The 218,963-nt window shown below is 38.9% G+C and overlaps 2 protein-coding genes and 1 long non-coding RNA gene across 12 annotated transcripts; 1 reads left to right on the top strand and 2 right to left on the bottom strand.

Moving 5' to 3' along the window:
- The first annotated feature begins 6,493 nt into the window (after positions 1 to 6,493).
- Positions 6,494 to 121,581, top strand: EML6 (EMAP like 6). Of its 5 annotated transcripts, none has more exons than XM_059828433.1 (44): positions 6,494 to 6,690; positions 43,015 to 43,174; positions 49,210 to 49,308; positions 51,426 to 51,494; positions 54,158 to 54,343; positions 56,246 to 56,381; positions 60,352 to 60,553; positions 65,141 to 65,278; positions 66,989 to 67,245; positions 67,623 to 67,835; positions 68,736 to 68,903; positions 69,819 to 69,925; positions 73,032 to 73,150; positions 73,822 to 74,008; positions 74,705 to 74,810; positions 78,318 to 78,411; positions 81,812 to 81,912; positions 83,782 to 83,984; positions 85,355 to 85,466; positions 86,201 to 86,328; positions 87,951 to 88,092; positions 89,289 to 89,441; positions 89,713 to 89,844; positions 91,593 to 91,681; positions 92,310 to 92,486; positions 92,597 to 92,798; positions 93,016 to 93,142; positions 102,227 to 102,241; positions 103,541 to 103,549; positions 105,146 to 105,224; positions 106,450 to 106,579; positions 107,798 to 107,896; positions 109,155 to 109,175; positions 109,544 to 109,717; positions 110,440 to 110,648; positions 112,705 to 112,862; positions 113,540 to 113,654; positions 114,896 to 115,088; positions 116,136 to 116,352; positions 116,939 to 117,101; positions 117,850 to 117,953; positions 119,068 to 119,221; positions 119,609 to 119,709; positions 121,122 to 121,581. In XM_059828433.1, exons 1-44 carry the CDS (start codon positions 6,494 to 6,496, stop codon positions 121,144 to 121,146), a joined length of 5,970 nt encoding a protein of 1,989 aa, XP_059684416.1. In that variant the 3' UTR covers positions 121,147 to 121,581. The 5 variants fall into 5 exon arrangements, with proteins under 5 accessions (XP_059684416.1, XP_009814488.2, XP_059684418.1 ...); XM_009816186.2 differs by lacking the exon at positions 109,155 to 109,175 and adding an exon at positions 108,230 to 108,246 and having other exon boundaries at positions 107,798 to 107,900; positions 114,896 to 115,084; positions 116,180 to 116,352; XM_059828435.1 differs by lacking the exons at positions 103,541 to 103,549; positions 109,155 to 109,175 and adding an exon at positions 108,230 to 108,246 and having other exon boundaries at positions 107,798 to 107,900; positions 114,896 to 115,084; positions 116,180 to 116,352.
- A 2,489-nt stretch (positions 121,582 to 124,070) lies between these two features.
- On the bottom strand, positions 124,071 to 171,571 carry RTN4 (reticulon 4). 5 transcript variants are annotated; one of them, XM_059828439.1, is made up of 9 exons: positions 171,543 to 171,571; positions 154,469 to 154,525; positions 151,178 to 153,622; positions 136,241 to 136,448; positions 133,327 to 133,465; positions 127,358 to 127,427; positions 126,631 to 126,677; positions 125,593 to 125,651; positions 124,071 to 125,149 (listed from the first exon to the last, which is right to left on the bottom strand). In XM_059828439.1, the coding sequence occupies exons 2-9, from the start codon at positions 154,482 to 154,484 to the stop codon at positions 125,107 to 125,109; spliced, it is 3,027 nt and encodes a 1,008-aa protein (XP_059684422.1). In that variant the 5' UTR covers positions 154,485 to 154,525; positions 171,543 to 171,571; the 3' UTR covers positions 124,071 to 125,106. The 5 variants fall into 5 exon arrangements, with proteins under 5 accessions (XP_059684422.1, XP_059684420.1, XP_059684421.1 ...); XM_059828437.1 differs by lacking the exon at positions 171,543 to 171,571 and adding an exon at positions 170,529 to 170,607; XM_059828438.1 differs by lacking the exon at positions 171,543 to 171,571 and having other exon boundaries at positions 151,178 to 153,505; positions 154,469 to 154,519.
- An 87-nt stretch (positions 171,572 to 171,658) lies between these two features.
- LOC132319052 (uncharacterized) lies at positions 171,659 to 194,858 on the bottom strand. 2 transcript variants are annotated; one of them, XR_009484435.1, is made up of 9 exons: positions 194,676 to 194,858; positions 192,912 to 192,999; positions 188,287 to 188,352; positions 187,725 to 187,785; positions 181,799 to 181,911; positions 181,424 to 181,486; positions 180,154 to 180,342; positions 176,704 to 176,763; positions 171,659 to 171,754 (listed from the first exon to the last, which is right to left on the bottom strand). It is a non-coding gene; the product is annotated as an uncharacterized LOC132319052 (long non-coding RNA). The 2 variants fall into 2 exon arrangements; XR_009484436.1 differs by lacking the exon at positions 192,912 to 192,999.
- Between the last annotated feature and the right edge of the window lie 24,105 nt (positions 194,859 to 218,963).

Here is a 218,963-nt window from a genome sequence, read left to right as displayed (position 1 = left end):
TCTGCGATCACCTGAACAATACACCAAGTATTATTTGTGCACTCAAGAGAATTAAGAGCTTGGATGAAAGTTCTCTTAACTTGGAAAAGTCAGATTTTAAAACAGTTACGTAAACTTGTGGCAAGATTTAGACATCATCCTGGATGAATCGTTGTAGGAAGGAAGCGGAGTCAAGTATGGCAGCCAGGATACTGAAAGGTGAGGAATACCACCTTCCTTGCTGTGGCAGAAAAAATAAGAGAAGTTTCTGTGGGAAGATCAAGATCTCTGCAATGGTGATAGTAATTTTAAATTGATCACTGAGATTCCACGAAAAGATTAGAGAAAGACAGCCCCACATTCGTGCCTGGATAAAGGGTGGCAGTAGCCTCTTAGAGATTCAGTCTCCCGTTAGGTCTGGGAGACCCTTCAGGCGGGGCCCCTGCAGACCACTGTGCTTACTCTGTGCCTCTGGGCAGGGATGAGCATGGTAGAGTAAGATGGTTTGTATCGGTCTGCTGTACATGGCAGTCCTAGACTGCACTTAGACATGCAGCAAAACCAAATGTATTATGGCTGGTCAGAAGGACTTTCTCTCCAGGCTAGGGTTTGAAAGACTGTGGTATGTCTGATCGTTCAGAAATGGGCTTGCTTTGCACTTGAGGATGGAAAAGACTGAATTTTTTCTTTTCTCTTTTTTTCCTAGCACTATTTCTGGCCAGATCCTAGCATTTCATCAATGCAAATCAGTATTTCCACCCACAAGGAATAAGAGCTTAGAGCCAATTCCCCTGTTATTATTTTGCAGTTAAATTGTAAAATCACTGAGAGGCATCAGTCGGGATTGGATTAATGCAATCCTGGACAACAAACAGAACTAGATCACAGTTCCTGCTTCTCATCCCTCCTCCCAAATTATTACAGACTTTTATATAATTAAAAAAAATATATATAGCTCAAATAAGAGGCACCTATCTTGAAATACCTATTAATATGCCATCTCAGTGCATCTGCTGTACATTCATCCATAAAAATATGAGTTATAAATGGTATTTTGTGTAGCAAAGATCTAGGACATAACACAGATGTTTCTGGGAGGGAAAAATCTCTGTGTTCATTGTTAATCATAGCTCTTAGATATGTATAGAGTGGGCAGGATATATCACAGAGGATTGGAGTTAATTTGAGATGTGGTGCTTTTTGGCATCTTCTATACAAGGCATGCTTTAAAACAAACAAGCAAACAAAACAACAACAACAAAAAAACCACCAAAAAACCCAAACCCCTCAAAAACCCTGGCAGCAGTGACTGGTCGCTTCGGCAGAGAGTGAGTGTGGTAACTGTCATTCAGGTACTACTCGTACGAGATGCTATATTAGTTTGTTTTTACATTTAAAACAAAAGACGTAAATGTCATGGGACATATGGTGGTGGGCATGGTGGTGTTGGGTTGATGGTTGGACTTGATGATCTTCCAGGTCTTTTCCAACCGTCGTGATTCTGTGTGTGGTATGTGCTAGGCTAGGCTAACAGGCTCCTTGCCACAACGAGGAGGAAAAATGGTGGCGCTGTTGCAAATTTTCATGTGTCTTTTCATTATGTTCTTGAATACATTTTAAAGTGTTGATTTTTATAAGAGTTATGTTAAATTGGAAATACTTCAGGCTACTCTTTTTTGAACGTAAATGCCCTTTTTTACTGAGGTTCCCACTCGGTCTTGGTTTATATCGCTGCCTCCCAGCCTTCCTCATATTTGTGATACTGAGGACTCCAGAACTCCCTGTGTGTTTTTTACAGCTGCTGATCTAAAATACAGCTTATGTTACTAGGCCTCTATGTGAAGAATTACATGCAGTTAGATTTATACCCAGTATCAACACTGAAAAGAAAACACGAAAGCCTCAGTGATATTTATGTTGTACTGACAATGAACGGTAGGTCGCAGTATTGAGGAACAGTTCAGCAACATGACAGCTTCTGATAGAAAAGTAATAATGCTTTTGGGGTTTTTTTAATTGGAAAAAATACACAAAAAACTCACCATGAAAGGTAATTCAATCACCAAAAGAAATTTCACAAAATCCTTGAGAGTACGGATTATAGGAAAATAAGTGAAACTGAACTTGTAGTTGCACATGTTTCGTTTTAAGGTTTTTCTTCAAGGTTTTTTGGAGTGTTGGTTCATGACTACTGTACTTCATTGCTACAATAATGATAATGATTTATAATAGATGATTCTTTATAAAACTGAGGACATATTTTTAGTAAAACAATGTCTGTTGTTTAATGCCTCCATGCTTCGACCATACTAAATACAACAAAAAAAGAATATGCCACGGTTTTACTGAAGGATGAAATACAAAGTTGACTACTGTTGCTCGCAGAAAGGTGACAGCCGTACAGTCAGAGACTGGAAATTAGTTTTTTGTTTGTCCTTGTTGAGTAGGTGAAGAGTCTGTATGTATGAAATTTTTAAAGAGAATTTTATAACTTAACAAAAAAAAATCATAAAAAGATAAGATCACATGGAAGTTATTCCATTGGATAATACTGAGATGAGAAAGGATGAAGAATTCGTAATTCATTGGAAGTCATATTAGGTACCCACATCCACTAGTTGACAAAACAATTTTCCACACTCTGATGTTTCAGAGCAGACAAAAAAAAAAAGAGATTGAAATTGTTCCATAGCTACATGAAGATACTTCACCCAGGTTTCCAGCCCAAGTGGATTTGTGTGCCTGTGGGTAATGCAACACACAGCGTCTTTAAAGCAGTTCTTGCTCCTGTCCTTTTGAGGCTACATAAAGAGTATGAATATACAAGAATGTGAGAGGTTATATCAGGTTTCTCTTCTAGGAGGAAAAGCTCCTGCCTATATGTAGCTCACTGTGGCAGCGTCATCAGTGGGACCACCCAAGCCTGTTACGTGACCCGACGGAGAGAGGTGAGCACGTTAAAAGTCAGCAAAACACTGGCTGTATTTTATTAGCAGTTTTTTGGTGATGGAAGGAGAGTAGCACTAAGAGAATAGTGTAAATAATTACCCACGTGCTGGGTAACTAAAACACTACCCTAGCATACCTAACGGACAATGCCATGGGTGACAAAATACTGTATTTATGTCAAGAGTCTGTTATCCTGAATTAATGCCTAAAGTGCAAATATTATTTCCTAAGTACAATGTAGCTTAGCAGTTAGACATTCAGAGATAATATATCACATTATTAATGCTGTTGATCCTATAAATCTTTCAGGACAAGTCTTATTGGACAGAAACTTGTGCTCAATATTAAACTATTTGCTCTTAAGAAACATTAACTTGTTTATTCAGGGGCATCACAAGGTTCTTCCAAGAATGAATTTTGTAACAACAAAATGTAAGGAAATATAAGAAAATGAAGTATCTTAAACCCTTAAGAGAGAGTTCATGATAAATACATTTTCATTATTTTAAACACATTTTTCTAAACAATTACCTAAAAGGAGGAGGGAGAGAGGGTTGATTTAGCAATTACATAGTACTGAAATTCTCAAAGTCCCTAAGTTTATTTATCTAAACGAGTGGGAGATAGTCGCAAAGGCAGTCATGGAAGTGCTGCACCCTATATGAATTTGAAACATTTTAAATAGCCTTTGGAAGCATTCAAGTTACATGCAGAATGACTTTAACATGAGTAAATAACAGCATTAAAAGTCTTTGCAAGTGCCTTCCTCCAAGACCCCTGGAAGAGGAGGTACGTTGATAGAGGGGTACTGTGCGTTCTGTCCTGAAGACCTGGTCTGTTACCACAGGGAAATTAATTCAAGACGAAGGACTTGTCCCAAGAGCTTTCAAACTGCAGAGATCAGCACACAGGTGTAAACACATTTCCTGTTTTCTGTGTTCAGTTGTCATTCCTCTTGAGAAGGGCTTTTGTAGTAGTGGGTTGCGTGCTTGGCAACAACAAACAGTCGTTTTAGTGGCTGTAGATGTTTGGACAAAACAAGATGTGTGTTTTGGTGTGTGACTGCTAAGATTTGCCAGGCTCACTGCTGGATAAACAGGCGAATGCAGTACAAAGCCAAGAAAGGACTGGGTAATTTTGTTGTATCTTAATTTTTCTAAATTATTATGAGACTTTTGGGTACAGTTGTGAACGGGAAAAGCAGAAAGGTGGTTTTTACTGTCGAAGTTTGCATATGGCTTGTGCGGCAAGCCACAACATTTGAGGGAAGGACTTGGGTGAGCTTGTATTCACCGTTTGACGCTCTTTTTCAGATTGCCGACGGAAATAGCTGCATGAGGTAACCCACGACGTGGTTATAAACGCACACCCAGGTAGCTCCCCCCACGCCCCTTGAACCCCCCTGCCTGAGGGCCGCCTGAGGGCCGCCCGGCACCGCGCCCTCAAAAAGGCGGGAAGAGCCGCGGGCGGCCGTTGGGCCGCGCGCGCCAGCCCCGCTCGCGCTGCGGCCGTTGCACCACCGCCCCCGGCCCCCGCCGCAGAGCCGTCACCGCGGCAACCGCCGGCCGCGTCGCCGCAGGGCACTCTGGGAGTTGTAGTCCCTCCCCCCGCCCGTTGCCTCCCGCGCGGGCGGTGGGCGGCGGCCCGCCAGAACTCGCATCCCCATGAGGCGCCGCGAGGGCCGGGGCGAGGGCGGGACGGCTGGGCGCCGCGGTTGCCACCCGAAGCCGGTCTCCACAGGCGCCGGGGTCGCTCCTCGCTCGCCCGGGCGCTGAGGGAGCCCCGTCCCTTCGCACCGCCGCCTGCCTCCGGTGCGCACGGGGAAGGGGCGGTTGTTGTCGGGTGGCGGGGGAGCCGCTGATCGGCCGAGCCTCCGCTGTCCCCCCAGACTCCACCTCTCTGAGGGGCGGACGTGCCTCCGCCCCTCGCACACGCCCAGGGTACCGTCCCCCCGGTGCCGCCCTGCGCGGGGAGAGGGCGGTGTCCGGCCCTGAGGCCCCGGGGGCCGGCCCGCTCTCCGCGGGGGACCGCCCGGCTCGCCCGCCCCGGCGGGGACCTTGCTCCGGCGGCTGGCGAGCCTGGCCGCCATAGGGACTGCTGGCCTGGGGGCCGAGAGAGATGATACTCTCTCTGGAGGCTGTTGCTCTGGGTGTGATGCCAGGTTTTAGTCTAAGGTTTGCTTCAAGCGTGGAGTGTAATTCATTACGGGCGGGTTGTATCGCATGAGGGTTCTATTGCCTGTGTCCCGGGGACGCCGGGGAGTATTGCCGGCTCCGTTTGTGTAAGCCGGTATCAACACGCCGCTTCTCGGTTTGGACAGACAGTGGATGTGAGGCGTGTTGTGTGGGGAAAGGTAAAGCGATTGGTCTTCTAGTGGGTCATTTATTTTTCCCTTCCGTCTGGCACTGTGCTCTGTGAATGAGTCTTTGGTTTTGCTCGTCTGATTTTAGCGTTCTCTCCCCTGCAGTTGTGGTGGAGCTTCTGGAGGGTTGGGTTTGGTCTCTTGTTGAGTGGTGCTATAAAGTGGTGGATGTCTTATCACAAACAACATGCATCAACGATGCTTGACTGATAATGACAGTACAAATCTGGCCTTAGAAAAAGCAGAAGAGAAGCAAGGGAATGTGTTCCTTGGGAGCATCATCCCAAAGGATGACAGTAAATAAAATAAAAACACAAGCCCCTCCAACCCCCCTTACTTCGTGGCAAATTGGAGTGGTTTGTGACTGAAAAATGGGAACATAAATTTCTTTTGATTATGTAGTTGCTGTAAACTCCAAAAGGAAGAAGTTTTGGGTTGCTGGGGGATAAGGAAAGATGGGGTAAAATTACCATATTTATGCTGGATGCTGTATACAAATCCCCTCTTTCAATAGTATCTCAGATGAAGCCTCAGAGCATTGGATCCTCCTGAAAAGGCTTAGAAGACCCTAGACCACTCAGAACTGCCACAGTGCGGATCCAAACAACGTTCCCCCCCAACAAAGCAGTCCCTTTGCATTTTAAATACACGTGCATTCCGCAATTGAAAAACACGGGTTTTGCTTTGTCTCTCTTTCAGTTTTGACCCAAAGATAGATGTCTTGGAAAGAAGAGCACCCAGGAAGCGTTTTGCAGGAAGCCAAGAAGGTGCAGTACGGGCGGTGCAGCGGGGAGCCTGTGGCGGTGGCGGTGACGCACAGAAGTTACTTTGCCTTCGGGAGGAAAAAGCCCGGTCTGTGCTGATGTAGGTGTGCTGTCGTGATCTCCCTTCTCCCCCAAGAAGTTGCCTGGGTCGCGCCGCGGCGGGGAAGCGGCAGCTGCTCGTCCTGGGCAGCAGCAGCCGCCGCAGCAGCAGCAGATTATGGTGGCAGCGCAGCGGTAGGAGCGGCGGCGGCAGCAGCCCTGATCCGCGAATGCGTTTTCCGTTGAAGATCGTCGCTCGCAAGTGCCACCTGAAGCTTCGGCAGCTGGGCAGGGACCGCTAATGTTTTAAAGGGGAAAACCCTGAAGGGGGAAGGAGTTAAGGGAAGGAGGGGCAGCGCTCGGGTTTGTGTGTGCTTGTGGGGAGAGGGGATTGGTTATCATGGCGGATCGGACAGCTCCTAGATGCCAGCTCCGTCTGGAGTGGGTTTACGGGTACAGGGGTCACCAGTGCCGCAACAACCTGTACTACACGGCAGGCAAAGAGGTGGTGTACTTCGTGGCTGGAGTCGGCGTGGTTTATAACACCAGAGAGCACAGCCAGAAATTCTTCCTTGGGCACAACGATGATATTATCAGGTAAGGGGGCTGACTTTTCTGGTGGTGGGGTGGGGTGGGGTTTAAAGGGAAGGGAGGAGAATGTAGGGCTGGCAGAGTACCCCCTCCTTGCTTCTTACAGCTCAGCAGGTACCTGTCATTTTAAAGCAGCTCAGATTTGTTACCAGCAGTCTAGCTGAAAGCTGGGTTTCTAGATACTGTTGATTATTATTATTTTTACAGCAAAGCTGCAAAATGTTGCTATAATAAGAGCGAAGGTAAGTTTTTCTATTGCACTGCACCAAAAGCAAAGCACTTTGTTTCAGTATGGAAACGCACTGGGAAGACCTTTGTGCAACAGCGCTGCAAAATCGTGGATCCAGCACCTTGATCTTTCCAGAGCTGGGACCCTAGCTCACCAATTCTGATGTCTTATAGAAGGCAGGCGTAGCTTGCTTTACACTCAGCAAATCCCAGCACAAGAGTGCCATAAATCTGGCACATAGGTCAAACTGATCTTTTTTTTATATATATTGTCTGGAAAATTTCACTCAAAATCAAGTTTAGCTGTTTGTACTCCAGCCAAAAAATCCTCAAGCATGCTGGTGCAAGATGGCTACAGAAGCACAGGTCTTACTCCCAGTCTGACCAATTTTTTTGTCTCTTTCTTTCAAAGAAGTGGGTTTAATTGATGTTGTTGTCTTATAGAAATATTAATTTTATGGTGCCTCACAAAATAATAAAAATGTGGGGACAGAGTTCAAGATAGCCTTTTAAAAAATCTGTCCAAATTACAGAAATTTACATCAGTAAAATAGAAAATTAGTGTTGTCTCTACTACTTTATGAGAGAAATCTGAACCTAGAATATCCTTATAAAGGATGTTGCATGGTAATGACACTCCTCTGAGCACAGCTAACTGCTGCCCTCCCTATTCACCTAATTCAGCATGAATGAAGTGTTTTCTTGATGATGTGAAACCAGAATAGTCCCAGGTGACTCATGGTGCGGTAGTACTGTGGAAACATCTGCTGAAGTCAGAGTTTTGACACTCAGTAGCAAAATCACATAATTGTCATATACTCATTCTGGAGCCTTGTTTACAGAAAAGCATCCACTTTTCCCAGTGAGAGCTTCTGGCTGCTGTGTATCCTAGTAGCATTCTTCTCCTCCCCTTCATAATGCGTTAAAGCAGTAGCATTTCATGAAATACAGTGGATGTGCATAAAAGTTTATTCTGGTTTCAAAGGTATTATCGGTTCCAAAAGGCTGTTTAAATAGACACTTGGCTGCTCAGATCCTTCAGAGAAGAATGAGTATTTTAGATGCAATTAAAGTTTTCCTTGTTGTATGGAGATAAATTTTGATTCTCTATGGCATATGAAGTGTAATCCATGTACAGAGTTGTATATTTCTGAGCATAAGTTTATTTCAAACATAAGTTTGAATTCTCATTAAATACTAGAAATAGAATTTGTCAAGGCACAACTACATATCTACATATATCCACTGGTTTTTAGTTGACAGTGATGCTTTGGTTCTCTTTTTTTTTTCTTCTTTTTTTTTAATATTCCATCAGCTGAGGAAAAATGTCCCAATTATTATACTTGACAACACCTCTCTCCCAAACCCAATTGTATTGTACAGCTTTTGTGCTGTTTATTTTAAAACATCTTGTATTAGGAGACTGCATTGGGCATGTCACGTTTCGAATGTACAGTGGGAATAGAAAGAATGCGAGTGTCTGGTATTGTAGTTTGACGCTGCCTATGCCTGTTCTACTCTAAAGAAAACTTGCAACAGCCTGTTCAAATTAGCAGTTGTTTTAAGGGACTCACTGTACGGCCTAATGCTCTGGGAAGATGAGTTTTGTTTCTGATATGCAACAAGATCAGAATTCTGTAGGACAACTGTAGTTTCAACATAGGATGAAACATATGGGTCCAGAAAGCGTGAGCAGGACCCAATTGACAGTAAATTTCAGCTTTTAGTGGCCAAGAAAAGTTGCTGTCACATGGGGTTTAAGGAAGTAGAGAATCTCCAAAATGCTGCTAGAATATTCTGTTGTTTGCACCTGGTAATGGTTGCCTCCTTTGCTTTTGATGCACTTTGCAGTCCTTATTGATGTAATATCCCATCACTGTAAGTACTTTTAAGTAGATGGTTCCTTGTGTGGTTATCACTGATGTGGCTAATAAATGCAGGAATTTAAATTCTCACATTTTAGGCTTCACAGCTATCATCCGATTGAGATGAAAATACTTACCCAATTTTTCTGATTTTGTTGGTATTTACTTGCCTGAGACCAGCTTCTAAACAGCAGTGCATACATTTGCAGTCCAACAGGTTGTAGTTTCTAAAGAAATTTGAAACATGATTTAAAAAAAAAAAAAAAACTTGCAGATTTTGGAAAATACTGTGAAATCATTAAGACTGGAAGTCCTTGAAGGAGGAAGATCATCTGCTACAGAGGATTGCCGTTAGCTCCTTCTGTGTTGAAAGGTTTCAGTGAATACTATTTTGTGGAAAAAAATTGATGAACCCATGAATCAGAAGGTTGAGAGCCTGTGCATTACCCTGAAGTGTTTATTAAAATCATGAAAGTGGATATTTGCCCTGGGTGAAAAAGTCACCTGTTTAAAAGTGTGTGTTTAATGTGTTTTCATAAGTTTAATAGTCCTGCCTCTTGCTTTGTATCAAGGTAATGCAGTTGGACATAATTTAGGTTGGGCTAAAGTAGACCAGACTCTATTGGATTAATGGAGAAATGACTTTTTTTTTTTTCCAGATTCATATTTGAAAAGTAAGTTCTGTTTGTATAAGGAACTTAACATGCCGCACTCAGCTAATAAGGTAGATGTTCAGAGTATGACCAAGTGAGCTCTGAAGTGTTCTGTTTTCTGTGCAAAGCCACTACAAGGTGCTGTGCTTCCAAGCTCTTCCTCCTTTTAAATTCATGGTGAGATGAGGTCCTGAGCGACCTGATTTAACTTTGAAGTGAGCCCTGCTTTGTGGAGGGCTTGGACTGGGTAACCTCCAGAGCTCTCCTTCTTACCTAAAGTACTCTGTGATTCTTTTGTTACTTCCAGTCATATAATACAGCTCTTCTTGCATGTTATTTAGTTGTGGAATAGTTAATACTATTGATTACCAGGTACTGTCATGATAAAAGAGGATCAACACATGGTTGAAGTGAATAGCATTGGTTCTGGTCTCTGAGGATCATTGCATTCTGTTTGGAGACTAAAAAGACATGCCACTTATGAATTCTATTTTACAATCAAAGAGCATAAAATACCCCCTATTCTTCTTCCTCCCTCTTTTTTTAAAAAAAAAAAGGAAGCTTTGATTATTGAGTACAGCCTAGCAGCTCAGGGTGCTGAAGGTCAGAATACTCCTCTTTCTCTGAGCTCTCAGCCCTACGGTTTACCCTAAGGTCTGTATTACAGACCAGAAAGCAATCATGAAGCGTCTTGCACAGTAGCTCTACGTTTGATTCTTGAAATGTGATCCAGCTGAAGCATCACAGGTAATGTGTAACACCTATATAAAAGCATAGCTATTGCAACATTTTAATGTGGAAAGTGTCGTGTAGACGTATCATTGCACATGACACTTGTTTTCACTGAATTCAGTCATTTGTGCTTTGCAGGATTAGGTTTCAGAAGCTGCAGTATTACCATATGGGGATTGTTTTCCTTCTTGAGTAATTTAAAAGTGGACTTTTGCAGCAGCTCATTATGATGGCTGTAAGTTAATGTATTAATGAGAATCTTGCAATTCATATGGCATCACTGCCTTCAACAAAATTCATACAAGTGTAGGATTTATGTTTAGTATAACCACTTGCAAGACTGGATCATTAGTTTTGACAGTAATTGAACACTTTCAAAAGAACAGAAGGTCTTCTTTCTTTTATATGGTGCATTACTTATATAACAGCAAGCAATTAGATCACTCCTCTTTTCTCTCTCAATGAAATGGTGAATGGGGGGCAGTTCTTTCCTGTAATTTTTCTGCAATTCATGCATGTGAAAGCCAAAAAAGCTTGACAAAGGAAACAGCAAAAATAAAAATATAACCAGTTAAGATACTTCTTTTTATGATTTAAAATACAATTTTATTTATTTTTACAAAATTCATTTGTAAACAGAGGCTCCTAACCTTGAGAAATTTTTCCAGTCGTTTAGTATTAAAGTTGTTATGTCTCCCTGTTTTTGTATTTCCAAGAATTTCTGCAGTATTGAACAGTTTTCCTGAATATGTCAAAACTGTACTGAGAGAACACCTTTGACAGTGTATTCAAGACTTCACCTGCACTTTTTATATACCCCTGTTTCCTCTGTTGTCTGATATGTTGTAGTATTATGCATTCACAAAAGCACATTTTCCATTCTAATTGCCTTCAAGCAAGTCACTTGTGAGGCGGCGTGCCACAAGAACCTGCTCCCTTTCTCAGGTCTCTCTGCAGTGTTTGCTGCCCAGGCACGGTACCTGGAAAGCCACCCTGTTATCTACGGATACCAAAGCATGTTGTTTGTGTAAGGCTGCTTACGATGTAATAGCAATGTCGGATTTATCAGAATATTGCTGTAAGTATGCTGGTATGTGCGTTCCACTGTGCTGACAGACTGAGATTAAAAATGCGGATGTGCCAGGGGTGATGAGATTTACTGGGCTGCGAGAGTGACCAGAGGCCTGGTTTGTTCTTTAGAGTGATCGTTTCGGGAGACAGGATGCGTATTGGAACATGACTGCACATTTTATTCTCTTTCTGCAGTTGGAAAAAAAGAAATACGGTGCTTGAAGCAGTATCATATGTTGTTGACTGTAGTAAATGTGATTTTTGAATAAGTAAATTGATGGTAGAGGTATGCAAATCAAAACCTCAGAGTTAAAATATCTAAATTGTACTTTAATATTTTTATTTAAAATTATGTATTATAGTAATATTTCCATTTATAGGGTGGTGCTTATTTGAAGGCATTTAAAATACTTTATGTTTAGTTGCCATCATTTGGATGGTCAGTGACAGCACTTGTTTGCTATAGAATGATGTTCAAGTTAGTGTGGTTATTTCTTATCATCAGTGCATGGAAGAGTGTACTGTGTAGCTTGTGCTAAACCTTGACTTTAGTCACAGAAGGTGCGCATGCAGGTCTGCTGAAATGTAGTGACCTAAAAGATAGCAAAATATCCGAGATTTTCAACAACAGGAATTCCAGACCTGTTTCTAATGTGAATGCTATGCAAGTTCCTACACAGAGCCATTAAAACTTGGAAGACGTGACTTTGGAACAGCTAGGGTGAAGCAGAATCTGAGATCTGTGTATGTGAACGTGCTTTGGGAACTGTTATGAGACAGTAGGTTGTTAAAGGAGTTTCATGTTAAAGAAATTAATCCCCCATAAAAACTCATCTAATCAGCTTATTGCTTCTGCTTTCAACCTCAAAAAAACAGGGGAAGACGCCATTTATTTCATGAAGTTCTAGTGGCCACTCTTTTTGCTCTGCTTGATTGCTGTGCTGCATTTAGATTTTAAGTCTTTACTGGGGCATGAGCTGCTATAAGTATTTGTTTCTTAAATATCCATATTAATGCATCAGACATGTTGGAATACACAGTTACAGTGTCTTATTGAACGTGATGTTAAAAATACATAGATCAGTTAAAAGTTTAGAGAAACTCAGTAGGCATTTGTAGCAATATGTCTATGAGAACAGCTGTCATTTAACTACAGTATTTAAACAGACCGGTCCATATACATCCCAGTGATATGTCAGATATGGTAGCAGAAGAATAAGTAAGATTTCTTGCTTGTCCAGTCATTGATTGCTTGCTTGTTTGGACAAGTGAAAAGATGTTTATTATGAAAAATCACAAATGGAGTTTTAAGCATTTAAATCATCGGATTGATTTAACTCATTTCCAAATGGAAAAGAAATAAACGTGTCCAACAAAATAGGAAGCATTTGTATTCCTCTGTAGAAAATGTTTGGGTCTTTATTATGTTTTTATCTTTTCACAGCTAAAAAAAAGACAAGTGTTTAAGTCTGTATCAGCTAGTATATTACCTTTTTTTTTTTATTGGATTAGTGTGAAGCAACTCATTATCACACAGAACCGACTATGCAGCTTATTAAAAATCAAGGTTTTGGTATGCATTAGTCTTATATTGGAATTTTCCAGTTAGAGATTTCTTGTCACATTATTTTACCTTTTTTCCCCCACTGCTTCGAGTATCTTCAATTTAAAAAAATTAAACTAAGCTTAATTTTTGTTTACATTTGCTCTGCATTAACTCTCTGCAACTCTTTTACTTGTTTTATTTTATTTCAGTTTGATTTAAGATGACTAGCAATCATCAGGTGGTGGTGCGTAATCGCTGTTTAACAGGATGAAAACTGATAGAAAATGCTTTGATGGGACTAACCCTAATTTCAAATTATCTTTTTAGTTAGAAGGATGGGGGGAACTTTTGAGACAGTTTTGTATTACCATTTTCTACTATAAAACTTCCTGCAAAAGCATACAAATTCTAATTTTTACACAAGTTTATAAGCTGCATCTTGTAGGACAGAAGAGGTCAGCCTCCATGAACTATTATTCCCGTCTGTCTTACTGACTAAATGGATGTCAGGTAGATCTATCTAGGCAATTTCCGGATGCTTATTTTCTTTCTTCTAAATCTTGATTCGGGTTTTGCAGGAAGAGTCACATCTTTCTTTTAACACTTAGTGGAAAAATAATAATGTGTATTTCAGCAATTAGTATTAAAAATTCATAGTTTTGCTCATGATAACTTGTTCATAACTGGATATCTCAAGAAAGAATTGTGTCTGGTAAGGGCTACAAATGTCCTCCCAACATTTTCACCACACAAAGTGGCAACTGAGACTTTTCAGATGAGGAGGCGTAAGTTGCTGTAGTCCGTGCTTCGGGCTTTTCCTCAAGGACACAAGGGCTGCACTTCTGTTGGTGAAAGTGGAAGAGGGAGTTTTTTGGTTTTGTACCGCATTGCAGAAGACAGCTTCTCTGCTATAGTGTCAGCTCTACTTGCAATTAAGGTTAGAGCATTTTTTCACAGAATCACAGAATCAGTACGGTTGGAAAAGACCTGTAAGATCATCGAGTCCAACCTGAAAAAAAAAAAAAAACAAAAAAAAACCAAACTCGTCAGACCATACTTCCTTCTTCTATGTATCTTAAGACATATTTAACAAAAGGTTCGTCACAGTCAGCTTCTGTCTGACGAGAAAACATGTTAAATGTAAATTTCCTTAATCTTTTCTTTCATATCTTTAGTTTTTGAACATTATTCATAAGGTGCCTGAAGGAACTTTTGGCTTAGTTCTCCAAATGCTGGAATCTCTGATGAGGTAAAAGTTGAGCTTTCTCTTCGGCCTTCTGTCTGGCAGAATATGAGAACGATGATATGTGACAAGTTACAGGAACTCTTTGGCCCTGTTTACACTGGTGTTGAATGTGTACTAGTGTGGCTGCATTTAAACAAGATTTTAGCAGTAGGTGTGTAGCAGATTCCTGATTCCTCTAGGATTCTGTGATTACTTTCTCATCTGTTTAGAAATTATATATTATTTTAAGCACCCGTTGAAATGCTGTTCAGTGAAACTCCTCTTTCTATTAGCAGCTGTAAACCAAGTTTGTAATACGCAGTCAGTCTCCTGGTCCAAGGTCTTATGCACACACAGTGATTACTGTGTATGGGCTGGCTCTACTACCACTTCTAGAGGCTTGCATTTTTTTTTTAAATATGTGGCAACAGGAGGAGGCTGCAAATGTCTAAAAGGATATTCTATTGAGTCTTTAGGAAAGCTGTCTTTTGTTGAAAGAGCTATTTTAAAACTTTTGTTTGTCAGGCTGAAGGGGTTTGTCTGGTTATAGCTGGGAATTAGATATAACCAGCTCAGTTTGAGAAGCTGCTTTTGGGATGGGCAGTTCTGTGCTGTATTCCTTATAAGACTGCTTATAATGCAATCCCTCCTTCCCAAGAGGTAACTAATGTAAATGCCTTTTGCCAGAGAGTTCTGTCTGCTGTTTGGTTAAGTATCTGGAGGTGGCCTTACAGTAAACATACCTCTGTTTTCCCCATGTCTGTGCACCTGGCACCCTCTCAGGTTGCAGTTAGGGCTGGCTAAAGAAATTCCCTTCTGGCAGCTGTAGTCCTTTTCTTTGGTGTAAGAACGTAATGGTATGGTACAGATGAGGATCTAACCCAGAATTACTAGTATCGGACTAATCTTGAAGACAGACTCTAGTTTTGGCCTGTAGTGGCTGTTTTACATCTTAATCCAGGAAGCAGGTTTTTAAGAATTGCACCAGAACTACGTGGTTGCAGGAAACAGCATTTCACAAAAGGTACTTCAAGCAGGTAGCCCACTAAAATCACAAACAGGAATGTTACTTTCTCTTCTTAGATGCATGTCAGTTTAACATAACACCATAGAACTGGCAACTAGGTATCATTAATTGAGTAAACAGGTAATAATTCATTAAACATTTAAAAAAGTGGACAACAGAGAAGTTTATTACCTAGTAACAGGTACACTTATTCCTTAAGTGGAATGTTTTCACAACAGATTTCACCAGAACTTGTTTAGGTAATGCTGTTTCAGCGAACCTGCTAGATGCATCTGCTTGAATATAGCCACCTGGAAGAAATAGAAGTGGATTGTGCACTGAATGTTAACATAGACATGACATTTATTGTGGTGGAAAGGTTGCTTATCCAAAAGCTTGCTCAGAGTCTTTCTGGATATTTTTAGAAGATTAAGATTATTTGATGTGGGCTCAGGATACAAAAATTTTTGTTCTTTGAGACTTGAAAAGATTTTTGGGTGTTTAATATTGTTAAATAATGGTGTTAAAGAAATGTCGCTATGCATGGCACTTTCTCTCTCTATTACATTTCTCACACTGCTTCATTTAATTAATTGTTTTCTATACCACATGTCATACTATTCAGAATTTAATTAAAATTGAGGGGACGCACGACTTCTTTTGGATATGGGACTGTCTTGTGTATAGACTCTCTTGCATATAGAATTTTGTATATAAATTACATCACAGATCTCAAATGAAAATAAACATTTCAAATTAATTTCAAATGAAAATTTGACATTTGATAATGTGGCAGAAAATTTTAACAAAGATTCAGTTTAAATCAGGAGAACTAATTCTCTTTATTTCACTTCTATTAAGTGGAGGGAGAACAGCTTTTTCAGAAATCTGCACATCTGTGTTAGGCTCATCTCTCTTCCACCCACTTCAGAGGAGCTTCCTTCTCTCTGCCAAGAGAAACTGGGAGATGGAAAGGCTCAGTAGGCTAAAGCTGGCCTTCATGAGCATTGCTGGAGTCTGATGTTAGCCACAAGAGCTTTTGGTTTCCTTCTTTCTTGTTTGTAGAGACACTAAAAAGTTTTGCAATGATAGCTTAAGAAATGAGTCGTGGTGTTGCCAGAGTAGGCTGAAGTTCTTCGGGACCAAATGGGGGGTGAAAAAAAGCATTCTGTATGATGTATTGTTTGAGATACGACCGCTACACAAGTGATCTTGGGGTGAATGGAAAATGGGCTAGCAGCACTGAAGAGGATAGTTAAGGTTATTAAATGGATAGGCCAGTAGTGAAGTGGCTATCAAGCAGTTTGTGTCCATTTCCTATGCATCAACGTGTAAAGCTTTATCTCTGGGTATTGTTAAATTAGTGTAATAGCCAGTAAGTAGGCACTGATAGCCTACTGCATTCATAAAAAGTTTTCATGATAAAGGTGAAGAACAACAAAGTGATTTTGGAATAAGGCTTATGTGTTAGCCATAATTAGTTTCTGTATTTTGTTACTTTCTGAACAGCACTTTGATCCCATGACTTTTTCTGAGTTGAAGAATATTATACAACTATTGCTTTGTTCCAAGTGGAACTTACTTAATCTACCCAATAACAACATTTTTGCTGGTGGACTGTTAGCAATTCAGAAGAGTTCTTCTAAGAAGCAGCTGTGCAGGTGCTAAATACTTTATTTTGAATTGGAAACTTAAGAGCAAGCTGCTTGTAAGTCATACTACAGATCTGTGTAAATTGGTTTGATATTTACAGTTTTGGTCTTCTAAACGTTATCTTCTTTTTCTTGTCTTGGTGTGAGGTTGGTGCAGTCAAGACAGTGACAGTGAAAGCTTATGTTCGAGAAAGAGGCAGTAGCTGCAAAGTATGTTAAAGAGTAGACTTACGTTGGCAATAGAGGTCTGTCAAAGCTGATTTAGCTGTAATTGTCACATCTAAAAATATATTAATTTGTAATGAGAGTAGTCAGGATAACTAGTGTATAAGATGCGCGCATTTATTATTGGTGGTGATAAATCACTACTTTGAATCCAGCCAAAAGTGTGAAAACTTTTACATTTCTGCTATAAAATGTATTTTGAGAAAGAGATGAAAAAAGGTAGTATAGTTTAATCGACACTATATAACTATAGCCATCGAATGTAGATAACTAGGTTAATCCATGCAATTAGCCTCCATAGCCTCTAGTTTAAACTTATACAGTGGACCAGTGAAGGTACTTTCTTCCTTGCTAAGGTAGATTTCAGTAGGTCTTTAAAACTTGCATACACCTTTCTAAACTAAGGATACTATTCCTAAGTTTTTTTGGCTAATTGTGGGGGTTTTTTTAATTACCATACATGCTAATATTTCTGGTTGAGTGAAATTATTAATTCAGAAATAGAACTAAGATGAGAAAATGTTCAGGGACCTCCATCATAAATCCCTGTAAAGTGAAGGACAAAACTACCAGACAGTAATAAAGCATGTGCGCGTGTGCACGCACACATGCACACCAGAGTAAATATTGTTTTAAGAAATCCGAGGTGTTAAAGAATTTTGATACGATGAGCTCCAGATACTGACATTTTAATGAAATTTGCATTTAATTACATCCCTCAAATTCTATCTAAAGGTAGAATGGGATCAAAACATGGGTTTTTTTATTTTTTGCTGTGAGCAAAATGTATTGGGCTGCTCCTGGAATTTTACCCAGCCAACTGAAAGGGAGATTTTAATTATTGGAAGGAGTATAGAGGCACTGAATTATCACAGTTGCATTCTATTTAATTGAGCAGCAAATTTATATCCCTATTCACTTTATATCACAAATTTATATGACTAGTATACGTTTTTTGAACTATTCTGATATTCCTGTAGCTTTTAGATTGCAAACTATTTAGCTGTTCTTGTACAATGCTGCTTCCGTTAATTTTATTTTAGCTGAAGAGGAACTGCTAACGAAATCACTTTTGATACTCAAATGTTTCTCTTGTGACTAATGTCCTAGTCTGTATGGCAGCCTAAAATGACTTACTGCCTTTTAAAAATTATTCTTTTATTCTTCTAAATTATTCTTATATCCTTTTTAAAATTATCTTTCATAAATTCAAGTCCTCCCTGGCAGAACACTAATAGTTTTATCAAAAAAGCAATTTTATAAATCATTATTATCTTAAGAAAATAGATATAAAGTAGTTTCTTCCTTTGAGATAGAACTTAGCTAAGAACTTAGAGTTTTGAGGAGTTTGCATTTTTCGTTTGTTTTGTTTTCATATTTACTTTTCTCTGGGCTTCTATCACATTTTCCGATTTATAAATTATACTGTTTTTCTCCTTGTAAGGAGATTAATTTCTTGGAGAGAGCAATAAAATACAGTATGAAAGAATATTATATTCTTTTAGTTTTGTTTGCAGAGTGAGTAGAGTGCATACTGCTAGCTATGCTAATGGCGGTCTCGTACTGATTTTTGGCTACTCGGCTCCAAGGCATCACTGCTGTATTACAAAGCTAGGAAGGAGGCAATAAAGAGTTGTATAAGCAGCCAGCAGTGTCATTATAGTAGAATCTATGAAAAATAATTCCTCTCTTCATGTGGCAAGAAAATACCAATAAGTGCTGGTACTCTCTTAAGGCTCTTAGCAGAATATAACCTATTGTTTTATTGTCTGCTCTGTAGATGTGGAGAAGAATTCTACCGTAATAAATCTTCAAAAGTACATATGGCAAAAGCCTACAGTTCTCAACTCTTGCACCAAACTAGTTATGTCAGTGTATGTTTTAATGATTTTTATTGCAGTATAGATTAATGAATTACCAGAGAAATTATAACTAATAATATCATGCATTGTACAGAAAATCTATGGCTTGGTTAACAATAAATGCCAGGAATGGGCTAAGTTTTTGGAGAGCTTGTCCACTGTATTTTTTGAGTTTAGGTTTATGCTGAAGAATTAGGTATGATACTTTTTTTTTTTTGCAATAGGTGTCTAGAATGGATGCAGTTTTGTTCCCAGAATTCTTTCATGGAGAGAGGATATTTTGCTCAGGAAACCTATAAGAGGATAGAAGAGCAAGGACACATGAAATCTTTAAAAGCTTGTATTTTTTTAAAGCTCTGAAACTAATTAATATCTTAAATCAGCAAAGCAGAGGCCTGTTTCTTTATGGCCCTGCACACCATTAAGTCCATTGCTATTTCACACTCCTGGCTGTCTGTCATCATATGGTTAAATCTGGAAGTCTGCTAAACCAAACGATGCAGTTGATTAGCTGATTTTATTGAAACGGCACTCCCCTAATCTTAAATGCTCAAATAGGCTGTTCAGGTTTAGCCTCCAAGTTTCGTATGGGCTGTTAGCAAAACCCACTTTCTCTGTGTAAGGGACAAGTGTAATGCTTTGTCTACTGAGGCAAAAGTAACTAGAAAAGGTGGTATGAGGAGGAAGATACATTTTGTTCTTCAGATGAACCTGGCAGTTGTGGTATGAAGCCTGCTTTCTCTCCTACTGTGATGTAGAAGGCAAAAACCCTTTAACATCCATGATACCATAAGCTAGAGAAAAAACAGAGTATTAGAAAATGACAAGCAGTAAAACAGATTATAACTGCCTGAAATGACATGCTGCCAGGAAGTTACATAATTGCATGAAATTTCAGTCTCCACTGCAGTACTGAAGTGAAAATACAGCAAAAAGGTCTCCAATGAGAGCCGCTGTCTCAGATTTCACAAAAAGCAGAACTGCAGGTTCAGAATCTCTGCTTTGAATAGTTTGCTAAGAAATCAAGAGAAAAAGAGAAATAATAATGGGCAAGAGAATGAGTTGTAGTGCTTACATAAAAACATAAAAAGTCGTAATTCCTTGTTTATTTATATAACTCCTAGTATTAGTCTCACAAATAAAAGTTTAAAAGGCATTCTTTGGGTAACCGTAATCTCTCTCAAATACAGCATTTCATGGATTTTGGTGGTGTAATAACTTTACAACATCTGCTTTTTCATATTTGTGTCTGTGACTGGCTGCACATCCAATAAAACACAGGTGAAATTAATAACTGTATATTGCATAAAGAGATACATGTATTTTGAATAATAGAATGACGATGTTTAGTGCAGCCAGTTCTACTGAAGAAAAAACAAGCTGAAGTGGTTTGTGAATACCTTTTCAAAATATACGATCAGTAATTCACCAGAACATGAAGATTAACGAACATTTCCAATGCCACTCTGGTTCCTCAGCAATTTAATACTGAAAATTTTATCTACTGTTGCTTAGGTAAAATATTAATTTAATTACATTACATTACTTTTTATTTGAAACTTACTGTATTTACATTTTATACCAATTCCTTTTTAAGCAACCATAAAGCATTCTTGTTAGCATTGCTTAACTCAAGATAAGTTAATATCAAGTCAGATTGTGCACGTAGCCTGTGGGCTTCCAAGAGTGTGTCAAGTATTTATGTAGTTTCAGTTATCCAGCTTAGTTGTTACTTGAGAAGCTAAAGTCAGGAACCTAAGTTGATTCAGTTGTCAAAGGCAAACTGTTTCTAGGCAGGCAATTCAAACCTCTTCTAAGTCGGTTGCCTAAAATAACTTTAAGTACAGGTACTGAAAGATTTCCCTTCATACATTTTTTTCCAACTATCCATTTTGTAGCCAGCACAGAAGGGTAGTTATCTGATTCAAAAAACATGCTAAATTTCCAAACTCCATCTTCATTCTTTGCTATTTCTCTTATCTTTCTGCAGAGTTACCACAGACATAATTTGCTTTTCAGCTATCGTGATGGCTCTGTGGGCATTACCTTATGTGCTAACATACGAATTGCTCTGTTAACACAGATGGATCATTTAAAAAGTTTGGAAGTAAATTAATCTTCAGTGTCTAAAATTTCTAGAAAATACTTGGATTTCCAGGGCTTATTTGTATGCTATGATTAAACATGGCATGATGTTAAGAGAACTAAGATGTAAATCTTTACATGTAAAATACTAACATGAGAAATCTAAAAATCTTTACACTTTTCCAAAATCTTTACAATTTACTAATGTAACTCTGCTGAAATTTCTGCACAAATTTCTGTGATTCAGTGGACATTGAACCTAGCTCTGACTTGCATGATTTTGATATTGATGATGAAGCTCTTCTCTTTGAAAACATCAGCATGAGATGTCATTCAAGTTAGACTGTGTCAGTGATGAACATAACAATTGCAAGAGATGCTAGCAGTCCTGGTGTATGTAGACACTCTTGTTTTAACTGTCTATGTGTTATACAGCTCTTTGTGTGCTTGCTAGCAATGATAGCACTGACTCTATCTGCATGTGATCTCCACTGTTCTTGGAGTAGGCTGGTTAGACTGAGTTCAACACAAGTGACAAAGACTTCAAGGTGTATAAATTGACATACTAGGTTTGGGGTGAGAAAGAGAGATTAACTTTCCAAAATCTGGTGAATACAGGAGTGTGACTAGTCACGTGAGGAAATCTTAGATCTACGTAGAAGATGGGTGCCAGCTATTTATTTCTGTAAATGTCTATCTTAGGAATATTTTAAATCTTATTAGATAGTATTTTTGTCTGAGAGGTGGCATAATGTGAGATATAATACGATTTTTCTGTAGGACACCTGAGAGCGCAGTGTCCGTTTATCTGAGCAAGGAATATTTTGGCACTTGTGTCTACATTAGTATAATTTTGCAATTATATTTCAGTTAATTATTAGATCTGATGATGGATCATAAGATAATTTAAATTAGGAATAACCATGGTATTTTGTTTTTCAACAGAGGACAGATTAAATCAAGTATGAATACACTGCTGTTAAATAAGACAGCTCTTTAGAATGCACTGTTTCTTGCTGTATTAAATAGTTAGTTGATGGAATCATTCTGAATGTGCTCTGTACACAGTGTATTGCATTGCACATTTTCCCTGTGGTATCCGTTATTTTTCATTTTGAATCTATGGGACTCCCTAATGCCTAGAGGTAAATGTTCTTTTACCTTGTCATTTAGTTTGGTATGAATTACTTTATACACGATGACAGTTAAGTGTACCACACAAATTTTTTTCTGCCTTCTTTCTCCCTATCAGATATAACTATTTAATCAGCCTAAACCTCTTGAAACTGAGCATTTTCTGCAACTGTCACAGGTTACTACCAGTTGAGCTGTAGTTTTTGTGTACTGATCCACCTCAGCCTTTTGTCAGGATTGTGTTCTGGTTTTTAAATATTTTTTTAATATATATACACAAAAAAATATATAGATGTGTATATATATAAAATTATTATATCATTATGTAGAATTATATAATGCATAAAAATATAAAATATAATATTTTTACATATATTTGGCTTTCAAATGAATTGTTGGCTAAATGTTTTATATAAATGTTCAATATTGAAAGAAGCCCCACACCTCTATTCCATATTACAGCATGCTCTTTGCTTTGGATTTATGCATGGTTGAGCTGATCACAGCCACAGTTTATGCAATTGTGAGTTATCTCTAGATAAACAGGAATGTGTCTCTTCCAGAAAGATGTGTGTTCATACAGCAAGAAATTTGGGCACGAGCCTCCCTTCAGCTTTCCAAAAAGACTATTTCACTGTAATTTCAGATCAATAGTATTAGAACTCCTGACAATAAAATTATACTGATTGTGGCCACCCCTGGATTACTCCTTTAACTTCTGGACACTTTCTCTTCTGTCCTGGTCGTAGTAGCAATGAGTGACGCTGTCCTTCATTCAGTTTATCAATGTACTGGACTTAAACCCCAAATTTCTAAGTGGTTGGAACTAAATAGAGATGCTCAATGTCGGCAAATCTGAGATTTTCTGAGTTGTGACAGAATTTTAGGCTCCTAGGAAATGTTACCAGTAAAAAAAAAAAGCTCTTGGATTGTGACAGGAGGGGGTTTTTTTGGCACTGGTATGTGACATAAATTTTAAAAAAAAGTGATAGTCACCAAAAAAATTGTGATAGTCACAGCCATGATCTGTTCTTTGTGGTTTGGTCTACTGTCCAAATCTAGTTTATTTGTAATAGCATATTGCCAATAAATCACAAACAGAAGAGCTTCACTGTATTTTGACACAAACTTAAGGCATGGGCATAAGACACTACATTCTGCTCAGAAGATCATGGGGATTTCTACCTCCTGTTTCTTTCTGAAGACAGATCATGGCATTTCACATGTCATTTCCAGTTATCTTCTGTACTGATTATTCCTGTGGGAATGTTAGCATACTTTTTCTAACATGTTATATTTCAGTTGTTCCTCTGGGTCCCTTGACTCAGTTAGCTACAACTAGTTTCCCGTTACCTTTGGCATCTACCACCCCAAATGGAATAGCTCAGATGGAACTAAAACCAAAGTATGTTGGTCTCTTTCCTATTTTGTTCTTGGATTGCTCACCGATGTGGGACTTCCCAGACTCAATTGTTTGTACAATGTGCCAACATATTTTACCCATCTTATTTTGAAAATTTTAGCATATGTCTTTGATCACTTGTTTCAGAAACCAGTAAAAAACCCCTGAGGTGTTTAGTTCATAGAAAAAGTTGGCAGCATATCGTAAGTTTTGAACATAATTTTGTTGTTAGACATTTAATCTTTATTTTTCTTAATTAGAATCCTCATTTATATTTTAAAGTATACTTCTCTTGATTTAATAATTTTTCCTTTTTTCTCAAATTTATGATACTTAAACTTCTTACGTTGTTGTAAAAAGAAAGCTCAGCCGACACAATGAATAGAATCGAGTGCCTCTGGCTAGCCTTTAGGGAGATGACTTCATAGTTATCCATCAAACTCCCACGCAGCTGCAACAATCTGCTTTGACTGATGACCCCGTAGTCACCTCCCTAAAGGCTGGCTAAAGGTCTCTCTTCTCTACACTAACTCGGAGATGTTCTTTGACTAATGTGGAAAGTTTCCTTGCTGTCTTATTTTCTCTTAATTCTCTTCAGCTTGCATCCTGTTTTTTTTTTTTTTTTTTTGTTCTATTTTCACTCTTCTGTGTTAATCTAGATATGTTGACTGGAAGGAACTATAACATAAGATGATACCCCTTGGGTAAAACAATAATTTGTTATGAATCTGCATTGTTTCACCAAATCTGTGAGAGTTAGATGATGATTTACACAGCTAAGAGTATTTATTTCTCTAAAATGAGGTTCAGTTGATTGTAACCTTTCGACACGAGGAGTACTGTTGGGCCAACTGGCTTATTCTTTACTTCTAAATGAAACAGTGAAGGCATTTGGTTCTCCAGCCTTGAGAACAAATAGCATGGTTCAACTTGCATCCACACACTTGTCTGGTTTTCTTCCTCAAAAGAGGGTGGCAGCATCCAGGTCATAGGAAATGTCCATGCCATGGTTTTTTGTTCTTCTGAACCTTGCCCAGGCGTTGTCTGGGCAAGCACTAAATACCATGGGCCAAAACTGCTGCTACTTCATGAGCATAGATGATAGTGGGTCAGTGTTGAATCCATGTTCTGGCAGTGGTTTATTTGCTAGTATAGGCATATCTATTAACATAGTTTATGCTGAGGGCTTGGTAATTAAATATCCAACTCTGAATAGCAAAAGTCAATCAGGAAATTGCTGACAAATGTATCTGAGAATTTGAAGACACTCTCTTGTTGAAATGCTAGAGTGATAGCAGATTCTCATCAGGCCACAGTACTAGAGATCCTGGAGGTACGACAAGCCAAGATGGGTACAGGACTGACAATCAGCCACTCCAAAACTCGGTTACTTGTAGAAGCTCTCAGGATCATGCTGTGTGTCTCAATATTTTCACATTTATAGAAGTAGGTAAAATAAAGCCCATCAGAATGTAATAATTTCCCTTTCTCTTCTTCTCTGCTTTCATATGAACTTAATACAAATATGAGTATCTCTGAAAATAATTTCCTTTGAAAATTGTTTGCATGCAGTACTATTATGCAGATTTCCAGGGAAGATGGCTTTCCCAGAGGTGTTGGAGAAACTATTGGCATTAATCTCTCCTACACTTCAGTGGCTGAACTGTTTTGTCCAAGCCATCTAGACTAGTATAAAACACAAAGAAATAATGGAACACCTTCCCTATTTATTGATATTTTTATTTTCTTTACATGTCCATAGTCTCTTGCAGTTTCAGTGTATGTTGCTTATATTCAGTTGTACATCAGAAACCAGTGAAATGTTTACCTTGTTGATCAATCGAAGTGTTTCTCCTGAAGAAGGAACTTTGTTTCTTTTGAGGATTGTTTCCGAAACAGTCAACTGAAACCTAAGAGAGTTCATCTTTATATGTAACATGTTATTTCCATCTGGCTGGGAGGGACTGTGACTCAAATGTGTGTATTATCTGTAAAGAGATTAAATGCAAATGTAAAAAGGATCCTTTTCCTAATCTTACGATATAGATATGAAGGCGATTTTAGAATGAGGAATCACTGGAAAAATCTATCTTCAGTTGTTTGGGTTTTTTTGCTTAACACTGTTGAACTGCGCCTGAAGGGGTATTTAGGTTTGTTTGTAATGCGTATAAACTAACTGAATATATAGATTTATTCTGATGCAGTCAAGAAACCAACAAGTGGTGACATCCTGTTGGACCTTGTATTTACAGACAAGAACTGGTCAGGGATGTTAAGGTTGGGAGCAGACTTAGCTGCAGTGACCGTGAGGTGGTGGAATTCAGGATCCTGCGAGATGGCAGCGAGGCAATTAAATAGGATCACAAAACTGGATTTCAAGAGAGCAGACTTTGGCCTTTTCAGGGATCTCTTTGGCAGAATCCCCTGTATTAGCATTTGATACATATTGCTATCGCTAGTCTGTATATGCTTTTAATTTCATTAGTCTTAGTTTCTAATCTTTCTTAAGTGTGGAGCACGTACTTGCTTTAATGTTGATAGGTTATATATGGTTTAGATGATGATGATGGATAGATACCATGATAGATAATGTATGGTTGAAAAAAAATTTTAAAAAAGGTCCAGTGAGCCATATTTTCAGCCAAGTAAGATAACATGAATATTATTAAACTTAAATGCACTCATTTCAGCCATTTTCCAATGAAATAAAGAAGATACGATTATCTAATGCCATGTAAAAAAACCAGTTTGTTTTGGTTTTTTAAGGTGTGTTCCAGTCAGGTTATGAAGCTCATTTCCAAAGTAAAAATGCAAACATTTCTAAATATATTTATGACTTCATTAAGAGATCATAAAAGCTGAAGTATATAATTTTTCTATTTTAATATTTAAATCATGAATATGGAATAAAGGTTTGGCTTTCAATTTTTTTAAATTCTGAGATGATTACAGATCTTTTTTTACTTATTCCAGCCGCTTGCATCATACAAAAATAAAAGCAAATTTACACAAATACAGTGCACAAATTAACATATATTAAAATTCTAGATGTTTCTCAACTAGTCTGATATTTTTGCAAGAGAGAGAAGAAGAATGTGGAAAATGTGTCACACATCAGTTGGAAGTATTCATCTTTTGCTTTCAAAAATACAAATGTAATCAGAAAATATTGATGGCTGTATTGTTGGCTGGGCTGCAAGTGTATTAGTACTGCAGACTATAATGTTCCTGGAGATATTTTAAACTAACTAGCTTAGGTACCACTGGCATGGAACTCAAAAAGGGCAAACTTATGCTTAATTTATTATTCCTTCTAGGGCAAATCTGGGAATTCCTCCAATGCACCGTTACTTAAAATATGTCTGCTTCCCATTTGATCTATTTGCCTATACTGAGAGCACAACACAAGATATGAATACCCAAATCAGCTCAGAAGCTGGTTTGCAACACAAAATTTTAAAAGCTATACCCTGAGTATGCTGATATTTGGTATATCCCATAGACCCTGTAGATGCAGTAATTTGAATTAGGGGGATTTATTGTATTCAAATCTTAAATTACCTTTTAATATGCACTTAAAACATTATGATTGCGTAAACAGTTATTGGGAAAGCAGCATTTTTATTTATTTCACTTCTAGTAGTTGTATTTGCTGTCATACGCTTCTGCTCTGAAGCTAATGGAGACTGAAATCTGTATATAGTTCTTCTAGCGTTGCAGCCAAAGCTTGGAATTTATTAAGACAACTTTGTTGTAGATCCTTCTCCTTTACAGAATTTCACATTTATGAATGCAGTGCCAAATAATGCATTTGGCTTGCTTCTTGAGAAAACGCACTGGGCACTCTCGTCCTGTTCTTTGACTTGTTCTGGTAAAATATGACTGTCCACATGACAGAAGAACTTGCAGGATTTTCACTGTCATTAAGGTAGACAGCTTGAGCCTCTTTGAACTTTCCTATCTATCATTTCTATTGCTTTTAGCAACACTAATGTATGATGCCTCCCTTTGTAGGATAGAGGCATTTGGGAGAAGTAGATTCTGCTGTCGTCTGCAGCAGAGGAGCTGGTGGATCTCGGTGGCAGAGCAGAGACAAGGGATGTCTGATGCACCTGTATCTTGGCTTTCATACAATACCCCGGATACATACTATGGGCTTTCTTAGATATAGACTGTATACTAGCTTGCATGTGCATACTTTTTATGTTGTACATACATTATTATGCACATATATATAGTCTTAATATGCTTTCAAACAGTTATCGCAAAGATTAAAGGAAGTCCATGTATTCTTCCTAAATATCATTAAAATACCATGTTGGTATTAAGTCCTGATTTTTGGAATTATAATCTCAAGAATAAGATTTTTATATTGTAGAAGTCTAAGAAATAATTTGATTTTCTAGTCCTGATGAACTACAGTTTCTCATCTGAAAGCCCTGCTCATGCCCACATTAGCCTGAAAAAATACATTTTTAGAGCTTATACAGTCTTCTGTGAGATTCCAAAAGGCAAAAGCAAAGAAAGTTTTTACTTTGGCTTGTGTAATTAGAATTAGCATTTACATTTGAAGCTGCTTCTTTCTTTTACTTGGTTAGACAGTGTGTTGATGGAATAATATAATCGACTTTCTAATGAACTTTCTAACTCCTCAGGCAGTCTGCTTTTGTATGGACCACTGCACTAGGGTGAACTTGACGTACTGAGTAACTAATAAAGCCATTTACTTTTTTCTCCTTAGTTTCTTCCTTTTTTTTTTTTCTTTAAGGAAACCGTAAAAAGTACTTACATAACATGGCAGTAAATGACTTAGAGGAAATATTCAGTAACACAGGAAAATAGTAAGCATTAAAAAGAAATTAAAAGTGGAATATTAAGCCTCATAGAATTATTCTAATACATAAAAAAGATCAATGAACCAGGAAAGACATTAACAAAACAAAATAGACCTATTTCTGATCATAATTTCTATATACAATTAAGTTCTAAAAATGACCAAAGTGAATTTCTGTCTTTCACCAGATATAGGTGAGAGAAACTTGTTTAATTTATATAGTTTTGGGGGTTTACACCTCTATGGCAAAGGGTAATATTTTCATACTCTTATAGTGATTTCTGTAAAGATAAACTCAACAATATTTCTGTGTGTTGAGTGAAGGAAGATTTTTAAGGGCTTTCAGTGTGTTTATCTAGTTCTTACAGTATTTTTAGTAGTTTTAATAGGAAATGTAGGTGTCTCAGTGAAATATGTCAGTGTTAGGTTGGTTTTTGTTAGCCAGTATCCTAAAATATAACTGTTAGAAAGACTTGGCAGAATTTGACTCTTGAATAAATTTGGGAAAATGACAGTTTATTGAAATACTTTGAGTTCCGGTTCTCAAATTGACAAAGGCTACAGGTTATATGGCCTAGATGTAGTCACCATTTACCTACAGTTTGTGAAGAAATAACTGTAGATTTCCTTTCACAGATGTATTTGGTATCTGCCCTTGTTTGTAGTGGATGTATTTACATGTACTGCCCTCAGGAAGAAAGCGTGCTTCCTTTATTATCATGATGAAGAGGGAGGCACTAAGCTAACTGTACATGTGTTTTGTTATGTTTTACATAGGCTTTTACAGTCCTTTAACCTTCCCAGTGCCTCTATGTGAATAACAGCTAGAAGGAGGTGAGATAAATCCTTTGCTAGTAAACTTCCATCTAGTTGGTAGCAGTAATGTGGAGTTGGAGAAATTCTGAGTTCACTTTCAAGTTCTGAGAAGAAACAGACTTTGGTAGTCGCACAGATTTCTGTTGCTGCTGGATTCAAGAACTCTAACGTCTTCAGACATTTTTCACTTCCACTCTCCCAGTTCCCAGTTCCTGCATCTAGTGTAATAGCCAGAGATGGAGCAATCGTAGCTGAAGTCCTGATGCCTGCATACAGGGTCTTCAGAGGATTCCGCTAGCAAATAGATAAGTCTCGATGGTGGTTTTCTCAGACATGTGACTTGACCATATTTAAGCATATTTTCACAAGTGGAGCAAAATACATACCCATCCTTCAGCTTGAGCAACGGAGTTTTGGAAACATTTTAAATTACTACAGGCAGTGCCATGAGCTGGATTTCCATTAAAATTGTGTCCTTTGATTACTTTTGATAAACAAGGATTTTATTCCTGTATGAGGCTTCAAAATGAGCTTCCTTTTCCTAGACATCTGAAAACCTCGACTTGGCACAGTGAACACCTTGACTACACGAGATGTTTAGTGCAATGTCTGTGTCTTAGACACTAGAGATTCCACTGGGAAAAAGACCTTGACTGTAGAATGAATTCTGTGATACCAAATTGATATTGTCATCGTCTTGAATTTTAGCTTTTTCTGATAAAAAACAGCTCTGTCCTGTGAGGATTTTCTGTTGTCTAGCATGAGTTTAGCACACATTTTTCTCAGATGAGTCTTTCACCTCTATTTAACCTGCTGAACTTGAAAAAACAGAAGTCAGATGTTGCAAATAGTGCTGGGCAATTAAAATACCTGCACCTGGACTTGCCAGTGTTGTTGATTTGTAACAAATGAGGATCAGCTGGAAGAGGGAGGGGAAAATAGCTGTGGGTTAGATGTAGAATTCAGTTGTTAAACTGGACTCACAGAAGCTGCTCAGGAGACTTGGTAAGCACTTATTATGCTTATTCATGCTTTTCTAAACAAAAAAACAAGCCTTAAAATATTTTCCAGTTTCATTTGATGAAGAAATTGAAAAATAATTCCTCAATCTTCTAGTATCTTTTCCAATAAAAGGTAGATCTTTTCCTACCCAGGGGTTCAAATTTAGCATGGTTAACTTTTAGTCAAAAGCAACGTTCGACTTAGTTTCAAATCAGCAGTAGCTGAAATCAGCTGCCTGACAAAGCCTGTGGTAGAAAGGAGGGAAGGCTAAAAGGTGAACAGTGGAAAATTCTGATCAGCAATAATTTCTAAGTGTGTTTCTTTGGTGTTTTACCGCTTACCTTTCTGGATTTTATGTGCAGAGTACTGATATGTTATTGGAGAACCAATTTGTTGGTTTTATCATGATGCTGCATAACTTCATTATCGGAAGTATAGCAGAGTATGGCGAAACCAAGGTGTTCTTTTTGATCCTTAACTATTTTCTATTTCGGTTTTAAAAATGATACTTAGCTGCTTTTTGTTTAGTAATAGGATATATCTGGGTGACATGCCTTTCCTATATGGCAGCTAGAATAGGCTCTGGGAAACTAGATAAATTCTGTTATGTAAGAAGTTTAGCACGTAAGTCTACTGCTAGACGTGCTGTAGCAGCATCTTGTCAAGCTAATTGGAAACTGAGATACAGAATCTTCATATAATCTATCCCATACAAAAGAGACACTTGATACTTATAATCTTCAGGTTGTGTCAGACAATACAAAGCAAATTAACAACTGTCCTATATATTTTTGTAAGTGCACTTCTCAAAAAATAAAATTGTTTCATGGATTACTGTATAGAAACTTTTGGGTTTTTTAATTGCTAGGAAAAGGGAAAATGGATTTATAATATGTATTTGTTAAAAGCAACCATTGAATTTTTAGGAATAGTGTTTGTATTTGTGTTCTACACAATTAGCCAGTTAAACAGAATTTCAGAAGCCTGGCAAGACTGCTCATAAAAGAGATATTTATGACCTTGCCACTGATGTGCTGTAACTAGAAATTTAGAGAATAGACCCATATTAATGTTAAATATGGCTTTGATGTGCTCTGCAATGTTTCCTGCTCCAATGTAATCTTTGTTGTTACTCACTTCAGCACGCCAAACAGGGAGCAGGATTTCTATAAAGTCATACAGGAATTGCTTTCCTGTTTCTGCTATTTTTCAACCTCTAAAATACAGGGGAAGATAGTTTCTCTGAGAACCAAAGAGAACACAAGCTTTCTACTGACTACTACAAAATGGCATTAACAATTCTGTCCTCTTTGCAATTCTTACAGAGCAAGGTGCCTCCGTTTAGGCAAAGTAGAAATACAGCTCAGAATTACAACAGAGCATAGCTGATCTCAGACACTTAATCACGCTGACTTAGAAGTTTAACAAACTTTCATTGCTGCCTAGCAGAAGTCCTAAAACTGGGCTATATCCATATATGTAGCCAATGCATCCCTGGGTTATGTGTCTTCTACTACAGCATGGTCATCAAAGATTAACTGCTTTCTGCAGCAGTTGGCTAATGTAGGTACTTCCAGTTCCTATGTACTGTGCAAGATTCTGCCCTTCATGAGAAGTCTGCTAGCTTATGGAGGTGTAACTGACTGCAGAATATCGACTGTTGTCATTCAGAAAGTACAACAGTAAACTTAAATCTAATCCCTTCTCCACCACAGGAAAATTGTATTATGTCCCTCAGGGTGATCTGATGATCACCCGATGTACAATGCCATGTTTTTGAAAAGTAACAGGATTGCTGGTCTTGGCTTCGCATTTCTGTGAGATAATGAGAAATGTCAGCTTGCAGTGTTCAAAGGAGAGAAAAGCATTCGTAGTAGCACTGAAAACTCCCCATAGGCTAGGGCATCTAAAAAGTATTGTTTTTCTCTAGCCACATTTAGTATTGCCACATTTATAATTTCTGTAGACATCTGTAGACTTTCTGTGTAAAAAGAGTCATCATCTGCTTCTGACCAATCAAATGCAGCTCGGCATGCATTCGTTTGATATATTATTGAATCAAGCTCTTACTCTTCCCTGCTTCTTTCCATTAAAGTGCTTAAACTCAAAATGTTGTATGACAGGATTATCATGAGAAGAATGCCTGAATAGGATGCAGCTGTAATACCATGCATTCATTGCACTTGAAGTAAGAACAGTTTCCCTAGGCTGAAGATCCTTATTTCTGCTGATCAGTTGAAGGCAAACCTATGCAAACAATATTATTATCCCAGCATGAATTTTTTAACAAGAGCCTATGAGTTTTGTCAGATCATACAACTTGTCATAGATGTGAATATACCCAGGGATTTTCAAACAGGATGAGATTAAATCTCTTAAACTAAAAATTAAAGTGGGAGTGATCCAGAAAAGTTATGGCAGTGGCTGGGTTTTTTTCCTTGTTCTGTACAATATTTCTTGTTTCTCCTTGACTGTTCTTCTCTGGGCTTTTTGGTTATTTTTATCATGTCTATGTTTTATTCGTTTTGTAGCTCCCTCCTGATTCCTCTTTTTGTTAGCTGTATCTATTGTCTGTCCTATTTCCAAGATTTTCCTTCCATTTCCTCTCTACTCTTTCTCAGATGTTTCTGCAAATGTTTTGACTTGGATTGTGTCTTGACTTATCTGCATAGTTATAGCTATATTCACTGGTGACTGTTAACTATACAAAAAGTAGAGCAGGTCCAGGAAATCCCAAAGCAGTTCATTACTGAATCAGCCTCTGGAAAGAATACCTTCGGCTGTGCCGTCAAGCATAGGACCCATATGCAGCAACGCTAGTACAACTTGATTGACATCATCATGCTGTGGGCAATTAATTAGTGCACAGATATTTGCTGCTCATCGTGACCACCAGTTTTAGAGCTGTTGGCTTAATCTTTGTCTGAATTATGATCACATCTCTGCATTTGGAAGAAAAGACATAGCTACATTCAGTCCATTTTCAGTTGTTTCAGCCCTAGAGTGTGACAAAATCAGAAAAATAAAGTTTGATTACGAGCAGCAATGCACAGTTTGTGTCATCTGTTTTGACTGCACTTTGAATATGGTATTTCAGCAGGTTCAGACTGAAATAGGGTGAACACAGGAAATAAAGGAGGCTACAGCAAGTGACAGTAGCCATGATTTCTTAACTTACAGATTTTATCTGATGTATAAATTGTATTTTTAATCGCAGTGTTCAGACTGGCCTTAAAATTCTTCATACCAGATGAACATGAAAGTTTTGCTATTTTCTGTTGAGCAATACTAAATTTACAGCAGTGTATAATTAGTTTTCCATGTGTTGAAAAATCATTGAGTTAACCTGATATCATTTATGTTGCTGTTTTCATCTCAACATCATAGACCAAGTATCTACTTGCTGGTTTAGTATGCATTTTATTTCAAAACATTTTACATTGTTCATTTAACTGTCATAAACATAGAATAGGGTAGGGGGCAAATATAATGCTGAACTAAATACAGCTCTTTCCTGACCCTTTGGTTTTAGTCTCCAATTCTAGGATTGATTCAGCTCCATCTTACTGATTTTGTCAGATCACAATGCTTAAGTCAAGAGGTGCCATGTGTATCTGTCCTGGGTATTTATTTACATGTCTTTTGGCCAAAGTCTTTACAGTCTCATTACCTCTTGTTTTTCAGTGGTTGCTATGATTTTAAGACTTACATACCTACAATTTTCAAGCAGGGCAAAGAATGAGGCCACGCAGCAAGACGTTATCCAGAAATCCTTCAGGTAGAATCATAGAATTGTTTAGGTTGGAAAAGACCTCTAAGATCATGAAGTCCAACCAGTAACCTAACACTGCCAAGTCCACCACTAAACCATGTCTATAAGCACCACATCTTTTAAATACCTCCAGGGATGGTGACTCAACCACCTCCCTGGGCAGCCTATTCCAGTGTCTGACAACCCTTTCTGTGAAGAAATTTTTCCTACTATCCAGTCTAACCCTCCCCTGGTGCAACTTGAGGCTGTTTGCTTTTGTCCTATCCCTTGTTACTTGGGAGAAGAGAGTGACACTCCCTTCATTACAACCTCCTTTCAGGGAGTTGTAGAGAGTGATTTGGTTCCCTCTATTCCCTCTCCTTTCTAATTTATAGCTTTGGTAGCTTCCTGCTCTGTGTCTAAACAAAAAAATACTAAGTTTCATTGCAGACTAGGAAAAGTACTATAGCTGTTTTGGCTAAACCCCACACATCCATGTAACTTTATCCAGCTCATGTTTGTTTAGCAGCATCTCCATACTTCTCTCAGCATGGGCCAAGACCCTCTCTTTCCAGTGTATCTTTAGGTCTTTCTTGAAAAAATAGTCATACCATGCTATATATTAAAAGTTCCAGAAATTTCATAGTTGCATCATTTTGGGGGTTATTTTCAGATATTGCAGCATGCTGCAATCATCATCAAGAACACAAATATAATTAGACTCTGATGGAAACTCTGTGCATGCATGTGAAAGCTGAAGGGGAAAACTGCTATATGGTAGTTTAATTTCAGAATTGCACAGTAGAGACTGTTTGGTGTAGTGCAGCTAATAAGAAATACTGCACAGTTTTCCCTGATCACTTGTTGCTCAAAAAAAACAATTCATGAGGACATCAACAGTTGTTTATACTTACCTTTCAATGTATTAAATGGGCTTTGGATAAAATCTCCTAGGACTTCTTTTCACTGGCAGAAGTTCAGACTTACAAAATATCCGTGAGATATATATGAAATAAATATGCATGAGAAAAGTAAATCATTAGAGAACTGTGTGACCTTTGTGTTACTGCAGCCATGTGGGATGAGAAACCACAGCACTGTAGGACTGTGCTGCAGTGCTGTTCTCTTTTACTAAATCTGCCAAATTTTTCTCTGCATACAAATGCATGTCAGTGTAAATCAGAGCTGGCCTTAATTAAAGTGCAGAACATTTTTGCTCAAAACATCATATTTTAGGAGGTATTTTTCTCTTTCTTCTTTCCCTTCTGTTATTGGGGAAATATTAATCACTTGATCAAAAGCAATTTAGTTTTTAAATCTGGCCTGACTCTGTGACACCTCTGTAGCTCCACAGCACAACCACAAATTCCACATTCTGCTAAGTTACTTACACAGCCTTACGGGCCTGATCTGTCAAGACTTCTAATAAGCACTGAGCAGCCGAAACTTTATTGAAATATGGTGGAATAACTCCATCGGCTTGAATAACAAACACTGGCACAGGGAGCAGGTCAGCAGTAATTTCCCAAGGACAAAGGGGAGTAATTTTAGAGTGGCAGGAATGGTTATAACTTTGCATGCTTCTGCCACTATTCTACCCTGCCATGAGTTCTGGAAAACAGTCAGAAATAACACCCTTGTCAGAATGCCCCTTGCATTCCCAGGGCACTTTAAATATACTTTAGCATAACAACAGCTATTAATGTGTGTGCTTCAAAGACCTTTATTAAGCCCAGCTGAGCTGCACGTCCACTTCATAAATGATTAAAGTTGTACTCGGTTTGTGGCCGGGACCAGTTATGGGTGCCAAGCCTAACACAGTAATTTTCAATCACAGTCTGCATTGACTTCATTCAGAACTGTAGGTGTTTACTTCCTGTGACAAGCAGATGGTAGCTGTCTGAGGCAGGCCACCAAATTCAGAAATTGCTGCTGAGAAAGTTAGCCTGCAATGACTTGTTCTAGGTAGGAAGCCAGTGCAGAATTATGAATAAATGCTAGAACCTCTAACTGTATCACTCTCCTTCCTACCAGGGAATATGGATGGGCAAAGCAAGCAATAGAATAGTTAGTAAGAACTTAGACCTAAAAAATGCCTTATTTCCCAGATGATCTTAAAAACCTATTTCTGTATATATATGCTGTTCTGTGTTATATATAAGCAAGATTATTACCATATAAAAATCAAGCTAGTAAATTAAAATTTTGTCATTGCCCTTACCCAGTATGTTTACATGAATATTCTTATTTTTTCAGGACAAATACATTCTGTACTTGAGTTGTTTGCAACAAGTGTGTGGCGATATTTTGTATTTTTAAAATTATTTTACAGGTATACATTTGCATGTGTAGAAAGTAATTCAATTGTATGAGTGTGTGCATTAATTGTATTATACGAGCATATATATGCACACACCCAGACTCTGCACATATCAGAGCTACCAGATTCCTGTTTTCTCTCTTCTCCCAGCGAGACTTGTTTCATATGCCTGCAGTGCACTCCCATAGCCTCCGTCACCTGCACTGTGGTACATGCCAAATAAAATTGGTTATCCTGGTGTGCGATCCGCCTGCCAGCTCTTTAGCGCCTGTGGGGGTCCCAGGCTTGCGCTGGAAGAGCAAAAGGTTGGGAGCTGTGTATGTGCATGAGTAACAATCTCCTTTATTATCAAGAGATGGACTTCCCTCAAATGACAGTTGTGGTGTTTGTGTTTCAGAAGTAAGCTGGGGGGAGATTATATGCAGAATAAGTGTCAAATTCCTGCAGTTTTCTTCCTAAAATTTCTCTTCATTTTTACAGCATAATCTAGTGGGGTTTGTGCAGGTTGCTTTGTTCTTTCATTTTTCCCCTTCCTTTTTCCTAGGTCCCCTTTCCTTCTGCAGGTCCCCACGTTTGCTTCCACTTAACTGCTGGTCTTTATTCCATTGCTCCTTTTAATTAGGTTTGGTTATGTTTTGTGTTGTATTCAGAAATAGGGGTCAGGCTGCATCTTGCCTTATTTTGCTGATGATATTGCTCTGTCTGTACAGTGAGTTATAGTCTTCCTTTTGACCCCACAAATGAGGAAAGAAACTCATTTTGTTCTGTGAAATGAGGAATTCCTGAAAGAGTGTTTGCATTCTTTGCTGACATGTGAAGACAGCTCTGTCCTTAGCACTGTGTGAGCAGTAAAATATAGCTGAAAAGATCCCTGGTCTTCAGACATGCCTGCTGGCCTGTCAGGATCTTGAAAGTGTCACTTCTTTCCGCACTGAGAACTAACAGTGCGGAGCAGAAGGAGGCAACCAAGAAGAAAATACCTACTGGCACGTAATGGCCTATTTCAGGGCAAGCTTGGAGCTTCTTGGAAATATTTTTTTCTTCAGAGATATTTTTTGCTACAAAGTCTTGAAAAAACGTAGCTGTGTTATTTATCTGTTCATCATTCAAGCACAGCACAGTCAGTGCCCTGAGTACTTCGCAACAAGTTTGACCTAAATTCTGAGGAAAGACCTGCTATGTTCTCTGTTCTGCTAAACTGTAAGGTTTGTAGCAGATTTTGAGCAAGAAAGCATAAATTCTTTCATTTATTTCTGAAGAGAATTAATCATACACAGACAGTATCTGCATTGTGTTACATAAAACAGCATAATTCTGTAAAGCTTTGTCTAAACATGGAAGTTATTCCAAATTTAAAACAGGATGGATTTGAAGTAGAGAATAATTTATCAGTGTCTAACTATCTAGAGTTATCTTAGAATAGCATTGAATTAGCACGCTGCTTTAAGGTGCAAACCAGCCCAAGCACTGAGAATGAATTGCGTTGTCAAGAGATGGATGACAAGTCCATCTAACACAGTGATTTTCACAGTCTGCACTGACTTCATTCAGAACTGTAGGTGTTTACTTCCTCTTTCAAAAAGCAATTCTTGTTTGTCAGGTGGGACATTCTGGAAACTAGTTTTAGTTTGTATGAAAAGTGTATGGGCTTGATTCATGTTAATCAACGAATAGTTAATAGGATAGTTATAAAAAGATTCCATTTAATATGGCATTCATAAATAGAAAACATACCTTGACAAATTATACACTCAAAACTATAAAAGCAAATGTTCAGCCTTTGGCTGCTGCAGTGAAAAAGTGTTTTGACTACCTGATAAATAGGATAGTGCAGTGTTATATTTAAAAGACCCAGAACAGTGAGTTTAAACTTCTATCTCTTACCTGACACACCCATTTCAAGATCTCAACGAACCTATCAATTCTGTATGTATGTATTAAAGATACCAGGAGTTGCTTTCTTTCTGCAGCATCAAGGAGCAATTATCTAATGCAAGTAAATTGCTGTGAGCCAAAATGCATTTTTACTTTGATTACTTTAGACTTTCTTGATGTATTTCAGTATTTGGAATCATAGAAAAGTCTAGTTTGGAGGGGTCCTCCAGAGATCATCCAGTCCAACTTTCTTGTGAGAGCACGGCCTTAGATTAGATTATCCAGGATCCTGCCAAGCCAAGTAAGTCTTGAATAATTTCCAACGTGGGGGATTCTACCGCTTCTCTAAGCGACCTATCCCAATGTTTAATTCTTCTCATGGTGAAGAATGTTTTTCTTGTATCCAGACAGAATTTCCCATGAAGCAACTTGTGTCTCTTGCCTTTTGTCCTCTCAGCATGCATCCTTGTGAAAAGAGTACCTCCACCTTCTCTATAACTGCCTTTGACTTTCTGGAAGACTGTCATCACACCTACCCTGAGCATTCTCTTCTCTCCTTGAAACTTCTCTTCCTTAACTGTCATCAGTTCCCTCACCCTTTTTTGTTCTTCCCAGTCATTCATTGTTTCTAGCATCTGTAATTCTCTGGTTCCTTGACTATGTGCTTCATGAAGAAAAATATGTTTTATCTGCAGTTTGGGAAAAATTTAAATACAGACATTACAATTTAACATTCAATTCAATTAGATAATGTAATATTCAGTTCAACTACTTGAAGCAGCTTGCATGCCATAGCTAAACTTTTCTACTTAGTTCCATCTTGGTTTTAAACGTGAGATCTGTATTATATGTATATAAGTGTATGGAACCTGTTACAGAAAACCAAAAATATAGACAAAACCAAATACTTTTAGTCTCTTGAAATTCTAATGTGGTTATAAAAGAAAAAGAAAATCTTGGAGCGGGATATTTTGCAACAGAAATTGCGGAGGTAGTAAGAGTTTACCATCTGGCAAGGCCCCCAGACCAGATGGATCCACTAATGACTTTTATAAAGCATTTCATCAGACCCTGCCGGAACACATGACTGGCATCTTTAATTATCCGAAATTAACAGGGTTCCAGCCTTGGATGCTAGGATTCATAATTGTTGATCTTGGAAGGGAAAAGGAAATGTTCCCTGAAATCTCTTCTTCCCAATAGATCTTTTTATTAATAAGGTGTAATGTTAAAATATTACCTAAAGTAATTTTAAAGTTCATCTTAAATGGATTGTTTGCTTAAAAGAAGTGCCTATCGAGGCACTTTTATTACAAACATTTTTTGCAAACACATCAGAGTGCTTTTGGAATTCATAGTTAGCTTTATGCATACACAAAAGCATTCAACTGCTCAGAAGTGCAGACTGCCAGGAATCCCCTTGCTTTCTTTGCCTTCCCTGGAAGGAAGAGAACGTGCTCTTCCAAAGCAGTTGATCTCTTCCTCTTACCCTACATGTGCCTCTGTTATGGTTCCCACAGAGAGAAGATGAAGACCTGGGGAAGTGACTGCCACTACCAGCAAGCAGTACCAGCAACAATTGCTGCTACTTTGATCCTTTCCATTTCCATCCCAACTCTTTAGCAAGAGAGCGTCCACTTCCTTTTCCCACAACCCTGGAAACCAGGGAGAGATTGTTTTGTGAAATTTCTTCTGCCCACACGCTTAGATCTTGTGGGACTACACCCTGGTCAGTGAGGGCACTGCATGTGCCATGGCTGCCCTTGGTTCCCTGCTCATGTTTCCTCATGGAGCAACCCTGCTCTCACTGCTCATTGATAGTAAAGCCTTTGCTAGTGTGATTTGTATTGTGCACTTATGGGAAAAGCATGAGAATTATGTAATTACATTTAAGAGAAATGCTTATGATTTTAAGATGTAAGTCTTGATTTGATTTTTTCCCACTTCATTTATTTTTGTTATTGTTATTAGGTACTGGAACTGTTATGCATTCTCAATACTGAGACTAGGCCTGCAAATGTACGCACGTTGATAAGAGTGTGCAAATTCTGGGGGATGAGCAGTGCAAGGGAGTATGGGCTTAGGGAGGTAAAGTTGGGTGGTAGGAAGCATGGGTGTGAAGAAATTCATGACTTGCTCAGACATGTTAAGTCTTCAGTGGTCCAGCCATTTGCTTTAGTCAAACAGCTCTGATGAACACTAATGCATCTGCATAATTATGAGATATCTGCAGACCTGTTGCCTGTGACTTGCAGAGAATTGTCTGGTTGCATAATAAAGACTTTTGTGTTTCCAGATGTTCTTCCTGTTGGAAGGAATAGGAAGTAATTCCCTAATAATATTTTTCTGTACCATAAATTGCTGTTGTTTGAATGCCTAATCTAGTCTAATCGTATTTTCATATTGCCCTGATTATCACAGTATTTCAGTATTTGCCAGTGGCAGAGAGACTGATGTGGTATCATTATATGTGCTTTAGATACAGGAAATGATGTTTGCTTAGAAAGGTTGAAGAAATGCACCTAACAGTTCAAAACACAAGCCATGAAGTTTATACTCATTTTAAAAGGCAGGGAAGCACACAGAACCTGTGCTAGCAGGAAATCTTACAACCTGAAGACAGGAAGTGACCCATACAGCAGATATATTGCATAGTTGCACATACAATTTTTATATTTTAATACACAACAAACATGTAAATCATATACAGATATCAAATCATCACCAAGATTTGTTCTTGAAATTGGACTCCGTTTCCTTACTCTGTAACCCACTGTTCTGTCTGCCAAAAATAAACACTTGGTTATCTAACAGCCAGACTGAATGTAGGTGGTTATAGTGCATTGTAAAGGCTGTTAGCGGGAGATGAATGTCCTTAGCTGTTCTGAAAAATCAGACTGCTTATTTAGGTGCCAGAAATTTATATTAGTTCCTAATTTTAGTTCCCACACTAGTTGACTTCATGCATCAAAAAGGATAAAACAAATAACAGATATGTTCAGTACAGACATATTTATGTTGTAGGAAATGTGTTCTTGTTCTTGACCTTATATCCAGGAATGGAAATACAAAGTGTAAAATAGGAAGTTCTAGTATGTGAAAACCGAACTGTACAAAACAGTGGTAGATGTAATTAAGCTGCAGTTCTGTTCTAGCAGTGAGATAGATTAGCCCAATTAATCTTTTCTATCTAGTTTTTATCATTGAAGAAAAGTATTCTAACTTACTTAAGCTGTGATACCTATAACTATGGTGGAGTCATCCTTTATTCCCCTTATAGGTTTAGAATTGAGGTGAACTAGTTGACACACAGTATAATGTAGAATCCAAGCCTATGAAGGAAAGGAGAAATGAGCAAGTGCCGAAGCAGATAAAACAGTTTTACTGGGCAATGTGCTAAAATTGTTCTATTTGCATCAATTGTTCTTTAACGTGAAAAAATTGAATACATATGTTTGTGAAACTTCCTTAAGTTTTTTGATGAATTCTTCTTAATAATTAGTATTATCTAGTCCTGGGATAGCAGAAATATTCAGCTTTCCTAAGCCATCTGTTGAATGTCAATTTATTGATAGGATATTTTTCCTTATTCCGTGTAGCTCACATACTCAAGACATTGTTCAAATCTGTTTCCTGGATAACAGTGTAAAACTGCCTTTGTATTCATATTACTTTAGGGAGGGTTTTTTATTATTAACATCCTTAAGCTAGATTTTCAAACTAGATCCTCTGGGTTTTGTCAAAAAGTATATGTCAAGGGTTGAAGGGTAGCTTGACAATAGCTCAGAATAATTGCAAAGAGCAGCTTCTGGTACTGTGTCACTACTGATAGCCTGCATTCTTCTTCTTAATGTGGGGTGAAGTTTGCTAAATGGCGGCCTTTTGTCTTTTATGTTACAGTGAAAATCTGTTGTGTGTGATGAGGAAAATATAATTATTATTATTTTTTATAATGATGCTACTGCTTGGTTCCAGAAAATGTTTGACATCTAAAAGAAATGCTCCCCACACAACAAAATGGAAGTAAATATTAGTGTTCACACTTAGGCAGGGGTGAGAGAGAAGGATACTGTGGGCTGCCTGGTGGAGATTTTCATAGCTGAAGGATTGTGAACAGAAATATAGTTTGATTCTGCTAATAGAGCCTGCATTAGAATGCAGTTTGCCTTAACCTAGCTCTGTACAAATACTACAGAGAATAAAAAAGTTGAGTGCTTAATATGTCAATAAATGTGTAAGAAAGGGTTGGTCAAAGCAAGTCTTCTGAATGCTAGTGGAGTTAATCACTGAAAACCAGGAAAGAGTTTTTGAAACATTGGCATCTTTCTTGGATTTGAGTAGTAGAAATACTGCTTGATGTGACAGTTTTTGTGCAAAGTACTGTTTCTAATTGGCTGTTAGAGAAAATTAGGTAAACTAATAAAGGTACGGGAAATTTTACCGCTCCTTAGGCAGCAGTACCTGAAAGTAGATCTTAAAATACATATGTCATTGTTCTTCAAATATAAGAGAAACAATTTATTTCTCTGTCTCTTCTGAGGTTACTGCCTTTAAACAAGTAAAAATGAGATGATTTCTTGCATGTGTTTTTCATAGTGAAAAATATCCATTATTCAGCCACTGGTCCATATTTCGGAATATTTGAGCTGATGTGTACAAGGCGAATAAATTGTAGAACATCATCCACTGGCTTTATAAAGCTATGAAAGACTAAGATAAAAGCCTGTGTGTTCATTCACGTTATCAATCAAAAGTATTCAAAAATTTTCTGGTTATTGTTTCCTTAAATTTTGTAGTTAAAATATTATTACATGATAAATTGTATTCTGCATTAGCCATGTTGGTCTCAGTAAAACATATTTTAAGTAAATAATGGGATAGATTGAGTTTTGAAGACAGTTGGTATGATCATTCTGATAAATCAAAAGGAGATGAAGTTTTAAGTTTTAAAGTAACAAAAAGTTATTTTTAAATTTAATTTCTACATTTTGTACTATTTTACTGATTCAGAAAGTGTATTATAACTTCAACTGTGTTCTATTTCAGCCTTGCAGTTCACCCGGATAAAACTTTAGTAGCTACAGGGCAGGTTGGGAAGGACCCTTACATTTGCATCTGGGATTCCTACCGTGTACAGACTGTGTCTGTTCTTAAGGATGCACATACACATGGAGTTGCCTGCTTAGCTTTTGATTCAGATGGCCAGGTTTGTATACCCTCTTTCTCTGTGTTTTGAATTTAGTTTGATTTCTGATTTTAGAAAATATGCACATTAAAGTATTTTATGTTTAGGTAGCTGTATGGCTGTAGTACTGAAATCCCTATTATAATTAAATTTTTAACGCAAGGACTGCAAATACAGCTCTTTCAAAGATGTTTTTGAGACGAAAAATCAGAATGTAGCATTCAGTCAAGTAGAGGTATTGGGTGTTGAACAAATATGCGTAGAGGAAATGGTCCTCTGTGGCTCAAATGTCATAGCTTCACCACATACTTGTCACCTACCGTTCAAAGAGATTGGTTCCTGGCAAAGTCCTCGCAATCCTGCAGGTTTTTTGGCAGAACAACTCCAGTAATCTCACTGCAAGGAGACTCTCATTGGCTGGGGTGCACAGTCAATTTAATTGAATAATGGGGTTAGGTCACAGAATGTGTAGCTTTGTGCAGCGTGATTAGATTATATGATTATATGCTATTTGGAGACAAAATTTAAAGTATAAGTAAATGGTGGGCTATTCACAACTAAACACATTGATTTTTGTTTTTTCCCCTGGAGGCAAACTATTAAAAGCATTCAGTTGTGAATGAAGCAGGAGGAAAATAAATCTACAATTCACATAAACCTGAGGAATATTTTATATTCATAGTTTTATAAATATCTGTCTGTGCAATTTTGTCATTATTGATGTCCAAATGAGTTTTCTGGTGTAACACTGTGGTCATACTGTATAGCTGGTTGCTAAAATATTTTCAGGAATGCTTAGATTAGCTGATACCTGGATTCTTGCACAGATCCTTACTGGTTTTTGTGTTTGCTTGTGTGCCTCAGAATTGTATCCCAATAGGGCAGAACTGCCTTTAGATGATTTTCTTAAAATCATGTACTAGATGGTTAGCTGTCTGTTGAGAAGTGCTCTATTATCATATGCCTGGCTACTCTTCCACTGACCACACAGTGCTTTTATTACTCTTTCTGAGACCAGAACTGGACATACAATGCATGAAATGTATTCTCGCATGAAACAAAAGTGCTTTTCATTGTGCATGATCTTGTGTATCTTCGGTTTAAAGATTAGTCTGAAATGAAGGACGCCAACATGAACATGAACATGAAATGAAGGACGCCTTTAACATGTTTAAAAAGCATTGGGTAACTTGAATTACTAAACAGCACTGTGGATTATATTTGCCCATTAAAAATTGGAACTAGCTTTCTATTTTAAGCCTAGTTTTCAGCAGTCTTCCTCCAGTTTTCTTAAAGTAAAGCCATTTCCTCTGAAATCTCCTGTGCCAATTCTAATTAAAGAAAAAGGTGTTCCTGGGAATTGTGGAGTAAAAAAATAGGATGAGAAAATCCCCAAATCAACAGAACAAAATTTCTAATGCTATAATTTTTTTTAAGATATTGTTCATTCAGAAATATCTGTTCTTAATTTTTTCCTCATTTTTAACTTCATAAGACTGGTGGATAAACTTTTTTTTAAAACCTATTTAAGCATCTAATGGGAATAAAGACTCACCAAAGAGCCCAGTCAGTATGAGTTAAAGGTGGAGGCTCTTCTGAAAATCCTGCTGGGTGCCTTGCTGTAATTAAAAACTGAACTTACTGCTGTGTTGACCTTGCAGAACAGTAACGTTCTGTTTCTGGAAGCGCTGGAGAAGTTGCAGTTTTTTCTGGAAATAAAAATTTGCACAGAACGCTTTTATATCTGGAGAAAGACCAATGCTGGAAAACATAAATATGGATAATGTATCCTGGCTTTTTGCTGCTCTTTCTGGCTTTGCAGAAGAAGCTGCTGCGCTGAGCCAAAATTAAAGGGCATGGTAGAAAGGCTTTGAGTCTTTGGAATTCAGAGCTGCTAGCAGTTCCTGTTTGTTTATTCAGCGCACCCAAGGGAGCTGGCATCTTGTGATACGACAAAACAGACTTCACATACATTGCTTGCACCTTTCCTTCTAATGCATACCTTTCATTCTTTTATGTTGAATGTCTATTAATATCCAAGGAGGATTTGTATTTTAGCCTCAAAACACAAATAAATTCAACAATCGCGTAAGGTATAGATGCAATAAGATATTTATTCTTTTCTCTGCTACCTCTGTCAGCTGTCCAGTTTCTAAATAAAAGTAGGCTGAGGAAAAGCCCAGATAATTCTGCTTCTCTACCTGAGCTGCATCCCCAAAAGTCAGCTTGGCTTCCTCCCGCTCCGCTGTGCGCAGCTTCTGGTTCCAAGGGTAGCTGCTGTGTGGGGCGCTGCACAGCTCCAGTATGGATTTAGCATGGGTCTCAAAATAGTGACACTGCATCTATATTTTAGCCAAGTTAATTAGCTCTTCTTGTACCAGAAACTCTGGGGTGTCTGTTTCAGGCATTCAGATGAATTAGTTCTGAAATATTACTCCCTGCTGGACTTCAGATGACACTGCCCAGAGACAGCTTCGTTGTCTTTGCAGTGCTTCCCTGGCATAATTTACCACAAACTGGGTAATGGAGAGTAAACACAATTTGTTATCTTGCAGAATACATAGAGAAGATCCATATGCAGCTTAAATCAGGGGATGGCTTATATGTTTCCTTTATTTCATGTACCTTCAATACAGCCTTCAGTTTGGAGGCAAATATATTTTGAGTATATCTCCTGTTTTGTACATTATCTCTAATTAATACTGTATTTTTAAAGTACTGATGGGAGCTGAATATCTTGCAGAACTGTTGCTATTTAAAAATACGTATTTTAGTTCAGGCTTTTTCTATATGACCAGGAGATGACATTTGGCAGGAGGGAAGCTGCACTTTGTTCAAATGTTTAATGAAGAGCTGTCAGTTTGCCTATAATTAAAAATGTCTTTTGTTGAATCAGGAATTAACTGCAGTTTCTTCTTAAAAGTACTAACATCTACTCTTCACAGAATTGCCCACAAAGCTGATATCTTTTATATTGAAGTATTTCACCAATACTATACAGTTGAATTTCTGTTCTGAGTTATTTTAGATGAACCCTTTTTGTGTGCTTTCTAAAAATAAGTGGGTTTATTTTTTTAAATGGAGTGAGGAGGGCACTGCCATAATATATACATACATTTCTAAATTTGGCATTAGGTAGCAGTAGGCTTCTTTAGCCAGATCTTCTAAATCTGTGTAGATTTAAAAATAATTGTTTAATCATGTGCATAAAATACTTGGCAGATATATTCTTCGGGTATTCTGTGAATTCTCTGACAGAATTCTGTCAAATTCTCTTCCAGAAGGAGGACTAGAAGTGTAAGTATTTCAACCAAAAAGGAAATGCAGCATTTGTCACTTTACTTTTCTGCCAGCAGGAGACTTTCCTCAGTAGACCTGTGTTAGAAGCAAACATAAAATATTTCTTAATTTCCCCTAGTACTTTCACTGTCCATCTACCCCACTATTGGTAATTTCCTGACTGGTAGTTACAGTTCAGGTCTGATGTTGTTCATGTCATGAATCTAAAAGATACTGTAAGTACTGCCATGGTTTCCATGGTGAAGAGAACAGCATAAAAGAGGTGAGAAAAAGTTGGAATCAGTGAAGGTTCCGTGAAAAATATCTTATGTTTTGATCAGTACATCCAAACCCCTGGGTAGGTGTAGATTGCTCAAGGGCAAATAAAACTTATTTTTGCTACAATCCTAGTCCTTTCTCAAAATAAATACTTTTTTGTTGGTAGCTGGCAGGAGCAAGTTCGTTCTTTCCCATATTTGATTTTCTTTCTCCTTCATTACCATACGTCTAATAATCAAGCATGTTGTCCTAGCTTAAATGCAGATATTGGCACACACCTGAGATAGAACCCCAAATTTTGAACCTACCTTTATCTACGATTTCAGAGACTCACATATAGGGAGTCTTCAAACAGATTTTAATATAATAAACCATAATCAAGTCTTTTGACTACTTGATGTCTTGCAGGTTCCTGCAGTGGATTCTCTCACAGTTAGGTTTAACAAGACCTCAGGTATTTTTATTTCAGTGAAAGACAATGTAAAAGTAGACTGGACTCAGAATAACTTGTGGTATAAGTCTGTAAATAGGTTTCTGGTAGTTGGTTTTTTTGTGGGGTTTTTTTTTCATTAACATCATACTGCTTTGTACATTTGCTGGTAGGATATTGGTTGGGTTATGCATAATTCCCTAGGCAGAGTTCAGGTGTTGTATTAGGCGTAATGCATGTTGTAAACTCCCGTGAAACCAAAGTTTAAAAAGATATATTTCATTGCTCTAAAATGAAGGAACTGTAACTATTAAGAAGACAGCGAAGGGTGCGTGCGTACCTACTGCATTTAAACCAGAGGCTTTTGATAGCGGCTCTCTTAAGAAGGAAGATGTACACTATGTTTTTATGCTTATAAATGACATGAAAAGGCATGGAGTGCCTTGTCTCTGGATTATTTTACTACAGAATGAAAACTGGAGTCTTCTGTTTGTTTATGAATAATGATTTCTTCTCTCAGTTGCACAGTAGTTGATAGCCTTACTGCAATTAGTATTTTTTCTACTACAGCATTTTAGAGGAATCTCTGGTAATTACACTTGTTTTCTTTGCTGGCTCAGTCCTTTTGTATTATCACAGACATCTCCAGACTTTAAACAATTTGTGTATTGAAAATTTGAGCCAAAAAATAGTGGACATTTAGTTGAAGGAAATTCAATTTAAGAGATTCAGTTTGCAAGTCATCTTCTTGAAGCAAATCCGCAAGGAAAAGATCTGGTCAATGAAATCTCTGAAACATATGTCCATTTGGACCAGATAGTTCATCTGCTGATCTTTGTCTCTGAGGCAAAAAGAAGGGTTTCGTTTATTGCATATTCTTGAAGTGCAGGCTTTCCTAAAAGAGAGCAAAATGCTTAGGAGCTTCAGTTGGGCTGTTAATTCCTTACGATAAGTTATTAGACAGGACAACGAGAAGAACAAGGGACAGGCAGTATGGACACAACAGATATGGCTGTTTTTAAGAAGTCATGTTACTGAGCTACAAGATTGTTTCCCATTAAAATAGTCTCTCATCTTGCCATGGTGCAAGTTACTCAGGCATATTCCTTTTACTAATATATGTTGGATTTATCCATTATATATCATTATATATCCAACATACGTTGGCATCCCATCCATAATATACAGTTGCAGTACGTTTGGCACTAGCTTAGTCTTTGCAGTGGTACAGATCACAACACCCGGTTCTACCATCTCTGGTCTGCAGTCAGAGATCTCTCACCTAATAAGAAACTCTGATGGAAGTCACATCAAGTTGGACATAATTGGCACAGTCACTGGAAGAGAAAAAACCTACAACCTCCACAACCCTTGATCTTCTGGATATGTTGCAGATGTGTACGATCTACCTTCCCCCCCCCTTCCCTAATTATTCCAGTAGTCATTGTCAATACTAGGGTGCAAAGAAACTGAGAATCAGACCTACCTGACCTTTTTGCTATCTCATAAATTCAACGTAGACAGGAAGATTTCCCCTTCCATTTTATTTTGTTCTTTTTCTTTCTTGCGTTATTGGTATTTAAAAGTATTAAAATTTGTAGTTATGTTAATTGGTGATTTGATATACTAAGCTATATAAAAGGCAATTATTAAAAGTATATCCAATTCTGATTCCAAAGCTCAACAAAATGAGCATAATGAACAAAATTGTATTTGGAAATAATAAACTTTTTATTTCCCATTTGCTTTTATTATCAGATTAATTGATCAAAATGCAAGAATCATGTGCACCTGAAAGAAGCACCTCAAATCTTTCATGATAAGAATTGTACTTGAGATGTTGGTAACCTGAAATTAATAACCCAACTTTTTAGAAAAGATCAGACATTTCAGTGCTTTCTCCAGTGAGTAAATGATCAGTGTGGATATCTTCATGGTGCCTTTGCAATGTAGCTCAAACACAAGTCACATGTGGGAAAATCCGTTTGTACACATAATAATCTGACATAAAGTAAACTGATTTGTGAGTTTATTTTCTGTTAACTGGATTACTATTGTTTTTCCTTAGCGTTTAGCTTCAGTGGGACTGGATGCCAAAAATACAGTGTGTATTTGGGACTGGAAGAGAGGAAAACTACTGGCAACAGCTACAGGCCATTCAGACAGGGTAATTGTATGAAGAGTTTACTGAATTTTGTCTGGGAGTTACAAAAGTGTTTTAAAAATATTTTTTGTTTATATTAGGTTAATGCAAAGATAATTTTGATCATTCTACCTGGCTTTTAAAATACTGAACAAGGTATTTATTTCTTCTCATTGTGCCAGCCATAGCACAAAGCACTGTGTTAATAAATGAGGCACATGATGGATTCTTGAGCTGACTGTCTTAGCAAGCCTAGGGAGAAAATACTTTGTAATTACCCACTGATTAGGATGATTTATAGCTCTTTATATAAGATGTGAAATGCTAGCTCAGTGGACGAAGATAATGTTCTGAGTGTGTCAAAAAGACATTTTATCCTGAGGGAAAGTTTAATTATCTCCCTTTATTTTTGCTTAAGACAGTTACCTGTAGGAGAAATATAATTAGGATAAATATTCCTTTTATATCTATTAACTTCAGATAAAGGATCGTAATAACGTCAATGAATATGAGAACTGAACAGGCCTGAGTTTAGAATATTATTCAGGATTAGGAAATGTTCAAACAGGTTTAGCATAAGCAAAATACCTCCCCAACATATATAAGCATAAGGATGCATACATTAAAATAAGTTATGGACACATTCTGACAACTTTTGTCTTATCCATATTACGATACTATAACATGTTAGAATGTTATAATTTTGAGGTATTGTACTGTTTTACTACACATGATGAAGTATTTGTATATGCAAAGCAGCAGACTAAACTCTTCCTTACAGTATGTGTGTACATACATCTGCATCTCATCTGTCATCGGAATAAATCTGGTACTTCATTTTTACTTACAATGTTCCCAACACAACAGAATCTTAGTCCTCATTCGAATTTCTCTTTCAGAACTGATTTGCTTTGCAGTTACGTCAGTGGAAGTTTTGCTACTGACCTCAGTAGGTACAAGATCAGGTTCTGAATTAGCAGAAGACTCCAGGACAGGCAAGAAGTACCAAAATCTTAGTCTCAGTAGGCTTTCACAACCAGAAAAAGGAGATTTTGCACTGAAGAGGGAGTGGGAAAGAATGCATATCTAATTAGGCCACAAATTCTGATGATTTAGTGTGCCGGAGTCATAAAGCATTTCTGAAGGTGAAATATCTTGTGTATTCTAACAACACTTAAATAAAATAGTACTTGACCTACTGTAAATCCTGATGTTTATAAAGAAGATAAATATTTTGTAGGAAGGCAGTGCTTCCTTCTGTATAAAATGAATGATGGGTAAGCTTAAGATAATATGTTCCTGTAAGCTGATTGAAATTCTCCTCTGATTTGTACTTAACAGCTGAAGAGCTAAAAGCAGCAAAAAGTCCCATTGTCTTTCTTTGCAGACATACATTTCCTGAAGTAACTAATGATTGTGGTAACCTCATTGGTTCTCAGCTTGGACATTGAAAAGCTGAATGCCAGAGGTGAAAACTCTAAAAATAACATATTGTTGAAAATCTGAGCCAAAATACAAACGTCTTGTTTCCAAACTTTACACAATATTTTCCATTTGGCATAATCCCATAGAATACACTGTAAGTTTGTTTTGGTAAGGTATATAGGATCTGATACTTCATTTTTTGATGCATGCTATTATAAATGTAAATGTAACATTAATCAAAATGAAGAATTCCATTTTAACTCTGTAGATTAGGTCAGATGAATGATATTCACCCATGTTGTCACTGAGGTCTTTTGGTAATCAGGTTAAATTAGATACTATACCTTTTACCTAAAATCATGAATAAAGATAAATGTACCAATCTTTCTTCCCTAAACTTGAGGAACATTAGCTTACACCATAACTCCCATTTTATTTGAGACAGTAAATATTGTTTATTCAATAATATCTTGGAGCTAGAATAGATTGGTAGTGTGAAGGCAGGAATGAGGTGTGTTGACAGAACTATGTGAGGAAGCCTGCATATTTGCCTTAATCTTTGTTTACAGAGAGTTCCAAATTTACCTAAATAGTATTCTTGCATTTGTAGTAATATGTTGCAACAGAAATGATGCCTAAAAATCGGTAAAAGCAAACTAAGCCTAGATGATATTACTGTATAATTTAAAACATCAGCTTACTGTATTTCTTAACAGATATTCGATATTTCCTGGGATCAATATCAACCAAATAGAATAGTCAGCTGTGGAGTGAAACACATAAAGGTAAATAGCTTTTGTTGTTTACTTGTTAAAAAGTAAATAAATGTCACGAAAGACATTTGTCTTCTTATATGATGAGGGCTTTAAATATAAGACAGTTTATATTTTTCTTTCTCTACTCTGTGAACATTTTAGCAAAACTTTTTGTCTGAAGCCAATTCAGCAGTGACTGAGGTGCAGATCCACTTAACAAGCAAAGTGGGAGGATCATTTGGTGTAATTTTCATCATTACATACTTGTAATTTTTGTGTTCTCTGCCCTCTCCATTCCACCCAAATTGTCTGAAAATTGTCTGAGCCTTTAGTGATTTCTCTCATCAAGCATCACAAAGGGTCACTGAACAGGTATAGGAGGAACTAAGTTAGAAGTATGAATTGAATGAACTGCTACCAGCGTTTGTACGAATACCACAGAGAGGGTGTGCAATACCTGCAGAGATGAACAGATGAAAACTCTAGGGCCCCACTATTTGCTCCCTCTAAGTCACCTTTTCCAGAGATGATTTAAATACGAACCTAGATATATACTGTAAGTTTATATACTATAAGTTAAACATTCTTGTGCCTGTAAAAAGCTTAGAAAGAAATCCTTCTGTTTGCCAATATTCCCTGCAGGTTTCTATTTTTCTCCTGTCTCATCAAAAGCATTCCTAACAGATGGCAATTATTTCACATGACTGGAGTGGGAAGAGCTTTAACTAGAAGTTTAGGAAACCAGTTAATATCTCTAATTCTGGTTACTGAGAAGCTTGTGCCCTTAAAACCACCACTGCTTTCAAACTGTGGGTGGTTTTGGCAGAAGTGATACCATCTGTTGTATTCTGCAAGCTGTTTTCCAAAACCTGTCTTTGTTGGCACCTGTATTCTGTTTAAAATGGCCATAATTACCCTGAACATGCATAATACCAGGCAAAGTAAATACATATAGATACAAGCATGCCAAAAAAAAAAAAGGTGGGGGAGAAATTATTAGATATTCCCCTCCAGTGATGCTCAAACAGCAGTCTATATACTTGCCATTCATTATAAGGCTGTGGGAACGTGATAATTACTTTAACTTCCAACGAAGGAAAATAAGAGCTCTAAAGTAATTGTATCACTTTGAGAACTGGGACTAATACTTGGGAATAGTGCCATTTATTCCTTTAGCATTTCAGTTCTGTTGGCTCATTTGGCTGAGCAGATATTAGAAGCTGTGGTAAAGCCTAGAATCACAGACTGAGCTCAGGATCCTCCCTCCACTCATTTCCTAACACTGCTACCTGTTCTCTTGCCCTTCTACGGCTACCCAGAAGTGAGGAGAGTATATGTTTTACTCACAGTATGAAAGCCCTGGGGGAAGTATTCCCATCGCCTTCTCATAAATTAGCTTATGTTAAGAGGCAATGGGAAAAATTAATTGAATTAGAAATAGAGAAGGATCTGAAATAAAAGTCCTTGATCCAAGGATTTTCTGGAATTCAGCTTTCTTAGGAGTAAGTACTAAGAGAAAGACCTAAAAATTTGGCTTATAGCCACAAAAAGATGTAGGCATATAAAATGGGAATGACATAGACATTATGCATCTATGTCAGACACTTCAATATTCCCGTCCAGTCTCTGAAAGTGTCCTTCCAGCATGCAATGGACCACAGAGCACAGATGCCTCAACTAATAAAGACCTGAGCTGGCAGGTCCATTCAGGACTATGCTACGTCACATAGATTTACTGTTCTGTTTCTGCATGTGTCCACAACATCCTAGTGCTGGCAGGCCTGGATATTTTGGCACTTCTCTTACACATCTAATTGAAATTCTCTTTACTTTGCCTTCCCTGGAAGGTCTGATCCTTGAGGGGGAGCTGAGTGTGCTAACTATCCTCACTGCTTGATAAAATTATGTTTATTTAAAAAAACCAAAAAAGCACTCTGAACTGATTCAAAAAGAAATAGTATGATATTTCTAGCCCACCACTAAAGACACCCTTCTAAGACAAACTTTGTATTCTCTTGACTATTTTCTTTTCCCCAGTCAGTCTTTTTTGCAGAATGTTACTGTGTCTGTGTAGAAGTCAAGTAAGTCACCATTCCACACTTCGAGAACCTACTACTCTCGTAGTCAGAGAGTTGTTTCACGTACAAGCATTTGCAGTCTCCATCCAACAGATGGGTTCTCAGTAAATGTAGCTATATTTGAGGGATGTATCTCTTTCAGTGCGTTGGAAAAGGGCAGAAATGTCTACTCCAGGCACGTAAGTTCTTTAAGATCAAGTATGTTATTACTTCAGAACTGTAGCTGTATTTTAAGTTTTACAGACAAGAAAAATGGGACGTTCCTGGCTTTAAAAAGTGTGCATTCATATTGACAGATACCACCCAGCAAAACATGATAAAAGATAGTGAGATAATGAGAAGGGGTAATATAGCAATAGTGAGTCAGAATTGTGCCTCACTTTCACAGTTTGATCATTTTGTTTTGTTCTTAGACTTGCTGCATTTGCCTGGGGGTTTCCTTGCTAAGTGGGCAGTTTCTGGAGTAAGGGCCGTTCTGGTAGGACTACAGGAGTCATTTAAGTGTCTGTCCAGACGCTGTTCTGTAAGGATGTACATCTGTGAGATCTGCACACTAATACAAAAAACCAGAAATTCTGCAGAATTTTTTCCTAATATGCCTTTTACATTTCACAGTTTTGGACATTGTGCGGAAATGCGCTGACAGCAAAGAGAGGAATATTTGGTAAAACAGGAGATCTCCAAACTATCCTTTGTTTAGCATGTGCAAAAGAAGATATCACGTACTCTGGTGCTTTAAATGGAGACATCTATGTTTGGAAAGGGCTAAACTTAGTCCGCACAATTCAAGGAGCACATAGTGTAAGTTATGTTTCTAATGTCAATTTCTGAAATGAACTGTTCATTGAATTGAAAAACCTCTTGAAGGCTTATCTACAAAGATTTTCTTCTGTTTCAGGTCAGAAGAATGTCTAAGACTGTTCATCAATTAAGAACTTATACGTAATCTTATACTTTGTTTACATGTTGTCCACAGATGCTAGCTGCTGAACTGATACTGACAGAACTGCTGATATTTATAGCATTGATTTAACCAAGCAGACTAAATCTAAAGTGAAGTTTCTAAATCCAAACTTTTGCAGATTGAGTAGCTTCAGTTATGATTAGTTTTCTTAAAAGTAGTTGGTAACCAAATGATCTTATTATAAATAGAATTTTACCACTAAAATTCCCAGTACTGAAGACTCACTCTTCATAAAAGCTTCAGCGTGGAGTAGACCTGTTTGATCTGTGAATTGCACTCCGACCATATTCCAAAGACAGTTTACTCCAATTGGCTTCATAACACCACCCCCCCTAATTTGGAGCACTTATAATTACAGAGAGAAAGGGGAATGTATAGGATCGTGTCAGATTTCTAACCACTCTAATATAATAAATCTATGTCTCTGTTGTTGCTGCAGTAAAGGCACAGTACGATTTTCATGTCTTGTTTCAAATGTATTGAGAACTACTCCTATTTTGAATATGATTGGGGCTAATGGTGTTCTAGCGTGGGTTTTTTGAACAGAAGGAAACGAGTATTTTTCTTAGAAGAGTGATATGAAATCTAACAATTGTCGCTATAGTTTTCTTCTGGAACCTTTCTAGAAAGAGCACTGCAAGCTTAACAGTTTTTTCTGACCTCCCAAAATTAGTTATGTTGGCAGTGCATCAAGATTCATAGTAGCTTTTCAAATTAGATCTAAGTGTTCAGGAGAGCGATCGTTATTTATAGATATAATCCCTAATTTATGAAAGCAGTTAGACTGAAGTCAGTGAGACACCTTACCTGCAGAACTGCTGTGTAATTGCCAGGCTGTAGTTATGCGCAACTGCAATAACATGGAAATATCTTTGGCAAACAATAAACCTCTGTAGTTTGTTTGCAGAATTTTGTTTAGATTTGTTAGAATGATTAAATACACTATCTTTCTCTATAATGTGTTCTGTTTCATCCTTGTAAATTATGGGGTTTGCCATGGCTAATATGCATTCTCTTGCCCAGTTTCTAATCTCTATGTAATTAATTATCAGAAATATTAATTTATTAAGACATTGAACAAGGCCACTTTGAATACAGAGGTCTTCTCTTCATTGTATTAATTTCCATGCAGTTCAACTTGTCTCTTAACTGAGAGGTTTTCCTAATAAAATACCGAATCAGCAGGCATTCCATGAGCTATTCCAGTGTAGTGCAGCACAGTCATCAATAATGAGGCATTTTCTAAAATGAAGAAATTCACACTGTAGTAGAAACTTGTCTTTCAATGAAGAGAATGAATTGACACTCTTTCAGTTCCTGTCAGATTCCAAATGATGTCTGAACTGAATTCATGAAAGAATGTCTCAATCATCTCTGCACCTGTAAGAATATTTGTATTGCTTGTTTGCTTGTTTTTGTTTATTCCGGGTAACTGTTTATTTTAAGTGTTCCATTATTTATTTAATAGTCCTTGTAATAATATTAACTAAACCAAATTTAAAGTTCTGCAAATAGGCTACATCACTGGCATTTGTACAAAAATTTCTACACAAATCACTAAAAAGGGAGCACTTGAAATAAAAGTATCCCACTGTGTTTGCTGATTTGCTTTCTGGATGGACAACATTTTGCTGCCTAGCAGTTTCTAGCCTTTAACAAGAGTGTTCAACAACATTTGCTTCTTTGTGTTTAAATCGATTGTAAAGAACTTTAAAATTTGTTATACTATTGGTTAACAGGCTGGAATTTTTAGTATGTATGCTTGTGAGGAAGGTTTTGCCACTGGAGGGAGAGATGGTTGCATTCGGTTATGGGACACTGATTTCAAACCAATTACTAAAATTGATCTCAGGGAGACTGAACAAGGATACAAAGGTAATGAGCTATTACTTTAATGGTTTTTCACACACCTAGATAATGGATTATGACACAATTTAATTTGAAGTATAAATGTCTCTGCATACTGCTGATTTTTGTATTTAATGACTGTATTTACTTTTGAGATCTGTATTCCCTTTTTTCTCTGACAATGATGTAGCCTGATGTAGCCTGAAGAGTTTTCCATGTTTCATAGTATAAACAGAGGGGATGCTTATAGTTGCTGCTCCCCACCATGCAAATACAAGAAGATAAGTAAAAACTAATTAAACACAAAAAATAGGAGAATGAAGTTAGCCAATCTTTAACTTAATTAATTGCAATTCATTTAATTAATTGAGATTTCTGGAACCTGATATTCAAAGATGCTGAGCATCTGAGCACTCCATTAGGTTCATTTGGAATGGTAGCACTTGGCATATTTAATAGAGAGAATGTTATTAAATTCTTGACGATTATATTTGTTGAATCTAATCGTGCTTCCTGTGAGCTTAGTCATCACTTTATTTTATGATTTGACTCTCAGAGCACTTATAATCTCCATAGATCACAATGCACACTTTATCAAGATCTTAGTCTTCTGGGAATTCTACACATCCATTTGGATTGAGAGTATAGCAGTCTGTTTGCTGGCCTGAAGCAAGCTTTATATGCTTTTGGCAGCCAACTTTGTAATGATTAGTGTTAATTTCCCCTGCTTCTTAGCTTATGTTTTTAGACCTAGTTTTCGTATTAAAATTACCTTTGGAATAGTCAAGAGGCCACTAAGAAGGATGAAGTTTTCTTTCTCAATTATGGATATTTTGGCCTGTGATCTAGTAACAAGCTCATTCTGTTTATTTTTCAACTTACTTAAACCAGATCAGCTGGTGATTCTAATACTTTTAAAATGCATAGGTTTGCAATAACTAGTCTCATCCAACAAGCAAACTGCCAACAGCCTGCTCCACCAGTTTGCCATACTGTAGTATACATTCATGGACTTTAGCCCTCAAAAAAGTTGTCAAATACACCCAACCAGTAGTCCCTTTGCTCTGTAGTTCTGGCTTTATGTGGTTTTTTGCAGCCAGAATCATAATCTTTAACATTCATTTCTAGAAAACAGTAGAAGTACCTTATGACAATTTACAGCAGTTGTGATCAATTTAGAAATTATTTCTAAATATTATGGAGATACAAGCCTGTACATGTGGGTTAGACAGATCAATCTGGCTAATACCAGTCTTGCGGGCAGTCTGTTCCTAACAAAAGTCAGTATAACAGATGAAGGGTGACACAGAGAAAACAGTGCTCACACACAGAACGTGCATCTTCAACCTCCTTGGTTCTTTGTGAAGTGATTCTGGGAGGGTACTTTATCCCACATACTTGTGAGACCAGAGTAGAAGCAATTTTTTTGCTTTTACTGCTGCCTAGGATGTGTCCACACTCAATGCAAAACAGACTTTAGCTGACTTCAGTTACTTTTAGTTCACTGTAGTTATCTTCTGTGGAAAAATACTACTTCAAAATGAAAACTTACATTTTGGAGCTGTAATGTATTCATAAAGGTGTCTTCTTCTAGCACATTGTCTGCAGAAAGCACCTAGCTATCCTTCTACAGGTTGCCTAAGAAGAGATTTTGATCTTGATGCAAGTTAAATCAAGGAAGGACTTACTGAAGGTGAATTCTCATTAGACATGCTATGGAGTGATTCTAATTTGATGCCATTATTTCTACCATCTCCTAAATGCTACAGGATACAGAATATATAGATGAGAGCAGCTAAGTAGAACCAGATACTGTAACGGCAACTATATGGCTGAGAGACAATCAAGAGAGGTTTTTGCTGTCTTCTTACTTGGCAAAAATAGTAAAAAATGTCATTTGCAGAAAGTGAATTGAGTTGCCATTTAGACTTGCATGTAAATGAAAACAATAAAATTATTAATTAATTAATTTCTAAAAACTAAAACTAGAACACTGTCCAAATCTTCTCTTCAAAGCATTTAAATCCTTCAGGTTTATGTTTGTTTGTCAAAATAAAAGCATTGCCTGCTTTAATGGCAAGAAACTGACTTAAGCAAGTCTGCAAAATTTTATCAAAGCAGAGTCAAAGATGGTGTGCCCATAAGCATAATCATTGAGACTAGGTAAAAAGACATCATGGTGTATCTCTGAAAAGTGCAGTGGGACTGCTGGTCTGACTACAACTATAAAAAATTAGGACCTTGGGGATGACTGCAGGTCATAAAATCCAAGCTTGCACTTATACCCTGTCACCATAATTTAAAAATTTTTTAATCTTTTTCCCGTTTCAAGGTTTCTTCTCTTTTTGTGTTCTTTCAATGTGATACAACTCTTGCCTGCGATGTTCCTGTTACGTCTCTGTCCTTTAGTGCTGTTTCTGTCTCATATGTCACCACTGATGATCACTTCCATTTAGTGCTTGCTACTAACAGACTGTGGAAATTTTGTTTCATTTTCAGTTACGTCCATGGCACTGATTAGTTTAAGCATGTATGTAACTTCAAGCAATGGTGGTAGCCTTAACTGCTTACCTGTGACCTTCTGTCACTCCTTTCCAATTACTTTTTCCAAAGCAGTTTGCAAAAGCATCAACTTTCAAACTAGTTTTTAGTTTTCAGTCTTTCTAGGGTGCCAGGAAGACTTCCTCCCCCCCACCCTGTATAGACTCATTCATCAGTCATCCTGTGCTGAAGAGTACAGAACGCTTTTTTAAATGAGATGCATCAGCAGTAACAATCTGATGATAGGCTTGGCTTTTGTATTTAAATATATATGTATGTTAGTAAAGAATCTGACAATGGCTAATCTTTGTGTGGTACATCACAGAAAACTTTACCTTTCCCACATCAAAAGATGTACTTTGTATTCTAAAACTTAACAACACCCATTTTCCACTTAACATCTGAACTTCATTCCTTGTATGGCCTTTGGTGCTTATCAAGAAGAAGATGTAAGTCAAAGCGTCAGTAGAAATTTAGCTAAGTCACAAAATGACATTGTCAAAATTAAAAGGTACTGGAAATGGACAAGACAATAAATGAAGATTAATTTGCCCTCCTCGAGAGATGACACAAAATGCCTACAGTATATTTCATTTATGTGACTAGTAGTTAATTGCATTGTGTATTCGGTTCCCAAAGATGTTAAAATGATGACGTGGTAGACCTTGACTACATGACAAATGCATTCTTTTATTCATTCACATCTCACAGCATCTAGACCCATTATCCAAACTTTATTTTTCACATACTGGAACAGAAAATACAAATGCTGCAGGCAGTCAACCAGAGAATGCTATCAAATTGCTCAGCCTGTTAAGAGGGTATTTTTAAGCTTGTGGTTAGTAAAATTCCAGCTGCAAAGTTAGGATCAGATTTATGGAATAAGATCAAGCTCTCTAAACATTATGCAAAACAAGATTCTGTTGTTTTTTGGTTTGGGTTTTTTTTTTTGTAATAATCAGTTGGGACAAAAACAGAGAAGTGTGATAACATGGGCACAAAACATTTAAATTCACCATTAAAATTTTATTCAACATTCTATTTAAATGTGCAAAAGAGTAAAGTACTGAAAAAAGGAATAAAACCAGCTTCAGTCACGGGAACCTTGCCTAATCTAAAATTTAGATCTTTAAATCATGTGAAATTGAATTTTTTTTTAAGGTAAATTCCCAAGTTGTACACAAAGCAAAGACCTTGATCCTTTGAGAAACTGGCAGCAGCAATGTTGGGTACTCAGCATTTTCCCAGGATTGAGCCTTCTCTTTTTCTGTCAAATTGAGATAATTTAACAGAACTGGTTTGAGATTTAATCAGCTGTGATTTATTAGAAGACTTCAATGTCAAAGCATAACAGTTGTTATAAACTAAATCTTGAAGCCTTAACAATCTTCACTGTACTGACTATCACTTTGCCTCATCATTGCCATTAATCTAAGATTATTCTGTCCCCTGTCAGGTTTGTCCATCCGAAGTGTCTGTTGGAAAGCGGACAGACTTTTAGCAGGGACACAGGACAGTGAAATATTTGAGGTGCTAGTAAGAGAGAGAGATAAACCCATGCTGATTATGCAGGGTCATTGTGAAGGGGAGCTCTGGGCCCTGGCGGTCCATCCAAAGAAGCCTTTAGCAGTCACAGGCAGTGATGATCGATCTGTACGGTAAGGCTAGATCTTACTTATTTTTTATCTATCCATTCATGTACACATCGTTTTTAACCAATGTCAATTTGACATATTTGTAATTTATTTATTTTCTGGCTTTATGTTAAGACTCCATTAAGACAACATTTTTTCCATGTTTTTCTAAACAGCTTTGCTTTTTCTCTTCAGCCTTCATATTTGGGCTCCACACATCATGTAAAAGTAATCGAAATTTGTGTTCAAAACATGCCGGATTTATATACTCTGCTTTAAGTACTAATTCATTACTGTTCTGAACAGCAGGTGTAAGTATCTAAATGGAGAATGGTCACCTCGTACTTATCTTCTGTTAATGTGCAACAAGCCTAAAACCTAAATACCTTTGACCAGCGTCTTACACAGCAGGTGTCTGACTCAGCCATGAGTGTTTAGAAAACCCTATCAAAAAACAATTCAATTAAAATGCCAGAAAATGAGATTAATGAAAACGATCCTTCAGAAAAAGAGATCCTTCAGATGTTGAGTTGTAGCACTTGTGCCTCAAGCCTTTGTAGCAGAGATTTGAAGTTTTGTACACATAATTGTGGAAGTTGTCACAGAGTCAAGAATGTTTCTTTTCCTTTTCCTGTTAAAATTTGGGAAATTGATATGCCTCTGAAAACACCTGAGAATTTTTAACATGCTTAGTAAGACTTTACTGTAAAGTTTGGAGGTTAAGCTAAGATTCTCACTGTAGTGGTTGTATTCCCATACCCACACAGCTGTTGTGTGTTATCTCAAATGGACATGGGCACTGCCCGTTGTGACTAATTGTTTACCTGTGATTAAAGAGATTGAGGTTTTCCTGAGTGCCAAAGCTTCCCATGGGGACTGGAAAGATTTTTGGGAGACCGGGTGTTGTTATGGCACTCTCCAGAGTCTTTCCTCAAATTGTGGTCCTGCCCTTGCCCTGAAGCCCAACCCCTTGTGGAACAGCGCATAGAATGGGGTTCATAAATGGCTTCCCAAGCTCTGATTCCCCTAATGTCCTCCTTTGTGGTTTCTCCTGACCCTACTATCCTAACTTCTAACTCCTCAATCAGGTTTTTCTCCAATCTTATGCAAGATGGATGATGACTGCTTTTCATCTTACATAGATAATTTGATTGCATATTTTCAAATCAACCCCAGGCAGTTACCAAACAGCTTTTCAGTTTTTATGGACTACTAGTCAGCTTATTTCAGAAACATAGATGTGGATTCTACCATTTGGCCATATTTCAATGGGAAAAATCAATCTCCTACCATACATACAACTTCTAATTTATGCACCTTCAGATTTCACATTACGAGTCACCTCTGCCTTGACGCTTGCTGGTCAGCTGGAATTTCTTTTTCCCTTTCTTTTCGATCTTTTTACTTGTACTGGTTTCCTATTCCTGCCATCCCTCATTTCTTTCTAACCATAATTAAAATCCAAATCGTGAAACTAACAAAACTGCCAGTTGTTCACTACAGTCAAGTTATCTCCCTGTTTCCTACACATTAGTACATTAGTATTATTTCTTTCAGTTTATAAAATGTATGGTTAGTCTCTTCTGCTTGGGTTTGTCTGCACAGTTCTATAGACAGGCACAAATTCACGCTGCCTGCATTCTGTAGGATGCAAGCGAGTTCTGAAACAAGAACTGCAAAGCTGGGATTAGCATTGTACTGCCCTCAAGCTAATAAGCCATGCTAAGACTTTGGATTTATTATCTTGGACTCATCTCTTGGTTAGCATGGTAATTCAGCTCTGGCTTCGAGCTGGATAATGTACTGCTGACTCAAAGCGTGCTTGGAATAAACTTGTGTCCCTCTATGAAAGACTGTGCAAGCATGCTCTTTGCCTTATTTGAAAATACATACACTTTTTATACAGAAATAGTTTATTTATCTGGCTTTTCCAAAAACAATGTGCAGAAGAGATCCTTTTTCTATTTTCATAAGCAAGGCCAGGCTTTTATTTTGTCAGTTGTTTATACAAATGCCTGTATGTGTGCAAAATGCTTTTTTATTCTGTTATAAAATTAAAAGGCTCATATTTGGAATTGCCCTTCCATTAATTAAAAAAAAATTTTTTTAAAGAGAATTTAATTATTCAGCTTGCACTGCCATGTATTGCAATTACACTTCTAATGTATTGGTCAAAGTGATCCATGTGAAAGCAACATTTTGGAGGCAAATTTTATCCTGGTGTTTCCTCTGAAATCTTTCCAATCCTTTCTGGTACATTCTTTGTTGTATTGGGCTTGTTGCTTCTCCCTAGCAAGGCTGCTGAGAATCTTGCATCTTATCTACTTCTGGTTTGTCTTTGAAAACGGTTTTAGCATCCCACATCCATTTTTTTCACCAGGAAATGGAACTTGCCATTTTTTCACAGAGAAGCCTTTTCAAATTCTTTCTCATCCTTGAATTCTCTCAGCCTAAGAGGAAGCTAGCATCATTCAGCATTGTTGATTTTAGACAGATCCTAATAATATTAACCTGACAAGACCCAAAGGGTTTCTTTCTCAATGCAGGCAGTCAAATTCTAGAATCCTTTTACTAAATTCACCAAACTCTATCTGTATTTTTTTCCCCTGTTACTCTACTTCGAGGTTGTATCTAAATGTTACTGCTGGGGTGGTCAGAAACTTCCTTCTTTTCAGGCTGTATTCAATGTTCTGTTTATGCTATTTGTTCTAGTGCCAACATGGTCCTTCAACATAACCTTTTCTCCTTCTTTGGCGTTTATCCTACTGATGTATTTTTGGAAGCAATATTATCCCATCCTGGCCTTTGTTTCACTAAGGTGCAGAAGTTAAACTCTTTTGGTCTTCTTTAATGTGATACAGTCTTCATTCTCTTAATCATCTTAATAATCCTTCACTGCATCCGTTCCTGTTTTTATTCTGATTTCTTGAGATACCTCATAAAGAACATGCCAGATGAGGTCACTATGTGTGGTGTGCTATTGTTTTTGTGTACCTCCTGGAATAGCACCCAGGATGTATTTTAGGACTGAATTTCCTTTTTCCTCTCTGCAACTCACTCATGGATCACAGTCATTTTATAATTGGAAAATAGTGCGAGATCTTACTTCTTTGTGCTGGTTCCACTTGTGTTTCAAGCTTAGAGCACAGCGCTAGGCATAAGGCTCTGAAAGTATGGGCTTTGCTTAAATTTCATTCCATGGCTGTTTGTTTCATCGTCAAGAAACCTCTGTTTCTTCCAATATGATAAATCCATCTCTGGGTGCGCAGTGCCTCCCAGCTTGCTGTCCGTAGGAAGTCTCATTAGCATTCTCATCTTTTGTGCCAGTGTCTTTAGTGAAAATGTTAAATGTTACTATTTCAAAGCTTGTACCTAGAAATCTCAGTAGTATCTTCACACAGAATCATTAAGGTTGGAAAAGACCTGTAAGATCATCAAGTCCCATCCAGCCTAATTGTTTCTTTCTGTAAAGCTTGCTATAAACCTCATCCAGTATCACATTACAGTTCTTGTACAAATTGTCATTTTCTTGAGTTTAGCCAATAATCACATATGCTATTATTCAAATATTTTACTGAATATTTTATAAGTCTTTTAGAAATGCATTAGATTTACAACACTGTCTTCAAAATAAAGATAGCTGGGTATTGCTGACTTAATTTTTCTTCTCCAAGAGGTCTTTTATGCATTTTCTTCCATACTGTCAATTATTCTTTTCTTTAATTTTTTTTCTAAATCTTGCATACGACTGAGATTGGATTAACCAGCTTGTAGTGATCTGGGAAACTCCCTCCATTCCTTCTTAAAAATATAGGTACATTATTTGCTTTTCTCCATCTTATGGCATAATTTATTGATTGATTCTTTTTACTTAAAATTATGTGAACGAGTGAATCAGCATGCAGTTCTGCCTACTCGTTCATTCAGGGTTATGACAAGAAAATTTTCCCCATGGTTGGAATGTTCATGCTCTCTGAGTATTGCTTTCACTTTCAGTGAAAATTTCAGTCTGATCTGCATTGACCCTCTCTGCCTACAGAAACTGCTTTTTTAAAATTATTTATCTAGGGGAATTCTATTATATCAGATAAGTAAAGTCCGGAGATAACACCAAATGATTATTTAATTTAGCTTCACCCTGTTTCCTCTTCTGCTGTCACAGATATGTATTCAGGTCTGAGGTGCCATCCCTGCTAGAACTGGGAACAGTGAAGACTCCTTTATTTTGAGAGAAATTTGAACCTGGAACTTCACTTGAAGGTGTCTCAAAGCTTCGTTATTTTCCAAGACATTCAGTGCCACTGTCAGAAAATTCTGCGTCCATGTATTGATTCAGGCAGTCATTGTACACCCTCTTTCTCTTCTTCTAGATCGATAAGCAGTTTTGAGCTTTTAAAAACTATATTTCTGTACATCTATAAGCTCACATCAGTGAAATTATCTTTGTTCCATGGTTGGAAAGGAACTCAATACATTATAAAATCATAATATAAGGTGTGCATGCAAATGGGTCATTAGCAATTGAGTTAGACTTTTTGTTTTTCCTCTCGATGATATTGAAATATTGTACAGTCAAGAAAAATCTACTGCTTTCAATTTCCTTTGATGCAGATTATGGAGTCTTGCTGACCATGCCTTGATAGCTCGTTGTAATATGGAAGAAGCAGTGCGGAGTGTGTCTTTCAGTCCTGATGGATCACAATTAGCACTTGGAATGAAGGATGGCTCCTTCATTGTTCTTCGAGTACGGTGAGAAAATCTTACATTAGTTTCTCATGTTAGTAGGTTGGGGTTTTTTCCAAGTAACTCAAGATCATATTATGAAGTCTTTTATTCCTATAAAAAGAAAAAATCATTGGGTATTTTATCAGAAGCAAAGAGTAAAAATTGAGCATATGTTTCCATAATATCACTTGGTGTTCTACAAGGTGGTAGTTTGGTAATTATGCTTTATTTAATTCAAAATATTAGCTCTTAGTAATAATGTTGACAAAATTTAAGATTTTCAAGTTTGGCTTTTTTTCTTTATTTATCCTGAAAGTATTCAGATATTTTGTGAGAGAAATGTGCATAACAGAGATAACAACGTAGTTTTGAGAGGGATCTCCTTGATCATATGGTTCATTTCCTGCCATGTACGAGAATGGATACTATGCAAAATAATCAGTGATTGAAAGACATTTTTAAGCATTTGCAAGATATATGTGAATTCTACTTTTCATATTAGATGACAAGCCTTTTTTTGCATGAATGCATCATATGCAGTAGGCATTTTCTGTGTGGAATACTATTATGGAAGACACGCAAAAGCAGGTGAAACATAAAATTGGCCATGGAGTGAAATAGCCAAACAAAATAGCGTGATTTCAAAACACATAAGCTATTTTAACTGATACTTGGAAGAGTTTACCACTTCCTTAACGTTACTCCGTATGTTTGGTAAGCATACATTTAAAATACTTTGAACTACTAGCTGATAGGAGGGAAAAGCCTGTAATCGATGGAAGAGCTGTGAAAACCCCTGTACTGTACTGCTTTAATGACTTTCACAAAACTTGTGATCTGTTCATATTAATTTAAAATCCTTTTCAAAGACTAGTAATTTTCTAAAGAAGTTAATCTTCTTTGTCTCACAATAATCTTGTCTTTGCTAATTTGCCTCACACCTAACACTATTCATGATTCAGCTGGTGGAGACTGATAATGATAAACCCAGCATTATTCCTGAAAGAGTGGCAACACCCTTGTGTAAGGCCCTGAATGCAATTGCTTCTCCATCTGTTCCTTTTCTGTGACAGATCTTCTGACAGGCTAACAAATCTGCAGCCCCTGATCCAGGAAAACTGGTCAATGGCAATGTGTTTTGTTGGCATTTTTTTTGAATCGTATACTTAGCGACATGAATCTTTGTTTTTGCACTGGTGGGTGATGGTGGTGGTGGTGCTGGAACCCCCAATGCTGTAGCTAACAGGTCATGGCATGTGGAATTAATCATATCTAGCTTTACCAGTCTAATTGTTAGCCTCTAATCTAAACTGTTTGCCGGTCTCCCCAAAGAGTGAATGTGAAGAAATGGGTATCTCCTGAAGGCCATTTCAACATGGTCTTGCGAGAGACAGGGTAATTGCTTTTTAAATGGAACTCTTTTTCCATTGTTGATGCTAAAAAAAAATTGTCTAGTCTGGTTTAGACTAGACAGCTAACTATTTTACAGCTAAATTTCAGTGAATAGAACAAAGAGTGTCATTGACAGGTAAAGTTGTTTCTAACTTTTGCTTTAAAAATATGCTTATAACCAATGAAAGCAATAGGAACTTCTCAAAGAAAGGACTTTTTTGGTGAAATCTGCTTTTTGTTGTACAAATTATTCAGTGCATCTGTCTTCATATTTGTCTTAAATATTTGTGGATTGCATGTTCACAAGTTTACAGTTCACATTTTCGCTATTGGTTCTTGCAGAGACATGACAGAGGTAGTTCATATTAAAGACAGAAAAGAAGTAATCCATGAAATGAAATTTTCACCAGATGGCTCTTACCTTGCCGTGGGTTCTAATGATGGCCCAGTGGATATTTATGCGGTTGCTCAGCGATACAAAAAAATAGGAGAGTGCAACAAATCTTCTAGTTTTATAACTCATATTGACTGGTCTGTGGATAGTAAGTTCTTGCAAACCAATGATGGTGCAGGAGAGAGACTGTTCTACAAGATGCCATGTAAGTTTACAAGTGGGTCATGTTATGAACAACCAAACTTCAGTGTTGATTGGAAGAGAACAAGAAAAATAATATATAAATAGTACATTTGCAAGCAGAGTTTCTTGACTGGAACTTACATAAATATCTAACTTTTTCCACTGTTGTATGTTTTTTGCATGTTTATGTGCGGCTGCTTTAGAACTTGTAAGATGTGTGATGTTGTCAAATGCCACAAATGTGAGATTATACTAATTTAAAGTAAAATGTGAATCTTTATAAATTATTGAGGCTAAAATACTAATCCCAAGAAGAATACACAGATAAATGTGATGAAAAGAAACGGAGTTTACTGAAAAACAAATAATTAAACAGATTATTCACTTGCATATTTTCAGCTGGGAAGCATCTAACTAGCAAAGATGAGATCAAAGGAATTCACTGGGCTTCATGGACCTGTGTGATAGGATCTGAAGTGAATGGAATTTGGCCAAAATATACAAACATTACAGATGTCAACTCTGTGGATGGAAATTACAACAGCTCAGTGCTAGTGACTGGAGATGATTTTGGGCTGGTTAAATTATTCAGATTTCCATGCCTAAAAAAAGGTAAGATAGTATTTTGTATTTCTAGAGAATGCCATATTTACTTTGATACCATATCAGTATATTCTCTAATGGTGGCTTTTGAGCCTTGTGTATAATTCAGATTAGTGTGTGCACAATCATATTAGTATTAATGGACATAAAGATGAGACTTTAACCCTCTACGTACCTAGCGATTTCCTGCCAATGTATATGTACTTGTTTCAGAACTGTTGAGAATGTATAGTTTAACATGTGCTTATTCTGATACTACATTTTCAGAAACTAATTCAGTAAGACTTTACATCACATCAGAATTGTATCAACACTAAATGCACTACTATAATTTGTCCAAATTTATGCCGGTAACAATTTCAGACACTTCAGTAGGGTTTTGCTGCCTGTTAGCATGTGTCAGTGTAGCTCTGTGTGAGTTGTTTGCTTCCTATCTGTAGTAGGCTTTTAACACAGATTGTTTCCTCAGTATGTGTGCTGTATCATGCATAAAGCCAACAAAACTAAATAAAACGTTTTGTCTTTCCATGATCTTCAGTGTTTAATTTGATATCATATCAGTATATTTTCTGATAGTGAATTTGAATTTATGTGCGTAGTACAATACATGCGTATAATTCACATTAGCAATAATGGCCATAAATGTGAAAATTAAACCCTATATGTATCCTGCCAAGATTTAAATGCTTTTCAGAAAACTGAAGTGAACGTATCGTTTATATTATTTTATGCCATTTATTTTTATTTTATAATTATTAGTAGTATCAGAATATCAAGAGGCATGTAAGTATTTTTTGGTTTCAGTTTTCATAAGAATTTTTAGACTGTGTTTCCATTAAAAGCCTAACTTTATTAGTTACAATGTTAATTTTCTTCTTACATACTAACAGTTCTATTTTTGTTCTTTAGGAGCTAAATTTAGAAAATACGTTGGCCATTCAGCACATGTAACCAACGTCCGTTGGTCCCATGATTTTCAGTGGGTTTTAAGTACAGGAGGTGCTGATCACTCTGTTTTTCAGTGGCGATTTGTTCCAGAAGGGATAACAAATGGCATCCTTGAAACACCTCTACAAGGTAAAAATGATCTCTTCTTAATTATTTATTAAACCAAATCAACAGAGAATGCAGCACTGTTGGAAAAGCTTTCATTGAATTAACAGAAAATATTTTAATTATAATTCCCTGGAATTACATATACTCAGCATGTTTGGGACATTTTACTTTTCATAGACAGCTGTTTGTTTCAGGCAAAGTACATAAAATGCTCTTCTGCAGTCTGCTGTATTGCATGTTTAGGAACACAAGAGTAGTATTTCTCAAAGCGTGTGAAAAAAGATATTTAGAGGGAGATTACTAGATCAAACTAAACTTTCAAAATTAGCCGTCTAACTTGCATTCAGAAGTCTGACTACAGATGTTGAATTGTTTTAATTTTCTTTTCAATGCAAATTCACATATATATATGAGAGCTGTACTTTAGAATTTTTTTCTTGTTATACCCACGATACTTAAAATATTCTACAAAAGCCATATAAACTGCATAATGGCAGCTGCTGAAAATTGGAATCCCTTCAGCAAAAGGGCAAAAATTCACTCCGTACCTGCACAATTTGTTAAAATACCTGTGTTACAGAAAATCTTTTTAAACACAGTGATCACACTGAAAGTTTTTATTTACCATTTCTGTATGTTTTCATTCCAAAGCCTATTAAGAAAACAGTATTCTCTCAGATGATGGAAATGTACTAGTAACTACTCAGTTATTCCCCTTCCCTCTACCACTCTCCTGCCCCAGGCATTGAAACAAGAGAAACAGAAACGAAACCTGACACATTCAGTCAGCCCACATGATTTTTACAAGCTGCTTAAGCTTCCAAAGTTGTTAAATACTGCTTTGGATGTAGTCTAAATTATATAAAAACATCACATACTATTTTCTTGTGATTAGATGTGTTATGTATTGATTTTGTTTTTTTTTTTTTAATGCAGAGGGTGGCATTGATTCCTACAGTGAAGAATCAGATTCAGATTTATCTGATGTGCCAGAGTTAGATTCTGACATTGAGCAGGAAGCTCAAATCAACTATGATCGCCAGGTGAGTAAAAATTAACACATTGTGCCATTTACCTGACAATTTATCGTGACTATTCAGTAAAGCTAAGCAAAATAACTTTGCACCTAATTCATCAGGCTACTCTAGGAAGATTATTTTGCCAGTATTCAGCTGATTGTGCAACCAATATACATAAAACCAGAGTTTACTTTAGCTGGAGATGAGAATTTAAAAGGGTTTGGACAAAAAGGATTGGTGTCTATACCATTGTATGTTAGAATAAAGACTATATCTTAAAAAGCTCAAATTTAAACATGAGAGCTTATTGCTATTCCCATTTTCATGATAGGTATTATAGAAGACCTTTCAGTCCTGTCAAATTTAGAATCCCAATTTGTAGAATACAGCTCACGGAGTTTTTATATGATTTCTGCATATTCAAAGCAGAATGCTATTAATGAGTATGAAGCCTGTATAATGCATTTATTTGTGACAGATTCTATTTTTATTGCCAAGGACAACAATGCCCAAGAATTAAAATTGCCCTAGTTTATGGGAACCAAGTAAAACTGGTCTCTCATAATCACTTAATACACTTAACTTTTTTTCTATTTTCGGTACAACTATGTTCTAAGATAAATTAAGATAGATTGCTTCCGTGCAAGAAGAAAACAAAACAAATAAGTATTCTTTACTGCACTAATTTTTTTCAGGAATGGTAGTATGCCATTCCACTCTAACCTCATCTTTCGGTGTTGATTGATGCTTTGTCACTGTGGGCTTGCCTGGTGATCAGGACTCTTGCCTGAACTTGGTTACAGTCACCAAACCTGCTGTGCTCATGTCACTTGGGCACTGTGGGACTGCACCCCTCTCAGTGAGGGCACTCTCTTGGCTGGCCTTGTTACCATGCTCAGCTCTTGGTTCCTCTTCTTTTACAAAGCAGTTTTACCTTGCTGTTCCCTGACGCGAGGTTTCACCCAACCTGCATCATAACAGTTTGCACCCATGCTACTGCATTAGAAAATATTATTTGAGTCACAAAGTTACATGAAGTTCAGAAAATGCCATAATAAAACATAGTTTTGCCCTTTTTAGGTGCATGAATTATGACTACACATTTCTGCAGGACTTTTACTTCATTTGGTGTATAGGATATTTAGTTCTTACCTAACAAGGAACTATTCAATCCTTCTTCATTCATCAGGCCATTCCATGGCCTTCTTTATTGCACATTGCTCAAACATGTCTCTGAAGACAGAATTATTTTCCTTGTACTACTTTGCATTCCATTCATGATACTGAGTGCTTCACAAACACTGATCTTTATAACAGTCTGTGCTGTGAAAGGGTGCTGTTATCCTTGTTTTGAAGGAAAGGAATCATTGATACCAAATTCTGCTATCTGTCTTCTGACTTCTGCTTCTATTTAAAAATACCTGGGACCTGATTTTCAGGAGCTGTTGTCATTGTGAATAGAATATTACTTGTCACCTTGTCCTGTTACCTTATCAGTTGCAATGATGAAAGGTCAGAACTTCCTCAGACCAGAACTAGGATCTTGTACTAAGCATAAAAAATACACAATAAGCTTGTTTCAGGTTGGTTTGAGTGATTTAATGGCTGACATAAAGTTGCTTTCTAGAATGTGGAAGGATCACCTCTAATGTTCCATGCTTTAGCCAAGGACCACCCTTTGTCTTTTCACCTCTCCTTCTAGATTCTGCAATAAATTACATAGGGCCTTCTGACAGCAGCTTATTTTACCTCTTTGTTACAGACATCGATCGTGTTTGCCAAATGAAACAGGTTTTGTCAAATTTTCTCCTTCCCGTCTCTGTTACTCCAAGTCTCACTGGAGTGCTTGTCCCATCCTCCTCCTCTTTCTCCTGAGTTTCCATCTGTATTCAAATCAGACAGCATCCTCCTCTGTGCTGTCTATGTGTCAAAAAAGACATCTGGGTTTAAAAACTAAAAGTGAAAAAATAGTTGTAGGCAGTTACACAGCAGTATTCCAGGCAGGTTAAGGCATGAAAAAGCTAGAAGCAACTTAAAACAGAATCTCATACAGGAAGCGTGAGACAACCCCAAGCATAAGCTGCACTTCATAGTTTGTTAAAGGAAATAATTTACGAAAGCACATGGAAACAAAAACATTAGTCTTAATTTTGAGAATGGAGTTTGGGTTTGTTTCGTTTTTTTAACGTTATGGATGAAGCAGTATAGAGTATTCTAGATTTTGAGATACATTAGAAAATTATGATCCTATGTTCTGTTTCATTGGTAGCATTCACTGAGGAGCAAGAGTAAATGGATGAGAACACTCAGGATAAAGTACAATACATACAAGTGACAGACACAATATGATAAGGCTCTGTGTGCCTACCATTTCAAAAGCTCAGCTCATTATATAAACACCTTTCTTGTAAAAATCCAGTATTCCATCTTTGCAGTCAGGTAGATTTCTGTGGGAATGGCAATTTCATTGTCCTTTTGCAAAATCCAAGAAATGTAGGCACAGAAAACAAACAATAAAACTGTATTTCAGCATTATAATGGACTTTGTTTGGTGCCACAGCTTTGAAGATGCTTCAAACACCCTTAGCAGCTCCACAGAGTTTCAGCGCTACTGAAAGATTGAAGTGTATAGTATTTTGTGTCTTTAGTGTATTTATAGAGCTGTAATTCTACTTCGAGATTCTGGACGCATTGGCAAATCACTTAAGTGCTGTTGGTTACTGTATATTTCACCATAATCCACAGAGAGAATTAATTCATTATGTTCAGCTTTGAGTATGTACACTGAAGCACATATGAAGTTAAAAGACACTTAAAGATTTCCAGTCAATATTTAAATTCCTTTTCACTAAGTGACATTGGAATCTTCTAGAAAAAATACACTCTGCTGCTGCTACTCCAGCCTAATGTTCTGGGCCACTCACATGTCAGGGGACTTCATTGTCTGGAAAACACTTGTTATTATCGGAAGTTCTGTAGGGACCAATAGTGACTTACTCTGTGTTGTAACTACTGAAGATCACAGTAACATATATTAAATTTAATACTTAAAAGAAAGTCACTTTCATTCATATATACAAATATTTAGAAAACTGGAGATGTGCAATTAACTTTAACAATTATTCTTCAGGTTTACAAAGAAGACCTACCTCAGCTGAAACAGCAAAGTAAAGAGAAAAACCATTCTGTGCCCTTCCTTAAAAGAGAGCGAGCGCCTGAGGACAGTTTAAAGTTGCAGTTTATACATGGGTAGAGTAACATTAGACAATACTTGTTTTTTTCTGATTGTTAAAATATCCTAGCAATGTTAATCAATTCACATCGGAGCACTTAGCAAAGCATTTTCCAGTGCTTACCCACAATTAATTTGTTTGTCATTATTACTGTGGGCAATTTTTGGAATATCAGATATAGATTTTCTTTTTTCAGTTGTATTTGTTAAGGAACAAGAGAAGGTTATAAGACTGTAGCCATATAATAAATAATACATCAGCATTGCATTTTATAAAATTACATTTTAAACTAGCTGTTCACTACACTTCATGTTTCCTGGAGCAAAGATTCTCTGTTAAGTTGATCATGATAGCTGTGATTTGTAAAAATGCCTGATCGATTTCTGCTTGAATCCAATTCCCTGTAAAACTTGTCTGGACACAATTCCATGTGAATTATATATTCTTTTTGTGAAATCAGGACCAATTTAGGAGTTGGGTGCAAAGTAAACCATGAGAAGATTCATGAATATCTGCTCTTGGTGGGAACAGTCTCTCTCTGCCTGTGTGCTGTGATATTTTTGAGCTAAAGTTGGTGCCGCAGCTGTAGTCTTTTCAAGTTAATGCACAAATTATTTGCACAATTTGTTACACAAATTACCAGAATAGCATTAAAACAGAATATAACTTGTTTTGTATTTACTTCAGTTATAGAGGCTATGACTGTCGAAATAACTTGTTCTACACACAAACGGGAGAAGTAGTGTATCATATTGCTGCTGTAGCTGTTGTATATAATAGGCAACAACACACTCAAAGGCTGTATCTTGGTCACGATGATGACATCCTCAGCCTAAGCATTCACCCAGTGAAAGACTATGTTGCTACTGGACAGGTGGGTATTTAGAAGTGATGATCTTAGCAAAACATGGAAATAAATTCCCTTTACAATATAGAATTAGAAAAAATGTAGTTCTTTTTGTCCTTCAGTATAGTGTTTCCTCCTAAATATGGGTAAGCTGCATATTGTTTCCTATATCCCTGCCAAATTGCCAGGGAGTACTGGACTGGAAACTATCTGAGGTGATTAATAAATCATTCCTATATAACAGAAAAACTGCCAGTCTTATGCTGTGGCCTTGCAAAAAATCTTATATTCACTTTGAACCTCTGCTTTCATCTGTAAAATGCAGGAGCTGTATTTTATCTACATCCTAGGAGGTTTTGGGGTTTCATTAGTCGGTCTCAGTATTTTTATACTGTAGTAGCATCCAAAAGACTTACTCAGATAAAGGCTACTTTATGTTGGGCACTCTACTGATATCTGGTACTGAATATGATATATTCAGTATATTCATATATTTTTATATATCATGATAAAATATATCATTAATATGATACTGAATACTGATGTTTTAGAGACTATCTACTGATACTTCTCTAAAAGAGGAAATAGATATTGAAAAAGATAAAATAGGGCAAGTGTAGTACTTACCTCTGGAGTGTTTTGAAGATATGATAGTGCTAATTACTGATATTGGTGTGCTTTGAACTTCTATGAACAAACATTCCAATTAACACTCTGATTTAGGTTGGAAGAGATGCTGCTATCCATGTTTGGGACACACAGACACTGAAATGCTTGTCATTGCTCAAAGGCCAGCATCAAAGAGGAGTGTGTGCACTGGATTTTTCAGGTAAGCCACAGCCTACACTTACCTAAATGATTACTTAAAAAACAATCCTTATGATGAAATCTTAATTTGAATAGCTAGCCAATTTTACAACCAATACAAATTTTACTTAAAAGTCTGCTGACAGTTTTGAAAAAAATAGTGTGTGTAGTAAAGTCAGTCATGGGCCTTTTGTCAATTGATCAATAATTGATTTTTGTGATGTGTAATACACATGGTGGCTGTTTACGTGGTGGTATAATAATTCAAAAGCAGGCAGAATGGTGACTTGAAGTGTATGAATGAGATTGAAATGCGATTTGTAGGCTCATACAATTCTTCAGATTTGCTAACAATTCCCACATTTTTCAGTGAGTTTACAGAAGACATAAATATGACAAACAGTTGTCTGCCATTTCTCCTACTTGTCTTTCTGAGATGGATGACCTAAGTTGTTTCAGTTCTCAAAGGGTAATTCCTGTATTCAGCATTGAAAACCACCATCCATATGGTGGTGACTTCCATACTTTTGCATCTTTATGAAAGTATTTACAAATACATTCTCCCTTTTTCTATTTAAAAAAAAAAAAAAAATTACTTTAGCTGAACTATCCTTTTCTTAATCTGATTTTTTTCAATTAAACATAATTTATTTCATATTCTCCTCTCTAGAAATGTGGTAAGAATTCATTAGGACACAGATCACATTTATGAGACAGGACTATATGAAAGACATTTTACTTCCACAAAGATAAGTCTGTGGAACTGAGTCATATTTCATTATCAGAAGAGGAGCCTTGGTGTTCATCCAAGAGCTGGAATTCAAATGTGAAATTGCTGATCCACCATGGTGTGTAACCTAGCTCTGAAAGTAGATATGGTACCAGAAGAAGGGAAAATGGATAAGGATGACCTAATTGACATAGTGTGCATAGATGTTAAAAAACTTCTCATTAAGATCCCTAGATGAACAAATGTTCATATATTTAGAATATACTTACTTTGTGGTTTACATTTTTTAAAAAAATTAGATTCCTGTACAGATAGTAGTACGCTGTGTATTAGAATCCATGTACCTCTAAAAGCCTAAAGAATAAGCTGGCCACATATTCTGTGGATGTAAATCTGTATAAAAATATTAAAGCTCTTTTTAAAATTAGTCATGACTGGCGTCATTACAGCATTGCTTTAGGACCTGATCCTGCGAATGCACACGTTGCATTCTTAACTGGCTTTAGTTAAGGTGCTTGGCATGGAGAGGAGCAGATAGTTGTGCAAATATTCACCTCACTGTGGGATCAGAGTGCTACTTTGGTCTTATGTAGGGAGTTTTCATTGTGTTAATAATAGATATTTAAATTAGGTTCAGGTCACACTACTTGAAGCTTAAAGAAAGAAACCCAAAACTCCCAACTTTTTTTGGCAGTGCTTGATCTGGTGGCTGACTCTATACTACCAGTTCTCTCTGCCCTTACTCACTTTCTAAAACATCTGCTGTTGGCCATTACTGAAAACATTGTACAGGGCTGGATCACTCTTGTAGGACCATTCTGATGATGTTATGATTTGAAGATTATAATTTCATTCATGCAATGTTTGGTTGTGCCCTCTGGTGGCTAATTTAACATTTATAATTTTGGATATTAATCAGAGTGTATAGCCCATATTAGTGCATAAAACCTCCTGTTTCAAGTGAATAAAGTTTAAATTGTATTCTTAACAACAAAATTTTGTCAACCGTGTTCTGTTTACATAATTGAATTACCCCTAAAAATAATTATTGTCATCAAAATATACAAATATACCTCTTAAATAACACATTACTGCATATTTACCTTCATATCAGCTATTATCATAGCATTTTATCTCACCAAAACTGTTATAGAATAGTTCTTACTGTCTCTTTTGCTTTCCTTTCTCATTAACTTTTTTTTGTCTCCTTGTTTGTGTCTTTATTTTATTTTTTTAAATAAACTCAGTTTTCGTTTTCTGTCCTGTTTTTCAACTTCATTCCTTCTTGCCTACTTACAGTCCTTCCCGTGTCATTCAACTGTGAACTCTTTTCCTCTTTCCGTAATTCCCCTTCTCCTTGACTCGCTTCTCATAGAACTCAGTCGCTCAATACTGTGAAGCCCAGTCCAGCTGTGAGGACCTACTCAGCCTTATGAACTTAGAAGTAGTAATTTATGCCAGTGGCACGCTTTCTATTCTTGAAGTCAAATATACTTAAGCACAGAGTCCTTTAACATCTGTTAACTTATACAAGAACTAACATTCTCAAGTCATTGCTTTCGTTCACTCTTTTGGCCATCTCCCCACTTCTCTACTTCCTCCAGCTTTAACTTTTCTCCAGTTAAAAAAAATAATCTGGTAATCAGCTCCTGCTACAACCTATAAAGTTCAATTGTCTTATCATATACTTCAACAATTACGGTTTAGTTTTTTAAACTTTTCAAAATTTCATGACAGTAGTTTGTCTCTAATAGTTTGTTAACAATGGTCTTGTTTATCGTTATTTCAAACATGTAGCAAGGATGCCTAGGTACTGTTGAATTATGTATGATACTCTATTCTTGCTCTTCTTCCTCTCATTATCAGTAGTGCTGTGTCTTTCCTGCAGTAGAAGAGATGATAGCCAGCAGTTAATTTTAGCTTTATAATTTTCTATCATATTTATGTTTCATTACATTGCCTATTAACTTTTAACCACCCATTTCACTATACACTAATAATTATTGTTACCATTTCAAGCAAAGGAAAAGAACCATCATCTGATCAGGAATATATCAAATAAAATGTAACGTGATTTTGGAGTACTTGGACTTTATGAAATTTACTTTCATTGTCTTGTTTGACCCTACCTATCTTCCTTGTACTTACACACAGGAGAGTTTTGTATCTGCCTTTGGGAAAGATCAATGGTTTGATAAGGAATACAAGTTTAAAAAAAAACTAAATTAGGACATACAAACGTAATAGAAGATAATAAAGTCAAATGAATGCCTTTTCTAGAAAAGAATATCCTGTCTTGTAATCATCCAGTAAAAAATTAAGCAGAAAAATCTTGTTGTGACCTATAACACAACCTGTTCTGTCTCTGATTAAGAATGATGCCATATTTAAAGTCACCTAAGTTAAGAAGAGGATCTAGTCATGGATTAGTAGAGCGCTCTGTGAAATCTATGGATTCCAGTTTCATGCGTCATCACCCAATAGATATTCATTTTGGTGCTAAGATTGCACTTGTGGATAAAACTTTCAGCAGGTATAGACTTTAGTCATCTTAAGAGGTAGGGCAGGTTGACTGTCTTTCTCAGTTCATTTGTCTAATTCTGTACGCAGTCTACTTTAGGAACTGAAGGCCATCAGTGAATCTGAACCCTAATCTCTCAAAGTGTTAGTTCCTTTTTTTGCTTCGTTTATAATACATAATTTGAAATTCAGGTTACAATGTATTTGTTGTATTCATCGCCTGTTATATTTTCAGCTAAAGCCTTAGCACCTTTAACATTAAGTATTGCTTTCGAACAGCTGATGGAAAATGTTTGGCATCTGTTGGGCTAGATGATAATCATGCCATTGTGTTTTGGGATTGGAAAAAAGGAGAAAAGCTAGCAACAACCAGGTAAGAATACATCTCAGTATAAATGTTCCCTGTGATTACATTTTTCTGAATAGTATCATCCACATGTATTACCTTGATCATAGGAAAAAACAGAACACGTCTCTGAAAACGGAATGGTGTTTCAGAGCAATATATCCTGATTAAAAACCTTGGGATCTATAGTTTAGTGTTTGGAAATCCTGTGAACTATTTCTGTCAAGAGTTCCCTAGCCTTTCTGTTGAGATAGCTACATTGACATTGTAGCTCATTTAATGATTTTCAAGTTAAGTTAATATTTTCTCCCAATTTTATGTCCTGATTCAGGGCAGAAGTCATCAGAGATGTCATATTTGCCTTTATGCATTAGATGATATGCTGGGTTCCATCAGTGTACATAACCAGATCACTTTTCTAAAAAGAAAAAAGTGTTTCCTCTAATACAAATAGGTTTTTCAAGGTCTATTGATCTTGCCTTTCTTCTGAGTCAGCTTTTTCTGAGATATTTGCTCTTTGCAGTTACTAACCAAAAGCTTAGCTAGTAACTCGATAGTGAAGAAGCTTTTGCAATTGCTTGAAGGGACCAGTGTTGGGAAGAGGATTGGATTACGGTTTACATGTTTGCTTTTTTCTTCTAAAATATTGAATTGCAACGTTTTCTTTATATTAAACTAGCTGTATGTGTTAGAAGAATCAGACTGTTTGAGAACCTGGTTCCTGTCTTACCCTTGAGCAAATGAAATGTACCTCTGAGGTCAAGATACTAAAATTGTGTAGAATTCATGTAGGCGTGGACTTACATACCAGAAAGGCAAGGAGTTAATTTCATATGCTGTCTGCAACAATGTAACATCTAGCATTGGTCAGTAGAAATTATAACTGCAAAAAAAGTGACTGTGAAAGATAATTTACTTTATTATTATATGGTGATATGTTCCAGAAGAAATAAGATTTTCTCGTGGCAGTACTATCTGTTAGTAGTATACCATTACTGAAGAAATAAACATTTTGATCCAAGTGTGTGTGTTTACCATAATCTACATTAGCTATATAATTTTGTCACAGACATCCAGTTTATTAGGCAGCAAGATTTTAAATCCTGTTCAAAACTTGTGATATAGGGCTTGCTTAGCAACAGTGTTGTCTGTGTTGTAAAACATGACATTTTCATTTGTTTTGCAATCCTAGTTTTACTGTCTCCAGACAGATCATGCTTCAGACTCAGAAGTGAAGAAATACCCTATGCATTCCCGTAGGGACCTTCTAAGCTTTTAAAAACAAGATAATGATGGGCTGTATGGCTACCTGTCTCATGTTGCTCCCAGGACAGATACAAGATTAAGTACTCATGTTCTTTTCAGCATATACAATGTATCTACTATTATTGCTAATCTATTGTATTGAAAATATGCAGTGTCCTCACACAGAGCGTAAAAAAATATTTTATCTTCTAAAATGTTCCAATTTAGATTATTGTTTATATTTTAGCAGTGCCTAAAGGCAAGTCCCCCATTCTTTATATGTCCTACTGTGCTTATCAGAGAGAGACAAAAACAAAGACAGGAGAAATTACATCTAAATTTTACACATGACCCTCACGTGGCCTTAGCAGACAAGAAGAATAGAATGACATCTCCTTACAATCATATAGTCCCACAAGAAGAATTCATCTAAAGGACTAAATCTGAAAAATGAAGTGTACACTCATTATATACAGACATTCTTTATGTTTATTCTGTAGCTATTTTATATTTATTTTTAACAAATACTCTTTTTACTTAATCTTTTTAGGTTGATTTATTTCAGAATGACTTCTCGGTTTTCTTTTCTTGTTGCAATGTTCAGAATATACTCTTACTTATTTGTTTTAATTGCTTCCTAAATAAATTATACAGCTCCTTTCCCTATCTTGGCTCTACAATCTTCTGTCTAGTTTCATTAAAATCCTTATTGAGTAATCGTACACTGTTAGAATCTAAATGTATCTGAGCTTCTTTTGCTAGCTTCTCTTATCTTATATGCTGATGCAGTGCTGGTCCGATTTGATCCTAGTGTTTTGTATTAGTGGACTGCAATCCCTAAGGGAGCTGAGGCGGGCATTGTCAAATTTATTTACAATCTAAATCAGTAAACATCATGCTCTTCTCCTTTCTTCGTTCTGTAAGAGCAAATGTCCTGTGCCAGTCCCTTGGAACACAAGGACACAAAGGAAATTGGGGTGGAAATGTAGGCCATGCAGTCCAAATCTCAAGTGTCAGCACTATTCATCCTATCACAGATGCAGACATACTCCTGTCATTTTACAGGGATACCTGCACTGGGATGCAATTAGTTTGATTTTACGCTTGGGGCAGTATATTTTGCCTGTGTGATAGATGCTTCCAGAAGAAGCAGTATGACTGGCCTGAACTGAAAGGCTGGGCATCATTATAGCAAAGTAGCGGGACAGAAGACGGAATTGCAAGAAGATGTACGTCAAATGTCAAAGGTGTAAAGGACTGGTTTTCATCTAGACTGATTGACCAAAAGAAAATACTGAAACCAAGAGGGTTATTGGAACTATGTGATTTTCCGCTGTCAGACGAAAGCGATATTATCATAGTACAAAACCTGAAAATTCATATTGAAAAGCTAGTGATTTTTGCTTTTGGTGTTTTATAAAACACTGAAATAGAAATAATTACCACTTTGCATCTGGGAATATTTTTTTGCAACAGTAAGACTTAAACTACAAATTCCCACAAATACATACTACAAGAAGAATAACTTTAATTACCCGTGAACTAAATTTGAAGATGTATGTGCTGCTGAATGAACTGTTTCCTAAATTATAATTTTATAATTTCTTATTTTATTTTTTGTCTTGAAGCACAGTAGCTTAAAGACTTCCTCATTTTTCTTGACAGTGTATTTTAAATATTTATTAATTGACTTCTTATCCATTTAAATATTTATGTTGCCCTTTATACCTTCTCTTAATTGAATTGACCTTTGTTGCCTGCTTCTTCATTAAGACTTAAATGAACTGAAATTCAGTGGGAGACGATTTTTATTCACCATATTTCTGAGGCCTAATTCCTATACGGTGTATGCTCAGATACATTCTGCCAACTCTGTGGGTCAGACTTCCAAGGCTAAACTCTTGCAGATCAGAAATACGGCTCTCCAGTTTTTGTTAGATAGGGTAATGATGGTAGAGATAATGTAGACATAGCCTCTGTGACTTGTCTGCCAGTCCTCGTAGTGTTACAGACCCATACTGTTGTATTTGCACCAAGAGTATGACAGTCATGGTGGTAAGATTCTCATTGTTAAAGACTATGTTTGGTTAGTCCAGTTTGATGAAATGCCTATTTATAACAAATTAGTTTGAATCATTAAGTCATCCCTTACCTATTTTTTAAATTTTTATTTTTATTGCAGGGGCCATAAAGATAAAATATTTGTAGTGAAGTGTAATCCACATCATGTAGACAAACTAGTCACAGTTGGGATGAAACACATCAAATTTTGGCAACAAACAGGTACTGTATTGAATATTTTATATTTAATTTATTTGAGAACGTGTATATTTTTAATACAGGAACATCATGTTCTCAGTTTAAGAATTTGTTTTATTTGTAGAGCAATTTTCTAGTTACCAAAATACTAAAGGGGTGAAAACCTACCTCTGAATCAGCAAATGTCACAATATTCCTTTCCTTTTGGAAGTCATTTCCAGCTAATTGTTTCTTAACTCTAGTCATACTATTAAGGATTTCTCCTGAACAAGCATCCTTGGCACACAGAAAACATCGGTCCTGTAATTCACTTAGGCAGATTATGACCCTTGTTGTGAAAATGCCAGCTGGTAGCTAAGAATCTTAGGTGCCTCTGGCACACTGCTAAAAACGGTAGTGTTTGCACTTCAGGTACTGATGTAACACTTCAGCAACCCTTCAGTTTCAAGATAGAGCTGGTTTTCAGTCATCAGAGATGGCTTCCAGAGATGGAAGCACATGATTCAAGGTGCCAGCTGGAAAGATAGGTTTGAAGATGGACCTTACAATACGTGCCTGTGCAAAACAAAAAAGAAACAAAGAATCAGGTATTTTGCAGAAGTTCAGTTGTAGTAATTTATATTTTATCCATTAGGCTAAAAGTTATGATATGATATCACAAGAATCAAGGTATCGAGGTAATATATTTTTCATATGACACAGGAATTTTGTTTCCTTTTCTAAGTAATGACAAATGAAAATGTGTTTTCCATTATTTAAAAATAGGATAAGATTCTGCAAACTAATAAGCAAAATATTCAGAACGGGAAGTCGCTATCAGTCTAGACTGTTCTGTCAAACTGAGAAAGACAGCAAAGTTAGTTAGGATGTTTTTTATTCAGGACTGGATTTTTTGTTCTTCATGACTTTTAACTGTATACACACTACACGAGTGCTCAGTAAAAAGATCTCAGAGAGCATCTGCTGTGTGTAAAATTCAGCAAAGGTAGACGGCACAAGGGCAGCTAAAAATAGAACTCAAGACAACTCAAAATTAGATAGTTTTAGAAGCTCCTATACTTATACTGTACTTCACAGAGTTCAAATGGTTCAGGTGCTCTCAGATTAAAAATTGTAATTTTTTTAATGCATTTTTTGTGTTTAGGTTATTTTTGTAGTAATTAAACAGACTTGCATTGCTGGTTGCCAAATTCTATTACTGCATTAAGCAGTATCTTACTCTTGGAATAGTCTCTTTGCAATAAAAGTGGTATATTTTGAATTAACATTTGCTCAGTGGAATTGGAACTATCAGTCTGGTGTTCACTGTGAAATACATGATGTCTTAATGCAAGGACACCACTGCCTATATTATTTTGTAATTGTATCTGTATTTGTGTCTGAAGCACTCAATTTATGAGCACATATGGCTGCTTCTGCTTTCTGAACCAAGTAAGTCTGTGGCAATTTGGTTCTCTGACAATCAGAAGAGGAGCAAATCCTGCTGTCAAATTGTCAGGTTGCCACTGGACAACTAAAACAAACCTCTAGTATATCATGCATAGTTGTGGTCACCTCTAAAGAGAAAAAACTTGGCAGGAGCTTGGCAGGCTGTTCTGTGCAAAAAATATTCTGCCAGACATTGTATTAATTCTTATACAGTTCCTCGCCAAAATTTATTATTTGCTTGGAAATAACAATCTTAAAAATAGAGCCTGTACTGCTTCAAAACTGTCATTACTAGATTGACTTTCTTTTATTATGTTTTTCCCTTGCGCACTATGTTTTCAGTATTTCTGTTATCTACTATGTCTTAAGCAATCACAAGAGGTGATGGGGTGAAGGCATTTGTCCTTTACAGCACTATGGCTACAAACTGAAATACAAAAAGCCTTACTTTTGTTTGTATTGCAGGTGGAGGCTTTACATCAAAACGAGGAACATTTGGAACTACTGGAAAATTGGAAACTATGATGAGCGTTTCATATGGGCGAATAGAAGATCTAGTTTTCTCTGGTGCTGCTACTGGAGACATTTATATCTGGAAGGATACTCTGTTGCTTAAGACAGTGAAAGCCCATGACGGACCTGTATTTGCCATGCATGCATTGGATAAGGTATTTATCATCTTGGGTATATGATCCATTCATCTTTATTATTTTTGCTGCAATACTGGATTTTAGAAGTGTATAACTAACAGATCTCCCAACAAAGTTACTCAGGTTTTGTACATGTGTATGTAAGCAATACATTGTTCTACATTGCACTAACATTGAAGGTGCTTTAGTAAACAAAACTGTAATAGAAAACAAGTTGCACTGGATGAATCTGAATGTGATTAAAATCACAAAACCAATATTAATGACTTCTGTTATTTAATACATGTGTATTTATAAGCATCACATTATATGTGCTCGTTACCTGACCAATAGCTTTCTGACCTCTAAAGATGCAGAATTTATTTCTCACTGTGCTCACGCATGTCATTTTCTTATTTGTAAACCACAGGAGAGTAACAAGTAACATTCACTGCCTCTTCAACCAGATCCCAAAAATATTTTTGCATTATCAGTTTCCAAAATATGAAACATGAATTTTTTAATAATATTATCGCTGTATCTTAAGCAAGCAAGACTTCAAATATCCAGAGGTTTTGTTTTTCTGAGGTAGTTACTCCAGATATCAAAAGTATTTTCCTTCAGTTGCATCAATAAATCTTTAAAAGAAACCATGGCAAAATATATTATTGACATAACATAAATGAGGTTGGGGCAAAGTTTTGCCACTTGAAATCCACTGGCAATTTGAAGATGTTGATAATGGAATATCCTTTTTGAGATTGTAGTTTCAACTTTAAAAGTATAGCATGAGAAGAAGAATATTAGCTATTAACACTTTTATATATCAAGGTCAGTTAAGAACCCTGTCGCTCAATCCTTTCTGGCCCTAATTGATTGTTCCTAGCTTTTCCATCAATTTTTCTATTTGATCTTGGCACTCTACCTTCTAAACATACTCTTCACTTACGTTTTTGCTGTCTAGTTATTTATGCTGCATTTTGCACTCACTTGGCACAGACAAAGAGAATCTCCCAAGGGAATTAATCAAAGAATTGGTCCCTATGCATTATTAGAACTCAGTTTGAAGCATCTGTTAAGTCCATTGAATTTGGAATAACTTCAGAAGCTGTTATTACCAACTACTGCCTCTTCTAAGGATGAAGCATATATTTTTCCATGTTATGGTCCAGCATTACTATTTACAATAGTATGCACTGTGCATGGTTGTAAGTCTTTATAATCCTAGAAAAGCAACTCTAAATCTTCTCCTCTTACATCTTTTCTTCATAGGTATAGGCTCCAATATTTTTCATGGGACACGTGAATAAAATGCAGGGAAGAATTTATACTGGCTTTGGACATGTCTTTTTAAATAGTAATATATGAGTGCTGACGTTTGTATATGTTTTCATACTGTGATCATACAGGGTTTTGTAACTGGTGGAAAAGATGGAATTGTGGCACTTTGGGATGATATGTTTGAAAGATGTCTGAAGACATATGCTATTAAAAGAGCAGCACTATCTGCTAGTTCTAAAGGTATTATTTTTCAGTGTGTTTTAATAAGGACTATATGCATGAAGAGTGGTAAAATGGCAGTAATAGGTGACAAACCTTACCAGAACACAAAGGGAACAGTAATATACTACTTACTACTCTGTGCTGGAATTTTCTGGTTTGATTTATGTAAGTTGTATTTCACACAATCTTTGCCATTTATAGTTTGTTCTGCTATTTCCTCCTCTATTCTGTGACATTTGGCTTTGTTTTCACTGAAGAAATGATTTTAAAAAGAAAAGTCACAAGCCTGTGAGTCTGGCTGTTCCAAAATCTGTTCCGTTTAGCAGCTAGCTTCCTCAGCTGGCCAAATTTCATGTAGTGACACCAGGGTCCCTATGAGTTGGAAAGACCTGTTAAATTGTACTTCCCCGGGCATCAGTGTGGAAGTCTGTAAAGTGATATTCACAGATAATCACAGAAGTAATGTCCATGTTGCTGGAGCATCTGAACGCCTTATACACTGTCACTGTTAAAGCAGTAAAATATCAATCTTTATATTGCCACAATACAGACTAGCACAAGCTCCCCTCCTTTGAACTATTAATTAAATCCATGGATTATTTAGTAGTTTGATCAGACAAGTGTATCTCATGTTTCATGATTTTAAACAGATTTTAATTATAGATTATATAAGTTGTATAAACTATAGGTGATATGAGGCTCCTTTTGATTTCACAGTAAAAACCTAAAATTAATATCTTTGTATTCTTCAGGTTTACTTTTAGAAGACAATCCCTCTATTCGAGCCATCAGTCTAGGACATGGGCACATACTAGTGGGAACTAAAAATGGAGAGATACTTGAAATTGATAAAAGTGGCCCTATGACTCTACTTGTCCAGGTACTGTATAGATCTTCCATATCAAAATATTCCCTGTAGAAATACAAGACATTATAAGATTTTCCCAGTAATTTTCTTTCTGTTTTCATTAATCCTGTTGGCCACCATTGCATTCCTTGCTCAGACAGAAGTTGATGCTTTCTTATGTAAATCACTTTGAGATTCATTGTGGATTACAGAATTCTGAAGGTAAAACAAACAGTCCATTAATTTCAAAGACTGATGAGACTTTTTATGAATTTTTTAGACAGTTTAGGACCCAACATAAAAATGAAAAATGAAGAGTAGAGCTACCACAGTTTATTTGACAGTGTGGTTCCATTTATTTGCTTTTACTGAAATAATATAGTGTATTCTGAAAGATCCTATACTTTAGTTTGTGAAAAATTGCTTTAGAGTTATGACAGCTTTCTACAGTGACACACAGTTGTCATTGCATGTGTTGCAAAGCATAGAGACCTCTTTCTGCAAGACAACCTATTATGCAAAGTTTGGTTAAAAAAATTTTGCATATATGTCCACTGATGTATTTGATGTTGCTTTGGTTTAGTGTCTTGAATAACCCTAATGTCTATATGTAAGAAATTGTGTATGTCATTTACTGAGATATAATTTGTCAAGTTTTTACTTTTTGTTTTCTATAACTGACTAAATTAACATTGTTTTTTACAAAAATGTTTCTTTAGTATTTTTCTTTCCAGTTAGTTCTGATCACATAAAGTATTCTTTTAAAGTTGTATTGCCTACATGACAGCCTTACTTACCTAAATGTGCGAAGTTGTATTTTATAAATTATTTAACTCATTCACTAATTTGGAATTGCAGTCTCATCCTAATATAGTTCCCTTCATGTGAATAGTAAGGTTGCAAGATAGTAAAATTACCTTAAAATTACCTGATTGCTGTGAGTTTTCTGATAAAGAGAAGCGTTATAATTGTCATCCAGCTTAAATTACATGCTTACATGCCTCAACTTGAGCCAAAACAGAAAATAGATAAGGTGTAATCAAGATGTCACGACAGTTCCTCTCCTTTTTCTTTTAATGGTATTCTTCCATCTCAACAAAAATGCCAGTTACCAAACTGAAATCCAGACTGAGAATAGTAAGAAATGATTTAACCTTGAAATGCAGTGCCAGCAAGCTGTACGCAAGTTGAAGGAAATCTAGAAAAAGGAGGGGGAGTGATTAAGAAGTTTGAAAACTGAGTTCTGAAGAAATACTAAAAGAACTAAGTATGTGTATGTTGGGCAAACAAGTTCTCCAGGATCTAAAAAAATTGCATAAACCTTGAGGACAGATTAGCCCATATTAGGATTTCAGGATGAAGTCCTGTTCAGGGCATAACTATTTCCTGTTCATTTCAAGTCTGGAAGAGAGAGCATTGGAAGAACAGGAATTATGGCTAGTAATAGTGGAGCAAACTAAGGAAGAGTATATTTTAGATGGTTATCAGAGGAAGCAGACCAGAAATTCAGGTGTCTCTGAATGTGGAAAATTTCTGAGAGGAGATGGTGAAAGCCTTATTGCCTGAGACTTGTAAAAGGAGGCAAGGCAAGTGCTAGAACATATTCTATAAACCCAAATGCATTATTTTCTCTTATATTAAATTATTTCCTTTAGGGACATATGGAAGGAGAAGTCTGGGGCTTGGCAGCTCATCCTCTCTTGCCCGTCTGTGCAACAGTGAGTGATGATAAAACACTACGAATCTGGGAACTTTCATCCCAGCACCGCATGCTGGCAGTGAGGAAACTCAAAAAAGGTAATTCTCATTTGGCTATACACTGTGATAGTAATGATACTACTCTCTTTCTGTAACAGCTCCATCTTTGCTTTTGGTGCACATCACAGGCATTAATTAGGTAGGAAGGGGACACAGTCATTAAGAAATTGGAAGCATAGGAAGTAAATTGTCTTTGGCGTGTGTCAAGTCAATGAAAAGAGTAGAAAGAAAAAGGATTATAATCCATTGTAATGAATAATAATAAAATGAACTTTAATCTATTTTCCTCTGATTCAAAGGGAACGAGTTGACCTCAGTTATTTTCCTTTGTAAGAATACTTAAGGCCAGCATATTTGTTGCTGACATTAAAAAGTTTCCTTATAAAGACAAATGTAAAATTTTCTGCATGTTGAGCACAATCAGCCTTCAGTGGCAAAATGAACTTTACATGTTATACCAACTTCTTGGAAAATGAACAGTTTTCCAGCCCTTTCCTCTGTATAAAATTAGATGAGCTATGTTGAAATGCTGCCTTCTCAGAATTACTCTTATTTCAGTTACTCATTGATGTCCTCCAGGAAATTTTATGGTGTAAATTCAACATGCTTCATTTTCAGTGACAGATCCAGAGCACAGGAACTCTAACTGGCTGAGGGAAAACAGAGTCAAATGTTTTGGAGAGGTGAACTCAGGGACGGATGAGGATAGCTGTATGAGAGAGTATGGTCAGAAATAATGTTGAGGCGAAAAGTAAGTGGAGGAAGTGTAGTACATCTCTGTTTTAAATGTGCTCCACCTGAAAGGAACCATTATTCAGTCATATAACGAAGCTTTCAAGTGTAGTATCCCTGAAAGACATGTAGTTATGCTGCCCATAATGAGTCTTTGAATTTTGCATCTGGATTTCTTTTCTGTATGTTTTCTTTTTTTTTTCTTTTAATTTTATTTCTATCATTGGTGTGTTTAGAACGTAGTTGGAAGGTGGTATTTTCACCTAAACCCATTTCAAGACTAATCAAATCACCATTGTCTATTCAAGAACAGCCTATACAGAGGGTACATTCCCATTTAGAAAAACATTAATCATAGCCCTCCTTCCACATAATATATTTGTTTTGATAAACAACAAATCTATTTTAAAAGTATATAGCTGATGGGAAAACCTTACAGTTGCAGTTCATTGATGGTTTTCTCAATCCCAAGTTTGTAAACTCCTTTCCATTTTCTTTTGTAGGTGGACGATGCTGTGCCTTTTCTCCTGATGGGAAAGCCTTGGCTGTAGGGTTGAATGATGGGAGTTTTCTGGTGGTAAATGCTGACACTGTTGAAGACATGGTCTCTTTTCACCACAGAAAGGAAATGATCTCAGATATAAAGTTTTCACGAGGTATAATCAGATGATAAGGTGAAAGGGCAGTGTTTATCTTGGAGTTTGTTTTTCTCCTCTAGACAAAAGATTTAATGTTCAGAAGGTAGACTGGCTTTATATGTACTCCATGCATTTAAATACTTTACAATTCTGTATGGTTGTATGCAGCTTAGTATAATGGGGCCCACCCCTAACCGGTGCCTTTGGATGTACTACAGTAGTAAAAATGCATAACAATAATAATTATAACATGTACACCTTTAATAACCTTGGTGTCTCTTCTTTACAGAATCAGGAAAGTACCTGGCTGTGGCTTCCCATGATAATTTTGTAGATATTTACAATGTACTTACCAGCAAAAGAGTTGGCATTTGTAAAGGTGCATCTAGCTATATCACACACATTGACTGGGACTCAAGAGGTAAAGTGTTTGACCAGAGAAACAGATTTTAAATGCCTGTAGAACAGAACGTCGGAAAACTGTTCTTGTACCAGTTACTAAGATAAACTGTAACTACTAATGCAAATGATTTTTCAACATCAAGCACCATATGGGTTCAGTGCAATTACATTTGTTGGTGGAATTCATCCTCGCGTGTAGCATTTGTACCAGAGTGCATGGTACTTCAGTGCTGATAACGTATGACTAAAATGTCACTTACGAACATAATATTGCTTTTCTTTGCCCTGTTCTTTTTATAGTTTTGTAGCGTGGCACATTTTTCTCTTCCACCTATTATGTCCAATTTCCTTTCTTCTTTGCTGAGCATTACATGGCAATCACGACAATGAAGCCAGAGCGCCTTATTGTCACAACTGATTAAGTCTAGCACAATCAATAATGAGCTCGTGCAAATAAGCCTTCCCAGGCCTAATATGATTCTGTGCGGAACCACCTGTGTGTCTGAGCCCTGCTTCCGCTGTTGTGCTAGTCCCAAGACATGGTGCAGGCTCACTGACAGCAACAGGAGCTAGCCTCCCTTCAGAACCCGTTCAGGTCCGGGTGCCATTTTTGAGCTAGTGGGCTGTGCTGCAGCTGAGCTGGCACTCCGTGCCTGCTGACAGCCCTGACAATCTGATAGGTGTACACACGATAATAGCGATTTGGCTGATCATACCTGCAGATCTGTAGGAGCCAGTTCTTGGATGTCTAACGTGCAGATATGAAGTATAAGAAAACGGAAAATTCTTTGTGTCCTTAATGGTATTTATTGGAAACTCTAACTGAACTTCTAGACGTAAAGGATTAATATACAAAACTGTATAATCTGTCTTATACCGGTCAGATACTACTATAGTCCCATGTTGTGCTTCTTGTTGTCGGTGATTCCAACAGACTGAATATAGCTCATGTAACAAAGGGCAAGATGCCCAGTCAAAATATAGCAGCGCTGGAACTGCACTAGTTCCTATCAGTTGATAACCTAATCCAGTGTTCCTCAGCAAAAGAGTGCTTTCCCTGGCAGTTAGGCAGTTCAGGTATTGTAGAACTGCTTTTAACATAACAAATCCCCACAGGATTTCTTACACTAGTATAGTTGTTATAATTTGAAAAATTCAGAAAACACCTTTAATTTTCTTATATAAGAAATATTGTAAAACTGAATTTGAAAGCATTTTTTGCTTCTTCATGCACAAATACTTGCTAATATACTATCAATTGCGTAGGATTATCTTCCTAATATCACAGTATTTGTATGGGTATGGTGAACTTCATATTCAAGGACAGTTTGGTGCATAGCTGGACTGTATGCCAGTTAGGCAGTGCAAAATAGACAGGAGCTTACAATGTTTTTAACCTTTGGCAAAGCTGTCTTGCAAAATTGTTATGAAAATTAATAGCATACGCCTTTATTTTTTTTAACTTTCCATTATCGTGATGATGAAAACACAAGCAAATTATTTCTTATCAGAAGAAAGTGATTTGCTGAAGACAGTAATTTTTTAAGGATGTTGGATGGTATTTACAATATTACTTCTGCAGTGAATCAGGAGTATAGGATTCTTATGAGAGTGATTCTAAGCATCTGTTTTACTTTTGCTGTGAATAACTCTCTGGAGGATAATTTCTTAGCTTACCCCTAGAAATTTCTTCATTTAATCAAAAGAAAGTTGATAATATTCATAATAATGAATAAGATTCATAATAAACTCTTATTTTGTATCTAGGAAAGTTATTGCAAGTCAATTCTGGTGCCAAAGAACAACTATTTTTTGAAGCACCCAGGGGGAAAAGGCATATTATAAGAATTGCTGAGGTACGAATGATGCTTACTGGATTCTTTTACTGTGAAAGTTATTTTTCTGGACTGTTGAGAATTAGCATGTTTTGTCTTCAAATGGTGTAATTTTTTCCTTTTGAAATACTATATTTACAGTGGTTAGAATTATTTAATCATTCTGTATAGTGTCTTTTCTAGCATTTGTAAATGGTAGAACTTGCAAGTTTTTGTTTGTATCTCTACATTTGTTTTTGTTTGCTTAATAGCAGCCATTTCCCATCACCCCCTGAAAAATCACCTGCTTTCTGTGTAATCAGTGTGCATACAGGTTATAAACCATCTCTAAACAATATGGCCTGGCTTTTCATGGTGTTGATGATTTGTGACACATAATTCTACAAAATTGCCAATGTTTAGCACCTCAGAAAATCTTTAAGGAGATTTATATCCAAATCATGCTCTACCTTGGGAAAGTGGGAATGTTTAAATTTTTAAGCCTTTTGATGAAGATAGGCGGTTTGTATTAACGTGCTGGAAATAGTGAACGATTTCTAAAAACACTAAAAAATTAAGTTAATATCAAACATAGAAAAATATACGCGTGAAACCAGTGTGTATTTGGTATGTGTTAAGATGACTTCTTTTGGGGAAATTTTGATTGCAGATAGAGAAGATTGAGTGGGACACCTGGACATGTGTTCTTGGTCCTACTTGTGAAGGAATTTGGCCCATGCACAGTGATGTCACCGTTGTAAATGCAGCTAGTCTTACAAAAGATGGAACACTATTAGCTACGGGAGATGATTTTGGGTTTGTGAAGCTTTTTTCATATCCAGTGAAGGTAATAAGTATATTTATTTCTGTTATTAGAAACTGCACAAGAAAAGGGATTAAGGAAAACACTGTTGGGAATATGTCAGACTGCTAATATGCGAATTCTTTGTGCTACAGGGCCAACATGCGAAATTCAAGAAGTACGTGGGTCACAGCGCACAGGTAACCAATGTGCGGTGGTTACACAATGACTCTGTGCTGCTGACTGTAGGTGGTGCTGATACAGCTTTGATGATCTGGACCAGAGAATTTTTGGGCATTCAGGAGAGTAAGCTGGTTGATAGTGAAGAATCAGACACAGATGCAGAAGAAGATGGAGGTAAAAAGTATTGTCTTAAATTTAGTCTTTGTTCCACAGAGACTCACACAGGCGTTTAACTTGAAGTGGGCAAGAAACTTTCATGTGCTAAAGTTCAGTGTAGGGAGAGCTTGGTAGGATTGTTTCCTTCCTTTTATTGGTGCAGATCTTCTTGTTTTCTACTCTTCCACTATGAAACAAGGGTAGTTTGTTTCATTTTATGTTTTATTTTTCTAAGGTTATGATAGTGATGTTGCAAGAGAAAAAGCAATTGACTATACCACTAAGATCTATGCAGTAAGCATCCGAGAAATGGAAGGGACAAAACCACATCAACAGCTGAAGGAAGTTTCAGTAGAAGAGAGGTATGTCACACAAAGGCATTTGTTTCCAAATGTACATCGCATTCTTTTGAATCTCTTTTCATTCAGCTAAAATTAGTCCTTAGAAATAAGACAGGAATTTTAAAATTCACAAGATAACATTTAAAATGGTGTTCGCAGGGTACAGCATGTTAATGTGATGGAGAAAAATATGTATATGTAAGTGAAACACCTGTGAGTGTTGTGTTCTCTTCTGCTGTTCGCATAAGCAGTTATATTCTTTCCTAATTAGTATGGGTAGCTGTGCATATGTCTGCAGCAGGGCGTTTGTGATAAGGTCAGCTTGCAAATACTTTGTAGTTAAGGCTTTTGGTGATGTTTTCATTGAAAGATTCTCAGTTGCTTATAACTGTGTCAGGTTGTTAAAGCTGAAATTTCCCATGGCACACATTGGCCTTAGGCTGAATTATTCTGACAAAAGTAAGGTGGAAGGAGAACAGTATTGGAGAGGACAGTAAAGAAAAGACGTAAGAGCTAAGCATAGAGGGTGAGGTCCAGTGAAGCACAGACCTAGGGGAGTGGGTGAGTAACAGCTCTGACTGGGACAGGGCTGCTGGGACAGAGCAGGAGTATCTATAACCAGTAAAGTACATTCCTCTTTGTAATCTGGAACAGTACATCTACACCTGTGAATCCAGTTGATGACTCAACTGTGAATCCATGCAGACTCTTTTGATAGAATTTCTTTTTGTAAGTGGTCATTCTTTTACCATGAGTTTTCTTGCTTTTGCCTAATGTTGGGCACTGACAAAAAGGACTGCTGTGGGTTAACCCGCAGAAAGAGTTTAAGCTTAGTTCTTTCCCTTCAGTTTACCCAGAACACATGACTAGTAACAGTACCAGTAGTGTGATGGCATATTGTTCTCCCCACAGGGATCCTGCCCTAGTTAGAGAACAGGATGCATAGTTCTCAGGGAATACAGCGGGTGCAGAAGCAAGCGCTGGTGCACTGTAGGATCCCTGCTGCAGGTGTTGCAAAAGATGACAGAGCTGTGTGTAGGAAGAGGCTGGGATGGCAAGAAGAGAGCACTCTGGAGCCTGTGGAGAGCTGCCTTCTTGCTGTTCCTGCTGCTGTCACAGACCTTCTTGGTGATGGTTGGCAAATAGAATATTTTGCAGGCAGCCTCTAACCCTGCGTACCTAATTTCCTGCTGTCAGCTGAGAGAAGTATGGCTGAATTTGCAGAAAAACTGCACACTCATAGCTGTGAGTGGAGATCATTTAAGCAGTTCTTTGAACAAACATGTAACACATGATTACATTGAACAGATTAAGGTCTAAGGTACTCTTACTTGACTACTGAAAACTAATGGCAACTTCTGAGATTTTAGGGTTTAAATCTCCTTGGTGTCCTGATTTGCAAGATACAAAATGGAGTTAGTAATACTTCCTAATCTCATGCAGACCTTTGGAAAATAAATTTTTTTATGTTTTTAAAGCTCTCAAAGAATGCAGTGCTGAACATCATAGATAGAAAGTAATAATTAATAATTTTTCACTTGGTATTTGAATAGGAGAACAAATGTTGGGTGTGAAAAATGAGAAGAAAAATGTTGCACCCTTTTTTTTTTTTATCACAATGTTTTAATGAAAACATGCAGCAGGAGGATTAGTGATTTTTTTCAATAAAATGTTGGACCACAACCATTTCTTTTCCCCTTCTTTTAAGGATATCTCTTTCGATTTTCTCATTTACTCACACAAAGTCTTTGTTCCTCCATTTTTCTATAAAAAGGCGTAGTGTATTATCTAGTAGACATGAATGTTTTTGAGTTAAAAAAGGAATTTTTTTTTTTATTTTGGGTGAATGCTGTTAAATTGTTATTACACGTGAAATAACAAGTGCCAGTGGTACAATGGCCAGATGTTTTACACCAGAAACCCTTGTACCTTCCAGCTGCTTTATTCTCCTTTGATGATGCAAAAGCAACTGTAGAGTGAGTTTAATTGACCGGTTAAGCTGGGCTTACAATTGTTTTGTAGTAGTGAATTACCAACAATATGAGCATAAGCATCAGTCTCTTCTGCAGCTTTTCAGCACTATTTTCAGTCCAGGAGTGAAAATCACTACCGTCCCTTTGGGTCCCTAGGAAGCTTTCCCTCTCTGAAACCTGGCCATGGCTGTGCCGTCTGATGTAAGCAGGTACCCTGCTTCTCAGAGGAGTATCTCAGGCTGCCACGTACACTTCAGGCTTCCTGACTTTTGAGTCTGTCCACATTCTCAGCCCTACACTGCATAAGCGGATTCAGCTGAACCTGCTGTGTTGCTGTGGAGGAAGGCACTCCCTGAAATGAACAGGCAGTTTGCCTTTTTCAGCCTCTTTAACAAAACATATAGTACCCGCAAAGCAGCACATAAGAGGACAAATGAGGCAGGCTTCCTGTTTGTCACATTAACACTGATGATCCATAATGCAGGGAAAACGTGCCTTGTGCTATTCAAAACTACAAAGCAACACTGAAACTGGAAGCTCCTCTAGTATGCCCAAGTGTTTCCACACTACCCACTCTGTTTATAGCTGGTGGGCCTAATTGAATGGGTAGACACCTCCTCTGCAGTGAGGTTGCCTCCGATTTCCATAATAGTCTCTTCATGTAATGACTGTACATGAAAATAGCATACTGTAGCCTATCTGAAGGAATAATCTATCCCATAACAAGTTCTGGACTGAAGAGAGCAAAAAGGAAGGTTTTCACATTCTCCATCTCTTTTTTTCTTCTTACTGTCTCTATGTAATCAACAGTTTTGTATTTCATTTTAAAATAGCTTAAAAATAAACCCTTATAACTGTCCTTCCCATCGTTTCAGCCAAAGAGTCACAGATATTCTACACATTTTTCAGATGTCCTCTTTCAATTACAGCTACTTCAATATAATCACATCTTTGATATTTGGAATTTGCTGTTCCGATAAATTTGACAACAGAGAGCATACTTTTCATATATAGCTTGTTAGGCAAAGATATATTCACTTCCCTTTCTTCATTGGCTTAATATAAATTACCAGAATTTATAGTCAAAACAATTAGAAACAGAAATTTTATGGTGAGATGTAGGCAAAACTGCAATTTCTGAGGGTGGTGTGCTGGGACAGGGCCTTAAGCTGTGAAAGGTACTAGGTTTTGGGTGCAGTAAGATGAGATTAATGTGTTGGCTACTGCAATGGTCAGAGACTTCCATTTTTGGCCACGGTTGTACCAATATGCGCACAATTTATGCAGAATCTCGACACTCCCAGTTATGAGTGCTTCAGGGTGAAGCTGACTTCTCTCAGAAGACATATGAATTACGAGGCAAGCTTCATAGCTGTACCAGATGTCATCTTTTCTGAGAATACGAAAGAATGCAGCAGCTAATGAAGGGTTTGTCTGACCATATTCTAAAAGCTTCCTGAAAGCACTGAGCTGACTTTTCTTTGCACCTACAAGGGTCCAAAGTGACAGTCCATCAAGCCAGATGAAATTAAAAGCCTACGAGTACTCAACGGTCAGTGTTCAGGAAAACCTAAGTTCTAAATCAGCGGGTCTTCAGGACGTGGAGTCTTGAAATCTCTGTGCACAGGGCTGAGTGAGATGGCAACAAGTAATATTGAAGCCAGTTCACACAGCTTTACATTTTCTGCAAAAGGCACAGCTGAAGTAGCCTCTCCCAGTCCCTTCAGGTATGAAGAAGGGAACCAAGAGGATGTATTCCATTCTCTTTCAGGCAGGTACGTGGGAAAACCTGTTAGTCTTTTGAAGGGGGAAGATTGTCTGGCGAAAATATTCCAAATCCCGAATCTTTGTAATTGTGCCGTATGTCTGTATGAAGACCCCAAAGATTGTACATTTGATGGGATTTGCACACTGTGAATACTCTGAGATTGATAACATACTGTCTAAATTTTGAAAATGATGTTACAAACTGGAAGGCCATTTGAGATAGAAGCAGTGAGTTAATCACAAGACCTGAAAAACTGCTGGTCCACTTCACTGCAAAATGCAATGAGGATCTAAGAAGTCATCTCCCCCTTGCTGTATTTTCATTGTGTGTCTGAGAAAGGAAAAATGGTGAGTTATTCATAGGTATAGCGGGTAGAAACCCAGAATTAAACAAAGTAAGTTTAAATTAAGAAAATAAAAAAAGAGAGAAAAATAGGCTTCCAGCTCAAGCAAGAGAGAGGAATAGCTGGGGCTGTTGCTCTGAGCTGCTTCGTGGGGGCAAGGACTTGAAGCTTGGTATGTTTCTTTCTTTGAATAGCAATATTCAGATGATGAACTGTTGCTGAACATGTTATTTCCCTGCTTATATAACACAAATATGCTTCCAAGGTACTATGTGACACCTAGAAGACAGTTTTGGTTCAAGAAGATGGCTGTTTTCTTTTCCTCTTATTATAGCTACATTTCCATCTTTTTAACCTCTGTGTTTGCTAGAATAAGCTTGCAGGACTCTATGCTTCTGTAATATTGAGTGGTGAATCTGAAAAACTCAAAGTATGTTATCTCTCTAATAACAAATCATTGTAGAATTCAGGAGTAGTTTGATCTCAGGAACTGTGATGTGTCTCCTGAGAAGATTGCAAGTATATGGTTGAGAGCTGATGCAGGCAGTGCCGGGGTATGAAGGGAAAGCTTTGCAATGAACACCACCCTTCTGGAAAGCAATCAACAATTCACAACTGACTCCCCCCAAATTAATACAAAGACTTACGCTACTGTCTTTTTGTCAGAAGAGAGGAGCCAGCAATTTTTGTCCATCCTACTCTCTTTCCCCTGACGGGGGAGAGGAGGACAGATTTGACGTAATACTCGATACAAGATAACTGTGACTTTGAGCAGCTGCTGTGCATCCTCTATTACTACCTAGCATGTGCTCTGTGCTTAGCACAATCCTGCAAGATGGAAAGGAAATCTGTATTACAGTGGCCTTCTCCAGAGTATTGGGCCCCTAAACAAACTGGGCAGAGAAATTTAATTATTATAAAGGGCAAAAAACTTATATATGACAAACTTGGGGATAATATTAAGGTTTTTCCTTAGAAAAGAAAATGAAAGCCCTTTATCAAATTTACTTTTTCTGTCTCATTTATTTACATAATGAAAATGATGATGATTCTGCAAACGTATTGGAGCAATGTAGAAGTTACCTGATAGATTTTACTTGCAGGATTTTAAATAAGTCATGCTTTGGTACTTTTGTGGGGGACCGAAGCTTTACTGTCTCCGTCAATAGTGACAGCTTTAGGATGGAAAAATAACAGGAGAGATGAGGCTGAAGAACAGTTTTAAAATGTCTTGCAGTTGTATTAGTCGGTGCATTCGGTTAAAATAATTAATTGATTGTTGTTTCTCTCTCCTCTCCCCAACCTTCTTGTTTTTCTTCTTCTCCCTTTCCATGTCTGTCCTCCTATCCTCCCCACCCGCCCTTATTTTTCTCTTCCTTATTTGCTCCTCTGACTGGCATCCTCTTCTTTGCTCTGCCTGTATGATACAGAAGTGGGGTGCCAATGAGAGGTGCTGCAGGAGCAGTCTCGCGGTGTGGGAGCTCCAAGAGCAGTGCTCCCACACCGCGGGACCACTTGGTCACTGGTGGGACTGTCCCAGACAATCCAGGACAATTGTAAGCTATACCGTGTGTTACATAGGAATTGTGCTTCGTTTCAGAAAAGGGCTAACTTTTGAACTAGGACCATTTTAACTGGCAAATTTATATGACAAGACATAACACAAGCTTGCGTGAAGACTGTATTTATGTTACTAATACGAAAGGCAAAGATATATTTGCATTTTGCATTCTCCTAACCGCTAACATATATCCTATGTTTGCAGCTTTCATTTAGTTTGATTTGCATGACTCTACATAAACTGAAAACTCTTGTAATATACCTGGTGATGGAAAACCCTTTAAAGCAGGTTGAATGTGTAGAAAACAAAAAGCCAGCATTAGCATGTTTGTCTAGTTTTCTGTTTTCGTAACATGCTGGCTTGTCTCACTCTCCTTGAGTTACCTGTCTCGGAGCCTGTTCTCAATTGTGTCATTATGCACCATTTGTAATCATATGTTCTGATAAGGATGCAAGTTAAAGAAGGTTAAGAAGGTGGGTTTTCTCTCTTCAAATATTACTCTTTTGATTATTTATTTCTTTAAAATAACATGAGCTGAATTATATAAGCTTTCAAAATAGCCCCCACAAGTGGCGAGTACAAGCCTTTGTACCATAAACTGAATTATCAGACATATGGTTACAAAATTTGTTCATGCACTTTTACATGCACACTTCTGTGGGTGCACTGTAAAAGCTTTGAATGTGAATCTGTGTCGTATTTATGTGTAGGTGGGAACTATTCAAAACGTAGCTGGAAAAACACATCTCTGGGGTGGAGGAAATAACTCTGGGCTTATTTCAGCAGAAACCTACTGTTTGAGAATGAGTAGCACCCTCTGGAATATTCACTTTTACTTTCTCAACAGCATTATGTCAAGTTAATGCATCCTAAATGTGTTTGGCAGCATGCTGGTTTCATCACAGTTGTCCCCAAGGCTTGTACACGTTGTGACTGGTATTTTTACAGTCCCTGTCAACCTACTGAACTCAGAGTCAATCTCACTTCTCCCACAGGTCACCACAAAGCTGGCCCAAGGGTCTGTTTATCTGTGTGACACTTAGTGGGTGTGGAATTGAGGGATGCCAATACTATCACAATGCACAATGCGTTACCAACATTCTCTCTCTGAACTTGAGCGCTCTCTGCACTGAGGTTGATGCGAAATACTCAGCTTTTTTTGAGGGTTGTTGTGTAGGCTCTAGTCCAGGAAGGATCGAAAAAGCATTGTTTCTGGTATGTTTTGTTATGCAGGGGAAGGATGCTATTTTATCTGCCTGTTATGTTTTACCTCCAGCCCAAAAGTTCTCTGTACACTGTTGGTTGAGTATTTTTACTTATAAAATGAGCACAGCTTCAAAACACTTCAGAGTTTATGTAAGGAATAACGAAACAAATGGAAAAGACTCTTCCTCTCAAACATGATTACAAACCCTGAGAGACGCCTAAGGAAAGAGAGAGACCTTCCAGAATATGCTAAAGTTGGGTTGATTCTGATGTCTTGGTGTAGTACATGGAGAGAGTTCTCCTGAAGTCTTATTACCCGAGGTATTCAAAACTTTTTAGCTCCAAGACAGAAGTTTAGGTTTCGCCTAAAGCATGTTACAATGTGTTCCTTGAAGCTGGTTTTGGCAAACGTGGCTGAGGGATCTTCCAGACAGCCCTGTCTGCCCAGTGCGTTATGTATGGCAGATCTCTGTGCAACAGGGCCAGCCTATTGACAACAGTTGTTTAGTTTAACAGCTTTACAAGATGTTTAGAACAATAAACTTGTTAAAAAAAAAAATAAAGGCCTTCAGATTTCATTCAGAACTGATTATCCTTCTTATTAATCTGCTTTTCTGCTTGTTTCATATTTGGAAACTGAACTAGAATGACATGTGAATGCAATGACTAGCTTCCCTTACAAAGTACGAAAATGGCTATCACCACCATATCTTCTGCAATACCACTTTTTTTTTTTAAAGAGTGCATCAGCATACATGTGAAATCATAAATATTGTAACCATGCTAAGACTTTCTCAATGCTACGCTTTTAAAAAATAATTTAGATTACAATTGACGTTTCTGTCTAGTTTTGTTTCAGCTTTGCTTTGATCCACTGGATTAAAGAGCAGGATCTTTTCATATTGAGTACTATTATTTTGTTGTCCTGTGTTATCTACAAAATGTAAAGAATAAATAACAGCAGGAAAAATTGTATGTAAAAGTCCTACGTATGTTGGGATGGGAAAACCCAAGGGTTTAGGATTCACAGAGTCTTTTAGTCACTTCTTAAAGCTCTAGGAGTTTTGCAGCAGTTTTAGGGCACTTGGGAGTCCCCCTCCTGTCAACTAGTGGAAGCGTACTTTTAAAAGCTGCTCTTGCATTTTTTCTGAAATGAACAATACATTTTTTTTTAAATCTTGTCTTTTTAATTCTCTTGTCCAAACAAACCTACCAGTAGTGGATCGTCTTACCTCTCTTTGAACCTTGCTTTCCCTTCTTGGGAGCAGTCCTGCTCATTTTTATTTTGTGTCGCAAGCAAGTATGTTCCCTCTCCAGTTAGCAGCCGTATAAATGGCCACGTTAGGCTCCCATTTGGACTCTCTTCAGCTGCTTCTCTACCCATTTCTGCTGGGCCCAGCCATCACCTTCTCGGTGTCAGGACGTCTTTGTCCCTCTGTCCCTGCTCCAAACCTCATTGTCTGTCACATTCATGCAACGTTGTTTCTGAAGATCCAATTCTGTTCCCATTGGCCTCAGAACAGAATGTTTGCATTCTCGCTAATTTAGTACGGATGCAGACAGTGTCTCTCATTGGAAAGCCGTTACGCCATGTGCTCTAAAAACATGAGTGGGTTATCCTTGTCCCATAGAATTTATCATAACAATTTTGGTCTGCCTTTTCTCCCCTTTATTTTCCGTCTAAATGGATCTAACTTTTTTTTCCCCCGCTTACTTTGGCCCTCTTCTCTCAGATCACATCTCTTTCTTCCCCCAAGGTGCCCCACTCTTCCAAAACCCCATTCCCTCTCCCCCCACCCAGCTCTCGGTGTGTCTGTCTGTTACTCTCTGTCCTAGTGTTGCCTGTTCACCCCACCTGTGATTTAGGCTCCTCTTCCTACTCATCGGTCTTGGCCATTTCAGATAGCCTTCTTGCTTCGGTGAGAGTGAATGAATTGTCACTTGCACCTTTTTACATTTCTGCATGAAGACCTATAAAGACAGTGGGTGAGATGTCGGTTTAAATCTGGAGTTAGCTCTCTGATCTATAACCATGCATACTTGTGTAAGCATATCATCAAGATAATCATTAGTAACAGAAATTTTATTTGCTGTATTCACAGTATCTAAAGAACTGAAAGCCCTCTAATGTCTGTGTGTCTTATCTTTCCTGGAATTCATTCATCCCGTAACGTAATATAAGCACATTTATTTTAAATTACTGGAAAGAAACCGTTAATGCTTGTATTATGTTTTAACTTGCTTTCCTTTGGAGGCAGGGAATTGTCAAGTAAGTACTAACAACACACAGCACAGAAAAAGCACAGATTGCTGTGAATGTACAATGCAGATTGCATAGTTCAAAAAGGGTAAATACATGTAATTTGCTACAGGGCAAACTTCTTGTCTTGACACTGCCATCTTATGTATCAAAATAAATTAGGTGTAGTCACAGACTTGTTAAAAATGAAATGACTTGTTAAAATGTTAAAAATTTGATGCTGCTTTGCATTTGTTGTATTAAGATGACAATAAGGCAATGAATGCATACATCTCTGTATATATACATGTACATGTATATATGAATGCACACAACATTTGTGTTTGTGTGTACTGTGAATAGATATATATAAAAGTATATGTGTGTTTGTGTATGTTTCCAAATTAAATCTCATGCTTTCAATCTAGTGATTATCAACCATGTCATAGTGGTAGTGTTCTCTTGCTTTCATAAAAAATTTCAGCTCGCTCTTGTCATAAACTTTAACTGATATTCCTAGGTAAAGAAATGTAAAAATGATCCATTTTAAAATTACACTAAAACAGAAAAAAGAGCAGGAAGCATACAAGAAAATTATTTATTATTTTCCTAAGTGCTGATTCAAAGGTCCTAGTAAATCTGGGATGAAATGGCTTTTGCTGTTCTAGCATCACGTAAAGATTTTATTTTGTAAGAGAATTAAGTTTTGTAATAATTTCCTCCGCCCCTTCTCCAGTGGTGATTGCGCTGCTGTTGGGTCCAGTTACCACTGATGGTTATGTAACATGACTTGATTGACCACTTTCAGAGAAAATAAAGGTACTTGTTTCCCTGCGAACAAAGAAGTACAAGCCGTCCCGGTCAGTAAGTTGGCCTACCAATGAGCAATTATGAGGCCAAATTGCAGGCTGAACTGGGGTAGAAAACAAGCATCCATTGTGTGAAATTCTCAGCAGTGCTTACGAGACTGTTAAGTTTCTACCAGTTTCCATCCCTGTCAGGTGCCTGAAAATAAACATGTGGACTCACGTTCTCCTTCAGTATAAAGTGTGCAGGAAGCGTGGACGTAGCTTCCTTTTTTCCCTCCATCCTGTAGGATCTTTAGTTCAGAGTATACCCAGCGATGCCAGGGTATGATGTTTCCGAATTTGTAGACTGGTGCACTCTTTAATTTCTGTTTTAGTTCTTGCTGGCATGCTTGAACAGCATGTTTTGTGCCACAGAGGAATGACTGATGAACTCTAAAAATGCTTGTGCATGAGTAAAGTGGTCAGAAGTACACCTAAACTCTATTAAGTTTCTTATTTGGCTTTGTTTGCTGCCTACAAGGGGATCAAGGTAACTCTTTCGCTCTTTTAATGTCACAAGATCACCTGCTAATGTACTTTGCTAGTACTTAGTGAGTTTGCTTGTTTGCTTGAGAAGTGGGCTAGTTCGTTTACTTCCAGTGTTGTTCTGTCTTTTTTAGAGCTCAGATTTTATGCTACTTACTCCTGCAATAAGTGTTCTAGCTGTGTAGCAGTAAGCGTTCTAGCTGTGCTTTTTCTCAATTGTTGCCTTTAATACCTTCCATAAAAGATACAATTCCAGAAAAAGCAGCTCCCTCTAAGCGAAAGGGATTTCATTCTTCTGCAATTATTTTTTGCAAAATGAGAATGAATGGTAGTTACAGTGTAAGGACAAGAACAATCTAATTTTCACAGCGTGTGTGACGTATATCAAGCTCGCACTTTTTTGAAATCTTAAACTGTGGAAATGCTTTCCAAATTCAAGTGTTTATTAAACGAATTGAGGCCAGGCATTTTGGTTTGTTACTTACAGAACCCCACTGTTGTTTAACCCCATCTCCAGAATCTGCATCTGGAGTTTAAAGGCGTGCAGCGGGGTTTTTTGTACTATTAACAGCCATCAAGTGATGTTTTGGAGCAAGCATTGAACCGTAATATCTGGTTTTATTCTTCTACCCCAGCCTTCTAGCAAGATCCATTTTCTAAGTAAAAGATGATCAAACATGATAAAGAATCTAGGCCAGATTTTTATGGGCTAATTTCTCCAGTAGTCCAGTGCAATTTTTATGGCTCTGTTCTGCTGTTGGCAGGGTTAGACTTGGCCCTCACGAATTTCTGTTAACAGAAAGGGAGAATCATTATGCTTAAATTAACACAATGGTCATCTAAAGTGGAGCCTGTGCAGCAGGCATTTGATTTTCTGAGGTCATGAACTTCTAGAGGCTGAGCTCCCTCTACTCCTCTTAGGTTTGTGCCTCTTTTCTTCTTGGAAGGATCAAGCCAAGTAGTGGCAGTAAAGGTTATCTGTCTTTAAAAACCATTTGCACAAATCAAATTTTGTTTCAGTCTGTGTTCTACATTTGTCTTTTTAGCTACTTTTAGCAACTGTAATTATATAAAAATGCTTTGCTGGCCTTAGTCTCTGTTAAATTCACATGGATGAATGACTTGTACATTTTAAAAGGTAATCATTTTATCTCTAATATGATTTTGAGAAGATTTTAACAAAGTCTTGCCAAGGTTTTGTGATGGAGTTTCTCAGAAGAAGCAAGGTTGGGGAAAGGTCAACTGCCAGCTGGAGAAAAACTTTCAGATCATTTCTGAAAGCAACAATTTACTATCTTAGTAGTCAAGGATTTTCCCATGGATTTCAATCATTATGATTTAAAAAAATAAAATTGCTGTATGGTGGTCTGTTCTACCACTCATCCACAAAATCTACGTCAATGTTATTTCTGCTCATTCCATCAAAATGCCTATGATTTTACTCAGTTTATTGTAAAACTCTCAAAAAAGCTAGGCATTAAGCTCATATAGTTGCAGTTGGCCATTTCCTGTTCACATACAAAACATATGCTATGGCTTTGAAGGTTTTCTTTTGCTTTCCGACATATTGATTGTTGTCTTTTTTAAACGTTTGTTTCAGGCCACCAGTTAGCAGAGCTGCTCCTCAACCTGAAAAACTGCAAAAGAACAATATCAACAAAAAAAAGAAACTGGTTGAGGTCAGGCTTAATACTTTTTCATTTGCTTTAGAAGCAATATGTGCTGGGTGAAATTCATCCCTGTTTTGAGGGCAGCTGAAGTCATGTATAGGTAGAAGAGAAGAGAAAGAAATTTCTAGAAAATGCTTTCAGCCCTGGTGGCAAACACCAGAAGATGTGATAGATAGCAATCTCTGTCAGACAGAACCTCAGATTCAGGGTATTAAAGCTTACCTATAATATCAGATTTCTCCAAACCCAACATTTTTCTCTTAATTTGAAGGGCAGGTAGAGCGGAGGTGTATGCACATCCACAGCAGAACCCCCCTCACTACATAACCCCAAGGGAAATACGGTCAGAAACTGTGCTTTCACACATGAAAAATCACGTGTGTGATTTTGAACGATGAAATTTGCTCATTTACTTTGCAACATACGTTTTTCCCCAAACTGTAGGGCCCCCCAACGACTTTTTGGAATTTGCATGTAATCTGCTGAACAAGGAATATTCTGTGGCCTGTGTGGACAACTTGCAACAATTGCGTGGCCTGCCAATGTCATTCAGATTGTTCAAAGCAAGCTGTAATTGTGCTTGGGACAGATTCGTTAAGTCCATCTTCTGGGCTATAAAAGCAACTGTAGCAACAACCCATTAACTATCACTGTTTTTCTGGAGGAACTTTCCTTGACAATTGCTTATTGTGAACTGAAATTACATCTCTGAGTAATGTTTTAATTGTAGAGTTACTTATAGCCTGGCTTTGCTTCTTACAGGACTTTAAGGTCAGAATTTGGTCTGTTTAAATTTGGTAGTTTACAAGAATGATTTTTGAAGACTCTTAAAGTAGAAGTAAAGACATTTGCAAATACCTGATACCCTATACGGCTATTAAACTGTGATGGGAAAATTACTGAAATGGGCCTTTTCTGTAAGTTGTATATATTTTGAATGGAAATTTACAAACCAAAACATTTACAGCCAGCTGAATTATTGAAGAAATAATATTATAAATGCAGTGCCTTAGTTGGCCGATGAAAGCATTGTAGATAGTCTGCAAGAATGTCATCCCTCAATAAATTAGCAGAAAAATAGGGATAACTGATTAATTATTGTTTAATTATTCTGTTGCCTCTACAAGATATTTGTAGCTTGTGTAATTACTTTAGAACTGTGCTTATGTGATGCAATCTCCTTGTTTCTTCTTTCACTTCACTCTTACTCTTTCTTTTTGTTTTATTCGACTAGGAGCTGGCTTTAGACCATGTTTTTGGATACAGAGGATTTGATTGCCGCAACAACCTTCATTACCTAAATGATGGTGCTGATATTATTTTCCACACAGCTGCAGCGGGCATAGTTCAAAATCTTTCTACTGGTAATTCAACTTGAAACAATACTTGGAGAGGAAAAATGCTTTACAAGTAAAATATTTCTGATTGAAAGTCTTAACTTTTCAGCATTCCTGTAACACTCTCACATTTTGCATCTTGATAAATAATGAAAAAAAAAAAAAAGGCTATTGTATCAGATTGACGATTTCTCCTGTTCAGGTCATCCTCTAGAGCCATCCCGTTGTTTTCAGCAGGTATGAGATTCTGCTAGGAAGTTTAATGAAAAACTGTTCTGTTTCTGCAGTTGTGCCTTGCGCAAATCCCCGCCGAAGACACAGGAATGGCTTTCTCAGAGGAGAGAGCCTGGGTTATGAAAGGACTAGAACCCCCAAAAATGTTAGGAGCAGTAACATCCATTGTTTCATTTTGAGTTGTTTTAGCAAAGTCATACTCCAGGGAAGGGTACTTTTTGATGCCATACAGTGTGAGCAAGTTGCTCTTTGGAAAGGGTAGAAATATTCCCTGCCTTTTGGGTAACGAAAAGGAGAAAAAAACACCAAAAATTTATCTGGCCCTAAGTTGTAGCACCAACATCTCTATATTCTTCATATAGCTCAAGATACAAAGATAGGTATTAAAGGAGTTTTGGCTTTATTTCATTCCCTCTTGGTGCCACAGTGAGCCGAATGGTCAGAGCAGTGCGCTCAGCAGCTCTGCTGCCGAGAAGGCTCAGAGGCAGAAAATCTGTCACATCTGGTGACCTTTGGGGACTCTGGTCCTAGCACGGCCTCTGACCCGTGGAGCTGGAAGCACAGTCCCATCTGTTCTTTTTGGGCCCTCTCCCTTGGGAGGATGTTGCAAAGCGCAGACTTCACAGGGCTTTGCTCTCTGCTTTGCCTCCCACTGACTGCTTCGTTTTATTGGGAAACCTGGGCCCTGCATTTGCTAGTTTTGCTTTTTTGTGCAGTTCCAGGAGGCTACAGGATGATTCTTGGGCTGATTCCTGGTTCCCTGGACACAGCCAGTTTACCAAATACCACTTTTATGTACAGATGTGTTAATGGTTGCGTTCATCGTGCATTTGGTAATGGTGCACAGGAATGAGAGCGGAACAGCTGTCGACACAGCTATTGCCCTACCCCTGTCCACCCCCGGGCGAGTACAGCGTGGGTGTGGCAACAAGCTGCTTGAATATTCTTTGCTTCCGCGGTGGTCCTTTCTTCGATACTGTTGTGAATAAAAACATGTTTGAATTTTATTAGGTAGTCAGAGTTTCTACCTGGAGCATACTGATGACATTCTCTGCCTAACTGTGAATCAGCACCCAAAGTATAAAAATATTGTGGCTACCAGCCAGATCGGTAGGTGACTCTCCATATAACAAAGTTTTACTCAAAAATTGTTGGGGGCACTGATTTATTTTGGGCTTTTCTGTGTAGGAATTTTACCAGGACATGCCAGTGTTACTGTCCTCAAACTTTTTCTTTGATTTTAAAGAGGTAATCAAGCTTCAGGATTTTCTTATGATTTCAATTTCATCTCTGATCGTGAGTCATTGGATTTCAGACTTAATTGTAGTACAGGCATATTTCAGAAAGCAAGCTTTGATAAACTGCACTAAATCATCTCATTAATCTGTAATCATAAGATTTATAGAATTCTCTTTCCTTCCTGTATCCAAGGCACTTGTGTAGCAGTAAAATGCTTAGCAGTGAAAATACAATAATGAAAATTTCCTATGCAGAAGTACAAAAGCTATATGGAAAAGGAAAGAAGTAGAGTGAAATCTCAACAGAAGTTACGACACATGTCGTGAAACCATATGTATTTATTTGTTTATTGTTTACATGGACGGTCCTGTTAGATTCCCTAATACCTTCTGCAGGAGTAAACATTGTATGGGAAATGCAGGATCATTTGTCCCAAGCCTTGAGAAGGATCTGTTGCCTTTCACCGAAACCAGCTTAATACTGGAATCATGAAAACGAATGGAGTCATTCTAACTCATACCATTCTGGAAGGAGACTCAAGTCCAAAACTTCTGTAATAAGTAACTTAACAGGGGCAGAAAAACGGTAGTAGATGGCACCTTGACAGACCGTCTTTGCCACCTCTCCCGAGTGCTGTCGCTTCAATCTGAATGTTGAGTAAACACAAAAATCCATACGCAGTGTCAGAGCTCCAGTTCAAAATACTGATTTCTATGACACGGAAAAGGTGACTGTTAAAGGCCCTTTTCTAGTCTGTCAATAAGAGCCTGTGAAATCAGTGTTTCTGATTTTGGTTGATATTCTGTATAACTACAGATCCATTTCACTTTTAAATTTAATAATTTTTAAAAACTGCATGTCTTTAGCATGTCTTTTAAATATCATTTTTAAAACTCAAAAGTACTAAATATTGTTGCGATATTTGTGTATAAAAAAACAATATACCCAAAAAAGTTCAACAATATTCCTGCTTATTTGTTTTGTTGATTTAATCCATATCCATTTTCAAATTTTTAATTTTTTTTTCCTTCTGGTGCTGATGCTGGCACTTCAGCATTAGAAACATGACTTATTTCACCTATTGTTTTCCCTTGGTGCTTCCTCATTTGCCATTGCTCTCACAATGCAGGTGATATGACAGAATTTCCAGGTAAGGCCGATTCGTTTGTGAATTTTAGTCAGCAGAGTTATGTAAAAGTTCCATGTTACCTCGTTGTATCCGTGTGAATCATGGATACAAGCGAAACATCTACAGACAATTTCTTTTGCATGAGGTTCTTCATAAATGTTCTGTTGTTCTTTTAGAATGTGTCTTACTTCATGAAATACAATGATTTCCCCCTGTGTTTTGCAAGCTATTACAGTTTTTTTTAAGTAGTGTTAATCTTAAAACAAAACAAAACCCCACAACTTCTAAGTGTCTGTTTAGGTTAAATGTTCTTGAAAAATGCCTGTCTTGCACTGAAGCTTTCTAGATGCTGAATTAATTCTCTTTTTAATACATCTTTTTGCACGTAGGTACAACTCCCACAATTCATATATGGGATGCTATGAGTAAGCAAACGATTTCAATGCTACGTTGCTTCCATACCAAAGGGGTCAACTATGTTAACTTCAGTGCAACTGGCAAACTTCTGGTTTCAGTGGGAGTTGATCCGGAACATACTATCACAGTGTGGAGGTGGCAAGAAGGTAACTCTGGAAAAATCATGTTCCTTCAGCCTAACAGAACTGTCTACAATTACTGGCTTTCCCTTTCAAGTCTTTGGAATAGATTTGTGTTCTTACTCTGAGTATCATGGCTCGCTAAGTCAAAAATCAGTTAAAGGAGATAGCAGAGTGCTAGAAAATACGAATAAGAAAATAAGTTTTAAACTTCTATTATAAATAGAAGTTAAGGAAAGAATGCTGTTTAATATAAAATTCCATGAAATTAAAGAAAGTATTCTCTTTTTCTTCCTAAAATACTTGAACTTTAAATTCTGCACCATAGATAGGCCTTTGGGAAGTCATTTCCAGAAAAGAATTCTCATCTTCAGAAATGGTGGAGGGGAGAAGAGAAGTGTCTCAGCTCATTTGATGTTTCCCTGTGCATTTCACCAGATGGTAACTCACTGATGATATACAAAATTTCTGTGTTGTTATTTCACTGACCAAGAAGACAAATCATGCTATGAAGACCTAAATCTGCATTTCCTAAAACTGTCAGATGCGATGGAGTAACCAGGGGCCTTGTAGGCTGCATGAATTAAAATGTTTGATGCACTAAATAATGTCAGGATTTGCTTAGCTTTCAGCATCTGGGTTACAGTTCTCTAATCCAATGCCAGGTCAATTTATTTTATAAAATCGTATCAGAGCTTAATTTTGCAGGTAAATTTAACTTTATTTTTGTCCTTTCCTAATTAAAACAGGGGCTAAAGTTGCTAGCAGGGGAGGACACCTGGAGAGGATATTCGTTGTAGAGTTCCGCCCAGATTCAGACACTCAGTTTGTGTCTGTTGGGGTAAAACACATGAAGTTCTGGACATTAGCTGGCAGTGCTTTGCTTTACAAGAAAGGAGTCATTGGTTCCATGGAAGATGCCAAAATGCAAACCATGCTTTCTGTTGCCTTCGGAGCAGTGAGTTCAATTTACTTGCTACAGAATTTTATAATATATTTTTATTAAAACTGCAAGTGTCAATTTCCTTTGTTGAAATCCAGTACAGTGTGGACGGTGCAAGACCATGAAGCTCTTGCTTATGAGTTAAACTTTTAATTTAAAACTTGTACGCCTTTAGATCCTCATGTAAGCTTTCTAAGCAGGGTTGGGTTTCTCTGTTAGTGAATGTTTTTTATTAATGTGTGTGCATACCTACAGCATCAGCTGCCATGGCTTTTATTTTCTTACTTTGCTCATTATTTAGCACTTCACTGGTTAACTTAGAAAAATATAATATTGTTATTTTGTGTATACAAAATATATTGCTCTGCAACCTTTTTTTCTGCTGACAGTATTTGGTACGACATATGCTAATGATCCAACTAATGGTGACAGTATGTAATACTCTCCAGTATGATCATTAAGGAACCATAGCACTGTGCTTTAGACTTCATAGTTAAGGAAAACAATACACAGTAATGGTGAAAAAGCAGTGTTAGCATGATACTAAGGTCTGAAATAGCTTCTGCTTCATCCAGAAACCCCATAGAAACTACCTTTGCAAAGGTCAAGCATAAATTATACAAATCACCTATTTAAAGAAACCCCTTGCTCCTAATTATCCAGCCTGGACGATAGTACTGATGTGTGAAATGTGAGTGCATAAAATTAGGCTCCCAAATCCACATCCTTGTGCCCGAACAAGGGACTTTGTTGTCAAAAATTGCTTAATACCCAACACTTCTTTCTATTCTGATGGCATTATTTCCAGTATAAAATAGGAGTAATGTAATGGACACTAAAGACCCCAAAAGTGATTTTAAAAAAGAAGCAGAACGTAAATGAGAACAAACAAATCGCTTGTCCATACTTTCCAAGTAGAAACAGTCCAACAGACCTTTTCTTTCCTAAATTAATAAAATTAACATCCTGTAAGGGGCAGCTTCGAAACCAGCAGATGAACTGTACTCCATTAGCATATGTCATTCATGCAGGATGTTGTTTTCTTCCTCAAGTATGTGTCATTGAATCCCACTGGAAGTATGAGTCCATGTCACAGGAGCATGAGTAAATTGCTCTTAATAGAGTAGGGGCTGTGCACAGACCCTCTGCTTCTTCATGCATCCATGGACCTCCGTCATTTTCGTCCATCTAATGCCAAAGTCAACAGGTCATGCTGGGATATGGCCACGATAAATTTTTGTCTCAAATGGTAGAAAGTCATTTTGGGGCTTCTTTCCCTCGGTTCCTTCAACAGATACTCTTGCTGTTTGTTGCAGAACGTGAGACTTTCCTTTCAACCCCTATCCAAAAGGGATCACTCATAATTTTTCATGGTATCTGTTATCTCAGAGTCAGTGGACTGCAAGGTCAGGAGCCCATCTTTAGTTTTTTAGGCAAGCTTTTCCATTTAACCGAGCACACTCCGAAAGAGCGTTTGCAATGCAGAATACTTGCTACTTTTCCCGTTCCTCAGGGTGCCCCAGACCTCTGGCCAGTTTGCTCCATGGAGGAGTTTCATGGCTTTTGTGAGACATTACGCCATTGCTGTGGTGCCTGAAGTAGGTATCAGGTTGAGTTAGTTCTTCATATAAGTTTATACGCTTTATTCTCAGTATCTTGAAGATACTGCTTGTCAGTCATCTACACTGAGATTCTCACTGACACATACTCAAAGAAGAAACAAACATCACTTAAAATTCAGTAGTGGTAACCTGCCATCCATCTCGCCAGCAGGAGGCAAGACATAGCACATGCATAGCAAAAGAAGTACGTGCGTCTGACAGATCCCAAGATGAGATGCATGAGGTGAATGTGCCCTGCACTGGGACCCCTGTGATTTATAACATCTCAAAGAAACACCCTTAGAATGCAGTCATTAAACTCCTTCTCTTGATGCAGATGGTTTTAATTCCTACATTCATTGCATAATTGACTTTTCTCAGGAAATTCAGTGGCTAAAAGAATTTTAATTCAAACTGAACAAAAATGCTAAGGTATTTATTATATCAGAAATCATTGCTATTTGTTGCAGAATAACCTTACATTTACTGGTGCCATAAATGGAGATGTCTACGTCTGGAAGGATCATTTTCTGACTAGACTTGTGGCAAAAGCTCACACAGGGCCAGTGTTTACAATGTACACGACTCTTCGAGATGGACTCATTGTTACTGGAGGGAAGGAGAGACCGTAAGACATATAATCTTCCTAAAGTGCACAACTTTTGTCTCATATGGTATTTTTTATTTATCCAATACCCTAGACACACACAATGCTTCCCAGAGATAAATGGTATCTGTTCTGTAGTAGTTTCAATCTAAATTTTGTGTCTTAGTAAGTAAAGGACAAATTAGTAGGACACTCAAGGGTCACAGTAATGCACGTTAGGCGCAAAGGACATACTGAACCTCAAATTAGCAATTGATATGAACACCTGTGTAAGCTCCTTGTTGCCTGAGCTCCTGCCAGCCTGGCATAAGTGGGTTTTTCTTAATTTTTTTAATTCTGTCAAACTACAGACAACCTCTCCCAGAAGAGAGTCTGTGATTAGGAAGTTCTTCATTTTACTGGAAATAATGCATTTGCCGAGCTTATCTTGGTGACGGAGATTTGAGATTAAGTGACGAGAGAACAATTTGTTTTTTATAAATTAGGCATGATACTGTTTAAAACATGAAGTGTGATAGCATTTGATTTTTTATTATTCATTTTCCATTACACAATAGTGAGGTGTCTTGATATACAGTAGAAGGTAAGTCAATGTATGTTTTATTATTTTATCAAGAAAATACTGATAGGATTTACATACGGGATTTGTTGTAGCCTGTGCAGGAGACATCTGGGTAACACAACACACTTCTTTTCAGCACTAAAGAAGGGGGAGCTGTAAAGCTATGGGATCAAGAGATGAAACGGTGCCGAGCATTTCAGCTTGAGACAGGCCAGCTCATTGAGTGCGTGCGCTCCGTCTGCAGAGGAAAAGTAAGCGAGCTGACACGGCAGATGTTACCCTTCGGCACGCGTCACTGCATGTTGTTCTTGGTGGGGGTGGGATGGGAGACACAAGGGAGAAGACTTCTGTAAAGTTATGGGCGGAAGCTTTGTCTGCCTGCCTAGTGACAATTCCTTACTTGGCTTCCTGAGCTCAGTGATGGGCTTTAAACTGCAGGAGGGTCGCGTTTTGGATGCTTAGTGCCTGCCTTTCTTCTAGTCAGCAAGGAGAGGGAAGGGCCTTTGAAGGCCTCTGAAGGACAGTGCTAAGTGTAGGAACATACTTCACCAGGGTAGGACCTTGTCTCCTGCCTTTCTTTTCGAATGACAAAAGGAACTTAGGTGTACCTACTTTACAAGGTTTGCTTCCCATGAAATGTAGGCAAAGCTTAAATGCTTCAGTTAGGCAGAATGGATCCTAGCTGTTTTTTTTAAAGTCACAAATAAAACAAGTAGCCACTGAGAATTACTGATTGACTAAGTTTTGGTAAAGTGGAAAACAATAGAAATAACTGAGTAATTTGAGATGCTAAAATCACTCTTGCACATGTTTGAATTGTACTTGTAAATGTTGTGAAAGGAGTGTGTGATGCTGCCGGAGTGTTACTTCATATGATGGGTATCTGTCCACCCTAACTCCTCATGAAATAGTCTCTATTTAACTTCGTATATCAAGTCTCAGGAATTCGACATGCTCTTTGATACCACCACCACTGAGGAATGCTGTTTTACATTTCTAATCAAGTAGCCATTAACCAATTCCAAACTGTATCTATTTATGCTTTTTCCAAGTATTTGCCGAGAAAGACAATGACAGTGTGGCTAGAGTAGATGCAAGGTGCTCTTAGACAGTCTAACTGAGCCTAAAACCCTGGTTTAATTTTTTTATTATTGCCCCAAAATTATATTTAGTCACCTCAGAAGCATGAGACTCATGCTTTGCCAACTTGTATGTAAACCCTTTGATCTGAATTAAAATCCTTAATGGCAAGATGGAAAGGAAATCCACTGCGGTCAGTCAACAGTAACACCAGAACACGGTATCAGATCTGGAGATGTGAAAGTGTCAGTGTTTTACTCTCCTGTTGTTAAGATGCTACATGACCCAGCAATATAAATTGGGATGAGTTATCACTCATCTTTCTGCAATACATTGGTACTTTGTCGCTATTGATATTCTGTCTGTTATACTGACAACCCATCTCTCATTCTTGTTTTTCGGCTACAAACAGGGGAAAATTTTAGTGGGAACAAAAGATGGAGAAATCCTTGAAGTAGGAGAAAAAAATGCTGCTTCAAACTTGTTGATTGACTGTCACATGGAAGGGGAAATCTGGGGCTTAGCAACTCACCCCTCAAAAGACATATTTATCTCTGCAAGTAATGATGGAACAGCAAGAATCTGGGACCTGTCTGACAAAGTGAGTATCACTAAATTGAAAAGTACGTGATTATAAATGTTCGTTTTATACAACCATGTGTTTTTCCAACTGTACGATGTGCCAGCTACGCGTGCACCTTTGAGCAGCTATGTCAAGAGAGCAGTGTTCTGTTTTGGTACGGTTCTTTTTTTTCCTGCTATGTGGCGATGTGAAAAGGTAAGTCCTTGGTGAGGTAGCATGCTGCTTTTTCCAAAAGCAAGCAATCTGCAGAGAAACGCAGTTATTTAAAAGCACTCGTGCTGATGGAGTGCCTTTCGTTGTGTATTGAGTTTTTTGATCTCAAAGTACAGGCTGGCGTGGATTAAGGAAGCATTTGCCTTCCATGCTGACAGCCTGGGTGACACAGATTGTCCTGTCACCGACTAATACACAGACCCTGACAATAAGCCTGCCTTACTGGCAAGCATGGCTCCCTCCTTTTTAGAACCTTTCTTCAGAACCGATCATGTTGCATACGTGTAGTTCAGGATTTTTTTCCAAGTCAAATTGCATAACAACAACTATTTTTAAAAATAACAAATAAAACATTTTAAAGAATAACAAAAACGTTTCTGCTTATGCTAGCCTACATAAACCTTTCAAAAGGTAGTTTCCTGAGCTAACAGGGATCATTTTAAATATGGAAAATGAACATATTATCAGTACAACTGGGTAAGTGAAAATGCAAGAGTATTCTAGTACGTTTTCACATAGCAAATCAAATGGAAAAAACCTACCCTCCTCAGCAGTTGTAGAAGCTATCCAAATCACCTTTCAAACAAAATAGGAAGTTGATTTTTCAGCCTTTTCTGCTAAATAGTGTTCTTCCTGGTGTAAAACTTGAAGTCACCCTGCAACAAGATAGATGCAAGCATGAAAATCCCACCTGAATTACATCTGTATTTTGAAGTCTGTTTTGTGATGTATGCCTGGTGTGATGTGATTTTTGATGTGAAATTTCAGTTTTATATTTAGAGGAAACTATACACAATTTGGTTTTAATAAGTGACTTCTGTACTTCGTGTTTGGAAGCTTTCCATTTTCTTGGTAGTTTTCTCCGGGGGAGGTATGAGCCTATTGCTTTTGTTAATACAGAAAATGCTGAACAAAGTGAATCTAGGTCATCCAGCAAGATGTGCCGCATACAGTCCCGATGGTGAAATGGTTGCAATTGGCATGAAGAATGGCGAGTTCGTTATTTTACTTGTAAACAGCCTTAAGGTGTGGGGCAAAAAGCGAGACAGGAAGTCGGCAATTCAGGATATCAGGTATGTCAGAAATGTCAGTTGAAGTTCTCTAAATACGCAGCCCTTACTCAAGAAAAAGTCCATCAAGTTTCAAGTTGATTTCCAGATTTTTTCTAACTCTGTATTTGTTGAAACCTGCATGAAATCATGAAATGCATTTACTGGCTGACTGGTGGCTTTATGTATACCTAAAGCTTATATATCTTATATACCACACTTTTTTTTTTTCCTGTGATTAATTCAGTTATATCCACTTGAATATAGCTAGGAATTTGTACACTGTTGAGCTGTGATTATGGGAATTAGTATTATAGTTAATTTTAAAATTGCAGTTCCTGTTGCTTTCTCACAGAGGATGAGTGTTTCTCTGCACATGTGCTGTGCGCTTTATGCGAGTACAATATTAACATCAGTTACTGCATACGATATCCTCAATCTTCCTCATCTATTAAGCAACGTTTGGTTTGGATTCGATCTTGCTATTGACAGAAGGTTTTTCTCGTTTTCCAGTCAAAGAAATTTGTTTGCGCGTGTTAACATGAGAAGCAAAAGAAAATCTGGCACAGAAACAGTGAACTATCTCCCCATTCCGTGTTTTATTGTCTAGGATCAGCCCAGATAACAGGTTTTTGGCAGTGGGTTCACAAGAACATACTGTAGATTTTTATGACCTCACTCAAGGTACAACCCTAAACCGAATAGGCTACTGCAAAGACATTGCAAGTTTTGTCATACAGATGGATTTTTCTGCAGACAGCAGATACATTCAGGTATGTCTGGTAGATCCCTGTGTGTTTGTATTTATTGTGACTTGCCTGTTATAAGACATAATAGCAAGATGGAGGTAAGAAAGGGTGAGGGAGGCTTTCCAAAGTTACTCAGAATTTCAGGGTGCCCCTAAATCTTCTGAGGTAGGCCAGGTTACTCGGATTGCCTCTAGGATATTCACAGAGCTCTACTGAAAGTCTTCTCTTTCTAAATACTCGGGTCTTCCCCCGGGTTCTGCATCTCCAACCGTAGCAACTCAGTTGCTACGTAGCAGCTCAGTTCCCTTACAAGATTAGTAGTGTGCTAAAGGCAAAGTATTCTCTCCTGCCAGGGGAACGGGTATGACACTGGGAAAGAAATTGTGGATTATAATCTCAATATAGAAACAGTCCTCCTCCCTTTCCCTAGGATGGGATGCATATGACAGATGAATTAATATGTGAGGTTTCCTTCTGAAATTTTTCTGATTTAGTAAAACTGGGTTGAGACAAACCAGAGTATATAACTGAAAGGAAATCTACCAGCTATGCAGCATGCATATGAACACCTCATTCAGTTATCATCCTGTAACATTGTTAGAACTTCATATTGCCTATCATGAATTATAGCTGATTAGGAAAAGAGAAATTTTATCCTAGATATTTGTTTCCTGGTAAAACCTGGTAAGACTATTACTGCTGGAAATCTTATAAAGAAAGAAAATGATCTAGTTATGGCAAGGTTACTAGCTTTTTCCTTTCCTACTTTCAGGTATCAACGGGTGCCTATAAGCGTCAAGTTCACGAGGTACCACTAGGAAAGCAAATAACAGACCCTGCATTAATAGAAAAGATCACATGGGCCACGTGGACAAGGTAAAAAATGAAAGAACGAAGTTCTGCCTGACTGGGGACAGGTGTAATACAGAAGGAAGGTCATGTCACAGGATCAGACTGTGTAATGAAATGTCCCCAGGGCTTGGCAAATCTGCCAGAGAAAGCGTACACACTCCCCTTCCCCAAAGCTCTATCTCACACACTTATTTTTTTACACACGTTTGTAGCTGGTTGGTGTCTGTAGCAATTATTCTTATAGCAATACGGCGGGCTGTCATATATCCACAGCAGCTTGTTGCCACTCGTCCCAGGCTTCCCAACAGTGAGGTGCGTGGCCCCTCACATGGCTCTGTACCACTTAAAGCTTCGCTTTTATTGGCGTGCTGGCGTAGGCACCACCTTATCCCACATCAGCAAACACAAGCAGCATAGGAGGTATGGAAACACGAGCTGATTGTATTAAGGAAGGAGTTGTGGGTATCATTAAAATATATTTACTGACATGGATTCATATAGGACCCTCCCAACACGATTACAAAACTATGGCTGTGCTCTTACCATAGAAAGTGGAACAGGCCAAAAATGGATCTGACAGTAAACAGTGGGTGATAAAACAGGCAGGTTTTTGGGAGAAGGCAAGTGAGAATCCTCCTACTCTTACTGCTCTGCTATCAAGCAAGCATAAAAAACTGCCCAGATTACTCATTTCTAAGGACTCTTGACAGGTTGTGGGAGTGGGGCAGACGCATCTGACAGTTTACATGTGGGTAAATAGGAATGATTATAAAGGAACTTAAACTAAGGGAAGAACAGCTATTTTAAGAAATACTCCACATCCAAACAAGCATTCCCTCATTCAAGAACTTACGGCTAAAAGAAGAGAACGCTGCTGTCAAAAACCACTGTGGGAGGAGATAAACCTCCGGATTTATGGATAGAGATGGTTCAAGAGTCACACAAAAAAGATGCAGTCTTGTGATGTTCTCCATGATGAGATCACATTCGGTGCAGTGATTTAGAGGGAAAAGACTTTCTTTTAAGGGTGGCAATTTTTTATTACCGGGCTGTGTTGCCTCCCTGTGCTGTGGGAGAGAGCAGCAGCAAGTCAGCCCTATGGTCTAATGCTCTTTTTTTTAACTTGGTTTTGGAACAGCATTCTTGGAGACGAAGTCATTGGAATTTGGCCGCGAAATGCAGATAAAGCAGATGTCAATTGTGCATGTGTGACCCATGCTGGCCTAAATATAGTCACAGGCGATGACTTTGGTCTGGTGAAACTGTTTGATTTCCCATGCACAGAAAAATTTGTAAGTGGATATTTTATTTTAATCTAAACAGCTTGCTTTTCCCCATGTTCAAACTCCTTAGCATATGATTTTAAGGTGTCCGAACGGCACAGTCCAACAGGTCATCTCTGGGCTGCTCCCAGGCAGTGCTGGCTGCAGGAGCGTGGGAGTTAGTTGTGCAGCAGGATGGCCATCCCCAGGAGAGCAGGTGACAGGGTAGCCACCGTCCAGCCACCGCAGCGGGAAGGATGTGAGGCACAGAATCGGGTGCTGAATTGGGATTACTGCGGGCTCAAAGACACCAGTACTGCTGGGGATGTGATTTTTGTCTAGACTCACAAGACAACTTTGTCACTGTAAAGCCACACTACGGTACTAATTCCTGAACTTCTGTTCTTTTTCCAATAGGCCAAACACAAGCGGTATTTTGGGCACTCTGCACATGTCACCAACATACGCTTTTCTCATGATGACAAGTACGTTATCAGTACAGGAGGAGATGACTGCAGGTAACTGCTTGCTTATTTTTATGATGATCAAAAATTGTGTGTGTACCCTTCTATGCCAAACGCACAGCAACGCATTTAACACCTTTCTTGGCCCACTCTGCATTCATTGAAGCCTGCTGATGCGTGATAGATCTAGCTTGTTTTTCTTACTCTGGAATTGCTGTATTTTACGGTCACTTGCACCGGATTTGCCCCTGCCGCCATTCATCTCTACTGGGTAAGACATCTTGCACGTGGGTTTCTGTGTCAGCAGAGTACAAGGCATCTGCTTGTAGCTCCTTGGCTTGCCTTCCTCCCTGTGAGAGAACAGACTAGGCAGGCCCTACCTGTTGCTGCGTGGGCCAGCAGCGACCTCTGAGACTTTCAGCACCAAGAAGTAGCTGAAGGAGCCCCGGCTGCTGGCACAGGGACCACAGTGTGTCCGAGGAACATTTAGATCAGACAAAGACAGCTGGCGGGGGTGTCAGTCACACAAAAATAACTGAATAGCCCAGCAAAGGGTAGGACAGGAATTCTGGCTGAACAGAAGGATAGACAGATTTAGAAAGACATTTCAAATAACAGGAGGCTTCTCAAAAGGTGCCTTAAGTTTGTGTTGGGTGGTTTTGGTGGGTATTTTTCCCTAGGAAAAAAAAAAAAAAAGCCTGTGTGTACGTGTGTGTGCACGCGCGCACATGTGCGATTCCTACGGGATCACTCCCCAAGTCTATTTGAGCTTCCAGTACTGCTCAGCGAGGACACTATTGTCAAGCAAAACAGGGAGCAGAAAGGTGAGGAACAAAAACTGTTCAACACCCTGCAGTCAATTTAACTCTCCTCCCATTGCACGAGATGAGCTGTTCTTCAAATTTAGCACTCCCAAAATAGATGTTTTCATTTTCCATTTTTGGGGAAAAACAAAAAGAAAGGGCAGAAAAAAATGTTTTTCTTTGGAAAAGGGGTTGTGCAGTGGGAGAGCTGGAAGCACTGTCAGATCAAAAAGCAGCAGCGTACGAACAAAGGCTGCATATACCTCCGTTCTCAACCTGCAGTCTAGAAGTTAAACTCAGAAAAGCTTATCAACAACTGCCTTAATTTTGACAATATAGTGATGATGAGGATTTCTTAATTCAAAGTGTAACTATACAGAGTAAAATAATAGCATTCCCAACCTCCACCCCTTCACTAAAACACACACGCACTAGTCAGTTAGTTAGTTACAATGCTTTAACTCTCTCCGGAGAAGTGCATTCGAGTGCCGGTGTTTGTCAAGTAACTCCAGGGCTTAACCTTGCTTTACCTGGCATCTTGCTGGTTAACGTATGTTTATAGCCATGTATGTATTTAACACAGCCTGTCTCTCCTGGTGTGATATGCTGAAAGTGGTCATCAATTTACTCAGAAAAATAACTATGCTCTCACTTTCTTTGTAGTGTATTTGTATGGCGATGTCTTTGAAAGGAGACGCTCTTGCTGCTGTTACTGCCACCACCAAGTGACTGCTCTGGACTGGACAGCCATGAATGCCTCTACCCCTGCCATACGATGCTGCATGGATTACACATTTTTCAGATTACTCATACGAATTTACTGAATGTGATCTTGCATTTGAAAGACCAATATCCTTGAGAAGGAAGCTGAAGTTTGAAAGGGAATCATTTTGTAACCTGGGTAGGCCAAAGTGATGAACAGTTCACTCACGAAGCTGTTTTTGCCTAATACTGTGTTATTCCACCCGTGTCTGAAAAGGGAGCACACTGAGAAAAGGCCGGGCCCTTTAATTTGCCTAATTTCAAAACTTATGGCTTGAACATTTGTTCAAGGAATGGTGTTTTGTACAACACCTGCTTAAAATTCAAATTTGGTGCGCCGAGTAAAACTGCAAGCTTTTAATGAGCGTGGTGGGGTTCACACTTCAGCTTTCAGTAATCAAAGGAGCAAAGTATCATTTTTTAAGTCCATTTTATTTTTAAATATATTTGGCAAAATTTTCTATCCATGAAGTGCCTTTGACTAATTTTCCAGTAGTATGGGCTACAGTCTTGCCTCCCACCTATTGCTTTCAACATACGGTGCTATAACTTTCACACAGAGGAGGGCTAACCATTAACACCTTTTCCAGCTGTGTACTTACATTAATCCCTGGTTTCTGCTTTGGTTTTTAATACCTTCACAAGTGAATTCCAGAACGTTTCTGAGAGCAAGAAGCTATGCGCTAAGTCCTGACGGCGTTACACCTCTTGGTAAGCTGTTCACAATTGGCTCGTGATGGTAGCTTGACTGCAGCCAGAATTTGAAGCTTAACAACTCAAACAGTGAGTAGAGGGGGAGAGAGAGCATGGAAAGACTTGGTTAAAGAAATTGTAACACAAATAAGGAGGAAGTTGCTCCCCAAGTGTTCCTGCGCTCTCCCCGTTTGTGGGAAAATGTGCTTTATAGGTAACTACTTCCATAGGCAGTGGCCATCTAGTGTGTTTAAGAAGGGGTTTGAAAGCCTCCAAGAATCGCTATTTCCCTTTCTTCCCATTCTAGAGGGGCTTCCTGAAGACATCCAGGAACACCCGGTACCTCGCTAGTGGGGACTGTGTGCACCCTCCAGCAGGCAGCGAGTCCCATGCTGCTTTTGAGCAGAAAACAAATCACTGATACCAGAAAGTTTACCTATCCTCGAGAAAAGCGTAATCTTTGCTCAATTTGGACTCCTCTCCCCATCACTGCTTCTCTTGCACCCCGTGCAGCCCCCTCGTCTGTGACTGGGCTGGGGGATCGTGGGGCAGCAGGCAGCTGAGATGAAAGGAGAGTTGCCTCCACTGGAAGTGGACCCCACGAACAGATGTTCACAAAAGGCAAGTGAAGCCATTCAACACCTGTTAACGAACATTTTGTCAAAACTAAAAACTACAGGGACAGTAGAATTGGAGAAAGAAAAGTAAGTAAGTTAAACTTAACTTTTTCCAATGAAACTGTTTAAAAAGGAACGGAAAACGTGGGCAATGTCAAAACAATTGATTTTTGAGAATTCTGGCATGGAACAACATCCATATTTTGAAATTACCTTTCTGTTAAGATGACTTTGTTAATCAAAAGAAATAAAGGCCAAAATAAAACGTTTAGACTTACATTTAGTCTTTGAAAAGAAATGTTAAACAAGCAGTGCTTTAGACCCAGTTCAGGAAAAAAATAATTTTGAACTGTGGAAACTTCCTGCCAATCCACTTCCGATGCCCACTGCATAAAAAGGGTAGCTGTTGGATGCAAGGAATATCCAGTTAGAGGAGTACATTTAACACACGGAAGTGCTTCAGCAACCTCAAAGAATCACCTTTTTTTAAAACTGAATTTATTAATGCCTTATATTACTATACAGAAGATCAGTTTGTCAGATACACAATAAGAGTCCCTATGCAGTCTTTTTTTTAAAGAAACCTTCTTGATCAAATAATGTAATCATGTTAGGTGGTGATGTCAGTGAGCACCTTCTTTGCCTGTGTTGTAATAATGTTTGCCTTCCTTTCACACCGATTGTATCCCAAATAAAACCAGTTGCGTGACAGAATGAATTAATAAATGCTGATGTGAAAAATATCTCAAAGCAATAGTGTCTGTCAGGAAAACACTTAAAATTTGTATGTTTATATGGTTTGGCTTTATGTATAAAATGTTCAGAAGTAATGCTGTATTATACTGTAAACTAAAATATTACTGCATGGATTTATTTTTGAATGGTCAAGATGCCATTAATTTAAAATATGCGTCTCAAATAAATTTGGATACAAGTTTTCAATGTCCAGCTCTTAAATCAGATTCAACAAGTTGATCTGAAAAGATTACTGGGACTTGCTTCAAACTAGATTATGGCATCATACATTATTGTCTCAAAAACTAAAGAAACCAAGGAGCTTCACTTTCTTTAGCAGAATCTAAAAACTCATCTTTCACCATTTTCAATACCAACTCACAACACTTTAGTGGTGTCTGACAGTGTCACCCCCCGTGGCACGGAGCTGTCGGCGCAGCTGGCAGTGGTGACAACGGGGGCCCTCAGTATTCGGCATGGAGGCCTCCTCGCTGCCGGCAAGGATCTGCGCTACACTAACTAGGCACCGACCTGAGCCTCGCCGGCCGACACAGCCACACTGGACATCAACTCTGTAACGGGAACTGGACAAACTGCTTCACACTGCACATATGAGAAGAAAAGGTATCATGAAAAATCCATCTACTCACATCGCTATACGTCTGACAAACTATTTCCACCACCATGTACAATGGATATTTAATCACGATGAAATTAAACAAACAAAATAAACACAAATATATTAAACTTGCCTCAAGAAAGCAAAATACCGATATTATTTTATGTCTATAAGCTTTATTGATACTTGGGGTTGGGGTGGTTTTTTTTTTTTGCTTTTTTGTTTTGGTGGGGGGTTTTTGTGGGTTTTTTTGTTGTTTTTTTTTTTTTTTTTTTTTTTTACATTTCACAAGGCATTCCACAGACTTAGTTCAATACAGCTTAAACTGCAAGTGTATAAATTTTTCATTTATCATTTCTTGCATAACAAGGTTCTAGGTTTCCAAACGACATTTGCAGCATTAGATATTCGGTCCACAGATGATCAGAGTTTGAGAGACTGTAGGATTATTTGCTCAAAATCAACTACTGTATGTTTGCGCAACAAGGTGTATGCTGTAACTTTTTCTTAATATATGTGGAGGTTCCTTTGTTCATTTCGCTTTTGTTTTTTAAACAGATGCTAGTGTTTACAGAGACATTTTAGTTTTTCAAGCTTGTGTACTATGGAGCTAGTCCAGAAATCAGTCAATTCTCTGAAGTATGAAGCACTGTGGAGCAGCTGAAAGATCTAAGCTTTGTGAAACACATATATATATATATATTGGCAATTGATAAAACAATAAAATCACAATACAGCTATACTCATACCAAAAAGGCAAGATTTTTCAAAACTTGCTAAAATGGTATATTCTTCTAAAACATCTCATTTTAGAAAATCTGCATCAATCTACACAGACCATACACAGTGCACAAACTGGGAAGTGTTATCCTCCGCTCCACCTGCACTACCTCTTCTGGAACGCAGCAGGGACTACCTCTGATGAAGCAAAATGTACAGCGTTCTCAAATCTTTTGTATTAGCCAGTGCTGCACACAGGATAAAGAAAGATGATTAGTTTTAGATCCATACATAGCAGCTTACAATACTTAAGATGATGAAACACATGGCAGTCAAAACAGTTACTTCTCCTCAAACACTGCGTTGCTAAAAATAAAGATCTGTGAAATTGCACTGCAATGTCAAGGGGTTTGCTATTCCCTGACCCTCCCCATGTAAATCCAAATGAGTATTTTTCCCCCTTAAAAGATGAACTTCCTATCGATAAGTTGCTTCAGGCTTTTTACTCAGTTTTGCGCTTCAACCCAGGGATCTTGGCTTGGATCCTGCAAGAGGAACAGGAGAGGAAAAAGAAAGAACAGCATTTGAGTAACGAACAAGAAAAGTAGGTGTAAACACAGTCTTAAAAAGAGCAACAGGTGAAGATAATTATCACAGCAGCACAAAACTATTACACTCAGAAACCAATGAAACTGCTAAATTCTTCTTCATTCATCCCTTAATTACAACTGCTGAGGGCCTCAGGTTTCACTAATGGTTTCCAATACACAGATTGCTATTAGACATAATACAGGATTAACTTAACAACAGCAAGAAAGGAGCTAATTTCACAACCATTCCAAATTCCAACAAAGGATTGACTTACTTCTTTCTCCTCCCAGGACTAGTGCATGTAATGCATTTATTTGTTATACAGTACCACATGTATAAAGACCTGTAAACATTATTTATAAACTGCAATTAAAAAAAAAAACAAAACACAACTCACTTAGCCATCGCATCTTTGACATTCTTGTTCACAAGTCCCAAATAATGGTCAATTTGGGCCTGAAATTGAAGATGACAGATGTTACAGACCAGCTCTTACCAACAGTTACTTTGCTGCCCAGAAGGCAGAGTACCCACCGCACCAAGATGTGCTTTACACGAAAGACAGCTGACAGAAGGAAGGGGTTCAACCGCATTTACTGCCCAGTTTGATGCCAGAGCTCCCGCGGCTCTGTTTGCCCCCAGGAACACACACAAGGGCAGGGAATAGCGGGTCAGTACCCGAATAAATTCATCCCTGGCTTCTGCATGTTCCATCACGCCGGTCACTAGTGTTTCCCCCCACCTCTTCTCAAGGCCGCCCCAACGCGAGGGCACACAACCAGGGCCCTTGGTGAGGGCAGTCGGCTCCTCTGCCTCCTCCGGGCAACAGGGAGGAGGAAAGCTGCTTAGGTGGGCTGGGCCCGTTAAACAGCTTACGCCTTCGGAGAGCAGCCTGCAAGAGGATTGAGGAGCCTGGGTTAAGCCACACAAATTGTCCATCATCTTTCCTCAGGGCTACAGGATTTCCTTTCACCACAGAGCACTCTGTTCTTTCCTAGGAGCTCGGAGAGGAGCCCCGAGGCTCCACCATCTGCTCAGTGCCTTCCCCCCTTCCTAAGTCCCAGGCTGGCCTCCATAAGCAGCGTTGTTTTTGAAAGAGGAGAAGGAACTGCTAAGCCAGAGCTGGCTTCCCCCCTCCTGCGCTATGACCTGCTGAAGACAGTCCCTGCTCAAGCTCTGCTATAATTTAATCAGAAGGAGCGTTTTATTTTGGCTCCTTCTTACCTCTTTCTTTTACATTAGTCTCTCCACAGGAGAAGCACGGGACTGTGCCAGGCGTCTCCCACCTCCTGTTTTTGCCAGGGCTACAAATTCCACAGGGCTTCATGACACAAATTTTAGAAGATTGAAATGAATTTTGGTTGCATTTGCTTGTGGTTTTGCTTCAATAGAGCTAATTTTATGAAGCATTTAATGAATCGTATTAAACACTCACCTGATGTCTCTCATAAATAACAGGAACACTGAAGAGCGAAATCAAAGCTGGAAAAGAGCACAACAAAGTTATAAATACTGACAAAAGGGATGGTGTTCAGGTACAACAATGACTAGTTTTCACACCTTGACACTTCTTTCAAAAAGATACAAGAAATAACTAACCACATATAAAAATCGTTGGCCAGTAATTTAAATAATCCCTATTAAGGAGAAGCTGGGCTGTTCTCCAGGTCGCATTAACAGTACAGCACATTTGGTCACAGTTCACTTTTTCACTGTGGGTTATGCAAATTATTCAAAAAGGATGCTTCGGCTTCAGCCAACATCAGTCGGCTTCTGACACCTGAAGCCAGCCTGCTCTGGGACACAAGAAATAAAACTATCTGCAGTGGGACATGGCCAGAGCCAATTTTGTACCTCCTCCGAAGTCACAATACAGCGATGATACGCAAGTGAGGCTAACGCTGACAGGGACAAGCACAACAGGACATGCTTTAAAATGATACAAAGTCTGGAAAATCAGCAGTCTCAGGGAATTCAAACACTGCAATTCAAAATGATCCATTCTGCAGTGTTATCAATGTCCTAGAAAAAAGGACACACAACTATATCATCTTGCTACACTCTCAAGAACACAGGAATAGCCTCACAGTACTGAGCAAACTTCAGAGCTTTTCCAGGGTTATTTTGTATGCCAGGTATTTAACACAATTTAAAACACTTACCCAGAATCAGTAATGTCAGACCATTAAACAAGGCACCAACGTAAGTGAAAACCCACATCAACACTGCAAACTAAAAAGGAAAAAAAAAAGCATGTCAGACCCCCAAGTCTGTCTTACCAGAATATACCAGTTAGAGCAGTGAGAGAACTTCTCTAAACACACATATGAAACTAAAATGCCCCAAACTCCACTTCACCCTTGTACGTCTCATGTAATTATAGATGAGTGACAAGATGGCTGAAGGGTTCAGTAATAGGATACGTGGCCTCTTGCGTCTAGGTCATCGGGCTGAATTCAGCCCAGGTCAGCAGTGACCAGAAGCTGGTAGTGCTCGGCGGCTGCTCAACGCCCTCTGCATTTACACAGCACTTCCAGTCCTGCGTTTCGTAACGATGGGCAACCACAGTTCCTGCCTCCCACCCTTCAAACAGACAGAAAAAGACAGGCAAGTGAGAGGTTAAAGGGCTGGCGCATGACATGGCCCTCGGTGACAGAGCCAGAAGGAAAGCGGGTCATTTGTTTGTGTGGCCCAGCAGCCAACGTACGAGCGCATCCACTCCGGGGCTGCAGTGCAAACGGCAGCACCGAACTACCACAATCACTCTTCGGCTCAGCAAAGGTCTCAACGATTATCAGTGACTAGACTAGGCAGAGGTTTCTGTCACATCAGGGGAAGAAAACCTGTCTGGAAGGTAACGTGGCAAGGTTGGCTTAACTGACATTCTTTCCTTAGAAAAACACAGGAGCTTTGGCTACGAAAAAATTCAGGAAAGAGAGGAGTCAACAGTGCCATAAAACGGAAGCTGGCTCTAAGTCAGTGACAAATTCAGGCGCAAAGACATCCTTTCTGTTAACAGACACCTAAACCCTCACACTGCTGCCATTTCTGGCTTCCTGTCCCAGCCCCTCACTCGCACCCAGACACTGTTCCTCCCCTGCCGCCACCCTGCTGACTGCACTTGTACAGCTCCCTGTCGCAAACAGGCTCCGCTCCGCTTCACCGGCTTTACACAAAGATCTGCAGAAGTTCAAGCCCCTCAGCTTTCTGCCAGGTGGAGAGTGTCCCAAGCACACCTCTGACCTATACCAGGGTGGGAGGGGGCCGAAGGCTGCCAGCTCTATTTCTGTGTAGGATTCCTCCCCAAGGAAAATCAGCCGCTTTCTTCTAGTGTTGCACAGCCCATAAGGAACTGAGCAGAAGCCAGGATCTGGATGTCAGATGTAGTGGATTTACCAGCGCCTATTTCCTGCTAAGCACTGAAGTACACTTTGCGTTGTGCAGCGCACAGACGAGACCCCCAGCCCTTTCAACAATTAAGCACATCTGGTTATTTTCCGTGCGAGACACTGCAAAACACTGAACAGCCGGACAGACGTGGCGTGGAGGGTGCTGCTGCCATCAGGGAGAGAAGACCTGGGCAGAGTTAAGAACCGAAGGTGAAGCACTCTGATAAGCAGGAGATACGCACAAGGAAAACCTGGGTACAAAGCACTGGAAAGAAAAAAAATGGATGTTGGAGGACTGTGGGTGTGGGCAAGGATCTAGCCCGCAGCTGAGTTACTCTGAAGTTACGACAAGCTGAAAACGGATGTTTGGATACGTAAGATCCAAAATACCCAAACCAAACAAAATCAACAGCCAACAGTAAAGACAGGGGCATGACAATCGATGCAAGCCTAATTGCACGATCTCTGTACTGAAATGAAGTTTGCTTAAAGAGCTTCATTCAGAGCTGATCCCATCCAAAATGCAGTAAGATGAACTGCAAATGATGCAGTTCTTTTTCTGTCAGTCCTTTCTAGATGTGACGCAAGCAGGACTAGAGGCACAAAGTTAACCCTCAGACAAGGCTGCAATATTGCCATCAACTGCATTCCCACTGAAGGATTTTGGCAGGTTTATCAAGAAAAATAAAGCCGATTTCTCTAAACTCCCTCATGATTCATTCAAACCTTGGCCCAGTTCTGCTCTCTGCAATGCCAGGGTGAGAGCTGGCTGCCTGCCTCTTTGCACAAGACATTTTAATGGAGCAAGTACTTTCCTTTCAGGGCAAGTCTGTACATGCAGCACGTCCCCCTCCCCAGCAAAGGGAGGAAAGTCGACAACTTTTACTACAGCAAGAAGAGCCCAAGTTTGTGATCATTCAGAATGATCCCCTTGCAGGCTGTGCGTTCAGTAAACTAAATATGCCAGATTCAAGCACTCACAGCAAAGCACCCTGACAGCTATCCAAGATCTCCTCTGCAGGAACACAATTGCCAAAGCTAAGCACCACCCCGGTCAGGTGAACACTTAGTAATATTGCTGAAGACTATGACCCAGGCAGAAAATGTGAGTTAATGTAAGCAGAGGGGTAAGAGAGATGAATCAATCCCAAAGTCCAACGATTATCAGAACTATCCAATCCTATTTAGTGAGCATTGACTTTATGGCCCCAGAAAGATCAAAACCCAGGAGTTAACATTTGAATGACACAGGCTTTGCCTCTCCTAAAGTCTGTCTAAAGGAGCATCAGGGTCTAACGACAACCTGTGTTGCATGTGCAGTTTTTAATCCACTTCACGTATTCATACTGGGCGGGAGAGGGAACCACTGACCACAGCGAGACCACCCCCCCTGTGCCGCGTCAGTAAGGGGCAGTGATTTTGAAAGCTGAGGCTACCAAAGCAAACGAAGTTCAGCCAAAACCTCTGAACTCCCCTGCCACACCACCTTCTCTCTTCACACACTTCTGAAAGTTAAAACAACATTCCTGGGATTAAGCGGAGTTGATCTCAATCCCACATTTATGTATTGGTCTCTATTTTTTTTCCCCTAGAAGTGAGACAAACTCCGAGAACCTTACAAATGCAAAAAGGCTTACCTGAAACACGTCTAAACGCTTCAGGCTCTAGGACAGAACAAAGCAGAAGGCAACGCAGGATTGACCTACAAAGATAATACTGCTCTTTCCACACACTCCGGCCAGAATGAACACATAAGGCCCAAGCTCAGCCTGAACGTTACAGTGATGTGTAAACCAGTAAAAAACCCAGTCTATCTGATGGACTGAATTGAGTTTTTTGCCTACCTCATTCCAATGATTAATGACCCCCCAGTACCCAAAGCATACTGCAATTCAGTGGCAAATACAGAAATGCCCACGTATCAGTTTCTTCACTACAAAATAGTGCAAATACAGCAAAGAGCTCTGCTTCTCAAAACACCAGTTGAGCAATGACAAATTGAAAGCAACTGTGCCCCAGTGTCAGCACGGCTACCATTGCGCAGCTGGGTAGCCTGATCCCTGTTTATCAGGACAAAGTGCAGTTTCTCCTGGGACTCTCTGGCAAGGGCTCCTCTGGAATTGCTCCTCAAGAGTTGTGAGGAACTTCTCCTTGTGCTGAATAAATATTTAGAGTCCATTTTCAGACTTCTATGACTGAAGCATTGTTTAATAAAAGAGAAAAAAATCTTAACAAGACAGATTTTACAGCCAGAACTATTATACACAATAAACTGACCTGCAGACATTTTCTACATTAAAGCTCTGTAAATTTAATTATACACAAACATGCTGCTTCCTATAGTGAAGATGTTTAAACTACACGAGCCAAGATATTTTTATTTTTTTTAAACCAGGGCCATTATATTACATAAGACTCCAGCATCTTAATGTTCTCCTTAAGCACAAACTCTTCAAAATCAGTACCTTGTGCTTGTGAAAAGTCCTGACATTCACTGGTTTCATATAAGGGTTGCTCCCAACTACCATAAATTAGACTAATTAACCTACATAAAACATTTTAAATGTCAGAAGAAGAGCGGGGAAATGAATTAGTTCAGCTGAATAAACATGTCTTTCCTATAGCATAGTATTTTAAAAGTGGTTAGAGTGCCTTGAAGACATTCTGACTGGAATGAATTCTTCTTCTAACATAATTCCTCTGACAGGCCTAATTTTTAAAGCAGTGTTAACTGAAACAGCAGTTGGCTGTTCACTGCTTCCTTTTCCTTTACTGCAAGGGATTGTGATCTCTAAACAAATGGTGTGGAAATTCTTATAACTCAGATGAAGGAACACATCACAAAGGGCTTAATTATTAAAGAAATACAAGCAACCTCGTGACTACAAGTTTTTCTGTGATGTTGTTTGCACGACTTAAGCAAAATAACTTTTCTTTGAACACTGAAACTCAATGCCCTTAAAAAACACAACAAACAAAGAATATGTTCCTTTCCTCCCTCGCACACCAAGTTTAAGTTATCAAAATGCAGTTCTAGCCATGTAACAGTAATTCTTTTGGTCAAGATTGTGGCCTTGAGATGTTGCAGAGATGAATCCTAAGTCACTCTAGGCATGAAGACGAGATGCAGCTTCTTACAGACCGGACTGATGGGCAGTGGAAAGAGGATTTAGCCATCAAAATGCAATCCCTGTGTGGAAACGCTGGCAAGGCACTGACAAGAACGGCCTTATTTAAGCCATTTTGCCATAAAATGATTGCAGCAGTATCAATCGTCCAGAAAAACGACCAGAAAATAAGAATGCACAGCCATCTCATAAAAATACTTTTACTGCACAACCTTTTAGGAGCAGGAAGATTACTACACAAATTCCCGGTCTAATACCCCATCTCCTCTTTCCCTTCTGAGAAAACGAATCTTTGCAACAAGCAGCAGACCCCAGGTAACAACTCGAAAGCCTTATAATCTTTCCTTTGTGCAGAGGGAAAGGCCTTTTGCTGCAGGAGACGTGCACATCAGCCGCAACATCTCCGGCACAAACTCTTCATTGTGTTTAAGTCAGAGCATAATGAGAAACTCTGGGTAAGATCCTGAGATCTGCCTCTGATTTCTATTCCATAGATGTAACACACTTTTAAAGCCTTCCCATTTTTCTCCAAGTTTCACTAGAAACCCTTCCCCCAACCTGACAACAACTCAAAGGACTTTACAAAGCACTAAGGGATTTACTGGAGGATGAATGCAACTTTATTTCAAGATGATTAAGCAAACAGAAAAAGGAATGGACAACACGTTGTACTCAGTAAAGGAAACAATTGTTTGAGAAACAAAGAAAGGCAATTAGCTTGAAAGAAGAGAATATAATTCTCACAGAACAAAACCCAAGGGTTTTCAGCCAGGTTTTTTTTGTTTGTTTTTGTTTTGTTTTTATTATTATTCTTTACTGTCAGTTTTGCTCTGCCACCTTCAGTAAATCCCATTAAATACTACTTGGACATAGTTAAGATACCTGTTAGGCAGTATTGCACGCTTGAGGTAGAGTAACTTGCAAAACCCATTTCAGTAATTTGCATTGCTAAAAGAAACAGCTAATTCACACCCAAATCCAGGGACTGAAACTGGTGTCCACCTTCCTAGTAAAACAAGGGCATCACTCAGTCCCCACTCTTCCCGCAAAAAAGTGGACACAAGAACACCTACCGTTTAAGGCAAGTAACCGTACGCTAACCACGTGCTGTCTCAGTACAGAAACAAACAGAAAAACAAAACTAGACTCTGCCCATCTAGCCCAAACCACAGATTTTCAAGAGGGAGAGATCTATGTTAGTGACACATTCTGAATGCCCAGATTGGAGCAGTGTCTTGTTTTCTTCAAAGATTTCTGCTGTTAAGCACCAGCGAGGAGGTGTAACAGCTGAACTGCATGCAGCCAGAGTTTATTTCAGTTTTCCATTCATTTTTACTGTACTGTCAAAATAAAGTACAGATAAAGTTATCCACTCTATTACTGCACGAAGCACTTTGTATTCAACTCAGTGTGGCTAACAGAAAGCTGTACTACTTGAAAAACAAAAAGTCTTAGTACTTCCAACAAGCAAACTAAAACTCAGTATTTACTTATACGGAGCCAAAGATGCTATTGTTCATTCATGTTTGTAAGGACTAGTGGGCTTCGCTAACCTAGGTCAGCAAGGAATCTGTTTACACAAGGCTGCTGTATCTACAGCTGAAGTAAACTTACCTTCAGAGAATCAACTAAGTCATCGACTAGGAAGAGGCGTCTCAGCTCTTTGACTGTGCCATTAATGTGACCAAGCACAACATTACTGTATTTCTGAATAAGCTCTTCAGACACAGCTACATCGGACTCCAAGTAAGCCCTGCAAGAAAGAAGAGCTTATGAAACTTTACTGTAAGAGTGCTGCCAAATAGTATCAACACGTTATATGTTATATATACAGTATCAACATACATTCTTTTTTTACATTATAAAGAGAAAAACCTCACCATCTGAGGAATGCTAAAAGGATCGAACAGAACGAACCTAAGTTATTCTTAGAAGGTAAAAGTGAACTTCAAAAAAAACCCCACAACCGCTCAGAAGAAAAAAAAGTTTCCTTCTTACTGCTGCGTTGCGCTAGTGCATCTACTAAGTCACACACAGAGTCTTACCTGGACTAGGCAAAAAAGGTGAGGCAGCTAACATACGTGTGTGAACAGACGAGGCTAGCGAGCAGCCAAAACGGTGTCCAGCACCACTGACCCATATGCTGCTTGGTCTATGAAGTCTCTTCCTGCCCCCCAGCATATGCTGTAATCTAGTACACTAATAAAGTCAACGTGTATTTAAAAAAATGAGACAGACAGGCTGTGGGGGCTGTGGGTCATTCTCTGTTTTTGCTATTGTACTAGGCGGCCTAATATTCTATGAGATTCCTACATTTCTCAAACAGAAAAAATGCTACAAAAGCAACATATCCATTCATACCGCTGGAAGGCACTTCTGAGGTTACCATTAAGTTGTAACAAACACACTGAGGCATGGTAAAACGAGCAAGTTTTTCATCATGTGCTTAAAAAATTTCTTACAGTTAGTGACAGCAGTTGTTTTAACAGAAAGATAGAAGCTCCTATCTGGTTAAGTGTTCTTTCCACTACACTGCGACTTTTATCTGTAATTGCAGTGGCTGTGGCTATTTAAGACTCTTTAAATAATTCATCTGATTTGCATGTTGGAGCATGTGCATCTGTAACAGGGCACACATTTTACAGTTACTACAGTTGTTAAACTTTTACTTTCGTTTAGGGAGAGATTCTGCTTCGGGGTGGTTTTGTTTGATTTTTTTTAAAAATAAAAACCGCACAGTGGAGGCTCCTATGTATGTCATTTAAGGCAAAGCTAAACATGGCCTTGTGGCAAGTCCAAAACAAATTAAAATACTTTAAACGGTAACTACAGAGGGCGGCCATTTCAAGGCTACATTCTGCTATCCACACTTGGCTTGAATCTACACACCCTTCTCAACTCATCAGCACGATATTCAGTACCTCAATCAAAAATTAAACTGATCTTATGGATATGCTCTTCACTGTCAAACTAAATTCAAGTAAAAATATTCTTCTTGTAGATGAAACTATACAGATAAAAAGTAAGCAACCAGGTACGTTGGACAAGAATGTCTGGAAGCTTCTTATAAATACCAGTATTTTTAGAAATAAACTGCAGAAAGAGCATAGGCAGAACAAGTTTTGCTTGTTCTTCCTAAGAACGAACTTAACTGGTAAACTTGGAAATGCTGTTTGGATACTGAACAGCACTACTGGGTAGACAGAGCAAACTGGATTTCAGCTGGGAATTACTCACCCTAATGAGGGTGAATAAGGAGGGCCATACAAGGCCTTGATGGTTAAAAAAAAAACCAAAACCAAAAAACTAAGTTTACAAAAGATATGTACTTCATACTGCTATCCTGAATGTTGTTGCCAATTGTTCAGGTGTAATTTTTATATCAGATCTAAGCTTGAGAGCAAATACTCCTTTTTTCCCAGAGTTTTGTCCCACGGCTGTTTTAGGCACAGATTGGCTTCCACCGGGTAAATGAGCCACTACACAGTCAGGGAGGAATGGAGGTAAACCCAAGAAAACATTTTACTTTGTGTTACTGAAGATGAGAGGAAGAGAACAAGAATAATTGGAAACACCACCAAATTAGTAAGAGAGCTCTAAATAGGAGGGCAAGCAGGAGTTTCTGAAAGGTGCAAGGGAAGTTGAGATTGAACCACTTCATTAATAAAAGGAGAGAAGCATGTTTGAGCAGTGTGGGACAGGGCTGGTATGGAAACAGGAAACATGCATTCTTAGTAATTACTCTAACACATTAGTAAGCTTTTATTTCTCTGAAGATGCAGCTTTGTAATAATGGGCACCACTGTACTTCACACAGGAAAGGATGCATACCACAGATACCGTATTGCCACGCTGCAGGGAAGTGCACACATGGTGTGCCCCAAGGACTTAGCTCATCACTAAAAGCAAAGAGCTCAGAGGTCCTCTTTGGGGACCTAAATTAATCCTATGGTTCAACTCCTCAAGCCTTAGAATTCAGAGTCCAAGTTTCTGGATTTCTCAGTAGGGCAGGCTGCAGTGAACCTGGATTCTGCTGATGGCAAGGCAGCCTTGGATGGGTATTCTTAAAAAAAAAAGTTCCAAAAAGATAAAAGTATCCCCTGCTACATTTATTCTGATTTTTGCTAAATACATTGCATTGGAAGTGCTGCATCTCCTGGGTATTCTTTAAATTTTGTACATCATCTGCCACTGGTTCACATTCTGAAGACTATAACATTCTGAAATGCACCTACTATCCATTAGATTGAAGATTTTTTTTTTTTTAATGTAACTTAAGATACTCTAGCATTCCCAGGGAAATCCCCTGTACCAAGTGCTCAATTCATTTTCTTTGCAGCTGTTTATGCCTACCAAGAAAAAATGAAAGAAGAGTAGTCATAGGCTGAGCAACAGATTTGTCAGTAAAGAGGCTATTTATATTATTATGCAACGTATTATGGCATACACCATCTACTGCTACTAACAGCACCAATGCCACTGTTCCCCCAAACAACACGCTTTTTCTTAATGAAAAGAAAAACCTCACCTAAATGGGTGGCCTTCATCGGACTTTTGGATTGCCTGGATAACTCCCTTGTATATCCTAAAGCTGATCGTCACAGAAAGCAGGGCCAAGGCAATGTAAGCTGTCACGCTCACGATGCTGAACACTGTTAATGAAAGCAGCAGGAACAAGCTGGCACCAAACACCACTCCTGTCTTCTTAATGTCTCGCCAGTAAAGGAGGTCAACAACTAAAATTTAAAAAAGGTAAGAAATTAGAACAAGATACCTTTTGCATCCATATGAAAACAGTAAAACGTGATTCATTTGACTGCTGAGAGTCATCAACAATGGAACTCGCGATCTCACTGTCAAACCAGAGCTGAAATTACAACTAGAAAGAGGTTATTTTAGCACTGATTTTGCATTGCACTTCAGATTATTGGGATTATTGTTATTAGGATTACCTCAAATGTAATTGCTAAAATTTAAGAACAATTCTGCCCTTAAGCAACGTCAGAATTAATCTCTTCAACTACTGTGCTGTATTCTGCACCAGAACCACAGCAGTTTGTGCTTCATTTCATGTTATTTTTGTGGATTTTGTGGAGGTCACTCACTGAAGAGATTGATTCCGGTTCCCTGTTAGGACAAATGACAAGACACTAACAGATCTCTAAATCATTATATTTTTGCAAGTCTGGTAGAGGCAAAGGCACTGCTCAACACTTACTAACAGCTCATTTTGTTTCCTTTTGTCTGGGAGTTTATAATGTTGATTATGGGTGACAGACTGAGCCATCAAGAGGGAATAATCTCACTGAAATTTCAATCCAGGCTAAATCTGCTGTGCTACTATGCAAAATACTTCATTTGCAAACCAAGTTTATTTTTTCCTTAAGCAACCCTCATGAGAGAACACAGTATTATGCCATTTTTAGCATCACTGTTTAGAGTAAACTACACCCTTGCACAAGTCAAAGGTAATGGCTTAGTACATCCATTGGAGATTTGGGTTTTTTTCAGGTGCAGTTGCATCCGGTTGATTACCTTACTGAACTCATGAAATCTGCAAACATCATTCTCTGTTGCTTGAGTACAGAACTGGGCAGGGGCATCTAGTCTAGTTTTATACTTCATGGTGAGAGATACAATAAAACTCATCCTTTGTGATTTCTACTTCCACAGGTGATTAGATTTTCACAAGAACAAATTCCTCTTCTGCATCAAAACTGCTTGCTGATAGCCATGAGGTAAGAATTTTTAGATACAGAACTCAAGATAAATTACAGAAAAGTTATTACAACACAAGCTTAGCAATCCTATCTCATCCTAAACATCACTGAAGTTAACTGTAAAATAGCGTATCATAATTCAGAACAGATTCTTACTCTGAATGACTAAAAGAAAATACAAAATTAAAATATTACTATTATTTCTTACAGAATGAAAATGCAGTAATGCACCAACATTAAATACTCAGTAGCCTCTGTAGGGCAAAGTCTGCAAAATCCCTTTGTAGGTACAACATGAAAATGCCACTGGGGCTATGATGCAATTTCAGTTGTTTCAGAAGCTGAAGTCCTTTCCTAATTATTTCTGTAGGGAAACCACAATGAGCAGCAGGCGCTGGGAAGATGAGAACCCTGCTCAGAAACTTAAACTGTCCATTTTCATAATGCAAAATATTTTCTCCAACTATGTAATTCGCATTTCAGCAGAAACTTCCTGAAGCTCTACAGACAGAATCAGGTTACAGTTGCATGAACACCTTAAATTTGTCATAAACCAGAACTGCTGTGGAAAGAAACAGCCTCACACCTCCACCTCCACTCAGTCCCACACTCCTTTCCTCTGCATGGCCACACAGAGAACCAGCCTGGTTTTCTGTATGCTGCTGACAACTACTGCACCAAAAAAATAAAATAAAAACTAAGCAGCCAGCCAGATCAGATTCTGGATGTGGTTCACCATGTGACTCCACAAACATATGGGGTGAGAGATAGAGCAGCCAGCTGAAGGAGGTGAGGCTCCTGCTCTCAGAACAGCACCAATCTAAAGTCCTCCTCTAACTGCAGCCCAACCTATCCACGCACCCTGTTGACCTGTTGTTCCACTGGGTCTCTTCATGTTACAAAGCTGCACTTCTATTTTCCCTGCCACACAAATGAAGCTCTAAGCAAGACAACTTTTCTTTAACACTTACAAAAATCAAACAAGCAAACAAAAAATCAGGTCATTGCAGAATTCCTTTTGTATGGGCTATAACCCCTAAATTTAACAACATTTTCTTTTGTTTCCTGGGCTTTGCTGCTAATCACAAAAGCGTCTATTAGCGTCTCTATACGCCTTACAGTTAGCAAGTTTAGCCTGTAAAAGGAGCTTACAAGGAAACTGTGAGCTTGACCTAAAAAATCGTTGTAAACTGTAAACCTAAATTGAGCTGCAAGTATCCCTAATATATGGGTGCAATTTTCAAAACCAGTCTTGCAAAAACAAAAAATTGGTGGATTTTGTGCTCCTAAGTCATGCAAGAAATCTTTGAAAAAACTCATTTCTTTCTATTTGCTTCAAATAGTGAAACTATATTTATTTTTAAATGCTGCAATTTGAGCATCCATACATTCAAATGTGGGTGCTGCTCCCATACCACGTGACACACTAAGCACGAGCCCTACTCCTCTCTGTTTGCAGACAGCATTAGTTCTGTAAATGAGATACTCCCTCCTCTGTAACAGTGTTAAAGCGTCTCCACTGACAGTGGGTTCTTCCTGCTTCGTAGGAAATCCCTTATCACCAGCAGTAACGCATTATACCTGAACCCAGCTATAAGGAATGTAAAGGCAGTACTCACCTCTGGGACAAGTTTCCAAAACAGGAGAAACAAAGGTAAACTGCTGGAATTAAAGCACACCACAAACGCCAAATGGCCTCTAGCAAGCCATCTTCAAGTCTTTCGTTCTCAGTGATCGATACGAAAATTCCCCAAGCTAGGGCCTCCCAGAGCAGAGTTGAGCTGCACATGAAGCATTTTTCCTCACTCTGCCTCCACTCCATTTGGAGAACTACCATATCAGCCTCAGCCTAACGACATACATATCTTGTTTCATTGTAAATTCCTCCAAGGGAAATTCAGTGTTACAAGTGACTGAAAAACTGATTTGTCATTTTCAGTCCAAGAGAGTACATGATGAAATTGATTTATATTCTCCAACTGATCAGAAACAGGCATTTCATTTCTTTCTAAGTAAAAGAAAAGATTAAAAGCATTACTAGAAGCAGCTCTCTGGCTTTAACTTCTACACAAGACATTCACAGCAGATTAAAAAAACAGAGAAACAAAAACCCCAACCCACTCTCAGAACAGCCCTGCCAAGCAGTATCTTTCCTCATGGAAACTGTTTTAAGCTTTATTTTATGCAGTATGAACTATAATCTCATGCATTTAATGCAAGTATTCCAGGCCTATTCTAAAGCAAGAACAGCTGCCTACATTTGGTAAGCACGAACTGTCACTTGGCACATCTAAAAATAGTACTGCTAGCATCCGTGCCTTACATGCAGAACTCATCCAATTACATTTTGCTTTTAAAGCAAGTGCCGTGATAGGTTTATCACTGGTTTTGGGGTTTTTTTAAGTCTTTTCTTTCTTTCACAGACATTTAACTTAAAACTGAACAATTCACATTGTTTTTTGATGACAAAAACAAGTGGTTTAATATATTTAACCGGATAATTCTCTTTTAAAAAAAAAAACTGAACCAAGTAACCCTCTCTTTTTTTTTTTTTTTTTTTTTGGAAAGAGAAATTAAAAGCCTTGAGATCTACAAGCGAGTTTAATTCACATCTATTAACGAAAACCAAGAAAAAGGGACTAACCCATTTTGGCATCCATCTTGAGTGTGCCTGCATGCACCCAGACCTTGCACAGCTGACTACCCAGCGCCTTTTCACTTCCTGCTAGGGCACTCGGAGGTCAGCAGATATACGCAACTGCCTGCCGCCGCGAAACCTCGCCGGCCCCCGCCAATGGCTGCCTCTGCGCTAAGCCCTCGGAATGCAGCTGCGGAGCAAGAGATTCGCCTTCACAATGAACAACGACTCTCTATCCAGTATTTAGAAACAAACAAAAATTGGGCTTCAGCCCCAAAGAAAGGCTGTTTGTGTAAAAGGAGAAGGAAGAGTGAAAAACCGCAAACAGTGTACGATTTACACACACTGTATGAACAACAGCCACTACACTAGAACCTTTCTGTAATCTGAAAGGTAAGCAGAAATTCTTTATGTTCTTCAAATAATAGTAAAAACAGTCTAGAAGCACAAGTAAGAGCCTCTTCTGGATCAATTTAAGAACAGCCAGTGTTGTACTAATACAGGAATGTAATGGAAGTGTTGAGAATGGGCAGCTTTCAGCTGCATCTAAAGCGCTCGGTGACAACTGTCACCATAGCACCATACAGGCTGCTGTCAAGAAAATTAACTCGAGACCAGCAAAACCCAGGACACAACCACAAATAGGCAAATTGCTGTTAATTTCTGTTTAGAGAGGCATTTTCCAGTTACACTAAATAAACTTCGTATTTACCCGTCTGACAGCGATCTTCAGGGTTTCCACTGATCTTTTATGCAGAGTATCGAGCAGGCAAGATCTGACCCTGCAGTTCCGCTTTCAAAGCCTGGTCAAGCCCGGTGTGGGGCAGCCCCGGCTGGAGACAGACCAACCCCAAGGAGAAGCCACCAACCCATCAAGTGATCAAAGTCTTCCAAGCACAAACACCATTAGCAGACCGGGCTTTGACATTTTCAAGATTTCCTACATCAGAATGACAAATTCATATCACGGTTGACATCCTAAGCAGGAGCAGTTACAGACTGGGCCACAGGATTCAAGCCTTGTTTTACCCCGACCAGACGCGCTGGAAGCCAGTTTGGTCCTTGACTGCCTTGCTGCAAGTCAGTAACAAGACGACAATCCCAGGCTGGTGAGTGGGTGGTTATAGCATGAGCGTGCGTGGTGCCCAGCGCGTGGAGCTGACTTCGAGCAACAGAGCTTTCCCTGTCCTAGGGGCAGACGTTACAAAGGAGTGGCACGTCCAGCAGGACCGACAGGCTTGTCTAACTGGCTCCCAAAGGTCAGAAAACAAGTCTGCATCACACGTGTTTCGGACTTGGCACATCTGCCCCACCATCCCTAGCAAGAAAAAGTGACAGCGATTTCACAAGTACCTGCTAGAAGGAGAACGAAGTCTGACACTACCAGATAGTCCCCCAAAAATGCAAATACTATCTAACAATTACTAACGAGCCAAAGCAGTGGTTTTCTTTCATTTCTACTTAATCATATCAGTGCATATGCGTACAATGTATGAGCTGGGAAAATCATTCCAAAGCCCTGATTACTCGTGATAAAAAGATCAAGGGCTGCACAAGGCTATGCAACCTTTTCCACCATTTAACTAATCTGAACCAGAATCCAGATAGATTTTCAGCACATTAATAAAAAAATTAAAAATCCTGGGAAACGTGGGAGTACAGCTGTAGTGTTCATCCTGCCATTAGCATTATTCAGCCATTAAAACAATTCAAAATTAAATAAATAAATGTTACATTTTAGTACCAATTACTCCATGGGGGCCTGTCTTTAGAAGTGCCAAAAATAAAAGTCATGCCATTCCCAGGGTAAACCTGTTTCATCCTGCCTATCTAGATGATCAATACCGAGGTATTAATACCACAGGTTGTACCACTTTCACTATGCTGGTTCCTCAACTACTATGGCTGTAGCACAAGAAACACGCACACCAAAACTAAGTTTATGATTATATTAATTAGAAAGTAGTGCTTTAGCTGGAAAGTCTAACTATGAACAATACTTTTGGCTCTTCTCTGGTTTTAGATTTGATAATTACTTTTCTTTTTTTTTAAGGTTATGTTTTAGCATGGCAAGAAGCATGTCGCAATATCTGCTTCTATATTTATTTTGGGGCAAGATGAATAGCGTAATCAGTCCCTGAACTTTACCCATCGTTTTCCATGCCACTGGAGCCTGACCTAAGGAAGGAAGAACACATGAAACAAGGCGTCTTCGTCTTTTTATAAACAAATGCTACCAGAAACCACACTAAACCAGGCTTCAAGAACAGTTGCAAAAGGAGAGGAACCAGACTCTTCTGCTTCCCCAGAAAACCTTCTTCTTGCTCTGCTTCCATTTTCTTTTAGACCTTATCTCTACAAGTTGAACTATAATTAAACCTCAAGGCAATAGGGACTTCCTCGGAGGTAGAAATAGGCACTGAACCAGCTTCCTCCACCTAAGGGGATGCCACGATGTAAAAACAAAGCGGGGGGCAGGGGGGAAGAGGAATTTAAAACCCTGCTTGAAGCAGTTATACCAGCACAAAATATGCACGTAGGATGGGTTCAGGTTTGCTTTGTTCATTTGAGGCCAGTTCCATTACACGCTAGCCAGGTCTATGTTTTGCAAAGACGCCAAGAGCAGACCCCACATTACTGGCCCCCATGTAGCTGTAACAGCATGGCTTGCACTGGTTAGTGTATTCCCCCCCAGTATGCCATACAGGCATGCTCATGATGGGCAATTCATTAATTTTAAACCAAGACAGACTCCAGTATTCTCAAGGCCTCAAATTCTAGGCTTGGAAATATCTGCTTTCAGCTGCGGTGAGGGACAGACCACCACCACCACTGCACGTCTGGTTGTAAAAGAAAACCTGAAAATTGGGCCTGAATACCCAAAGGTAACTTGCCTTTCAATTTTTACAGAAACCTTCCGATCTCAACCCTTTTTTGTCGCTTTTTTTTTAACCCCAAGAATTTCAGGCCTGACATACGGAGGGCTGAACATTTCAACTAGTTACACATCAAAACATTACTAGATACTGCAGAATATTTTTTCCTAATATTTTACAGCCCTTTAATGAAAGATTAGAACTTCTAGAAACTTGTTTTGCAGGGGCAAAGATTTTTCCCCTGCAGGGCTTTTCTGCTACATTTTTAGGTTCTGGTAGAGCATTCTATGGATTCTAGACAGCTGGCGATTCTGTCCAAGTGGAAAAAAACACAGGTTTTGAACAACAGTTATAAAAAAAGAAAACCTCACAAGTACAAATACGAAGCATGACAGGGTCCTTTATTTAAGTATCCAGAGATTATTAAAATTCTTTAAAGCTTGTCTTGTTGATAAAGTTTGAAGATTACGTATTCAAATAAGGCTTAAACCCTTACACACTGAGCACTAATATAATGATCCACAGAGATTTACACCGGTGATCTCCCATTGGTGGTTACAGGAACAAAGGTCAGAACCACACTAATTTAAGGTTAGCTACTTATTTACCTAAAACAATTTGATATTATGGCTGTAAATTCTGAAACATCAGACACAGTTTTACCTAGAATCCAACAGAACTGTGAAAAATCCAAAGCAAACACAATTAAGGGTAGACTCCAAACACGCTATGCCAAACAGAAAAAAACCCCACCACCCTGTTGTATCTGCATGCGATTTCTCCTCATAAAATCATTAAACTACGTGAACTACAGACACTACATTCTTTCAAGTTAATGGTTAGTATTACTGAAGTATTAAAAATCTAGGAATTTCAAAAGGAACATCAACTAAATTCGGACTATGCTGGTATTTGTGCAGTGCATACCAAAACAAGCTGTTTTTAAATATGCTCTGTAGCACTGCAGTGTCACACAAGCAATTTCACCTACATAAATAATTTATTCTTCTGCATTGCTCATATTTACCCATTTTAACCTACAGCTTTTGCAATTTTGCATACAGTACAAATAGATCTTACATCTTCAGATACATTACACAATCAAATACATGCTACAAACACCATTTGCTAAAAACAACCCGCAGCATCTTTAGCTTAAAAAAAAAAAAAAAGGAAAAAAGGCGAAAGAACAAATACCCTTATCCTTCCAACTGCTCGGCTGACTGTCCATCTCTCCACAAACGATCTACCCTCCAGCTGTGATTATCAATTATGCATACCAAGAGGACAGCTGCAAGAGAAGAAATCTACAGCCCAGGATGGGAAACATGGGCTTCCCCAGCAGCGTCTGCAGTCTGCTGCTGCACTGGTGCTGCAGGAGGCCGGTCAGCTGACGGCGCGGGGTGTGGAGCACGGCTGACGCAGTGCGAGCTGTAACCAGGCTGCTAACGCTCCGCCACCAAGACTAAAATGCAAGCCCCGACCGGTGCCGCCATTTGCTTCTTGCTGCTTGCCAGCAGAACCGAAAAGACGCCAAGGCAGAGAAAGAAATCACCGTCATGAAGGGAGCTGGCTTCTCCTTGCAGAGCAGTGCCAGTGCATTGGAAACGCCAGTGCAGCAAGGCTCTGCACAGGCTAACAAAAGCTGAACTGCCCTAAGCGGCTTGTCGCAGCCGAGTGGAGCTAAAAGTAGTCACCAGACAAGGTTTAAACAGATTGCTTCTCAAACAATGGTTAAGACACATCCATAAATCTCCTACAAGCCTTCCCCTCATTTTTTTTAACAAATGCCTGACTGTCTAGAAGACTAACAGAGACATCTTTGTAACACACCTCTCCCTTTAAAGAAAAGCTTGAAGGAAAACCGAATAGGACCCTTTCTGTGCCTGTAACAAAAGCAAGAGGCTCCGGAAGAACCCAAGAAGTCTTTTTGCTGGTATCTTTAGTCCCTATCAACTGCTCAGCCATATTTAATTCACCTAAATGGAGGTTTGAGAAGAACAGTTTCTAATTCCTACAACCAAACACCTTCCCTTTTTTATTTTACATCAGCATCCTATCCTGTCAGCTACAGACTTGACAATTAAATGTTTCCTTCATTTAAATAAAAACAAGAGCTTGAAAGTTTACACTACTAACATAGAGTAAGTAACATACAGAAAGCATTGTACAGATATGAGATGAGCATAAACCAGAAACTCAAAATCTGAAAGAACTATGAGAATGATGTCATTCTGTTTTCCATCCCTGCTGAAAATATGACTACTCTTCTAGTTTGGAGCCTCTTAAGATCTGCGGCTGACAATAAAATGCTAAAAACTCCCCAGCATTGCTCCAAAACCTCTTAAAAATGTGATACACCATTTTCTAAAAAGCTAGGAAAGGACATTCACATATTTACACAAGAAACCTTGTGTAAGGTTTCTTTGGCTAGGATAGAGATTCTGATTCAGTCCTTAAATAGACAGTTTTGCTTTTCATCAAAAGAGAAAATCTTACACGGAGAAAGATTACCGCAAAGTTACCTGAAAGCCCTGTTTATTGCTTCAATTGCTACATAAATTTAAAGCCTCCTTCAACAGCAAGACCAGTTACATATAATTTTAACTTATACAAAGACATGCATTTCATTCATGATTCCGACAGCTGAATCGAAACACATACTATAGGAGGGAAGTGGTAAGCATGTATTCAAATATCATAGCGCAAGAAAATTTGAAAAGTTGCTCTATACAAACAAAGTACAAAAAACGTCTGAAAATCTGCTGTCTTTTGAGCTGGAATTCTTAAGATCAACCAGAAACCATCAAAATCTGTGACTCTCCCCCCACATTTGTTTGGGTGACTGCACTGTCACTAAATTAGTCAAAAACTTCATGCTTTCAGGAAGTTCTTCCCATTCTAAAGACACGCAATAAAAGCCTCTTCATTTCTTCTTCGTATTCTTTATATTACATACTTAAAATAGTACATTTATGCAACACATTCCTAAACAGACATGCAGCAGACATGTTATAGCCACACATGCAGCCACAGCAAATGGGCAGCAGCCAAAACATGGACAAACACCCAGCCATGCCATGAGAATGGCTGTGTTACCAGTCCCCATCCTCCCACCTCAAACGAGCCACTAACTCCCTCCACAGGAGTTTCTCCCTGCCCTCAAGATCCTCCTCTTTACTCTTTGCATACTCAATGTTCGCTCTTGCACGCAAATGATACCTAAAATGAAGTCTGTACCCTTTGTACTCGCATCTCTTATTTCAGGCCAAGAGACACCCATGTAACCCTACTCTACCTATAAACCAAGTAGCAGCACTGTCAACAAACTTTTACATAAGCTTTATTGTTTCATTAATGGAACTGTATGCCTGTTTCTACACCAACGCCTAAACAAAAATTATCCAACTAACAGGCTACTTACAAGATGGTATTATCAAGTCACCCAGACAACTAAAACAGACACAATCAATTCTAAACATGTTCTTCTACTGCACGTACCTACATTCAAAGGGCTGCATGCCTGCTGGGTGAGCAGTTTACTCACTACACAGTTGTTAAATCACCCTGCGCAGATGGACTGACAACAGCATTTTTGCACCGAAGAGTGTTCTTGACTTCCCACAGGAGAGCATTTTGGATGACTACCTAATTCTGCTCTGGCCTGAAGCCTCATTCAAAGCTGTCTGCCTATCTGTGCTTCTGGGAAAGCTGGTAACTTACTACAAGCGCTCCATTTTCTCCGTAATTCAGCCACTCTCAAGTAACTGCCCCAAAGCCTCGCTCTGTTAGCGGCCTTAGCTATACAAGCCTCTGCCTCTCAACAGGGGCGACATGAGAGCTTTAATGGAACACAGCAGGTCTGGGTCTTTCCTTCAGAAAAACGTCACTCACAGTTGTTTGGTTGGTTGGGGTTTTTTCCCCCCTCATTCCTCCTACTCCTCCACAAATTCTCCATCCTGAAACAGAAGTCTCCATTTATTATTATTTACCTGGTAGCATAAAAGATTACCTAAACAATCAAAGAATCTAAGAATACAATCAGATTAAATTAAATCAAGATTTTATGTTGAATTAAATTATATTTTACAAATAAGCAGCTCCTCAAAGAAACGCCAAAGGCATTCCAAGGTATTTTTCTGCCCCATAAAAAACAACAAACAAAACCAAAACAAATACTTCCCACCTGCTGAATCGCTCTATTTAACTAACTACAAATACAGAAACTAACAGAAATGAACCAAAGGTGTACAGTGCTGGTGTAAAGCAGCATTTCTAACTTCTTTTAAGCGTCACACAACTGTAATGACTGAATTGCTATTACAGAATATCACAGGAAGCATTTTACTTCCGCCCCCGTGATTCGGGATTAGAAAGAAAAGCTTCATCACCACAACCACTCAGCCACCCCTCTCAAAGTGCAATTCCCACTTGGACTTCACCTTTGAATTTGCCCCCTTGAGAAAATCTGGGAAATGTACGGTATTAGTAATTAGCTAGATTTCTGTAACTGAATTAGAGAGTACCCTGGAGCAGATAGGAAAACAAGAGAGCTGTAAACCCGTAAGATTTAATCTGAAATGAATGCCTACAGAGCCTGATGTTCAAAAAACACCATGAAACAAGGGTGCCTTGTGGAACTGACTGCCTTGATAGTAAAGATCTCAATGCTGTTTTCAAACATTGTAATGCTCAACATTAATATACTGAGAGATTTAAACTGCCAATGTGGTTACATTTTGGTACACAACTCTGTCGTGGTCAGAGGTTTAGATTTTGGGGGGGGTTCTACAATATACTTTGATTTTGTAATTCAATAATATAAAATCCTCCATGCTCCTGGACCAAAAGAAGGTTTATGGAAAGCATGGTTTTCTAGCCTATTTGGGAGACTTGATGGTCGCCACCCAAAAGTAAATAAGGGGTTATCAAGTGAAGAAAGTCTGTACAACAGAAGGGCTAAGACATGCAATATATATAGTTTTCAGCTCTAAGAATATTAAACTAATTTCAAGAGTTGAGTTTCTCAAAAGCTGGGATGCAGTCCTCTGAAAGGCACAGGGTACTGGAGTTACACTTCATTTACAAGCACTAGATGGCATCAAAGCCCTCTTTTACGAGCACGCCTTAAAAGGTGACTCCCCAGCCCCTGCGCTGCGTGAGGGGCACGCACCCCACCAGCACAAGCCCCGGCAGGAGCTGGAGCTGCGCCGGCTGTGGCACAGGTCAGGAGACATCCACTCCGAAGTCACAGCTCCATATGCAGTATTTTAATGGAGATCAGAAATGTGTATTTTGAAGTCAGGCGAGAGTGAAGCAGCAGGATTATCTGCTTGGAAGCCAAATACAGCACATACTCAGAAATGGAAAGGGCGGGGGGAAAGGATGACTGTCTTCAAGGCAGTAGGTGTTGCAGAGGGTATTTGCTGTTGAAATTGCTATAAATAGGAGCTTTTTACAAGGAGAGGGGTTTCTTTATAGTTAACTACAGTTCTGAAGTTGATTTTGGGGTTTTTTGTTTGTTTTTTAAACCTATGCAGCTATGAAGTACAAGGTCCCTATGGTCTGGTACCATTACAAAATAAAACAGGTTACCCAAAGGGTCTGCCAGGCAGCATTAAACAAACCCTGTTCTACCCCTGAGGCAGTCCAAAGCTTTACATTTGCTTTATTGGAGTGGTAGAGCTTTAATAAAAAATCCGCAACCCTTTTTTTCTGTTAGCTGCTGCAGTCCACTGGGACTGGTGGACGTTACATTTTAGGTACACATAGATATGTTGGCACTTAGGTTAGTTTCAGAAAATAGCACCAGTAAGTAAGTGTTCAAGAACCTTAATTTAAGTGCACCAGTAAGGCAGTACAGATTAATGTTTCAACAAGCATCAGTCATATAATCACACCAACTGATTTCCAGAAGTCTTGAGGCACAGTAAAAATCTATTTCAGTTCCACTGATGGGAAGACAGAAAAAACCCCACACAATAAAGGTAGACTTAGAAGGCCAAACACACACACAGATCCATTTCTTGGCCTTGTGATGAATTATCCCTCCTTTCTGAGAGTGTGGAAGACAAGTGTATGTGTTAGTTCTTTGCTGCTACTTTGAAACTGTGCTTAAATAGTGTAGTATTAAAAGCAGACAACTGATTTTGTTCATGGCTTGTCATTAGATTCTTTGGGCAGGTCTCAGAAGTCCAGTTCTGTGTTCTATAATACAGCAGAAGTGAGCAAAAAAGTAAACAGCACAGACTATGGGGAAAAAAACCCTAGAAACAACGGACCACATTTTTGAGTTAGTATTCTCATCTATTTAGCTTTGAGAACGTGTTCCTCCGAAGTAAAGGAAAAAATGTATTTTTTCTTCCCAAACAACAAGGCATGTCAAAAAGTAAAATTGCAACTACTTTACAGAGTGAGCACAACATTGACGAAAAGACTGTAGACAGCTCCGCAGTGTCCCACACGCCCAGCCCAGCCCTGTGCCTGGCCCAGCTCCCATCCCGCAGCTAACACCAATGCTGGACAGATGGGTGTCCCGTCCCAGCACTATGCCACTACATGGGAGAACGAAGACACCGTTCAACTCTTTCCTCTCCTGCTATGGCAAATGGTTTTATGTGCAGCTTCTCTGGCAGTTTCCCAGAGACAGAAGAGCAGCAGCTGTGTCCTTGTCAGACCCAAAGTAAGAGTCTTTCTTCCCAAGGCAGTGATTTGCCATCCCCAGTCTGCTGCATCCATGCAATGATTAAAGAAACCTCTGCAAAGGCTTCCTGTTAGAAGAACTAACAAAAAAGCTAGTACACTTAGTGTAATTTCTTTTATGAAGTAGTCCGATCTCTAAACAATTAACCCTTTGACATAAAGTAAAAGATACACAGCAGCTGTTCTCTAGACAGTAATATATGCTGGAGGCCCGAGCACAAGGAGTGAGATCTTCACAGAACACAAACAGTGTTTTAACAGCGCAAGTATCACGGAAATTTCATCACAATGGAAAAGGGAAACTCTTTTCTGCCTACCTGTACAGATAGAAGAGGTGGGACAGGAGGAATGGCAACTATCATGCAAAGTTAAACATAGAAACTACATCCCCTACCTTATTTTCCAAGCCCTAGTTCAATTGCCCCAACACCCTGACATTCCCCTCAACATACACCTGTTATTCCTTTCCAAAATACATTTGATGCACTAGACATACATTAGGAATGTAGTATTTTATGAACTGTAGACTGCAGCTACTGCACAAAGATACTACTGCTGAGTAGCATTTGGTTTTTTATTTAGAACAGAGTCACTGTGCTTTCTGCAGTAGCTGTTTTTTAGAGGGAATGCTTCTGGTGCAAGACTTCAGTACCAGCAGAGTGCTGCAATATCAAAAAGCAAAGTACTCCTCTAGTCTACAAAGAGCAGGAATTTCATGAGGAATTCAGTTTAGAGAACAGAATGCAACACTACAATGTTCTTAGCCCTCCTTCAACTTTATGCTACTTTAACTACACACTACTAGAAGAAAAACTAACTACAGTGAAGTGCAAGCCCCACCTGAAAAGAAAAATGGAAATTACTATTTGTACTGTGTATTAAACCAATTTTAATGTTTGCAGGACACTCGACTTCTTAATGGCCACTTTCCTAGTAACCCGAATAGTAAGGTCCCTCATGTGCACTACTTATTTTAAACCACTGGCTTTGATCTAATGCAAGCTGCAAGTCACATGAGTGGAGATGCGCAGGTTCCTTTCCAGATTCCAGACACATACAGTAGCAGCAAGGGTATTTTCCTAACTTTTAAAGTCTGATGTCTGAACTGTGTACAAAAAGAAAGAAATGCTTCTTCAAATCATGTACACACAGCAGACTGAAACACCATCCTTGCCTTACTATCACGTATTAAGAGCAAGTTTGGAAGGCCACCTAATGCCCAGCCTGTAGACAACCAGAGAAGAGCTTGCAGTGAGTAGTGACTTATTTCTGTATCAACAGATCACCAGCAGGAGAACTGAAGGAGAGAAGGAGACAGTGAGTCCATCCCTGATAAACAGAAAAAAAAAAGTACTAAAGCAATCAGATATGAAAAAGGTAAAAGTGCAGGCACTAACACTTTCTGTTACCCTTGGCCTCCATAGAGAAGTTTACAGAAAATGACTTAAAAATATTAAGTCATGACATGCTTAAGTTTAGCTAAAGAATTATGGAGATTAGTGAACTGCAAGACAGCATACACAGATTACCTGAAGATTTATTCAGCTTTGCTGAAAATACAGCAGTAGGTTTTTCCTTTTCTTTAACAGAAGCAGCTTCTTGCTCAGCTTCCTTCTCAAAAGCTTCTGGTTTTACTACACTGACTACCCCTTTTTCAGCAGAGAAAGGTGAGGTATCTGTGGCCGATAAGGACATCATGGATACTTCAGGCACTTCTCTGTCCACAGCCTCCAAGGACTTTTTCAAGGCATTCATATCTTCCTCAGCTTTTACTTCTACATTCTTTACAGACAGATCACAGGGTAGCTCTGGGCAAGGCAACTGCCTCTTCTCACCTTTGATCACCTTACTGATCTCTTCGCTTTCATCTTTATGCATTACTTCTCTGTCAGTAGCTTCTGCCACAAACTCAGGAGCAGTATTAGGATGAGCTAACATCACAAAGTCATCTTCCACTGGGGAAGACTCCATGGGTGAAAGAGCTTTGTTGTCGCCTGTTTTTGGTTCCGTAGCAACAGATACATCAGCTGAATAAGCCATAGCATTCAGCTCTTCCATTTGAAGAGGAATCTTCTCTGCCTTGGCTATTGTTGTAGGTGTTGGCTCAGACGGCAGAGCAGCAACAATTTTGGAAGAGTCCAGTTCGGGTTGGAAAGACTCCAGATAAGGCTTGCCCGTGGCAGCTACTGAATCCACTAGTCGTTCCTCATGTTCATCATCAGTTACAATATTCTCAGTTGATTTACTTTTTAAGACGAGAGATGGATCTCCACTCACTTTCTCAGTAAAGTCAGGTATCACCTGGCTATTAAACAAGTCAGATTTTCCAAACTGTGGAGACAGTTTTTCAACAAGTTCCTTGTGTTCAGGCACATCCTGAGAAATGCATTCTGTTATCAGTGTCTTTGAATAATCTGTAAAGGATGGAGAAGCAGATTCACCAGAGACCTTTGTTTCCTTAATTAAGTCACATGCAATAGATATATATGGAGCCTCTGCATCTTCAGGACTGGCGCTACTCTCATGATCAGGTTTTTTAAATGCTAATGCCTCTTTTGCTTCTTGGGCCTGTGTCAGTGGTACATTCACTGCCTCTTGGTATAAGGGAGGTTTTTCAGTCTCTTCTTTTACATTCTCATAATTAGCAGTAGGAATAAACGTTTCTAATGGGGAAGCTTCAAGCTGCACAGCAGATGCTTCTGCACCAGCAGTCCCAGTGCTTAGTGGGGCTTCCATAACAATATCTGGCAATATTGGTGATGGAGCAGCTTCTGACCCTTCAAACGAGGGACAGAGCTGTGTCACGGGTTTCAGAGTCTCTTGCACTGACTCAGAAGTTTGAACTAAATCAATCTTTGTTTCATAAGCAAGTTTTGTACATGCTGCATCATGCATTTCACTTTCATATGCTTCTTGTACTAGATCAGGAGTAAGACCTTCAGGCATATTTGCTGCAGTGTCAGATGGCACTGTTGATACACTCTCTGTTTTAGCATAGTCAGCTTCCTGGCCGTCCTGCTTGCCAACTGCTTGAGTGCTAAAATCACCTTGTTCCGTGCTCGTCTGAGCTTTCATTTCTGCGATTTTTTTCTCGTCATCGGTTCTATTTTCTGAAGTGCCTTCCTCTAGTGGAGAAAGAGATTTGACTTTGCTACCATCAGGACTTATAGAGGATTCAAATTTAGCACAAGTGATGTAAGTCTGCGAAGGTTCTTTTACAGCTTCTGGGGTACTTGGGAATGAGTGATCTTCAGTGCTGCCTTCACTCTCTCTTTCATAATCCTTCTGCACATTCAGCTTATCTACACCATATTTCTCATCTAAACTGCTTTCTAGTTTGGCATCTGTCTTACTTCCAGTATCCTCCCTCACGCTGCTCAGTCCATGACTAGCACCTTTTACTTCCCATATTGGCTCAAAGGGTTTGAAGTCTGCATATTCTTCCCTCCTAAGAGGGTCTTCTTTCAATGCCCCTTTTTCACCGCGATCACCACCTCTGTATGTGTCTTTGTTATAAAAGAGATCTTCCTCATTTTTCTCAAACAAATCTTGAGGAGTTTCTGGAGACATTTTCAGCTGCTGTGCAGGCATTTTCTCAAGATTAGGTAATTCTTTAGGGCCCTCTAGCTGTGTTTCTTCCTTAGCTTGAGATAAAATGGCTGCTTCTGCTTTAGCAAATGGGGGTTCCGAGTATTTCACCTCTGAAATGCCTGTTTCATTTCCCTCTGCAAGAAATGGATTTCTTGCATTTTCCATAGTTTCTTTATAAACCTCACTTGCATTTTCTTTGTAAATGCCTCTTGCAGGTAATCCATCTGAGAGTGTATCAAAGGCTGCGTGATCTTTAAAGGGATCAGCTGAGATAGGAGAGAAGGAGGGAAGAGAAGGAGCAGTATCAAGCGGGACTGCAGTAAAATCCTCTTGACCAAGCGACTTAGTGCTACCTGGCTGCTCCTGCAAGTCCATAACTTTTTCTGTGACCGTGGACAGAAAGGAAAGTTAGAGAATGCAAGTGCTCTTAAAGTCAATGCAAACTTTCATAACAGGTTCACATGATGTTAGTTATTAAGAGGTTCTTCCAAGTTCTACCATAGATACTATTAGCCATTACAGCAAACTATCAGTTAAAGTATGCTATTCTATTTTACTTCTTCTAGCAGAGAAGTATGCAAGAGGCTAGAGAAGCAGCAACTTTATGCAGCACAAAGATCACAGTAAAGCTGAAGATGCCAGACAAGTACAGCGCATCCAAGTACAGCAGGCAATATTAACAAAGTGAGAGAGGGGGGGTGGGGTGGCAAGATGAGACAGAGAGAGGGTATGTGTGTAGGCTTGTGCACAAAAACATATGCACAAACGTGCATGCCAGTAAGAAGTCTTTTTCTGACACTTTTTTTAAATGGGAATTTGGTGGACAGCGTAGCTAACAAAAACCACTACATAAATACTACAGGTACAAATTTTACTTACATAAAATACTGCAGAAAGTTACCATTGATTACATCTTTCTGCTAAATCAGTGAAGCCACTATGCTTTGATGCATTAACCTGTTAATAGTATCAACTTCTCTCCTACATCAAGGGTCCAAGAATTCACAGATGGCTGTAGCTTGTTTATAAAACAATTTACCATGTAAACAAATGAACATGTATTAGAATCTTGAACAGACCAACTGAAAAGTCAGAACTGAAAAATGTGATAGAGACTATTCTTGGACCCATGCTGACTTTTAGTAAAGGCAGACTAATTGGAAAGAGTTAATGAGATCAGATCAGAAATGCAGGATGTATTCAGACAAAGGTGAGCAGAAAGAACTTGCCTGCAGAGGAGTGCATCAGAGGCGCAGATGTAGCAGGAAGAGCAAAAAGGGTCTCATCTGAAAAACAAACAAATAACCTCAGCAGAAGTAAAGGCTAGGTTGAAGAGGGGAGAAAGCACGCAAGTAGTCAGTTCCCAGTAAACCAAACAGATCCATAGCCAACATCTACACCCACAGAGAACCACAGAACTAGATACAAGCCAGGTAATTTGGGAGAGGCACCACTCAGAATTCTCCGTTTACAATGGGGTCTTTACTGAGGCAACTGAGGGATCTCCACCCTCCAAGCCAGGGGCCAGTCTTACGGTAAGATACACCACAGTAGCTACTCTTCATTTTCATTCTCCAAACTTCCACACTACTGAGCAGCTACAGTGTCTCTAGCACCAGAAAACACACCTGCCACTGACACCGACGCACTGTCCTTATTCAGCTCACTTTGTCAGAGGGTCTCCTAATGCCGATAACTTGTGTGAGAACAGCAGCGATAAGGAGACTCAACCAGAAATGGTGAAAAGTTAAAATGACTGAAGTAAGCTTTGAAACTCCCCACAAACAGATCAGGCATGCTGATACTGATCAAACTGGTAAGTCAATTCTATCTTATTCTAAATGACTGTACTATTTGCTTTATATTTATGTCTTTACTATTTTTGTTGTGTTATAATGTAAACAAACTTCCAAATGAAGGCATTATTTTTAAAGCCGCCTTTGGCATGATCCAAGGAGCATATTTTGCTTTACTGAGTTTGTTTTAACCCTAATATTTCACAAGACAATCCCAGCTCTCCAATTTCCATTGAAAGAAGTAATTAAATAGAAGGACGGGCACCCTTCTCCTAAGCTAAGGAAGTCACCACCCTTCACTAATGCACGGTGGCGAGAAGCCAGACAATCCCAGAGTTTCATATTGCACATTATCTGAAGTAAAAGCATACAACTATGACATTTTACTAAGCTGCGTGAAGCATTTAATGAAAAACCAGTCTAGAAGCAGCGATACCAGCCATCATTAGGAACCAGGCAAATCAAAACCAGTCCTCTGGATTTCTGTGTCAGCAGCAGTATTTTTCCCAGGCCCATTGCGGCCTGTTAGCAATAGGTTAATGTAAAAACAGTAACATTTAGGTAAATGTATTTCATTCTGAAGAGTGCATAAAGTTTTCAAATTAAGGCTGTTAAAGAATGTTTTCAATTTACATCAATTGTATTAGCAGAGTGCAGAATTATATTAAAGCATTTCAATTAGATTTTGAATTTCCAGTACAGACATCAATCTTTCGTTTTGCTATTTGCCTGGACAAAAATCAAGACTGAAAAAGTTAAGAACTTATTTTTTTAATTAAAGCAAAGAAAAATAGAAGCAATTGATATTAAAAGATGAAAGGCAAAAAGTGAGAAATATGGTAGACCCAGCAGCGTGTACATAATAATCCAGTAAAGCAAGGCATAAAGGTAATTTTTGTTTTGGCACTGAACCACGACTTTCTGCAGAAATAATGTCACTTCAAGGTACTCCTGACCTGTCTGGCTTAGTCAAGTTAATCCCACCAGCAGTTTTCCAAAAATCAAGTCTCCTCGCAACCTACATTTCCTGTCACAATGTACAGCCGGTTGGTTTTGTTTCGCAGAACATTGTTATCTTCAAGGGATCTTTACAATCCACAAAACATAGCAAGATATAAGAAAACAGAGTAGTAAGTTGGAGCATAGGACTCAGTATTTAGAAGCTTCCTCAACTCCTGCCGGGACAAAGGGATTTCTGTTCCGTTTTCTAGAAATTACATTTTCCTATTAATGGCCACGCAGAGAGAAACCTCAATTCCAAATTTAGAACACATTAAAACAGTGTTACAGTTAGTTCAGTGGTGGCAAAAGCTTTTAAGGACAAAGACCACACTGGAGGACAACTGATCAATATGTGACACTAAGTCACAGAACTGCACTGCTCATCCGTACACTGCCAAGTATCACCACATGCCCTTTATTTCAGGAGACGCTTGACTCCACACGCCCTGGCTCACTGGGATCTCTTCCGCACGCGGACTGCTCGCAAGGGGCCCACTGCCCCATGAGACAAGTTAGCAAGTCACCTGGTTTCAAGAGTGAAATGAGGGGCTTCAGTGAGAGTGCAGCTTGGGACTAATCAGTCCAGAAAGCTGCTCTGCCTTCCTCAAAATGAGGCTTTTAGCAGTAACATCAGAGGTTTTTCTTTAGTTTCTAGTGTGCCTGGTACGTCAAGGGCTGCTGTTGAGCTTTACATTTTAGGTTAGCAAGCCTTAGCGTTTGCACCAAGAAGGAGCACACTCTCCTTTTCCCTCAACATTATGCCTAGGATGGACCAAGTGAGCAACATCTCCTGACCACAAATGTAGAACTGTGTCCCTCTATGTGTGTACTGGATATTGATCCTGCCGAAATGCCTAATCACTCATTGGTTAAATGGAGAAGCAGTCTCTACATACTCCATCCTTGAGCCAGTGTCAATCTATCACCTCATCTCTTACCCACCTGTGGCACACTCCCCTTGGAGCACTGCACACACACGCCAGGTCCAAATTCAAGGGACCTGCGATGTGGCAATTCACCAGGCACACTTTCACCTCATCCGGGCCATGCCAGAGCAGCATAACCTTTATTTGCTGGAAGGGGTCTATGCTTTGGAGTGGAGAGAAAGCAGGATGGACCTGACGAGACCAGATTGTGCAGCATGAAGGCAGAGAACCCTGAGAGCCAAACAGAAAAGGATCTCACAGGGAAACCAAGACCAAGTCAGTGGAGTGGGGATGCTGAAAATATAGAAGTAAAAGGAGGGCAAAGAAAGAAGACAGAGTCCACTGGGGTAAGGAGGCAAAAAGAAAAATGCACAAGTCCCTGAAGGTGCAGTACACTTGGTGTCCAAAGACCAACTGCAATCTCTACCAAAAATTCTGGACTTAATCTTTTGAACACTTCCCAACCCCAGAGAGAGAGGTTTCAGTTTCTGGTGAGGAACACTGGTGTAAGCGCTGATTTTCCAGTGCTCCATTAAGACAGCACAATGCAGAAACTCCTTCTTGGGTTTGGCTTCCATTTACCTAACACGGAAATAACACAATAGCTGTGCCAGTCACTGAATTCCCAGGTTCTCTTAATGGAAGGGTATTATGCCCACACCCAAACTTTATTTTTCCACACATAGCTGGAGCGTGAAAAGTGATTACATAAAAGCAGTATTTCCTAACCAGCCAAGGAGAACCACCCACTTTCCCTCCACCCACATCAGAATGGTATTTTTCCTGCTGAAAGAAAGAAGATACAAGGACTTTTTCCCTGTATAACACCTCCAGGCAAGTAGGGAGAACAGAGTAGGACCTCTACAACTCCCACATCAGTGAGATTGCTAACTGAACCAACCATTCTCTTCAGACTGTAATTCAAATGACACGGTGAAAGGAATGGTGTTTTTTCCAGCAATGACATTTGCACTAAAGAATCCTTACCTCCAGTGTTGGAGGTAGAAACCTTTCAGAAACAGAACTCTGTGGGTGCTTTGATAGACAAGAGAAAAAAATGCAGCATCTATCAGAGTGTAGCCTGGCATACAGCAAGACTGCCCAGGCTCAAAGGCACACCACGAGGAGCATGCAAGCCACTTCAGCCAACACTTGCAGAGCACTCTAGAGAACCAGCTGCCTCTCCCCACCCACCGCTTAAGTGGCAACACTGGTAACAGTAGTAGTAAGTTTTGTAATAAAGTACTATGTTTAGTGGAATAACGTTTGTTTGTAAAAGAAGTGCGAGGAGGATAGATCACTGAGGGTGACTTTTCCTGTTTGCGTTATCAATGGCAGAAATTAGGTGATTGAAATAAAGTAGTACACCACTACTGGAATCAAGTAAAAAAAAAAATTCAGAATGTATCAAGCTCTAAGCAAGATTATTTTCAAGTAAAGGTGCATATTCAAAACTCCTTCCTTGAAGTACGAAGTGGGCCTTCACTACAGCAAAGCTTCACCCAAAGATCTAAAGAAAATCTAGAGTAAAGAAATCTTCAGTTTTTACAAATCGTAACAAAAAAATTAATTCAGTAAGATGAATTACTGTTTCCATCAGAAGACAGATTTTGTTTCTTGAAATACAGAAGAATGAGACGTCGAAATGAACACTAAATCTCCAGGAGAAAACAGTCATAGAATCATTTAGGTTGGAAAAGACCTTTGAGATCATCAAGTCCAACCGTAAACCTAACCCAGCTAAGTCCACCACTAAACCATGTCCCTAAGGAGGTTGTAGAGAGGTGGGTGTTGGTCTCTTCTCCCAAGTGACAAGTGATAGGACAAGAGCAAACAGCCTCAAGTTGTGCCAGGGGAGGTTTAGACTGGATATTAGGAAAAATTTCTTCACTGAAATGGTTGTCAGACACTGGAGCTGGCTGCCCAGGGAGGTGGCTGAGTCGCCATCCTTGGAGGTTTTTAAAAGACGTGTCTTTACTCCAAATTTTATCTGCCCAAAATCCGTAATGGTGCAGGTTAGTAACCTACCTTCAGCATTACAGTTAAGAGAAAGACAGACCTCCTATTTGTGAATGGGTTTACTTTGTATTAATTCCTGAAGTAGTCCAGTTGATGTTTTTTAAAGAGAACTTTAGAGACAGATTCAACCTTGCGCAGGTGATCTTACAGCACTCAGTAAAATACTAATATTATATTCAAACATATACACCTACACACCACCACACCAATGACTGCATGACTGCTGTTTGCCTAACAAGAGAGAAAGTTAACAGTTTTGCTCACTAGCACACACTCCTCTGGCCTTTTTTTCTTCCCTTTTTTTTTTTTAAATATCCACATATATGAACATATCCCCCTAATGTGAAAGGAAAAGCATTTAAGGAACATCAGAACAAAGTGATGCACAAGGTGATACATTCCGATTGCATTCCTATTTTTAATCAAAAACATTCTACGAATTTTACCTTGACTTTTTGCAAGTTAAATATTCCCTTAAAAATTTTAAAAAATCCACCCACAAACAACCCTCCAGCTTCTCCTTTCAGTAGTATAAACTCTCATACTTCAAAACTTTGTATTATTGTTTCAACTAAAACATAAGCTCCACCAACAAGAAACAGATTTCAGTTTTGTTGAAATAAAACCAAACCTGACAGCAGCATGACAAAGAGGTGTCATTTTAAACTCTCATTTTAATTTTTGATGATTGCCCACTAACTGGTGTTGTTACAAGATACTGATATTACCAGCACAAACCTTCAAATTTAGTATCAAAGTTTTGGATAAAAAGCAGAGAAATAAACAGAGAGAGATTTCCAGACAAATAAGAAAGTAAAGTTAGCTGCAAAGATTCTCAGAGAAAAAGAGAAGAGTGTTTAAAATGAAAAAGTAGTAAACTGACAATTGCAAGAAAAGCAATTTATGAAAAAACTGCCTTTTTTCTCCCCCAAAAAAACATACTTGCCAACAGAAAGCAGAGGACTTAAGTCTAGTCACAGAAGATGAGAACTCAGAAAGAACATGTTCTAACCAAAATCCAGTGATGAGGGAAACGGATGTACCCTTCCATCTGCTCTCACATGTGACTCCATCAGCAGCAGGTCTGTGGTAAGGCAGGTTCATTGTTCTGATACTCCCCTTATTTTTATAGAGGAGCTCAGCATCGGGGAAAAAAAAAATGTAAACATTTTATTTTCCACATATAAACACAGAGTAAACTTCATCCTGACGCACAGTTTAGCTTTGCTAGGAGACTGTATTAGGCTGCTAGATGGCAGTTTCAGCCTTCAGAAAATAAAAAACATGTCCTGAATTAGTTTGCTGAAGAATGTAGGCTAGTCTTAAAACAAAATAAAAAAAAACAGTTGGCAAAAATAAAGTTTTTAAGAATCCACTTCACCTTTGCATGTTTAAAAAATGAGCAAAATGCCTAACTAACAAGACCGGGACTGCTTTTATCTTAGAGACCTACCACAATGGGACACTGGTTTTGAAGGGCCACTCTTGTTAATACAAATATTTAACAATAAAAGAAAACAGGGTAAAATTAATACTCAAAGGAATGGCATCTGTGACATGACTCATATGCAGTGCAAAAGTTACATTTGCAGCAATTCCTCTAGGGCACACACAAAAGAGAAATTGTCTGCTTCTTCAATGCACCAAGTTGTTGATTTGTCCACAGCAAAGACTGCCCCAAGCAGCATTTCTGATCTCAAACCTTTATCTAAGCAAAACACATGTATGTAGTGCTACCATGAAGTTTTATGCTTTTACAGATTGAAGAACTACAAAAACCTCAAAAGGCTTTTGGAGACCAGTGCAATACACTCACACTTCATAACCATAGGGAGGAACTGCCATGATTATTTTTTTTCCTGTGTGTGTTGATGTCAAATTATTGCAAGTAAATTGTTACCTCTTGGCATAAAGTGTCAAAGACAACATACCTGGCCATTTAAAAGTTAAATTAAATGATTTCAAGGAGAGTCCAGTTCTTGGATGCCTAATTTCCTACTGTAGAGTAAACAAGGGCACACAACTTCACAAGTATTTCCTGAGAAAAGCAGCTGCCTACACAAACTCCATTTAAATCATCTCCTGTTATGATGCAATTGTTCTAAATATGGTATTTCACCAAATATTTAAGGTATTCAAGATAAAGAACATTAACTAGTAATGGCATCTGTTCATATTATTAGATAAAGCTGCAGAGCCACAGCAAATTAGGTTTATAAAGAGAAGTTTCCAGTTTAGGAAACTCAGACTGTAAACTACTTGGAAATCTTCAAGGAAAGTATACAAGCTGCTACAGAAGACAGAAATTGCTGAAGATTTAAGTGAAAACAGGAGCTCCATTTTTAACATCTTGAGGGTATCACAGCTAGGATCACAAAAGGATCCAAGAGTTTTGATGACTCACAAGGGCAGCTGTAGGTCATCTCAGGTCTTCATGAAAATAACTGCAAAGCGGTATCATGCATCCAATCACTTGCAGAGCGAGTTGCACTATACTGCACACATGTCTCATTTCATGTTATTTGAAATAGACAAAGAAAACAAGTTCAAAACAAGCATTTTGAACAATGCTTGCTGCTTTAAATACTGTTTATGGAAACACAAGTCTCCGGCAAGAAGCAAGTGTTTTCTTATTGTCTGAGCAGAAATCTATAACCAAACTAGTTTAAGCAAGTTTTTTTTCACTATCCTATTTACATGGTCCAACTTGGAGCAACCTTCCCTCTTTTGGAAAAATTGCATTTGAGGTGAGTTGCTCAGCAATGCAGACACTGTAAAGCGTACAGGGACAGAGGTAAGGTATATGCCATTTCATTTTCTTTTGATCAGCTACTGAGTGAAAAGCAGGAGAGGCAGTACCACTCTGCTGCAATATCCAACTGCCAGCCAAGGCAAGAACAGATGCATGAGGGAGATATGTTAATTCAGGCTCTATTACAATTCTTTCCATTACAATTCCCAGATTGCCAAAACAAGTACCCACTACAAGGGTGTTTCTAAAAGGCCATTAAATGCTTCAGACACATAACTGCTGGCCTCTCCTCACTCCTGCAACCAAACATTTTGATCAATAACACTATGGACAGGATCCAAGCAGCATTTCAGAGGATGGTTCTATAATGCCACTTCCTATTAAAAGTCCCTCATCCATATGAGGGTCACCATATCTCCTCAGAGCAAGGACAGTACTTTATCTGGCATTTTGTTATTAAAAGTAAACAAACAAACAAGAGAAAAGTCACATAGGTCAGTGCCAAAGGCACTTTTCATTATTCATACACCAAGTGCAACAAGAGAACCAGGAATTCTCAGAAGCAGGATGCACATACCTGTCACAGACCAGCAGTCCACAGTGGCTCACCATGAGGAAAGTTAAATCCTCTGAAGAGCAAAGATGAACTATTTGGCTTCTGAGCACAAACGAAGCTGGCAGACGAGTAACTGCCACATAGATCAACTGTGCCCTGAAGGCCTGTGCCTTCTCCCCCAAGTGTATCAACTGACCTAATCATATGAGTTCTGCCTTCTTACAGAGTCAGCATCAGGTGGGGGTAAACACCTCCCTTCATTGAAGTCAGGCGGCCACAATAATCAACTGTTCACAGCCCATCTCTGATGGCTTGAAATACCCACTTCACAATCACAACTATATTTAATATATAAGTCACAAATTTATTTAATAGCAAAGCTTAGAATAAATCTAGAATGGTTTCAGATATGAACATTCACAGATTTAGTATTTATATTCAATTTAAATTCTTTTAATATATTAATTAAAAAGAAAGAAGCAGAAAGAAACAATCTAGCCAACTGCAAACACATGTGTCCAGCTACACATGGCTTTAAAGATAAGTATTCAGTCTTTGGCAATATTTGTATCCAGAAAAATGCTAGATAATTTCTCTAAAAACTAAATAACTCTTCCTTATGACCCAGACTCTTTTAACCATATGTTGAAGTAACAAACAGAAATTTGGGTTCTGGCAGTGCCACAAAGCAGAAAAACATAATAATTACACCAGAACTTACTCAAAGGCAGGAGGTCTAAAGAGCCATGCAAATCCTATCATTATGCAGACATTATCCAATTTAATTTTGGAGATTATACCAATCATAAGATTCCCTTTCACTGATTTGTACAGATGGAATTTCTCCCTGCTTTCCCCACAATTAAACAAATTAAGCAGTATTTAGATTAGCAACTTCATCATTGGGGAAGAATATATTTATTAGCTAAATTAATCTTTAAAGAATGGAGAAGAGATGCTACTGATTTCTTTCAGCATCTATTCCCAACACATTACCTTGCGTGACAAGCCTCTGACATAAGAGCTTATAGTCTGTAAAATAAAAACAAATTGATGCATAAGATATCTTCATCTCAAAAGAGGGAAAAAGAACATGGACATTCATCAGAGGATTCGTTACAGCCATCAGCATTTGTGTAAGAGTATCTTCTAATGAAATGAATAAAGCAGTGTGAAGATTATACATACTGTCCTGATGTCCTCCTTTTCAACACAGAAGATCAGATACCAAGCAGCACTGCACTTCCTGAGTTGCAACAGATTTTGGTCAATACAGGTTTTAGCTATCCACTTCAGTTTTTTGTCACTTAGACACAATTCATACAGGAAACTGATTTTCTTATCTAACAATGTGATCTTTTAAAGAAAACTTGGGTTTAAAACACTGGAAATTCATCCCCTTGCCCTTTGAACAGCATTTCTCAAGCTGAAGGCATGAATACTTGAAGACCCAGCTGAAGAACAAGAAAGAAGCGATCTTTCTTCCACCACAACCACATACATCTTTCTACCTCCTCCAAATCTTGCTTGTTCCTCTTCCTTTCAATTCTGCAGCTACAACCTGCTTTTGAAGGCCTTACACATGCTCTTTCATCTGTCTTACATGGCATTCATATCCTTATCACACACAAAGGATGGTGATGGACAGGCATTAGGGAATTTTATCTTCTGTCAGAAAAGGGTTCAAGAAAAACTGTCACAAACCAGTAATGACTGGATAAGCAGTGGGATTTTGACATTAGACCAACAGCATCTAATAGACTGAGTGCATTTTTAGTTGGCAACAGGAAAATTTATATTTATCTCAGTCTTGTGTCTTATTTAACTACATCTTAATTAACATATTCTTCCTGCCCGATGAAGTTGATGACATGATTGCCCCGTTCATTAAAAAGAAGCTTCAAGTAAAAGTTCACGGGTACGTTCCTAAGACACAAAGCAAGCCTTCCAGCAAAACCAGGGAGGGTCAAACTGGTATTCCTAACACTTCTACGTGAGGGGGGGGAAAAAAAGTAAAATTAGAAGTATTCTTTCTTTATACATCAGAAAACAATGAATGGGAACAAACCCATTAAAAACAATGGGGAAGAGCAGTCATCTAAAAACATCTCTAACTTAAAATCCTCACATTTTGACAGCTACAGTTAGCAGCAGATTGATTATTTCCATTTGAAAGACAAAAACATTCTACTTAAATAATTTTATTTTCTCAGACTTCATGAATATTAATAAGCCCATTATTTTATTGCTATTATAATAGTTCTTAAAACTATTTTAATCGGTATTTCAATCAATCCACCAAACACACGTCATACAGCTGTAGTCCAGTGATCTCAGTGCTAGCTGTACTGTGCTGCCCTAAAAACAGTCTTAAAAAGTAGAAAACATTATGCAGTGTTTTTAAAGCATAACAGGAGTAGTATCTATTTTAGATCATAAGACAAGAAATTAAAAAAAAGCATGAAAACACACTTGACTTCTACTTAGAATAGGTCTCACAGTTCACTATTTTTTACTTGGTAATAATAGCTTTTTTCTTTCATTTCTAATGCAGCTTGATAGTTACACAATTTTCCTCCTACTTCATGCATAAGCATTTCTGAATATCTCAGGACAATTTATCTGTAAGCTACACAGTGCTTTACATCTTTTAGCCAGCAAAAGACCAAGAACTATTTCCTTGCTTGTAAAATAGCTAGAACCCGAAGGACATTTTCAGATTGAACTATGCATTGCTGTTTTTTGTATCTGAGTTTCATGGTTACTATAGTAACACGCCAGCTCAAAAAAAAAAGGCTTATTTCATTCAAAATATTAACAGAAAACAAAGAAACAACTCAAGCACACCAAGACATGCCTCAAAGTTGTAGGTTAACTGCCCTTTGTTATTCTAATACCTTCCTTCCCAGCACACAAAGGCCAGATTAATCTGGAGAGCCACCAAACAGCTGGGTGTGGCAAAACGGACATTGAAACAGGCAGTCAAAGCCACTACTCTCCCTCAAAATCGGGTGGCAAGCAGCAGAGCCCCCACAGGGTTCTAACAGCACGGGAAAGTTGGTCTCCAGGGTTAGAAGAATGACACCTATAGTCTTCTGCTAAGTAGCCAGGCTCCGAGACTGAGTGCTCTCCAAAGTCCTCACCCTGCCCATCCTAGGCACTAGAGGAGGAGGAAGGAAAAGTGAGAACATCCTCACAATACACCAACGAGAAAGTTATACTAGAAAAATGCATCGCAAATTACTGAAATAACACAAGCTGCATCTGCAAGCCACTTAGAAATCACATTTTTCCAATCACAGATCTACTTTAAGATTGTCTTTTCACCATGCCAATTGCCAACAACCGTAGCTTATTTTTCTCCTCGTGAGCTGCAAAGTTTGAGTCTTTTGACCTCAGGCCTTCGTATTCCAACAACCACTCATTTCTAACCCATCTGTAGATCAGCTGTTGCAAAAGGACTTGACACTTTCCTAGCAAGTTTGTACCAGTCAGTGGGAGAAAACCACTGATTGGAAGGCTTAAATGCTGTCCTCGACTCTTATACAAGTGCTGTTGTTAGTGGTTATCACAGATGACCAATGGTGATACAACAGGGTGGACGAGATAGTCATCACTTCGCAGACAGGCTGCAAATTTCCTTAAGTACAACTAGGGAGGAACGGAAAAAAAGGGCAAACAACCAGTAGTTCTTTGCCATCTCCTAGCTTGTGGTTTGTAGGATTTCATCTCCAAGGGGGAAACTCCCAGTGCAATTCAAAACTTCCCTGAGGGCTACATCATTATATGGTAGGTGGAAGCTGTGTGGTTTTATCCTGGAAAGCAAGTCAAAGGATACACACGTGAAGCAAATACACTATCAAACCTGGCAGGACTATCCTTGCACATACGCCTGGTTAACAGAAGAAATAGCTGCTTGGCTTTAGAAACTCTTATACCAGCTGAATTACAGAAGCAAGCCCCACTGTGCTAGGCATTGCACATGCACATGACAATACATCAAACCAAATAAATCAAATCAAATAATCCCCTATTAAACTCACCTAGATGGGAACATGAAATACGAAAATGAAGATACTAGCTTTACTATACCAGTCAAATTACTGGTTGCTTTCCTCCCCATATGTCACTATAATGGAAACTGTAATAGAAAAAAAAAACCTATTCTATTCTTTGATACACTTCGGTTAGGACCACCTCCCTTACAGCTTTACTGACTACATCTGGGAAGAGAAGGGGTCTTGCACCTCAAAGAAACACTGAAGATCAGTGGGAACATATTTTAGTAAATGAAGGGTGCAAATGAAAGTCACCAGTGGTAGTATTCAAGGACAGCTATATTTTTTCCAAGTCATGCTGCATTCTGTCCTTAAAATCCACACAACTCCTCTGTATGAGTCTATGCATACACAGCAGCACACCAGAAAATTCAGCAACACAGAAAAAAAATTTGAGGAGTGTACATGCTGCTTTAGAATTTGTATAAAATGCGAATTAGAAGATCTGCATATCCCCACTGCAGGATAAAAGGCACACTCTATAGAGTGGGCAGAAGCAGGTATAGATCACTCCATTTAATCACCAGCTACTGCAGCCGAGGTCAGCTTGGTGAGGGTGAGCTCTAACACAGAACCGTTCGTGGGCTCCTGGTACTGCTTGGGCATCCCTGCTGACCTCCGCTTGACACTGTCTGCACCTAAGTCAACTGTTCATGAAACCTCTCCTCAACATTGATGAAATAAAACCATGTCCTACAAAACTAAACGTAAGAACAAGACGAATTAATAAACTGGCCTGACAGAATATTTGCATACGTATTGAACCATGGCCGCGTTGCAGGCAACTGACGCACAAGGAGACATCTCTGTTCACTTTGCATGCTGGTCTGTGGCCACTCTGCTGGGTTTACCATACGGGTTTCTTCTAAGTGCGTGGTTTAACTTCAAATCACGATAGCCTCTTCCAGGAAAGTGATATATACCTGCCTTTACAAGCAACAGTACATGCTGCTAGGATCCAGGGCTTTAAAGATAGAAAGCAGTATCTTATCATAGTTCATTAGTTAATCTTACTTTGGGCAGCTAGCCAAAAAAAAAAGCGCATTACTTGTACGTATATGACTCCCTCAAATTTACTTTTCTCTGCAATGTATGTAAATATAGATAATAAAAAGATTTAAGTAGTAATATCTCAAGAAGAACTGTAATTTTTGCTACCTACATAACAGTGAGTAGGCAAAACAAAAGAACACGTCCAGGAGAGACTAAGTTTTACTGCAGTCCTCTTGCTTGTTTTCTTCTCCACCAAATATTTATATTAGCTCTTAAGAAGGTAGGCTGCTGATACACAGCCAGAGGCTTACGTTACGTATAATTATGTCACGGTTTCTTACAACAATGATACTGAATACTCCCAAGTATGTAACTAATAGTGTAGTTACAAAGATTTACTTTTTAAAACACCTCCAGAAAAATAAATAATACATTTTAATGGGCCATCAAGTAGCCCATACATTTTCTCTGTTGTTATACTGACAAAAAGCAGCACCATGGCCTATTGTTGCAGATAAAAGAATCCCTACTATTCTTTGCATACTAGCTACAGGCAATGCTACCTTCCCCTTCTCTTGGAAATAGAATTTCTAAGTTATTTACCTCAAATCCTCACTAAATCAAAGCCTTAGATTTTAAGTATGAAGACAACAGAATATTTTTAAAATTTCTAGATTGTGAACTGCCGTTCTTCGCTTACACCTTAAACTTGTACAACAGAGCTGAAAGTAAATGAAACCATAACCCTCCAGAAGAGAGGGAACCACCCCAGACATATGGCTATCCGTGCCACAGTCACCCTGCCACAAGTTGCAGGCATCAACCTGATTTTGCCAATTCCACAGCAAGACTGAAAGTCAACTAATTTGAACCCAAGTTCAGTATTTTGACTGAGATAGTTTTAACACAAACTGCTAGATGCAAAACTAAAAAAAATAATTGATGTTTAAATGGATACTTGACATGCTCAAAACTAGGTACTCCTGCATCTGAGAGGATCAAAGTATTCATGACATAAGTAGACAATGCTTTTATCAAAACAATTTTTTCTCATCTAGTACTTTCAAGTTCTTAAAAGACAGCCTGTACTATTCCAACCCATCATTAGATGAGCATCATGTGTTACAACACCCTGTCTTTGGAAACCAGGCCTCCCAAAGATGCCAGTCCTCACTTCAGAGCTCTAAACTAATCATCACTGATAAATTCTGCCCCCTCCAATTAGGTCTTATAACTCTTTGGCACCACTTCTGAGCTACGCTACTCACCCAGTTAGGTCTCCTCTACTCAAACTGAGAAGATGTATTTCAAGAATTACTGTTCTCCTTGCCTTATCCTTCAAGGGTCAGGGAGTAATAAAACAAATCAGCTCTGGACACCACGCTTTTATCCCTACTTTTCAAAGCAACAGCAAGATTTGGTTGATCCTATTCCCTCCATTCTGTTCTGCTCAAACCTTCCATGGCTCCACTCAAACAACTTGCCTAAAAAGATTTCTGTTCACTCATCATATGGGATCCCTATTCTTAAATCTGTTGCAAGCTTTTGTCATCATCTGTCCTCCAAATGGTGGAAATAAGAAAAAAAAAAAATCTCCTCAGTGTATTGCTACACAAAGAGCTACCAGGAGAACAAAAAAGTAGAGTTCACGACAGAAAACAGCACAACTAACCATGAAGTCCTGTCACACATGCAAATAAAATGTGTTGTGAAACCCCACCCCCAACAAAATCAAATTCAGGTTGAACGAAAGGCCTTTTTTGTCACTGTTCCAGATGGGGGTTTTTTTGATTAAATCTTGAGTATCATGCTTACTCATACCATGACATCAAGTTATTATTGAAATCCTGTGTCTTTAAAACCTATACAGCCTACCAATGTGATGATAGCAATGCAGGTAAGAATGCACCACGGTGACAGTAAGGCACCTTGATTTGTTCATTTTCACTCTTTGAAGGACCTCGAGTTAGCTCTCGTATTTTGAACTGAGCAAAAGCAGAGCCAAGGCCCAACCGCAATCCGCACACAAGACATCATTCACGCCGGGTCAGCTCCTGGATTAGACCTCGCAAGAAGGGTTTTGGCACTCCCGCAGCCCCGGCGATTGCTCCGGGGGTGGCACGTCCTCCACTACAGCGCTCCTGAACTGCAGAGCACCCCGACGTTACGGGGTGACCCCTCGCACGACAGCTGCGGCCGTCCGGGAGGCACAGGCGGGACGCGGGGCTGACGTCTGTCCCCCCGTGCTGCCGCACCTACAGCGGCGAGCAGCCCGCACGCCTTTTGTGCCTCCGGACCTACTTCACCCGATGACATCCCCTCTCGGGGTTTAAGGTCCGCTGTCCGAGCGGCCGTTCCCACACAGGGCGGGCGGCCGCAGAGACGCCCACCGCCTCCCCTTTCGCCGCGCTCCCTGCCTTGGGAGGCAGGTGTAGGAAAGGAGGTAGCGCTGCTCCTTCACACACACCCCCCCCCGCCCCTCCCAGCGAGGCGATTTGTTTAAAATGACTAAGATTAAAAGCATCTGTACCTCCCTCCTCCCCCACGCTCCCACGGCCGCAGCGGCTGCCCGCCGCAGGGCAGCCCCGCGCCCCCCCTCCCCGGCCCAGCCCCGGAGGCCGCCGCGTCGGGCCGCCCCGCGGGTGAACCGTGCCCGGGACAATGCGGCGAGGGGACGGGAAAGCAGCCGCGACGCCTCGGGCGGGTTTCGCGCCGGGGGGGGGGGGGGGGGGAAGAACCGGCCGGACCCGCGCGGGCGGCGCAGCCCCAGACGGGCGGCCGTTACCTCAGGCTCTGCCCCCCGCTCCCCCCCGCGACGCGGCCGTTGCCAGGCGGCGGCGGCGGCCTCGCCCCCGGGCGGCCCATGTGCGAGGCGGCGGCCGGGGCGGCGCTTCCCCCCTCCCGCCATTAGCGTAACAGAGAGGGGAGGAGGGAAACAGAAGAAATTAAAAAAAACAGAAAAGGGGGAGGGGGAGCCCTTTTTCCCGCATGAGCTGCGGCGGGGCCGCGGGGCCGCGCCCCGGCGCGGCTGAGGGGAGGGAGCGATGCCGCAGGAGGCGGCCGAGGGCCGGCAGACAAAGGGAGCCTCCCGGCCGGGCGGCGGGAAGCGACAGCCGGAGCGGGTCGGGCGGAGGCGCCCGGCAGCCAGGCGCGCCGCCCTCCCCGGCCCCGGGGCGGAGGCACTCACCAGCCGAGCCGGAGGAGGACCCTCTTCTCCGGGGGGCGGCGGCGGGCTCGGGCGGCTGGGGCTGAGCGGGCCGGGCGGGGGCCGAGGGCTGCTCCTGTGCGGGGGACGGCGTGGTGGCGGAGGAGGAGGAGGAGGAGACGACGGCTCCCGGGGGGCTCCAGTCGGGCTGCGGGGGCTCCGGGGCGGCAGGGCGGGGCGGCTCGGCGGGGCCGCCGAGGTCCAGCAGCTGCGGCGGCCGCTCCTGCAGGGCTGCGGCGGGGGCGGGAGCCGCGGCGGGCTTCCTCTCCATCACCTCCAGCTGCTCGTCGAAGTCCTCGTCCTCCTCTTCCTCCTCCTCCTCCTCTTCCTCCTCCTCCTTCTCGTCGTCGAGCACGAACTGGTAGTTGAACTGGGGCTGCTGCGGCCGCGCTGGCCCGGAGGAGGAGGAGGAGGAGGAGACTAGGGGCGACTGGTCCAGCTCGTCCATGGTGCCTGGAGCTGGCGGAACAATGAGTGCGCGGCGCTGGGCTGTGCCTCTGCCGGCTGCGGGGGGAGGGCGCGGCTGCGCTGCCGCCGCTGCGGGACCCGGACTCCACGCCCTGTTGAGTCACCGGTGGGGGAGGCGGTGGGGCGCGGCCGCCTGCACCGCCCCGCCCCGCCCGCCGCGGCGCTGAGCGACGGCGGCGCCGGCCAGTAGAAAGGGGAGGGGGCGCGGAGCCGCCAATGGGGCGCGGCGCAGGGTGCGGCCGCCTCATGACTATGCAGCGCGGGGGCGGGGCGCCAGGGACGGCGACGCGGGGATGGAGAAGTCGGGTAAAGTTCAGCGCGGAGGATGCGGGGTGGGGCGGGGGCCGGCCCGGGCGGGCCCCACGTGCGCGCCGCCAGGGGGCCCCGCGGCGGGGGCGGTGCTGGGGGCCGCGGCGCCCCCTGCGGGACGGGCCCGCGGGGACGTGGCGGGGCGGGGGGCGCGGCCCCTGGCGCCCTTAGCAAAGGAGGGGGTACCGCACCGACCGACCGCAACCCGCTCTCTCTCACCCTGGGTGTGACCGGGGGGTCCCGCGGCACCCCGGGCGGCTCGGCGCTGCGGGGCCGGGCGGGGCCGAGGCGCCTCCGCGCTCCGCGCTGTCTCCTCGGGCGCCGCGCAGGCGGGAACGTCGGGGCTGGGGTGGGAAGCGGGGCCCGCCGGCGCCTTCCTCCGAGGGGAACGGGAGGTCCGGCCGAAACACCGCGCAGACAACCTCCCGTGTCTGGAAGAAACCGAGAGGAGACATCTTCAGGAGAGAGAAACTTGCTCAACCGCTCGTATCAGTTTAAGTCAGCCCCCTGAACAGATCTGACCATCTCTTTAAAATTCCAGTTGCGCAACTTGCGCGGGGAAAAAATGGCAGCTTGTTCGCAATTTAACTAAAATGGCGTATATTTGGATGTAATTTCCACCCACACAGCTACCCCAGTAAGACCAAAAGGACTTAGAAGTCTATATTTAATACTCTTGCAACATTATTATGGATTCTCAACCCACAGGTGATTTATTCTCCCACGTGTGCCTGTGTAAAGAGATTATTAGTTCATGGAAATGTTCAGAGCGAGCAAACTGCAAGTTCAGTGAGACACAAGAACTTGAGGAAGAGGAACAACAACTCTCCTGTTACTTCCGTTCTGCTACATAGGATGCAGCGGATACAAAGATGCGTATTCGGTGAGCGGTCCCATGAAGCAGAATGACGGACGCCCTGGCATCGGGAGAACCGTGGAATCATAGAATCGTTTCGGTTGGAAAAGACCCTTAGGGTCATCGAGTCCAGCCGTTACCCCAACACTGCCAAGCCCAGAATTCCCGAGTGGGCTCTGTTCAGCGTATCCGAATGCGTGGAGGCGGTGAGGGGGCAGCTATGTTTCACACTGCAGAGGGAAGAGTCTCTAGCATGGAACTGGGGTTAGATCTCCAGCATGCAGTCACTTCCCAAAAAACAAGATGGCAACGCACAAGTGGAGGGCCTCTGAGGGGTCCCAGCACCGAGTCCTCTCTTGTCTCCCAAAACCAGGCCAGATTCTTTGCATGAACTGTCTGAACCCAAGTATCTGAGTGTGGGGTGGGTTGTTGCTGCTATTTGTATTGGGAAGGCTATTCTAAAATACCCCGTTCTCTAAATAACTAGAGACCTCCTTCTAACTGCCAGTCTTAACTTGCTCAAGGCCAATGTACGTCCTTTTCCCACTTTTCCCTTTAATTTCAATTGTTCTTTTTTCTGAATTTTAATTTCTAACCTGCTTGAAAACATACGCTTTTTCCAGCCCTTGCTTTCTTAAGCTAAAGCTAGAGAAGCTCTGCTGTCACCCTTTCCCTTGCTCCTCCAAGCAGCCTTTCCCAGCATCCGATCCAGTCTCAGTTCAGGCAGTTCCAGATGAGATTTTTTTCAAGGATGTACAAAGCCACCAATATTCCCTATCTCTACCAGAAATGACTAGAAGGAATGTGAAAACTATTTTTATAAATACAGTGAAGGTGACACTGTTATCCCGATGGAGATAAAAATTTCACAGCAGGTGAATAAGCACGTAACAACCTGTGAGGTCTTTAGACATCATTCTTTTCCGCTAAGATTTTGTACCTTCTATTGAGAAATTATCCATGTATATTTTCAAGTCAGCCCTTTTTACAGTGATATAAGGGATGTTACAGTGGCAGCAGGATGGATGGATGAAGTTCCATGTATTGTTAAATATAAAACATGGAAGTTCTGGCTAAAACTAGGAATAGAATTTATTGTTGTGTCTCTGTTACAGCCAGTGGACTACATATGCATAAAGACAGAACAGGCTCAGTGGCTCCCATCATCCTTGCTGACATTTATATTACACTACTTAGGGCAGAGTGTAACGCAGCGTTCAGCTCAGTCAGCTTAGGTATCAACCTTGAGCTTCACCCAGATGTCAGTTACCCCTGAATGGTATTTTTGACCTGGTAGAAACGGTGGGTCCTCCTGACATGGAGGATCACAGCCCTAGATCTCTGCTGTAACTCCAGTACCAGCAGTTCCACTTCACCGAGCCAGTAAGTCATTTGGTTCATCATTTAAGACACAAACTGACACCTTCAGTCTTTTTTTCCCCTTGTCGATTGCTATGTCTACCCGGCGTCTTACACCAGCTGCCACAGTGTAAGTGCATGCAAAGAAAATCTTAACGATACTTCCTCTCTTCCTACCAGCTAGTCAATTTGGAGAACGTACATGGGGGAGAGCGCTCCATTCTGGGTAACGTAAATTCTCAGAACATTTTTACTCTTTGAAGAAGCTTAATATATTAAATTGCATTAAGAAATGAGTAACAATCTGATGGTGGCTTTTATCTGAGAAAACAAACAGGCCAGATTTAATGACCTTATCGATGAATAGAGGTCTGTGATCTTCAGTGGCATTTTACCCCATTCACGGTAGATGATTAGCATGAAATATTTTACTAAAAGGATGATTCAGGTTTTCTGAGTACTCATTTATTACATACCAGGAAAGTAAATGGACTTTTATTTTTGTATTGTAAATCTGCACGTTTTGTATAGCAAATAGAAATTCTTTGATTGAATAAAGTCTTTATAATTTCACCAGCCAATCTATTTTTTGCATCTCTTGGTTAAACAAGAAAATGGAATTTTAACGTTCCATTAAAACATACCCTAAGGCAACAAGGTACTTTTAAAAATTTGTAAAATTCTGACTGCAGACACAGCGCTGAAACTAATATTAACATATCTAACTGCAGTGATTTTGGTCATCTACAAGTAGGAAAAATCTATATATAATTTGGCTGATTTTATCAGAATGGTTGTAAAAGAATCCATCATCAGTTAAAGACAAATGAAAGGGGTTTTTATGTAGAGAAAGGAAGTGACTAAAGGTCTTGGAGGGAAACAGGAAGGGAGTTCCAGATAGCCTGAGCAAGTCAAATTAACAAGCGAGAGGAAAATACAGCTCTCCAGTACTGAAACTATACTGCAAAACACCCTTTCTTTTAGCTCTTTGGAAAAATATTTTACGATTCTTATATGAAGATTGTCAACAAGTAGGAGTGCTTTGCAGATACTCAGCAAGTTAATTTACAAACGTAGTTTTCATGAGGTGTTTTCATATAGTGAACTTAGGAAAAAAAGCATTCAGCACGTGAAAGAGAAACACCAGTTGGTGAATTTCTGAATTTCCACAGCAGTGCTGACAATGGCTATGTACTGGTTGGATTTTTTTCTGTCCACTGTGACCTTTTGCTTGATCTTACACAGAAGTAATACGATATCACAGCATATTGTAGACTAGGAAAAGAATTGTGGTGGGACAAATGCAATGTTATCACTTCACAGTGAGATCAAACAGAAAAAAAACATTTGGTCTTAGATAGCAATTTAAAAAGATGGAGTTAGAATTGCAGGGACAGTTGGATTTCTCAAAGTACAATCCTCCAGGTTTCAGGCATCATGTCTTTATCTCTGGAAGGATAAAACTCTGCATTTCTTTCGTTTTCAGATTATGCCTGTGCTGCAGTGCCTTGGGCATCAAGCATTATTTACCTAGCAGGTTTGCCTTCATTTGAACACCTGCTGTACTTTTCAAGATCAGTAGTGGGATATTGTGACAAAATCACTGCTTAGTTTATTAATACAAATGCAGCACATGGAGGGAAAAGTGTTAAAGCAATGGTACAGAGGGATTACTGTCCCTTGATGGTAACTCAGTCAGGTTCAGCTTTATCAGAATCTTCTGTGGGGCATGCCTTTCAGCCTGCTCCTCTGCAATAGTTAACATTTTCTTGACAGTAGCTTTTTAAACCTTTTATGTTCTTTAGTGTTCCGGGCACTTCTATTCTGGAATTGTTTCTAACGTCCCATAGGCTGACTTAGAGACAATTTTTCCACTTTTTTTTTATCCCCCCATCATCACCTTGATAAATCAAACCAGTCCATTTCTACAGTAAATGTCCTAATAACCATGTCAATATACAGTATTCTGATTCAGATCTGTCAAAAACATTCTTTAAAACTTCCTTCAGCCAGCCAGCCCGGTGCTGAGCCAGTCCATCTGCATAAATGAGAGTAGTTTCGGGACAGCTCTAAATTACACCAACTGCCATGAGTGTGAAGTTGCCATTAGCTCTAGCGTTAATTTCCTAGATCCGGGTAATTTCTTCCTAGGCCACAACTTGGTCTGTTTAAGCTTTCATTCAAAGGAACCAAAGCTGATGCATGGCATTAAAAATTATGTTACAGCAGTGAACAAGAATATATTTGCTCACCATTCAAATATACCAGCATTTTAAGTGAATGAAAGCAATGACTGATAATACACAATGCTCTCCGGCAAATGAGACTATGACGTGAGGAATTGACATCACTAAAACTGCACGGGAATCCACTGTTAATTGGATTTTGGTGTGACTACTCTTTCCCTTGCAAAGAACCATTAGGTCTTAAAAGAAAATGCACAGTTAAGGTACCAATTTTACATCTTAGAGACGTTTAGGACCCGAAGCAGTGGGGTCACTGGGGTCACACCCAAAGAAGGTGTTTACACTGAAGACAGATGAGACCTCTGTGTAAAAACCTCAAACGGTTCCTGTAGCACTTCCATGTTCCTGGATAACCTCCTGTCTAAATACTGACCCCACTGAAGGCTGCCTAACTTCTAGGACAAGTTCCCGACAGGCAGATAGTGTGGATTTAAAATAAATATTTTCCTTGAAGTCCTTTCCTCTCTGCCCAGTCAGGGGAGTGAGGGTTGGATGCTCTGAGGGAGCACGCAGTCAGTCGGAAAAGTCCTTAAGCGAAAATAAAGACTAAAGACTTACCTTTCATTATTACAGTGATGCAATATATTAATAACAAAATTGAAACAAATGTGTCCATTCACACATTAATAATAGTGTATTAGGAAAACAAAGCCATGGGAATGTGGCAGAATGATGTACACTAAACAATTGTTAATACTACTTTCTAAATTCATCAGGTCACTGTAGAAAATTTAAACATACAAGAATGTGAAGTCTTCTGAGACTCTGTGAGTATTCCTAAAATTTTCTAAGGAATCAGAAAAAATGATGAAAATTTTTCAAATTACCCAGAATACAGGTAACTCCACACTTCAGGTTTCATATTGCTACTCTTCAGCCCCTCGCATTTTTAGGAAATACAATTAAATTATTCACTTACCAGTTTGGCCATAATACTTTACACTCCCGAGGAACATAAGGATCACCAGCTTCCTTGGACCTAGACACAAAAAATCCATTCTCTGTTAACACCTCTTGCAAACAGATCAAGGTGATACCATAATTACTTTTTCTAATTCATGTACTCCCCTCTTACTTTTCATTTAAACATGAATGCTTAAAATCAGTATCATTTAGATCTCAGCATCCCTAAATCTATACCCATGGACATGTCTAAATTCAAACTTTTCAGCCTTAATACTTAGCTATTTTTTTAGGGTTTTATTATAGTTCTGCACTTTTATGTGAACATCCCCTGCACGGTAATTAAAGTAACGAACCAGCAACATTTGTTCCTTGTGTGTCTGGGGGTTCGATGGAGGGAAGAAAGTCCATTGATGCCCAGTACTGACATACTTGCAACCTTCAATTCCCAAGGAGTGAAGAAAGGAGGATGTGCTTATAACATCGCAAATTAGCGCACAGACAGAACAGTTTTACAAGTGTAGTTTTAGAGCAGAAACAGAATTTGGATGGCATGTTCCAGGCTCAGAGTATCTAACCTCTCTCTAAATCAGGAGTACTCAACCTCTGTTTTCTTAGCTTGGAATGTACATGTGACTGAGCTGAATTAGCTGAACAAACCAACTGAGGGAAATATGTTCCCTGCATATTCAGGGGAAGAGGCAGGTAGCAAGAGCTGATCTGGCAGCTCCACCATTCTGATTCCAGATGTTGACATAGTGATGCTACTAGCTCGGTGACTAGAATTTACAACTCCAACAGCAAGAATGAACCACCTGAAATCACGGTATTTTATCTACCTTATTTTAATAGCTTTTTAAAACTTAGGAATTCAGAAAAAGTTATACTAATTTGGAATTCAAATTGGTTTGCTTTTTTTAAAGGAAAAGTGCATATAATTTGAATTAGAAATAATTTTTTGCTCTTTTTATGCATTGATATTTACCCACTTAGGAAAGAAACAGCCTGGTAACCAACATACAGGGTTATTCCCTTGGCTGCCAAACATGCCTGAGGAGTAAACAGATTGATAGTAGCAACATTTTCACCATTACTGTAGAGGAGGTTGATTGCATTGCTACTGGGACTATAAAACTTGAATATACAAGCAAAGTTTACACTGGAAGCAACAGTACTGATTTTAAATGGCTCACATTTGAAAGGTACCAGCCCACCATCTTCTAGCACTTTGCTCACTGCTTAATAACTTGTGCCTTGTAACTGCTTTTATCAGACTGCAGCAGCGGGAGTCTTCACTTGAGTTATGGTGGTGTTTTGGGGTTGCAGGGCATTTTTGACTTCCAAAGACAGAAGGTATGGCGGCTTTGGAAGACACCACCAAGACTCTGACTGCTGCTGCTTTCTTATGAGTGTTTAGGGAGCGCTTCCTTTTATCTGGGTCAGACAAAGATAGGACAGCTAAAAAAATTTTCAACATGACTACCCTGTTTTCTCAGTATCACATCAAGCTGATCATACACTGAAGCCCTTCATCTCCCTCACCCTTCCCCACATAAAAGACTCCAGCTTTTGAACACTTCAGACAATTTCAGTTAACTATGGCAGTGGCAGAAGATTCAAGGATATTAAATTCCTGATAGTTTTGTAAAAATCAGCAGCTGGCTAAATTACAGAGAGCTGACAAGCTCTCCTGTGGAGAGGGAGATGGGAGAACTTGGTTGTTACCCATTCCATTTGGGAGCCATCAGCTAGTATGTAGTTTTTACAAGCGTGTCTGTCTTTTACCCAGATGGCAAAACCAAAAAGGAGGATAAGAGAGATGTGAGAACGACTGAAGATATTCCAGGACAGAGATGCAAACGATGTAAGACCTGAAGGTACAGGAAACCTGAATTTGCTAGTTTTACTGGTTTTGGAACTAGTTTCTGACTGTTGTAGATAGAGATGTATTTTAGGTGAGTCATGCCAGAGGAACTGCAGTGAAGGCTACCTAGGTGCAGCCACAGTTTCGGCAAGGACAGGAAAAAAAAGGGAGATAAATCTTGTAGGCTGAATTCTCTCTGATACATACTGTGAAAGGAGCAGAAACAAAAGGAAAAGATCTTGAAAAAACAGCACATGAAAAAGAAGTTACATAGGGCTACTTTATTCCCCAAAGAAAGTTGAGGTTCTTCAGACTTTCTAGGGCATGATGTTTGGCAGGTATCCCTTATTCTAAGCTTTTTTGAAATGAAATTTTTTTCAGAAATATTGAAATATTTTTTCAAAAAATATAGTTTTTACTTTTCTCATTGTAACTTGTGGAAAACTAACATTTCAGTAAAAACTGACTACTTGAATACCATGTAACATCTACTGAAATTACTACTTAATAGTAGTAATAATAGCACAGGCTATTAGCTAAGAGTAATTTGTTTTATTCCATCATGTAGAATCAGGTTGCTAAACAGTGCAAGTTTTAATGCATGAGCCTAGAAATAACTGTAACTTGACTGTATCCTGGGCAGATATGCCTGAGTAAATTGAAAAAAAAAATCAGTTTGGCTTTAGAGGTAGCTAGGTATAAGTCACTTGTTTCTCATCCAAATCTTACCCAGTTTAAACTTTAGAAAATAAAACCAGAATTTAGAACTAGCAGTCTTTAACATTTATCCAACTAAATTAATTCAACAGAGTTCTTGTAAATTTTGCATTGAGCCATTGTAATGTTGAACAGATCTCTCTGATGGAGCACGTTACAACCTTCCTGAAGTTCATCTAGATGAACTAAGATGGCTGATATAGATGAACTAAGATGGCAGGCGGTGTCTACCCTCAGAAACTTATTTCATTCTCCATTTCTCTTTGCAATTTTTATTTTTACCTAGTCCCTGTTCACTCAGATTTTTCATGAGAATAATGACTTCCTTAAAATTTCTTTTTTTTCCAAAATGTCACCTGAAATCAGTTTCAAGCTGCTGCTAAAAGAATAAAATCTGTGTAGTCTGCTGTAAAGCCAACCTCACTGAGTGATGACGAGCAGCTTTTTCACACTACACCAGTAGTAATTTCTTTTACCTAGGCTATAATCTAGAGGAGGAACAAGTTAATAAGGCATACAAATACGTGCATACTTATAGGCTGCCACTGAATTCACATCGATTTTATTTATTCTTTCAGCATATTGTATTTCTTACAGTGTAAAACTGTTTTGTAAGTATCCTAGTAAAAAAGAATGAACTTAAAACAACAGGCCTATTGATTGCCATTTCAAATAAATTCTTTCAATGGTGAGAAGACAGCCTCCTTGTTCCTATTAGTTAAATCTAAGAATTCCTCCATTTTGCTCAATAGCTGTGTGATCACAGACCATATACAGGCAGTTTCTTCATACTTTGGCATGCTCATGTAACTGATATGATGGTAGGATGTACCTCCAATCACTCATGTGGTCTCTTTTCAGCACTTATGCAAGTGCCATGCTTACCTTCTACTCTTTTCTCAGAGGAATCCTCAAATTCAGTCCACTTTTAGACAAATCCCCTCACCAGATCATCACTGTCATCATGTTGCTGCTCATCTGACCTGGTTTAGCCCTTCTTATAGCTTGAAGTTCGTACAGATGTTCAATAGTTGTACTGAGCTCTTTCTTTGAAGCAAAGTATCCTTTATTTTTCTTCAAGAATATAACAAAAAGAAAGATTGTAAGACACCAAGATGTATATGCATTTTATATTAACTAAACGTAACTCTTCATCAAAACTTCTATCCTGGCTTTTCCGTGAAGCGGGTGATGGTTACTACCTCTGTAGATTCAGCTTCTCTGCCCTGATCTTAGGCACTTTTTTTTTTTCCTGTGGCTGCCCCAGGATGCCAAACTTGTAAAAGTAATTTATGTATCCCACTGTGGGATAAGAGGAAAGACAGCTGGGAGCAGACAAAAAGGGATGCTAAAATGGACTAGACCTCCAGCTGCTGACCCACAGAATAGGAAGATCAGCACTGGCAACTGGCAGTCTAAAACTATTAACTTTAGTTCCCTCAGACTAAAACAGCCCAGGACTGGTTACTTCTTACTTCTTCATATAGCATCCATCTAACCGCAACCAAATAAAGATAAACATATTATTCCTAAAAATAGTACAGGATATCATCTCCCATATTTTTCAGAAATAGCAAGTGCTATTTGAACTGCTTTAACAATATAATCGGGTGCCCCCGTATAAATACATAGTATATGATACATTGGTTCGATTTTAGATCATTTTATGGCCACTGAATGCCATTTAACTTTTTATTGCATTCCTACCAATATCTAATTTTTAAACACACTGTGTTCGGGATTTTGTCTTCCTTTCTGCTTGGACATTTCAGTTCAAATTACGGATATTCCTTCAGCCTAAGTATTTATGCGTTTATAGTTGTGTGTGGCATATATATGTATGTATGTATAAATGCGTATGCAAAATGTGAACCAAAAAAGCAAAACATACTGTCTCTGGCCTGACCGGCTGTTTGGCTTTAATTAGGTTCCTGTTCACCCTATGGAGTGCTTAGGCTTCCCAGTCAAGTACCAAGGCTCACTACATTATGCAATGTACTGGCATGTTACGAAGTCGATTCCTCCTACACACAGTTCACAAGACACAATACAACAGGTGGATGAAAGACATGTTTGCGTGGGGGTGTTTTGGAAAAATGAGGTAACAACAAACCAAAGAGGTCAGTGGAAAAAGAGCAGACAGTTTGCTACTTACCATTATTGGTTAGTTGATTTCTCTTGCAGATGTTTTGGATTTGCTTGGATTTCTAAGACAGATCTAGGAGCAAGCGAGGAAATATATATGCATTGAGAAAAAGGGTAAAAAAAAGATCTCCAGTGAGCTAAGAATAGCATCTCATAATACTAAATTTAGATACATAAGCAGACCAGAATATAACAGCATATACAGGCACTATTTACTGTATTGTAGCTAATTGCACACACTTCTGTGAGTTCTCATCACTTGTAAACTTCTCAGGCAGAGACTACATAATCTCCTATTTACATAATCTCCTATTTACAGAGTGTAACACAACGAACCCACAATCCCAATCACAGCCCCTGTATGATACATAGATATTATAAATACCTTCTGCCAGGATGGGCTTTTTTTTTCTTTTTTAATCAGATTTCTCACAACTCCACAGACAGGCCAAACACGTCAGCTGGAAGCACTGCTGAACCAGGTGCTGGTAACCCACACTGCGGAAGTTCAGAAGAATCATTATGCCCGTGAAGTTAATGGCACAATATACAGAACAATTTAATTTCCCATCTATTCTGCTTCATGTTAGGCTTCATGTCAGCACATGACTGATTTGTTTTAAAACCCTTTCTGACTATTGGCAGCACACAGATGTGTGGGATATGTGTATGCAATGTTTGTAGCCATGTCACCTGGGGCAACGTCATGTGGGATTTGACAAGATAGGCAGGTTTGGGTTGGCAATACTTGGATAAGAAACCCGCAAGATTATTGCAAGAGATAATGTTGGGTGTTTGTGTTCTCAGTGCTGCTACACAGAAACTCTGACACTGCCATAAGCTGTGTGGTACTCTTCCAAAAATAATGGCCATCTAATACAACAAGCATGAAGAATGGCTGGCTGTTCCTCTCCATGTGTCTGAATGAAGTAATTTTCTCAGCAACGCAATACTGAAGCTAAGAGTTTTGGGGCTTGTCAACAATGGTTGTGTGAGGAAGAGTTTGAAATGGCAAATGAGAAAGGTGGGAATTTGTGCGCAGAAACTGCGAATGATAGCTGGGCAAGCTCCCAGTGCTTTGCAGCCTGGATGGGAGGACAAGCCAAGCAGTGTCCGTGAGCAGCAGCTGGAGGAGAGAGAAAACAGGCAGAACAAAATGGAACCTGTATCCCTAAGTTTTTGAAAGAATGGCCTGTGGCCAGACATGAGAGGGTTAGGAAAAAAAGAGGGAAATTAATCATGAACCCAATATAGAGAAGTTGTAAAAAATGACAACAAAAAGGAAAGGGCAAGAAATCCCCTTTTCTAGCACAAAAATAGATGAGGCAGAGAAACAGTGAAAAATGTAATTTCAGGTTACCTTGCTGCACTGAATGTTTTAATAGTTTGATTCAGTTCTGTTATTTGAAATGAAGACAGAAGAAAGGAAAGGGCATAAAATCCTCCTTACAAGCAGAAAAACAGATGAGGCAGAAAAACAATGAAAAATCTAATTTCAAGTTACCTTGCTGCACTGAATATATTTATAGTTTGACTCAGTTCTGTTATTTTAGATATACATTTAAGCCTATATTATTTTCTACTCTCCCTTCTCATTCAAAAATTATTTCTAAGGATCAGTTTTTCTCCCAGGCATGTGCTTGTAAGTGTTACTACAGTGAAATGCAGTTTATGGATATCTAAAGGCAAGAGGACTAAAATCTGGTGCAGGATAAATCGAGAGGCAGTTGTTAACAGTGTTTTTAGTATGATGAGGACTGACTTTACAGCCTGACCTTCTATTCTGCTTGTTCTAATTATATAAAGATAGTAAAATAGGAAGGTGTTACCCTAAGTTAGACAATATTCTGAAACAATCATGCATTAATTTAATGAATAATAACAAATGTTAATCTCTGCATTTATGTATTCCACTCAGATTAAACTTCTTGTAGACTATGAATTCATCCTCAAATGACTCTTAAGCAAAAAAAAACACTCACAAATAAAAGCTGAAAAGACATTTGAATATATAATAAGCACAACCTTTATTATGATTAAACCTTCAAAGTGATTATGGCATTTTAGAAGGATTCCACCTAAAACCTAGAAAGCACACTAGAGCTGGGTAAAAAAAATCAAAAGGTATTCCAACTTGGAAATGAACAGTTCAAGAGATGCAGCTATTCACCTCATCACTTCTTCAGCTGAAGTAAGTAGGACTCCGATATAGCCACTTCAAACCCAGAGACCGGTGTGTTGAAGTGAGAAACACAAGTGAGCTAAACTGGCGAGAGTTTGGGAAAGCAACATGAACCACAGATAGTGGGGGGAGAAAAGGACACTTAAAAAGAAGTTGGTATTGTCCTAACATAAAGTTACCAGTATTAATATAATCCTTAGTGCTCATGAGTGTTTGAAGTACCACAAGAATAGATCTGAAACTCTGCTGCATCATTTTGAGAACTGTGGATCGTGGTCCACTTTCTGGGCACACAGCAGCCCTGCAGAAATCGTCTCCCCCTTGTTTCTCCAGAGGGAGCTTTTCTTCTATGCGGCTCTGCAGTGTAAGGAGCACAACCTCATTCTAAGAATACCACAGCCCTTTGTCGCAGCTTTACATGTTAATGACATTGGTAGACTATACTATTTTCAAAAGGTAACCCCAGAAATGTGTGAAATCATGCAAGCGTATGTTTGCTTCTGGGAAAGTGAAGTGATCCTTAATTTTTACCAACCTGGGTAAAGATTAGCTCTAGAGAGTTCATATTATGTATTCAAGAGAATTGTCACTAAAATCAGATCCAACCTGCTTATGCAAAGAGTTATTGGCTTAGATCCTCAGCTTGTATAGATTCAGGCTGCTTCATGGAAATCAACATGCTGTTGAGAATTAGTGTTAGCTGAGAATCTAGCTTGCTACCGTTAGGCTTAAGAGGTTCAAAATTAACTAAATGAAACATGGGCTACATGAAAAGCATAATATCAGAAGATACGTCTGTGCACAATAACACTCCAAGCTAAAGTCTGATACCAAATTCATCACAGAAACATGGACGTGGATGGGACCATCTGACTCCAGAAGTCCGCCTTCCCGATGTTTAGTCCAGAGAGGTCAAAATATCATCCACTCTTCACATATCCACATACCACAAGCTAAAAAATACTTCCCAATACCCTACCACAAGCTTTCAGCCCACAGCAAAGATGAAAAGCTAGAATATTTTTTTTAAATCAATGACGGTAGGTCTTTTCACAGACAAACTTTAGAAATACTGTACCTCCAAAATGAGTTACATTCTGTTGCCTGTTATTGTCTCTAATGCCCTGCAGCAATCTTCCTCTGTAAATTTGAAAAAAGCAAAACCAAACTGTGTTTGGTTTTACTGCTATTGTTCAAACTTGAGCCCATATTCCCACTACTTTAGTAATACAGTTTCTATTTAGGATGGTATGCAGCACTGACACCAAAGAAATCAAGAGACGGATTTAGTAGGACCATGCTGTGATCTCAGGCTGACAAAGAACAAGCCATAAAAGGGCTCTGCAAAGTCTAAGAAATCAAGAAAATAAATCCTTAATGCAATTGTTGTTTATATTTTTTTTTTTTAGAACTGTATACTAGGTTTTGTGCAACATGCATTTTTAATGATATCTGGCCTAACTATTAATTGTGTCTTTGAAAATAAGTGAATGTTGCCACTCCTTGTATTCTTCAGAAATTAATGGAATGGGATGTACCCATAAAATGATCTTTAACTGCACCCATTTTCTTGTATCTGCAAATTTCATCTAATCTTTGTACTCAATTCTAAGCTGAAGATGCTCCTGAATAAAGTCCACATATTTCTAAGAACAAGCAGTTCAGATATTTCTATTCTAGTTACCACCATACCACAAGAACTGAAATAGCATCAATTAAAATTGTCATTGACCTCTTCCAGAGCACTGATATAAGTGCCATTCTCCCTGTGTCCCAGCTGCTTTTTATGCAACGGGGTATTTGATTTCCTCTGAACATTTGATAGAAAGATTAAACTGTCCAATGTTTCCAATTAAAAACAGTTTGTGTTCTATAGTGGATTTAACTAATTCATTAAATCCCTCGTTATGGAACTCCTCACAGCACTATTTTCAGTTCTTTTCTTCAATCTGTAAATTTTTCACTTATGGATCTAATAAAATCATCAGGAAGCTTAAATTTCATTCATATGCCAAGTATCACAAAGATGTAATTAAAAATCATTACCACGATTCCATCTGCCACTTCTGTGTGTTGTCAGTGCACCTGACTCCTCTGTATGCAGAGTGTTAAGAATTCTGCAAATTAATGCAGTATGAACAGAGAAAATGTCCGTGTTATCTAGATACAATTTAAACTCTGCATTTCTTTTACAACATCTCATACTGCTCTTTCTCAACCCTAGGAATCTCTGGTCCAGTGCACAACCCGTGTGCCTTCATGGGAATGAAATGTTTCTCCTCTCTTTTTGGGAATATTGCCAATACGCTTCCTTGCCTCTTTCGGATGCGACTGTCCTTCTTCATGTCTATGTTTTGTTCAGTTTAGATCAGCGTAATGTTAGACCCTTTCTGCTGATGTGTATGCATGCAGAATTAATAGACTTCATCTACTACAAAAAGATATTGGCAGGAGTTTTGTTGGCAGCAGACAGAGTAAGCACATAACTCCCTTAGTGGCTTAGTTACCCTGGTTGCCAGCCACATTCAATATTGGCCTCAAGGTGCTTCCTCTTGACCTTTAAAGCCTTGTGGAATCTCGACCCCAGTGCTTTCTCCAAGGCAGCAATTCCCTCACCTTCCCGAGTGCCAAACAGGCTCTCCTGAGTCCTCCCTGTCTCACCAGCAGGTATACAAATGTGCCCAGCTAACTAGGAACTTGACTGCATTTACCGTCTTTCTCCTGCAGAAATCTCCAGCCTACTGTGATCACCCCAGTTACATAGAGATTGTACTCAAGATTTTTTGCCCTATTTTTTCCCCAAAATGCAGGTTCGGCATCCAAAGGTACACTGAAGTCCTTTATTTTTATGTAAATGCTATATCTGGTTGTTATAAATTAAAATACAAATTGAAGTTGTCACTCTTGGTCAAACTCTTCCCTTAACAAAATAAGACCGAGATTTAAGAAATAGGTGACAAGCATGCACTGATCCTCATGGCAATTCATGTTACTGGATGAAAAGATTAAAAATAGCGAGCACTCTTTAGGATAAATCAATCCACGTAATCTACCTTTATTTCAATGCAGTAAAACTTTCTATAAGTACATCATGGTTGTATGCAATACGTAATTCCATGACAACACCAATTCCTTATTCTTTTGACCTTCACATCCATGAATAAAACTATAAGCACTCTAATTTGTTTGTATACCAACTAACAGTGCTTGTATATGTGTGTTCCTCTTCACAGTGACAACCTGCCCTATCTAGTATCCAAAACTCTGCTTAGTAGCAAAGTATTTGCTGGACTGGACCTAAGAGCAGGATTTATATATAGAAAAAAAAAATTACTTTAAGAAAATTAGGTTATATTCTGAAAATAAAAAACAATTTAAAACAATTTATAGCCAGCTTTGGGGGGAAAGAGGTCTAGATTATATTAAGATGCAGTAGTTACCTGAATATCCTTTCTGCCCTATGACCCCTTTGGCCTTTATGGCACTTGCCTCAATACTGCCAATAGTAGCAAAACCTAGCAAGTGACAGAGTTTGCATCTACAGTCATAAATGCATCTGCAAAACAATTGTATGCAAACATGTAGTCACAATTGCATTTCAAAATACTATTCCAAGAACCAAACTCAAACTAATTGAAAAGACTGTTTAAACAATATTCAATAAATATGTTCACTAAAATAAGATTTTTTCTTTCTTTTTTATTTGCTTTCTGGGGGATTTGCGTATCAGTCCTCCTACAAAAATGGTTTTCATAGATAAAAATTTTAAGCTTCTTTTTAACCAGTCCATCCTTCAGCTTCCCAGTAGAAATTCATCTTTTCCAAATATCACCACTTGGGAAAAAAACTTACAAACATTGTTTCCAGAGATACGCATAGTTGTGTTTGAATGGAGGGCATAGCTTGTGGTTTTACGACCCTGGTTATACCTAACAAAGTACTGACACAGGCCTGAATTGCAGAAGGCTTATTTCTGAGCATTAAAAGACAGCCTAAAATGAGAAAGCTGATCCTGGCCTCTTTTCTTCTTACTGGAAAGCTTGGCTCAACTCCAATCTTCCCTCAGTTTAGGGATTAGTTAACAAACTACTTGCCAGTATAAGAAAACAAAATTATTCAGCCACTTTACCTTTCCGAGATCATTTTCCTTGAGGTCTGCTTCCTAGTCTTACTCCATGTGCCAGCACTTTCTGCGACAGTCACAGGTTAACATAAAGTGAATGTGATAAAAACCGCAAGCGATACCTTCACTGTAATTGCTGCTACAGGTACACTGTAATTGCTACAAATAAGCAATCATTTTTATCATAGTAGAAGAAGGTGTGGTTTAGTTTGCACTTGTCAGAGGGTCTGTAGGAGTTTTCACAACAGAGAATCAACACTGCTTTTATTTTAGCAACAGGAGCTGTTCAAGTGATGGTATTTAAGGAATGAGGTCACATATTCAAGCTGTTTAGATACAACAGTGTTCAAAGATGTCAGTCAGGCTCCAAGTAGATAAAAAGTGCATCAGCTTATCAGCCAGGCATTTCTAGTGCTGCTGCGCTTCTCGCATTTAATAAAGCAAGGCATGCAAAGTGAAATCCATCCTGGCACAGAAAGATGCTTCTGAAGCCCTTTACACTATATAGCACGGTTAGAAAATAAGAATTACAAGACTTGATGCATGTCTCCGAAATCAGTGTTTTTACCTGAATCAGTAGTTTTTCTCTGTAGTAGGAAAGATTTCAGTATGACAGATGTTGTAGCAGGAAATCCTAGGCAACAAAACACATTTCAATTACTATATTGGTGAAACTTATTCAGTAGTGTAAAGTACTAATCTGACTTTATAACTTCATCCAGGTATAATTAACTAACATGGAAGATTTGGCCCAAAATTTTTGGCCAATGGCAGAATATATTTGAATGTTCCCATGCATCCATAGAAAGACCAAAATCTACTCCTTTATCCCTGCACAGACTCCCTGCTCTCCAAAGGCTCCCACTGGATATTCTCCTTCCTTTTGAACTCTCCCCATGGGGGTGGGGGGGGAGAAGCACAGAGCTTATTAAGGAGCATTTACATTAACATTGGTTGTACACACAAATTTCACTCAGGAAGGCTAACAATAGTGAGTTAGTCCTTCAATTAATGTAAGCTGTCATGGCAACTTTTTTGGTTTGGGTTTTTTTTGGGTTTGGTATTGTTTGGTTTTTTTAGAAGCATTGTGGCATTACACTGAACATCCATGTTGAGATATGACAGGTTAGAGGTGACAAATGCTTAGTCTCTTAGACTCATCCAAGCTGCAGAATTGTATGAATGCTAGAAATGTGGTTTTCAAGTTCAAATGGGACTACCTTATTACACAGCATCAAGGCTACGTTAATAAGGATTCTGATGAGCATATTTTCTTCAAAGTTTTTGACCAAAACTCTCTTATCTGTACAATACAATGAACATCTCAATAACCTCCCAAACAGATGAAACCTATCTTAAGTTGCCATTAAGAAATTTTCAACCAAGGTAATTTACTTCCATTATAACCGACTTGTAGGGTACTAAGAGCATTTTACCACTTCATTATTTCATGTTATCAAAATGCTGAGTGATCTACGTTGTTTAAATGTCCCATTTCATGGCTGAACAAAAGCTATCAGAATAATTTTACATATCTGGTTCAGAAAATCTGCCATTGCTTCTTACAGATGGAGTTCAAATAGAAACGAACGATTGAGTCTATTTCAGCTATTTAGCAGATATACTAGCAATTACAAGTGTTTCTAATTTTCTGTTAATTGAAGGTACATTACAATTGTGCTACACACTGTACTTATTTTGGCCAGATCCTCAGCTACAATAAAGCAGCAAACCTTAATTATGTTAATTAACCTGTGTAATTTAGGCTAACTGAATATAACTGCCTTCAGGATTTTTCTATATTTTTATGCTTGGCCATGTTAATACGCTTGTTTCTTGTGAAAAAGCAGAATTACTAACTGTAAATGCAAACAGAGCAAAGTCCAGAAGATTGAGCCTAGAACAACCTCTTCATTTCTCTGCTATTTTTGGGAGACATCACACAACAGCTTTGAAAAGAAATACCCCAAAACTGGAACGCATTGTCATCTTTCACTCAGCTACTGTATATATTACCTCACAAACCATTCTTCCCTTTGACAGCCGCAGCAGACCCTTCTCCAGTTTGAGCTTTTGCCAGCAGATCTCTGAAAATGGTGTCAGGGAACCGATTTAGCCGAGTCACGCAATGATGCTGAGTAACTCTGATCCTCACTGGGAGTCATTTCTGCTGCTGCCACTTCTAAGTCATTACATTTTCTGAGGAAGTAGCCTTCTCTGCTAGCTCAAACTTTCTTTGCTACATCAATGCTGATTTCAAAGTCTGCTTTCCAACTTTCAACAATAAAGCAAAACATCCAAATAAGTTCCTTTGGGGAAAGAACAATAGCCGATCCCTAGCCATGACTTACTAAATATTTCTGCCTTCTTTTTGTTGCTTTTCTTTACACAGAAGGAGTCAAATTCTTTTTTAAAATCATATGTCCAAATCCTCAAAATGAAACATTTTTAAAAGCAACTTCTGATCTCACTTCAACACTCTCTGCCTTCATTCCTTTTGGCCCCAACATCTTCCTCTTTTCCTCTATAGCTATTTCCGTCTTTCTATGCTTGTTTGCTTCAAACACATTCTAGTATTTTTATGGTTTTTAAACAAAAACGTATTTTAATTTTTTATTTTGGGAAATACTGATAAAATTCATTGCTGGATAGTAAAGGGGACACACAGCTTTGAGGTGACATCTTCTCCCCCAGCCTTAGACTTCAGACTACCCCAACTCCTTAGAGAATCTTTCCACTGAGCTCAACAGACATTAAATCTTCATACCTTGACTTCACCATCTTACAGACACATACAAGGCACTGTTCTGTACTGCAACATGCCTTACTGTTCTTTCTGGCTTACTTCTAGAGTAGTAAACAGCAGAATTCATTTTCTATCTACTACTTACCTTCCTTTGTAAACATAAAATTTATCTCCATATGTTACTAGTTAAACCAAGTCAATTTATTAAGACTGTGAATTTCTTACTCAGTGCCAAGAGAGATGATAATGAAAAGTCATACTGCTCTGTGCATACAGCTTGGTGGAAAAGGGAAGGAAGGTAGGGAAGAATGACAGCTCAAAGCTGTTTGATGCTTTCCATCAAGCGCGGCCTACCTATTGAAAGCGAGTGCTCTGGGAGGCCACTTCCAAACGAGAGATACTTAGAGATTTTGTTATTTTACAGGCAACTTAAGCCATTGTGCAATCTATAAATACTTGTGTCCTCATGATTAGGTAAGATCGCTCCATACTACATCAGGTTTCACATGTCACTCATTCTATATAGGCTGCCAACATTTATGTTCTTAGACCAATGAAGTCTTCAAACCATAAGCAGTAGCATCTGAACCCTTTAAAAAAAGGATATATAAGCATAAGCCAAGGAAGCAGCAGTCATAAGAAGCTTTTTTCAGCTCTGAAAATACTAAGCCATGCTCTGCAGAGTGCTGAAATGACTTCTTTCTCAACCAACCTATGTAATGCCTTTGCAACACTGGCAAACCACAGATAAGCTTTCTATGACAGCTCCTTTTTAAAACTTCACACATCTGTGAGAGTCCAAGTAGCTGATCGGTGTTGCGCCACTTCAAGTTTTGGTCAGGGGAAATTCTCTCTCACTTGCAGCGTCCTCAGTGTTAATCACCTCCTCGCAAAACAAAATGTATTCCTTTGGATTGAGCTTCAAATTGACAATAAGCTTATCACAGACTATTAACAAATGTAATGGGTTTTGTTAAAAAAATTCACACATACCAGGATATCACTTAGCTCTAAGAAACATGCCATGTAAAGTTCTCTCAAATATTTCAGATGTACCAAGCCAAAAACTGTAGCTTAAATTGTCTATACATTTACCCTTCTGTGAAGGTAGGTTTCTCTTTTCCATCCCCCCATTGTCCTTCACACATTTTCACCTGCCAAAGCACATTTTTAAAACCAGCACTGGGGCAATTTCTTCCCATAGACACACCGGTAGGAATCCCCAATTAAATAATCTCCGCATTCTGTCATTCACCACAGTGGAGCAGCATAACCATACAGGGCTTTTGGAGGAAGTTGATGGATGCATCTGTTTGGGCACTCCACATACTTTGAAAAAGGCGCAAATCTTCTCAGGTTCTTCAGCTTTGAAAAAAGCTTGCCTGTATTAAAAGGGGTTTCCTTTCCTGCTTTATAGCAGGCCTTACAGCCTCACCAAAATAAGGACATACTATTGATATGGACAGCACTTTTTTTCTAATTGAATTATAAGGTTTCTTTTTTTCCCCTATATAGACAGCAGTATTCTCAGTTCATGAATCTCCCTGATTCTTTTTTCAAGATTTCAAAAGTGAAGTATTGACCCAACACTTCCTACAAACACCGTGACATTGCGTATGCCAAGGTCTCAGCAAATAAGAGTGCAAACATGGGACATCAAGGAACTTACTCCACAGAGTTTTCCTTGAAGTTGGAATTACTTGCTAAGCCTGAAGGATAAACTAAAATTTTATGTTTCTTAACCTTATCAACAAAAAAGCTGTTTGTTTTACATATTCTAGACCATGAATATCTGGAAATCTGAAGCCTTCTAAAAATGCAGATGGTGGGCTAAAACAATGTAGAAAATGTGAGGGTTTGCAGTCTCTTCTCTCTCCATGATGTTTACACAGCATGTTTGAGTGTGCACAGTTGCAGCTGCTTAAAGAGGAGCCAGGTAGTCATGATGGTTGCAGAAACTAAGTGTCCAGAGCCTGGTAGGTCACAAGCAATGAAGCTAGCCACGTCTAGTTACTGCCTTGGGGATGAACAGCATTGGGGTAATTTTTTCCCATAGATGCCCCAGTAGGAATTCTCACTTGGTAACTGAAAGGTCTCCTTGTTACCTCTTGGTCTCACACGGTTACAGTGCAAGAGCTGAGCACAAACCCTATAGATAATGACTAATCATCTAAAAAGATACCATGCTGATTTTCCCAGTGAAATGTAGCAGCTACAGAGAATCCATTTACAGCCTGTCAAGGATGGGTGAAAGAAGGAAAGGAAAATCACAAAGGAGCTAATTCTTCATCTTTTTTCCTTTTTAGTCATTAGTCAGAGCCCATTAAGCCCAGCTACAAGTCCCCTATTAAGGACAGAAGACCCCTGCAGATATAACGGGGAATTTGAATGTGAGGAGGCCCCCTTGCAGCAGTCTGTGCAGTGCCATCTGCCCACCACCAACTTACTGTTGACAATGCTTCATTATCGTGAATATCTTTGATTAGGGATCTTGAGCCAGCTGTGCCCTCTTGGTTTGAGTCTTGCAATGTGTCACTGCAGCAATACAAATATAGCCAGTCCATTACTCTCAGGTTGTCTGACTAAGCAGCTTCTGGCTGAGAAAATGTTCTGTTATTTCACCACTGGGACCAAATTTTTATTTCAGATATAATCCTGCAGTCTTAGCATTTCCTAGTTACGGCTACACTTCTAAAAATCCAAGGACAGACTTGGCCCTTACTGGGTAAACACTAGTGAACAGCTCAGAAAGGAATCCACAACTAAGCCTCTTTTTTTCATTCTGAGAATTAACAAAGGGATGACAGGACACACAAAAATGGACAGAAAACAAAATGTTAAAGATACTACAGGATCAAATTCTATTCTCAGTAAAATATTAATTAGAGATGTTCTGCAGGAATTTACTAAATCTCGTACTAAAACTACTTGTCTTTTCAAGGGTATGAAGAAATATTCAGTAACACTGAGTCAAGTGTTCCTGGTTAAAAGACTATATAATATAGCAGTAATCCCACATGCTGTAATTTTAATACAATATTGACTGATGCTTTGGAACATAATTCATAACTTAACGCTAGGTTTTTATTTGTTACGTAAGAATATGGGAGTCAAGTTTTCAGGAAAACTTCCTGACATAAAATATATTAACTGCAGAAAGGTTGCCTCTCAGGGTGGTAAATCTGGTGCCAAAAAGTAAGTAACTTTTTGTGTGTATGGAAATAATGTGGCAAGCTCTTGTAGGCTGACTACAGATATCTCCCTCGTTACATTCTGCACACACTCAGCTCTATACTGCATGAGCTGTTTTTGTTTGCAGATGACAGGGTTTCTCAGCAACCTAAGCATGTGAAGTAGAAACAGCATGTGTCAATAAGAACAAAGCAAAAAGTCAGTCTTGGTTTCCTTTCACGATTTGGTAGTTTTCCTTTCATGCATTTCCCCTACTATGTTTTTTGCCTGCAGATTACCCAACAATTTTCAGAGCTCGTCTCAGGTGCACTCCTGCTGCGTACACAAAAATGCCAAAAAGAAAAGGGGAAATAAAGGACATAAATATAACTACATAGACAAAATGGTTCTGCCTCACATGCAACTACACAATACACACAAACAGATCTAGGTCCTGTTCTATATTATTGGGAAAATCTCAAATCTGATGCAGTTTTAGGTCTATTGATAAGCAGACTTGCAGCTTCTTAGCTTAGCTCTAATAGTCATCGCACCTGGATATTATGCGCGCTTCTGAGTAATCATACTGGTTTCATCTGACCCAAGAGTGGATAAGTTAAAACGGGTTCTAGTGATCAGTTTTGAAGTTCTGGGAATATATATACTAGAAAGCTATTTAACCCTTTTTTTTTTTAACGGTTATGTCTTGGGGTAGAACCATTGGTGTCTCTGGCCACATTTGACTGCAAATAACATTCGTCGGTACTGATGTCATCATATTAATTAGCCTCAAAAGGCAGCCTCCTAACTGTCACTGAGAGCTGCTTCTTCAACATCACTGAAATTAATTATCTTTTACATCAAGCCTCAAACTGATAGGCAATGAGGTGAACAACAAAAAAAACGGCCCAATGTAGCCAACATCAAAGTGTTCTCTGTCATTTATGCTGCCCCTCTTCAGCCTAGGAAAAGCAAGAGCAGCCTTGAGACTCAGCACTTTTGGGAGGGACCAGCAAGCTATCTAAACTATATTCACTTACCAGCTCTAGCTTTGTTTGCAGAAGTTGAAACCAATTGGAAAACAATACCAACAAAAACTCCTCGCCGCTCAGTTCGATTTGTCCTCTAACAGCTTATCTTGGGGAAGGAAAGAAACTTGTTGCTGGACACCCTTCACGCCTTCACAAAAGGAGTACAAAAGAAGGAAAGAAATCGTGTCTCAATTTCACTACTCCCAGCAAGCTTGTGTCCTGCATACTGTCAATCCAGTCCTGAATATTTATATCACTACCAGTTAACAGACTGTGTTCTTTCACAAACTGCCAGCCAAAGTGATTTCTCACAGCCAAGCAGCTGCTATTCTTCTCTGTCCTTTCCAAAGGCTCAAATTCACAGTCACTAGATAGAGAAAGATCAGGCTAAACAAGGGGAAAAAATCACGTGTTCTTAAGCCTCAAAACAAGAGAGCAGACAGATTTATGCACAGTCACAAGGATCAATGGCACAAGAAGCAACCAATTTTTTTGATCCAAGATCTTCTGGAAGAGGAATTGTATTAGGAGGCTCTGTAGAAATAATACTAACATTTTGGTAGTTAAGTCTGTGAAGAGGGTGGTTTGAGCATCACAACAGAGATGACATTTAGCTGGCCACACGTCTGCCAGCTTGAAGGGATCAAACACTGCCTGACAGAGGAGATGATGGATTTCAGAACAGTACAGGAACTCTAACTCAGCACTTCCAGCACACTGGATGTCACCCTGATTGTTCATCTAACATGTTTGCCACATGACTAAAGAAATTGGGATAGAAATTCTTTTTGTCAGTGTCATTCCTCTATTTTGTCATCTCTTAAATTACCACATGACCTGAAGGGATAAGTGGCAAAGTTTTAAATCTGCAGCATCTGTCCCACCCTTTCTTAGCAGGATGGGGGGACTATAACATTGCACTAGTAATACTTGAAGAAGTTATCTTGTAAAGAGAGTCAGAGACCTATTTTGTGACTCATTCATCAGACAAAGGCTAATTCAGCCTGTTTACAGTATGGAGCTAGAATCAACTTCTCAGAATGCTTTGTTTCCAAAACGTTCCTCTAATTGAGGCAATTTACTTATCAAGGATAGTTCAATTTTATTTTAATAAACTGTCTTCTGAAATTGTTATGGAATTGCCTCATGCTCTGCAGAAGCAGGGTTCTCCTTACTAATACCAAATACAAATCTTGGGATGTTAATTTTTATTCCTCTCCTAGGCTGTCCACTGTTTTTGATAGTGGGCCAGACTCAAGGACATCATCACTCAAAGAAAATCAATTTTCAGATAATCACATATTCATTTTCCTATTCTCTAGCATGGTCCACAGACTCATGGCAGTAGCATTTTCACAGGATTGTGACTCCAAGGTGAAGACAGGATTATCTCTGAAATGTGATCCTTGAACAAATAGATATTATTATATATACTCTTCATTGTTTCCTGGACATTGAAAAACACATAATTTTGCTAAAACTGAATGACTAATATGAAGACTTTGAAATGCTCATACCATACAGTTCAGAGGAAGTTCCATCAAAAATAAAAAAGAATGAAAAATATGACTCCTAGTATTTTTGTCTCTACCAATCAAGCCTTCCTCCAGCTGGGCACACTGATTTACCCCTGCAAGTCGGTATTTTCTTCTGCCACAACCAGCTAGATCCCCTCTTCCAAGACACATCAGAGAACTTCCTAGAAGAGGGAAGACTCATGGTTCCTTCTGCAATATATGTGTCCCAGGACTCAGAGGCCATGTGCCTGGCATTCAAAGTATTTCCATGTCTGCTAGGGCAAGCTGCAATTCAGGTGCAGACAGATAACACCATCACTATGTTCTGTAAGGACTGGAGTTTTGTTCCCGTACAGCATTTAACTTTTTGGCTATCAGCTTCTGTCATGAGGCTCAATATTTGCTAAACTTCACCCCCAGTCCAGGCCTATGATGGACTACTTTTGACAGCATGTGTATGCACTGCCTATGAGCCATACCACTCACTGTATGTGTATCTCAGCTCTCTGGGTGTCTGAAACAATAAACTGAAAAAAATGTCGAGGAAAAGATAAAAGTATTTCTTTCCTCTTTTTTTTAAAGCCAATATTAAGTTAGCTGTGTTGGAATAGGTCCTAGGACAATGTTTAGATGAAACAGTTAGAATAAAAATTAGGAAATGGTAATAGCTACAATTAGGAAATGGTAATAGCTACCAACCATAGATCAAACTGTGAGCCCTGTTCAAAGGTGGTAAAAAGAAAAGTCTAGAATATAATCCTTACTTTTTTCCTGCTTCTGAAGCAAAAGGCAGAACGGGAATGAATTCAACCTATTCCAGTCACTGCTAGATGATGGATGACTTCATTCATTCAAGTTGTAGCATTCCCTGAGGTTGCCAAGACTCAGAGGAGACAAAAAACTGCTCCTGCAAATTCCAGCACAGGTCCACAGGCTTTGCACCAGAACAAGACAGCTCTACAAAGTCTGGTGTTTCTTTACTTGGGAAGCACTCTAGAGCATGGGGGATAGGTATTACAGAAACTCTTAAATGGCCAAGTGGACCTTAAGAGAATTGGAAACTGTTGGTTTAAAAAAGTATTGAAGCTGTAAAGATGCTTTACCAAATTTGGCCAAATTAACTTCAGACTTGATGGTTAAAACCCCAAACAAACAGATTCCAACAATACTGTTTTTTCCAGCTCCCAGTGTCTTCTAGCATAAGCAGCAGTGCAGTTTTAGGCTTCTGGTTCATTTATGTAAGGGAAACCTCTGTTATTCTGGTGCTACTGAAATGGGGAACAGTTTCTGCAAGCAAAAGAGGAAGAAAGCTGCAGTCACACACAGTGTCACACAGATGAAGTCATACACTGGCATAACAGCAAGTGTTGTCAGTTGTCAAAGGCCATCTGTAGTCAGCAGACTTAAACTGTCATCCTGGAAAAAGATGCAAACAAGCCTAATGGGAGATTGCATTATCCTCTCCCTGGCATTCAATCAAATGAAGCTTGTTCCCTGAACAGATATAGAAAACAAAGGGCCACATTGTTTCATTCTCTTTTTTTCTTTTTTCAAAAGAAAATCATTATTTTTTGGCAGTTGATGTATTTTCAAAATGACAGGAAAAATAGGAAGAACCAAAGAACTCCAGAACTGAAGAGTCACTTGTTAAACGTGGGTTGTGTATACTCATTTGCTGCTGTGGGGAGCGAGGGATTGCTCCACTGTTTGCTCTGCAGAATGAACTCCCAGACTTTTGATTTGAATCATTTAGGGGTTTGCTATGTAAGCAATTTGACACTCTGTTTGTGTGCTTTCTGTTTTTGGGGGTGTGGGGAGTTATTTTCACAGTGCCAAACACAGTGTGGGAACTGCTGGAAGAGGATACTAAATAAGAAATCCATTCCTTGGAGCAGGAAATGGATACACATTTAGAGATGATGCATTAAGCGTTCCTGAGGGAAAGTATAGTGATGGCTCCCAGTACACTTTGTGTATCCTCCAGCTGGTGTCAAATTTCCAAATAAACCTGCAACTGAAGACAGGAGATGTGCTCCGGGAGAGGTACACATTCCATCACGTGTAGGCCCCAGTTATGCAAGAAGGGAAATATTCCTATTCTCTATTCTAGGAGGCAAAGATAAATGTGCTTGTTTGGTTGGTTCTAGTGCAGGCAGGGGCCAAAGAAGAGGAGCACTGGAAACTGAAAAATGAGTCTTGGGATCTGTGCCTGGTACTGATGCAAATGAAGGTGAAACTATACAAACAGCAACACAATCAGACCATTCATCATTCCTTCATTAGCAGCTTTTCTTTGCAACACCACCACCAAAGAAAAAACCTTCCCTCTTTTTATGAACAACACGGAGGATTGAAAAGAAAGCCTAATTGGTGACTGTACAGTATGCACACTGTAAGACCGTTTGTTGTGCAAATAAGATAGCCCTGAATCCATAGGTGGTGGTAGTGTAATTCAATTTACACAGCCTTTGTAATACAGAAACTTACTGAGTATGTGATATGGAATCTCAACTTATGGCAAAACAGTTGCCTGCTACAAACAGCAAAGCTTCCAGCTGCAGTGCTAAGCAGATACAAACTCTACACTCCAGATTAAATCAAAGACGTGTTACCTTGCTCACATTTACAGGAAAGGTCAGATTTCCATAACACTTGCAAATCTAATATGCTAGCCTTGCTTACCCACATGAACACAATTACTGTTAATGAAAAATTATTAAATTGTTTTAAAATATTTTATGTTCCTTTAACAGCATAAAAGTCTTTCATGTTCTACTCACTTGGACGATCTAACATTAAGGTTGTGTTTTCATATGTGTGTATTATACTCTGGGGTCACAAATTCCATCCTGTACAGCTGCCTGCCACTCCCCATTAAAACAACTTGACTTCAGCTTCTTATAAACCTTTGCATCAAAATTTTCCATGCCATTGGCTGAAAATTTTGGAGAGCTCTTCGGCGATAAATGATTCAGCTGTTTCCAAGAAATAAGTCAGAGAGAAAAATACACTGTGATGGTGATGTTAAAAAAGAGGGTTGGGTTTTGTTTTTGTTTTTTTTTTTATCTTGAAGAGCATGTAACTGGTAGGTGTGCGTCTTGTTGTCCCTGAAATAGATTTACATATAATCCTCAGAAAAATTCTAACTAACATGCACTTTGCAGAGTTTCTTGAATTTGAAGCTACTAAATTTCTAGAGATCCCGATGTCTTTCACAACTCTGTATGTAATCAAGCTGTGCAAATACTACCCACTTGCAGAGTGTGAGCTCCAGGGACTCACAAAGACTCTCATCTGTAATTGCTGAACCCAGATGCTGGAAAACTGGGCACTGAAATCGAGGTCAGGAGCTTCCCTGCCCTGCTCACAGTAACCTCTTCCTCAGTGCACTCAGCCTGGAGAAGGTAGCTGTTTTCTTCAGAGTGCACATGGGATATGTGGATTGACACAAGGACATTATGAAGGAAATCAGCAGAATGGGATCAGATGTCTTAACCTGCACAGCAACAGACAGCTGATTCTACCTATTGAAGATTCTACCTATTAAAATAAAATAAAGCATTGCCAGGTTACCTACAAAGATCACAGATGGGTACTTCGGGCAGCACAGCTTGTTTTTTAATTTCCCCTTTTTGTTCCAATTGTAATATTTCACAGAACCACAGAATCACTAAGGTTGGAAAAGACCTGTAAGATCATCAAGTCCAACCATCAACCCAACACCATCATGCCCACTAAACCATGTCCCGCAATGCCACGTCCACAATGTTCCTTGAACATCTCCAGTGATGGTGACTCCACCACTTCCCTGGGCAGCCTGTTGCAATGCTTCACCACTCTCTCAGTAAAGACATTTTTCCTAATACCCAGCCTGAACCTCCCCTGGTGCAGCTTGAGGCCATTTCCTCTTGTCCTATCCCTTGTCATTTGGGAGATGAGACCTAGACCCACCTCACCACAACTCCCTTTCAGGTAGTTGTAGAGAGTGATGATGTCTCCCCTCAGCCTCCTCTTCTCCAGACTGAACAACCCCAGTTCCCTCAGCCGCTCCTCATCAGACTTGTGCTCCAGACCCCTCACCAGCTTTGTTGCCCTTCTCTGGACACACTCCAGCACCTCAATGTCCTTCTTGTAGTGAGGGGCCCAAAACTGAACACAGCATTCGAGGTGTAGCCTCACCAGTGCCAAGTACAGAGGCACGATCACCTCCCTACTCCTGCTGGCCGCACTATTTCTGATACAGGCCAGGGTGCCGTTGGCCTTCTTGGCCACCTGGGCACATTGCTGCCTCATTCAGCCGGCTGTCAACCAGCACCCCCAGGTCCTTTTCTGCCGGGCAGCTTTCCAGCCACTCGTCCCCAAGCCTGTAGCGTTGCATGGGGTCATTGTGACCGAAGTGCAGGACCCGGCACTTGGCCTTGTTGAACCTCATACATTTGGCCTCGGCCCATTGATCCAGCCTGTCCAGATCCCTCTGCAGAGCCTTCCTGCCCTCAAGCAGATCAACACTCCCGCCCAACTTGGTGTCGTCTGCAAACTTACTGAGGGAGCACTCGATTCCCTCATCCAGATGGCCGATAAATATATTAAATGAGACTGGCCTGCTCACTAAACTGTTGATCTGTGGTATGATGGTGCTAGGAAGATTTCTGTGCTCAGTTTCCAATTTTTAACCACAGGGAGACAGGGAGAAATGTGGAGGCTGTGTGTTCAGCTCAGACTTCAGAGGAGTGTTTTCTATCACATTGGGATACTGCCTCTGGACTGACAGAGTAGCACTGATGCAATTCAAAGTATGCTTGCATGTCAGCAGAAACAGAGTGCTGCAGAAGTAGGATTAAGTGAAATTAATACTTCAAAAAGACAGTGCAAAAATACCAATAATCCATAAGTGATGTGAAGGACTGCTTCAGGAAAAATAAAGCAGCAGCAGAAATATCACTGAATTCTGTGGAGGCATAAGGAGGAACAAAAGAAACTCAAGACAAAAAAGGATTAAGCCTTTGGAAACAGACCAACAGTCAATGATTCTTTGGATTTAAGGTCAGCCTTAGCCACTGGCTGCATTGCAGAAATCGTATCTGAACAGATTAGAATAAATGCAGATTTCAGCACTGTGGTGCCTGAGCCTGAATGCTTGCCAGCCCTGTCCTTGGTTTGACTTACGTTTAACTCTAGGCCAAGTCTGAATAGCACTTCTTCAAATCATGGCTGATCAATAAACATCTTCAATTCATGAGCTGCCCTATTATAAAGTATACAATACAGATAACTGACAGTAGGTGACAGATGAATTCACAGAAGAAAGCTGAATTTCAACATATGATGAACTATTAACTTACGCAGTGCATGCTTGTGTGCCTGGATCTTACAGATAGCTGGTAATGTGAATATGCATATGTGTTTCCCAGAATCAAGTACTAGTAAAATAAAAAAGGTAGACGGAAGTTTGGTTATACCTGGAGGTTATCTGAGACATCTGTGCCAGACAGAAAAGCCAGAGTAGCTACATAAAGATGACCAGGTCCAAAAATTCACAAGTTGTTCTTCCAAAATATCTTTTCAGTTTGGAAGGAACTAATTCCTTTCAATCAAAAGCTCAGGATGCAAAACAACAGGAATCAAAACTGGAAAAGCCAGTTCAGATGAACTGTCCATGATGTTCCTAAAATAATAAACAGCTTCAAATGTAAAATTTTAATTCTAGCTAAAATTAACACAGCTGATATTTGTCAACCTGGATTTATTTAATACTGTGTTTTTACATGAAAATAACATGCTTTTAGAACAGTTTAAAATGCACAGCTGCTGAACCTGTTTAAACATGACTCAGAATGAAACATGAACTGCACAGTAGGAAAACATAGTCCTTGCACTGGGATTTTACAGTCTCAGATCTTGATTTTCTATTATTCACATAGTTCTCATTTGACTTCAAGAAGACTATGCTTAGGCAATGGCCAACATTCAAGTGACCATATTGGGGCCTAAAAGGACGCAAAGCATGATCAGGAACAGAGCAGGGTGCTGAATGCTGGGACAGTTTAGTTCACTTCCTCCACAATTTAAGTCCTTACAAATTGGAATTATATGCAAGGTGCAACATCTCTTTTGTAAAGAGAGGAGACAGGAGAGAGGATGAAGCTCTCGACCACCCTTAGGTGCAATTCTGAAAAAGAGGAACAGTAAGGAACAGTAACCAGCTGATACAAGGCTTCAGATGGCCTGGATGGGTGAAGGTCTGGGGAAAAACGAGTCAGTTTGGCTGTCTTTACTCTGAATGCTTGTTTTCATCTTACAAAAACACAAGCCCTAAGCAAAGGAAATAGGGCCTCGCACATTTTCTCTGGAGGATCTGCTCACCACCTTGCAGAGTGTGTCACACATGCACAGTGACCAAAGATCACCAAAAGCATGTCTTCATAAGTCCGTATTGTTTCTGTATGTAAACTATTCTCAACCTCAAAAGTTGTGAGATCTACTTATTCCAAGTTTGCTTGATTTTCCTATTTTTAAGTGAAGCTTACCCACATTTTGTAGATTATTAACAAACAAATTTTCAGTAATAAAATAAAAAAGGTCACAAAGAAAACTAAGGAATATTTCTGACAGGCATTTCAACCTTAAAGACCATTTACAGAGAAGTCTGTGAGAGAATAACATGGTCACATTTGCTCTTTGAATTAAGAGGCAATGCTAAAACCACAGACAAACATAACCGGATTTAAAACTGGATATCTAATTAAACCCCACAGATTACATCAAAAGAATTAAAAACATTTTTTTCTCATTCATCATTCTCAGGAATTTAGTTTAGTAGTACCAAAAGAGAGTTATTGCTATTTTGATGCAGTTTCAACATCTCTTTTAGAAGGAGAATGGATACAAGATATGATCCGCTTTTATTTCAGCATGCTTTTTTGCCTAGTTGCTGATGCTAGTGCAGCCCTTAAAAAATTAAAGACATCCTACAAAAACTACTGGCCCCGCCTAACATTTGTTATTCACAACTGATAAAGCTTTTCCTATAACACACATAACATTTTCCTTAGATTAAAGGGGGAAAACCGGAACTAGATAGGTCGTTACTGAAGCCTGAGATACAATGCATAAAAACCAAAACAAGTTTTAAACGAGCCCAGCTTGTTTGACTGAGACCTGGAAGCTTTCTAGCTACAGCAATCCTGAAGAGAGTCTGTCATGGGCTAGTTTTCCCTGTTTCAGGACAGCCTAGTTTAGGGTCAGGTCGGATACCTCCAAGCTACACTGCAGTCTCCAGTGCAGACATGTCCTGAGGGAGAAAAACAGTGACTTGCCAAAGCCTGTACATTCAGTCTACAGTCATCAGCACTATACTATCGGGATTACATCACCCCTTGATTTACTTTTCCTTTTTAAAAACCATCTTTTCAGATGCTACAGCTCAAAAATAAAGCAAAGGAACAGCAACAGAAGTACACTGGTTTCTTTAGTTCAGGGACAGTAACTGTGGTGAGCCATCAACAGTTCTTATCAACAACTCTTATTTCTATATCCTTAAAAAGAAACTTAGTTATTCTTTAAAAGCCCTTGTGGAGGAACTAATAATGAGTACTGATGGATAATTTTTGTCACCAATATATGATTAAGGAGCTCCTAGACAGTAGCCAAGATGATCTATCTGCAAACAAGATGTCCTTTTGGCTGGATGTTAGTCTGCAAGAAGAAACCAATTTTAAAGCAAAGGCACAAAATGAGAGTCATACTGATGCACTGAAAAGGAAGGGAAAACAAAGAGTATTATCTCAGGTCCTTAAGAGCTTGCCATATGTGTGAGTTACCCAGCACTGCAACAGGAAAGCCTAATAACTCAAGTGCAGCATGAGATATTTCTGGAAACCAAAAAATTTCCATGTACTCCAGTCCTCCATCTCCCTGGATAAGGAATAATTCATTATATAAAATTCAGGAACAAAAATATGAGGCATAGTCTTTCTATATTCATGACAAAAGTTTTTATCACACAGAGTAAATGGAAGTTCCCTAAACAGGCAAAAGGAAAGGTTTTTTATTATGTCAAGAAGTCTGCCAACAATGATGTCAAAGACAGAATATATATCAGATCTCCAGACTGAAAAAAATTCTCCTTATTTCTAGCCCGGAGAAAATTCAGAACTGGAACTGAACTTCAGAAATTAAGCTTCTAATGGGATTCACATAGACCTTCAAACAGCCCCCAGATGTGAGGAAAGTTAAGATCCAAATTAAAACTTCTCTTCTAGGTCCACCTCTATGCCTGAAGATATTTGCTATGCACATATGTAGAATTACCCTATCCCCCTATCCAGAAACGTGGTAGTTCAAAAAGAAGCAGGAACATCTCCCAGGACCGTACTCAAACCAACTGAGAGTTGGTCTTCTATTTTGGGAAGTGAGTCAACACCTGCCAACACCAATTTCGCACACAGGTAGAGCAGCAACCATTGAAACTATCATGCCTATGTTCCTTATATTCAACTTTTACATTAAAAACTACTAATAGTTGGTTATATTGCTTATGACTAAAAATGAGAATAAGCCAAATAAGTAAAAAGCAGCAAAATTTCAAAGAAATTTCCATTTATAAGTGAACTCTTTTAGAAATTTCGGGTTAAACGGATCATAGACGCAATTTGTTTATGGCCATATTGTGAATTATGGAAAGACTGGAAGCAAAAAGCACAGTATCTACCTGTCTATTTTGAATAAACACAGTTTGCCAAAAGGATGCATCTGTCAGTGTATGTACAATGTCAAGGACAGCAGTGTTTGGCACCTTAGCTAGATACTCTTATTCTATCATAAGAAAGATTAAGACATATTTCTATAGGACCAACACTGTCTCAGTGCTAGGGAAAGATTTATTCTTCTAGTTTCTTCTAAGATAGGTGCAATTATTATTCTAATTTTACACAGGGGAGAATGGCAACAGAGACAAATCACATCACTTAATTAGCATCTACAGAAAACTTGACAGTGTAGTTCCAGGTTAAACTTTGTTCTCTAAGCAAATATATTTATTCAGCGTTTATCTCTGTCTTTATCCCAGGAGACACAAGCAGTTCAACAGGTATGTTTGGAAATCGATGCTTCTCTGTATTCGAGGCTTCAGCAACTGCAAACTGATGCACCCAACCGGGCAACGAAGAGCTATGGCTGTCAGAGGTTCTAAATTGTAAATATGCTTTAGACAAGGACATTTTCAGTCGCAAGTAATATCACCAAGTCCACTGGGGCACAGCTTTTTACAGTCCAAGTAACATGTATAGCCACTGACTTCAGGGGGAGACACACTTAGCACCTCAGGGTGTCATGCCGGGAAACTTAAGTTTCATTTTCTCTAGCAGCAAATCAAGATTGGTATTTACTGCAGAGAGCTATTACAAGGGTTGTATAATGTTAGCAGAGTGCTGTGAGCATGAAATATGCCTCGTATTATTAAATATGTGACAGATGTAGAACTCATTAATTCTAATTTCTATTCCTGTTATTCTAGAAATATTAGCATATAATTGTTAGTTTCTAAAATATTCTGGCAAACTTTTTTTAACTGAAAAACTGTGTCAGCATTTATTTTGGAATATCAGATGAAGTCTGTTCTTCTTGTATGCCCCTCAAGTAATATGTTACAATAACCTCAATTACCTAACAGGAAATGTTGGAGCCTCAGCCAGAAGACTTTCTGCAAGCCTTTAAGTAGGAGCTGTGAGATCTTCTCAGTAAAGCTAAATGAAGAAGCCTTCAGTGTGACAAGAAAATTCAGAATGGACTATTCTGAAAATGAAAACCCAAACCAACACATGTGTGATACACAGACTGTATGGCAATACTACATATATTTTGAGATTGTATTGCAGTATCCATGATAGAGCAAAGGGCTGAGTGAAAAGGCAGCCAGCAGTAGCATGCTCTAAGCATGTTGTTAGCTGTAACTGCAGTCAGATATAAATAAATCGAAAGGATTTTGCATATCTTCTTTCCTTAAAGAGTATGCTAGTTGAAGAAACACTTAATTTCTCTCTTCTGATGTTTTTTTTTCCCCCTGGAAGTCTCAAGATCAGTTCATTCTGCACCAAATAAAAGCCTGGAAGTAATATCAGACTGATAGCTGTGTGCAAAAGCCCTGCAAAAATGAATACATCCATCTTAGTGACAGAAACAGCTCACATTCACAAATACTGCTTCCCTAGTAAGAATGGCGGAAGACCACATGTTGTTCTGTACAATAGCATATGGGGACAAGGAATTTATTCTGTTTCCCCAAACTGTAGCTTTGGGGACAAAATCTTCTCTCAGCTTAGTTAGACCTCTCAGCCTGCCTCTTTAGCATCCGGTGACTTGAAAGCCTGACAAAGGAAAGCTTCATTTAACCAGGAAGATATCGAAAGATGGATGTGCAACCAAAGCACAGCAATATCTTTGCAAACACTGCATAAGAATACCACCTGTGCATAAGAAACTAGACTGTGAAAAAGAAACATAGCTTCAACTCTTTCATAATGATTAAAACATGGAGACTTGCAGCAATTACAACCCTGGCCAACAGCAAACTTGAAAGTAAACATATTGGCCAACAGATCTTTGCAGGAAATAAGCTGTTTAATTATTTAACTATTTTGGGAGGAAGCTAAAGAGAAGAGAAATGCATGAAGTAAATGTGTGGGAATGTAAACACTTGCATAGCATGGCATCACAAGTGTGGACAAGAGCACTGCAGCAATCACGATGTGGTTTTGCTGAGCTGCTTCCCACAGTATGCGATTACACGATTAAAGGCTATATAATAACCCATGTACACAGAGGGTTGAACTAAATTTACATAGGCAAATCGGGGAAAATTTCCCTCTCTGCTCACTCATTTCTGATTTTTTTTTATTTCATTGTTCTGTTAATCTAGAACACAGCTCTGTCTCACTGAAGGTGAAGGTTGTCCTTGTTTATGGAATAATACAATAAAACACTATGCAGCAGAATGCCTCTTCTAGTTACTCCAAAAGCATCTGCTACTCAAAGTGAATGTCTTAAAAGGTTTTTCTTCCAAGTATGCACAGTGACTTGCAACACTTTGCATACTATCTGTTTTACTGCTTCAGTTTTTCTTTTAATTCCTACTAAACATTCACAGACTACATGTCTATCTCTGACTTATTTTTGTTTGATTGGTTTTTTGAATCAGCACAGTGTGCCATCTTACCATGAGTAAGAGTTCACTGTATGCTTAAGCTTTTTGGGCAGGTTCCTGCAGTATCTTACGAACTCAGAGTCCCAACTGAGTAGGATAAAAGTCTTCGAGATCTGTTTCTAAGCAATACCGTAACTCTTAAGCCTCTAATAATATTTGTACTTTGAGAAACCAAACTAGATTTAGTTTCTTGACTAGTATCTGTGGGGAAAAAAAAAAAACAACCAAAAAAAAGCATTTTCTATGAAACAAATCATGGTGCATAAGCAAACAGCATCCTGCATTTCTGAACAACTGCTAAGTAAGGAAGCAAGCCTTATGAAAGGATAAAATTGCATTGCATTAAAGTGTAGCATGGCTCTTCTGCTCAGTTTGGCACATTTTCTTTGTGCTGTCCTGAACTATACTGAGAATTATAAGGAACACTTTTAAAAGAGTACACATGGAAGAAAAGGGACAAAGGGGCTAGTAAAGGGTCAATTAGTTTGACAGGAACCATGGAATAAATGGAAATTATATACACCAATTTTATACTACCAATCCAATGCGGAACTTCAGTAGAACAGTGATAGGCAATTCATGCTATATATTAAACGTACATAGATAGTTAACACATTACATGCTACAATACATTGAGAACAACATGTTTTAAGCAACTTATGTTCCACATACTATGCAGGATTTTATCTGTAGGACTAATGAAGGGTATTCATGCTACTTGCTCACAGGAAAGCTATTAGTATAAATGGGACCAACTCCTAGTGTCACAGGCAGCATAATGCTAAAAGGTTTAATAGGCTATTTGGCAGGAGACAGACAGAATAGATTCAGCTGCTAAAACTGTGACACTGACATTTTGCCCTTGGTTACCAGTGTTCTTATCTTTCCCCATAGAAAAATAAGTGTTGGATGGTGCAACCTGCCAGTCTATCGGCTTCTAGTTAGGCTGCACTACAACAGCCCTACTTCACCAAGAGAAATTTATTTCACAGGAATATTTGTAATCTGTTGCTATTAAAGGTTTCATTAAATATAGCTTTAGGGCACTAATTAACACATAATAATTACATGCTCTGACTATCCTCCATACCCATCATCTAGAAAATATACAAGAATAAATAAAAATGGGTGCCCACATTATATACATGTCATGGCCTCACTTCTTTCCCATTGAATTCAACAATAAAGTTCTGAAATAATCAGGCAGAGAACACTGCCCAATAAATTGCCTAAAAGTAAAATTTTGTATCTTGACAAGTTGGAATTAGACAAGAGTTTTAGTATTAATTTATGGGTCACAGTTTTATTTCCAGTTCTACTGCACATGGGATACATCAGGGAAAGGACATCTGAATAGAATTGTGAAGACACATTGGATACCCTGAAACAGTTAAGAAATACTAGGGAAAAAAAGCTGTAAATTGGATAAAAGCCAATATAAATACTGTGCTTTTCCAAACCAGAAAAGGGCCAGGCAGTTTTTTGCATCCTTCACAATTAATAGGCCAGAGCACTGTTCCCAGAGTTCTCTACTCCCTCAAGAATGCTTATCTAATCCATTTTTAATCCCTCTGTGTGTTTCACCTGAGTGCTGAGAGCAAGAGAAGAAAGCTCCCACATCTAAGCATCCCATCTTATTCTCTCCAATATTTATGAGAGTAAAGAAATGCTTGAACATATGTTGCAAAGCATGACTAAGCAAAAAAATTCATTCCTGACATACCATCACCATTACACCCAGCCAAGCAATTATTTATTTGCAATTAACTGGCCTTCTGCAAGGCTTTATAAGGGTTTTGTTTACCATATGCATTTGTTTCAGACAAGTCACTACTTTTGAAGTGAAGCCACTTCTGGAACAAGGGATTTTTTCCTCCTGCCATGGGCATTACCCTCTGGAATCCTGCAGTGCTTCTCTTCCCCTGTCACTAGCACTGCAAGGCCACTTCTTGCCACAACCAACCTCTACACAGTTTCAGTTCTTACACACAGCAATGGGTCGTTCTCGGTCTGATGCATTACTTGTTGTTCTAAGAATTTAGGAAGAAATCCTATGTGGTGCTACTTAAGAGTGGCATGTAAAAAACTGTTCAGGTAATATACCAAAGCAGATGACATGGGGTCCCAGTGACCCTGGTCTCGTCACTCGATATTCCTGGGCGCCATCTGCCGGCATTTGATTAATTATTGACACCACTAATGACACTAAATGCCCAGGTCAAAGCTGACTGTCTTCTTCTGGAAGGCATTTTCTCTTCCAGAGGTGGAAGTATGTTCAGTCACAACTTCCAGCAAAGGTCTGGAACACAGATCTTTCTAGTCTTCCTCCATGCCCACTCATGGCAGCTAAAGGTGGGCCAGGAAAGGCCCCCAGCATGGGACACAACTCCTCCCACGGGTGCAGAAACGCCAGGTAGCACCTTGGCCTTTCATTGCGCCTGACATCTGCAGCCAACCACGCTGTCTCTTACCCCCTTGCCCTAGAGGGCAAAATTCAGCAATGCCAATCTCCATGCTCAGAAGTTTCCTACCACCAACAGCAAATCATCACAGCAACCGAATCTGACTTTTTGTCCAAGCTACTAAAAAGCTACAATATATTCTATTTATACTGCTGTTGTTAACCTACTATATGTCTCACACATCTAGACAACAGTTGATCCTAAGCCACAAGATGTCGGTTTTGACTATGAATATGACTCCAAGTCTGAGGTCATTCTGACCAGCAGTGAAGACTGTGATTCACCTTCTTAATAAGAGCTAAAAGTGTGTATTGTGCCAAGATCTGGACTCAAAACCATAAATTCCCATTTCCCTGCAACTCAGAAACACATGGACGTGAGGTTCCAGTTCATACCTATCCCTAGTCTAGACATATTCTCTCTTTGCAGACAACGGCACCACACACTGTTCTAGAAAGAACAAACTGTTGTTTGTACAGGTCTCTGTCATTCAAAACCCAATGGAATAAATACCTCTAAGAGTCAGATATTCCCATTAGGCTCAAGAGAATTAGTCATTATTCATGTCTGACAAACAGAATCTAAGTTTACAAGTGTATGAATCAAGAAGGGAATTTCCAGAAGCATTTTAGAATGAGAGGACCATTTAGCTGTCCCTCTTCAAACAAAACTTATGACACATGTAGGCTCTGGAATGAGGAAGAAATACAGCTCTGAAATTCACTGCCAATGACACAAAACCCAATTTGGAAACATTAGCTAATGAAAAATACAAACAGGTTCCTACAACCACAGCTATGAAGACAAATTGAGTATACTCACTGAAGGGAAATTAGAAGTATTTTTAATAGCTGGGCTTAGCAGAAGCAAGTGTACAACTATTAAACACTGTCACTCATTTTTTTGCCAAAGGATCGACCCTAAGAATAACTAAAACTGCCACTGTAAGTATCTCAATGTAAAGAGGATTTAGACATGTGCAGCTAATGAGGGATGTATAAATCCTTATGCATAAGAATATTTATGCCCATACTTGGTGCTGAAGGAAAATTCTGAATATAACCTCCCTATTCAAATATTCCATGAGCAGCTGCCAGTTCCTGATTGCACTTCAAATCCCAGCCTGGAATACAACTGTTGGGATTCAAATTCATGCAGCATTACTTGTCTGTGAGTCTAATTAAAGTTGCAGACCTGCTGCAAATGTAGGGAAAGCAATGCTGGTTCAGCTGCGCGTGACACAGCACACTGATTCTGCATCACTCTTGTTCACACACAGAACATTCAGTAAATCACTAGTCACCTTTCTGGTCTTCTGTCCAATCCAGTTTCAAATATCCCAAAGGACAAAACTATAATCTCCCTCGAACAACACTTCCATAATATTCACACTGTTATGAAGTACCTCCTCATCATCAGAATAATTTAACTTTTCTGAATTTTCAGTTCATTTCAATACTGATATGACTGTAAACAATTCCATTCATTCTTTGGGTTTCTATATCTCCTTCTACTGAAAAGCTCAGTGAAAAGGAAGTAGTATTAAGAAAACAGAAAGACAGACTTCCCTACAGGATTTGAAAGGCACAAAAGCTATAGATCCATCAGCTGAAGGGCCACTGGATGACATTCTTTTCTACTGAAAAATAAAGATGTGCCTGTCTCCTGACATTCCTTCAATCTTTTTTTATGAATTCGTGGTTTCTTTCTTGAGCATTCCCTGCTGTTTACCCAGAAACATCTGCATTATTTGTTTTTCCCAGCTCAAAGATTGCCTATGCTTCCTTAAACTTCTGTATCATCTTTCCTCTCCTAGGGTTCTCTCCTGTTTTGTTTTTCTCCCATGTGAAAATTTGGAAACAATATTAAACTATCCCCTTACCTTTCCTCCTTCCTCACTTCCATATGGGTCTCCTCTTTCAGCTTTCCCTTCTGCATTTTCCTTTCTGTGCAGCTTTTTCCTCCCTACATGCAATATACTCCCCCTCTTCACTCTTCCTTTTCTTGAGCCATCCATTTGTTCACTGATGAAAAAGGTGACAAAACAAAAGCAACTATTTATGTACTTGTTGATGAGAAACTCACATTTTTATGGAATAATATTGCACATTCATGGTACAAAGTTGCAGCTTTCCGTCAGTGTGAGATCCTGGATGCTTTGCCATAAGACGTTAAACACCAATTAAGTGTCTTGGATTCCTAGCACAGAATCACTACCCCTTTCACCAGCTCTCATCTCCTGTTCTTTCCACAGCGCTCTCATTAGAGTTCTTTACTTCACCTTCCAGATGACTCTTACCTAACTTTTCTTCCCCTTCTGACACCTTTCCACTTATCTTACCACTTTCTACCTTGATCTAATGAAATCTATTCCTCTTACAGGTGCTAAACTCTGCATCTCATTCCAAAGTATCCCTCTACTGGGACTGATAAAGGAGGAATTTAGCCAACTGTTCTTTTCAAGAGATGAACTTCAAATGAGGAGGCAAGTGTAAAAGCTTGAATGAATATTTGTTCCGAAGCAGTGGCAAAACCACTGCCATCAGCATGCTGCAGCCTTTGGGAGTGCTACACAGCCCAGCCCAAACAGCATTAACAAGTCTGTTAACATCGTTGTTCTGCTGCTGCCATGTCTACCTATTTTAATGGAAAAATATTCAGGAAGAGGTTATGATTTCTATTACCATGCTGCACAAGAGCCCCGGTGGTAAACAAGACTTCATTTGCAGGGTACTATATATAGAACAAAAGACAATCAGTGCTCCAAAGAATGTACTGTCTAAGATGAGAGACAACATACGTAAATTTTCTACACGGGAAGCAATGAGATAATAATATTGGCCAACATGAGAAGTACTAATCATATAGTTGTGATCAAGATTTTTTATAGGCATCGCTGTAAGAATTCATATCAGAACTTTCCAAAAATGACTACGAAAGCAAACAGGTTGATCCAAACAATATCATTCATTGCAATTAAGAAGAAAAATCTAGCTGTCGATAGAAAATCTGACTGCAAAGCAATTTTTAAAGATTAAAATGCTTCTTTTTCATATGGACTGTGTCAAACATAATGTAAAGCTTTTTTGCACAAAACAGAGAACAGCAATAAAATGTATGAGAAGGAAAACCTGGATCCTTCATAAGTTGGTATAAAAATAAATGTTAGTTTGGCCAATCAGTATTAATTCATTGGAAATCAGAATTGTAAAGATAGAATACAGTAAAGCCTACAAAGTATTCATGTTCTGTTACTGATGCAATAAAAATTAATAGCTATTAAAACAAATTATAATGAAGAGGTAATGTTTAGAACTAAGAAACATTTATTTTTCATCAGTGTTAAGTTTAAAGAAATTTCAGTAACAAGTCTTCACATTTAAGAGCTTTGATAATGATATCAATACTGCAAATGCATTTCTAGAAACACTGATGGGAAGTCTGTGGGGTTGGGTTTTTTTAATATTTTCTCTGCTCCTGAAAGAGGATGATCACAGACACCATCTTCCCCTACTTGGTAAGCCAGTTACGCAAAACCTTCGTATGGCAAGAGCCCTAAGATACATACCATGATCTCCTTAGAGCCAAGGGGAGAAGATGCCCCGAGCGCTGACAATGGCTCCTAGGGGCCCTATTGAAGGATGCAAGCATGTGCCAGAACAGCTTTGCTGTTGGCCCAACACAAACCTCAGCTTGCATTTGACTAGATCAGATGCCTCATACCAAGTTTACCAGGTAAATGCACCTACATGACTCCTTAAGAATGCTGTTTGAGTATACAGGAGGATGTTAACACTACCCAACACCAGGCATCTCATTCAATATGCTCACCTCTTTCAAAAGCAAAGAGAGGAAAAGAAGCCACTCCAAATGGGAAATTGAAAAATAAGCTTAATTGAAGTGCTTTGAAGCAGCCTCTGGCACCATTGTCTATTGAACAAGGACAAATATCTTCCCTGAGACATGTACCAATATTCTCCCTCCTCTTTCCTCCACCCTTTCTATAGCCCCTGGGAAATCTCTCTCCTCCCACTCCTTAGTTTCCTTCTGTGCCTTTCTGCTGCTGACTGAGCTTGTTGCCTGAGCAACTGCAGCTGAGGAGGGGAGCAGGGAGAGGGTTCTGGCCCAGTTGTGTGCTGTCGGTAACAGCCGTGCGTTCTGACCCTGTGATGCATGATAGCGACGGTTGCAGCCTCAGGAAATTAACAGTTCAGCTGAGTTAGGTGCCTTGAGTTGGGTGTAACCTCCTTACTAGGTGCTGGGGATTTTGCAGCCACCATATATTTTTGTTCAAGTATGAATAAAATAACCTAACACTCAAGACTGTCAAACAAGTAGTTGCTTAGCTTATCCACACACCCAGATTATATGCACAAAGCAGCCACATTTGTTACACTTTAATTCTGGTCCTAATAGCACTCAGAAGTACAAATTAACTGGTAATTAATCTCTAGAATCTGAATGATCTGCTCTAGAAATTTCAGATTATTATAATGTGTCTCTCTCTCCCTTTGCTCTCTTCTTTGTGTATTTTAGAATTCAGAAAAGTAACCAGAACAAAAGCATCTATCAATGACCTTTCCAGATCCACTTCAGTATTAGTACTTTGATTTCTTTTCATCTTTGCTGTCTGTCTCTTGGTATTTGAACAATATCTGGTAAAATGAGAATGTAGCCTGGGTGCTATCGCTGTACAGGAAATAATAATCTCTGCAAGATATCCAGCAGAGATTTCTTTTCTAATATTGTTTTATTGAAAAAAATGCTTTTATTTTTTGAAAAATAGCATTCTGCTTATAAGATTTAGCATTCCTAACATTAATGAATCACTATGGGTTGCCTCTCCCCTCCCACGATGGTTTATGATCAAAATGATTGTGACTGACTACTTGCTGCTCTGCTGATTGCAGGAGGGAGGGCTGTGCAGTTTTTCCTGCATTTGACCAAAGTATCCCTTTGAACATAAAGCATGGGATCGTCTGCGTTGATACTTCTTAACAGACATTAGGACCAGTCTTGTTAAAATAAAACAAAAAACATCAGGGATTGCAGACCTAAATGAGTATAGCTACTGTGGCATTTCACTCTCTAATTTTTATTACTTAGTTTTTACTTCTGAAGGAGAAATGTAGTTAGTCAGAGGTTCCAGTTACATCAGGAGTTAATGGTGAGTTACTGGAAAATGATTTGACCTTTTAAATTTCATATCAATGTGAGCTGCATTCAAAATTAATTTACTCCAGCTTATCAAATCTGCCTTCAGCAGCTGCATGCTTGCTAATTCTATCCCCCGCACTGTATTTATAGCACTTTTTAATTCAGTCTTTGGACTATGTTTATTTTTGTTGAGTATAAAATAGAGAACAACTGGAGTTTAAGCTTGACAGAACCCAACCACAAAAGCTCAGAAACTAATACTTCATTTTTTGCTCTGTTATCTTCAGAGATCACCTACTTCCACTTTCAGCTATCCAGCAGAATAGTCAGAGTGAGTATCACTGGAGCAAAACACAGTCCAGAATTTATGGTTTACTAAATTCAGTGAGAAACTTCAATTAATGAAGTCTGGAACACTGTGACTAGATAGCAGATTCCATCAATTCATTTGAAATAAAACTATCAGGATTTCTCAACGTATCTGGAAGTTTCAAAACCATCTGTCAAAACAATGTTAATACATCTAGGACATAAGTAATTGTGCTTGGGAGAGCTTAGTTAATTGGTCAGGTACATCCACTGCTGCCTCTTCCATAGCTCTTTCTGACTAATGGCTTCAGCAATGATGCAAATCAGGTGACTCTATATACAGCTTTCAAACACAGAAGGGAGGCTCACAAAGCCCTAAAATTTAGTGAAGGAAAAGGCATAAGGCCAAACATCCTGACTGTGACTGACAGATTTCAGTGGGATTACAGAAGGATGGAAATAGACCACATTTACAGTACTAGGTCACCATGCTAATACCATTAATCTTCCACCAGTGAAAGAGTGCTCCCTACCATTCTGTGATTTAAAGTATGAGGATAACTGGCCCATGGGGATACAAGAAAGCTAGAAGAAAAAAAGTGAAATAATGGGAAGAGGCTGAAGAAAATATTTTTAAATTGAGTATCTTAATTTTCCTTAAAAAGCTCTTAATGAATACCACTGATGGACTCTTATCAATATAAACCCTTACCAATATCTTTATCAATCATTTATCTGTTTATCAATACAAACTCTTTTATACTGATAATCCTCTACCTGTGATCTGCATTTGCTGAAAGCTGTGTCACAAAATTTTATCTTGCTTTTGGTAACTTCAGAAAACCTAACCCTCACATCACATCAGAGTTTTGTGATTAAAGCATGCAAAAAGCTACCTAAGTTACGGCCATCTTCTTCTCTCCATAAAATTTGCCAGAGCAACATAAAAAAACCCCATCTCACAAAGACAAGAATGCAATAAAAATGGTATTATCACTTCTTTAAGCTCTAATGAAATTTCTTGGGAGGGTGGAGCAAAACCATCTTACATGTGGTAAGGGCACTCACCTGGGAAGTGGATCTTGGATGGGCTCTGTACTTTTTCCAGTGAATAATGAATTAATTTAAAGACAGAAGATGAATTAATTTTAAGACAGAATAATTCCGTGAAGCAGGAAGCAGAGCTTATGATTTCCTCCTTCAGGTGTGTGTCCTGGGCACTAGGCTACGTAACCAACTTCACAACATTTCCTCTCATTACGGTATCTTTAATTTCCCATTCAGCACCTATCTTGTAAGAGCCTAATTTCTCCATTAAATCAAGGTATAAATCTGTGGCTGACCTTTGTGAAGTTTGCATTTGAAGGAGGTGAGTGTGCAGCACACCCGTCACGCAGAGATAGGAATTAAGTCAGCTAGTCAGAGCTTGGCAATAATAAATTGCATAGGACCATGATGCTGTGTACCTGTAAATTTTGTTCATTCTTGAAGTGTTTTTAAAACTCACAACCACTTTATTATATTTTGACCAGACTGTTTTATCCAAGTCAAAGCCTGTCAAACACTGGGAAAATGATAAATTCTGAGTTTGATTAATACATAAAAGAAAAAAGAAATGTGAGTACTGTCAGTATCAAAAAAGTTTCAGAATCTCTCTTACCAGTGAGGTGACAAGAGGCGAGGTGACAGTGCTCCTACTTCTTCATCTGTGAAACTGAGTAACTCTTCTTCAAAATAATGTCTGAGATTGGGGACATAAAGTTTTGTAAGGAGTGGATGTTTAAACTTGCTTAGGCATTTACAGACGTCTCTAGCTGTTAGAAATTCCATCTCTTCTTTATATGTAACTTTGGGTGTTTGAATATTACTAAAATACTACTTGGCTTTTACAGACACTTTGGGTAAAAGTATATTGTCACCTTGCTAATAAGAATTTTTAAGACAGTTTTTATTTTTTTCAAGATGAAGTGACTGAAAATTCTTGAGGTTGCTGAATAAAACACACAGGTCTCAATCGCTTTAAATACCAACAGATGATTAGCAACTGATTCTTGGATTGGGAGACACCAAGTTCTTCTGAAGGAAAATAAGGCATGTAAGGCAACACTGGTAGAGTTCTCCCCAGTAACAGTTGTGTTTGCTCTAGAGAATATACATTTGACACTGCACTTGCACTGTTTTGCTTATGCAGCATGATTTCTAGAACTTCCAGAGAATGCTTAATACAAACCAGCTAGCAAGTAAATAGGCCAAATAAAGAAGCACGTACCTCAGGCCTGCCATTTGATCATGTATCCCTGCTAGAAATCACTTCTGCACAGTAAAAATGGCTATAAAGAAAAAGAATAAAACTTTGTGGTTTAGCCCATCCCTGTCTTGTTCGATTTAACAAGCACTTTCATTTTCCAGCTGCTGCAAATATTAAACAAGCACCATGAAATCACTCTGGGGAGTATTGCAGTTACATCTGCACTGCTTTCTTGTATGATGTCAGCTTTTGTGCAGTAAGAATGTCAGTGATCTTTTCATTCATTGTTTTCATCCTTTTGGTCAAAATCTGATGTATGTTACACTGTAAATTGAGTTACAATATATACAGTGTATCTGAGGTCAAACACCCCATCTTATCTTATAATCAGTGTGACAACTAATCAGGTAACAGTCTTTTGTTACTCATTACATATATAAGAAATAGCACCATTAAAATTAATATAAATCCACCGGCATAAAATGAAATGAGAAAATTGAACCTGAAGTTTCAGTAGGCATAGCAATGTATAATGATAAATCAATTTTCATCTAGCATGGACTGTCCATGTATTACTACTTCTGGGAGTTTATACCTGCTTTCTTTTCCCGGCATACAAAATATATTTGGCCATTCTTTCTGATCCCTTGCTTATGCCTGGTATTTAATTATACCTCAGGTGTGAACTTTACAATGCAAGTTGGTCACAAGTAAAATTCTAGAACTTCACAACTAAATTAAATTATGTAAGTGGGACGAGAAATGGCTATCGACCTCTGCATTCATCATGTGCGATGATACCAGACTCTGGAAAAAGCTCTCCTATGGAATTCAATTGCTCTGCATCTCATAATCAAAAAGTGCAGAAGTCTGCGGTCACTCGGGTGGCATCAAGCTGAGTTAAGGAAAAAATCAGGTGTCAGCAATGAATACTCTAGTTCTGTTACAGAAATAACAGTCTGGACAGCTAAAACAATCTCAATCTGCAAAATAAACATTTCATGTTCCCTGCATTTCTTATAAAACCAAGGAGTCTCCAAAGTATACTAGCCTGTATTTGCAAACAGCATGCAATACTTTTTTTTTTTTTTTTCCAATCATAAGCACTTGCTCGGGGCTCTATTCTGTAGATGTGCTGTGCTCAGAAATCCCAGAGAAGCCACCAGCGTTGACTTTTCACCTGACTGCTCTTGGAGTATCTGCATCAGCATATATGTTCATAATGGCAGGATTACATTAATTTCAAAAACATGAATAGCAAAAAGCACTAAAAGGGAGAACTGCATTCTTAATTTGTAGTTCATGCTCAGTAATTCCGGGAAAATGTATTTGAACATTAGTCAGAATTCAGCTGCAATGATATGTAAAGTAGACATCACCTAAGTCATTTATTCCTGAATATGT

This window comes from Gavia stellata, chromosome 23 (assembly GCF_030936135.1).
Source record: "Gavia stellata isolate bGavSte3 chromosome 23, bGavSte3.hap2, whole genome shotgun sequence".
NCBI lineage: Eukaryota > Metazoa > Chordata > Aves > Gaviiformes > Gaviidae > Gavia > Gavia stellata.
The sequence above is the reverse complement of the archived record's forward strand: the minus strand, read 5'-3'. Positions and strand labels throughout refer to the sequence as shown.

Coding starts and splice junctions, on each gene's coding strand:
- EML6 (XM_059828433.1), top strand. CDS start 6,494: ATGGCGGATCGGACAGCTCCTAGATGCCAGCTCCGTCTGGAGTGGGTT. Junction 92,487..92,596: donor TTTTTTCATATCCAGTGAAG/GTAATAAGTATA, acceptor TTTGTGCTACAG/GGCCAACATGCGAAATTCAA. Junction 109,718..110,439: donor AGTGTGGAGGTGGCAAGAAG/GTAACTCTGGAA, acceptor TAATTAAAACAG/GGGCTAAAGTTGCTAGCAGG.
- RTN4 (XM_059828439.1), bottom strand. Junction 127,428..133,326: donor ACTTAGTTGATTCTCTGAAG/GTAAGTTTACTT, acceptor TTTCCTTTTTAG/TTTGCAGTGTTGATGTGGGT. Junction 125,150..125,592: donor GTCAAAGATGCGATGGCTAA/GTGAGTTGTGTT, acceptor TTCCTCTTGCAG/GATCCAAGCCAAGATCCCTG.